This window comes from Calonectris borealis, chromosome 4, assembly GCF_964195595.1.
Source record: "Calonectris borealis chromosome 4, bCalBor7.hap1.2, whole genome shotgun sequence".
NCBI lineage: Eukaryota > Metazoa > Chordata > Aves > Procellariiformes > Procellariidae > Calonectris > Calonectris borealis.
The window spans coordinates 56,814,136-57,024,090 of record NC_134315.1 but is presented as its reverse complement, the minus strand read 5'-3'; the positions used below and the strand labels follow the sequence as shown (position 1 = coordinate 57,024,090).

Here is a 209,955-nt window from a genome sequence, read left to right as displayed (position 1 = left end):
TACAAGCCCAGTGCTAGATCTCTTTCACTAGTTTGCTTTAATGAGCAATTCAGGATAATGTTAACCAAAAGTTAAAATCAGCATAAAGAACTAAGGCAAAAAAACAAATACTGGAAGCCAGGTTTAAGACAAACAAATCCAGCTTGTTTGTGCCTCTGACCTGAATATTACTTTTCTACCTGTGACCCTACATTAACATTTCCTGATGAATCATCTTCTTTAGCTAGTGAGAATATTCCTGTGATCTCACAGTATCTTAGTTCCCTGCCTCACCTACGTTTATCCTTCTAATGACTATGTCTGATGTCCTAAGATGATTCCTTCTTGTGTAGGCAAATGCCTGCTATTAGACAAGATAATGAAAGAGCAAAATGCTTGATTATTCTCTAAAGATTACAAATCAGATGTCATGATGTAACCTTGTTTGTGAAACTTTCTGAGGGAAGAATACATAAGGCTGAAGATACATACGGTAAATCCTCCAGCTCTGGATCAAACAACTTCACGTTGAAGTTGAGAGCCTCTGTCCTTCCCTCCTCCTCCCTTTCTTCGGCTCTTCCAGCCTTCTCTGGATGCTAGCTGTGATACTGGGAGCACAGCTGACGTTTCGCTGAAGCTCCTGAGCCCCACTGTGCTGCCTTTGATCAGCGCTCCACTCAGCACACTGCTAGACAATCTGCACATGTTGCAGAGAGGAACCGTTCTCACTGTGCCTTGCCTGTCTGCATAGGTATCAACTGACATGAGTGATGAACGGTTTTGGTATATGAAAGGCTGAAGTCATAGATTATGGAAAAAGAAAATTAAAGAAAATGAAGCCTGAATGAGTTTCTTAACTGAAGGGGAGGCAAAAGATGGTCTTTAGAAATTCAGTTTGAACTGGGGCTCAGGAGATGCGTGTTCACTCTCCAACTTGGATGCAGACTTCCTGTTTGACTTAAGGGGAAAAATGTAAACTGCAGGCTTGCTCAGTCCTGCAGAAGAGAACAGGGTTTTACACAGTAGTCCATCTTCAGGGACCACGTTACGGGGTCAGAACTTAAAATCAGTCAACATCCGGAGGTTTACGAGGCAGGTGTGACGTCTTCCTTCTGTTACACATGTTTAACACCCTCTGTGGACGTTCTTATTCCACAGGCAGATTGCTTCTTCAGGGTTTTATCAGCATCCTTTTCAACCTTGCCTTAAATCTCAATGCTGTTGGGTATCTGGAAAATTTTCTAGCTTTTTTGGGGAAAAAGTATGCAACAATTCATTCTTGCATATTTAGCTTCAGTTTGTGAACTGTTAAAAAGTAGAGATTGCCTCTGCTTATGTGTTTCGTGCTGAATTTGGCCACTGAAGCTCTGGTATTGGGTGGGATATATAGGAGTCGCTGTAATAAAAATAACAGCACAAAAAGCCCAAGCATAGATACTTGGATAGAACCTACGTCACCGATACTGAAATATGATTATTGTTTTTCCGCAGTAGGTATCCTCTATCACTGGGATTTTTCAACTAGCACGAACATTAGAGATAAGATGGAGCATGGAGCCCACATGAAGATATCTACATAGTTAGTGCTAGCTCAGGTCTTTTACATGGAATTCCCAAAACACAGCCCAAAAGAGAACCAGCCCCTGCATGCTTTGATGAGAATGGTAGAAGAGTTCGTGGTGCAGATGCAGATCATGTTTGGCAGAGTTTATTCTGCCAAGCACAATGTCATTAAAACATAGCTGCATTGGTCTGGCTCGCCATAGAAATAAGAGTTGCCTTCAGTATCCACAAGCTGGTTGGTCCTGGTCCAACAAACTGAGCATGGGTGAAAAGAAGCTGGTTCCTCCTCTTGTTACCCTTCAAAAATTGCTTAATTTCCCTGTGCCTTCAATTCAGCTGTAAAATGAGATAATACTTACCGGTCTGTCTAGAACACTAAGATTTGCAAACGAAAAGAACACTTATACATTATATTTGTTTGTTTTATTTTTCCAAGTACACACCAGCAAGGATAAAAGATGAAAAGTTCTGAGGTAGCAGACACACAGTCCCTCCATCTCTAAAACTAGCCTAAGTAGCACGGTAATTTGTTCAGCACTTTTTCATGGTAATGAGCCTTTCTATCAACAGGATGTCTCGTGTTGTTAAAACCATTTTCTTGGAATTGGCATTGCTATTTTCCATACTGGGCGCCTGGCATAATCTCTGCAGCAGGCAAAAGTACTGTTGTCAACTAAAAACTATCCTGTCACCAAAGGACTGGCTTCTGTGATCAGCAAACACAAGCCTCTGTCTAGGAGGAAGCAAGATCTCTCCCTTTGTATCCAAATCATTTCACAGTGGGGTTTGATTAGGTGCTGTTCCTGCTGTATGCAAAGATATCTCCCTCTTCCACTTCCCCAAAAGCAGGCAAAATCATTACACCCTTGAAGGGCTGTAGGAACTGTGATTCATTTCATGCGATGTCTCCATCAGTTAGTTATGCAGCACTGTCAACACTCAACTATTAAATAATTGAATCTCAAAAAATAAGGAGACTGGCTTGAAAACGTAAACCATAAGACCATATATATAAGGTTACTTTCCTCTATTTTATGCTTATGAACATTGCAAGCAAGTTGCAATTGCATGCATGCAGGTTAGGTTTTCATTTCTTATTTTTACATCCAGAGGCTTAATTGCCTTTAGAAGAAAGCTGAGATTGTCATGCTTTCACTTGACTCTGAGACCTGGCACCTTAAGTGGCTTCTGCTGGTGTTTATTGAAAATATCTACTATTCTGTGGTGGGCAAAGTGTTTGAGAGAAAAATGAGTTAAGGAAACAAACCACATTTATAATAGAATCAATAGGGTAATTCTGTGACAGCATAATTTTCATATTATAAAATTACTACTAAATTAGCATATTACTTTCTAATCTAACTAATCTCCAAGAGTTTTACAATATAACTATTATGTTTAGAAAGCAGGTGCTATTGTAATTGCCTAAATAACTGCAGTGTCCTACTGGTAGCATGTATTATTATTGAATTTTAAAATTCCCTGTGGCTTAGAATGCTATTTACTGTCGCAGATTGTAGCGAATTAATTTGTGAAAAGAATGAAAACAGGAATGTAAAGAAAAATGGCAAGATTTCTAAGAATTGGATCAAGTTCCAACATGGCAACTTTGTGAATGAGAGAACAGAGCAGTAGACACTGTTTTTATTTATTCAAGAAAAATACCAGGCTTTGATCTCTCAGTCACAGGTTTAACATTTTAATTTCTTCTTTTTACTACTACTGCTGGGGAGTGGGAAATGTTACCCATGAGTTGGGTATGAAACAAAGTTGAAGAAAACCCCAACTCAAGAAAGAATGGCGTATTCAGTGCTAACTTCCTAGATATCCCCGGATAAAGTTCAGTTATTTTCTACTTACATTGTAGGTTTTTTCCAAGCTGGAACTGTCTTTTTATGCAATGGTTAGCACTGGTCCACAGTAGTGGTTTCTACAGCTACTATAATATTTGCAGAAATAGCACAAGATGAAACTATGAATATCCACTCAGTTACACTAAGTTACTGATTTCAACTGCCTTTATTTAAAGGATAGAAGGTAACAAGTTGTATGACATGAAACTATTGTAAGTAACATCAGTAAATAACACTAACAATGCACAAGAAAGTACACAGTAAATATAATATTGCAATGAGTTTTAAATTTTGACCCATTACATGATCATCCAGTCTTCCCATCCATATTAGGTAGCTGATCCGATACGTCCTGCTCATGAGGATCCAGACTGATCTGATCGCTGGTCATGTACAGATTTGCACAGATTTGGAACCTTACTGGCTTCCAGGGAGTTGCTAATTCGCAACAATTTCACTCAAATCAGAACAAGTATCCTTAGGATTCACTAATATATTCATGAAAGACCAGATACATTACTGATTTGTGGTAGATTCTGCCTGGTTTGTTGCAATAAACCAGGCTGCAAAATCCCCAGATTGTCCCCTGGGAGGAAGCTGCAGTGATGGAAAACAGATACATCCTCCCCTACACTAGAGGACCTACAGAGGACAAAGCCGACATAATCTGGGAAGTACACACTGCTAAATGAACAGACGTGACCTAAAACCGCTATCAAAACACTACAAGCTGCTCTCTTATGATGGGAATTCCAGGGAAAAGAAGCTATATATTTGTCAATATATTCTCAGCAGCGGACCACTCACCATTCCCTTTTAAACTGCATTGATATTTGCTATCAGTGAAGACTGTATATCCTTGACTAGGCAACTAAGGGTATATTTGTTCCCTTAGTACTTTACTCCCTTGGCGTAATAGCTGTCAATGAAAGATATTTCCTTCATTTTAGAAGGCAAAGGTGAGAATGCCACAAGACTAATTCCTGTGACGCAATGTGCATTCGTTGGCAGTAGCTAATTATAGCACAGAAAAACTACCACCTTCCCCTGCCGGGGACAGAGTACGTGATCTCTGCAATACGACTGCACTCTGCTCTTAAGTTCTTCCTGTGTCACGGTGCCCACTGACACTGCAGTAAAACAGCAGTTTATCATTCCTTCTCAGTCTGCTGTGTAACGACAGTGCTGTGGAGATTTCTGAGCCTGTCTCCGCTTTTCAAGGTTAGCCAGGTTTGGCATTGACAGTAACCCATACTCTTTCTCTGTCATCTCACAAGAATAAAGAGGAACAAAACCAAAAAACCCCAAAACACCACGTCTCTTCAATTTCAGGCAACAAATATATGTATAACAGATGGAGATGAAAGCAGGGAAAAAGTGGCTATCTTGATTCCAAGGCAATGACATGGAATAGCAGGTAAATAAGATTAATATAGCCTCTTTTATGCCTATCTTAGTAATGCTTTTTCTTTTCTATTTTTTCCAGGCACTCCCTGTCCTCTGGACTGCAGGTCAGCTATAGCACAGCGCACTTCCAGATTTAGGTAGAAGATTTGTAAGTTACTTCCTCACTTTCTTTTCAAGATATTGCCAGAATTTTATATAAATTCTGTACTTCACCCCAGTACAGGGAGCAGTAAGGTCTGTAAATACATGGGGTTTTTTTTAAATCAGTTTTTTTCTTTCCCTTTGAATCAGCAGAGAAAGCAACCAACACAAAAAGTAGGATATAAACATATCACCTGAAAGTTTACAAAACTTACTTTACAAGAAATGTAAGCCTAATGACTGTGAAAGGTAAAAATTAAATGAAAAATAAATACGTGGTGATTAAGAGGCATTCATCTTGAACAACATGCTAGGAGAGTGCTTTTGGAAACTAGGAGAAGATCCTAATGCCCCTTTTTTTTAGAGCAGGAAGTCTTTTATTGAAAATCAATCTTGTCATAGGTGTCTATAGTTAATTTATTAAGATGCTTGAGAACATTTTAAACTGCTTCCCCAAGAGGAATTAAATTATTTTTATTCAGGTTTTTTTACACTTTTGTGTGAGTTATTTTGACAGCTTCAGGGACAGAAATCTTATAATTATTCAGAAAATGGGTTCAGTAGAAATGGATGCCACACATAGTCCCTCAAATTGCCTGTCCGATATGATTTGATACTGTCAAATATCCTGAATGATGTAAGGGTATGCGTATCATTTAGTCTCCAAGTACCTGAGTCCTCCATGCCTAATTGCAGCAGTGTTTGTTTTTCTAATATGGGAGCTAGACAGAGATCATAAAGTCATTTCACATGGGCCACCAAATAGTCAGGAAGGACTAAGAAATAATCTTTTTCCCTGTTAACTTGAATTTAAATCACTATGACTGAGAAAATTAGTATCTTGGATCCCACTACTAACTCCTTAAGCCGGTATTTTTTAGTGGGGTTTTTTTAAGATGACGTCTCGTTATCCAAAGCAAAAGAAAAAATTGCAGCCTTCGTTGTCTTTATAAAAACAAATTAACATCTATTGCTTGTAAAAGTGACAAATCTATGTAATATTTCTTGAAAGGCTGAAAAGCATGCTTGACCTTGAAGAATAAAAGTCACCAGAAGTGCAGAAGCTCGGTTGCCTTTGCTTTATAATTTGCAAAATTTTCAACTACTTGCCAACACCTGACCATGTTTCATGACTACCGTGTGTGTCACAAGCCACCCTCTCAGAAATACTGCCCTGATCCATCCTCCTAACCATAATGATGAACAGTGTACTAACTGGCTAATTTCAGTATTGGTGATTTAGAGTCATCAACAATATTTCCTGAATTACAATATGACAGCAAACAAGAATAATATTCCTTCCTTCTAAGAGATATATTTGGCTGTAATTACTTGGGTATTTGAGGTCTAAGCAAGCTCTTGGACATCTTATGGTTAACTGGGACATACCAAAAACTGAAAAGATCAGCCAAATCAAAGATGAGGTTGCTCAAAAGGACAAAAAGAAAAGTGAAGTTACTCCTACTACCACATGATAGCTGGCTAGTTAAATCCATTGTCTAAATACACGGCATATACTCCTGTCAGTTCAAAGACAAACAAAACAAGCAAAAAAACCCCCGAAGTCTTTCTGTGGACTTTCTTATTTACTTAAATCATTATTTTAAATTAAGTCAATACAGCATCCAACAATTAAAACACTGCAATCTACAAGACTGTAATAATTTCCCCAGGGAAACATAGCATTATTTGGTACAAAACAAAAGGGGGGGGGAAGAGAGAGAATGTTCTACAAGAAAAAAAAGCCTCTAAATGAAGAGTGACAGAAAGTCAACCTGCTACCTCTGCTGAAGTGTAATGTTTATTTAGCTACAAATATGTGAACGATTCACCAGCAGGACTGCCTCAGAAGAAGGGGGAATGGGCAAGAAAGGTAGTTTGCTGCGGGCCATTTGGGAAGGCAATGTTACTAGGGCTCCCAACTCAGAGAGGGTCCCTGCCCTAGGTCTCCTGGAAACACTGGCTGATCTCTGTGGGGAAACCTCCTAAGATAAAAGGTGGTTTATACTTCAGTATAAAGTACACCACCAGTGTCCTGATTAGCTCAGGCTAACGAATTCCCCGTAACTCTAATCCATGAAAATTGTACTTAGCATGTAGCAAGCCAGGCGAATGGAAGCCTACACTTCAAATCAATCAATGTAGCATGTTGTGAAGTCTGAACAGCCTTGCCTGTATTGGGGAGCCTGTGAAATAGGTTAGCTAGCCTGTTTGAATAATTAACTTTAACCCTTCACATTTTATCTGGATTAGCAACTTTCATAGTGTATTAGGTACACTGGTCAAATAATTTGTTAAACCCAAACACTCCTCAAAGGTTGTGGTTTGCTTAGTACATTTGCATCCTGCAACGAGCATTGGAGGAGCAATATGACATTAGGATGGTCCAAATCTGACTAGTAATCAATTATGTCAAAGTAATAAAAATAGACATATCTTGAAAGTGCTTCAGAGAGTTCTTTGATGTCTCCTTCAGTAAACACAATAGGCCAAATTAAGTACTGCTGAAAACTGCCTCAAGAGCTTGGTCATTTTCGGTAACAGTGTAACTCCTACAAACTTAGCATGCAGTCTGAAGGCAGCCTGAGGGGTCAAAAAACAGGTGTAACAAGGAAAAGCAGCCACCTCCAGAGGGCTGGGGTAAAGTAGGTCACCATTAAACACCTTTTTGAAGAGATCTCCAACTGATGTACCCTGGCCTACTGAAATTGACAAAACCATGATTTGCTCCAGAGAGGGGGTTTCACCTACTGAATTCAGCCTGTTACCTTAATTTAGCAACTGTGACTAATTGCTCAGCCCTTTGCACCCCTATTTTAAGATTCTATTTTGCCATGTATGTATATATTATCTATGTTTATTCAGGAACGTAAAGAATTCATACGAAAGAAGAAAACGAAGGTAGTTAGTAACTGCATGACAACAAAACTTTTCGTTTTTCAAAATTGGCATTGTAATTACGCCATGCACGTGCTCATCTGAATTTCATGCTTCAATATCCACAGAGCTGAATCAGCACAGAAAATGAACATTCTTGTTGACACAAACTGCTGCTGACTTGAAAGGAGTATCTTTTTCATTTAGATCAAATGGTAGTTTTGCTGGGAAAAAATGAATACTCTGTATGAATACTAATAAATATCCTGTAGCAATTTTCAGAGATTTCATTGTTTAGGTCTGTGAAAATAACAATGAACTTTATGTTGTCAACATTTTCTTCTTGTAAAATAGCTTTTATTTTCTGTAAGGATTTTAAGAGAAGAGAAAAATCTTCTTTAACTGAAAGAAAACTATGTTGTCACTATGAGGCTAAAAAAGTGCTAAACAGTGAAGTGCTAAACAAGATCCTGAAGACCGGAAGATTTTGTGGGGGACTTTGATCTGTTGATCTTGGTGTAAGTTACTGAAGTATTTTATATTCTTGTGAATCTAACTTGACCTTGTGCAAGCCATGGCACCTTACCATGCTATTATTCAACAAAGCACTCAAGCTTTTCCCTGGGACTCGTATGTGGACTTAAACATTAGATCTTACGAGTCCCTACATAGAGCAGCAACAAGTTAAAATGGATTAATGTAGGGACTCAGTGTTTTTACCCCATGACCTAGCAGTGAGACAAAAAGCATTACTATACAAAGGAAACATGTGGAATAGCTTGGAAGTTGTTTCAGTGAGAATGTCAGAGAACTGTCAAAGGAACAATGGGAGATGAAGAATTGCCAAGTTGGAATATAAGACAAAAAGTTACCTTTTATCTAATATTCCTTAGAAAGCTAACTGCTGCCTAACACATTGACCTTGGGCTGGACTTCAGATGTGAAAGGGTTTTGCTACCTCTTCTTCCTAACAGAAGGAGACATAATGGTCCCAGATGTAACAGCCAGGGAACTGAGCATGCAGTACAGAGGCTGTAACTATGACCTTGCCGTCCTTGAAGGGGAGAAGACCCCAGCTACACAGGAAGGGCTGCTGGTCTATTTAAAACACGGATCAGGTGGAACCCAATGACATCCCCAGACCTGTTTTTCTTTCACTGTCCTGTAATGGCACTTGGGTTGGCAAATTCAGCCTTTTTATTTGTTTTGTTAAAAAAAAGCCAGTGGAACGATCTTACTTTATCGGCTATTCTTCTGTGATCTTATTCTTTTGGTCTCCACTGAATAGAAGGGGTCCCCAATAAGGTTAGTTTTGCTCAGATTAAAGAGGGATTTGACTGCAAGCTTGATTTATGATAATTAAAGGAAAAACAAGTTGGACAGGATCTGAAGAGAAATTTGAGGCCTCGTAATACATGCAAACAGGGAGAAGCTGTTGTTGTTCATCTTCTTAGCGCTTTGTTTTCCAGCAGCAAAAGCTGTTGTGTTTTGTCTCCTCCAAACAGGAACTAATAATGATCTACCAGATGGACTAATAAGAAGAATGTCTTGCTTTTGTTGAACTAATTTTTTTTCTTTCCTAAAAAGTAAGATATTTCTGGAAACATTTTGCATCGTTTCCCCCTTTGCTCTCAGATATATGAAGCGACCTGTATGGAATGCTGCTTGGTGTCCAGGGTGCCTGGTTGCTCCATCTGTTTTGAAGACAGGTAGAATAGCATGCTCAAAATGTAAAAATGGCTGGTCTCAGGCAAGCAGAAGTGAAAAACTGACATTGATGTGCAAGCAAGCTACACTAACCTTTAAACTAAGACTGGGCTGCTTTTCCTTCAAGTCCCCTTTATGCTGAGGGCAAGTGCTATAACAATATATCAAGGCAATCTCCATTCATGGTTGCTCTGCTGGACCATCACAAAGCAGATGAAATGGACTGGCAAATTCAGCCTTCAGAGGTTATTGACCACTTCGCTGCCCAGGGCCCTGTAACGCCCTACAAACAAAATTCAAAGCTGGAGTTCAAGCTGGTCTGTCCTCAGTATTTTTGTGCAAACTGTTTATTACCGTGCCACACCTACTGAGCTATTTTGCATAATAAACCTCTGAAAATCTAACCCAACTCCACTACCGTATGAGGATTAGACATGGTAATACTTCTCTTCAGCCACTTCTGAGGATTAGCTTCAAAAATCAAATTAAAATGAGGCAAACCCAAATAGACTGGGTAGTTCCACAACAAGTTGCAATGCCCATATTCAGTAACCATCATCTGTGGCTCTTGCATTTTATATTACTATATAAGGTATCTGTGCAAGTAGCGTTATAGTACACCTGCTGCATATGGTACAGGTGAGAAAGTCTTTGTGTATGGCACATCAATATATTAAGGTTACGAGGCCTTACTTGCCCGAGTATTCCTAGTGAAGTAAAAGATCTATTTGAGTTTATTTGTTTCCAAACACTGAGGGGAAAATAGATGATTTTTACCTCACAACTTGACGAAAAAGAGATGAGAGTGAGAAGTATAATGTTCTCCAAGCAGGACTGTGTGCTGTGACTTGCAGAAATGGCCACAGAACTGTGAGTATGCATCTTGTTTTTCATTCCTACACAAGTCATTATTTTTTATTCTTAAGTGTATTTAAAGGTAAGTATTTAAACTGACGTATTTGTTTAAAAAAAAAAGCAGTGAGTGTAATAAAGTATCTAAACATGTATACTAAAACAAAATACGCAAAGCTGTTTCTGAGCAATGGCTATAAACAAGAGCTATCCAATACATTTTAAATTCTATTTGGGGTCAAATGCTAATAGAGATATAGATTTTACCATGTAACTGTTGAAAGGCACACAAACAAAACTTGATTTACCAGATTAACAATCCTGTCTTAAATTAGCAGGGAAAATTACACACTGTCAACAGTATGTTTGTGCTGTTCTTCATTCCTTTCATTATACAGTAAAATGCGAATCGCAAGCCAGATCAAAACTCGTAATATAGAGTCATATAAGAGGTCATTAATCTCAAATAATAATTAAAAATGTAGAACTGGAATACTGTTAAGTACCTAAATCTCCCGAGATCACAAACAATAATGAAAAAGTTCAGGAAGTTTGTAAGCAATTTACAAGGCAGAGGAAGATGTCTGTGACAGAAAGACAGACACACTGGTGATTTGGAGCAGTTTAATAGCATCTATAATCCAAAGCAGGCAAGGAACAGCAAGGTGGTTTTCAGCAATATTCTTGATTAAGATGGTAAGGACATTAATGAAATAGTTTGGGACTACACTTCCTGAATATGCTGTTCAGTACAATTAAAATAATAAGCAGAGAATGAAGACTACACAAGGAAGTGGCTAGGAATGGTTTAGGTGATCACAGAAAGATAACTGGACTTTACAAGTACAAGGCATCGTTTTTGCTCTAGCTTGTACATGATATGGATACTAAAAAACTATGGCAGTCCTACTACAGTACTATTTTTAAAATAAAAAAAGATCCCCTAACTCACTGCTGGCTATTCTCAAGCTTCATATTGAAAACTCTGTTACGCACTCAGGTTTTCTGAGTACGCTGCCTTCTCCAGGCAAGTAATAATTAGCATCCTAGATAGCAAGAAAACTAACAGTAGTGCAATAAAGGCACTATAATGAATGCAAACTCGGTTCAGTGCAATGGATTTAGCTAATTACATATCCATACTCCCTGGACAGCAAATGCCATGTTTATTAATACAATATATCCCCTCATTACAGCAGAAAGGCAGTCTGGCAATCTTTCCCTGCTTGTTACTTCACGGAAGCGGAGTAGGAGTCCTTCTCCATGTACACAACCATGCATAAATCTACACAATTTATTACTATGAGAAAAAAGAGCCTAACTGAGAGTGATTTTTGTGCTGCACAAAATAAAAAGCCTCCAAGGAGCTGGAAGTGCTGCAGAAGGTATCACTGCAAATTACAAAATTATTTTATGACCCTGGCCCTTGTGCTGACGGTCTGCGTTACTGTATCTTCCTTTTGGTAGCGTTTTTTCCCTATACCGAGAAACTCGGGTTGGCTTCGATACACTACTAAGCCAAGTTTCCAGGCCCATTACTCTCGCGGCACGCCCGCACTCCTTGTTGGTGCCGCTTCTCTCCCGGGCGAGAGCAGACTTCCAGCTCTACCACTAGCACCGTACTGACAGGCGCAAACCCCTTCGCTGTAGGGCCCCGGCTCCCCCGCCGAGCCGCCCTCCTCGCTCCGCTGCCACGCGCTCCGGGTCACGCCGAGTCCCGCGGCGGCACAGAGCGGGAAAGCGTTGGTGTTTTTTCGTTGAGGCGGACGAAGCTCCGAGCCGCGCTCCCCTCCGCGCCGCCGCTCGAACTGGTCCCTTCCCAGCCTCCCGTCGCGCAGCCACACGGACACCGGACAGGCGAGGAATCAAGGGCCGCGAACGCCGGAAAGCGACGCCGAGCGCGGGGGCAGGCGATGCTCGGCCTCCAGCGCAGCCCGACAGGGGACAGGCCGCGGGCGCGCCTGCCCCCCGCGGTGACACCCTCAGGCGCTGACAGAAGCTGGGAAGGCCGGTTAACGCGCGGAGGGATACCGCGCCGCCGCGTCAGCGCAGAGATGTAGAGCCGGCCGCCGCCGCCATTTCGTGGGAGGGCGGCGGAGGCTTATCGTCAGCGGTGCGCTCCACCGCGCCCAAGGGGCCGACGCGCCGCAGCGGAAGCCCCGTGCAGTACCCGCTCGGGCGGCGGCAGGAAGCAGTACAGCGGCACCGCGGGGCGCCGCCCTCGCCGGGGCGCCCGCGGGCAGCCCCAGAACCTTCCTGCCCCGCCCTCCCTGCGCGCCGCCGCGGCACTGGCGCCTACCGCTCGCGAGATCATCGCCCTGCTTCAGCGGGGTTGGGCCACAACACGCGCAGGCGGCGCATGCGCCCGGCCTGCCCGGCGGCATTGTCCCGCCCCTTTTCCCCTTCGCCGCCGGGGGGGCGGGCACTGGCGGCGTGTATCGCCCCGCCCCTCCCCGCCGGCCCCGCCTCCCGCCGCGTCTGGGCCTGGCCAGCGGCAGCGGCTGTGCTGGGCTCTGTCGCCCTCTTTCTCACGGGCGGGCGGCGCCTCTCGGCTTTCCCCCCACCCCACACCCCCTTCCTCCTCCCGGCGCTGACGGGAAGCGGCGCGGCGCGGCGGGCGGAGCGCTCCCCCGGCAGCCTCCCCGGCGCACGGCCTCGCTGCCCGCAGGCAGGCAGGACTCTGGGCGGCCGCCGTGCTCCGGTCGGGCGCCCCCCTCGGCTGTTTCCGGAGGAAGGAGAAGCGCAGCTGCCCCCTCCCCCCTCTCCGCCTTCCTCCCCCACCTCCTCCTCCTCCTCCTCGCTTGCTCCCTCCCTCCCGGCCCCCCCTCGGCGCGAGCGGAGCGCGGAGTCACCGCGGCGCACAGACGGGCCCGGCGGCGGCGGCACTCGCACACAATGGCGCTGAAACGCATCAACAAGGTGAGCGCCGCGGCTCCTCCTCCGCCTGCCCCCCGCTCCCCCCCCATTCGGTTTCTTTTATTTTTGTTTTTTCCTTCCCTCCTCGCCCCCGCCGCGGGGGGAGAGGGGCACGGCTTCGGGGTGCGCCGGCTGGGCTTGGCGAGGGGGAAGGGGGAGGCGGGAGGCCGGCGGAGCGAGGCCGGGCAGCGGCCGGCTCCTTCCGGCGAGGCCGCGGCCCGGCCGGGGCGGTGAGGCCGCTCTCCCCGGGCCTAGGCCCGGGACCTCGGAGGTCGGCCAGGGCCTCGGAGGGCGGGGGCGCGGGGGGGGGGGCGCTCGGCTGGGGCCGGGGCGCGGGCGGCGCCGCTCCCGCGGGCGGGGAGCGGCAGCTCCCGGGGACGCTCAAATGTCAGCGCAAGCCGGAGGCACGCCGGCGCGGCGGTGCCGTCGCCGCCGCTGGCCCTCCGCCGCCGGCCGGCCGGCCCGGATGGTGCCGGTACGTGTGTGCTGGGGGGGCTTTCGGTCCGATCGCGGCCCTCCCCGGGGCAGGCAGCCGGTCTCTCGGGCCGGTCTCTCCCCTCTGGCGTGCAACTTCTTTCCCGCATTGTAAGATGGCGGCGGGTTCGCCTAGTTCGGGCTCTTTCCGGGATCTCTCGCTTTCTGCAATAACATGACACACACACACACGCACGTCCGCGCTCCCGTCGACTCCGGAGCAGCTGCCGCCGTGCCATCCTCTCCCCGCGTTCCCCCTCCTCCACCCCGGGGCCGGTTCGGCCCTCCCGCCGCCCGGGGATCGCCTGCCGCCTCGCCTCGCCCCCCGCGCCGGGCGGGAGCGCGCACCGCGCCGCCGCCTCCCCGTTGCACAATCCGAGCCGGGTGGAGTAACTTCGCGGCTAACTCGGAAAAAATGCCGAGGTGATGAAAGTTTTTTTTTGGGGGGGGAGGTTTGGTTTTTTGGTTTTTTTAAACCTTTCCCAGGGAAGAAGACTCGCGACGTGAGGTTGCGCTTGGGCAGCTTTAGGGTTTCTCGGCGGCAGCGCTTCGGGTTTGGGGATTGCTGGAATGTAATTGCAAACGCGATGGGAGCGCAGTGGCGTTACCGGGAAGTCGCTGTTGATCTGTGCTCCTACGCGAGCTACGTGGAGCATTTACGTATTTCAAGAGCTGAGAGGAGTTTCTTGGTCATATCGTAGCCTGCCAAGATGGCAGAAAGTCAGTGTGTCCTGAAACCGGTGAACTAAACTTAGGTCCGCAAAACACCTTTTATAGACGGTGTATAAAGTTTGCCACCTATTAGCCTCACTGTAATTTCACATCTCTTTGGCAGTGCTTGTGGGCATATTTTAGTCAAAATGAGGTTATTTATAATTTGTTAGTGAAAGGATAGTTCTGTTATCCCTGAAGATTTTAAATCTGTTCTGGATTAGCACTAGCTAGATGAATTGTCTTCAAATTACGGCTATGCTCTCACAAGAATTTCAAAATAATTCCTTTTGAATCTGCCATCAGAACTTGTTCCCCTGTATTAATGGATGATATCACTTAAGTTGAAACACAGGTAGGATACTCCCTGGTATGCTTTGTCATCAGCTCATGCTTATGAAACACATTCAGGTGCTGCAGGTAAGAATTTATTGTCAAATATAAACCAAGGCAAACCCCCGCTTACGTAGTAATCTGGTGGTCAAAACCTTAAAACGATTCAGCATGACTCTTGAATCAATGTCATCTCTTTGACTTCAAGGTTTTGGCCTGTTGTGTGCCGTCTCTTGTCCTGCATTGTCCTTACGCTCTATGGCACTGTATAGTAGCAAGCTTCTTCCTTTACCTAGTGCTAGAATTTAGGATTGTGAGACGGTTGGATTAGGGTTCTTTTTTTTTGGTTGGGGGTTTGTTTGTTTGTTTGTTTTTTTGAAGGTGCTATTTTTAATCAATTTAATCACACCATGCTACAAGATACACTTCCAAATTCACATAGGGCTTACAGTTTTGGTTTTGTATTTGCCAACCTGGAAAGTGATGTTTTGCTAGATGAAACCATTGCTTGCAAGTTGCTTTCTTCGCAAGCATGGTTACCAATACGAATGTTTACTGGGATTGAGGCTGAAATCCAAAAATAGCAGGGCCACTTTTGTAACAAGGTGGTTGTGACTTTAGATTTTAATCTTGCCAACTGGTAAAGCCAGAGAATGGCACTCTGTCACTGGTGAGCTGGGATCCCGTCTCCAATCGTAAGGTCACGGATCAGACCTTGAAACTCTCTGCTTCCTTGTAGTACGTTATTGGCACTAGATCAGAACAGGCTAAAGAGAGACCAGGACCTCAGAACATTGTAATCACACATAGCTGATTTAGTCTGACTCGTAGTATTACCTGTCAGGGCTAGAATTCATTGTTTTCTGCAGCAGATGACATCCCAAATTCACCAATGAAAGTATTTTCAGTCTGTTTGGCCGACCCCCTCTTTGTGGACTTGACGTATCAAGCAAAATAAAATTCTGTATTGTGTTGGGTAAATCAGACTTTCAGACTGTGTTAGTGTGTGTAAATTTAATCTTAAATATGTTACACATTCAGAATACGACAACCCCTACTTAAATCATAACTGGCAAATTTTACTTTTGGCTTGGGAATGAAAGCACATGGATATTTGTGTGTTATGTGTTGGGTTATCTACTTCTGGAACACCCTTTATAAAGCTCTCTTCAAACTGAAGTAGTTGTCAGGTACATAGCCAGTCCCAGGAAGATTATGTTATGCTAGAGCTCATCATTGTATCTGTGCCATTTGCCCTGAGGGTAGCCTGCATTCAATTGGCAAAACTCTGCTTGTATTGGTACGGCTTGCTTTGCATAAGAGTGGTAGTTGTTTTATTATAACAAGTGAGTGCTTTTGCCATGGAATAATGTGAACCTACGTCTTAATTTTAACTGTTTCCTTTCCTGAGGATGAAATTTTTCCCAAATTATCATAAAGGCAATGGAACAAATTCATGTTGACTTATGAGCTTGTATCTAAATGCTTGATACATGCTTGTGGCACGTTGTCTTGGTCTGAAGCGTTGAGTGGTACTCGCTAAACTCAGATCCTGTAATTGCTGCAGCATGTTGGCGCTTCCGGTTCGAATGATGATGATCTGATAGTAGGGAAACATTTATGTAGGAGTAGGGAATTGGGAATGCATAAAATTGAGAGAACTTGGGAACGTTACATCATTGATATACGTCTATTTTATCACTGCTATACGCATCCATTAAAGCGTGGTAGTATAAAAGGCCTAAGTGGTGATCTTGGTAGGCTAAAAATAGGATTAATACAGGAGATGTATGCATGAAATGTCTCAACTGTGAAATCCTTAAGAAAACTTGTGCCTGCTGTGTTTCATGTCCATTTGGTTAAGCATAGCACAAGCCAGCATCATTATGTTGGGGTATTTTATTAGAAATTCTTAAGTGGAGTTGGCATCCTGGAAGCTAAAGGCTGAAGGTGGCAAAACCGTTTATCGCTACTTAAGTACAGATAGAAGGCTTCTATTGACAGTGGTGGAGCGGAGACTAACTTACTTTCCTCAAGGCTATAGCCTCCAGCACTATTCCTAGATGTATAATTAATTGCAACTTTAACCCCACTCCTCCAGATGCTCATAATAAGAAATGCTACTAACCCCAGAGATATCCGTAATATTTTTCAGAGATTGGATATAACATGCAGCAATGAAGGCAGCATGGAAGTCTGCATTAGTTTAAGCAAAGGTGTAGCTTTTGTAGAGGTGATTTCGGTTAGAGTGTTATAAAGCCTGCTTATACTTTTGTTTTAAACTGCTACTCTTTTCTTTTCTTTTGAACTTAGTATGAAATTTAAAAAAAAAAGCTTAACTAGAAAAAGCTGTTTGGAATTAAGTTTTTGTCTCTAGATGAAACCTACAATACTTTATTTTTGCCAGCAGTCTTGGATTTAGTTTGCTGGGCTTATTCAAAACAGTTAAATAACTTGAAGTTACGCGATTGATCTTATGCTCTGAATGAATGTCTAGAAATAAGTCTGGATTTGTCTGTTTAGGGGCTCAGAAAGTTAAGATTAACTAGTTAATGAAATGCAGTTGATGTAAGCTTAGTTAAAATGCTTTAAATCTTTGTGAATGCTCTTTGTATGTATTGAATTCCTTTTTTATTTTAGTTAATTCACCTTAACTATTTCAAGTATCTAGGGGTAGACTAAGTCCTGCCTCAAGTAGATAATGCAGTGCAACCGTGGCACTCAGTGGTTAGAAGGGTCATGTTGAGCCAGAAGGCAGTGGTTGATTTTAAATCATGAGATTTCAGTAATGGAGTTTGAGAAGCACTAGTATCAAAGAACTCCAATGTTTTTTAAAAGTAAGAGTAAAATTATTCGGCATCAGCTAAAAGCTGTCATCACTTAAATTCTGTTTAAGATTTAGCTTACCTGAATAGTCAGAAGTAACATTTATACTATAAAATGAATATCATTAAAATGGAAATAATGCTTCTTAATTGGGTAGGTTTGATACCCATATTCAAGTCCAGCATTTACTGTTAAGGTTTTGGACATGTTTTAAGAACTGGTCATTTTTTATGAAACAGGAAAATTGATGCTTCCTTAACTAGAAAGTTCGGACTGCAGTAACTTACAGATTTCCCCTCTTAATTGGGCACCGTGCTTGTGAAACAAGTTCCCAGTCAGCATAGATCTTTAAATGTGTGCATTGGAATGGGGAGAGAAGGGGATCATAATCTCACTTAAGTAATTTAGAGAACTTCAGAGATCAATAGTCCATTAGATGGGTACTTCTTGCATACCTTAAAAACAGAGTTCTCCAGTATGTTAAGGATTTGGGTGGGTTAATGTACAGGGTAAAAAGGTTGTCCAGCCAACGTTTTCCTTACAATCATTCCAGCTTTTAAAGATCTGTTTTTGAAAGTAAGCCAATGCTTTTGCTATTATTCCCTATGTGAGTTTCTTCTACAGAAGAGCTGACGTAGAACTCTGCAGAATGAGCTCCCTTCAACTGCCTCCTCAGTCTGTAACCAGCTCTGAAGCACTAATGCCCTTCTTTGCCCTCACACATTAATGGGTAAAGGAGGGGGGAAGGATGTAAACAGCTGTAAGTAGCAGCTGTTGAATATAGAGCAGTAAACTGCCTCTTGCCAAAGGCATCTCTGTTCCTTGTGGAGGCCACCTCTAGCCTGGCATCATCCCCTTCCCGCGGATGTTTTCTCTGCATCCACTGGGTTGAACTGTTGAAGGAGAGAGAGAGGATGGAGGTTCTTAACCTTGTCTGAGATGTCAAGTGACAGCTGGTAAGGAGGAGTGGAAAAGGGTAGAGCCTTTTGTGTAATTCAGATTAGGGCATTGATATGTGATCTCCGATAAATTTTTCTGTTGCAAATATTAAGGTTTTGCCACTTTAACTGTCTGCCTTGTGTTCTTGTATAGGTCCCTCCCTTGTGCATCAGAGCTGGCAGATGGGAATGTGTGGTCTGCACTTCAGCATTAGGTCTGATATCTCAGTATAAGCTGACTTTTGTTGATAGTTTAGGCTAAGATGCTGTGGCTAACATTGAAAAGGCTGAGTTACAGGCATGTATTTTCTCCTGTGACTGATGTGATGTAGTAACCTGCCAGTATAATATGCAGAAAAAAATAAATTAGGGTAAGAAATGAAAGCAGCAGTGAGAATGTATATATGATAGTATCTGCAGTATAAAAATGCAGTCAGTAGTGCCTTTTTATATGCAGTTGCTTTTTGTCAAGTTGGCTTTATCAGAAGAGAGTCTTAAACTGTGCTGAGTTGCACGTGCTGGACAGTTTTGTAAACTTCTTGAATCTAAATTTAACACCTCAAACTCTAAATGGAAAGTACAGGAGCTTTTGGAAAAAAAAAAACAAAAAAACCAAACTTTCTCTTCAGTGAGCTTTTTATGGGGCACTGATCTGATACATTAAATGTGGTAGGTTGTGTTGGGGAAGCCTTGCAAAGAAAAATTAGTTAAAATTACATTCACAAGTTTAAATTGGTGTTTATGCCTTTGGCAACTCTTCATAAAACACTTGGATATAGACAAGGTTTAATACTGAAAAAGGAGCCAAATAGAGCATTGCAGGATTCAGGACTGAAAGCTAAATAGATATAGGGGATTTTTTTTATTTTGTTTAAACATTGTTCAGAGCCTTCTTACCCAACAGTAAACTTCGGTATTAAAATATTTTGTAAAGGAAGCCTTTGTTCTGAACCTCATCCCTTTGAGATGCATGATATGCTAGACATCTTCACGATCTCCTGCAGTTTTTTCCAATGTAATTGTGATGGGTTTTTATTCTGGTTTTAAGAAAGCAAGATGGGAGGATTGCAGACTGCTTTGCAAATGTTAGGGCCCAGTAAAAATGGAGGAGACAAATGCTTAATCCTTTTCACAAGCATCTGGATACCAGAGTTGCAAGCTGAACTGGGTGCAGATGCTAAAGTGCTTTAGGTCCTCCTGATGGAGGGCATGAGGATTGTGTTACGTGCTCAGTTAACTTCATAGCGAGCTTTCTCTGTAACCTGGAGTTAGGTTGGCCAGGTGCTCATCACTTGTGTGAGCTCTTCCAAGAGTTCTTTTAGGTTTCTAGTAAATATGAGTGTCCTCTCTAAGGCAATATTTCCCAGCCTTTGCTGGCCTATTTGAGTAATAATGCCAGATAATTCTCTAAATCAGATAACTGGAAACTTCCTTTTTCCTTTTAGGCTTAGTTTTAATTTCTTCTTGACTTGAATAATATAGGAGAATCTCCTGAATGACAGTTTGCCAGATGAGCAGAGGCCCCCTTCCATTCCCCTAATTCAGATTGATTGCAGTCTGTTCATAAATATGCTTTTAAACACTTTTACCTTCATCATCTTTTTTTTTTTTTTTTTTTTTTTTTTTAAAGGCCCTTGTGGACATCAGTGTTCTCTAGATAGCTGAGGTGGAACTCAACTGTAAGAGCAGCTGCGCTCCAGAAACAGTTTTTGATTTTTTTTTTTTTTTTTTTTTTTAATGCTCTGTCGGCTCAGTGTGAGCTATTTTGTGTGTAACTGTACCTAATCCTATAGACAGGCCCTTAGTTTTCCATCTCTACCAGTAGCTGTTGAAAACACAGAACCATTATGAAGGGTAGTTATACGCAATAGCATAACATGATAGGATAATTGTACAGTTGTAGATAAGCTAGTGTAATCATCCCCACATAGTTGTGTTCATAGAATATACCCCTATGGTATATTGCAAGAGCTTTCATGTGCATTTTGGATTCATACAAAACACGGGCTGGTAAAAGTCAAGGCAGCTTTTTAAAATGAGAGCTGATTTTCAGAGTTCATTAGGTTAAATAATTAAATTTCAGAATAATATATCAGACTACATCTAAACAATGAATTTGCCGCACTTATTACAGATGTGGTTTTATTTGTTAGAATGTTAATTTGATAACTTTCTGTTATACGATCCTCCTTTCCGTACATTTCCTTGAGAACGTGGAGAATTCTTGTACCTTTATACAAAAAGTGCAGACTTACCGAGGTTAAGTGCCCAATTAAGGCCGCTTGTGATTTCTACAAAAACTTTTTCCCCGTGCTACCAGTCCCCAAAGTTGTTTGTGTACGCTTGGCAAACTCTAGGAGGACTCTGTCACATCGAGTCGAGGGCAGTGCGCATACAGATGCTGCTTCTAGTTGATGTGTTTAATGCTAGTGGCTGAGGTTCTGCTGTATGTTACTGCGTCCTTGACAAGCTGTGGGGCAGCGTGTTGGAAGGCTCTCAGGTAAGGCTGCCAAACCCCAGCATCTGACGAGTGTTAAGCTAGCATTTGTGTGAAATTGTCCATCATGATGCCAAAATCTCATTCCTGAGTGGTAGCCATCAGGCCAGAATGCCTTACTTTGAATATAAACTTCTTTCCAAGTGCATCACTTCACATTTGTCCATATTGAATTTAGTCTGACCCTTTGTTTCCCAGTCATTCTGTTTCATTTAGCTAGATGTATCTTGCTGCTTCTCTTGTGGCCTGTTCACGCTAGTTACCCTCTTCTCTGAGGGCTGCATTGTAGTCCTGGGTTACAGAACCAAAGATCAGTGTGGTTCTTGCAGGAAAAACCTCCAAGTGAAGAGTATGCTAAGTTTCAGGGTCCAATATTCAAAAGCTTGGAAATGCCAGAATTAAAATACCTGACTATCATTGAATGGATAGGGTGCTTCACTTCACACTTTTCCCTTCAACATACTTCGGTCAACGTGCACAGCCCTCATCCTACACTGAGCGTATGTGTTTTAATAGCTGTGTTATTTTCAGGGGATGGGAATTGTTATAATACCTCAGAATTGATGTGTGTAAAGCAGTCAGATTTTTTTCATCTTGAGTAAGACGGCTGCTGTGGGTTTTGATTACTTTGGGGGAAACAAGCCATACCTTTTGAGTTCAAAGCACAATTGTAGGTGTATAGTTGCCACCTTTTTTCTAAGTTTGTTCTGAATGCCTTTAGTGAGTGACCAGGAAAACAAAGTTGGTAAGTGAGTTCCTTTTCCAGTCAGATCTTCCAGCTAGAGGTGAACTATGCGAAAGGTTGGAATACAATAAAGAGCCATTTTATCTGCGGTAACTCTGAAATTTGCCGAAAACCATTACCTACATTGTACACCTTCCAAATTTCAGAACAGATGAGAAGAGCTGTAGACAATAGTCTCATTCACAAAGGGCTTGTGTACTGAGAGGTAGGTTGTGTGAAAAGATAGCATGTAGTCATCTGAGTAGTTTGTATCACAGTCCAAGCACACGAAGTGACTTAATTACAGTTGCACAGCAGTCTGGCATTTCCTTCCTTGAGTGTGAGGCTTAAAGCATGAATATTTCTGTGATTGTCATTTAATATACCATTATGATATTATTGAACAAACAATATGCAGTGTGTAGCCTGAAAAATTTAGTACTAAAGGCTTGAGAAAGGAGAACCAGGAAAAATAGAACAAGCAGAGTAATCAAGATAGAGACAATGACAACTGTTATATTCCTGGTCATGTTTTGGGTTTCTTAAAAACCGTTCTATGCTCTTTGGCCCTCGCTGTTTTTTTGTGACTGTTCTTCATGTGTTTTCTCTGCATATTTGCTCTAACGTCTTTTTTTTTTTTTTTAAATGACAGGAACCTACATCTTTCTGTATTATGCACTGTCGTTATACATTGTTTTTATCCATTTATTAAGTGTTAGTCAAAAGGCCAGCTTGTTTGAAACTGATAATTTTCTGCTGGCTACATTTGCCTTGTGACATGTATTGTGCCGTTGCTTTCTTATTCAGCTTAGAAATCCACATTCAGTGTTCTTTCAAACTGTTATTTTCTGTTTCCAGGGGTAATTAATTTTCATGCTGAAACGAATGTTGCGAATGCAGGTGTGTGGATGAGGCAGTAGTTCTTTGCTGGTTGACACTTCTTAATCTTCAAACAGGCTTAAATGTTCTTCCCCTCCCTTTATAGCTGCTTCCAATCCTTCCTTCTTTTTTAAAGCTGTTTTCATCTGTGAGCTAATGAGTAAGACTAATGCAGTGATGAATTTTTGGATGCTTAAGATTTTGAAATACCCTGTTTGACACAGACAACATTAGACAAGCACTCAAATTAATAAATGTCGATTTCTGTTTGGCTTAGTGTTGTTTCTTTTTTTCTTTTTTTTTTTTATTTAAACTTCTGATTTAACTGCATATCACCTTTCATGCCCTCCAAGGTAGAATGAGTTATTGTCTGGAAACTTAAAGCAAACTAACCCCGTTTCTTCCCGTATGCTTTCTTGACTACAAACCAGAAAGCTGCAATACATGATTTCAACAAATAATTGTGTTACAAACCAATATGAAATCTTTACAAACCAGTATTAAATCTAACTGTGAGTTTATGCCTGTGGAGGAAAATGAGTGATCTTCTGTCACTCTGTATTTAAGTCAGCTGCTACTATCATTAAAAATAAGCTCTGGCTATTTCCAGCTTAAACTAGAAAAATGTAGCAGTTGTGCCACAGGGAGTATGAATTCTGACACATGGGAAGAAAAGGAGAGAGCGCTGATGCTGCTCTACTTGGTACCTTGCAAGAAGGCAGCTTGCTAGGCATCAGGCTGTCATTTCTTACTGAATTTGCTGAGACCTGAAAACTTCTGTGAGAAAGGCAACTAGTTCAATTAAATATTTTCCTTCACTGTCTTGCTTATGTATATTTGGGTCAAGTATCCTTGGTCATTTAAATTTTCTTCATCCTTTAAATGACTTCTGTAATCTTTTAAATAGCTGGTAGAGAGGAGTTGTTTGGGGTTTTTTCAGCATCTTTTCTGTCAAAAAAAAAAAGACACTTTTGTGGTTTATAATAGGATCGTAGTCCTGCATTCACACTCACACGTCAATGTGTTGGATCATCACTTGAAGCATAAGCCATATTTCTATGATAGTTATGATTACATTTGTGCAAAACAAGCAGATTAGTTAGCTTTTATAAGCATTTTTTTCTTGAAAATACTGGTTTATTTTTTTGATAGCTTTTTGATGAATTTATAGAGAAAGAGAAGAGAGAAGATTAAGAATGGGGCTGTTTCACGAATAAAACTACATTTGCTACAGACTTAATGTGAAACTGGCAGAATACCATGGTGCTGAATTTGTGTTAAAGCAGGTCTGTCTGTTGCAGTGATGGGTACTGTTGCTGTATTTCCAGTTATCTCTCAGTTTTCCAAAATTCTGTTGCAAAACTGTACCTGTGTTGCTTCTTGTGTATGCTACACTGCCATTGTCCTCTAACAGTAGCATTGGCGCTTACTCCTTAAACGGTGTTTAAATCTGTAAAATGCTAAGTGACTAATCATCCTTGTGGAGAGGTAGGAACTATGACAACTTTATATTTGGAAACTGGGACACAGAAATGGTGATATGCTGGAGCTATACCGGAAACCTCTGGCAGTGCCAGAGACTACGAGTCACGGTTGTAATTCAAGACTAATCCTTTCCGATAGGCATATAACACATCACTCTGAACCAAATTTGGCTTATTGTTTCTATATGAAGTCTTTGGAATTTGCTTCTTGGGAATTTATATTTTTTTCTTAAGCCACCTGTAGAGTGAAAAACTATAGCAGCTGACTCCAGGAAAATGTGGGTTCTACTTTGAGGATTTTTAAGAAAGTTTGGGACGTAGCTTAGTACCTCTTGACAAAGGAAAGCACTACTGAAACTGAATGTAAACAAAAAGAAGCAAAGTTGGAGACAGCAAATATTGCAGCAGAAGGAATATTAGAAGCATAAAGTCCTTATACATAGAAATTTTACAGAACAATGCTTGGAAACATTTTTTAATTCTAAAATACTAGTTAAATTCTAAAATACTAGTTGAATTTTGCTTTGTAAAATGAAACTTAATGTGGTCTTTACCTTCTTGGTGAGAAATAGGTGAAAGCAGGGGAACAATTATGAGCTGATTTTTTAAAAAAATTTTTTTTTAATTGGCTCATGGAAATGATGAAGCTTAGTTTTGATGTCAGAAATATTTTTCAGATTAAATATTTTCCTGTTATAGAATAGTTGCTCTTGATTGCTAAGCTGAAAAGGAAGGTCAGTTTGTGTTTCTGCTGCTGAGTGGGAAGCTTTTAAAAAAAAAAAAAAAAAAGCTCCTCCCTTTCCTTGAGTGAAATGCTTCAACTGCACTCCAAATATCACAGCCCCTGTGCCGCTGCTTGTTTAGTTTCCAGTTATTCCAGTTTGCCCGTTGGATTCAGCAGAGTTGTAGCTTTCAGAAGGAGGCACTTTTTAAAGTTACACAGAGAGAACTTTCCACTCCCTTGTTGCAAAAAGCCTCCCTCCTTTTGTGTAGATGTGAAGTGTCACACACTTACCAGGGAGGCAAAATAGGTCTGGTGTTACTGTAAGCAGGCAAAGCTTGCCAGTGTTTGCCCGAGTTCTTCCACAACGCTTCACACTCTGCTGAAGCAAACAGCTTTACTACAAACTTTACTCTTCTGACCATAGTACGTAAGAGAAGCAAATAGAAGAATGTGTGCCACCTCAGCTTTTTTCCTTTCAGAATTTAGTGGGTAAATTACTTGCTCTGTGGTTGAAATGCTCAGTGGTGTATCATGTGTTCCTAACTTTATCTGTATTTTGAACTGCTTTGTTTAGCACAATTAGGTTTTTTTACTGAAGTGTTTTGGGCCAGACAAAACTTTAGTCCTTTAGCTTATGAAAATCGCTGCTTGTTTGTTCTCTAGAACAGTTCAAGTGGTTAAAAGGGGTAACTCTGTATGGACATGTATTTTGAAAACGACTGGAGTCTGGAATATTAAAACTCATGAGTTTCAACTTGTAAATTATTCTTAATATTACTGAAGGGTTTTTTGCACAAATTTTTCACCAGAACTTACTAAATTTAATATTTGTCTTACATTTGCAATCCTACTTATATTTGCTTTTCCTAGTTGAATTATTGATACACTCTAATTTTCCTGCTGTGTTAAAATACCTTATTTTTATCTTGAGTACTGATTTCTTGTTTCTCTGAAGATAGTAATACCTTTTGAAGAGCTCTCTAATCTAATGGACATACCTCTGACAGTCCAGTTTGTGCTGATCTTTTCTTGTCCTTGTCTTCATGCTACTCATATTTATAATTTTCATAAACTGCGTGAAGAGCCTTTTCATGCTCTTAGTCCCTGTGACAGTTTTTAAAAAATAGGATCTGATTATCTTCCTCGATTGAATCAAATAATCTAGTAATAACTACACAACTACATTAAAATAGTAACATTTGTGTCTTTCTGCTTATTCTATGGCTACAACTTATTTTAGGGACAAAATACCTTTTTTTATCTCAGATTTTGGAAATGATTGATCATTCTTAGAACTGGAAAATATATTTAGATGAAAAATAAGCCTTATTAACAAAACCTGCTGTATTTGTTAAATGAAAAAAAACCCACCCTGAAAATTAAAAAAGCTTTCTATCTGAAAGTTCTTTTATATTTCTTATTTGCCTTTACATGGATAATATAAATCTAACTTAGCAAATTTTTCTGGAGGGTGCTGAACAGCATATGGACCTAATAAGTGATATTTCATGGCAGAAATAAGTATCACAGGGACCTCCAATAATAACTGGGGAGTGTAGAGAAATGCACTCTATATGGATTTACTGTGATGATCTGGAAGGAGCTGTTGCCCACGCTTCTAAATTAACAGCAGCAGTGAAATGAACCGTAATTTTAACTTCATTGTGCCATTGCTTATCAAAACTGATAAAATCCCATTTTATGAAACAGTCTGATTCCAGTGCAAAACTGAAATCTGGTTAATTGGAACGTTCATCAAAATTAGCATGTGTAGAGAGGGGAAATGCGGGACTAAGTTTTCTTGGTGTATTTTGGGTTGGTTTTGTTGGTGGTATTTTTTGTGTGTGGGTTTTGGGTTTGGTTTTTTTTTTTAATATATGGAGTTCTACACGTTGAAGTAGTGTTATTCTTTCTGTGTTTGCAGGAGCTATCGTCTTACCAAAGAACAAGGTGTTGAAGTTACAGGGAACGTAATTTTTTTTCCTCATTTTATGTTGGCTTACACTTAATAAATTTTTATCAAGTGCAGAATTTGTGAAACTTAAAGGATGTACATTAGGATCTTCACAGGCAGAACAGTTAGCTGTCTGGTCCAAATATGCATGTGTTTCCAGCATAATAGGTATGCCTGGGTTTCTTAAATGTCTGACAAAGTAATGGAAAGTTCTTGTTTTAATGACTTGTGTAGACTTGTAGCAAAATAACTTTTGTGCAACTGTTAATACATGGGAGAGGGACTGAAGGTTTTCCCTTTTCTCATGACTTCTAGATGCCTTGACAAGTACAGATTTATAGAAGCTCCTGAAGCCATTTTTAGATTCAAAAGAGAGTGGGGAAGAGGGAAGGTATCTGTTACATACTTCAACTGAAAGTATAGATTTAATTTTAAAAGACACTGTCCAAACAAGTAACTTGCGGAGCATTTAAACAAATTAATGCTGAGCTGCTTTGATTCATCACAGCAATCTTGATACAACACAAGGAATCCTCCATCTGAAGTTTCTGTTTTCATTCCCTCTGTAATGGGGGAGGGAGGGAACTATTTCTGCAGCTCAGTTATTTAGAATTTTAAAGGCATAATTGCCTTAAATGTGAAGTTTAAAATTAAAAATACAGATATTTTGCCTGATTCCAACACTTGTCAGCCTCTTTAATTTTCCTGTCTACTTTAATCTATGCAAGATACATCCCTGCTGGAGGTAGTGGGGAAAATGAAACTGAGTTTCTGTGCTGTGGTTTTTTTTCTTTGAGTTTTAATATCAGATCTTATATACATAGTGCTTTCTGTTTCATGAAGACTCATCGATAGCTTTCTCTCTTCCCACTTCAGGCTTCTCTAGCTAAGACTGAATCCTTGAAAATCTTGATCAGAAAGTGGTTAGACTTTGCCCACTTAAGGCTCTGTGTCCTGCTCTCCTTTCTGTCCCTTTTTCAGCAGGGGTGTCTATACAGTAGTGATACTTATTTGGAAAAGCATTGTCATTGTAGCTGTTTACCTTCATAGCTGGTTTTGGTGGTCGTTGTCTTCTATAAAGACACATTTGATACTGATCTAGTGGTTCCAATAGTTGTTATTGCATGTTCTTCTGTGTTTATATGTGGGAAAACTGTTAAAGGTTTTTGCTGGACATGAAATAAAAATGACTGAGTTCATTAGCGTTCCTTCTGAACAGTTTTTGTTTGTTTGTTCTTTTTTTCCTAAAGGAACTTAGTGACTTAGCCCGTGATCCTCCAGCACAGTGTTCAGCAGGTCCTGTTGGAGATGACAGTAAGTAACCTTCAGTTTTATGTTTTGCTCTGCTAACTCAAAGCATATCATGCATAGATAATAATGCGGAGTTTTTCTTTTGTAGTGTTTCATTGGCAAGCCACAATTATGGGACCTGTAAGTATTCTAATTCTTGTGACGTAATATTAAACTAGTAGTTCTTATTCAGGAGGAAAATGTGGGGTGTTTTGTTTTACTTTTTTTTAACTCCCCTTATCAGGCTTTAGTTCTAGAGGTACTCCTGACAGTAACAGAAAATGAAGGAGGGAACAAAAAAACAGTCTGATGGTGATTATTTTATTGCTGGAATGTTTTATGAGGACGTGTATTTCAGCGGAAATGATCTCTAGAGCAATGTTAGGCATTATCACTTAATATCTAGAAACTTTGTTTGCATTTAATTTTTTCTAAAGTTTGAATCTAGCATGAACTTTGTACTAGGAGCTGGTCCCAGTGTCAGGAATTAGTTGGGATGCTTTCATGTGGATCTTAGAACAGAACAGGGAATCCTTATTTGGTCTGGCGTCATGTACTGAGATCTCAAATACTTTTAGGAATAGAAGGGAAAAAGTCACTGAAATGTGAGATTCCAGTTGTGACTGGAGGAAAAAAATCTGTGTTAAATGTTCAACAAGCATCTGAAACCTGAATGTGACTTTTTCCTTGTTAGAGTAAAGAAGGCAAATGTTTGCCTTTACTGAAAACATAACCTGCAAACGCTTGACATCTGGAGTTCTCAGGGCTGGTTATCTATATTTAGAAAACAAAACCTTTTGTAATTTGAGAAGACAAATATTGGATGCCAGTAGACCTGCAGCCACAATGCGATGCTTCTTGTGAGGCTACAGAGTAGGAATTAAATATCTTGAATTGCTGAATTGCCCTGACTTTATATATAGCTACAAGTGTGGTTTTAGGAGATCACTATGGAAAATGTGCTTATTAGAGGTTCAGCTGGCTGGAAAAATGGCTCTTCATTCCAAAGTCCCTGGTCCTCACTGATTGTAACTAGGTGCCTCAAAAAGATAAAGTTGTTTAATAGCTATATTCATGCTTAAATGGCAAGGAATGTTCTGCACTACACTGAGTATGATTTTACTGGTGTCTGCATGGTCATAAGGTATTAAACATCAGTTGAATTTAAATCGGGATTATTATTTTTAGCTTCCCCTTCTGGTTTAATAATGTACAGCTCCTTTTTTCCCATATGGTTTTTGTGGTGTCAAAAGGTCTGCATTCCTGTTTCAAGATTGGGCAATATCCTGACAGAAGTGTGGTGGTAGTAGTTCTAGTGCTCCTGTGGTGTTGCTTAGTGCCTTTAATAACAGACGAGGATTGTAGAACTGATCATCTGGCCTTCTACCTCTGCAATAGGATATTATACAGGCTGTGATTTTCTTAGATAGGTGTAAGAGAGCTTGCATTGGTTTAACACATTCTAAGGGGGGGTTTCTGTAGTTGCTAAAATGTATCCCCAGAATACGTGCAGTAAAAGGGTTGCTTTCGGGCTCCTCAAGGCCTCACATGGTATCTATTGACCAAATACAAAAGGTTATATCTTGATTGCTACGTTTTCAGCAGAGATTGGGTAGGGTATAACCTACATGTTTTCAGGTTTAAGTCCCTTGTCTTGTGTTACAGAATTTCATTTTCTGGTGTTTAACTAAGTAAGATGTAGGTATTTCCTTACATTGGTGAAACGTTCTTACGATTAATATGAAAATTCAATTTACAAATAATTTAGAAGTGTACTCTGTGTGTGTCTCAAATTCATTTTCCCTAGCCCTGATTCCGGAATTAAAAGCGTTGTAGTCTTCAGGTTAAACAATGAAATTGTTAGCTCTATTTCAGAAATTTAGTTGTAGTTTCAAGTAAAAACCTCTTCCATCTTTCTTCTTGTAATTAGTAACTTGCACAATCCCTATTTAGTCACTCCATTTATTCTCTGCATTTTTACTTCCATGTGTCGCTTTACTGCTAGTAGTTAACGCCTGAATGAATTATCCCCAGAATTGTTTCCTTGGAGCAGGGAAATGTAAAATACTCTTCCATACTAGATTACAGTGAATTTCTAATACAGAAAGGGAAGAAGAATTCACTTCAATCTTGATGAGGTGGGGTTTTTTTGTATGGTGGTGCTGGTAGGGTGGGGGTTTTTTGTTTTGGTTTTGTTTGGGGTTTTTTTGCAAGGAACAAGGAGTTAGCAGTGTATTCATAGGTTTTTTGCAGGGCTGAGCAACACCTAAGCCAAGGACAGAACTTAGGAGGGAATGGGAGGCCCTTAGAGTGGTCCATGGCCATTGTAAACTTGGGTAGTCATAACAAATAAGCTCCAAACACAGAACTTGAGGTTTTTGAACCTGACAGGACCGCCACTCTGTTAACATTACTTCTGGGAGCTGTCTCAGAGGAATTTGGATGCTTTTGCCAAATTGTCCTGAGTGGATTGTCAGAGCAGCTGTTTTCTGTGAAGCATTAGCTTGGAGAAGTCCATACGGAAAGTGACCTGTACGTGTTCTGTATCACTTACCATAGGAAGTAGTAATTGAATTTTAATTGCATCTCTCTTGTATTGGTGGATTAAACATTTCAGTTGTTTAAACAAATTCCTCTCCTTTTATTTATTTAAAAACATCATCTTCAGTGATATTTAGTCCTAAAGATGATAATGGGAGAATTATTTGTTTGCTTTGACAGAATGACAGTCCATATCAGGGTGGTGTATTCTTCTTGACAATTCACTTTCCTACAGACTACCCTTTCAAACCACCTAAGGTAAGTATTGCTTTCTCATTTGTGAAATTAGTGCTCTTTAAATAACTGAGTACAGGACAGAAATTGTCAGCATCTGTGTTGTAGTATTGTCAAGTTCTCACTTCTTTTCACGCATTCTTACAGTATATTAGATAGCTAGGTCCCTCTCTGACTATCACAAGAATGGGTGTATTGGCGTGTGTTTTAGGAGCAAATTCATATACGTGAATTCTGAATGTCTTGGAGTGATGTTTGGTTTTATTTCTGTTTTTCTTAATTGATAGGAAAACTCATTAGCTTTGTGTTACTATAATAGAATTCTTGCTGAGGGGACTGTGAAGTATTACAGTGTAGCTGTTTGGGTTGGTCTACAGGAATGTGAGACTATGCGTAGGGATTAACTTGCTGAGAGCCTAAAATCAGTGAAGATGATATCTATTAGAATTTGGCAGTCATTGCGAAATACGCTTTTTTTGTAGCTTTATCAGCCACTAGCATTGTCTTCCAATTTTCAGTCAATATGAAAGTGCACACTTGGAGTGACCGCAATGTTTGAAGTTCTTTAGCTCAGTGATGCAGTGTTACCATGGTTCAGGCACTTCTGTTGAGTGTCTTCATCATGATGCAGGCACCTGTGATTAAAGCATAGCCTCATACTTGCCTTCTCGCTGTTTGAAATAGAGTGCCTGGTAATTGGAAACTGAGAGGTTGCAGCTTGGGTGCATTTCCATGAATTTGATGCAGTTTAACTGCTTAATCCTTTTCTTCTAGAGTAAATCGAGTTGACTAATAGCTTGACTAAGAAGAAGGGATGACGTCATTGTCATCATAGTAGAACGAAACACGCTCTTTTTTTTTTTTTTTTTGTTGCAGGTTGCATTTACAACAAGAATCTATCATCCAAATATTAACAGTAATGGCAGCATTTGTCTTGATATTCTAAGATCACAGTGGTCTCCTGCTTTAACTATTTCTAAAGGTAACTTTCGTGAAGGAGAAACATTTCCATCGTGTTGAATACTGTGCTTTTAGCTTTGTCTTGAGTTCTTACCCGTCTCTTGATTTCCCTTACTCATTCTAGCCTGTGTTTTGCCGATTTGATAATGATATCTTACAGCGTTTTTAATGGATATTTGTTTTTTCTAACACCTTCTGTTACACGGCTGTTTAAAACCTTGTCTGGCCACTTACTTGCTTCAGTATTCTTAGCAGAGCTTACTAGCTTGGTCCCAGAGGAATCTGCCAGCATTTGGATTGAAACAGGCTTGTGGTGGTGTATTTGAGCTAAGGCTGAAAAACTGCTTGTTTGCAGCTGTCCATATAGATACACACTTGCATGTTAATTTAACGATTAATTTAAAGTCAGTTTTTAATAATGAAATCTGCATAGTTTTTTGTCTGAGTCTGTCTAGAACTACATGCAGAGTTATATTGGCATATCTCTGTGGTAGATGAGTAAAAGAAAACTTACCGATACATGTTGCTTTCTGTCACTGTGCACTGGCATTGTATTAAATCATGAACTAAGCATACTGATTTTACTTCAGGATAAATTGATGTGCTGCAATAGAAGCTTTGTAGCTTTCCTCATTTTACTATAGTAAATAACAGTTAATTCTCAAATATTTTCACGATGATCACATTTTGTTTTGCCTCAAAGGCACTGGTCACTGTGGGTTCAAAAGATCCATCAAAGTGCTCCTTTGTCTATAGAACTTGTAATTCCTGTCTGTCCAAGGAGTAGGTTTGTGATTTGAATGTGGATTCCTTACATTTTAATGCTGTCGCTATTGTTTTTCTTTCAAAGCTACTGTGAGAGTAGAGGATGAAGTCCTCATAGCTGCCCACTACAGTGTTACTCCTTTATTTTACAACATGTAGTTTTATCAGTGCAGACCAGGGTATTGCTACGATACATATAACAGAGAAAGAATTCAGTCTGATTTAAAAAAAAAAAAATAATTTGAAGAAGTTCTAGTTTTAATGATTAAAACCATGGAATATGCTGGCCATCAGAGTACGTAATAACGTGCTTTTGTTGGCTGCTACGTTGCGTCATAGTGCAGGGGACAACAGTGCTGTTCTCGTGTGTAAGCTGTAAGTATTGGGAAATAGGAAACAAATAGTTCTTACGAACTTTTAAGTCATTCTGGGCTTTTTATTTAGAGTGGGTCACAAGTTTATTTTGGCAGTATATCAGGAAAAGGCTTTTTAGGTTCTCTCCTGTGCCGACATTGTGCCTACTGCAAAGATCTGTGCTCCATTGTTTCTGAGATTGTTCCTGTTTTGCTATTGAGAATTCTTTTTTTTTTTTTACAGTTCTCTTATCCATTTGTTCACTGTTATGTGATCCAAATCCAGATGACCCATTAGTGCCAGAGATTGCACGTATCTATAAAACAGACAGAGACAAGTAAGTACAGAGTTGCATAGGACTAATATTTTAACAAACTTTGTAAGAGTGCATCGTCAGACAGCAATTGTGAGCCTTTTGTGAAAATCTGGGATGGAGAGAACTTGTGTGTCAAAGAAGTACTTGGTAATGCATAATTTGAAAACAAAGGGGCTTAGTATCTTTGAAGTTGTGGGTGAAGGATACTATCTTTTTCTCACATGCGTGGCAGTATTTTAAAGTATGTATTGCCCAGTTTTTTGCTTACCATGCATAAATAGAATACAGTTAGATCTTCCTATTGAGCAAAAGATAGCTTTGTTATTTGGTGTTTTTTTTTGGTAGCAGCTTGGCCTTTAATTTTGGTGCTCCCCTTGAAAAAAGGCTTCATAACTTTTTTCCTATCTGTGTTGAAACAACTTTTTTTTTCCTTATGTGTTTTTAACATTTTGCACAGATAGAATTATACAAAGTAGACTTTGTTTGGGTTTTTTAATATATATATATTAATGCTAAATATACTTGTCCAATTAGGTACAATAGGTTAGCAAGAGAGTGGACAGAGAAATACGCTATGCTGTAGGGTAAGAATATCTGCACATTATGGTGCATTTAACAAAATGGAAACTTGTCAGCACTTGGGTGCTGCATGCTCTAAGGCACTGGATTAACTAACAGATAATGGATGCACCAGTTACTGAACTTGGATATTTAACAGCTTGATTTGTGATCAGTGTGAAATGTATTGGCTAGTCACTATTTCTCACAGATACTGCTCTTGCATGGCAAAAAAAAAAAAAAGATAGTATGAAATAATTATCGAGTTTTGAGCCAGTTTGTCAACTTGTTCTGGTAAGTATTTACCCAGATTTTGTCAGAATTTCGTTAAAAATGATGCCCTGTAGCGAGACTTCATGCGTAGACATGGGTGAATTTAGACAATAGAAATTTCAACTTTTTATTATCAGCAGTGTCTGTCTTCTACATGTAAACTAGGAAAACATATGGGGATTATGTTCTGCTTGTATAGTTGAAAATTAACTTCTTACTGACAAGCATGGAGTTAAGTATAAACTAATTGTCAGCTCAATTTCTGTGGAAGTAGTGTACTTAAATATTCTTTTAATGTCCTTTTTAAAAATCGTTCGAGCAGCATATTCATGTGGAAAGAGAATATTAAGTGTGAAGAAATGCTTAGTGTTGTTTTACTTTAAAATGGGAAATTTGACATTCTGTATCCAATGATATTATTAACCAAGTAATCTTTACTTACGGCATGTGATACCCTGTAATCTTTATCTAAAGACAATATTTAAACAAAATGCTCCCCTTGCCTCTCCCACCCCAGGTGGTCCCTATTCCTTCCCCTTAAGTAGTTTTTCACAACAGACTTCTAGCAAATCTGCTTGTTTTGAATTTGAAGTGTTTCATATAAATTAGAGAATATCCTAGTTAGTCTAGGGAGGGGTTTGTTCAATTTTTTCAGTTCAAGTATATCTTAATATAGAAGGAGACTTCTCTTAGTGTGAAGAGACTAGGGAGATGGGGATAAAGTGATACTTAATCATTAACTGTTTAGGAAATTGTCATTTTCATGCTGACACTAATTCAATTCTTGTTTTTATTTGCAGGTACAACAGAATATCTCGGGAATGGACTCAGAAGTATGCCATGTGATGCTACCTTAAAGTCAGAATAACCTGCATTATAGCTGGAATAAACTTTAAATTACTGTTCCTTTTTTGATTTTCTTATCCGGCTGCTCCCCTATCAGACCTCATCTTTTTTATTTTTTTGTTTACCTCCTTCCATTCATGCACATGCTCATCTGAGAAGACTTTAGTTCTTCCAGCTTTGGACAATAACTGCTTTTAGAATCTGTAAAGTAGTTACACAAGAACAATTGCCCAAGATTCAGAATTTTTTTTAATGGAGCATGTGTATTATGTGGCCAATGTCTTCATTCTAACTTGGTTATGAGATTAAAAACAAACAAACATTCCTCACTGCTCTAACAGATACTGAAGATACCACCTGAAGGGGGGAGGGGAGATGGATGTTCAGTTTTCTCCCATCAAAGAAGTAATGTTGCTGTAGCAACATCCATCTTGTTCCAAACCTTCCAGTGTTAGAGAACTGAGGTTTTATTATATACTTTTGCTCATAACTGATGTGTCTGGAGAATTGGTACTGAATCTATAGCATCAGCAGAACAGAAAATGTGATGTATCTTATGCATGTCAATAAAGGAATGACCAGTTCTTGTTTTACAGAGAATGGAAATTGGAAGTCAAACATCCCTTGTACTCCAAAATAGGGTCTAAGAACATTTTTGTAATTCATTTAAATTTTGTTAGGAGGCTTGGAGCTATTAGTTAATCTGTCTTCCAAAACACTGTTTAATATAGCACTGAATAAATGATGGAAGTTGTCAATGGATGAGTGATCAACTAATAGCTCTACTAGTAATTGATTTATTTTCTTCAATAAAGTTGCATAAACCAATGAGTTAGCTGCCTGGATTAATCAATATGGGAAACAAAATCTTTTGTAAAAGCAAAGCTGGTTTTTGTATATACTGTTGGGATTTGCCTCATTGTTTAACATCAAATAATGATGTAAAGTTCAATAGAGTGAATCTTTTGCCATTTTCACTTATAACGCTCAGTCTGTTGCAGGTTGACACATTGTTCGGCCTGATGTATGCAGAATTAATAAGCTAACATAGTAGTGTAGCCTTAGTAGTGTGCTACACTTGGTGCTGGGAGCCCAGCGTTCAAGGATGGACTTGGGACCCAGCAGATCTGAAGTGGTGTATTGTGGAGATACTTCCTGATGCACCTGTGTTTGCTGACTGAGAACCTTTTTCTTCACCTTGTACACTTGACAGCTGAAAGATCTTAATGTGGGAGTAATGATGAGGCAAAAAAATATAAAATAAAGTACTGTTTTGATGTGGGAATTGTCATGAGGCTGTGTTGAAGTGACTTTACTATGTGGGATGTTCGTTACCATTGAAAAGGACTTGTTCAGCCATGCTGCCATTTATATTGATGACTATTTTAATGCAACAGACACTTTCCTCATGTCAGGTGACTAAACGTGAATAAAGACTCATTGCTATTGGATTTTTGTTCTACAAGAAACATTGTCTTGTGCCATTAGTTTATCTTTGCAGCAACAAGGGCATTATTAAACATCCGGCTCTCCTCTTTCCTGCCCTCTTCCTTCATATTTTTCCTTGTTTGATTTTTTTTTTTTTGGTCTCCATTCTTAACATCCATAGCTTCATTTTCTCTAGTCTTGTACTATCACTTTATTGTGCATCTGTGACTTCGCACTGGCACCACTTTTGCACTGCTTATAGTTATGTACATTCTGATCCCTTGTCCCCACATGGATGTGGAAAGCTAGATGTAAAATAAATGTTAAACCTTAATTTTTATAAAAATTTGAATATGTAGTTTGGACATGGTTTGTTCTGGTTGTAAACAATGAAAGTGAACTTATTTTAAAGTCTAGTTGGCCTGAAATTTAGAAACCTGGGCTCTCTTTAACAGCGCATACTTCACTGAAATGATGTTCTGAAATTTGTTGATGGAGTTGCAGTTCATGCAGTGTTTCTGCATTGCTAACCAAAGATTTCTGCTTACACCATTTTGCTGGAAAATTGGATATACTTAAAATACAGCTATCAGTAGCATTACAACTGAGGTAAAAGTTTGTATTTCTAAGCTTACAAACATGTTGCTCTCATCTTTTTAGTAATTGTGTTAATTTGATGCTTATTACTTTGTCTTGGAGTCATAGCCACTGAAATCACTTACGTGATCAACTAGAAAGATGTTTTGTGAGGTGTAAAGCACCAGGCTTTATAAAACTCCAGGAGGTGTGGATGAAGCAAGGTCAGGGAAGGAGAAGATAGTAAAATATCACATGGAAGATGGAAATCTTGTTTGGACCACTATGTATTTCGCTTGTACATCTGTAATGGTCCTTCTGTGATAATTTTCTGTACGTATTTTGATGAAAGAGTGATGGGTGAATTGTAGATGTTATATATGCATGCCGGAGGTCATGCTGAGACTTAAAATCATATCTTTGTGAAGTGGGAAATGGCAGGTGTTTTGTCCTTGAAGCAGTCTCTCGTGCAGGTTTCCTGCGGAAGTTGTATTTAGGCTTGCTGTTCAAGCTGGGGGGGCAAGGGGAGGAGCTGGTTAACATGAGCTAATAAGGAGATGATGAAAGAATTTAAGAACTTTTACCAAAACAAAAAGCTTAATTAGTGATTACCTCAATAAGTAATCTACCTACCAAAACCACAGATAGTCTAAAAAGTACGTAGTAGATCTTGATTACTATGAAACATATGGAGGGGAAAAAAAGACTTTCAATTTGAACTTCATGTGAAAAATGAAGGTTTTAGAAAACACTGAAGTGACTTGTCCTGTCCATCTCTGTTAAAAGACTTATTTCAGGATGATAAATGCAATAATAGCTTCAGAACATGGGCCCAGTTCCATCCTGAAAGTCTTGGATTGAACAAAATCTTTCTCTCTCTCTCTTTTTTTTTTTTTTAAATGCCTTTTATTTGAGAGTGTTTATAGAGAACAAAGTGTCAAGCCAAGGCACTTATATTTAACAAGTGTGTAACAAGGAAAGAAAACTTAAACTTCTGTGTTGTTTCTGGAATAATTTTTTTTAAGATTTCTTGCTATGTTTAAATGGGGTTTGAATTTGACAACACAATTCCGGTCAGCTTATTCAAATTTCACTTGAAAAACTTCCAGTGGTTTTAAGCACATTTTTGAGTCTTCAGGATGCAGGAAAAACTTGATCTGTAGCATTGGCTAGGGATATTTTTTTTTCTTTCCGTCTGCGGATGCACACAGCATCTTCTGTATTGATTGAAAAAACGAGTATAAACACACTTTTACATGTGTGTGTAAAAACATTCTACTAAGTTGCACTGCACATATTTTTTTATATAAAGATTATAGATGTTAACTCTTTCTGAAAAGTTTGGCTTTAAGCAGACCACAACATTAAGGTCTGATTGCTATGGAGGCGTGGAACCACAGTCTGGCAAATGATTAAAAGACAACTAGTTAGTGTATAGGTGTGCACACGTACTATATACCAGTCCTGTTAGATTTGGTAATTCCTTATGCAAAAAGCAATTAGCATTAATTAACAGATAACTTAAACATTTCTGGTTGTGAATGTTTAAACCATTAAGTAACTTTTTTTATTGTATTCTTTTCTGCAGCCACCCCTTAATTGTTCTCTCTGGCCATTTTTTTTTCAAATCCTTCATTGTTATAAAAAATAGTGTTTTACAGGCATTATCATCTGAAGCAGACACATAGGTCCATCAGATGTGGCTAGTGATGCAGAATAAATCTTCAGTCTGCAAGTCCCTAATAAAACTTAAAGCATAGTAGAAGTTGGAATTCAGCTGAAGATTTCTTGCTGTGTTTATAGGTGTCCAAAAAAATGTAAATTCAGTTTCTTTCCCTGGTTTGTGTGTAGTTTTGTATATGAAAACTAGGCTAAGACAACCGTCTCCGTTAGAGAGTTAAATGAAACAAATTAGCACTAGAACAATAGAATGAGATAAATAATCCATGATCAATAAGATGTGAAGGTTATGTAGGGTGCAGACTACACTAATTCCTTCAAGCCTGAAAACCAAGAAACTGCTGCTCGTAGGAATAATTTGCTTTATGCTGTTCAGTTCTTGGTGTCATTGAATGGATGCTATTTTACCCCAGTGCCTTTAACATAAATATAAAAGGGGCATAAATTGGAGAACTGTTGGATTCTGATCTCGATAGGCAATTGTTGCATATTTAAAAGGTAGTTGGAATTGTAGCTAAAATATTTTCAGTATAAGGCTGAGGGCTTATATATTGGCAACAGTGCAGGACCAATGCAGAGAAAGCATGGTAATGCAGGAAAACAAAACTAGGTAATTGTATGATGTAAAGAGAAGGTATGGAAGGTAAATATGGGCTACCCATATTATTGTGAAGTGAAAATGCATTGCTGCCAACTCATGGAGTCTAGTGTAAAACAAGCTGGCTTCAAAATAATCGGGAATAAGATAGCTGATAAATTGTTGTTTTAACTGTCCAGGTTAGCCTGCCAAAGAATAGCAGTTCAGACATAGCCTTAGGAATGGCAGTTCAAAATGTAAACAGATGAGCTTTTGCAGGTGTGTGGAGGACAGTTCATGAGTGGATGTTTGTGATTGTTTAGCCAATGCCCATAAATTGTGACTTACTGTTCTCCTTAGTTAATGCTGCATAACTTTGGTCTCCTATGTCATTTAGAAGCAAGCACTTGGTCTTCTGCAGGGTAGTTCAAAGTTGTCAGTGTTTTTTGTACTGCAGTGAGGTGACGTGGTTTGTTTAACGTGAGTCAGTTGTGGGGGAAAGCATTCAGTGCTTCCAGGTGAGCAGAATAACTGCTGTAACTATTTCTAGAGCAGCTGTCTGTCTCGATTAGGTTAGAAGAGGTGACAAGGGTAATCTTCACAGTGATAAGTGCCAGAAATGAAACAGTGAATATGATAGGACAGCTCTGCGTAAAATAATACTTGAGAATTTTTTTAAGGATGTCAGGTAAACATCCCTGTTTGCCCAAAATAGCTTTGTGTGTGTGTGTGTCCGTTGGAAATATTGGTGAGAATTCAGTATCTTCTTCAAATAGTGAAGGTTTTTAGTTTGTGAGGGGAGGAAGCTTCATCAGGAGACATACAATGTTGATCAGAACATGTTGTTTTTCAGCAGCTTTTAACTGATCTTTGATCTGGGGTTATACCTGATTGACTCTGGAGAGTAGGCTGCAGTCTTTAAGACTGCTGTTGAGATGGGTTCCCCTTCAGGAACTTCAAGCAGAAATACTCAAGCTCTGTACTTAAGAATCCTAGGCTTCACAAATCATCTAGGTAATTCTGGCTTTTGCCTCAACTTCATTTGCCTTCACGTTAATTGTATGCTGTCCCACCGCAGACTTAACGTGCAGACCACGATCAGTTGCTTATAAAATGGTGATACTACTTTGTCCCCATGGGAGGAATGCTAGCTGGAGAGCTGGGCGGCGGGTTTTGCTCCAGCTGCTTTGGCATACTAGGGTTGTGGAGACCGAATTTGGAAATGCCTTTACCATTATCTCCAGCTGCTTTGGCATACTAGGGTTGTGGAGACCGAATTTGGAAATGCCTTTACCATTATCTCCAGCTGCTTTGGCATACTAGGGTTGTGGAGACCGAATTTGGAAATGCCTTTACCATTATCTGGGGTGGGAATTTTGACTCAAGTTTAGTCTCCCAGAGGTGATGTCATGATTCATTAGAGGGAATGCACAAATTAAGCTGTTTCCTCTGTTCTTGAAAAGCTGCCTAACTGGTGACATTCTTACCTTAGAAAACATTGATAGACACTGAATATGATAGTTTCATCTATGCTGAGGAAAAGAAAAGCCTATGCTTGTTTCTAAACCAAGCCTGTTTTTTTCCCTCTGGCCAGGTAAGCCTCAGCACTTCTTATCTCACAGTATTTGATGCAAGTCTAAAAAGAAACTGTGTTCATATAGTCATGAGTCCTGTGGAGGTTTTTTTAAGGGAATTTTCCGGAACACAACTTTTTACTGAACATGCAACTCAGATCCTGTTGGCATCTAAGTGAGGAACTGCAGTTTGCAGCCTTATGTACAGAGCTTAGTGTGAGTCTATAACCCCTTCCTCCTGACAAATTCGTGAAGGTAAATAGTGAAGATGTGTCATAGCTCTGAGAAGGACCACTGTTCAGTATGAAGCTATTTATTCTTTGGGGAATGATACTCTTGCTAAAACAAGGTTTACAGATTCTTTGCCATGGTATTAATCCTGCTCTGAAAGTGAATGCAGAAAACTTAATTAATTCACAGATACCTTAGAAATTGAAGGATCTATTCAATATAACCATTATTTTACTCTTTTTCATATTGCAAGGTTTGGAATGCTCTTACTGAAGTAAGAGGTCCAGGTCTCTTCATAAGGTAGTAGATTTTGTGTCTGTACTCAGAAAAGCATTGAGGAAAGTATCACTGTTAGCGACTGTGGGAGTTCTCAGGTAACAAACTCAGTGGAGAACAAGACAACTTCAGGAACATGGCACTGATATACCCTTTTATAGAATGGATTGGTGCTGGCTGAAGAATTGAATTTAGTATTTGGGACTGAGTGTTGTTCAATCTCTAGGTCTGTGAGAAGTCCCTTAAAGTGTTGCACCTCTTAAGCATATCTGTCTGGTCTAATTGACATATGTGCCTTGACAAACTTAGAAGTACAGATTTTACCAGGTCTTTTGTTTGTTTCTGTGTTCTGCTCAGCTTTTGTATACCTATGTTCTTCCACTCTACCTTTTCTTCAGTTTTTCTCTTTACTGTGAAGCCCAGTGAGGATTTAGTTCCTTAAAGTTCCAGGAGACTTCTATTAGAACCCACAGTGCTGACCTTTGGGATGTTTTTTTTTTTTGAAAGGCCAGAGGACAAATGGTATAGAAATGCATTAGCCAGTTCAGTTAAAATAGGTGCAGGTGAGATGCGTGATGTTTGTAGAAGGCTTTCTTGCTTCAGTGATGCTATTATGAGTGGAAAATTGTAACCACATAAGCTTCTAAAGGCAGTGTGCCATTAGTGTGTATTAAGCCACTGTGTGATTCTGCAAGGCTCCTGTTATGTGTAGTAGAAATAAATCCAAGTCCCCCAAAAGAGAATGAATGTGGCTTTGCATAAGCTTATTTTGCAAACTGTTATGGTATTTTTTTAATGTAGTACTAACGCTATAAAATCTTTGGGATATAATCATTTCTATATAGTTGGGGTGCTTAATACAGTTAGCTTTGCATAAATAATGAAGGGTTTTTCGTATACTCAGAAGATGGAAGTTTCACATTTACATAAGTAGTAGTGCTATAGAAAGCAGGACAAAGTTTCTCATGCTTTGTCTACAAAGAGAAGTTAACTGAAATGTGTAAGCCACAGTGTGCAATTAAGCACACGCAACGTATACTAGTTAAGCCTTCTTTGACCCCAATTTTTGTGGTATAAAAATCCTTTGGTTTGGGAGTTCACGGTTTGCTTGGGAATGAGTTATAAGCTCGTTAACAAGCTGTCATGGGACAAGTGCAGATAGTGAGTCTAACCAGCATAAGAGGTAGATTTGTTGTGTAAATGAATCGTGACCCCCTGTTTCTATTGTTGACTGTACTAACTGCTCTTAATGTTTTTACAGTTTGAGTTGTATTTCATGAAGATATCTCTAAGCCTTGTTTACATAATGATTTATGTTTCCTGAGAATCCATTCCAAATTCATTGAAAGCTGAACTTCAAGGTATCATCATACAATGACAAGCAATTGAATTAGAGCGGAGGTAGGTAGGTGCTTTTACTTAATTTAGCTACGCTTTTTTCCACTCCTACTTCATATGTGGTGCACTTCACACTCAGAATTACTGTTTCCGTGCAAAGGATGTGAATTTTCATAGCCTTAACTTTTTATTTATAAATTGGGAAAGAAGTAAAAATGCATTCTGTTTGGATTAACCATAAATTATATGAGAAAACTCAAGCTTTAAGAAAATGCAGGTAACGCTGAAGCATATTTTTGCACATAATATTCTTTCCGATACTGATAAAACTGATGTAGAAAAGTATTTCAACTTTTCAGAACGAAAACATGAAAAGACAGGCTGGTGGAAAGCCATTGACCAGTTACCTTGAAACTTCTGGATGTATAACTATTTCCTTGAAACACCTTTTTCTTACTGTGCCTGATGTGGCATCTTGCTGGCCGCACATGCATTATGCTGTGCTTTATGGGGGCGGGGGGAGGGGAAGGAAAAAAAGAAGATGAAAAGAGAAGTTGCCATTTGCTGCTTAACTGAAGCTAGAACATCTCTGGTTCACAGGGCAGGAGGCCTGATACAGAAATAGGTTGTAGTTGACCAATCAGCCCTCCTAACCTTGTTTTCCTTCCCACAGCCACCCTGCAATGTTTGTCTCTACCCTTTAGAGACCTGAACTTCTTTTTGCCCATTTCTCACACATACACCTACCCTGCTAGATAGGACTTCTTTCTGCTGCCTTCCCTGATCTGGTGGGGAATCTCTTTCATGTAACTTAGCTGGGCAGTGCCTGGGGACTCCGAGTGCTTCTAAATTATGAACCAGTATTTTATGCAATTGTTAGGTGCAAATTGAGGTGCAAAGCATGAAGAAAGGGGTAGCTTAGAAAAGAATCTTTTTACTCTATTAACTGCTGCAGTAGTTCTAGTTGGGAGGAGAGCTTGTAAAAATACTGAAAAAAATGGGTAAAGAAACTTTTTAAAGTTTTTAGGTTAGCTAAGTATAGGTGAAACAACTGCCAGGATTAGGAATCCAGAGTGCAGATATGCAGGGACAAAGAGTGAAGGGGAAGAGCTCAATGTTGTCAGTCTCACTGAATTTTTAAAGAGAAGTTACCATGTAGCATATGCTGACACATACATCATGAATAATTTAGGGTGTGGACAGTGGAGAGGGCAGCCAGCTGTACCTTCTGAGCCAGCTGCAGCTAACTGATAAGCTCTTCTAGAAGAGTTGTGCTAGGAGGAAGTAGCAGTAATCATAGTTTGTGGTTGCAAGATTATGGGTCATTGCCGGGAAGCTGGAAGGATAAACAGCGGATCAGCATCCGTGGTATTAAGAGAACACAACCAAACAGAAGAGGTCTTGAAAAATCTCCAAATTGCCACCAAGATGTTCACTAAACAATGAGTGACTCTTTCCAGTCATGCAGTGGCTTTCTCATGTCAGCGTTAAGCTGTCCACTGTTAACTGTCAAAGAGGAGATGGCAGAAGGAAGCTTAGTTGTACCCTTCTGTCCTCCAAGTAAACCGTCATGGCTGTGACCAGGTGTGGAGGACTCCGAAGTGAATATTGAGGAAAAATTGTTATTTGTCAACTTGCTAGGCATATTGAACTACTTCGTTAGACTAAATTGCCTAAATTTTTTTTTTTAAATAGTTTTAAGTATCTTTTTGGTGTGATTGAAATTCCTCAGGGCATAGTTCCAGGCCTTTAAAACTGTATTTGTCAATATGACCACGGCTGATAAATTGTATTCAAAAAATGCTGAGAGAATCAACATAATAGAACCTGTATTGACAGATAAGTTTTCAAGATGATTTTGCATCTTAAACCTTGTAAGTGCTTAATAACCTTTTGGAATCATGACAGCTTCCTGTGGTGAAGAAGCCCTTTTAACAGAGAGCCATGCCTTTGGAAATGATTGTTTGCTGAATGTGGTTTATTTTGCTAGTATGTAAAAAGTGCCAAAAACTTAGGTGGCTGATTGCTCTCTAACTCACTAACAATTAAAACTTTTTCAGAATATTGTGGCACTTTTGTGAAATATTCTATAGACATCAAAATGCATGCTGAATATTTATATACAAAGGGTTAATTGAAGTTATAGTGTAGCTTTCCTCCTTTCAGTAGATCTATACCACTAGTTTAGACTAGCTGAAGATCTTTGCACTTGCTGAAACAATCTTAGAGGATTCCAGGCAGTGATGTCTTCCATTTTTTAGATCCTTTCTTACAGGCTGCCATTTGTGCCTTTGTGCCTATCTGCAGTCCTAGTGGTGAGAAAACAGAGCTCTTCCATGGAACTGTGACACTTGTAGCAGCTATCAAAGTTATAGGCAATAATTTGAGCACCAGATTATTTGGATCCACTGGGCTGAGAACTTAGCTGTAAACAAAGTGAGTATGAGTAGTATCTTAATGTAGCCGCTCCCTGAAGAGGTTGGGGCCCTTCTTTCACCAAGGACTGAGCTGAAGAGACAAGGTTCTTTTCACATTCCTAAGGCTCTTTATTACGTTTCTAGCCATAAAACTACTGCCTGCCTTCCCTGCTTCCAGTGCAAGCATCAAAATACTAAAATTTTGACTAGAAATTTGTAGTACAAAACAAGAAATTTGTAGTCAGACAGTATGAGAGTATGACAGGATGCGAGGAAATGGAATGAAGCTGCATCAGAAGTTCAGATTGGACATTAGGAAAAGGTTCTTCACCGAGGGTGGTCAGTCACTGGAACAGGCTCCCCAGGGAAGTGGTCACGGCACCAAGCCTGTCAGAGTTCAAGGAGCATCTGGACGATGCTCTTAGTCATATGGTTTAGTTCTAGTTAGTCCTGCGAGGAGCAGGGAGTTGGACTTGATCCTTATGGTTCCTTTCCAGCTTGAGATACTCTGTGATCCTTCTAGTACTCCTTATTCTCTTTGTTTGCTGCAGTAGTCTTTCCTTTTTGTTACAATGAAAATCGAACACGTAATGCTTTTTTTACCCAAGGGTGTGTATAAAGTAGTATTTTAGTATTTTTAGTGCTGTTTATGTACTAAGTCATTTGGAAAAAAAAAATAGAGCCCATAGTAAAGTATGTCTGCCTGATGAACGTGCATGAGTCAATTTCTGTAACTCATACTCCTGAGACGTTTGTACCAGTGCAGTGAGCGATGTGGCGTGTGGCATCCTGGACTGCGTGAGGCTGTAGTTCCGTTACGTAAGGGGTTTGCACGGGTATCATTCAGACAAGTGAGGATTTTTTCATACACAGGCAGGCTCTTGGCTTACGCTGTTGCATGCGTGGGGCTTGAGTCGATTCAATGGGCACTTCATTGATTAAGGATTCTGGCAATTCTTGTAGGTGCTGAAATAATCATTAATCTTTCAAGAGGGGGGGAAAATGTGTCTCTTGAGTACCTACAGTTTTCAGTAAAATTATTTTGAATATTCCCTGGTGCTTGCATTAGGGTCACTTTTGCAGGAATGAATGAACAGAGTCTGTCCTAGTGCTGAAGCCAGGTGCGTTACCCCCACTAAAGGTTTGAGAAACAGAGGTCCTGACCTGCCCCAGTGGTTTGTCTGGAGCAACTGAGCTAGAAAAAGAAACGCAGCTCCCAGCTCTTTTGGCAACTCCAAATCCCTTTAAGTTTACTCATCCAATTTATCAGCTATAAATTTTTGTTGACATTCTCATAATACTCACCTGCACGGAAAACATTCATTAAAACAGTAGGCTGGATATATGTTTCACATTTAGCGTAATCTGTTTGGTATGTCCTGTGCTCAGCTGGCAAAATGCCAAGAGACGTATGCAGCGTTACTAAGACTTGGTGAAGCCTCTCAAACTTCTGTCATGGGAGAAATAGTTTGTTACCTGTGATACCCACATTTTGAGGGATTTAATTTTAGGTGCTTAGGGATGAGTCATACATTGTATTGTGGTCACAGATGACTCTAGTTTTAGACCTTTAAGAAAGACTAAGCAAGCTGTTTTGTAATGTCCCCATATGTACTACTGATTTCCTGTAAGTGCCAGAGAATCAGTTTTGATTCTAGGTATGTTTTAAGTAAGTTTTAATGAGAGTTCACAGGGAGCTTGGACAGCACCATACCTAGTCTTAAGACAGTGACTTTGCTGCTCATGAGACAAAGAGTAAATTACAATGGTCAGTGTTACATAATCTTATAAATAGATTAGGATTGTTTCAAAATTGTTTATAAACTGAAGAGAATAAAAGCTATGGGAATTCCACCTTCTAAAGAACTTGTCTTTAGAAATCTGGTCATGCTGGCTTTTAAGATCCTTATGCTTTTTGTGTCTGTGCTACGGAAGGTGGTGGTCTGAAACCTAAATCTTGTGGTTTGAGCCCATCTCAAAACAAGATGTTATGTAAAGGTATAAACACAGGCTTTTGCCCCTGCATACCTGGTGAAGTTTAAGGGTATGTTCAAGGTATCACCTGCCCTTCTTCTTATGCAATTTTAAAATTATTATTACCTATTTTTTGCTTTTTCCCCTTCCATATAACATTTGCCTTGAGCAGTAGCTTCCCTTCCACATACTTCTTTTTAATTACTTGTGATTGTTAGTGTTGAGTAATTTTTGTTTGCTAAGGAAATCCCCTTGCAATGACCTACAGACTTTACAACCATTATGAAAGAAACTTTAGGCCTACCATTTAGATTGTCATTTTGTAATTTGCTCATGATAACCTAGTACAACGTTCTCTTCTAGTGATGTATTGATAGTGTCCTCATCTAAAAGCAATGTTAATTGCTTTAATAAAATTTCATTTTATTTTTAACATCCTTTTTGGATGGAATTCAAGATAAATACAGAATAATGCCTGAAATGTGTTCTTTCTGTCTGTCCTTTACAAATCCATAGCTGGAGGGCTCCCTGCACCACATTGCCTTTACGCCAGCCCAGAGAGTAACTATTTTGCATAGCAGTGCTATGTTTTGCAGAGATGGTTGTGAAACAGAGGACAGGCATTATGTTGAGGAGCTGTAGGGCTTTCATACAGATGCGCTGTACTGTCTGAAGGTATTTACAGTCATGCAAACACCAGTCCAGTTTTACACCAGTATTTATCCAACATGTCTGCATTGATATTGTTGCATCTACGCAAAACTCCCAAAAGTAGATGACCCTTTAGTTGTTTTGCATCTTTGACAAATGGTCTGTGGTGGTGGTATCTGCAGTGGTGTACGGTTACCAAAAGAAATAGCAAGCCGTGATATGGACTGGTGTGAAGTGTAAACTGGACAAGTCCCGTTTTGCTTCAGAGGTGGTAACCTTCAGCAGAAGAATGGTATAAGGTGGACAGGTGGGGGCAGTAATATCTTAAAGTACTGCAGCCAAATCTGTGAGAACCTGTTTGTTTAAAACCTTTGCATGAACTCATTGAACATGAATTTGAAAGAGAAAACAGCAGCAGCCTGTCGTGATGATAGAGATTGCATAGCAATTGGAAACAAAAGACTTCTGGATTAACACGGCAGAATTTGGACAGCTTCAATGGAACTACTCTGAATTTATTCTAATAGAGCCAAAGGCATGGTTTTGCCTTTAGCTTTTTGTCTTAGTTGATAAAGAATATCCGCTTGCAGTATCGTAAAGTATTGAGGTAACCTCCTAAATTTGTGGCATTTCAGAAAGAAACTGAATATGGTACACAGTAAAAGAAAGCCACACAAAAGATCTTGCTTTGTGTCTTAAGATTTTAAAAGATAAAACCACAACCTTTAGGACTCTAGTATCTTTAAACAGTAAAAATGTCATTTGTTTAAAAATACCCTCAAACAAACAAAAAACAAACCCTAAAACTGGTACATGAAAATGAGACATGACTTAACTTAATTATAAGCCTTGAACAAGGAAACAGCATGTTCTCAGAATACTTAATTACAGCATTGTTTTTAGGTTGAGGTTTTTTTGTGTGTGTGTTGCTCCAGTCAGTCTTCAGCAGAAAGAATAAAAGGCAAAGAAAACACGGAAGTACAGTAAACATCTTGAAATGCAGTTTCCTTCTTACTGGGAAGCTACCACATGACTTGCTGAAAAAGATTTATTAAAAAAAAAAAAAAGCTAGCTTGCAGTTGTTCTTTGGTAGCATTAAAACTTAATTCTCTGTAAAACTGCTTCTTGAGAAATAATGTCCTACAAGATCTCTCAAGCAGCACTAAATGCTTTTAGTGTTGTAAGAGTGAATTTAAGGAAAATACACTGAATTGTTTGATTGTCCTGAAAGCATTACTCATTGACAGATGAGGGCAGAAACAGAAGGCAGCTTTCTACTATTAATGTCTAATGATTTTACAGTCTGAACTTTTAAAGGTGAGAAGATACTAATTTTGACTGAATTCTACAATATGCAAAGCCATTTGGGGTAACTCAATCTTCTACGATGATAGTCTTTTTTGCCAATCTTACTAAAAGATGGCTGGGAGTTGAACTGAAATGGGGCCTGCATTTCGGTTAGTCAATATATTGAATGTGGGTTACTCAGTCTTAAAAATACACACACAGTAACTGTTCCAACAGCTAAATGTCTGCACAGACTGCTGCTGCCAAACAGTATGGGTCCCAGCCATCCCTTTTTGAAGTTGATAGCAGAGATTTTTTCAGAGTGACAAAAAGATCAGCTACTGTTTCTCTCCTTGGACCACTATTTCTCAGAACTGTGCCCCCCTGTACTCTGACAGGTGAAAAAATCACCTCTGGTTATATTGTGTACTTTTTCTTTATATGGTAGATGAATGGAAGGACTGGCATTTTTATGTTGTATTGAAACGAAGGGTTGTCAGCTTAAAAGGACCTGGATCAAAAATATAAAGGCATGTTGACCATGTTTAGTAATGTTTTAAAGACATATCTAGAATGGATTCTTACGGTGTGCTGAATTAGGCGTGTGAAAGCCAGGAGCTAAAACAAAACTTTGGCATCCTTGTTCTTGTCTGCAGTTCACTCTTGCACTCTGTGCTGCATACCAGGAGCAGCAGCATGTTTTTGTGTTAGTCACACTTTATGTGATTTGGTGGATGAACTGTATATATGCTGTTAAAGTAATTAACTCTTTAGCATCCCAAGGTGCTTTATGTATTCTTTCCTCCTCTAATTTTACAGTCTATAATTATAGGCAATAAGAAAACATAAGGACAGAAATGGAAAAACTGAATGAAGTCCTGCAGTTAATTGGGGTTTCTTTGAATGCTGTTGGTTGGTTGCATTTCTATGCAGAATCATGTGTGTGCACCTACATGCAGTTAGTAGTTTGCTTTTTTGGATGCAGTGTGACCTGACTCTTCTGTTAAAAGAAAAAAAAAATTATATAGTAACAGGAAGGTAAGTGACACTACTGGTAGCATTACTTCTTTAAAGGAATTTGCAAGATTTTTTTGGTTTTAAGTATATTTCACCTTCTCACTTAAGTGTATTCAGAGACAGCACATTACCTGCCTGACCAAGACTCTGACCTGGTTCATAAATGAAGTAAAAATTACACAAATCCAAATGCAACATTCATTTAATCAACTATGCTTTAAGAACAAACAACAAACCCCCCACCACCACCACCACAACCCCAAACACAAAACCACCCCAAAATGCTACAAACCATAAGCTAAGGTCAGGGAGAAATGAGCATTTTCAATTTCATGTTGAGCTGTGTGAGGGAATAAAGTCATTTGTATCCCAAGAAAAGCCAACCAACTGCTTTCTGCTCACAGCTGAACAGGCATACAGGGAATCTAGTCTTGCAAGTTCTTAGACACTCTTCTGTTTTGTGCTGTCACAACCTTAGGAAGGTACGTGGGCTAGTCACTCTTGCAATTGTGAGTCTTCAAAGTCTGAGCACTTTTCTATATTGTGAAATGAGATTCAGTGGATTGCACAGCTGTTTTCCACCTGCTGTACAGCTTCAGGTGGAGGAACAGCTAGATGAAGTGCAACCATGCCATGGTGTGAAATATCTCCAATTCACGGAGGTGATCTAGGCCCCTCTGCACCAGGGTTCAGTGGAAGCAAAGCATGAAGTAGGGTGGCTGGCTACCCCTAAAAGAGAAGCTCAGGCCACTGATTGCCTTTCATTCCTTCTACTGAGCCATTTAAGAACTTGTTGCTTTAATTCCCGGTTTTGGGTTGTGAATGAAAGGATTAAGCTAGTGAGGGCACTCAGGAAAGCTGCAGTGTGGTTTGGAAACTATACTTGAGGTTCTTTCTTTGGAGCTGACCCTTCTGCTCCTTTGCAGTTAAACATAATTTTTATAAACAGTGCTAGCACTGCTTTATGAGAAACCAGAGTACTTCTTTTATGAGATGTTCATGACGTTTGTTTGGTTTTATACGCCTTTAATTTTATGGGAAAAAGGAGGTGGAAGTCTGAGGCCATATAAAATCTCATGACTTGAGGGAGCCAATACTGAAAGTACCTGTTGCAGCGTTGTCACAGCTCTTCCTCATTCGTCCCACTTCACTGCAGTTTTCTAGAGCTCTAAGTGAATCTGCTACATCTGAAAGATTTGTAACCTTATACTGCTCCTATTATCGATGTTCCACTGTGCCTCTTCTTGGAGCAAAAAACTCGCACTTTTTTTTTCTTTCTTCTGCTGTTAATGTGTACGCCCTGCGCCTGTCCTCACGTTGTGCCGACTTGCTTGAATAGTCGCTTGGACAGGGAGGTTGTGCAAGTGCCCGTCACCGCTTTAGCCGGGGAGGGGGCGGGAGAGCGGTCTTGGCCCCCTCGCTTGCTGTCAGGGAGGTCCAAGGCTCAGCCGCCAGCGGCGGGGGAAACCAGCGCTCCAGCTGACTAGAAATCCTCCCTGGAGCCGCGCCGACTCACCCTCGGCAGCGCCATCTTTCCTTCCCCCCTACCGCGGCACCGCTGGGCGCCCTCCCGGCCCCGAGGAGCCGATAACGGGCGGCGGGAGGAGGCGCGCGCCCGCCCCGCCCTACCCCCAACGGCCGCTAACGGCCCGAAGCACCGCCCTAGCCCTTTCAGAACGGGGCCGGGTCGCCGGCGGCCGCAGGGAGCGGTTCCTCATCCGCGTCTGTCTGTCTGTTCCTCCGTCGTTCCGCAGCAGCGGCTCCGCGGGCCATGGCGGTGAGGCGGCCGCGGCGCGGGGCCGCCGCTCCACCCGGGCCGTCCGCTCGCTCCTGCCGGTGGCAGTGCCGGCTGTTTGGGGGGCGGGCGGGCGCCGCCATGGGCCGAGCTGCGCCGCTGCTGTTGCTCCTGGTGGCGGCGGTTGCGGGCCGGGCCGGCGCCTCGGCCGCGGGCGGCCCGGAGGTGCACAGCCTGCGGGGGAGCTGGCGGCTGGGCAACGGGAACGGCTCGGTGGTGCTCCGAGGGGAGGTGCCGGGCTGTGTGCACACCGCCCTGCACCGCCGGGGCCTCATCCAGGTACGGTAGGCAGCCGCGCCGGCACACCTCGTCCGGCCTCCCCTCTCGCCGTTGGTGGCACCCCGGCGGTGGGGCCGTGCCTGGGGCACGGTGGGGAGAGCCCAGCAGGGCGCTGCGGTGTGGTGGCGCTCGAGGAGGGGCATCGCACCCGTCGTGCCGCTCCGGAGTGGGCAGCCCGCCACAAAGGAAAAAAAACAGCCCCCCGTGTGAGATCTCCAGAAGCACGGTTAGAGGCAACCCCCTCGCCCCCCAAAAGACCACTCTGTCGCGGGAGCTGCCTCAGGTTTTGCTAGCATTGCTGGTGCAGCAGTCAGACTTCCTTTCCTTAACCCCCCCAGTGGCAAAGGGTTTGGTGGCTGCAGTATCCTCAGGTGGATAACGAGGTTATCTACGGCAGAGCAGCACCAAATTGGGCCGGGGATACAAATGCAAGCCCGTGCTCTGCAGTGTGTGAGATTCTGTGGTTTTGACACGGAACCAAGGTGCTGATACCTACAATATCATCACAGCATGTAAGTCATGTTTACCTGCAATATTACCTCAAAAGAATGAAAAGCCAAGCCCACCCTGTTGAAGTTTGACTTGTTGATGCAAGAAGTCTAGGGATTTCAGGCATTTTAGTCCATTAAAAATTCCTTTTAACATTTGCAGAGCACATCTGAACCGTTGAGCTTGTATACTCCCATGCTGCCTAAGGGAAGTATATTCTGAAACATGAGTATAAAACTGTTACATTTAAAAGACTGGTTCCTGCCTTAACACTTTTAAGAAGCTTTGCTGCTTCTGTTTACTATTGCCTTTTTTAGTTTCTAGATTTATGAAAACCACTTTCTGGGACAAATGATCAAAACTGCAGTTGTAGCAAAGTACCCTGCTACCAGCATAAGCTGCTTGTCACTCAGACCTGACAAGAAACATGGCACTAACTGGGTCATCGTTAAAATGAGATGCCTTTTAAAAGGGAAATATGTGGAAAGTGAAATGTGTACCTGGAACAAGGAAAAGAAATAAAACATAGTGAAGTTAACAAAATCATCTATAAAACTGATACATACACTTCTGTACTAGAAAATGTGAAGTACTATCATATGTTGTCTGAGTACATCAGATATGTCTATATATTGTATTTATTGTGGGCCTAATGTTGCATTTCTTGTACAGCATTTATTTAAAAATACATTCTGGATGCATGCATTTTATATTTTCTATTCTTTAATTTTTATTCTTCACATTATTATCCTGCTCTGCTCTGACTAAAGTTAGAGAGGTGTAAGGAGAAAGTGACTCCACTTAGGGCAGGATAATTTTAGCATTACTCTGTGTTGGCATAGGTTGGGAGTCCCAGTACTAATAATAGATTCCAAAGAGTGTCATTGCCAGATAAAAGAAATAGTCAACATTGGAAAAGTAAATACATTAAGAAGGGATAAGCTGAGCCATGATGGTCTGTTGTTTCAACAGTGATATGGCATTTTGCACATACACAATTAAGGTTTTAAAATGGCTTTTCTAAAGTTTTAAAAAGTGCAGTGGGCAGGTAGACTATATATGGAAGTGAAGAGAACTGTGCCAGTTTCTCCCATGCAAAAGTGCGTAAGATAAACTGAACGTCTCAGATGTTCGGCTGTGCTGGTGTTGCTGGGAGGTGTTGCTCTAAGAAGTGTGAATAATCATTCAGGAGAAACTGTGACCAATGCACTGACTCACGCACGCAAGATAATGACAAAATGAAAGACTCACATTTAACTACTCACATTAAGTACTCTTATGAAGTGAGAAAATGCAATTGCTAATTTAGCTGCATTGCTGTAAACTGACTTGTACTTTTAGTCATTTTAAGCAGCAGTATGATACTTGGAAATGAGACTGCGATCATGAACTCTCATGTGCCTGGGCAGAATCCCAAGCCTGCACAGAGGTGTGAAAGCTTAGTCAGCCTGCTGGCCAGCAGCATGGGTCCTGCGAATAGGTACATGGGCACTTGGCTATTGGTTGTGGACACTTAGAACATGTTTACATGAATACAAGTATGAACTTACTCCAAACGTGCTGATACGGCCGGGTATGAACCCGCTGTAGTCTGGAAACTGGTGCTAAATTGGTGGTGTTGGAATTAGTACGCTCTCTTGAGGAGCTGAGTTAACCGAATACTTCACTAGTGTGGTTGCTTGACCTCTGGGCTGGATCTGGCTGGTGACTGCCTAGTTCCAAGCTCAGAATGAGCTAACTTGTTTCTATGTATAGGTGTGTACAGGTAACTTAAGATCAGTTTAAACCCATTCTTACTCAGTTTAGCAAAGCCCAGTTTACAGAAAGAAGCGTTCACACAAATATTTGCACCAGGATAACTAAATTGTTTTAAAATCATATTTTTGTTTAAAAGATAGAATGGAGAGCAGCCTTAGCAGATTTCAAATCTATCACAGATAGAATTAAATATAATCAATCGCCGCCACCATAGTTGTAGACTTCTGCAAAGCAGCAAACCTGGGTTGTTTGGAGGGAGTCAGTGATATAATTCGTTATTGCAATGTGATTGATATTGCTTCATGCTGCAAAGTGTGGCTCAGCTCTTTGTCCTGAGGTTTCTTCATTGCGGTGAAAATGCTTATGACCAAATGTTTTCAAATGCAGCTGCCTAAAATCATATTCCTATATTCCTATTTACACAAAAGCATGCACACAGCCTGAATTTTAGAGGCACAGAGCGCTGGTTGCTCCGTTTTTTCAGTGCTCATTATCTCTGGAAATCAGCCCTTTTTGGGGTTGTGTCAAGTGTAGAATTAGGAGTTTTATTATAGTTGCCTAAATACAAAAGCTTTGGTCTTGAGTATTTTTTTCATTTGCTCCTTTTGCTCTTTGCCATGGAGTGTAGGATTTTTATTCATCCTACTGAAAATGTCACTAGACCAGAGATCCAAAAGCTTACTGCTTGTAATCAAAAGCGAAGATTGGTCTGAAAAGCTGTACCAGGAAATAGGAGAACAAAGCTACTGGGAACTAAATTATTCTGGATAGCAAGACCCGTATGTTCAGTGACCTAGTGAAATCTGTGCGCTGTTTTTCTGTGTGATTTGCAAACGGCAAATAGCACTGCATCCTTTGCTTCTGTATCCTTGGGAATTTTTCATGGGTTAGCACCCAAAACAGAAATTTAAAACAAAATGTGGGAGGGCCTGCTCCAACAATGTAGCTTAGTGGGCATCTCACAAATGAGGGGAAAGAGGGCAGCAAGAATAAGCTGCTGGATATTAAGCCTGCAAAATGTGGCTTAGATTGCAAGAGCAGGCTGCAAGCAACTTGTTTATCAGTGTGTGGTTCCTTTCAAATTTAGGTCGATGCACAAACTGTTTTTGCCCAGGGATGGTCTAGCTGATTGCATGTCCGTAGCCTTACTTTAGTCTGCTGTGCAGGCCATACATTTGGATTGAAAGACATCTCTGACACTGGGGGTTCATTACTCATCTCTCTGGATCCTCTTAGCGTTCGTTCTAGAGATGTCTTTATGCTTTGGCTTATAAAATATACATTGGATGAACACATCTTTCTGAATGCACCAAATGCACGTATCTTAGAAAACGCTCTTGGGGAAGATACTTTTGAGTTTCCTACTGAAGTATTTTCTTCTGTGTTCAACCAACGTAGTTCAAATGCTGGATTAACTATGATAAAAGCTCTAAGGGCAGGAGATAGCATCAGAGTATGTGTTCAGCTGGGTTGTTTTAATAACATTTCATTAGGACTCTGTAGCTCTTACTACTATTTACATGTAAAATTTAAAAAAGACATGAGAAATGCACATAAACAAGGGTAATAGTCACTTGAATAAAGTTAGTGCAGAGCTTGGGCATAAGCGCAGACATTTTACAAAAGTGCAGCAAATCTGTTGCTAACCGTACATCTCTGGAAAAAGAAGATTTGCAAGAACCATTTTGCCTGAAGATTTAGTTTTTAACTACTGTCAGCATAATATTTTCTTTCAGGCACAGTTCTGATAAGCAATATGTATCAGCAGGTAACTTGTGCATTAAATCTTTGTGCTAGAAATAGTCGTCCTCCAGCATGTACAGTCCAAGTACTACATGATGCCATTTCTGCTGGCAGGTGACTCCTATAAAATTTCAGTTCTGATGAATATGGCTATTGTAACTGGATTTTCTCATCTGCCAGCATATATACAGAATACATGCATTCATACGGAAAGGCTGTTTTGTCTTGTTAGTTGTCACTTTGATGTGTAAAGAACTATTATGGGGGGTCTGCAATGGTGATGCTAATACAGGGGCTGGATAACACTGCAGTTTCTGCCCTGTCATACAAGGGCATGCACTTGACACAGAAGGTTACCGTGGTCTTGGTCATACTTGGATATTAAAATATATTAGAAGTGACAGAAGCTTATGTATCTCAAGTGATATTTCTGCAGTTCTATAAAGTAGTGTATATTTCTTGTAGCTTGTTCTTCGTTTGTATAAAATATGTTGTTGCGTATTTTCTGACACTTCATCGTAACGTAGATTTTCAGAGCAAGCCAGGTAACAATTGCATTGGGTATCCTATAGTTCTAACAGGTTATGGCATTCATTGATGAAATAGTTGAGCATGAAGTGGCATTCAGTTTACTGTTTTGTTAGAGCAAGTACTGAAAATGAATCACTTTAGGATAAACTTCCAAAACTCATATTCCAAGAATACGATCCATTCATCACTACTGTTAGTTCAGCTTGACTTCAAGCTGTAAATATGTGAAACTGGGCTTGCTGAAAATTGTGTAAGTGTCCTGACTGCTATGGCTTGAGATATCAAGGAGTGCATGGATATAGGTAAGTATCTAACTATTTAGCTTCCAGTCTGAAGTTGGCAACAGCAAATTCATTAAACTGTAAATCATGAAACATCACTCGCAAATTTTATTTTGGTAATCTGTTACATCAGCAGGATTTTCTTACAGTGTACATTATAAAATACCAGCAGAGTTGATTTGTGAGAGAAGAGCGTGCAAGGCAGTTTCAAATTAGATCATAACAAAAGTAGGGTAAGGCAAAGGAATCTGGTTTTTGTTCCCTTTATTACATGTCGTTTTATTACACGTTGATCTTCCACCTGGATCCAGCTGACTCTGTCTAGTGCCATTCAGGTGTTTGCGCCGTTCTCCCCTGGGCTCCTGGTTGCGCGGGGGCCCGAAGCTGGCCCTTCATGGGGCCAGGCGTGCCTGGCACAGCTCACTCACTTGCGCTTTGAGCCTCACTCCTGATGTGTTCGTGTCTCGACCATTTCCTGCTTAACAGGAGAAGCTCTTAGCTTTTCAATATCCCCTTAAAATCATTGCAAGGAGAAGGTTCCATCTAGCCACTTGGCAGTGCCTTCAGTTTAGTGCTGCCAGTGCTTTTGAAGTCCTGCTGATGTGCTGTTATCCAAACTGGAAATTGCTTCCTTTTGATGCTCTGTAGCAGGGCTTTTCACCTCACCTTAGCAGGTGATTTGCTGCTTGCTTACAGCACTGAAGTTGGAAGCAGAGAACAAACAGGCAAGGAGCTTGAGTGGTTCAGAATTTTTTCCCAAATTGCAGGGAGCAGGAAAATGCAAGGCTGTCATGTTTGGTGGGACCTAAAAATAGCTGTAGTTGACTCTGCCCCGCTATGACTTGCTTCCAGGAACATGTTGAGCTAATGAATGTGAAGTATATTTAATACATGTACAGTCTATTTCCTACCATCTTTCAAATTCTCCCAATGCCCTTAAAAGTTTTAAAATTGTCTTTTTTCATCCAGTGTTCTGAAATAAACCTTTAATTTTAGTGTGACCTGATTTAATGTGGGATGAAATTCTGTTTCAGATAAATCCAAACAACTTGACTGCTATAGGTACATCTTCCAGCACTCAAAACAGTTGCATTTAATAATTAAAAAGTCAATAATCTCGCCAGTGTGTTGGAGAAGTCGTTTTCCTTTCTTACAGGACTTTGTTGTGGTCATGCATTTTTCCTGAACCTTGAGAATTGCCTTAAAAGCATTGCTCGAACATTGCCACATGACTGATTTTACAGCAAGCAACATTTGTCATGCTTAAAGTGACTAACCAATATCAGCATTTAACAGGTTTTCTATGTGATATATAAGGTGGTTTACTAGTTGTGTACCAATGATATCAGTAAGCTGTTAAGTTTTATATAAAGGTACACAGAATTAGGAGCTTCTCATCTAAAAAGGTGGATGCCTGTGAGGAAGAAACAGTATTTGTATGATCAGAAGGGGCTAATTAGCACCTTCTATGACACATATTTTAGCAGTCAATGCATTTCTTGAAGTTTGAAGTCTTTAGACTAATACAGAAGAAAGCCACTTCAGGAAAAAGGATTTGCAGTACGCTCTGAGGAGATTTAAACAAGCAGCTCTGTTTGTAAACTGCTGCAAGAGCCCATCTGATGATGTAATTTCTGTCTCTGATGAAACATCCCTGTGTTTCTCTCTGCTGCTAGACAACCAGTTTTGTGTTCTCCAGACATCAAGTCTTTATTCATTAACATCTCAGTATTCATGCTTTGGCAGGAGAAACAGCGCAGGTTTCTTTTATGCAGGGTCTTGATCTTTGATGAGGCACTGATGTCGATTGTTTGACCACTAACCAAATTGGTTTTGACTTTACAGTCTGCTGTTGATAGTGCATTTAAAGTTGCATCTTATGCCTTTTGTTAAATATTTCACACATACAAGTGGCAATGATTGAAATTTAACATGCACATTTCCCAAAGCATTACCTAAAACAAAATAGTATATAAGAATATAAGCAAGACAGTTGTTAAAAATGTGCTTTTTAAGGACATGTTGTGGGTTTTCATGGTCTCTGACGTTTGACGCTTGCCTTTTGTTGTCTCAATACAGTAATCTTAACAGAGTTTCTTTTATGAGCCTAAATTTTGCATTTTAATATACATTTATTAGCCTTAAATTTTGCATCTTAATAAAAGTCTGAGATATATTCCCCAAGCATTTTGGATATGAATGTAATGGTATGGATATCTTAAAATTCAGTAATTGTTCTGGTAAGCTCATGGTGACTTAACTTTTAGAGAATATACTGTATTACGAATACAGAGGTCATAGTTTTACTGAGGTAACAAGACCTTTCCTTCTTGACTCTTACTCCCTTGTAGTAATCAAATCAAATTTGATTGATCAAGCATAGCATGTAGAGGCAAGGCGACAACTTTCCCTCTGTATGGGCTCAAGGAATGATGTTTATATTGTTGTGGGACCCCAGAAGAGATTATGCTGCTGAGGACAGTCACTTAGATGTTATGATTTTGCTCTGCTATGTAAATAGGTTTGTGTTTATACTACATAGCCTGACCCTATTAGTTGTAAAACAAATATGAGATATGAAACAATGTTTTTCAGAAGATTTCAAATCCAGAAGTGTCATCAGTATCTATAGTGACTCCTGAAATGGGGGGAAAAATTGAGCTTCAGCAAGAAGAAAAAAAAAAAGCTGGGCAGATTTTCTTCAGTGTGAATCTGGATATTCCGGGCAGATAGTTAGCTGTGCTGGTACTGTAGAAGACTCATATCAAAGGGAATCTTAATGCAGCTACGCTCTCTCTTAGCTGGCTTTGAGTCACGTAGTCCAGAAGAGATTGGTCTTTGGTTTGGGAAAGCAGTTCAGCTGTGCAGCTGCTGAAGAGGACTGAACTGAGCTGTCAGTCACTGACCCGGATACCTGCACTCTGAACTGTCTGACATGGGGATGTAACACCGTACCTTTCTGTTGCCTTTGCATGAGGTGCACGGCAGTGGGTTGTCAGGTCCACATAACTGATTCCTTCAGCCTAGATGAGGAGTGTTGTGACCCACCATAAGGTAATAAATACAGCATGAAGCCAAAAAGGTCGAGGACATAGCTGAGACCAACTGTGCCTTTATTCTTCCTGGGTAGTGTGACTAAAGGGTATAAATGCATTCGGTATAAATGCAGCATTATTCTCAAAAGTAGTTGTTTAATTTTATACATAAACCAAATTCTGTGGCTTCTCCTTCTTCTCTTTCTCCCTCCCTCCAAATATAACAATTTCATTTAGCCTTACCACATCAAGACTAGTTGACAAGAAACAACTGGAGTATTTGCAATTATTTTAAACTGTAGAGTTTTGTTCACTGCTGTCCCTAGAGGCCTAAAATGCTGTTTCTTTGCTTCTTAAAATCCTATTAGTCTTACTTTCTCCATCATTATGAGGGTGATCATGTTTCTGTTCCTCTCATTAAGTCACAAGCTGTCTTGATTTTTTTTTTTTGATTTCCAGCCCAGGCATTTCATATGTAAAAACAAATCCTGCTCCCTCTAGTTTGAGTATGAATGATTATAGCAAACAGGTTTTGATCTACATAAGTAAAGTCAAATGTTACCAAAACTTTGCTTTCACATACTATTTCAAAGGTGAAAAGGAATATCAGGACTAACTAAATAAGGTGGATTGTGCATTTGCAGACTGTCTGAAATAAGAAGTGCTCATCTAATGGATATTATGATTATTTCATATAATAACACTATTACTAAATAAGTCTTGTAATTTTCTTTTTGTTGGTCTGTTATCAGGATCCATACTATAGATTTAATGACGTGATGTACAGATGGATCTCACTGGATAACTGGACTTACAGCAGGACATTCAAACCTCCTTTTGACGTCAGGTATGCAGTAAAGATATGTCTAAAATAGTTCTGTGCCATCTTTCATGCAGAATTGCTAGTTAATCCATCAGCTCAAAATCTGCTTAATACTTCTGTATCTAATAAAACAAATTATGCAATAATGTGCAGCTGCAAAGCTGTTGCTAAAGAACACTTCAGTAGTTGCTTTTTCCTATTTTTTTTAACTGTTAAAAATTACTTATGAATTGCCAACTAAGGAAGGATAATACTTAGGCTAATTGGAAACTAGCCCGTCTGATATCTGGTAGGTATGTGAACATGCTCTGTTGCAGAGTTGAGCCACTTCAGCTGTCATCTTAATTTGACTATTTAAAGATATAATGTAGCCACACTAAGTCAAACATTTTTGGTGGTAGTTGAGACAACTGCTGCTAAAGGTAATGGTGACATACATTTTATCTTGTCTGTCTCCTGTATGTTGTTAACGCTAGGTATTCTAATAGTTTTTTATGCCTATGTTATCTTCTATAGAAAGTGGCAGAAAGTGAATTTGGTTTTCGAGGGAGTAGATACAGTAGCACAGATTCTGATCAACAATATCACTCTTGGGAGAACAGACAACATGTTCAACAGATATGTAAGTAATGTGTTTATTTCTGAAGGTGCTTCTGTTTTTTCTTCGAAGCTCTTTTGTGCTGAGCGCTTCCAGTGCATTCAAGTACACATAAAAATAGGTCCTTGGACGCAGAAAGTGTTGAACTGAGGACTGCATGTGTAATCAGATAACTGTTAGAAAGAGAAGTATACTTACCTTTTCAGTAGCAGCAGACTCAGATCTAGAGGTGAATGTGTCTTGTTCTAAATGAGTGGACCCATGCAAGAGGATCAGTTCAGCTAATAATATAAGTCTTGCTTCTTGAGATCTGTCACAGCTCCAAGAAAACGTAAGCTTAAATCTGTTATATTAGCTGTAAATCTGCTTACTAATTGGTATTAGAATGGTTTACATGCGAATACTGAAATGAAAATGCACATGTTGCAAAGCCTTTGTAAGTGTTTTCATGCTTTTTTTTTACATAGGGTTTTTTGATTTTTGATATTGGGCTTTTGATAACATCGTCGTGCATTTTTGGGCTTAGCCTATGTCAGCATGAGAGTACTCATCATGGAATGATCTTGAGAGTGGCAAAAACAATCAAACTAATTTTATAGCTCTAAAATATAAAATTATTCTGGGTACTAGCATAAGGGACAATCCTTGCTTTTCTCTTAAAAGAATCAAAAAAGTAAAATTTAAAGGAAGAATGTTAGTGGAATAACTGAATTACAAAGAAAATCTTGAGTCTTCATATCTCAGTGTTTACCATTCTGGCAGGTTTTATTGCAGAGGTACTGGCCTGAGACATGAGAGCTAGATTTTGCCACCTGGGTCTGTGTGACCTGGGACAAATCACTTAGTTTCTCTGTGACTTAGTTTTACCATCTGTAAAATAAGAAATTTCATAGCGCTTTTATGAAATTGTAATTATTTACTATTTGGAGAGTTTATAAAGGATTGCCAGCAGCAGGTTCTGTAGAATTGGGAAGTGATATTATTTTGCCCTTACGTCTGCAGCTTCATTCTGTTTCAGATTGTAACAGTTCATGAAATGGCCTTCACTGTAAAACCAGAGTGAACTGTATTAGATTGAGTCTAGGATTACTGTGACCCAGACTTCTGCTTTGTTCACCTGTTCCACATGACAACTACGTCTGCAGGAAGGACTCTGTGAAGGCTCTGTATGGGGGATGCTATTTGCTTTGTAATTTTCTGTTGTATGCTACAGATGTAAGTGATGCTAGCAGGGCTGCTCACAAGTTGGAAAAAATTGCCAAGACTTGGCTTGTCACAAATGAACAATGTGAAGAAGAAATGGGTATTAGCCATTGGAACCATATTATCTTGATAGCACAGGATAATTCTGAAACCAAACATTTATCCTTCTGTCCAGCCACAGTGAAGGGGATTTTGTGAGCCAGTGAGGAAGCGCCCCAAAATGCTTTATTTGGTGCTGGCATAGAATGTGTATCTGTACATTTTGGGGATGAGAGTGCAGGTGGCATGAAATACAGCTTTGCAGCATTCATGCAAAAGGCAGTTCAGTGTTTTGCGGTAGCTAAGCTGGCAGCACAGTGTGAGTTGGAAGGACTCCTGAATAGACCGGCTTTCTGAGTTGGAACAAGGTGTCTTTCTAAAGATGCAGATAAGTTCTGAGTGAGGAAGGAGGGTAAAGATTCTCTTGCTGTCCTTATCCTTCAAGCACTTCTGTGTGCAAGCAGAGTGCTGCAGCCTGCAATGGGGGCTCAGTATGGGGAAAGTGGTTTGCCCAGAAACATCTCCTTGTATCTGGAATGTTACTGTGTATTTTCTGTTTTTCAGCTTAAGAAGTAGCTTTTCTTTTCCTTCCAAAACCAGGGCCTGTTGAGACTGTAGTTCAAATGCCTTTAAATAATATATGTATGGTATTAAAATCCCAATGTAACAGTGATTATAAATCTCATAAATAAATGTCAGCACTGTAATGATTTTGTTCTGTTTTCTTGACCTAGAGCTTTGATATTACCAGCGTGATCAAGGAGGTCAATTTTGTTGAAGTCCGTTTCTTATCAGCCGTTTCATATGCAGCAGAGCAGAGCAGATGTCACAAAGCATACAGCATCCCCCCGGCGTGCCCTCCACCTGTGCAGAAAGGAGAGTGCCATGCTAATTTCATCAGAAAGGTAGGGGTAGAATTGTCTGTGTCTGGCTTCAGGCTTGGAAAGAGGAATGCACCATGTGCTGTCCTTACAGATGTATTCTGAAACCTGCAATGTCATTTTATAAGTAGGGCGTATTTTTCATTGCAGCTTCCTTCTCCTGTCCCCCTGCAGAAACCTGTAATCTAGCATGTCAATAATACAAGAGGTGTAAGAAGGCCAGCCTTCATATCTAGGTGATAAGAATGTTTAAAAGGCTGTTTTCATCAAGGAGTCTTGCTGCTAAGAGAGCAGGATAGCATTGGGAAATGTGTAATCATTACATTTTGATCCACTGGGTGGGTTTAGCAATGTATGCTGACAATAGAGTTCACACTTGCAAAACACCAGTGTAGTTTGCCAAGGCTGTAAAAATCTCAGCCAAGCAGCTTTGTGAGTGTTTGCTATTGCTCATGTGCTGTGCTATTTATACTGGGCAGCTCTGGCATGTCCCGAGAAGTGTTATCTAACAGAGGACCTGTTCTCATCTTATTACGGTGTTGTGAAGTGTTACTTATAAGTACATACTCAGTGAAAACAGCAATGTAATATACAATGAATGAAGCTCAGAAACTCTGATTCAAGACATGGCTTCATTGCTGTTAAAACTTACTCAAGGCAAACTATCATTTGAGTAGCGTCTCATATATTTCTGATAGCTTTGTAGCAGCTAGAGACAATAGCTAGGTGATCTTATTTTGGAATTTCTCTTTTTGGGTGTTTTTGCATGTTTGTCTCCACTTAAATGCCTTTCTTGTTAATTATTTTTAATCTTTTCAATAAAGTCATTTCAGAGCCTCCTCAAAAAAAAGACTGGAATCCTGTTAATCTAAACCTGGATGTGATTTCCTTTAAAATTTGTTAATGGAAAGATGGACTCCATGTTGTCCTGGGAAGATCCTTCAGGATTAAGATGTTGTCTTCATTACTACTTGCTGCTACCTTTATTTTCCCGATATTTTAGAAAGTTGATTAATTCTTCTGAGTCCACTGTGTTTCTTAGAAATCAGTGAAGGAAGGAGCTTGAAAGGAAGAAGGCACTTAAACAGCTGAAGTCTTATTTATAGAGCAAAAATGGCCAGGAATGATTTTATGCTTTACTGAACTATACCTTTAAATTTGTAAGAAAGTACCTTAGTGCTTTTCCTCAAAGGAGTTGTTTGACTGTACTTGGAAGCTGCTCCAGACATTTCCAGAAACGTTTTTGTTTCCAAGTATATGGCAACAACAGCAGCATGTCACATTTAAAAGTAAACAAACATACTAGGACATTGCTAAAGTAAGCAGGCTGCTTACCATCTTAAAGTAATGGAGAGCTGTTTACACATTTGAGGTTCAGTATTAAGTGCAGCAAACGTACCTAAATCTTAATAGGAATTTGTGGCAAAATGCAAGCCTTTCACTGGTAATGTACTTCAGTGATACAAGCTTATTGTTCTTACGACATACTATTTCTGATAGCGGTCTCTGCAATATTATTAGTGAAACCTGAAAATCTGTCAGTGATTCATTTGTTTATTTTTTATAAAGGGAAAATTACTTTCAATCTGACTTGTTTTCTAAGAATGTGTTGTCCCTGTTTTTACACTTGAAATAGGTACAGTGCTTGCTTCCTGGAAGGCTCTTTTGCAACTTGATAGGCAGGCAGGCTGACTCCAGCGATGCAAGGGATAGGCCAGACTTGTGCAATGTGGTTTGCCAAAATTAGTATGCCTTGGCTGTAAGTTATTAGTCTCTAAATTTAGAACTGTAGGTCACTGTACAAGACTTTAAGGAGATCTATTGTATTTGCTTTGGGGGCTGGGACTGTGTGAAGCTTGGAGGGCAGCTGAATAGATGTCTTCAAGGGATTTGTTAACTAGAGGTCTGACCAGGTTTGAAAACAGCTAAATGGAAAGCAGTGTTGGTACCTCTCTGTCTGACCAGCATTTTATAATTCTGACAATTATTCTGATGTTAGAACCAGAACTAAGCTATTTCTCAACCATGTTTTTGTTCCCTTTGTTTTTGTATAAGAGAACCATAAAAAGAGGAGAAACAGTGAACATGACTGAACTACGCAAATGCACCAGACATATGTGTCTCTTTCCGTGTACTAATTGGTGGTGTTACAACAAAAAATAGGGGACAAAGTGTTTCAGATAGACCCATGATTTTTAATTTGATATTGTTCTGTTAGAATACTTTAACATTTGTAATCATCAGTTTTCTGCTTACTTTGTCTTTTAGGTATACAATTAAATACTGACATTACAAACTAAGATAATTCAGAGCTGAATTCAGAGTAACCTGCTGGCTTGGTTTTTTGATCTTACTGGGTTTTTTTCAGGTGGTGAGCTAGGTGGTGTTTTGCGCTCTCACTAATATAAAATTTTGCTGTACATGGATGTTTAATACAAAATTGTAGTTTTTATATAATATAAGTAGTAGCAGCAGAGTTCTGGTCAAGAAATAAAAGAAAAATACTGTGGACTCTTCTGGGTTTATGGAAATTGGAAAAATCCTTTCAGTGCGTGGCAATATTTTATTTCTAGATAGCAAATAATTTTTATTTCTGGGACAGCATCAATGTCTGTATGAAAAATAGGCAATTGTAACATAATCATTCTGTATTCCAGGAGCAGTGTTCATTTAGTTGGGACTGGGGCCCTTCTTTTCCCACTCAAGGAATCTGGAAAGATGTTAGGATTGAGACCTATAACCATTATAATCTGATTTACTTTTCTTTGACTTCTTTCTTTGGTAAGTGGTGTTACTACTTTTTATTATTGTTTCACCTTTGGAATACAAACCATTTTATTGCTAAGCTCAATTAACTGTCAGTTTAGGAAAGGTTCTTTTGTTTTATTATGGCTTTGTATAGTTCTTACCACAGCACACCCTTTTAGGTCTTGAAACAGTACTTCAGTACAAACAATAGTGATTAAAAATGTTAGAATTCAGAATCTTTTTTGGCTTGAAGATCCCTGAATAACTGCAGGAATATATGTAGTATAGCTTAGGTTAGTCCCTGTTCTCCTGTTTTGAAAAATTTCTTTTTTATTGGCATGTGTTTTCACCAAGACTTGCAATAAATACGCCTCACTTTTGTTTCAACTCTATTTAAAACAAAGGCAAAGCTGCTATGGGAATTTAGTTTTGTGTTGGGAAGACAAATGCGCAGTGAGCAGAGTTTCAAGAGTGCTGAGTTTTCAGGACACAACATGTAGTCTGAGAGAGAAGAGCAGTCGTGCTATGCAAGGATAATTTGTTAAGGCTGCAATTTGAGAGGATAGCCTCCTGCATTCCTGCTACCTAACTTACCTAACCGGTTTGCTCCCTTGACATGGTCTTTGATTTTCCTCTCCTCATTGCAGCTGAGCAAAAGTAGTTAATTTTCTGTTGAAACTTTCTGTAAATGGTAATATGCCCCATTGTAGACCACCCGCATGCTTTCTTTCACTGCCTGTTGAGCCCAGTCTTCAGTGGAGTAAAAGCTAGCACGTGAGTCCTCTACACTGGGTTGAATTTCAGCCCTTGGGAATAGAGTTGTTGTGTATGAATAAAAGAGGAAGACGTCACTCCCTGGCTGCTTTTAAAGCTTCCTGAAATAGCTGCAGGTCTTAGCTAGAATTAACGTGACTGGAATTTCCATGGAAAGCCCCAGCACAGACTCTGTGTGCTCTCTAAAATTTAGTTACAGTAAAAACCTTTTCTGGTCCCTCCCACATTCCCACAACTCCACCTTCTGGTAGGTAAAGTCTTGCTTTCTGGATAAGCGGAGAGAGCAAACCTCTTTCATTCAGCAGAGAATGGTTTGGAGCTAGAGCTTATTAGTATTCAAGCATAATAACATTTGAAAAATAATGAGTAAATGAACAACTTGAATTTAAGCTACCTATGCAGTTATATTGCTCATCAGATTTGGTGCCATAGCCTTTTGGCCACTGAATCTGTAAAAGATTCATTGTTCTTGATTTCTGTGCGTAGACCCCACCTTTCATGCGGTTAACAATGGGCTGGAATTTCTATATGCCCTTGAAGGGAAGGGAAAACACACTGTAATGGCTGACCTTTGCGGGATGGGGTGGGTGTTTTTTTAACCCCTTCAACATTTCTGAAAATTGGTCTTCCCTGAGTAAGGCTGGGAGTAATATAATCTTGGGAACACGTTCATTGCTCTTCATTCTACAAAAGACAGTGAAAATCACACCAGGGCTGAGTGTAATTCTTTGCTTTTGGAAGGAGCTCTCTTTCTCTCTTGGAGGAAGGAGAGCTAGAATATATACATGAAAAGAGAAAGTAAGTGATTAGTAGTTTGTGTATACAAAATGTGTCTTAGTTTTAGTTTTCCTTGTTTTCTATTTTATTTGCTTTTGCTTAGATAGATGTTAATCTGTAATATTTGAAGTATAGGATTAGCCAGTCAATGTTTGTAGATAGGTAATTTAATTGCTGAAGTTAATGTGAAATTTACACGTTAATCTTGAGTACCCTTGACCCTGGCTTGCGTTATTCAGTAAGTTCTGTAAAGGAGAGGACCCTCTGAGGTAACTGTAGAGAGATCTCAGGGAAGTTATTAACTTGTTTCCTGCACTACACTTTGGTGACAGAAGGGATGTAAAGATACAGCCCGTCAAGTCTAGACACAATGGGCCCAATTCATCCCCAGCATAACTCCATTCATTTTGTCTAGTGACTCTGGGATGAATTCGGCTCATTTTCTGTTAATACTGTTTTTGTTTCATCAACAAAAGTGATTGTACTGCCATGTGATTACGATCTTTCCCAAAGGATACCATGTTCATACGAGTGCTGACTAAAAGCAAATATAATGTCTATGGGAGTTGGTGGGAAAAAAATCCTTCCTAATGAAGTGACTGGTGTCATGGTCTCTGACTTTTGTACAGAACTCTGAAAAACCCCTGGATGGCTCTCAAATGAAAAAAAGAGAGAGTTATAAAACATAAATCGTATTGTGTAGTTCTCTTCCGAGTCAGCAAATGTAAACACAGGTACCAAATGCACTAAACAAGAAGATTAACCTTGTAGGTCTGGTTCAAACATGGCCTGAAAATTGTTAAATTTAATCTGAGGTGTTTGAATTGTTTCTTTGATGAGAGATCGTGTTAACTAATAGATTTCTAAACACAATTCCTAAATTCCCATTTTTTCTCCCCCTTCACTTAGTAAAGAGTGCTTGGCAGTGGAGTCTTGAAATCGAATCTATTTTTGATGTAGTCGGCTCCAAGCCAATTGAAGGTCTTGTGACTGTGAATATTCCCAAATTGCAAACGCAGCAAACATTCAGTGTGAAGCTTCAACCTGGAGAAGGCAGCATTGTGCTGCTTGTAAACATCAACAAGGTAAGGAGGTGTGTGTGGAACCTTAGCCAACTGCAAAATATTTCCCCTGGTTTCCAATGTGTCTTTCTGCCTCCGTGCCAGTTTTAGGCCTCCCTCCCCTTCCTTTCTATGTTCCTGACTTTAACAACAGTTCTGTACCGCCCTTACAGGATAGGAGAACACTTCTTTTCCTCTCTAAAAATTGATGTCTGTGGGGCTACGTAGCTCAGAGTCAAAAAGATGATGAAGCCTTTCCCTTACTGCAAAACAATAAGATCACATCGTCACCGGCCACTGTTAAATGAGCTACTTAGGTAGATAACCTTTGGATACCCTGTGTTACTTCACTTAAGTGGCAGTCTCCCATGCTATTGTTTACTGGTCTGATTGGGACTAAAATGTACTACAATATGCATGGCTCTCACAGGAAAGAGAGGAAACATTCCTCAAACCTCTCAGTACCTACTCTTTCAGGCAAATAAAAGCAAAAGAGTCCTATAAAGAACTTGACTGGCAGTAAGGTTGGTGGAAATTTTGTGGAGTAGTACTTCCTTACACGGGCTTATAGTCCCTTGGGTAGACAAAACTCATGAGGAATTTTAGAGAGGTAAAGGATGCTCTAATGAGGAGAGAACTCAATTGAAAAATGATTAATTTGGTATACACCCCAGTGATGAAAGAGGAAAGAATTGGTCTGCTTACCTTCAGAGGTTGTTGGGAAACTATCTGGTGGCAGACTTAATTTACCAACATTATTTCACTTCTATAGAATTTGTTTTGTGTTTTTTTTAGAAACTGTTGAGTTTTATCACACAGGTGTAATTAAGAAAAGATATATAGACTTGAGAGATGAAGAAAATCGGTGTGTCTGTTCTTGTTGACAAATAGGTAGGTGTCTTGAATTAGGCAGTGAGCCCAGTGTGGCAAAAAGAAGCATGAACTTTGTCTTGGCTTCTTGCTCAGAGAGCAGGGCCCTAGTAGAGCTGACTGGGCAGAACTGAACCTGACAGTGGCAGGCCCAGGCCGGCGGGCAGGGTGGGAGCCCTGGCAGGCGCAGCGGCAGCGGCAGCTGATGGTGTTCTCCACTGGAGCCAACAGTGTAATGGGAGCTGCCGTCTGCTTCACTGCCACAGGGCACAGTTAGATTTGTGGGTGAGCAATGTGCTGTGAGCAGGAATTTGGGGCTTCTGACAGTTCTGGCAGTTAATAACGTTTGAGGGTCTGCCCTCAAACTTTTGTATATTTTACTGGCTCTACTGATTTTCCCTATTGCTGTGTAACTGTGGATTTGTTTCCCCAGTTTGAATGCATTACGCGTGTATTCTCAAGTTCTCTTGTCAGTTGTTTGAGTGGAGAAGCAGCATGTGCTAAAGGCAGGCAGGGTATTTATGTTCTAGTATGCACAGTCAGTGACTTGCATACTTATGTGCTTTGTTTTATTTTGACATGAAAGCATAAAAGCATACAAACATATGATTTTTGTTACTGTTGTCATCTGACATGCAAGTTGCATGAGCAATTACAAATACCCAGTTTCATTTAAAACAATCATTAGTCTCTGCTTAGCCTTTTCAGGGATTACATTAAGCAGGCACTGCAATGTGAAACTTCAAAAATTATTTTGGTTTATTTAATTGCCCCACCCCCAACCTCAGAAGAAATCTGCAAGTTTGTGAGCAAGCACTTCCTTCAGAGCAGAGGCAACAGTGTTTTATTATTCTTTGTACACAAAAGGCTTTGCTGCATGAATTCACATCAGCTGATTTTACAAGAAGCCCTGCAATGTGTTCTCATGTATCGATGAGCCTAACGGAGCCCTTACTTTGTATTACAGACTTGTGTGGTGCATGTTAAATAGTGAGACCTCACCAGAAATTTATTTCTAGTTGAGAGCTTATTGCAGATTATATTGCGAAGTCAGTAGATGTTTGAGTGGTGTGTATCACCCAAGATGTGTAGCAGTGTTCCTGCAATTGCCACACAAAGTGCTGTGTTGTTAACATGACAGTATTTTGCTTATCAGCTACTGGTGAGCACGGGGATGACATCATTAGTGGCCAATGAGACACTCCAGCCGTGCCAGGCGGCTGCAAACACTCCCTTGTTGTTGAGGCACACGCTGATTTTGTGCTTCCACTTGTATCCGTGCAACACAGAGATTAGTACTTCTGCACAAGCAGTTATGATAATTCTGTATTGGGGAAGCTGAAATGTTAGTAGATACATTCATGATTGTGTCCAAGTATGACTACAGCAAAACATATTGTTGGGCTGTTCTCTGGCCTATTTTATTTGAAAAGATTGAGGCACTCCTTACATGACTCTATTCAGTGCTGATCCCTCCATTGTTTGGTTGCACGCATTATTGCTTTCTTTCCATGATTTTTGTGTTGTGCACTCGACTGGCAAATGTTGGCAACAGGATTGAGCAGCAGAAGTAGGCTGCTGGAATGAAGATATAAATATTACCCTGTGACTAGAAAAATGAGAAAATTAAATCATTCTGTCATCCTAGAGGTAGTTTTTTTATGTTTGTAAAAATTATGGAGTACTAATGACGTGATTGGGAAGCATAGAGAAAAAGCAGAAAACACTGAAAAGAAAGAATGAAACTTATAATTTGACTTAAAAGCTTGACATAAGTGAAGCAGTCAGTGTGGTCACATATTGCCAAATTCACAATTGAAAAGTGTCACCTCTGTGTATTGAATGTTGTATGTGATAGATAAAAGGGTCAATGAGAGGAGGGGTATGATACAGAGGCTAGTGAACAGTGTCTGCTCCTGACACAGATGTTTGAGTTTTGGAGGAATATTCTGTCAAGGTGCCTCAGCTGAGAGGTAGCAGCTGGATGTGCACATGCATGTGTATGCATGCTCATGGCCTGCTGTGGATGGAAAATGAAGTGATAGCCTGGAATATCATACTTCTCTCTTTAAATAATTTTCACCTCAGAGCTGCAGCTGGAGAGATCCCAGTTACCATGGCTCACCTGAGGCACATAAACTCATTAGACTTGTGGTAATTCACTCAAAGATATCTGAGCCCCTAGGTGCACGTTATACCTCTTTTTATACAGATTGCTCTGACTTTCTCTCTTGTACGTTCAAGAGTTCTACAGTGGAGGCTTGGTGGCCAAATGGACATGGAAAGCAAACTGGATACAACATGACAACAACTTTCATCATGGAGTCAGGATACCAGATTGAGAAATTTTCAAAGGTGAGCCCTTCAGCTTGATTATAGCTGGCATTGCACTGCTACTGTTAGGACATCTGCTGTGCATAGCAACTATCTAGAGCTTTTAAATATTTTGCTGGATTGTAATATGCACATGAAAATGCTAATGAGAAACAAGAGGTTTTTTTATGTCACAATGTATGTTTACCTGTTTTCTGGTAGCCTTAGCTTTTATGGACACCTTTACTTGCATTCAGACTGGAAGATGGCTTACGGTTAGTTGGAAACCTCAGAAAGGGAAAGATGTTTACTACTTAAGTTTTCTATCTTATGAAAAAAAGCACTTTTAAACTTGATATATCTGCTGATGTTTTTGTATCATGCACTGAAAAACCCTTTTAGATTTCTATAGATTATGTGAAGATTTATTACTGAGATTTTTCTTGTTAATTCAATTTTTAAAAAATTTGCGGGATAGACATATACTTAAAAAGCTAACATACATTCGTTTATTAGAATATGGTAGATGTGCTTCAGGTTTAAGAAGAGGTAACGTCTTAAATATGACCATGAAAGTAATATTCAGGGATATTTGCGTAAGGGTTCCTGCAACACACTGGCTATATAATTACCTGTTTGTTTTTACTAAGAAGCCTAGAAGAGGTATTTTCAATTGTCCATTAAAAAAAAAACCCCATACAAATTAGACTGGGCTCCTTATCATGCCATCCTTCCACATGCCATCAACATGTGGAAACAGCCAAGTAAATTTACACAGTTATTAGGTGGCTCTGATGTGTATTGCTTCACTAAAAACTAATCTCGTCACCAGGCATCTAAAACTGCTATTTGCTGTAACATTTGTTCACGTGAAAAGTCCTATGAAAAGCAGTAGCTTCTGGAATCCTAGTCTTTATAGGGCTAGCCCTTAGTTTGATTATGAAGTCATAATAATCATTCTTCACTATTATTAGTGATTTAATTTTGAAACAATTAAAAAACCACACCAAATAAACACGGCATATTATGCTTGGGAAAACTGGTTGTAGGAAATACAGCTATAAAGCCTGTAAAAAGGAAAATTCTGTTGTTACTGTGTGAAAACTGTACAACGGTAGGAAAACTAATTGATTCCACTTGGGTAGTTGCATCAGGATATTTCATAGAGCCCTGTGGCATATGATCATAGGGACTTCATGGTCTACAAAAGGTATTCAGAAGCCTCTTCTGTTTTTTCTCCTTGAAGGGAAAAAAAGGAAATGCACCACATAGTGGGCATTATAAATTAACCAGCATATGAAGCCTTTACAGATTCATAGTGTAAAGTGTAGTCTTCCTTCATGTGTTCTGTGAAGCTCTGTCGTGGATTCTTACAGACACACACACCCCACCGCCACCTCTACCCCCTGCCCCTAGCTGTATGAGTGGAGACAGACTCCATATGCAGTTTTTTCATGTTCTAGCACAATTTGCTCTCATGTCAGCAGGACTGAATAGCAACATTCATATGGCTTAATAAGAACTTTGAGTAGTTCAGGAGATACAATCAGGGATAAATGTTCCTGAAAGCTGTCGTTCTGTGGTCCACCTAGTACTGTGTTCAGGTGGAATAAGTTTCTTGCTCCCCCTGGCTTTTTAAAAAAGAAAAAAATAGAGGTGGGACATTTCACAAGTGGTTTGTCTCTAGATGAGTATCTATATAGCTTTGGTGAAAACTAAAGGGCAAAAACTGTATATGTGAGAAAACACAGCTTGGTCTTATGTCGGATTTGGCTGCCCTTAGCTTGAAACACTCTCTTGTTTCTGACAATAACGTTAGAGTAGTCTCCAAAACATCAACTAATCCTTTGGGAAAATTTCTGGGTAGCCTCCCAGTATGTACTTGCGGGAGCTCTATAGAGCTCTAGCCAGCTGTGCTGGGAACCTCTTTGACTGAGGGAAGTAACTACTCATTCCTGTTGAAAGTAGCAGAAAATCAAAACAGAATAAAGCCAACATCCAGAACAGGGTTGGCTTTGGTTTTGTTTTGTTTTTCTATTTGAATACGTTGGTTTAGAGTTTGTTTCTCAGGTGAATGTGAAACAGTCATAGCCAAAAATTATCTCTGAATGAAATTGTATTTCTTGAGGGGAGGGTCTATCCAGTCCTGTTTGCTATTGATAAGTTGCTTTTCTTCTTGCTATGCCTACATCAAGGAATTTATTACCTCTTTCATTGCCTTGTGAGGCATTTGTTTGCTTTTTGATTCTGTTTCCCTAGCTTTCTGGGGAATTTCTTTAACACTGTAATTGGAGTTTTTTATTTCATGGGGCTATTTTAGTACTTGAAAGATCTTAACCTCTACCTGTCTTTTCCTCCTTCCCTCTATACCTTCTTTTCCCCACAGGCCTTTTAACATGACTTCCAGAAGTCTTTCCTTTTGGCTTTGTAGTTTTCACACCGCTTTCATGCTGCGTGCTAATTTGTTAGGTCACTGGGGCGTTCTATGATCTTATTTCAGCTTTGGGCATCTTCATCCCTATTACTTTTCCTACTGCTAAATCTGGGAATGCCAAATGTGATCCACAGGTCACTTAATAGGGTACAAAGCCTTTGTGTGTGACTCAGAAAGACAGGTATCTTTTTCTTAATTGTACATAGAACCAGCTGATTATTCTGTGGTGGCTAGAGAGCCTCTTCTGTGTGCTTCAAGACTGGGAGAAATATTCAGTCCTCAGGCAGCAAGGTCTATCAGACAGATTTAAAGGTGGCCAAGGTCTCAGTAGCCAGAAAGGCACATAACCAACCATGCCAGATGCTAGTTGTCTCCCCTTGCCCTTCTTTTACCCTACAAGGCAGAAGGAAGCTGCTGTAGGAACAGGAAGAGGTGCTGTGTTACCAGGTGGGCCCCTGGGGAGCAATGGAGTGGGAACACGAAGGCACTGAACCCTGGAGGCCTGGGAATGTGAGATGGGGCTGAGGAGCTTTTTCTCTTGGTCGTGCTCTACGGGTGGTCCTGCCTGGGTGTTTCAGCCTCTCAGATTGCCTCGGATTTGGCCAGTTGCATGAGTTCCACTTGAGCATGAATAAAGCAATATCACATTACTTCTGGTAGTAATATAAGTACTCCATTATAAATGCGCTCTGAGACAGTCCCAACCTGCCTGATGACATCCATTAAGAGGAACTCCCAAATACTTTGGGACCCCCAACTATAAATCCCATTCCATTTTGTGTCACAAAAAAGAGCTACTCTGGAGACTGAGGAGTTTTTCTCCAAGTAATTGAATTCACTGGAGGAAGGGGAGAACTTTTTCACTAGTGTAGTACTCATAATGTTTTTCTTTTGTAGCCTTCAGTAGTTAGGGTAACCATGAAAGTTGTATGAAATATTGGTTATTTTTTAAATTCAATTTCTCATGTTAAAATAAATTTGCAAAATTCTAGGAATGGGTGCAAGGCTCTTGTCCTAAAGCTAAGTTCATCATGCTGGTCTATATTCAACTGACCCAGTGTGCAGTGGGATCGCAGTAGAAAAAAGGCAGGACACACTGTGCTCAGCATGTGTGCGTGCACAGAGATACTGGACAGGGAGTCTGAAATGTCCTCTCAGTGGTCTAACTTTGTAGTTTTTCTCTAGCTGGGAGTTTCTTTAATGGTGCAGATGCTGAGCTCCACTAGCCACTAATCCACTGTTACCCCTGGGGCAACACTGTAAAACACTGCAGGACTTGGGGCAAGTCCCATTTTTTTAATTCATTCAGTTTCTATGTTTTGGTCATTGCCATGATGCAGAGGGGTTTAGTTTGAGGTCAGTGATCTGCAGTCACCACTCATGCATCTAGTTTGTCATTTGCATTGTCTCTGTCCAGGTGTTTAATTAATATTTGTCCAATTGACTAAGAAGCACCAAAGAGGAAGCAAAAAAAGCAGTCATTTTCTTTGTCTTCTCTACTACTAGAAATAATCTTCTGTCTATCTGTATGATTTTTGATAAACTGGAAGTTTAAAAAATACAGGTCCCACAGTGGGATTAGTCATTTTCCATTTGAACTTCAGCCTTGTCTGGTTTGTGAAATAAAGAATTACATTTTATCTTAAAGACAGGTATATCACTTGCACTTAACTAGGTTAACGTTAGCCTGATTTACTGACAGATACTTGTCTCAACTGTAGCTTGTGGCAGAGAGAGAACAGGCTGTACTCTACATGCTGACCTTTTGAAAAGGTATAGCAAATAGACATTTGAGGGAGGAGTGGTTGCTATCTTAGGGGTCGTGTAGAACAAATGAGGTTCCTGCCCTCCTGACCCAAACTTGTTGCTTGATGTGAGTTGGCTGAAATTTGCTATTAGCTTTCCTTCACTTTATTTAATTTCCCAATTATCTCCCTATGACAATGAGCAACAGGTACCAGAAAGAAAAAGAATTGGTCTAGATAAACTGAACTGGAACAAGAATACAGGAGAAAAAGGCGGCTACAGCCTCTCTGAAAGAGATGTGTTTTGTCACACTTTGCAGCTGCGCAGGAGCCTAACATGGCAGCTGCTTCGCATCTGCCCCATGGCAGGTGGGGAAGACATCTCTACAAATAAGGGGTTAGTGCAAAGTATTATTGCAGTCAACTAACTGCTTTCTCATGACTGTGGAATTGACTGTGTTTATGTCAGTGCAATCAGGATACCCCTCAGAGCAGCATTGTTGCTTTGACTGAAGTAAAGTCCCAGAAAACGTCCATAATGATTTCTTGAGAACTTTTCTTCCACCTGCAGCAGGAAGGAGGAATGTTTCCTTTTTTCAGCATCTGCAGTACACAATACCAGATATTAGGCTGTAAAAGTTTGGCTTCTGCTTGAGATGTGCTTTTATCTGGAATGACCTTTAATATCTTACACAGAGTTAGTGGTTATTTAGCTGAACGGGTCTCTTTGAAACCTTATTGCTGATCATGCTGTTCAAACACAGCTGCGATGGCCAGAGGGCCCTTCACTTCCAAACTGGCATTTGTGTTTGCATGCATATCTTTTTCTCTTTAATTGCTACACCTACTAAAAAGGTATCATTTCACGGCAGCAAAAGAAGGTGATTTTGCTTTTACTGGATGAACCTGAAGCTAGGCATTCAGGGACAAGGCTTACAGCTGAGCTGCTGCCATCTCCTCTTGTAAGGAGAAAATTGCAGATTAAGTGGTGTGTCTGATCTAATGCAACCACTGCATTCCTCTCGCTGGTCCTCAGCTGGACTTTCAGCTGAATTCTGCAACAGGCAAACATGCACCTGTCTCTTACACACATACATACTCACATGCACACTTGTTTCCACATGCTTTCTCTCTTAATATGATAGTAACTTTAAAAAGTGAACAGGTTTATCAGAAGGATTCTTTTTAGCCCTGTTACAGTGTGTTTTAATCATGAGACCATGCCTTTTGACTCCTTGACAAATTCTAAGCTGTTAGTGTTCAGTTGAATCCCTTTGTAAGGGTTTTCTTGATTTATTTTGTTTTAATTAATTTTTGTCTGCTTTAAATCTAAGTTTCATGTTTTCACAGGCCTATTTTCGGACAGTAGAGCTTGTTCAGGAGCCTGTTCCTGGCTCACCAGGTCTGAGTTTCTACTTTAGAATCAATGGCCGACCCATTTTCATCAAGGGCTCGAACTGGATTCCAGCAGATTCTTTCCAGGACAGAGTGACCTATGACATGTAAGCCACATTTGATGTTCTCTAAGGAGAAAGGATCATGTTTTCCTCCTCCTGATTCTCTATCCACCTTCTATCAAAAGGTGGCGTTGGGAGGTGGAACTTCTTTCGAGGTAGGACACTAATTGTTGTGGGTTGGAGGCCTCAGAATTAGGGCTTAATTAATATTAATAGATTTGAGTGATGTTCAAGGCATGTAAGTACAATAACTATCGTGAAGGTGGTGGTTTGCTGTCCACAGGTTACTGGCCTTTTGGGTATTTTTAGCGATGATCCTCAGGCTGTCTGATCCTATTGCCTGGGACACGTTCATTGGTACTCAGAGGAAGTGCACTTCAGCCATGTCCTAACGCATCTCGTGCAGGGAGGCATAAGTGCGTAGTAGGCCTCTCTCCCTTTTTCTCCCTCTGGTCCAGGCTTCTTGGATTTCAGTGACACAACACCCCAGACATGTAGGTATTTCAGTGACACAACACCCCAGACATGTAGGTGGGAAGGGGGCCACGCTGTACTTTGATTAAAATTTGCTCTGGGTAGTTGGGGAACTGGGACAACAGGGCATGCTGCAGTTCACGTGCAATTTAGAGGCTGCCAGCACGATTAAGGAAAAATTAATGGAGCCTGAATCCCTTAAAATGAGATTCAGAGTCTCAGTCTTTCTTCCTCCCCCTCTCACTCACCCCTCCCTTCTCACTATGCATTGTGGAACTCGGAAAGAGAATATAGATTTCTGAACGCGTTTAAAAGAGGATTTGAATTCAAGTGATTGGTATTTAAAGCAAGTAATATCTAAGGAGAAAAGAGCAACCTGATTAATAAAATATAGTATTTCTAAATCTGGTCCTGCCAATACTTCTGTAAAAGCACTTACTTGCATGTGTCACTTCATCCATTTCATAAGTGTTAACAGGACCAAGTAACTTTTTCTGCACAAAAAATTGCTTTTTGAGAGCTCTATCCAGGCATGCAAGCTTAGGAGGTATCAAAATAGTCTGGTTTCTATCAGAGTTATAAGTCTTAGATTGCCTGCTAATGATGAATGTTTGGGGTTTGTTTTTTTTTTTGGTATAACCTTAGAAACTCCAAAGTGATACAGTTTCACAAAACTTGTATAAATCTTCTTTTTGTATTTGACAGATTATGGCTACTCTTGAAGTCTGCAGCAGATGCTAACATGAATGCACTTCGGGTTTGGGGAGGAGGAGTATATGAACAAGATGAATTTTATGATATTTGTGATGAACTAGGAATAATGGTAAAAACAATAAACACGGAACACATTTAAAAATTGACAAGAACTTGTAAATAAAAATCCACTCTAAATGAACAAAATAAGAGAATTAATACGTAAGTTCTAGCCATCTTTGCAAAGGAAATGGTAGAGCCACCTCTGAATTATCAAAACACTGAAGAAGATAGTCATGCTTTTCTCTCCTGTGGAAATGGATTTTATTTCTTTTAAAAGTATTTTCTCCTTTATAGCAATAGCTGAAAAGGTTTGCGGTTTTTTTTGGTTCAAACTTTTTAAACAAAAATATTTCACTTGGCCTGAAGCCTGTATGGAAGGCCTTATCCAAAGGGCCATTTTGAACAAGCTGTAATTGAGTATAAATGTAGCTGTAAGGGGAACACCTGCTGCAAACACTGATAATCCTAGATGAGTACCTTTGATTATATGAGCTTGGAGGCACATGTTAATAAGTTTGGATGAAATAGTGACTAGATGAGTGAAGGCCAAGTTGCATCTGGTATTAAAATCCCAAGAAGTGTGTTTGGCCTTACTTTACAGCATAAAAAGCAGGGAAAGAGAATTGATACCTTGCTGCCTTCTGCTGTGTGTGCTTGAAAAAAATAAAATGTTACATCTATTTTAGTCATCTGAATGAGTGCCCTGATTTTCAGGGCTTCTGAGCACTTACAGTTCTTTCATTTTTGACACTAGGCACCTAAGTAGGCCACTTAGATCTGTGCCTGTACAGTGCTCCATGCAAGATTTAGATCTATTTAGGAGCCAAAATAGCATGTAGATGTAGAAAATCATACCCTTATTTTGGAGGGAGTAGTGCTGGAGGCTTTTGTGTTTGTTTCTTCTGACGGTCTTGCAAAGGCTTAAAAGTGCATTAGAGTCAAACTGTGCTTAAGGAAAAACAGTGATAGCTCACTGAGGGAAATAGCGAGAGAAAGTTTCTTTCAATAGAGAGTTTTGACTCTACACAGTCACTGAAGGATTCTGAGTGATTCTTCAGCAATAGCTTTGCTTTTTTTGTACAGTGCTAGGAGTGTAACTATTATTAATGGATCCATTACCTCTCACTGTCCTGTTCCCTATCTTCAGTTTTCTTAGGGAATGTACGCTGAAAAGGGTCATGGAAAAGTATGTTCTCACTGCAAGGAAAGTGCAATTGTACGAGGAGCTGGTCTGTCTCTCTCTATTGTTTATATAGCATGGTGTTCAGAAAAGTGTAGTCTCCTATAGACCCCTTTGGGTTAATGTGCTCCTTCAAAGGATCTTTCCGTTAACATTGGAGATAGACTGTCAGGAGTCTCAAAGTTACAGCAATTTAAAAAACAGAACAGGTAAAACAAGAAATCTTACCCATCTCATTGGGCTTCTTCCTTTGCCCTTTTTTGTAGTTTTCCTTGGTACAAATGGAGTTCATTGTTGAATTGAAAGGCTTGCTGTTCTCTAGTGGTATCTACTTGATCTTTCTCTGAAGAGAAAGATCACTGTGTTGTTAGAGGATCTAGTTTCTTTCTGCCCCTCTTACTGGGTAAGATTTGCTCTTTTTAAGATCAGTTTGTGCATTTGGTATGGAAGTGTTTTGTTAACAAGTACACTTGAACATCTGTTAAGTGTGCGCGATACCCACTCAGAAGAATTACTGTCTCTTTTTAATAAGTAATGGGGATTTGGTGTTACACCTGCAAAGTAGTAAATACGAAATTGTTCCGTTCAGGTGGAGATTGCCCCATGTTCACATTTGAGCAGTGCATGGGTTCTCATTATTCCGTTGAAACTTATTGAACTCTATCCACTGAGCAATATTCTACTCATCAGTGAAGGCTGTCAGAATCTTATTGCTAAGGGTAAATATTTTGTAACTCTGATATTGAGCAAAACCACAGTGGAGTATGCACATACTGAACCCCATAGAGGATGTGATTGTTTTGGTGGTACTTTCCAAGAAAAACAAATAGAACATTTCAGTTCTTTTTGAGAATTCTTTTTGAGAATTCAGTTCAATTCTTTTTGAGATAAATAACTTCTGTCTGAACAAAGGATTGTGCATCCCAATGTAAAATGATTTGCTAACAGATTTTTTTTTTTTAAATTTTATTTCCTTTTCCGTGTAGATTTGGCAGGATTTTATGTTTGCGTGTGCGCTATATCCAACTGACCAGAATTATTTAGAATCCGTAAGAGCAGAAGTTTTTCATCAGGTATTTTATCCATGTGTCAAAGCTCGATTTCCTATTACCTATTTTTGATTGACTGACTGTATAAGTTAGCTTTCCAAAAATGCTTATTTGGAAGTGTTTGTTAGTGTACCTTTTATGTAGCAGGCACAAAATGTAACCTTGCTAAATCCTCTTTTAACTTACTTGCAGGAGTAGTTGGTCAAGCAGAGGTACAGGCTTTCCTCATGCCCAAACTGCTCTCTTCTCAAGGATGTTTAAGAGCATTCCTTGAGAGTGAGCTCTAATGATTGCAACATGCCTTAGCACAGAATTTACCCTTCACATGTGGCCAAGTAGATGAGGATGGAAGTATACATGTGCATATGGTGGATATATGTCAGCATATTAATAGTTTGTCCCTCTGTAAACGTATATTACAAAAGTTTGAGCCTGGTGGAAAGCTGAGGGAATAGTTAACAGTGCGGATAAAAACAGGAATTGTAGGCTCAGCATATGTAATATGCATGTGGACTTGTAATTCCAAGTAGTAATAAAGTGATTTTATTTTTTTTTATTTTTAAGAGAAGTAATTTTGCTTGACTTCTGAAACTTTAAGTTCTTTTTCAGGTAAGGCGTTTAAAATCCCATCCATCAATTATTCTGTGGAGTGGTAACAATGAAAATGAAGCAGCAATTGCAAGCAACTGGTTCTCCATACCTTATGCTGACAGAGAAGTCTATATCAAAGACTACGTGACGCTTTATGTGAAGAACATCCGAGAAATAGTTCTTACTGTAAGTGATCTCAGGAAACTGTAGGGGGATATGGCTTGGCAAAAAGTTTTAATGTTTGCAATTTGAGCAACTTGGGATTTCTTTTTAAATCCTTTTGGGAAATGAAAAACAGCACATCATTGAGGAATTGCACTTTCCGAGTTCTTGGAAACTACTCTCTGAACTCAACGGTTATCCTCAAAGTAAAACAAAAAATTATTTACATCTTTGATGCTTTGTGATATATAAAGGAAGACCTGAAAATGTAGTGGATCTTGCTTCTTTTTTCCTTCCCATTTTTAATACCTCCACAAATGCCTTCACTTCCAGTGGACAAAAATCAACTTGCTCATTAATTAATTAATGTAGATGATCAGATTTCCTTTATCCTGATTTTGTTGAAGGATATTGTAAGAAGGATTTAACAACCCTCAGGCCTTTTAATAGCAGTTAAAGAAATTAATTTTGACTTAAGTTTTTTGACTTAAGCAGGTTAAAAAAAAAGCTATGCTAAACATTGTCCTCATGCTCTGTAGTCATTATATTGTGTGTGTTTGAAAAACAGACTAACGGTATTTTATACAATATGAAGGCAAAATAAAATATTTTGAGTAAAGACTTAAATTGTGAGCATGCAGACCAGAAGCACCTGGAATCCGTGATAAAGTCTACTGTGACTTGGCACTACCCGTTTTGCACGGCTTTTGTAGTTTTATTTCTCCTCCTAGAAGTATTGCAGTTCTTCGTTATTTAATGGAATCTGCTTTTAACTAACTTCTATGTGTGTATGTAGAGTGAAATTGATTTAAAAGTCCCAAATTGATGTTGCATAACTGTATAGGGATTAACAAACAATGCTTGAACCACAGGTGAATATTCTGAACTCCCCTGTTAGGTAAAAGACAAAATGTTGCAAGAGTTTTGTCCAGTTAGAACTTCCTTCTTCAACAAGAGTATGAGTTTTTGTTAACCTAAAAATGCTCATGGCCTTTTCCTATCCAGTTATCCCTGTATGATATGATCTTACTGACTTCAGAGTATGATAATTTTAGTCTAATCTTCGTCCTTTTCAGGATGAGATACGTTTCATGTTATGAGGCTCATGACCTGAAGTTTCCCTTTGCTAAGACAGGCACTCAATATGTAGGTGACAGCAATATTATTGCTTGTTATTGGGGCCTACTGGCATTGTCAGAGTAGTTGTAGTCTGGGAATTTAAAATACCTTTCTACTGAAAAAGTTGAAATATGAGGAAACAATAAAAAAGATGCCAGATTTGAAAGAACCTGCTGAAAAGGATCCGACTTTTGAGGGCAGTTATTCATTCTAAATGGTAACGGTGTCTTATATTCCTACTTAACATCTTGATTCTAGTTTTCTGTATTTCAGCTAGGTTTTTTGGGACGCAGTTGTTTGTAAAGGTATGCTGTGGTGTTTCTGTGATTAGCTACATGAGTTGGATGGCCAGTGCATGTGCAGCAAAGTGAGGTGTTCTGGCTTGATACCGTTTTTTAATTACAGTTCACTTGTGTAGCATTGCTGTCCAAGGCGGACCCCCTTTTATTTTAAACCCATAACATAACTATTTTGAGCACCAGAAGGAACCATACAGTGAAATAGTTTCAGGTCCTGTGTAATACAAGCCAGCTGAGGAAGCCTGTAACTACTAGCAGTACTGGACTGTATAACTTAAAAAGACTTCTGAGTTTGAGGTAAGACTTCAGGGAATCCAGGATATCCTGTAGTAAATTGTTTCAGTTAATTATTAATTACTCATGTCAAAAAAAAAAACAAAACAAAAAAAGGACAGGGGAACAGGACTATTTCTTAAAAAGAAGCACATGTCTAAGTGCTTTGGTGTACTGGAGCCAATTGCTGTAACTTGTGACTGGTAACTAACTCAGGCCTCTATCTTAACACACATAGGGTGCTAAATGAATTATACCTGCAAGAGGATTCCTTCAGTACTTAGTAGGGTACTACTAAAAGATTTAGCGTACTAAATCTACTGAGGCTATAAATAAAGGCAGCTCTGAACAATTTGAAATTTAACCCTTCTTATAGTCTCGCCTATCTTAACATGCAGAGCCAGCCAAAATAATAATAACCTGCAATGCTACTATGCAAGCATTAGTAGCGGAATACCTTGGCTTTGTTAGGACTAAATTTAGGTGACTACTTAATAGGAAAGGAGAAAATCATGGCCTTGTTCCTGCAAAAACACTGCAAAAAGAAGTCACAGTACTCAAAATATTAATGTTCCTTGAGTTTATTTTTTCACAAGGCACACTTTAAATAGCTTTCATTAAGAATTTAGAAGCATATAAAGATAGAAAATCTCTTGATGTGAGGAGAGAATCCCTTAGAACAGCAGAGCAAGTAATATGCCTAGCTGTCCTCCAAGAACATAAATAAGAAGCTAATTAAGCAAGTAAAGATGATGAATATCAGGACACAAAGGGGAATGTTTCCTAGGTGGTGACTCAGAAATTTGGAAAAGGCATGTACTCCCTGCCCTTCCACCCTGCCCCTTCCCCTTTTCAAAATGTGGTCTGTGTATTCAGATGATAAAAGTGAGGGGATTGTGTTTTTAGGGGTTTTTTTTGTTCTTTTTTTTTTTTTTTTTTTTTTAAATCCCAGGAAGATAAGAGTCGTCCTTTTATTGCATCCAGTCCCACCAATGGCTTGGAGTCAGTTAAAGAAGGTTGGCTCTCCCAGAATCCTTATGATACCCATTATGGTGACACTCACTTTTATGACTACAGCAATGACTGCTGGAACTGGACAGTGTATCCTAAAACTCGTTTTGCTTCAGAATATGGATTTCAATCCTGGCCTTCCTTCAGTACAATTGAAAAGGTAAGGCTGGGCTTCCACACCTTACTGTCCCCTCTGCTCTCATTTAGTGAAGGCAATGAGTCTCTTCCCAACAAACTGCAGCATCCGAGCTGTAGTTGGAATAACACATTGTTAGGTGTGGTATGGCACAGGTGGGACAGAGGTGCGTGCTGTTGTGGAGGGAGGGGATGAAACTGGACTGTTTACCTCCTCAGTGTTCAATATATTCACCTTGATGTTGCAAGAAGAAACAAGTTTAGATGAGAGACTATTATAAGACTATGAATTTTAACAGTAATTCTATCTAATATATAGCTTAGTAATGATTGCCTAACATCTGTTTCCTTTTGCTGGGTCTAAGGATATGTGTTCATTTAGAAATAGAAGAAACATGACAAGTGCTGAATTGTGCCGAATTCTAAAATGTATTGATTTTTATATTTTTTCCAATTTCTTTTACTTAAATAATTTGTTTCTTTATGTGTTGTATATAAGAGGATTTGGTTTTGTCTCCTGTTAAATTTAGATATTGTATATCCTATCTTACTTATCCAGTTGGAACAGAGACATGTCATGCTGTTTGTCCATTTGTTCAGAGAGAGAGATGAATATCATGTTGATAGTTCATGCACGCAATTAAAAGGAGTTCAGAATGTTCCTTTCAATTTGCTGGGCAAAGTGTATTATCTGACACATAATCAGTACATTAATCCATATTAATAACAATGAAAATTATTCAATCCAGCCTAAAAAGGAACAAATTTAAATAAAAAGATTTTATAGAGATTGTAATTACAATGAAAGCTTGATGATAATAACTGTATGAGCTATGCTGCATTGTTGTCCTTAGTTGAAAAAAACTGTTTCATGATCATTTGTTTTCAGAGGCAAGTTTTGAAAATATACACATTATTAGAATTTATAGCCCTACTAACTTCTGTAACTTTTATGCCTAAATGTGTTTGACCTAGAGTACATTCTTCCATCTTAATCTAGTGTGTTTCTGATTTACTATGCAAGTAAACCTCTGAGGTTCCTTGGCCAAACTGAACCTTAGGACAAATAAGTTAAATGCCATTGAGCCAAAAGTTGCTCTTCTGGCTTCAACAGCAATGTCTGTCTTCACTTATTTTTACAAGGAGTATAAGCAAAGGGTGTTATTCATTTAAAATCCTTGCATGACTGCATGAGGCACTGTAGAAATACACTACCAATTTTAAAGGTTTTGGATGATGTTAGCAGGCTGTAATGGATATACTTTCTTGAATATCCTGTCAGTCATTAAATGCACATTTTGCCTTTTCATTCTGATCTCTTACTTTTGTGGTTTTTTTTAAAAGGTTTCCTCCACTGAGGACTGGTCCTACACAAGCAATTTCTCTCTCCATCGACAACACCATGAAAATGGCAATGATCAGATGCTTCAACAGATTGGGCATCATTTCAAGCTTCCCCAGAGCACAGATCCCGTAAAGAAGTTCAAAGATACCATTTACCTCACTCAGGTAACAGTGATGTTTTCAATAGAAGTAGACGTCAATACTCGTTCCATTAGATGCTGTCAACGGTTAAAACGGGGCCTATTCTGTTAGGTAATGTTCAGACTAGCTTGTCTCTCGTTTATTGGAGAGAGACTCCAATTTTCATCATAGAAGGGCTGGAATACTTGTCAGGGAATTTCCCAGAAACTGGCTCAATTGGGAGAAAATCTGGCTGCGTGTCCTACCTTGGTCCCTGTCCCCAGCTGGGCCCATTCATGAAGCTGGCTGGGGATGCAGGGATGTGCTGGCCTTCCTTGGTACACGGTTATTCCTAGTGCTACATGTTACTCCCTGTTCTAGGGTGGGTATGTTTTGCTCTTCATGTGGCCCCTGCAGGCTTACTGCTTCGATTTTTGCCGCAAGGAATACATGAGCATTTGAAACAAGATTGTTTCTAGAGAATGCAGTTCTCTATGAATGAGATTATTAGTAGCTCTTATTTTGTTATGGACTCAGATATTGATATTTTAGAGAATGTATTTTGGTTTGGTTTTTTTTCCCCCCCCAAATCGGTAGGTTATATTTTGTTCTTCATCTGTAGTAGTTTCTCTCATGCGTGTTTCTTTCTTTCTATGTGACTTTTAAATGATATTAAGTAACTTTTTAATGCTATTAGGCAAGTTTAGAGTGCTGCTACTTTTTGTTGTGTTCCAAGAATTTCAGAAACACTCTTGATGGGAATAATTGCACATTCACTAAGTTTTTAATGTTTGCGAGCTGCTGTCAGCAAGTTTTATATAAAAACAAAACACCTGGAGAACTTTAGGCACTGATGACAAGAGAACAAGGATTCGTGATGCTGTGAAATTGAAAACGGGTAAAACTTGCTCAGTGAGGTCCTGACTCAAAAAGCTATGAGAGTTTCTGCAGGGTTAAGTCCGTCAGGGCCTTATTAACAGGTTAAACAATTTAAGAATACCAAAATAAGGATAGCAAAAAGGATAAGGAGAGTAAACTTGGCTCTAGTGGTTAACTAGAAGTGTTATCTTTACCTTTTGAGCTGTCCTAAAGAATAACTTTTTCCTTTATTTTGAGACTTTCTTTTAATAGATCTCCAGCCTAGTAATATACTTTGTGAAGAAAATAACAGGCTGTTTGGCTTCTATTGAGAACTTGGCCAATGAAAAATTCTGGTTTTTAAAGACAAGGTGGGGAAGGAGAGAAGAAGTGCACAATTTTGACTGTACACTGGGAATGTGTGTTATATGTTCAGAGTATAGGAATGTGGACATCATGGTAATGTATACTGGAGGTAGTGCAGCATAATGTCATTTTGCAACTCTTGGGTTTTTTATTTACATTAATTTAAAAAAAAAATTTTAAATTTATTTTTCTTTCCATTGTCTTCCATTTGCCTTTCAAAGACCCTCTTGCCTAGTGATCTTCACTGGATGGAAGGCAGGAAGTAGCCCCTCCAGAGTTTCTCTAAAGATACTGCTTGTAAAGCTAGGAGCTGCTAAGAATAGATCTCCTTCAAGCAGAGGCCCACTGCACTGCAGGTGTATGCTCTTGAAGGCTCAAGTTTAAAGTCTTATGTGCCATTGCTGTGAAGTCAGTGTTGTATGTTAATATATACACACGTGCTTTGAAGGTAAAGTAAAATACAAAATACAATACACCAAATTTTTTTTTTTATGTGTGTTTGTTGACCAAGGTGATGCAGGCTCAATGTATAAAGACAGAAACTGAATTCTATCGTTTTAGTCAAAGTGAAATAATCAAGGGAGAAGGACACACAATGGGAGCTCTGTACTGGCAACTCAATGACATTTGGCAGGCACCTTCATGGGCTTCCTTGGGTAAGTTTTGTGACAATCTGGTAAAAAGCACAACTCTCAGTCTTGTTTTGTTTTCCTCATCTGGAAGTATCAGAATAAGAAGTATGGCTCTGCTCTCTCTTTAGGGCAACTTTGCAAACTTTGAACATGTTTCTGTCTATCCTTTAGAAATGCTTTCCAGAAGAGTGTTTTTCAGGATCATCCTAGTAGTCTGTGAAAGTGGAAGAGGGTAAAGAACAAAGCAATTCTTTTCCTATAGCAGTTTTGCTGTTTAAGTTCAGATTTGGCAGCCACCAACTCTTACCCTTGTTTTAGCAAGGTTTAGTTAAGAGAAGTTAAAATTGTATGTAACTTCTAATTTCTTAGAAATACATTTTTTTGTTTAAGCAGTATTCTCATTTCTCCCAAGGAAATATCATTGAAGGCAGACAAAGCTGCTTATTAGGAAGCAGTGATGATTAGGATTTGAGGGCACAACTCCCTTGTGAGGTAAATTTTCAACTACCCTTGCTTTTCTTATGTAGAGCTGGATCTTCCTGAAACTATGTGTGATATATCATCCAGGTTTTCCCAGAGAAATTTTGCATTTTTTGCAAGTTTAATTATTTTAAAATCAGTAAGATCAATTCTTTTAGAATTGGAGGCTTCTAAGAAATTCTGTTTCCAAAAGGGCCTGTCCTAGAAATCCCTGGTTAGATTTATTGGCTCAGCTGTGCAGATGCATGTATGTACCCAGCCACCTTGGGTGGGAGTGGACAGAGAGGGAGCTAGTGGGATAGGAGGGTAAGAAGGAGCACCCATGTATAATTATACTTGCCATAATCCCAACAGATTTGGTTGATTTTGTTGCTCCTGCCTCCCCCCCCGCCCGCCCCCCGGTAAAATGATCAAAACCTCTCCCTTCAATAGGTAGTAGTGCACTGTCAAAAGAACTACAGAACTGTGATCCTGTTCTGAGCAGGATGGGATTTAGTATATAAAGGCTAGGCATCTAAACTTCTTCTGTAGTCAGTTGGGGGAGAGATGGTTATCTCCAGATTGTGATTCATTGTGTCCTTAGCTGTCTAATAAGTGGGATGAATTATCTTCTCCATGCTGAATTTGATTTTCATAGAACTTCATATGACACCTCTCACCCAGCATGGCTTCTGAGAAGCTCTTTGTAGGAGAAGACGACTAGCTGAGGTTTGGTGTCTAACATAGTGTCAGGTGAGGTGAATCACTTTTTGTGACTAAATTATTCTGCTAATATGCTATTTATGCACATGATATCTCCTTATATATTACAGATATATTTTTCCCTTTAGAACACAAAAATGGAGTAATCAGACATATAAAGAGATAAGTCGGGCAGTAAGAAATAAGGGAGGAATGTGTGGTATGAAGGAAGTGGCTGTGTTTCATGTTCCGAACATTTTGTCTAGAAGTCATTTTGAAACGGAGAAGCTGTTCTATGGCAGCTGTGTAGGACTCGGGTAGATTCTTTTTCAGTTTTAGTTATTTCTCACATGTTCTTTTTTTCAAAATCTTTATTTAAGAATTTCATGTGTGAAGAAATATGAGTGAACTAGAAAAAACTAAGAGCTAGTGTGAAGTTCTCGATCTGACCTTAGAAAATGCCATTGGCCTTGCTTTAAAAAAAGTTAGCCCACCCCATTCTCCCCCTTTTTCTCTGGGAGATGTTTGTCCCTCTCCCTTTTACTTTTTGTTTTCTTTTCTTTTTTTTTTCTCCCCTGTATTCATGCAAGCAAAGTAACTGCAACCAACAAAGGAAGACAAACAGTAGAAGAAAAAGGCTATTTTATTTAAATGTTAAGGCAGCGGTCCAACTATAACGCTCATCTTTCTGGGCTTTCTAGACTTGTATTAGGAAATGGAATATCCCAATGTTCATTTTTATGATTCTAGCAATGGCTGATGCTCTTAGGCTTTAAGTGCCTGAAGAGAAAAAGATGCTTGGAAAAATGTCTCTTTGTAAAGACAGGTGTATTGATGGATGAAGTGATCGTGGAGACCATAAATGTCTCTTTAAGTACAGAGCTGACGTCATTGTAGAAAATATATCAAATACTTGAATTATTCATACGTTGTTGAAATTAGTTTACAGAAAAGAAGCTCAGCAGAGATACAGCTGTCCCTTTGTTTTGTTCTAGTCCCTCAGTGGAATGAGGAAAGGTTTAATATTCATTTAATTAGGCAGTGTGGTAGAGGGATTTTTGAAATGCTAATGGCTGAAATTATGCAAAACTTCAGAGAAATTAGTTTTATTTGCACTTCAAAACCACATTTCTGCATCTTGTTAGATGGCACAGTAGTATCACCAATGAATGCTTTTTATTTAAATCTGTTATTTCACAGAGAGCCATGGCGGGGGGGAGGCCTTACATAATTTCCCATACAAAGCGGAACTATTTCCTTGTGAAGTGGGAGGGAAGAAGGTAGCAAACGGTTCTCCTTTTAACTTACCTTTTAAGATGTTTGCTTGGGATTGAATGAAAACACAGCACAGCACTCCTGTCATAGTACTTCTGCCTTCGGTTCAAAACTAAAATAGCTTTTACCACAACTGGGTTTTGATTGTTAGCGCCTAGTTGTGAAGCCGGTTGTGCCATGTTGAATGCTTTAGCATCTATGCAGTGTGTTTTGGTGAGGAGCACTGCGATACACATGGCAATTTACCTCACTCCCACACAAGTGTCACCTTGAGGTACCCAACTCGGTTGTTATGAGATTACCTTGAACAGATAACGGCTTTTGTTGCAGGCTCAATATTTAGAGGCCCTGGTGAGCTGAAGCCACAGGCTATTACGGAGAATAATAGATCTGAATTCATGAGACTGAGGTGAGGAAAGAACTAACAGCGTGTTTCTCAGGTTGCATTTAATGGTGTGAAGTGATTAATTTAAAATCCGTTCCAGGGAGAACTGTTTATTCTCATTCCCGCTATCAGTGTAGAAGGCTCAGGGAAGAGTCAGAAAAAAGGGTGCTGGGGTCTCATTACAAGCCTAATTTTAGTTTCCTGTTCTGAAGTTTGATACCGCAGAGAGTACAGACCCCATGTTATTATCAGGAAAAAATTGGGGAACTTGGATTTCTTTAAGAATTCATTTAAATGTGGGGGGAGGAGGAGAATACCACCCCAGGGCTGTTTTAAATAACTTTTGACTGTTGCCTTTGGGCATGCATGTCTGTAACAGGAAAGTTTTAAGCCCAGAGATTTCTCACCATAGCTACCTGATCTCCAGATTTCTTATGTCCATTTTGGGGGCAGGGGGAGGATTTTATATGCAACTTGCCTATTTTTAAATCAAGAAATGTGATTCTGGCCTTAAGGAAATCAAGACAACAGATGAGCTGAAGAATGTGGCTTTTTTTTAATTAGTGAGCTTCAGTTTTCTGTGCTGTCTAAAGTTTCTTTGACAATTGTATTATCAAGATCCTGCTGCTTTGGAAGACGCTTCCTGTGTGAAACTGCTCCAGCAGTTGAGCTTTAGTTTTTCAAAATGGCTCTAGGTTTTTTGGGAAGGGAAGGATCCGAGGTAAGCAGACTAGTGATGTTTTCAAACATCCCAAAAAAATAGCTGTTGAACCCTAGAATGAGTTTTGAAATGGTACAAACTTTCAAGTGTGTGGTTTGTTTGCTTTTGTTTGTTGCTTGGGTTTGTTTGTTTGTGTGTTTTTCCCTGTGGAAGTGTAATGCTGAGTTCAGTCTGAGTTTTCTCCGCTGTACAGGTTTCTTGAGGATCTCTGTATCTGCTGCTGAGGGAGCAAACCTTCCCTCTTTCCCTCCAGTAGCCACTGCAATGTGGTTATGTAATCCAGTTGGAAATCAAGGCACAGCAGAAATTGAGGGTAGGGCCCATTCAAAGAGAAATGGGGTTTTATATTACACTAAGTAACAGGAACTGCTCTACTTCAGTTGCATTATTCATTTTCATATTTAAGACCGTTGAAGCCTAGATTTTCATCATGTAAATTAAGCTGAGGAAAAAATTCAAGTCAGCAGGCACTGAAACCTCAGCCCATGCTGGGTAACTTTCCTGAGCTCGTGGCGGCCTCTGTCTGAGGCCTGCAGTGAGCAGCATCTATTGCATTGGCAATTGAAATTCCTGAGAGTCTTGTGGCTGTCCTGAGGGCTTCAGAGAGTTCAGCCCCTTCCAGAGCCTGAGGTTAGATGCAGTGCCTATTTCTCATACAAGGCCTATTGCTTTTATGTTTTAGATCAGATGCTGCCCCACAGTTTACTCTTGTTTCAGATAATCCATCCCCAATCCAAATCTCTCATCTTCTCAAGTTTCATGACCCTGAAAAGTAATTTGTTAGCACACCATGGTTTTGGCGGGATTGTCCTTTAGACCACCAACGTTTTTCTGCCAGGAATTGTCCTTGGAATGCAAGAACATGGCTTTGTTCATATACTGAACAGCACCAATATGCTGAGTATGTTCATCAGTTTATCAACAGTCTGTCTGTTTTGGAGAAACTCAGCAGCCTCTCCTGAAGTTTTTTTTCAGACTTCACCTCTTTGGTTTGCTTCAGTGCTATTAACTTGAATGCCGGTGGTGTTTTGTTGGCAACAGTCTGATCTCATAGCACCGTTGAAACTTGTATGGGTTTTCCAGGCAGATACAAGCTTTTCTTGTCTGTTCTCCAAGCTAGCTGGTTGTGAGCTTCCTGAAAACAAGGTGATGTGCAAGGTGCTAAGCTGGAGCTAATGCACTTTGCTCTCCACAAAGTTCATTCGTGTCTACGTGGAATGCAGGCAGAGCATGTTCAGGTCTGCCTGTGAAAGTCACAAATGCACCCTTTAAAGACTACATCACTCTGGATTAAGTCCTTAATTATGACATGTTTGAAAGTGCTAAGAGCTTTGTACAAGCACCAAAACACAGAGAGGTAATTAGTTACTACAAAAACATATTACTAGAAATATTTTTCGGCATCCCTGGACTTTAAACCTGTTGTATAAAACAAAGAGCCAGAAACAAGAATGAAACAGTATCTAACTTTTCTTTCCTTACGAGATGATGCAGCTGACTTGCTACTTTTTTAGTGCCATTTCAATGACTAGATAATGGTTGAGCAAAGACAGAGTTAAAATGCTGACAGCGGGTGCTAGATGGAAAATTAATAGAGAAAGAAGTGGAAGCAGCTTCTCTTTCAAAATGATTGTGTAGCAGTGTTGCATCTCCCAAAATTTTTTTTGGAGAGGGCACAACATTTGATGGCTTTTCCAGTTTGTTAGTGGCAGACCTTCAAAGTATTAAAAGTAATGAGGTACAGCTTTCCATTAAAGAGGCAAAGCGAACTGATAGACGTATGTCTACGTCATGTATACTAACTTCCATAAAGTAAGTGTTGTCTCTAGATCTTGGCAAATTCATTTTGCCTAACTCAGAGTTGTCTTTGGTTTGAGAACTTGTTTTTTTGTCTTCGTTGCTATTGACGTTCCTCTAAGGAAGAACTGAAAGAGGAGGACTGAAAAAGGGGAAGAGAGCACTTTGTATAAGCACTGGAAGTCAGACTCTGTTGTCTCTTTACAGTGGTGGTAGTTTGTGGCAATGCCACCAATGCCAGCATGTTTGTCTGGATTCTCAACAACATGGATGTTCCAGCTGCTTGCTTAATGTGTAGTATGCTGTGTCAGTTTTGTTAATGTCACTTGTGTTTAAGGCTTTCTTTAACTGAGTAACAGCATAGCAATGACAGGACCAACACTTACAAAATGTGATCTTTTGGTGAAGCTCAAAGAAAAGCTTGAAAAAGCATGAAATCCCTTCCAGAGCAGAGCCTTGCCTGGAAGAAAGCAAGAGTAACTTCAGTCATTCTCTGCACCTGACAGAGGTGAAAAAGGGTGGAGGGAGATATTGTATTGCCATAGAACCAGAGAGCACAGGAAGGGATTGTGTGCCAAGGCAATCTTGGATTCAGTCTGAATCTTTCTTCCTTTTAACCCTTTTCAGAGTATGGTGGTAAGTGGAAACTGCTCCATTATTTTGCCCAGAACTTCTTTGCACCACTGCTGCCTGTGGCCTATGAAGACAAAGGTGTGTTGTACATTTACGGTGTCTCAGATCTTCATGTGGACCACAAGATGACTTTGAGGGTAAGTCACACCCCTCTCGCCACTCTTGTGTCCCTCCCGCAAAAATGTGAGAAGCTGAAATGAGCACATCCTTGTATAGAAAAGCTTCAGTAAGTCCATGCTCAAACACAATGAGGTGCAATTCTTGTCTTTAATCTTCTGAGGGGCAACCGTTATCCTTTGTTATAGTAGTGTGTACTGCTTCACAGAACAAGGAATTAATTGCCATGCTTATAGCCTGTTAGATATAGGCCTGAAATTAACTATTCTGTGGAAATTTTAAAGGGATTGTTGGTTAAATAGAACAAAGTGTGGAAAAATGGTACCTCACTACTTAATAAAACTGTTCCCTGGTTGTTAGAACTAGATTAACTGACCAAGTGGGGGGAAAAAAAGGATTGTACCATTACTTGCCAGTACTCAAACTAAACTGCTTTGGGAAAAAGAACTAGATTATTTTCTGAAATAGCAACAGAACATCTAGGTGTACTTTAATTGCAAGGTCACCTATGCAATGTCACCACTTCACAGCTGATGCCTTAACTGTTTTCTGATAATGCTATAGAAACTGATAGGATTAAGAAATCCTGAGTTGTCCTGTAGAACACAGTCTTGCTTTTCAATTTGTTATATTTTGTTGGTGTTAATCATATGGCAACCAGATCCCAAATGAATTTAGGGGCAATTTTGCACTACGAGATACAATTCCTGACATAAAGGGCGTCCCATGTGAAAAGGCTGGGAAGGATGGAAAAATAGACCTAGAGACCTGGAATGACTCACTAGTCATTTTGGAACTAGTAGTATGACTATGTCAATTCCTAGTTCACTGTTCTGTCTGGTGGGCTGCCATGAATTTTCAGATTTACAAGGTTACTTATATTTAGTAATACATAATATAGAAAATGGTTGCAATTTCTGGATAGTCAGTTCTTAGAGTAGGACTGCACTTAATGAAATTGTTTATTTCTGGTCTGAGTTATTGTAACAGGCTTAAATTCAGGATAATGTGAGAGAAGTATTGGCAGTAGGGTAGTTCTGACAAATATTGTATTTCGCACTTCAAGCAAATTTGGAACTTTAAATTAATTTTTGAAAGGAGTTAGGATCTGTTCCTGCCTGTAGACCCCTCTTGAGGTCAAAAATAACCTACAATGTATGAAGGGATAGAATGCTGTAATTTTCATTAAGCATCTATCTTCCAAATTATGCACTTTTAAATTTTTTTTTTTTTTTTAAATTTAAGATAAGGGTGCATTCATAATGCATGCGTAATCTCTGGGAATATATATTTTACTGTATTAATATAACTTCCATGATCCCTTTTAAGATGACGCAGCTTGCTTCTGTTTAACAGTGATTGTGCAGAAGCTCTAGATAACCCAGTTGGGTTACATCAGATAACACTGAGCAATCTCAAGAAAATCCTTTGTTTCACCTGATAGAGGTGTTTGACTTTTTTTAATCAGGGAGGGGAGGAAAAAGAGTCAACAGACTAGTCACTTACTAATTCCATTTTCCAGCACTCTCTTGGCAGGAATTGGCAACCCCCTTCTCTCAAGGAGCCTGGAGAAAACAAAAAGCCTTGCAGATCAAGAAGAACAACAGATGCAGACTGTTTGAAACTAACTTCTTTTTAGGTTTATATAATGATCTAATTATTATGCCGTATCGATTGTTTAAATCTTCGTGGAGTTTCTTGCTAGGTGGAAATCAGCTGGTACTGTCAGGAGAACGTCTCTTGCAATGAGCAATCCAAAACCTAGGATGCTGGGTTATCTTCACAGATGTAACTTTTCTTCTAAGCTTTGTGCTCTCTCAACATGCTTGATAGGTCGTTGTGCACGCCTGGAGTTCTTTGGAGCCAGTATGCACCCTTGCCAAAGACAGTGTGACTGTTAAAGCACAAAGTGCTGTCCCCATCTACAAGGAGTCCATAAATGACTTGCTGGAAAGATGCAGAAATTGTACCAGGAAAAGCTGCGTTATTACTTTCTGTCTTGTGGGAGAAGGCGGGCTCCAGAGTCCTACGAACCATCACTTCCTTTCATCTCTAAAAGATGCTGTAGGATTAGAAAACACCCATCTTAGTGTAAGCATCAGCCATGCTAAATTACTGTATTTGGTTTTGCTAATCTTACTGTTTTGAGTTGTTTGCCTGCTATGCGGGTGTCTGATTCCACTGAATGTCGTTTCTCCTTAGCTGTTGCAATTCTAGCTTCCATGTTGAGTTCAAAATCAGATTCCCACCCCCCCACCGCACCCCCCCGTGTCACTATATGCATATCAAAATGACACTGATAGGAGTTTGGTGGTTTGGTTTTTTTTTTGGTGGGTTTTTTGTTTGGGTTTGGTTTTGTTTTAAATAATGAAGTCTCCATTTCATTTGTTCTGACTGTCTTTCACCTGACTGCATTGCTCTTGTCATTATTTTTGTCCCTAGATAGCAAATAGCATCATGGCAAGTGTTTTGGCTTGCAGACAGTACTGTTTGTTAGTACTAGGTGATGCTAGTTCAGTTGAGCGTGGAGTGCATTATTGTCAGCAGTATTTCCTCTTGAAGTGCTCAAATTCTCAGATCAGTACCATTGCTAACATGCAATATTGCATGCTCCTTTCCTCCTTCTGCAAATCTTTGCCCTCCAGCTAAGGGTTCTGATTTGCGTAATAGTGATTATTTCTTAATATCTGGCAAGTGTGTCCGTCTCCTGAACAGGCACAAAAAGCATCCATGTTGTATAATGCTGTCATTTAGTCCATTTGCTGCTTTTCCCTAGATTTCTTCCACTCCTAGCAAGCGTGCTCTGTATAGAGAGAGCAAGCGTGCTCTGTGTGTGTGTACACACATCTTGTTAAGCCTCACTTCTTAGCATATAAATCTTATTGCAAAATTCTTAATCAGCAGATTGGCAGGATGGGGGACCTGTGCATTCTCACATTTGGCTTCCAAACTGCAGCTTTGCTCTTTAGAGCTAAACTAAACAAGGGGAGAATAGAGGTCTTCAATCTCTTTGAATCTGGACCAGCATAATTGCTTTACAAAAAAGAAAATGGGCCAGATTTTTCCCCTCTTATCTCTTACCTCAGCATGGCCTGCCTCCTGAGTATACAAAGGAAAGAAATCAGCCCGTTTTTATTTCTTTTTTTTCAGCTGGTGGCACAATCTGGAGTTTGAGTCATGCTGGTTTTTTTGGTGGATGACATAATCAAAAATAAAAGTTCTGCAACTGGAGCATCGTTGGGAAATTTCACTCCTTTTTCCCACGGCTGTGTTGTCTCTGCAGTACTAACTAATACGGACAGCTAGCAAGGATAAATGCAAAGTGGTTATTTTAAGAAAGTATGCAGCTCTGATTTAAAAAATCATTCTGTTTTGTGAGAAGCTGGTGCTTCTATACATAGTTACTAATAAACTAACAAGACTTTCAAATACATTGCTAATCCAAGTGCTACTCTTCATAGCATTGGTTTTAAAGACATGAAGACTTTAGTTCAGAAAACACAAAATGTAAAGGATGTGTGCTTTTTCTTAAAAATGAATAGTGGTGTTTTTCTTGTAAGCGGGATGTAATTTCTGCACTTAACATAATTTGTCTGCTTTATATATATAGTTAATTGGTATTTGAAAATGTTGTAGCATATTTCATGATGGTGAATGGGGAGTGCTGCATAAAAATGCATCCTGGTTGTGTTTTTAAGCCTCTCTGAGATTAACTACTGATAGAATTTAATACAAAACATTATACCTTGTCCTGATATTTCACAACATAGTTGCCTTCTAAATGTAGTGCAAGGACTTCACTGCCATGTTCCATTAAGATGAGGTGACCTCCTGTGTTACTGTCATTTTTACCATCTTTTGCTTCTGTGTATTTCTATTACTGATGTAATTGGAAAGGCCAGCTACTTTAGTAGTTGTGAATTTATAGATTGAGTGAAGTGTGTTGGTGAAAGGACAAATCTCTTTCACTGCAGTAAGTATAGGATACCAGTACTAGGTACAAGTCAGATTACCATTTATTCAGTTATCTTTGTAAGAAGATGGTAGAGTGATAACACTTCATGGCATTTTTCCACAATCTTTAGTATTCTGTAGGAAGGCTATAATAACATTTGCAGTTTTTTCGTGATTCTTGCATATGAATCCTGTTGGTTTGAGCTTTTGTTCCAGAAGAGATTTCCATAAGAGAATAGTAATTTTGATCAAATGTGGTTGTTCTGTCTGTTTTACCGACATGCAGGTCTTCCCCAGTTTGGGTGTAACTGGGTTCTTATTTAACATGTATATTTTCATTCATTTATTTATTTATTTCTCTTCCAGGCCTCTGTATCCCAACAAGATGACATTTATGTATTTGTTCTTCAGACCACTGCAATTGCTCCTTTTGTTTCTCTGGATGTAGGGAGTATAAAAGGCAGATTTAGTGATAATGGTTTCCTCATGACCGAAAAGAAGAAAGTGGTTGTGTTTTATCCTTGGGAACCTACCAGTGTTGAAGAACTAGAAGAGTCACTAACCTTGACCTCTCTGGTGGACATTGTCTAAGGATACTTCATTTCCTTCTAGATAAGGAGTGAAACAGGAAGAGGAAAAAATTAGAAGAATTTTACTAAAGTTGAAGTGATGTACAATTTGAGCTGACTGGAGAACATACTGTTTATTCCTGACATGTGTGAATTTTAACTGCTGGTCTTCAATGTAAAGATACCAACAGCAAAGCTTGCATATAATATATCTGGTGCATTGAAAATAAGGCTTTCTCAGGTAATTGGAAAAATATATCCCATGTATAAAATAGAAGGGGTGAGTTGGTGCAGGAGAGCTGGTCTGAGCTCTCCAGTTCACAGGAGATGAATTACTGGGTTGTGGGAAAAGGAATGGGGAGAAGAGTTGACCAAAGGTGCAAAGAGAAAGGAGGCAGTACAGAGAAGAAATGGTCATGTGAGATGACCACAGAGTTACAAGTGACTGCTTTTTCTCTAGTTGATGCATAGTGCAGGGGCTGCTGTTCTCGCTCAGGCATTGCTGCGCAGCCATTCTGTTACCCCCTGGCATTCCTCACGAGTGGCCCTGTGCTCCACACTGATCTTCCTCTCCTTCCAGAAGAAGAGTTGGCTTAGTTTGTTTATCAAGCAAATTGTCATAATTCTGGTTTGTTGTGTTTTTGTGTGCATGCACGCTACCTTTAAAATACAGACATCAACATCTTAAAATACAAAACCTCAACATCTTAATTTTGCTTCTTTGTGTGTGGGTTCCCATAGAAGACACTGTTGACTCATGATTAGCTCTGGTGGCACATTGAACTCCTTAGTCCATACAAAGTAATGGTGCTTCACCTTCTATTCTGTTTTCGAGTATGTTGTTTTTAAAATGTTTAGGTTTCCCATAGAAATATCATCTCACTTTGGCATTTGTACAAAAAAAAAAAGCTTGCTTCAGCATGGGGGGCTGCCGTAGCCTGTGGAGCTGAAAGCCTGAGGATTTGGCTGTCCGGAAATCCAGGCCACAGAGCTGTGCCGAAGTTGGAACCGGGAGTTGTTTTCTTGCAGTGATCACAGTTTTAATGGGCAAAGAGATAAGCATACTGATGCTCGACGATCTCTGGTGCTTTTTGAATTGGGCGTTAACCAAAACTGACATACTCCTGAGCAAGAGGAAAAACTTAAAGATTAAAGGGAAATGGTAAATGGAACTTACTTACAAATGCTTTATTAGGTCACCAAAACAGCTAACGGCAGCTGCATGGGAGGGCTCCTCTGATTCAAAGCTTGTCCTAGTTGAAAGAAAACATGAAAGCAATCAAAATATGTATATGTATCTGCAATGTTTATAGGTTATATAAAATAAATAAGGAAAATGATAGTAATGAATAAAACTTAACAGTTAGAAAATGCAGACATTGATAAAGAAATTTAAAAGTTATCCAAGAGGCGTCCTGGGCCAACAATACAAGAAAAATCCTTCAGTTTTTTTCAGTGTCCTGGAATCAAAGTGGAATCAAAGCAGCAATAGAGTCAATATAAGGTAAGGATGAAAAAACATGGAGAAAATATGGAATAAATATGATTAATAAATATTGCTGCAGTGTATTAAGAAGAGGGCAGGTTGGTTGATGTTTTTCTCTTACATTGATGTAGAAATGTCTCTTCCAGCAACATCTAGATAGAATTTAAAATACTTAGTAGTATTAAATAAATAAAACTTTGACAGAATTACTTGTTTCAAAGATAACCAAGAGGACCATCTGAAGGTTAATGATATTTGTTCTTAGTGCATCTCAGGATATGAGTGAAGTTTCAGAGATATAGAGAAGAGCTTTTGGATTGCTAGAAGCCATAAACCATGAATTTGGATAACTGTGACCTTTTTTAGCCTGTCAGGAATTTTAGGCAAAATCATGAAAGAAATGATGTGGTACATGATCGATAATTGATGAAGTGGCTATGCAACTAATGCCCATCAGCACCGTTATGCAGAAGAGCATTCTTTTACAAAATTTTTTTTTTTGCTGTTGCTTTCTGTGATTACCAGATTAGCATTAAAAGGTTCAAACAATTTTAAAATTATTGTTATTTTTGAAGGTCAGAAGCTCCCTAAAGAGTGGGTCCATTCTTTCTCACTGGAAAGCTTTAATTCAGCACTAGGTGCTGTTATGAAAGATTAGCAATTGCTCAAACCAAATGCTTAAGCTCAAAACAGAATTTAATGGGGGAGGTTCACTTCCATTATTCTCTTAATACCCTTAGTATGTTCTTTTGTTTTCCTGGTGTTGTAGCAGGTATGTATTTATAGATGCTATTTTCTTCTCTCCCCCGTGCAGCAGTGGCTGTAACATGTACCTTGGCATTTCCGCTTGGGACTTTTGCCGTTGCATACTGTGCTATACCTGGTTACATTGTTCTGCCTTTGTCTCAGATCAGGGCAAAGATAGGAATGCAACAGTAAAGAGATCTTCAGAGTATCCATCACTCCTACTGACACATCCATCTGTAGCCATCTGAGTGTTGTTGCAGCTACTCGGCAGCACCTGTATTGCCAGTTGTATCTGATGGACTAGGGATCAGCAGCAGAAGCGTTAGGAAGAACATTTGGTAAGTGTCATGGTGCTTGTCCTCAGTGTCATTAAATTATTGGTGGCAACAGTAGAGGGGAACGGCCTCATCAGTATTCTTTCAGGGTGGAGCCTTGTAATGTTTTGTTCAAGGGATCACTGGGTTTGCTTGTGCTTGATGGCCTTTGTTTGCTTCCGGGCTCCCTCCGGGCTGTTCTCCACAGATGGCAAATGCAGCAAAGTTCCCCTCAGCAGGAGCCATAACAAATTCCCTTCCAAAACAGAACTTGAGAGAAGGTTTTGGAAGTAAAGCTGTATAGCATTGGCTAATTCGTTGTCCTAAAACTGGTCTCTGGCAGAGATTTGGCTCTGAACCCATTCAGGACCTGCAGAGACTATTTTGAGCTTTAGAGGGGACCTCTTTATTGGTACTTTCTGCCACACAAGGAAGACTTATTTTGCTGCAGTTTACTGCAGCACTTCCTTGAAAGCTTTTCCAAGTTCTTCTACATCTTTTCCAGGAAAGAAGCATGTGAATGTACCTAAAGTTCTTCTCTAAGTGTTCATAGCTCTTTGTTAGTCTCTGTTGTTACCTGCTGTTTGCATACCTTGGGGCCTGGACAATTTTTCTGCCTTATAGAGGCATGTATTTGTTCAGTACTTTTACTTCTATCCCTTTTCATTTTGGAGATGTGTAGCAGAGACCACTTCAGTTATCTGTAGCAGTGTCAGGTGCAGAGGAACAGGCCAGTGAGTTTCTTATTCTCAGTAAAGGACAGTTCAGTTTTGTAGTTTACAAGCCAGCCTTTATGTTGTCAGAATCACAGTTTTTCCAGTTTTCTTTCTTACCCTCTGAGGGGGGTAAGTTGAGTCATCCAGGAACTTGTGGTTTGAATGTTTAAGGACATGTTCCAGTCAAAGAATTGGGTTTACATAACTCTTCTTTCCAGTCAGATGTTACAAGATAGCGAAATGAAAGCCCCAATTTAGTTTAATGAGGGTGGAAAAACAAATTTAAGTGAAAAATACAGAACCTTAAAATTACTTGGTTTTCTCCCTGCCAACATTGAGGAAAGGTCATTTACTGTAGGAAGTAGAGTCAGTTAGTAAAGACCTGTAAATGTCAGTTTTGATTGTTAGTGTGCAACGTAGCCAAAATAGAGGTGTCTTTGGTCTAGGCCACTACAGCAAAGGAAACATGCTGCAGCACGAAGGGAGACAACACCCTGAGGACTAGTCAGGAGGAAGGTGGTGAGTCTGCTTGCTTGCCAGGACCTGTTCTTGGGGGTCTGCTTGAGATTTCTTGATGGGCTCTGTGAGTGCAAAGTGGTTCAGTATTGCTCTTTCTTTGCGTAGCTTTTTTACTTCGTGGCTGGCTGGGGACCCGGTTGACTCTGTTGAAGGGAGTGGCTGTGGTAGAAGGGACGTTACCCTTGCGTATTGGAACTGCTGGCCTGTGGATCGAGCCAGGCTCTATGGCCCAGTGGGGGGTTGGGTGATCCAGAACAGGAGCTCTAAATAAGAACAAGCGTGGTCTTGTCATGCTGTTGGCCTGGTGGGGAAGCACGCTGTTGCCAGATGCAGGAGCTGAAAGTTTCAATCCTTTTTCATGGTGGTGAAAAATCAAAACCTTAAATGCTGGCCTCTGATATCTCTTTGCAGACATTGTGGTCACCAGCATTGCAGCTTCTCTCTCTTCTCGTGTTGTAGCAGTCCTCCTTTGCCTGTTGTAAATAAGCTAGATAGTAATACTCTGGCATGCTGGCCCTGTGATTCTGTCTTACCAACTAGCATGTGATATACCAGGATTTAAGCTTCAGCTCATTTCCCCAACAACTGTAAAGGAGCAATGGTGTGAGCCAGCCCTCAGGTGGTTTCCTGTGAAAGAAAGAGTGGAAAGCTTGATCTCTTGTTAAGAGTTGTTCCATGGTACTGGTAGGATGGTAGGAAGCTGTAGCTGGGTTGCCCAGCCTGATCACTGGTGAGGAGCTGAGGATAGCAGAGGAGCTTCCATGAAGAAGCAGGCCCAGTGTTAGGACAGTGATGTAGTTTGTGTATGTAGCCATCTGCTACCCATCTGGAAGTGCTCTAGCCACAGATTTTGGTATGTACTGTAGCTAAATGTAGAGTTTCTTGCCTGGGATGCTGAAGACAAGAAGATACTGAGGTGATTGCACATCTGAAAGAAGTGAGGCATTAGTTGTCTCCACTCTTTCTGGCAAACGTTGTTGTATTAGCTAGCCCAGAGGGCATGATACTACTCTATGCGTGTGCACGTGAGCACGTGTGTGTGCTGACTCAACTGGAATGTTGGCAAGTGCTGTTGCAGGCCACAGGTTAACTGATGTTAAGTCGGTCACAAGTGTTTTCCCTTGCAGTGTGTAATGAAGTCCACTGATCTGCTAGTGCTCTTCTGTATTGCAAAAATAGCCGGGGTAAATGGATGGCTGAAAAATTTCTATAGCAGTTGCTTTTAAATGAGTCCTCGGGGAAACTTCTACAGGCTTTGAATAATGTACGTACTACAGTCTAGCTTTAAGCAGGGCATCAGACTGCTTCATAATCCTGAATACAGAAAAGCAACTCCTAGGTAATTAACTTGTGCTGTCTTTTGCCTGTAGCTGTAGGAATTTTGAAGCCAAGAAAAGTTTGGATCGTGCCTTTGGCAGTTACTCCAGAACTGCTCTATTGTAAGAGATGATCGTGTGCTCCAGAAGAGCTGAAAGCTGTGGATGGTGGGCGAGTATTGACCATTGCACCCTGAGCTAATGGGCACCGCCATTCCTCTCACTTAGTTGGAGGGAGCGAGGAGAGTCTTTTCTTCCTTAAATGTAGGAAAACAGCACTTCACTTGCCCAGAAAAGGTAAGATTCTTATCCTTCCTGCAGTCCACAAAATCTCAGAATGCTGCCTAGAACTTCCTACTATCACATTGATTTCCAAGTTTGTAAATGCATCCCAGGATGACACCAGAAACTTACAGCTATGGCAGCCAATCTAAAATCAAGGGCAGTTTAAGTTTCTGAATAATCCTTTTTACATCAAATGTGGTGGTCTGTTGTCACAACTTACTTCAGCTGCATTCCACAAGTTTCTGGCATTTATTACTGCAGTACAGTAGCAAAATAATGTAGCAAGTTCCAATTACTGCAAGTGCAGTTTAAGTTTAGAGTTTAGAGTTTCAGATTTTGATCCTCACTGTAATTAATTTAAAATTTAATACTAAACTTGACTGAGGATGCCCAAAGTTTACACCTCTCTACATTCCAGGGGGAAAAAAGCTTAATTAATAACCTTTCTTATTTTAATATTGATCCAGTTGAATATTGCAAGTGTTTCCAGATAAATCTGTGCAGTCACTGTCAAAGCGACAGGAAGCGTGACTAGCACTCAGAAACCATCTTTTAAGGATCAGTTTGAGGTTGTTGCTTTTTGACCATACCTCCAGCCTCAGTACTTTAATTGCTAATGAAAACATGCACCAGGCTTCCTACAGTACGATGCCGTGCGTTAGAAGAGCCCACTGTGGCGTGGGCCTAGTCAGTACTTCTGTTCATCCAGCCACAGTGCAGCGATGCCCTGCTCTGAGTAAGTAAGAGATTGACAGCTGGCTGGGGAAGTTTACCTAAAACTTCTAATGGAAAAAATTTAACTCCAGAAACTTGCTGTTCATGCATGATCTTGAAAAACCCCAACTTATTCCTGACTTTTGAGAACTTAGTGAATAATACCCTTCTCAGTTTTGTTTCCTCAGAAGTAATATGGAATAGAATGGGGACAATATCCTGTGCTATAAGGTGTAGTGAGGTCCATGCTAACTTACTGTGCTGAATGACAGTGTAAGACTCTTTAGCAGTTAAGTGAGAGAGGTTTCTCTCTATAAGCCAGGTGTAGACAGGAGCTCTTGGGCAGCGAATTCCTGGGTTCCTGCAGGAATTTTAGTTTATTCTATCACACTTGTGAAATAGGAATGGCACTTCCTTTCTGGGCAAGGAGGTGTAAGGCTCAATCTGTGTCTGAGGTGAGCAGGTATGATGATGAGGCACATATCTTGACAGTTACCTGTTAGGAAGAATACATCTGCTTTAAATGTTTCTGTTAAGACTTGTCTGCATTGCTTACGCTTTCTCTTGCTAAGCCTGGTTCCTCTGTATGTTGCCTTCATCCTCATACCTGTAAGGAGCCTGACCTTCTCCCAGGTGCCAGCAGTACAAGAATCAGCATGCCCTGTACAGGATGACCACCTACTAAGAAAAAAGATGTAAAGCAGAAAGAGTAAAGCTGTGTGTTTTAGCATTTTCTTTTAATTGAGCTGCTTGAGGTAAACACTAGGCTTTCCAGTAGGTTTGCTCTGCCAAATGGGAACCACACAAGAAGACATGTCTCCTACTAGATGTCATGCCGCTTTCTGTACTGTGTCCTACACTAGCTGGTGTGTTCTACCTCCTACTCTCGCCTAGTTCTGACAAACTGTGTGGCATGCCTGCAGCACATACTTAAGATGCTAAGGGTTAATGCAGATGGGAAAAGTTGTCCTATTATGTGACTCAACTGTAAAAATTTAGCATTCCTGTTTGAATTAGTGATAATACTTTTAAATTAATATTTTTCTATTTCTAAACAAGGGGTGGGGGTGGGGAAAGACCAAAGCCTCTTTTGTTAAATAGACTGAAACTGAGATGCTGCAAGGAAAGAAGCCACCAGACTGCCATTTAAAGCACTTGAATACACAAGGGCTAGGGGAGATGTCCTGCTGTTCCTTGCATGATCACTAACCTGATGATTAGCTATTATGCAGCATTTTGGTCATGAAGTGCTTAAGGAAATACAGACCGAGGTGTCTTCTGGTGGTTTAAAAGAAGAGCTGGTCAGAAATAAGGCTAAAAGGTGTGAATCAGCAGCCACGATGCCCTGGTCACCTGCAAGATTGTAGAAACCTCAATAAAAGTCTCTGCCAGCCCCCTGAGCTGCGCTGGAAATTCTGTGGCAGCGGAAGTGCATTTCACTCAGACAGCAGCTCTGCTAGGGCTCAAAACGCTCCTCCATCCCCAGAATATGAGAACCTTTGCCTGTTTCTGTTAGAGCTGGAATGCAAAGAGAACACTGGACAAGTACATTAACTGAACAAAAATCCATACACCTTTGACGCTGCATATGTAGGTTATACATACAATAACTGAAAGGAAGGCGTTTTTACTATTACGTGTCTTGTTTCTCTGGAAGTAATTAACGTACTCAGTAATTCAGCTGGATATTATTCAGGATATAAAACTATTTCATAGTTGGTTTTTTTTTTCATTACTCATGGTTTAATTCATTACAGCAAATACTGCTGTAAACCTAACAATTCTCAAGGTTTATCTTGATTCATTTTTCTCTGGAGTGACACTAGGTTACTGAAGACTGAGCTGAGCCAAAAATACCACTGTCAATCTTCATTTTTGTGCCAAGAAAACTGGCTACACGTGAGTGACAATGGTATGATGCTGCTCATTGCATTTTCATAATGAAATCTGGTATCTGTATTCATAGTAGAGCCAACATCTGTAACAGTTACACTCACCATCTCAGAATTAACGTGCAACAAGAAGAAATACTGCTCAGGAACATAGTTATTAGAGGAGTTTCTAGATAGCCCAAAGAATGACTGTCTCATCAGAGTTTTGCTGAGATGCTAAATAGTTGGTTTTGGTGTAAATGATTCTCTGCTGCCGTAATTATGAGACAAGAACTAAAAGAGACCATGAGTCAGAGGCTTTAGTTCCAAAGCACACGCAAAGCACAGCTGCTCAGCAGTAGCTGATGCTCCTGGTCTCCCACCATAAATGGTGCTTCAGCTTTAAAACAGGTGGCTTGCAACCCTTTATTTATTTTAGTACTTGGAAATCAGCATAATTTTGTATCAATGCCTAAAACGATAAATCTTCAATAACTCTACTTGAAAGATATGTAAAAATTACAGCAGGTATAGACAAGAGATTTCATTTTGGGGTTTTATTATAAAAGTAAAATAAAAATAAGCATTTAAAAAGCACACTTTTTTTTTTAAAGGAACAGATATAAAAAAAAAAAACTATTTACAAATAGCAAAATGCCAAACTTGAAAAATTTTTTTAATAAGAGGCACCAAAGTTAAGTTTAAATATGTTATTTGAAATATACAAGATTCTTTTTTTTAGGATTCTCTTTTCTCTCTGAGTTGTCGTGATTAAAGTAATGATTTTTCTTTGCCAGCTATTTTATGAGCTTTTTTCATGCAACTGTGCTGCAAAAATTATCAAGAGAGCAGCTAGAAACTGTATCCTTTGATTGCTCTGTATGCCTTACCTCTTTTTATTAAATGAGTTGGTATTATGCATTAACAAGGAGTGACTTTCATCTATAAAAGAAAATCCTCGCAAACCAGAAAAGCTCAGTCATTCATTCACAGTGTCCAGTCCTGTGTATTAATGCAGCAGTAGGGCCCTAGTTATTGTATATGGCTTGTAAATTTAAAAAATTAAATGTACTTGAGGAAGGAAGCAATAGCTAGGAGTCGCATGCTGAAGTCGCCATTGGTTCAGGTTTGCGTATGGTTCCCCCGGTGAGCTTTTGGTTGTGAATTCACTTCCCTCTGGCCAGGATGACACCGATGTAATTTTAAATGTCATGTTTGTTCCTGTAACTGCATATTGCTAATCAAATATTACTAGTTGGCTATATAATTGCTTTGCACTGAACTTTCATGTCCATAGCCCAGGGTCATTTTGCTAAGTGTTACGGATGACTTGCTGCTCAGAGAGTCTGAGTAAGTAAAGCTCAGTTTGCGGAAGGAGGTCTCCACACCACTGTCACACACGCTTTCGTTGTCTTGAAATTTGCTATTATAAAGCTCGCCTGAGGGAGAGAGAAAAGGGAAATACATTATCACTTGTGTTCATTCAGTAATGAATTCAGTAATGTTCATTCAGTAATGTTGCTTTCAGAAAAGCCTACGGAATGCAAACCAATAGGTTAAAGCTCCTCTAATGGAAAATAACTTTAACTTTAGATATTATGATAGGAAGAGCTGTGCTGAATGTTTTCAGCTGACCAAAGCACGTGATCTGATGCACTGCTGGCAGAGATCAACTGCAGTTGGAGCCTGGATGGGATGAGAAGCCCGGTGCTCTGCTGACACTAATGCTGTCACCACACGAGTCAGGAGTCTGCCTGAGCATGGTAGTAGCAGGGCAAAACATTCTCTGGTTCTCAGATTCCTAGACTCTGTGCAAGTATACAGCTCCAGAATAAGGCTCCTAAAACTTCCTCATGTTATTTCACCCACAGATTTCTTTTCAAGACAAATACTTGAAAAATTTTCATCTACTAAGTGAGCCTGAAATATGAGGAAGTCAGCAGCAGCTGTCATCTGTGCAAGATCCACAAAAGGAGTGCCTGACCGCAAGAGAACTGTATCTGAGTTGAAGGTATGATGCGGGCTCAGTGTGACTACAACAGTGGTCAGCATATTAGAGTTCAGTGTTATTTTTCTAAACGACTCTTAAAATAAATGACATGATGCAGTCCATTCACGTTGCAAACCAGCAGAACCCCTCGTACCCTTCACGATTAATCTAAAGAGGCAATATGTGTACAAGCATGCTTTTGGATAGGTGTGAAGGTTCATTCCATGACTGAACAAACAATTTTCTATAGAGTGTAAACCGGCAATGTTAGACCAGGATGGAGTTACTGTGTTGTTTCTTTTTTCTTTCCAGAAATATCTACACTATTTTCCACGTAGGGTGTACATTTCCACATTAGGGTGCTGGCAGCACTACTGGTGTTTGAACAGAGCATCAAGAAAAAACAAAGGTTTTTGTTACATGGCCAGGCAGTGACTGAACATCCCTGATGACTTACTGCCTTCTCTGTTTTTCTGTTAATAGAGTCCCCTGCCCAAAACCACCGTAGGACCTCCATTGTTGAAGATGTTCCAAACTCAACTGGACATGACACAGGCAGCCTCATGTAACGTTACATGGGCCCTGCTCTGACTGCTGGAGGTGCCCTGTAACCTAAACCATCCCCGACTTCTCTGCCTTCAGAACACTGGGCCATTTCGGAGTGCCACACATTGTGGAAGGAGAAATTTAATACCAATTAAGTCTTACTGAGAAGTTTATGAATCCAAAACATTTTTGTTTACCCAGATATGAGGGGGAGGAAAATAAAAGTCAAAAGGTAATGGCACTTGTACAGGCCTGGGAGACGATTCCCTAGTTTATCTTTTGAAACTTATCCCCAGTACATCCAAGGAGTTACCATCAGTAAATGGCAGATGTCTGGTTTTAGAAAAGGGAGCCAGTATAATCAATACTGTAATGCAGGTCTACTGATTCAAATGGTCCATTGTTCCCCTCTCTTCTAGGCCTAGCAAATGTCTACGACGAGAAAGTCCTACTGCAGTAAAATATTTCTGAAACAGGTAAGCATCTCAGGTGTTGTGTGTAAGAAACTATGCAATCTATCCGCAGTCCAAGGGATGGGGGAGGAGAATTGAAAAAATGTTTTAAATAAAGTTCTTGATGTTTTGCTGTCAATTTTACCTGTCTCTCCATTTGCAAAGGTGGGTGGTGATGATGATGGAAGAGCTTTTGCTGTATTGTCCTCCTGGTGAGATGAGCTTTGTGAGATGGATAGTGCTTTCTGAATGATGTCAATGGCTTCTGTGTGATCCATCTGTCTCAAAGCAGCGATCAATTCTTGAACTGTACCACCAGAAACCTAAGAGAGAAGACACCAGATGCTCACCATCATCCAGGCTAGCCAAAACAGAAGGGCTGCACTGTCTCACCGTGCAGGACAACATTCTCTACATGTCTGTGTGTTCTTTATAACTTGTTACAGGCACATTACCTCATAGTTATCTAGCAGAGTTTTTGATGGGGAAGGGCTCAACCTGAAGGCATTATTAAGTATGCCAAGACCCAGTTTTTGTGCTAGAGTGGACCAGTTTTTGTTTGGATCAGGTACTTCCAATAGTTTGTAAAGCTGCATCTTGGAACTTTCATTCAGCTCTCTCAAATGTCCTGGGGAACAGAGAAATATGTTAATTATTTATACAAATCATGCACCAGTTCATTTCTAAGCAGAAAAAAAGCCAAATTAAAGAGTATTTTAGTGTCCATCAATCCCAGTGTTTACTCATGTATTGCTGTGATATTGAAAATGTACTCCTTTGTACACTCGTGACCCACCCTCTGCACAGAATCATGCTCTTCTCCCTCCCCGTTTCAGTTACAAGCTATTGCAGGGCAATGTCGTCTGCAAGTACACTTTCAGTACTCAATTACTAGAGGGATATCGTCAAGTCGTCTTTATAGGTGTTACCTTGTGTCAGTAAGTCCTCCGAAACCACTGCTGACTCATAGGGTTTGCCATTTAGTATGTCATACACCTAAGAGAATACATCAAAGTCAATATTTAGCAAAAAGCTGGTTAGTGTCCGTTACCTTGACAAGTCTCAGTGGTATTGTGTAAAGCCCTAATTCCATCTGTAAATGGGCAGTTTCTTCTGTCCCAGGATCAGTATGACTAAAGATACTGTAAAAGACCTGTACAAAACTTGAGGGAGAAATCTTGAGAAGCTAATCTCCCTTGCCCTTTAGCTAAGTCATCTGGCAACTGTTTTCAAGATACAGAGGAAGTCTTTGCAGTAAATAAGTAGCACTGGCTAAGTGAGGAGTTATTGCCTGTCTGCAACTAGTAATTTAAAACAAAGCCTGGGTTAGATTTTCCATCTAAGGCTATTATCACTCCCCAGCTCCATGTGATTCGAGATGCTGACTGTTTGTACCTTACACTCACACCAAACCAACTGCGCATACTCAGCTACTAAATCGCTGTTTGGGTAGGACACAAAAGTGTATTTTCCTTATGCACAAACTCTGCAATTCTGAAGAACATGCAGCAAAGAAACCCACTAGAGAGTGTCTCACTCTGAATATGGGCCTTCAAACACAAGCTGCCCAGCCAGTTAAATACTTTTGCATATTGAAGACTGTAGTGCAACTGTTTCAAGAAGTGCCTGGCCATTCCTGTTTAGTAGAAGTAGTCTGTTAAGTGGAGCTTTCTTCCAGTGCTATTTCATGAGATTTTTTTGTGGCTGAACTAGTTTAATTTTTGATGACAAATTAGTAGCTTGTCACCATTGAAATAACTGTGGATGCAGTGAAAAGAGTTGGCTGAGAGAGCTGAACTATCATTTATTATTAAAAAAACCAGACCACATACCTCACAGTTGGCTGCCATATCCAGTGGTGTCGTTCCAGGCACAATTCCTTCATCATCATCTTCATCATCTTTCACATCGTCTAGATCAAACAATGGCTCAAAGTTCTCAACATGAGGATTTGCACCTGGCAAACAAGTGTGCAAAAAAAATTCCTAAGAGAAGGCTTCAGGTTGCTTTTCAACAATATTTGAAATATGTATTCTAAGTTCTGAATGGCAAAGCTGCTGATTTAGCCACTCAAGCTAAATTACATTTTATATTAAGTCAGCAAATAACTTTATCAACTAAAGTTAAATGCTGTCACATCCCTGTATAATGCTACTCTCCATTATAAAGAGGGAAAAAGCGACAAGCAGAGTGCTAGGGCCCGAAGAAAGGGCTATGATTATACAAACAGACTTCCAGTCCCATTCTTGGCTCACAGAGAGTGTAGCATGTGTGTGATGAAGCAATGGTGTGGTGCTTCTTTTTATAGTGTCGGAGAAAGCGTGGGTATTATTAAAAGACCAAGCACACAGCCAGAGCAATGGGAGGCTTGGATTTCTGTTTCAAAGGAGAAAAATCAGGTATTGAGGGTCAATACAATTGAAAAAATGTTCCGATAAATATTCAAAGCTATCTCTTCCACAGTGATATGAAATAGGAGACACTAACAAGCTCATGTTTCGGTGACCTATTTTTTTGTTTTTAAAGCAGTCCAACACTTATCCCAACTATGTGATGAGGTCTCTTCTCTGCTTCTTCAGCTATAAAAAACTACAAAAGAAATACTCGAAAAACTGCCTCAGATTTTTTTTCTTGACTAACATAATTTGCTTTTTTTAGCCATTAGATGGTGCTAAAGAGTAGTACAGCACCTGAAAGTAGGCCTTTCCTGAGGAAAAACAAACCTTCATGCTTTTAACATCTGATTTCTTCCTCTCATTAAACAAGTTCACTGGCACATTGTTTTCTGCTTGCAGCCTTCTAACCTGAATTGCCACTGTGAAAGAAAACTTTCCAGCAAATATCTATTTTCATACCTGCTGCTTTGAGAACTGCTGCCAATTTTGTAGAGCCCCTTCCAGCTGCTATGTGAAGAGGAGTTGTGCCATCATATGTAGTGCTGTCCACATCTGCATCACCCTAAGTTTTTATTGAACGACAAAAAGAAAAGTGCTACTCGTCTATGCAATACTGCTGCAGAGACTGTTTATGCATGTCTGCGTAAACACTGCTCTTGTGCAAATAAGCACCATTCCACACCCGTTTGCATAAAAACTCTAATCATTGTCTGAAAAGAAGCAATTGGAAAGTAACTGCAACTGTCTGCCTGCAGGAACAGATGGTGGTTGTGTGCTCCAGTGTTACAGCAGGAGGCACAGCATGGAAACCCAAATAGGTCAGGTAGATAAAAGCCTCTTTGCATCCCATGTGATAGTTCTGCCATCTGATTACCCGCGGCATTTGGCGTCTGAACTGGTGTGCACAGAAGTCTGCCTTCCTGCTGCTCTTCAGGAGAGCAGGTAGGCTGGTGGCACATTCCTACGCAGATCCCGAGGAGGGCTACCACAGCCAGCTGCGAGTGTGTAGAATTAAGCACACTAGGATCAAGGTGTTAAAGAGATGAGACAAATATTTATAGATATACACAACTATCTCTCTATGCACGTCTGTATACACATTCCGCTTCACAAAGATGGAGCGATTAACTTGTTCATGAGCAGTTTCATTGGCTGCCAGGATTACTCAGTGCAAATTAAACATGGCATATGCGGTCAGGTCAGGGTCACAAACTGTAAATTCCTCAACTTGGGCAAAAGGTTCACCAGTAGTGCTGAACAAATAATAATGAATAACATTAGCAATCATTTTGCCATAATACCAATTTAAGTAATCAAGTCAATAAACAGGAAAAAACCCTTACTTACGTTCCTCTGAAGCACTTAAGGATTTTCAAGAGTTTTTAAATATGTAAGTGAAAAGACCTGGGAGAAAGAAATTCTGCCCTTACCTCAAGCAAAAGGCAGCCTGCCAAAGGGATGTTCTCCTGTTCAACAGCTAAATGCAATGCAGTTCGTCCAGACTTTTGTTCCTGAGCATTGACATTAACTCCAGCAGCAATCAGCTGTTTGAGGCAGGACATGCTATTTGCCATCACCACCATGTGAACTGCACTGAGACCTACACAAAACAGAACCCATCCATCATGTGCATTAATATTTGAAAAATACGGAAATATCAGAGTAATGAGTTTTGAAGTGGCTGCATCTATGAGAACTGTAAAAAAAACAGTTACTGCAGTTATCTGAGCACAAGCGATTTATTTTGCCTGCTTATACACTAGAAAATGGTGTTAATAAAAATGTTCTTTGTGCATAAATTGGAACTAGTTGTGTTATTGATGGCAAGTCAAAGCCATGCATGAAAAAAAATTTTTAAAAATCAGCAAATTATAAGGTGGAAAAGAAGGCAGGAACTAAAAAGCTCATCTAGAGCACCTCTTTGCCTTCAAGGAGAGTAGCCTTAAAAAGAAAATCTGGATCTTGGTACTTAACAAATAGATACCCTGCACTGGCCCCATCTGCTACTGAACATCTCTAATAGAAACATTCTGGGGAATAATTGGTGTTTTTAGTATCATGCTCCTGTAAGACCACACTGCCCTATCACCTCAGGATTACCTGCACCAGCTCAAGAAGAGAATAATAAAGCCTCGTATTTAAAAAAACCAACAACCAACCACCCACCCCAAACGAAATAAACAAAAAACCCCTCTCTCTGAGGAACTTAACACAGTTTTTTGATTCCCATAATGACATTTTTAGGTCAGACATTTTACAATCTATTAGGAGTACTAAATTCAAATGACCTGTGCCACTGAAAAATGGGAGAATTGTGCCTTTGTGGTTATGTGATAGGCTCTAATTCTGTGTGGTCACAAAGTGCCAGATATGAAACCTAACACTGGTCCAGAAATTATTTTTGAGGGAATTCCATTCACTAGAGAGGAAGACACATTTTCTTCTGGGGGGATTTTTTTTTAAAAACAGTGGTTGCGTAAGGTATCTCAGGAGGAACACAGTGCTTGAAGTTTTGTGAGATGAAAAAGAATATACAGTAACAAAATTTCAAATCCATACTGTGTCACGTGGCCATTACCAATCTTTATGTTCTGTATAGCCAGAAAACCTACATGTCTGTGTTCTCTCCTCTGTGACTGCAGGCATATAAAAGCCAAGGACAGCATGTGCAAAATGGGGAAAGATGCTATTTCCAAGGTCTGTATCTACCTGTGTAAAACCACTGCGTTGGCAGGAATTGAGGTGTGCTTCTCCAGTAGGTAAGTGTAAAATACAGCCATTATCTTTCCATACCTTCACCATTGGAAAGGTCGACCATCGGAGATATCTTCTTATGCTTGAGGAGCAGACTCAGAATCTTGTCGTCTCCTTCTGTAGCAGCTAAATGTAAGACAGAATTACCATGGCGATCCAGAAGGCTGACATCTGCTCCAGCCTTCAGCAAGTCTTCTACCACCTCTGCCTGCTTTGTGATTACTGCCAGGTGCAAGGGGGTCTAGAAGTGACAGAAGCAAGCCATGAGGAGATAAGCACAGCTACATCACTTCTACAGAAATCTCTTAAACCCATAAAAGCTCCTAGCGTGAGAAGACGTTACTCCACTTCAAAGCTAACAGAATGAAAAGCTTGCATATGTGTACATTTTTTTCTACTGCATACTACAAGCAGGGTTTCCACTTACTGGAAATAAAAGCTGCCTTGCCAGTGTCAGCAGTCGGACTTTGGGAGGAACAAAGATGTTGCCCACTCTTACAAGCCAGGGCACTGACCTGGCTATTTGAGAGTTGTGGTGCGAGGGATTCGGGAAATGAGATAACCCCTGTGCCCTCAGACACTGTAACCCTGCTCCCAGCTGCCCCATAGACAAGTTCATGCCACAGAGGGAGCACCCGCACTTCCCAGGGCCTGCTCAAATCTGCCTTTGACACTGAGCTATGCTTTAATTTTGCTCCTGAGTAGGGGGTGTGCAGCCATGGATTTAGGATTTCCTTATCCCCCAAAATGACTCTGCACAGCAAAGAAGAAAATCTTGCTGTTCTGTGCATTTGTCAAAGTGCAGAACAACTCTGCATTTACGCAGCATGGGTCTAGCTAGCTGATTCTATTCGCATGTTCTCCATTTTTGTGCAGCACCAAGGGGCTCTCAGGCCGAGAGGTTTCCAGTATTTCCAAAGGTCAGTTGTATACTGCATTCTTGACAGTCTGGCCAGTGAACAGCATCATGTAGAACACACTCAGAAATGTGTGTGTTTAAACAGTGAGGCATTCCAGTAAGGTTTGGGAAATCATATTTCCAACATCAAAATAATCTAAAAATTGCACAAGATTCCATCTCCATATCATTATCCTTATATTAACAGAGGACTATAAAAAAAGACTAACTCCAGCTCTGTACGGTAAGCTTGTGTTTGTCAATACATTTGTCAACATATTTGCAATTAATTACTGAATCTATAGGGTACATGTACGATTTAGCTTTCAGAGTACCTGTACAGAAGGAAAATCCTAGCCCAAGCCTACACTCCCTCCCACCAGTGGCTTAAGGTTTAAGTAGAAGGTAGGAACAGCTGTAGAGGTCCTGGTAGTTAGAGATTTATTTCTTGTACGGAACACAGCTTTGCTTCCTGTTTCTGTTAAACAGAGGGCACAGAACTCAACTCAGAATCTTCTGCTTGCTTTCATCAGCCTCCACATTTCAAACTTGCTTTATATGAGCATAAAAATGAAACGCAAAAGAGAACAAACACCGCATAGAATAAAATCCTGCCTTTACTGTTCACAGCAAAAGAAACGACACATATGTCAGAGTGCTGCCGTGTAACGTCCAGCTGGTGGGACAACCGAATGGTGGGCACAGTGGAAAAGAGGCCTTTTCCAGGCAGGCTTCCACAGCTCTTTTTAAAGCCTGAGTTACAATACAAAAACCTCAGACTCTGTCATAGATGAAGTTGAGGAGACAGAATTGTGCCTGGCAGTTAAGAGTTCTTTTCCTACTACGTAAAAGACATGGGGATGGGGTTTTTTTTGTTTTGCTATAATATGAATCTCAAAATGAAAGGGAAATTTTGGTGCTCATGTGATGGGCACAAATACCATCTGGGCTATAGGAAGGGCACAGTTTGTTACAGCTTCCACATGCCTACAGATAACTGATGACGCAGTAACTGACTCATGATCCCGAGTTATCCTAGGTTAAAAAGGTCGAAAGAGCCCAGAGTTGGCACACTGTAATCCACACCGCTGGTTTAATAAGAGAGAAGCCAAATAATGAAGACATGAACTGAAGAATTTCGTATTTTTGGCCTGTTCTATGATTAACCATGGAGACGTTTCTGTTAACATCAAGGGGAGTTATGAACTAAATCAGTGAAAACATGCTCTTGCTCCTCCACCACCTCACAATATGTCATTGTGTGTCTAAACTTGTTTGCATTATAGTCTGATCTGGGCTCGTTCCAACAAATAGAAGAAAAAGAAGACAGATGGTAAGTTGTGCAATTTCTTTTTTGCTGGCTGAACAATCAACAACACTTATATCACCACAACAGCATACCTGATAAAGGTCATTTCTCATGTTAATGATGTCATTATAATTCAAATCAGGCATCACTTCCAAGAGGTTTTTCACCAGCTCAGCATGAAGGTGGATAATTGCTAAATGAAGGACACTGAAACAAACAAAAAACAGATTAACAATTTCTCATTATTTTCAAATTTATCATAAAAATTTTAAGGTTTTATTGTAGACCTGATTGAATTCTAACTGATATAAACACTTGACTATTAGCACTTCAGCACTGAATATCAGCACCTAAAATGAATCCCAACATTAAAAAAAGCTAGTCAGAAGGTAACTGTGTTTAACCCTTTAATCATAGAAACAAACTCGGGATGGCTTTTGCTGGTCCTGAGCATAACTTAACTAATCATCTAATAAATACAAACTTTGTATCACAAAAGAATTGTTTCAGAATTTGTTTGAAATCCCCAGATTCTTTGCTGTTTTGGTTTTTTCATGTTTTGAATTATGCAGCACATGAACACCTCTTGCTGTCAAAACCTTCCTTCAGAATTTCCACAGGCCTCTCTGCCACCAAAGCAGATTTTCCCTCGGGGGTTTCCCCAGATCTGTGGGTTTTTCTTTTCTTTGCTTTCAAACAGTAAATTGACTGAGGACTCAGGGCCAGTGACTAACAGCCACAGGATTTGCAGCAGTGGCCAGAGACGTCATGCCGAAGGAAAAACCTGGAGTGACTCTGCATAGCAAGACACTTTACCACTTTTACTGGCTTAATGCAACGGCCTTTCCCATGCTCTTCTCCAGAGCCAGGTCCTTCACCACCAGCCAGAACAGCTGTACTTGCAAAACAACCAGGAAAAAAGCAGGTTGTGAATCCCACCACCCCTCTCCAACAGAGCTCGATTTGTCTTGTTCCCTTGAGACTTCATTTCAAAGTCATGCCCTTTGTTTTGAAGCCTATCTTGCCAAGCTCTCCCTTAACAGATGCTGGCCAACTTCTAGACTCGTCTTTTCAGCATATTGCTGCTGACACACAGGACATAGGAGATGTGGTGTGTTTGTTATGCTGCTCCAGAAATACCTGAATATACTCAGATCTACACTTTCATCAGAAAAATAGAAGTTCCTTGTCATTCAGGGTGTAGAGTCATCTTGAAATTGAGACTGAGAGCACTAAAAACCAGAAGATACTTTAAAAAGGGAAAAAAAATATGATTTCTAAACCAAACTCATCCTCGAAGGGCCTGTTTTATTGGTTCTGGACACTGCCACAGGTGGTACCATGGCACTTTCCCTCCTTCAACTCTCATGTGCTGTTCAAACAGTCCCACCGCTACCATAAAAGAGCTGTTCCTCTGCTCTCTGGTAGATGCTTCTTATTATGCTCTATCATGCTGACATTTTATTTCCAAATCTCACTTCAGAAACAAATTTGCTTTTCTACTGCCTTTAGTTCTCTTTCCTGTAGCAAGTATTTTAATTTTACCCTGCCACTACATGTGATGCTGTAAAGACATGCTGACTAGACCATGAAAGGGCAGTCAATTCCATTTCTTAAACAGTCCTACACCAAAAAAAGCATTTCAGCACCGCTGCAGAGGCAGAGTGCCGTAATACCGTCAGGCTTCTGGAGAGCGGTGGTACTGGTATAAATAAACTCAGTAACAGCCAGTGCTACTGAGCGCCCATGGTAAATACACACTAATCACAGATTAACGTGTTTTGTCTCAAAGCCACAAAACACAACACAGGTGCCATTAAAGGTATTTTCATTCCCTACATACTACTTCGATGAAAGAAAGGTGAGCAAAATTGTTGACAGCAACATTTCTTTAAAGGCTTAAGCAAAAATTTTATCGTTTTTGCCATATAATTTTAATGATTAAAGTGAAAATTAGGGAAATTGATTTATTAATTTTGACCTTTTTAAAAAAAAAAACAAAACAACAACAAAACAGCTCCTGCAAGAGAGCTGGAAGACAGTCACCAAAACTTTGTTTTGTTAAAAAGCTGCAGAGTAATTTAGATGTATTACATGCTCACAGTCTAAAATCCATCCCAGGGGAAAGGCAACATGAGCTTGAGCCTCACATACTTGCAAGTACTTCTTGATCCGGGAAGAAAACAACCATTTACCATCATTCTGAAAAGTATTTGCCTTTGTTGAAATGCCCTGCAAGTCCAAATCTGAGGGGCACCTTATTGATATTTAAATGCAGGTCCTACTTGCTCAATACTCCTCTACCCCCGGCTTTTTTTTTAAAAACACAAAAGCTGTATTGTCCAAAGTGCTAGCAGATTTTGTTGCTAGCTCCTGCCTTGTTCATATTCCTACTTTCCTCAAAGCAGACATTAGGTTGCCAACTGAAAAGCAAAGCAAGTAAAGTAGCTATTTCTGATTTTGCAGTTCTTTATCAGTAATCTGAGACCTTTTTTCACTGAAAGTGGAGTGAAAGTAGTAGCCTCTCACCGAGTAATCGAACAGTGGGATAGCATGAGTCAGTCACGTGTAATTTTCCATCTAGCTGCACACCTTAAGGCTTATATGGCTTCTACTGTACAAAATACTGCAATTTAAGAAAACATAAGTGATTGCACAGGGCCTGCCCAAAGCCTGCCAGCTAAAAAGCAAGGATGTGGTAATGTCACTTGCTTATTCAACAGATTATCTTTGCATGTGTTCAGAGCCACTTCCACTGAATTTGCTTCAAGTAACTACTAATCATTAGTTCCTCGCTGTATTTCACTCTCTGAGTCCCACAGAATCTACACAGTAGAGGAACAAAATGGATTTCTACTCCAGCTCACATTATTGAAGGACTGATAAGCAAATATTAGCAGCCAAGTCTGCCACAAACATCTCTGCAATCTCTTGGAAGACAACAGTACAGTACAGATGTAAGAAAGAGCAAAATACCATCCTCTGGGAAGAACTTGGTGTCCATGGCAGAAAAGCAGCATGGACCCTCCAGCTATTATTTCTACGTCTCCCAGTACATCTGCAACTTAAAAGCTTCCTATGAAGACTTAAGGACTTGCATGGAATAAAAAGCAGGGCACTTTCCTTCAGCACAAAGCTGAGTATCCCCATTAACTGTGTATCATGATGCAAGCATAGCACTTCACGCTCAGTCAACATTTTAAGTAAAAAAAGGCAAACAAACTCACAACATGCTCAACATACCCTCAATGACCAGATTACTTTCTGACAGGCACTGGATCAATGAACTTTGTGATGTGAGTGACTTCTCTGCAAGTGCAACAAAAATGTCTAAATCGTAGCTGTACCTCTCCCAAACAGCACAAAGGAGAATGATATTTATTTGATTACAGCAGTGCTGCAATCCATGATTGGCACCTGCAGGGGACAGAACAAATTGACTACACATGGTGTAGGGACATGGTGTAGTGGGTATGGTGGTGTTGGGTTGATGGTTGGACTCGATGATCTTAGAGGTCTTTTCCAACCTTAATGATTCTATGATTCTATGATACACCATTCTGCCATCAAAACCATGGCTTTCAGCCCAGTAAGTATAGGCCAACTTACTTGTCTCCATTATCATCCTGGACAACAGTGAGATGGCGCTGAACAGCCAACAGCATCTTCACATCTCCTGTTACAGCATAATCAAAGAGAGCATTGCAGTGACGCTTGGCAAGCTGCATGGCCTTCTCCAGGAACAGACCATCTGCAACACAAAGTTTTGTCTTCATCAGTTTGGTTGTCTTCCTTGCAACACCACCTTCTTTTGACAGGCATTTGTGCTGCCAAAGAAATATGAAGTGCAGACCATCAAGCATTATTTACTGATTCACTGAGATAGGCTGCCAATTACTCCTGAGAGGTAAGGATAGAGGGAGTGAGTCCCTTGGAAGAAAAACTAGGTGCATGCTGAGCATTCAGGCAGCAGGAATCCTGACAACAGTCCAACTCTGGAAGCTACCTTTAGTTTGAGTGGCACTGAATTAATTGCAGTGATGTGCTCTTGTGTATAATGAGGCAAAAGGAGCAGGAACTTGGATTTGCTTAGACACAAGTGACACCAAGTGCTCTTGTCCACAGAGGACTTAAAAGAACCTCCCATGCAGTTCTGAGTTGTTTAGATGTGAGGAAACTGAGGCACAAGAAGCCTAAGTGACCTATCAATTATTGCACAGAAACTCACAGAAAAGCTATGGAATAAATGCAGGGCTTTGTGCCCCCTCACCGACTTGAACCATGCAGTCTCTCCTGCTTTGCAGCAGCAGCACAGAGAGTCTGTTCACCTGTTTAAAACATTCCAGCATTTACATTGCTTAGTATTTGTAGTATTCTGATTTTAGATTTATAAAACATAGAACCACTGAGATTTCAAAAAGCAGAATTTGTCACGGTGGGGAGGCAAAAGGGAGAAAGAGGAGGAAAGAAACTAATTTGTGGAAAAAAAGTCACTTCAGCTGCTCTGTCAATACCTTTGTGGTTCTGTATCAGCAAGAAACTAGCGAAAATGAAACAGATGAACTTTCAAACCACAGTCGTCATTCTGGGAAGCAGTATCATCTGAAACCAGCCTGTATTTTGAACAGTTTCATGTTTCCATAAAACCTTGTAAGGTTAGAAATTACTAACAGCAAATAAGTAAAACAGACTTTGTCATTTAAAGCACGCATAGGGAGAGAATACCCAGGATTTCCAGCTACACAAAACCAGGCATTTAGACTGGGTCAGAAGCGTACCCCTGGTGAACATCAATACATCATTTCTGTAAGCCAAAGACTTACTCAGCTATCCATGAAGCTTATTGTTCTAGCCAATACATCACTGTGGTTCCTATACTATGTGCCCAGGCCGATACGTTTGTATTTGCTATTTACCTCAACACTAAATAATAGCATTAAATAGATGTTATGTTCAGGATATATATCCAGGGTAAAGGGTGTTAAGCAATTCAGTCTTTTCTCATTATAGACATCTCCAAAGTCAAAAAAAACTGGACTCTGAATCTCCTTGGTCTCCCATATCAAGCACAGAAAAGATATCCTTCAAAATACTACAGATAGCATCTTTTAGTCTAGTACCCAAATGTTCTACCCTGCAGTAGCCATTTCATGGAGCCTGTTCTTCTGCATCTATTCCTCATATAATCTGGAGCTTGAAATTATCTATTATAATGGCATGAAGAGAGACAAAGAAAAGAAACGGTCAACTTCCTGCCTACAATGTTCATTACTCAGAAACCAGGTCAACAATACGGACCCCTCCTTGGCGACTGCTAAAAGGACATTATTATTTCTTCACGTATCAGCAAAAGATTTTGCTCTCTGCGGCAGTCACGGGATTTATCACAACCAGAACTGCAAACAGCAAGTTCTTCAGCTTTTCTCAGGAGAACCATCTGTTTCTCAGATCACAAGAAGCTACACCTTGGAGGTTTTTACAACTACAACCCATCTACTACACGACTTTGGTTTCCCAAGCCACAGTTTCTAGTGCTGTTAATAGCAAGTGTCACACAGGGCTGATACACACAAGATAACGTGTCCTCTCCCTGACCAAGAAGGGAACAACAAAGGTGACCTAGATCACACTGCACTTGGTAAAAGCCAAGAACAAAAATTTCCTTCCTGCTCAATTCCTACCACTACCGCGTCTCTCTAGTCCAACTGTTGTTTTTTTAATTTTATGAGAAGCACGATTACTCAAATCCTTTAAAAAAGTGACCATCAACTCTTTTAAAAAACAATCCAGGAAAAGGAAGTCTTACTGTCTGGGAAAGGGTGATTTGTAGTCTTCATATGTTGTACAACTCTGCTGCTAAACCATTTCTACTGACTACTCTTGCCTTCCTCCCCTTTTGTTCACCAGTTTGATGTGTAAGACTGCTACCCGACAGTGTTATTTTACTGTGTATTTGTCACAGGGGAACAGATACATTTACATTCTAAATTCAAACCTTTAACACTACTTTGCATGCAATTTAACAGTAGAATTGCAGGGAAGAACTACTGCAACAATCACACCAACATCCATTGACTCATCCATTAAAGCCCATCAAATATCAAAAGCCAAGTCAACTGCTGAATTGTATTCCATGTACCTTCACTGCTTTCAGTGTTCCTCATACAGGTTTATTATAAAGCAGTGTTAAATGTGCCCAGCAGGCTAAGCTATCTCTTCTCCTTGCATGACAAGCAGAAGTTCAGTTGCCCAGTGGCAGTACAAAGGTGGAAGATTATCTACAGAACTATGTATGGGGAGGGGACTTAGATTTGGGGGAATGGAATCCCTCCTGTTTCCTCCAGGAGGCGTTATCATATTTTGAAAACAGCGAGCAGACGCGTATGGAGTTTCCAGGCCTTTAACACCAGCTTTGCCCATACTGCAGTTTGATCTACCCTAAATACGTTTACTTGTTCACTTACCCTGCCACCTGCAATCTGCCTCATTTACTTCACTTTTACAAGAAGCAGCAGCATCCTCCTTCTCTTCATTATCACCAGAGGTTCTGCACTCATTCCTTTCCATAGTTTCCACTTTTTCATCATGTTTCATGTCCCATTTGTCACTTTGTGTATCAGAGCTCCTCCCATCTTGTTCAGCTGTGCTATTTGATAGTCCTTCAAACAAAAATTAGTATCATTAGTGTCCAATACTGTTCTTTTTTATGCAAGTGATAAAGCTCAACTAACTAACCATAACCAAACCCTAAAGAACTCAATACAAAAATTTACTTTGACATAGGCGTTATCATTAAACACTCATGAATCGTAACACTCCAGATGCCAATGCACATGGACAGACACAGCAACGTAACCTGCTCTAAAGTGATGTTATGTCAAAAACATAACAGCCTCTGCTCTAGAGATAAACTTTTATACATAACCACAAATATACCTCTCTTTTTATGATACAAGAATGCAAGTCTGAAGTATTCCCAGGAAATCTAGCAGAATTACTGAGATTTACTTTTGTTTTTCTGACAGCAAATTCATCCCTGAGACTTTGGAAATAACTACAGAGTATTCAACTTGTAGATTTGAAATGACTTCCCTATTTTAGGAAGCCAAGAATGCCCTTATTATTAACTTATCTTTTCCACCGACTTTTATGTTATTTCTCTCGGCTACTGCGTAGTACCAGACTGTGGCAACAAAGGAAGATACCTTTTCTCTGGTCTAGTCCTTGGGTCCCCTGTAATCAGCATGTTCAAGCAAGTGAAAGGGCTGTTGCTCGAAACATACACTGAGTATAGAAGCACATGGAGGGGTTTTGGTGACTGCTTCTCAGGAGTTAGCAGTAAAAAGGAACATGCACACAGCTTTTAAGGTAGACTTGGAAAGAATTAAAGAGAAGCAGGGCAGTATAATCTACACAACCCCCCCTGCTGCCAGAGGTTCTAGAAAATAGACTGATTCTAGGGAAAAAAAATAGCCCTCCCCAGCACGCTTAGCTCATACTGTAGAAGAAAACAAAGATGGTCAAACTCAATTCAACTGTTGCAAGAACTACATTTTTACTGTTACCATGTTTCATTCCAGCATTGGACTTCGTTGTGCTAGGGTGGAAATGCATCCCTCCAAAAGCAGAGTATCCATATGAAGGATAACTGAACCCTAAAGAAAGGAAAAAGATGAAGAATTAATAGAATTACACCTTAAAGAATGAAAACACCATCTGGAAGAACACTGAACCTAAAGAACTGAAATTTTGTTTTCTGCATACCTTCTGCTTTATTCCATCTGATTAAAATAAATTTTCTAGACTGAAGGTGAACTCTCCCCAACCCCTTCAAAAACCCAAAGAAATTCTAGATGGTTGGCTAGTCACACTCTCTATCCCAACATCCATAAGGCCACACAAATGTATTATCACTAGTATGCTTCATCTAAAACTCAACTGAGACCTCACAAGCTACCTCTATGCTTTTGAATCTTTGTGATTACAATGGATTTGTATTCTGGTGTTTTATGTTATAGATGTGCTGCTAGCAATGCATGTAACAATTTGAAAACTGTTGCTCTGTCCCCTGCTCTAAAAAAAAGGGTTGCAAAGGTACTGTGGTTCAGATGACATTTGCTGATCTACAGGTTTTTAATGCTCTGCTGCAAGAATCAAAGCAATGCTCTTATGATCCTGCATCTCAGATATGCTCTGGCTTCAAAAGATAGAGCACAGTAGAAAATTTACTAAATAGTATCTCAAATTTTTTAATAGTTCTTTGCACTAACAGGGTTAATTTGCCAAATTCCACTCCTGGTCCCAGAAATAATTAAGCAGCTGTTTAATTTTAAGCATCCAAGATGGGACTTAGCTGAGCTGTCTCATGAATTTCAGTGCCTTCAAGGCCCTAGAAAGCAACAAAGCTAAGGTATGATGGATTCCTGACTCAGACTCCCTCAACTAGAAGGGTGTTATCTGTGACTTAAAGCTTCAAGGAAGAAAAAAAAGAAGTCACCACGAGCCTTATATCCAAGTAGGAAGGCAAAGGAGCTCAAGAAATATTTAGAAAACAAGGAGATGCTTGACTGAAATGACTAACACTGGTACAAAGACAGGAGAGTCAGGTCTTATCTACCCAGAAGGAGACAAAATCCTCATCACGTTTTAAAAATCAGAATAAACATGTCCTTCTCTCAAAGTAGAGCCCCTTCCCCTCTTTGCCCAAAACTGCTGCCTTACCAGAGCCAGCACCGCCACCTCCCCCTCCATACATGCCACCGCCTCCTGCGCCACTGCCTCCACCATAGCCATCAGAGAAGTTTGGCATGAGCTTCTGTCGTTTCCTTTGCACTTCTTCTTTATCTGGGTTAGAAGGAATAGATGGGATAAGGAGTCACTCTTATGGGTGGCCACGCACAGACAGGATGTGCATACAGAAAGCATTACTAAAGTTAAATGCAGAGTGCTGTAGAAGAGTCAGCTCTCCTCTAGCTCCAAATAACAGAACAACTTTGCATGTAATGGAGTAGTGAGAATTCCTGCGAGAAACAAGCTAGTGCCAAGTCCCCAGCCAGACCAACAGCATCGCTCGGGCCCGCGTGGTCCCTTCAGTTATCTCAGGTGCCTTGTGCTCAGACTGGGAGGGAAATGTGCAGAGATGTCTTAGGGGGCTCAGAGTTTCCTTCAAAAGTGTCTCATGTACTTAGAGCCCTGGAAATCAGTGGTCCCAAAATTCTTCTATATCTAAGCCAAGTCATAAACCAGCACAAGTGCCCTGAATCACAAACTTGTTCAAGAAAATTTGCCTTTGGGGAATACAAGTACAGGCTCTTCTACTAAGTAAATCTACTTCAGAAATGGACCTTTATTAAAGGGTCAGAAAATCACAAGGCACTTTGATTTCCAACAGTGCAGAGTACCTGCAGTGCCCTTTGAACTTTTGTTTAAGGGTAAGGATGGCAAGAAATGGTGAAAGCAACATTTGCTTGAAATGATTTACTTAAAATATCAGAAAAGCCACCTGAATAAAGATAGCTTATTTTCAGGCAGGACATAATACTGTCAAACCATGCTGAGCAGCAGTAGAAAAAAAGAGCCTAAATATCTTATAGTGTAAGTACAAAATAATACTTAGCCCCCCTGGAAAGCAAAACACAAAGATTTAAAAGAAGTACCTCAGTGACTGGGGAAAGTGAAAATGTCATGACAAGAGCTACAAAAATGGGGATACAAACATTACAGGGGTTAAAATCCAGAAGAACTGTCGAGGAAAGAACAAAATATCCTTCTTTCCTTAAACAATCTAGTAGTTTTCAACAATCATATGACAAAAAAAAATTTCATGCACAGGCACATCAGTCAGTACATCAAATGAGAAAGCTGAATACATGAAACAGTATACTGAAAAGTACAAGTGCGTTATTTCCAGGCATACATGATCTCTAAGTATGTATGCATGCATGCACCAGGCATACTCACACTGACAAGGAGAGAAAACTCTAGAGAGCAATCTAGTCAGAGAAATAAACAAAAAATCCACATACACATGTCTAAGTTTGTGTGAACACTTGCACCAAGGGAAAAAACAGTCCCTAAATGGTAATTTCATGATTAGGTTGTGTAGGGGATCCAAAAATGCACAAAACAATGTTGAATTAATTTTACTCCATTAAGAGGCACATAAAAGAGGTTTGCTTCAAATCTGGCAACTTTGCTCTGCAGTTGTACACTTCACTTTCCATAAAACTTGTGCAAGAGATTCCTGAAATCATTACCGATACAAAATCCTCTAGCAACTCTGGAAGTTTTTGTGAACACATGCTTTCTGCTATTTTATTATAATAGGCGTAAAGTAGATTCACTTGGACATCAACCACCACCGCTCCCTCCTCAGCTGTCCTTAGTCCATTACCACCGATGCACACATAGTTTAGAGTTTGACAGGGTATTGATTTCAATATGTCTCTAAGCTAGGCACTGAAAACGTGCAAAATTAGGACTTAAGAGTATAACCTGCAGAGAGGTAAATTGTTAAACAGAAAGATTACTGTCTTAGTACAATGAAACAACCAATTCTGACTTGGGCCTCAAGGCATTTCCATATCATTAACATTATTGATATTTAAAACTATGATTGCTGCTGCCATTCACGTCAAACATTTCAAATGTAGACTTTAAAGGGCACAGATCTGCTAGTTAAACTTCTTTTCACTAACAACTTAGGAAGCAGGTCTGATGCCAACTATTCTACTTCTGCTAAGCGATTAATATTTTAACACAAGAGACTGAAGTAGCACTTTCCCTGCTCTCACAAGAGTTGTCTTGGGCTTACTTAACTAGTACAGGTAACTGGAAAATTCAAAAACATCAGTGAAATTGTGAGGCATGATGGTAAAAGCAGAGAACTGCAAAATACGTACTTTTTCCACCAGATACCAACCAGTCTTTGGTTTAAGGTTTCATCTGGAAGTACTGGCAGTAAAATGTCCTCAGGTATTATTTTGCAGAAACTCAGAGGAGGAGAGTGCCATCTACTGTATGGACAGGCATGCGTGCATATAGGAAACTTGCAGGGAGTAAGCCTCACCAGGAAAACGCTCTCGGATTTACTGCCTACCAGTCCAACAAAAAACCTACAAACCCATTACAGAGCTACCACTTTTCGTATTAGCTCTGTACAAAACAAGGAGGCAAATATCCTATTTTCTAAAAATAACAACTAAAAAAAGATCCCTCATCCAACAAGTCCTATCTTATTAAAAACATTCCTAGGGACCCTGCAGTTTCTGTTTCCAATATATAAAACAGGTTTAATGAATTACCTTTGATTTCCGGATAGTAGAGAAAAGGCTTTGGTTCGCTTGTTTCTAGATCAGATTTCCGACGCAGTTGTACAAATACAGATGCTGGCTTTGTGATATTGACATCTCGATACTTTGGTGTTTTGAACACAATAGCAAACTGCCAAGGAAACAATGACAAGCATATCTATCATGGAGCATGGGTTTTGACAACTTTGCTTTTACATTTGTGTTATTTTGCAGGAGTTGGTTCACAGCTTCGGAGGCAAAAATTCAACAACAATAAACTTCCATTTTAGTTTTCAGTTGCACTTCTGAGTTCGAGTCGTAAAGCCTTTTGGGAAAGACAGAACTGCCATGCAAAGTATCACCACATCACATATGTTAGTACTGCGTTCTTTGTCCCCTCATCATTTAGCACCTCTTCTGTGGCTTTCTCAGTGTGTTCACAGGAGCTCTGAGACCTTTTTATATATCCTATCGCAATTTACACTGGTACATGTTAAGGCAATGGGTCTATCTCCCAGTTTCCTCCTAACCTGCATTCCTAACCTGCCTAGTTACCTAATGTACGTCTTTAAAGAACAGTTAAGATTGTATGATTATTAGGAAGCAACCAACAAAAGAAAAGATTAGTATAAGATACAGATGCTTTCACCTAATTTACTAATTATAATATAATCCTAGTTTACGGAGATGAGAAAATCATTAACAAATGACAAATGCTCTGTTACTTACCTGTCTATGTACATCTGTAGGAGAAAAGTCTCCAAAGCCTTCCCACATACCTCCATTCTCATCCTCTTCATAGAAACGTATCTGAATATCATCTGCGAAGAGTAAAAGAAACACTCTTTGGGATGTTTGTGCATTTGTTTAACCTTTGGCTAAGTTTATTTCAGATAAAAATCAACACGGTTATGTTCTGGCTGGATGATGATATTAACTGAATAATACATGAATTACCTTTATCCATTTTATGAAAACATCATAAATAACCCATTTTTTACATCAATTCTAGATCAGCCTAATCCTAATGACTTCACTGGAGTTGCTCTCTATTTACTGAGCAGTAAAAGGAGAACTAGGTTCACTACCTCTTCCTATTCTAGGGCTATAAAACATTCCAGAGGAGCTTTATTTGGAACAAACACGTAGGGAGGGGAGAACTTGAAGCGTGAAACGTAGAAACCACCCTCTCTCCTCCAACAGTTTCAGTTCAAAAAACTGTAGCAAAACCTGAAGTGCCACAGTTCAAGTTCCGCTTGCAGCTGGCAGAGTGCCACTTGGGAGCTGCAGCTCAGAGACGGCAAGGGTGTGAGCGAGCGGCATGTCAGCAGTGATCCCTCACCCCCTAAACACAGCACGGGCCAGAAACATGAGATTTGGCTTCTGCTCCTCTAAACAAATTTTCTTTCATTCTCTTTGTATTTATTTATTTGTATTTTTAGGAGAAGCTGGGAAATACCACACTAGCATATTCCTTCCCCAGCACTCCTGGTGAGAAAAAAAATAGAAAAAGCCTATTCTCTCTCAGGGTGACTGACGCAGGACAGGGTTTTGGAGCAGACAGGCTGCTTCCTCCGGTCCACCACCTGCTAATCTCAAGACTGTGAACCACCACTTCCAGTCCTGCTGTCCTGCATGCTCAAGTTCCTTCAGGCAGGAGGTTTCTGAGAGCAATGAGGTCAGGGGAAACCCCGATCTGGCTGAGGGGAAACCCCACCTCAGGGCTTCCACTGAGTCAGACATTTATTTATTTATTTTGTGCACAAGAGTTATGTTTCATCTCAGTCCTTCTGATAGCAGAGGGTATATACACTACTGAAGGACAACAGTTTTTCCAAAGCCCCTAAAAGCCCACCTCTCTTTCGTAAGTGGTAGAAGAACATTTGCAAGAAAGAGAGGTGGAAAAGGACAGCCTGTATTAACAGAAAACATGAGCGTGATTTTAACAACATGTGCAGGGACTGATTCCAAACAGGTGAGAACAGGGCACCTGCTCCACCATGCAATCTACGCCAGAGAGTCCCAGGTACTACCTATAGCTGAAAAATGCAAAGGATTTCCCTCACTCCCATTTTTTTCTTTTTAGTTCAGCCCAAATACTACAACCAACTACATTAACCATTATCTTCCTATCCAGAAACAAAGCATCCAAATCCACACTGCCCAATCCTGACACATTCATACCCATGAGCAGAGATTACCAAAATGAGTCTGTGAGAGGTATCCATTTACATCAAGTAATCTCTACCATTAGCATATATATAAAAATGAAGTTACTAGCAGCAGTGCTGAACAAATTCAGTTCCCATAGGTGGTTAACAGAGAATGCTCACACTTACTCTTTATAATCAGGAGCTTAATAATAAATCAGAAACCTTAGAATAATTCAGAGCAGGTGTTAGTTAATGGAGTCAAACATCACTCAGGACCCACCACCCACAAAAAACCCAGAACATGGGCAAGGGCAGAAATTTGAGAAGAACGAAGACAATCACGTGGTCTCTGTGGAGGCAACACAAGCTGAATTTGCTTTGCAACAGACTATTTTGATTTATTCATTTTCTGGACTGCTGGCCTGACTTCCAGAAAGGCTGAGTGCTTATCAATCCTGCTGCCCTATCAGAGCGCGAGAATACCAAGGCAGCACAGCAGGCTTCATGTGTACTCCAGATGAACACCCTGGTGTACCTTACAACACTCAGGCCTCTTACCTTTCTGAACCTTGTCACAAAGAAGGTAAATCTCTTCCCCTCCTGTTACACACCCTGCTGTTCTGTCCATTCTTACGATTTTTAAGTTGGAGGCATTGGGAGCTTCTGTTGAAAGAAAAGATTTAAAAAAACTGCTTACCTTCACAACAGTTTTAGATTTCAAAAAAACCCAAGCACAACACACAGAAATGCAATAGAAAGACAAGTCTCCAATACAACCTACCTAAATTTGTCTATGTTTCTTTAAACACAAATAAATCAACAGTTTTTCATCTGAAAGGCATAATCTTGTATCCTCTAGGCTTTGACCGAACTGTGAACTATAAAATAAGGCCCTGGCCATTCCAGCACAATTACTGCACTGGTAAAGTGGCACAGCAGTGAATTGCATCCAGCAATCTGCGCTAGTATTAACTTTATGACAAGAGCACATTACAACAGAACATAATTTTTTCTTCCCTGCAGCGTGACACTCTTGAGAGCTGTTCCCTGTATCTCACTATTTGAATGCAATATGCAATGCTTTACTTTATGCTGTGGTTTACTTGAAAGCGTTGTCAGTCCTTGGCCAACATACTGGACTGTGATCAAAAAGCCCACCTCCACAGATCTTAGTAGAGGCATCGATGGATACCTATTGGTCCTCAAGACAGAACTATCATCTGATAAGTAAAAGCAGCTGTGAGAGACAGTTATGCTACTACAAGTTGTGTGTGTTCTGTGGAAGAGGCTTGACTGGTACCAATGAAGAGTATTAGAAAAAAACCCAGAACTGAGAAAAATCTTTTGGAACTAACAACCAAGAATTCACATTGGGAGCTCAGAAACTGGTAACTGACATCTATGTAGCAACTTAAACCAGCAGAAACACGCATATAAAATCTCCCCTCTATTCGTCTCTTTAGTTGGGAGTCAAAATTTTGAGGGTCAGATTCAGAAGGATAGGATAACTTCAATTGTTTTTATATGTATGGCTTGATACATGCTCTCTCTCTGTTCATGCTTTGTCCTTCTCCTCTTTGCTTTACAAATACTCTCTATCATTATGCAGGTGTGAGATAGAGTAATGAAAACAAATGGTATCTGTAATTGTTTCTAATGAGAATCAAGATTCCTTGAAGACACTGCCTGGTAAATCGCCTCAGCCTCCAGTTGAAAAGTGCGTTTTCTCATCCAGAAAATGCAGGTCATGTGTGCCATAAGAACAGCAGACATCACGTTTTTTCACTCAGTGAATATATGCAAAATGGCTGTCCTACATTGCTACATTCCCCAATTAGTAGCAAGCAACAGACTACATTAGAGCAGTTGCATTTAATACCTTTTCATCTAGACTTTGTCCTTAAAAAGCGATGACATAGATATGACTGTTGCACAAAGTAAAAAATTCATACTTTTTCTGAGTCATTACAGAATGACTATCAGGAACACGGTAATCCACAGCTATAGGGAGGTAAAATCAGGCAGCAGAAAGGGTTCAGGTAAGATGAGTAAGTATAATCAAAAAGCACAAGAGAAAACATGAAGTGAAAAGATTCACTTAGAAAAAAGACAAAATAGAGGAATGTAACAGAAGTATGAAAAATACTGACAGGTCTAAAGGAAATGGATTGAGAACTCTGGTTGTGTTAGTCTCACAAAACAAGGACAAGCAGATGGCTATCAAAACTGAAAGGTGTCAAATTCTCAACAGCATTGAAGCAAAGTAATTTTTCCCTGACATCTTGTGTGACAAGGCTTTGTCATATAAAGCAATTGAAAACTCTGCAAAATTCAAGCACTTCTTATGAACATAACAAGAATTTACAAAATCCTTATAATAAAAGTGGCAGGATTAAACGTGCTAACAGCAAAATAAAATCTTCCTTTACAGCTTGCATCACCATCTATTAAAAAACAGAACGATACCACGTGTACTTGGATAGATATGGGCCCAATTATCCATGAGCTACTTCTTGTTATTGATCAAATAACAGGCAAGCAGCAGGGCTAGATGAGTCTACGCATAGCAATATCTACACATCATTTTTGTATCTACAAAAGCTTGCCCCTTATTAAAAAAGTAATTAAAGCCAAATATACTTACTGCTGTCATATATTGCATCTGATATAACAGGATCAAGTTTCCGTGTGAAACTACCATTACTGTCAGGGAGAAAGGCTGTAAACATAAGACGCACCACACTGAGATCCATTTCTTTAGTCTGCTGTACTGCTGCCTGACGAATAATTTCTCTTTCTCGTTCTGAAACCGGTAAGTAGACAGATGAATTAACAGAAGGGTAGGGGATCCATAACAAAACAGAGAGCATTTTCCAAACATTACTGTCAAAAGGCACCAAGAGGGAGGAAATGTTTTCCTTTTCATTTAGTAACCATCAGCTTCTCCCTTTTTAAGCAGAGAGGAGCAGCTATTCACAATATATTGCATTCATCTTGCAGTTTGTGCATCAGATGTTATTTACGATAAGGTATATAATTAAGAGACATACAGAAAATGACTACTTTCTGCTCTCAATTTATAAAGGTTGTGAAAAGGACAAAGGCCACCACTAAGTACATTTGAATGCCTCTATAACAGTGCCTGAAAGCAATGTAGACCACGGGTTTTACAGGGATATGGGTGAAATGCAGCTGAATGAAACAGGTATTCTCAAAAGAAGGTCCCCAAGTTACTGAAGGATATCATTATTGTCCTGCAGCAATAATCCAAAATGACTCTATTTATCAGCTTATTAAACAGGATAAGAGCAATGAAATATAGGTGCAGAGGCAGGTACAGGCAGCTATGGAAGGAAGTTGCTCCATTCTCATGTGCACGTTGACTGCAAAGACTCTTTCTTTCAGATTCCCTAAAACACGGCAACAACACACCACCTCTTAAAGCACATAGCCACAGGCCTTTTTCTGACTAAGAATCTGTGTTTTCAGAAGCTAAACCTGTTTTTAGTAAAAGGTCTATTAAAACCAGGCCATCATTTCTACATACCAGTTAGCTGTCTGTCTCCACATCCTTCTGCCTGCAGATAGCCAAGTTCAGGATGCACCAGGAGTCCTGGATTGTATCCTTTTTTGCAAGCATCTATCATGCGTGTTTCCAGAGTTTCAAACACTTTCTTCTTTGTGACATGAAGTATTCCAAGATTTGCAAACCTGCCAAATTTTGATCGAGGGAAATATTTTCTTAATGCTTTATGCCAAATCTGCAGCAGGCAGTCTCTCTCTTACCAGAGGCAGCTACACAACTGAAATCAATGGAAGGACTCTATAGGCTTACTTAGGCACTATTAATTCTTGAGGGCAAATTTCCCAGCAAGAAAAATTCAGCCAAGTTTACAAAACACGTAAAATGTGCACCATTATATGGCAGCGATCGTATGGGTGCATGGGATTTTCCCATGGCATAAGTAGTAATCTATTAGGTTTCAGACTTAGACCGCGTGGAAGCAACTTACAAAACATTTGAAAATCTGGTTGTCACACTTTGTTTGCTCTGTCTTGGCAATGACATTAATATGTCATTCTACATGGCTGTTATGCAGAGCAACTGCTCCGAAAAAGCTCCATCCGTTCAAAATGATTCAGAGACCAAGCTAAGAAGCTAAAAACAGTTCAACATTTTCCAAAGGAAATGTTTTAAGTAAGGCTCTGGACATTGAGCAAGACACTTGAGGTATCTATTTGAATGAAAACTTCCATAATACAAGATCTGCTTTTGTAAAAATCTCCTGGCACATTTAAAAATCAATTAGATCTGGAAGTATGAAAACAAGACAATAACTCAGTTTTCATGTGGGTCAATTGAGGATAGAAAAGCTGTTTCTAAACATCTGATGAAAAACAAGACAGGTTAGGAATTGAGCCAAACTTTTCAAGATGAAAAGAAGCATTTCAAATAAAGCTATTTAAATTGTTGTGCTTGGTAAAGTTAGTGTACTGGGCTTGGACATCAAAAGTTACAGCTTAAAAGAATCTCTCTCTCCCAACCTTCTCAGCTTTTTAAACTTCATCTTCTTCACCAACAAAGACATTCTTGAGATCACAGAACTAAAACTCACAGCCAGCATGAAACCTGATCTAAGCCTGAAAACGTAGACAGAAGCCTCAGCTCCATTTACTGATATAAACAATTATTCTTTTAAATTAAACAAGAACAGACCAACTACAATTTCACTATAATCTTACTGCTTTAAACTTAAAAAGTTTGACTCATTTAGTATTTTCATGTTTATACGTGTCTTGCATTAATTTCAAATGTACTAACCCTATTTTCTTAACGCTTTTCTCTTCACTATATTCCTATTCGCAGATTTCGGCAAAAGTAAAATATTGATCAAAATGGTAACAAAAGCTTTTCTTCAGTAATTTTACAGTCCCTTCTCTTTGATCAAAACTACTTGCATTTTAAAGAATGGGCTTACAACACAAATTTGGACTGCACACCAAGAGATTGAAACTCTACAAATTCTAAGTGAAAGTTATGTGCTTAAACCGATTTAGCTTGCTTAGGGCAAATTCTACAAAGGTAAACGGAAACCCCATTTATTTTTCTATTTAAGATAGAAACAAAACACAGATCAGAGCATGAAGACTAGCGCTCCACTTAGCCGCCTCTTAGTAGTATTTTTGTATTGCTTCTTACAGTGTTTATACTTGATTCTCTCTCCCTTAGCCCAGCTTTACAAATGAGTTGACACTTACCCTACAACCATATCTTTAGGTCCTGCATTAACCGTGCATACTCCGTCTTCACAAAATTTACCCACCAAGCTGTGAGCATGTAAGTGGACGTATTTCCCATTAGTAACTAACTGGACGATTACTTTTGCAGGTCCAACATAATTGCAGATCTGTAAACAAATATTAAAAAATATAGGGCGGTATGTTGTTTTTTTTTTTTAATGGAACAAGTAATGATTCCAGTTGAGTATTTTCTGTCAACTAAGTACAATCAAGCTTACATAGGAGAAATGTGTATGCATTTTCTCATGAAATACAAATTACTAACTGTACCAGATCATCACAAAGAAAAGCCAACACTTTTTTTGTAATTAAACTTGACATACAAATGGCAGGAGCAGTGGCCAAAAGAGTTAAGAAATAAAACAAAGCTAAAGGAAAGCAACTTTCTGTTTCCCAAATCATGAATCTCAGTTTTACATTCTGGCCAGTTACTCCACATTGCTTTCCTTACATTTCAATTAGTACTTGAATTCACAATAAACATTGTTACATGTGAAGAAGCATACAGAAAATGTATGTATTTAACAAAAACCCCTGCATTATTTTGCCCAATTTGAAAACACTTTTAAAATTATTTTTAAATATTATGATTGTTTTAAAACATTTTGGCCTCATTACAATGACTCTTCAGGTAGAGATTTTAAAGTGAATTAATTCTATATTCATAGGTATTTTGTTAGTTCAATATGCTACATCAACACACATTACCCAGTCCAGTAAACATTTCCTTTAAGTGTAGATGAGGGTATATGCTAAATCTCCACACCTAAGATTTTGCAGGACTGGAACTATGATAAACTGGGTGCCTTAAGTATAGCCAACTCTGGAGGACTACAAAGCTTTTTTTCCCTGTTATAGTCTCTAATCACCACATGTTTTTTAATAGCTTTTAAAATTGTGATGTCAAGTAATGCCTCAAAAACAAACCTAAAATTACTAATAACATACCATATTGGTACGTTATTTGCTTTACCGATATTATTTAGAACTTTATTTTCTTTCTTCACAAGTAATACACTTTAAGTCAGTTATCGGTTACGCACCACTTTCAAATTATGCTGAATATAAAATTACCCCACTTTTACAAAAGCAAACATTACCTTCCCTTCCAATTCACTTAATTAACCCTTTTATCAAGGTTGGGGTTTTTTCCCCTCCTCCTCTAATTTTTCTCCTAATTTGCCTTGGGCAAAGTTCTTTGTATTACAGCAGCTTATAGATCTAATCAACCAAGGTATTAAAGGATCACGATAAACATTAAAGTGGTGAATCAGTGATGAACTGAATACTTAAGGTTAATATTGTTGATAAAATGCTGATAACCAAGGATTGCCATGATTTCACCACATTACTAAGTCCTGCTAGCTTCCTTCACTCCAGTTAACCCCTCTCTTGAACCCATTCCATCATAGCTGAAACACTCTGCATACGTACAACGCGTGCCCTCCTGCCTTCACTGCTAAAAGCAAAAAAAAAATCCCAACTATGAAAAAGCTGTTCCAAGAGGAACAGGTGTGCAAAAGTCCTCTCATTACTCACTCCCTGCTAGTTAACTGTATAATACTGTATTAACGTGCATTTTACAAGCGGCAGTTTCTAAAATACAAAACATGGGGTACTCATGCTTCCGCTTGTTTCCAAATTGTAAGCCCTCCTGGACTGAAACAATACAGAGATGCAGAATAATCACTGTTTCACCATTTCCACCATTTACCAGAAGTGAGAAAATGCAGGGACCCCTATGTAACTTTCACAAAGTCATCTGAAAATAAAAATGATTGTGTTTGGTGCTACATGTCACCACTACTACAATTAACTTTTCAAGAGGGGGGGGGTTTAAAAATTATTTTCATTTTATCCCCCACTAAACAAGCCCTCCCCTGCTATAAAGTTCCCAGCGCATCTATAGTGTTATATTCATTATGAGTAAGATGCATGTTCTAGTATCACATCAGAAAAGTTCAAGACAATCCTTCATCAGCTGTAGAAACCACAGTGAAACTGTAGGTAGGACTGCTGCACGTCAAGGACTTTCCAGCCTCTGAAAGCAGAACATACAACTGCAGTGGTAACCAGATTGCAATCTCCCCCTGTTACTCAGCTCAGCATGATCTTTGTAGTCTCTCTCAGAGGAAAAACAAAAGAGTTTTTAAAACGCAATACCTTATGTAGGTCATAAGGCAAGAAAGGACCATTTTTGTCATCCAGTCTGATGTCCTATGCTGCAAAGGCTACAGAATGTCCCTGAACTGTTTCCTACCTGTATTTCTTATAGACAGACTTTCCTACTTGATTTTGAGACATCCAGGGTTATCTCGGTGCCCAGCAAAATAGCCTCAGTGGTTAAATATCCTTATGTACCATAAATTAAGTCTGAAATAATTTTTCAGTGTCTTTGAATCACTGACGCCACGATTTCAGAATAACTTAAAATTTATTCTGGCACTAAGATATCCAAATAACTATCACCATCTTATGTATAAGAACTTAAAAAAACACTGTCAAAGGCATTAAAAGGTAGATGGTGTATTACAATGCTGAGTATCTATAGAAACCCAAGGATTATGGTGTTGACACAAAAACATATACTCAACATGAGAGGCAGATAGCATGTGGGTGCTGTACTGCTCAAAATCAGAGCTGTGATCTGAAAAAATTCTGAACTTCACATTAAAAATAGGGGAGAAAGAAGAAAATAAGGAGTTCCTGGGAAGAGCATAGCTGTAATACTTGATTATATCCTGTACTGAAACAGCATTCAATTGATCTAATCTGATAAAATTAAAATGCTGCAGGCTCACATTTATCTGCTGTTTCTGTTTGAGAGAGATCTGTCTGAGAGATTAAAAGGACCCTGTGAACTTGAAATTGAGTCAATTTCAAAACAAGAGTTGAAAGTTTTTTCAGTTATTTCACATCCTCCTGCGATCCAGACTCCAGCCAATTTTTTATAGTTTCTGAAACTTTACAAAAACTTTATAAGAACGTTTTCCTACTTCAAAGATGTTTTTTCCAGTTACTCTTACAAGCAAGAAGTGAAACCAACTGGTCAACGTCAGAAAGCAAATGATAGAAAAGACCATGTCAAACCTACAAAGCCAACAACTACAAAAACACCTATTTCTCTTTCTAATCATTTTGTTATAGCAACTATAACCCCAATCCTGCCTATCCTTCAGCATGTGACTAGGGTTGTCCTCAATACGCACATACAAAAAGCGTTCCACAGATGAGGCATTGCTCACTCTTTGTAAACAGTATGTATTCACAGAGCAGCATCATTTTTCTTCAGTTGCTAGTTTAAGACAAAATATTTCAGATGTAGTACGAATCATTTGTGCAACCGAATACTTACTTAGAGGTCTAAGAATAAGCAATGTAAAGTAACTTAAACGAACGGGAGCTGAAGATCTTCTGATCACTCATGCCAAAAATACGGACTTAGGTGCTCTGCTTTAGGAGCCCAACTAAAGGTACTTTAGGAGCCCAACTAAAGCCCGTGTTCAGCCAAATTAACCATAACAGTAAAATGCACAAATCTCACTGAATTTAGCTTTGGCTGAATTTGGTTCAGTACAGGCTTTTAAGAAGAGTAAAGATTTACAACAAAAGGTCTGCTATTCTTGGCCCATGTTTATTCCTTAATTCAGCTGTTAAATGAATTTTTAACTTGTAATCAGTGATCTATCACTTTACAATTTAATTGCTATGGGGGAAAAAAGCAAATGTGCTGCTCCTTTCTTCACCAAGAAGGCTCATCAACAAAAAAACTGGCCTAATTTTCCATAAATTTTCTTCCTGAACTTGAAGTATGTGCTGAAATCCCCAACTTCAGTAAGAACGCTTATCTCCAAATTGAGGTATAATTTAGGATAGCCCCAGGACATGACTGGATGGGCAGTTCTCCTGTTCGGGTGCCCGGGTTCAGGGCTGCCTAACTGCTACAGCATCAATTCGCAAGCTGAACTGCACAATGTCCAAACTCATCAGCAGAGAGATGGTGCTCATTAGCTCAGGCACACCTCTGAGCAATCGGTTACTCAGCCTCTGGGCTGGAGCTGATTTACATCCAGCTCACAGAGTATAGGCAACTTGAGTTTGCAGCCACCCACGTAGATTTGCCCCCACGGAGATGAGAATTCAGGACATTTCCTTCACATCACTATTTTCAGCAAATTCTTTTCATACCCAAAACTGCATCAAGTACTTCAGTGTAAAACATGAATATGCCTACACTAACATCAGTATGCAAGATCAGGACACACACGGTAAACGTGTAAGAAGGCCGGTGGAAATTTTCTGTGCAAGTTTTCTCACAGTTTTTCAAATACATAAAACCAAGCAAATTATTAATAAAAAATTTAGATAGTTAAGTAAGCTGGTGATAATATAAAACAACAGAGTCTTATTCTTTTTTCTTATACTATCGACTGTTTTTTCCCCTGAACAAAAAGCTAATGATGAATAAGCAGCTCAGGAGCTTTGATTTCAACTGTTCTACATAGTAAAATTTTCCAGCGTTGTGTTACTTACACTAAGCAGATGAAAATGAAATTTAAATGAAGAATTTTAGGTAGTTTTCTACTGTAATCATGAAACTTGTCATGAAATGTAACTTCATTATAACATGTTCAGTATCTACAACTTCTCTGCTCTCCATAACTACATGCCAAGTTATATAAAATCCTCTGAAAACGTAAGATGTTTTGTACATGATATTAGGATTACTGTTAGCAAAGACAGGGTTAAATAAAGGAATATAATTCCATAAAACAAAGATTAATTAATCCCATCTTTGATATTACAGAAAAATAGTACTGTTAGTTAGACTCCATTTGTCATGACTGTGCTTTGAAAACAAGAGGTTTTAAATCAATTCCACCTTGCTGGCCAATGCAGATTTGTCTTAAGTGTAAAGACTGGCATTGCAGAACTGCTACACTAACTCCTGATCTACACCATCTCCTAATATACTACACAGGAGGTGGTTAAATATGTAATTAACTACCAAAACATCTTGCTTAGAGACATAGCAAAGTCTTCAGCGCTCCAGCCTTTAAATGAAAGATACATCTTGATGTGTTCCCGCTGAGCTACAAGTTAGGGACTAGGTGCAGGAAAAAAAAAAAGGGTGAAGTTGAACAGTCCACATTATGCAAGAGGTCATATCAGGTAAATGGCCTTCAATCAATAATCCTACGAAAAGGGAGTAGGGAGACTGCAATGCTTTTTTGTGCACTGAAGATGTCTATGTTCAGGACATCCCATGGTAGCCACTGGTAAATTACATCACCTTTCTGTGCAGAGTTGGCCAAGCAGAAGAAAAATCCCAATGTGAGCTGCACTGACCACACCATAGCCAAGGTTTAAAAATCTGTCACAAAACCTCATTTTTACAGTACAGCCAAAGCTCATGCTACTGTCCTTTTCACAGCACTGTTATCAACTAATGGAGGTTTTATGGTGAAAGCCTTGGCACAAGAGTTAAAAAAAAAAAACAAACAAACAAACAAAAACCCCAAAAGAAAACAAAAAACCCAACGCACGACAAGGTGAGCACCCTTTGACAAAACACAGGAGAAACTTACAGGAAAAGGTGTGAAATGCTTCTGTCTTTACTGGCACCACTTGAATCAAGAACAGGCAGTAACAAGTAATGGCCTTGAGGAATTTACTTGTTGTGTTCCCTTGCCAGCCTCTCCCAGCAGGTGTTGCCATGTGGGGATTTGTACTAGAAAAAACCCAGATGCACACAGTAGGACGAGAGGGAGGGAGGGGAAGGGACACACATATGTGTGTGGGGAAGCTTTAGATGAAATTAAAATCTGATGATCAATGAAAACTGAAGGTTTGATGGAAAGCCAAAGAACATTTTGCCTTCCAGTTTACTCACGGAGAAATTTCCTGTATAACCCCTCACTGCGTAACTCCTTGTCATGCTATTGTGCAACCCATCACACCTTTATAAAGTATCATTTGTATTATTATCAATACATTGGATTGGAATCCAAAGGTCTGGCCCAACTGAGGTAAATTATTTATCTCTGAACATAACAGTGAAATTTCATTCATTGGTTCATCACGACTGTCACAATAGGAAAGGGAAAAGCAAGCAGATCCTTTGCCTGGGCTAGTAATTTTTCACAAGAGTTTTGCAAGGCTGCATGAAATCAGCTTTCCCAGCCTCTTCTCAATTCACAAGACTAACACCCTAGGCTATCTCAGCCAATGCTGATTATTTTCCATTGAGTCATGCTCATACTGATTCATTATGGGGATGCAACTGTTCCAAACTCCAGCCCTTCTCAAGAACTGCAGAACTACACGCATACTGTGGAGAAAGCTGAGTAGTGGCACACACCAAGCCAGAGGCTGACTGCTTGCCACTCTTCCCTCCCCTTCTCTCCCCATAAAGGAGAGAGTAAGAGGTAACACCAGAATTAAAACACATTAACCCTGCTCCTCATGAGACAATCTCTAGTGCAATAGTTCAAAGAGGTAATGCAATACCAAGACTAAGACTTTCATTAAGTTAAAAAAATACTGAAAAGACACAGTGGATCTTTTCCCCACTTCCACAGAAAAAGAATTTGCTGCAAGAACCATAGGCAAAGACAGTTCTTCTCTAATCCTAGAATGATTAATCACCACTGTTATAATCTTCATATTGTGCTAGCACAGAATGTTTCTTTGATTAACATCCTTGAACTTTTTCCCAGGGAAAAAAAGCCCCAAAAAACGTTCGGTGAACATCTGAACATAATGCTGCTCCTATTAAAATGAGAAGTTTTCCATTGACTTTAAAGGAATTAAGCCGTTAAGAACAGAGTAGCCTAGAGATACTGAATAAGGAGTAACATGAACAGAAAAAGAAGGAAAACTTCGTAAATAGCACCTCAGTGGTGAAGTGGAATAACTGACCAGACTCATGCTTTGCAGTATGCTGCAAGTGGAGTAATTGAGCGGCTCAGGCCTTGCTTTATGCCAAAACTGCACCTTAAGAAAAAGCTCCATTAGTCTGCACGAGGGCAGTGAGGTGGTAGGTGCAGGAAAGCTTACTGCTCAACTGCTGGCAGATAAATATGGTGCCAAAATAACTCCACAACTTCCTTTTCAAAATCAATAACATTTTGAAACTTGGGATTGAAATGCAGTCAGTCTTGAGTAATTTAATACAAATTTATGTTGATATGCAGTAAAGTCCTATACACATACACATGTGGCACTTGCATTCAGTTTGCAAAATTAATGATTTATGTACTTACTTTGACCTGAGGGTATGATTTTTTGTTCTTTTCACTAGAAGCACCAGGAAGTCCACCATGCGAAGGCCCTTCGCATACATATCGGAAACGAAACCCCCTCTGTGGAAATAAAGGAAAACTTGAAAGCTGTTTAGAAACGAAACTTAAAAAAGAAAAAAAGCACACGCATGCACGAGTGCGCACGCACGCACACACATATACACACAAGACTTGCCCAAACAGCCCACAAACAGAAAAGTTACAACTGTTCATCCCTGAAATGCTGTCTGAGTGCTTGTTGACAAAGCACCACTGAACTGTAGCCCTGGAGAAACTGTTCTATTCTCACTCTTACACACAGCAGTAACCCGAATTTTTTCTTTCAGTAAGTGAAGATATTTTGAAGCAGAGACCTATTCATACTCTCAAAACAAGAAAAAAATTAAAAGATAGAGAATGCAAGAGCAGATACTCTTTTTCCCATGATTGCTGCTAGGTAGACAGCATTGAAGCCAATAATAATCAAGGAAGTCCAAAGCATCATAAAGAAAAGAACAGGGATGAAACAGAAATGCTTCTTCCTTCTGGCAAGAACATGTGAAAGCTGTATCTCCGAGTGGAGTCCAGAAACAGCACAGAAGCTTCAGGGGACTTTGAATGGCTGGGTTTTCATCTCAGCTACATAAATAAAGATCTGAATATACTTTAGGGAACTGCAGGATATTAGCAACCACTCTGGAGTACAGCTGTCCATTTATTCCATTTTTATTTGTAGGAAATAACATCCCCTTTACTTTATAAGGTAATCTATAAGGCACAAAACATGCAACTCTTAAGCAAATGTATTTGGTAACTCTAACTCTACTTAACTATATTATTTCATGTGGCCCCCAACTTCAAATACTTTCAGATCTACTCCCCAGTCCTGCAACTTCTGGCAAAATCCCCGTCTTATACAGGGCTCCCAGTGTCTGTCCAAACAGCACCAGTTATGTTATATCCTTTGTCAAGAATCATTCATCTTCTTTCTAATAGAAGACAACTCTGAATTCAAAGTCTGTATTAGCCGACAGTAAACAACACGGTTCAAAAATTACTCTGTAATCATTAACTTCAACACCTATCTCACTAAAGCCTTTTCAATTTAAAAACTTGTTTCCCAGGCAAATGGAAAGATCTGACTTTTATTCAGATACTGACCAGATAACATAATTCATCCTTAAGCACGTACTTGCCTTCCTACGGTGAATTGAGTGACCGAGTGTACTACAAGTGAAGTGCCCAGCTATGAGGAGCTTGAACTCAAGTTGTCCAACAGGCAAAGCAACTTCTGCAGTCATGATGCATGAGACGACCCAGTCTCTCTTCACCTCTATGCCTTCAGTCCAACAGATCCAGCAGTCATCTGTGTGGCCTTCCCCCGTCTATTGCCCTTGCTATCCTAGCTATGTTTTCACACATACAGTCTTACTCTCCCCAGCTGTCTCTTTGCTCCAAAAACAATCACAAGCAAAGCACTGTGCTGACGGACCACCCTCATCACGCTGTTATAAACCATTGCCCAGCTTGCCACGCGGGTACTCCACTATAGGAGCTGCTTGCTGAGAAGCCATGCATGGAAACGATGGTTCCTCCTTAGGCACTGCACACTGTAGGCTCTGCCATGCAAAGACATAGCATGATTTTAGATGAACTAAAACAACAAGAAAGAGGCAGTATATTCTTCCAAGAGTTCACAGTACACTGCTGTTTCACCTGTGACCATGAAGTGTCCCTATTCCTGGAGGGATGCTCAAGCACAAAAATGTCTTTGGTGTGTGGCTGAAACAAATGTTCTCTACCGCCTCCTACAAGGAAGACTGGATTGCAGCATGCTTTGCAGAAGACCAAGCAGAGGATGGGACAGCTTTTAGTCACCCTCTTCCCCCATCTACTTAACAGCTCCATAAGGTAGGATTTTATGCAGCTGGTTGGGAGAGGCAGGAAAGGAGTCTTCATACTGTAATAGCTTAAGGAGGTATACTTGTAATTGCTGATGCCACCAGCTAAAGGGGATCAATACCTTGGCATACTTCAGGGCGATCTTCACCCAGCAATTACTTTGTATATCAGTTGCATGAAAACTAACCAGTGCATTGGGATGACTTCCATACTGTCAGAGGAGCATAAGTGAGCGAGTGCTACACAGTCACAAAAAAAGTTACATTCAGGCATTTATCTTCATTTTTCTTGGGTTATGCAAAACAGCCAACTGTGACGAAAGGAATCTCAAAGGACAACAGAATTTCTTTACGATGACAAAACACAAGTCAAAAGTTCCTGTAACTTGGGAACAGCATGAAATGTTTTTTTTTTTTTTTTCCATGTGTTTCAAGAAACATGAAACAAATTCTAAAAATCTTCCACGTTTGGTCTAATCATTTACATTTCATAATACTGGGGTACTATTAAGAGTCACTTTTAAGATGTAGAATCTATACTTTTTAAATAACATTTTTTTAAAACACTCAGGGGTTTTTTTTTGTCTTATGACACTTCCAGAGAGACACAAAGATGAAAACAGAACAAAACAGGAAACGATTAACTACAAAAGTGAGAGACAAAACTGCTCATGGTTAAGTGCCACATTTGTTATGAGAGTTCAACCTCTTCAACACTTTTTTTTTCCTCATCTTAAGTCATAATTCTATTCAAAGCTGAATATAGTGACATAGCTACCTTAAAGATTTTTAAAATGTAGTGGTGTTCTTACCTGTTTTGGTTGTTCTATGATTTGAAGATATGGTCCATCTGCTAACATAAAATAAAGAAAAGACATAATAGAAATTATATTTCTATTATTATGACATATAAGTTGCAGGGGTAAAATTGATGTCCTTGAATGTCTTGTGATAAAATTTTTGAAAGCACCTAAGCATCTTCAGAACTTAAATTTTAATAAATAATTTAATCGCTTGGCAGTCTGTCATTTCTAACGTTCCATAAGACCAGTGGCATAAGAAGGGAAGGATTAACTCAAAAAAGTTAATTTTAGCTCAGAGGGCCTAAATGGGCAACTCTGATCACTCAGTTAAGACTCGCAAGGTTGAGTAAGAACAGGATCCTCCCCTCGCCACTGACAAGCAGCCTGGCCTTCCTGAGCTAAGGTTAACTTTTGTATTTAAACCCCTTGGGCTCTAAATACTATACTCACAAGCTTTTGACCCTAGGGCTTCCTACCGAATAGGTGCTTTTGAAAGTCTAGAGACAGCCAATGGGAAGCTCTGAGGTATGGGAACATAGGAGGAATTTAAGCTGTCTCAACATGCCCTAACAGTCAGAACTGCTTTAAAAAAAACCTGGAATTGAGGAGACTAAACAATTTACATTCTTTTAATAATTTCAGATACACTTTTAAATATACTGTTCTGCTGTGCTTCTGAAAACACTGAACAAATGCTATTTGACTACAGATGCAGACCCTATAATGAGATCCATCTTTGAGCATGATGCCAATACATAGGATTATGTTCTACTAAAATTCTCTTTGTGTCTTTCAAAGAAGGCTTCCTTAAACAACTTTCAGTCTTGCACCACTCCCTGAATAGTGGCTAACTTCATAAACCTCATTCAAAATTCACCAGTTCAAATAGCCTTTGAGCAGGCCCTAAATCCAGTAAGAACTCGGTGCCACCAGAGTTAAGAATTCATCACCTGATCAAAGCTTAGCTCCTACTCTGATCATTTAGATTATTTACATTGAGAAGAAAAGCGCTCTCGGTGGATGGCTGTGAAATACCTCTTAAAGTGCAAGCTACTCCCAAGTCTGGAAATGACAGTTCCAAGAGGTATGATTTCTTCCCTGCTTCTTGCTAAGCAGAAAAGAAGATTTGGATTTCAATGCTAAAAATTCAATTTTTATCAAAGCAGATCCCAAATAACAGCTTCACTGTGAATACCTACACAATATTTTGCCAGCTATATTCCTGTTGGAATTAGGTATCATCACTTATACTCTATTAAAGGTATTAATGCTAAGGAATCAAGCAAGTTCACTGGGACATATGAAACCTCCAAAGCAGACAAGCCACAGCTATGTGGCAGAGCCTGCAAGCATATAAAGCATACCATGCCCTGCCAACATCCAGATGTGATCTGCCTCCGAACAACTGCACCATCGGCAAGTACCACGCCATGCAGCTACCTCAACTAGGTAGTACTTGGCTTCAGCACAGAACTACATACTTGCATCAACTTTAATTTGCCAGTAGGCCTAATGTTCACTGATAATTAAATATGGCAGAGGATTCCTTAATATATAGTTTGTAGTATGATTACATGCACCCTTCTCAGCTCCTCAATACAACTTAACTTTAATAAAACAAACCTTCATGTCTTTAGTCAACACAGGTCTTAACTGAACAGGCTTCTCTCAAAATGAAAGTTTTGATAAATAATAGATGTAATTAGTATTTTGCTGTTGAAGTTAGCTGACTCAGCAACTGAATTATCTTCATGCCAAAGTTACATATCAAATGTCAGTCACAGCAATTTCACATATAAAGATCATTTATTTCCCAAGTCCAACACTCTTCCTGTGACAAAGTAAACAATGCTACAGTTAAAATCTTGAAGTCATGCAAAACAATTGCCTCAAGACCATATACACATCATCCTACATTAGAAAGCATAAAAAACGGTTTGGACTTCAGGAACTTTAAAAGACATAGAGTAATATTTAGCTTTGGTGCGGTTTTATGTTTCAGTTTTTGGCTGTAACATGGAGTCAAGATGAGTCGAGCTGGGTTTAAGCATTGTATCAGCACTTAAATTTAAGACCTCTGTTCACAGACCTCTAACCCTCTTCATGCTTCAGTCATCTAAAATTTTATACTTTAGCAATCCAGAGGCCTTGTATCTTCTGGCACTGGCAGAAATAATGCACCTAAAATACAATGTGTAGTTCAACCAAGCCTCCAGGGCAGGATCTGCCAAGTAATTGCTCTTTGGCTGTTCTCCCCTTAGGAATTAATTCTCAAGGCATATACATTGGGTTATTATCAGCACAAAATACTACTGCTTTCTCTCAAACATTAGCCAGAAAAGGAAGCGCTCTTTTATCCAACAGCTAAGTGGCTGCAGCAGTCCCCCAGGATGCAGCAGACCCAGGTTCCAACTTTTCCTCAGCATAAGGAAATTCAAACTCCTAAGAGAGGGATATACACTATATTGGCATATTGGAAAGCTCAAGGGGAATTCTTCGTACCACTGAAATAGTTTCACCTTGCATGGCACTTGTGAAAACTCAGGAAAATGGAAAACTTAGGACTGTGGTTCTTAAGCCGCCTTAGAAAAAAGCTTTTAAAAAGCATACAAATATACAGATACAAAAAATCAAAATATCTTACATATTAATACTAGGAAAGTGCAAAAAACGTGCAGTGTGAATGCACAAAGGCAAATCAGATGCCCGCTATCATTAATCCAGATGATATAAATCATATACTGAGGTATTTAAAACAAAGTTTAGTGAGGTCTTATTTTAATCTTTGGGTTTTGTGACTAAACATTTTCTTTTTTACAATGACTAAGTAATTCTCTGGTATAGCACCTGAACCAGATCCAAGTAACAGTACAGAGAAGGCACTCTAATGCAAGGCACTTTATTACATCTGCAATGCTATTTAAAAATAAAGCAGCAATATTCAAGGTAACTTCCAAGCATAAATGGCATGTTACTTTGCTTATAAAAAGGATTTTACTTAATGAAAGGTCTCATACAGCTGTCTTCACTAAACTCTGAATACTTTCCAGAAGTACATTAGACAGACAGCCTAACATTGGCTACGCGTGGTTCCTTCTTTCTCTCTCTCATCCTTTTCCATGGGGAAAAGAAAAGATGTTTACTGTTTTCCACAGGGAAGTTTTTAGTATTTTGTTTCTATTAGTAGGCATGTCTGGTCTAAGCAGACAGCAGGAACCTGAAGACGTACACCTTGTAAGAGGAACTAATAATGACGAGATTTGTGACAATCTTTCGCACCTCTGTTCTAGGCTGGAAAGTTGCTTGCTTCAAGTTCTTGTTTTACGAGCAGCCCCCTTTTAAGTGTTAAACAACCACAAGAAGGGAATGCTACTTAATGCATAGCTTAAGTTCTACTTTTGCCCTACAGAGAGGCTGAAGCAGCATACAGTCATGGAGCCGGCCTCTACACATGGATGACTCTCATGGTTGCCAAGAGCCAAGTTTTGACACGAGCACTCCTCACGATTTGCCTGGCGCTGCTGCTGTCAGGACTAAGAACTGCAACTCAAACATGCAGTCCTCCAGCCTGGAGGGGGTTTGGTGCAGACTGCCATATCCTGGGTATGCTTCAGTGCTTCCTTTTCGGTCTTCTCGCTTCAGTTGCCACAGACTGACTCGCATCCCACTGCCTCCCCTCCAGCCTGAGTCACAGTCCCACTTCCCCACGTCTTCTTCAACTGCTACATTTCTTCATTTTCCTTCCTGCCTGAGTCAGAGGCCCTCCTGCATCTTGACACTCCCACCACTTACATTCTTTCTTCCTCTTGACCAGCCTCACCCTGCACACACGCTTCCCAAGGGAGCACCCATCTCAGGCTCCCTCTTGGTTCCTTCTTCCCATCACAGCAAAGTCAAGAAAAAAAGGGTCTGTGAGGTTAGAATCATAGAATCATTAAGGTTGGAAAAGACCTCTAGGATCATTGAGTCCAGCCGTCAACCCAACACCACCATGCCCACTAAACCATGTCCCTAAGCACCACACCTACACGTCTTTTAAATACTTTCAGGCATGGTGACTCAACCACTTTCCTGGGCAGCCTGTTCCAATGCTGGTGGGATACCCTTGCAAGCCTGGCAGCATCATAGGACTAGTGGGGTCCTTTACCTAACAGCTTACCTAGTACTGGAAGCCATTCAATTTAACCTGCAACCAGCTGCGTTAAGTCCCGCCCTCACCTCCTCTCTGTTAGTGGGCCCCCCAGAACAGGCGTCTCACCCTTGTAATTGTGTGCTGTTTTGCCCTGTGGACATGGATGAAAACGCTCATAGCCTCTAGGTTTTGACTGTTAAATCCAATACCAACCCTCTTGTGTCCATCGTGGCAATGGTACCTTGCTGCTATCTAGACCTAGTGTCTTGCCCTTCCTGAAGGCCTTTCGTAGCATTTGTATGTCCTCCCCCTCAGGGATTCACCCGCTCAGGAATACTCTCTTGCTTCTCAGCTCTGCAGTGTTCAAAGCATGATGTTTATAGCAAGCAGCTCACGCGCTTTGCTTAACCTCTCCTTGCTCTCAGTTCACTCTTCAAAATACAAGCACAGAAGATCTAGAAAAAACACCAGAAGCAGTATGCAAGTCTGCTCATGCTTCTGAGGATTAGGGCCACTGCTATGGGACAGGGAAAATGAACACTCATCTAATTTTTGGTGATGGTCAGTCTTCCTTGAATCTCTTCCTAACATTATGTCTCTCTGACAGAATATGAAGTGAAGTTTTTTGTAAGTGCCGCCTTCTTCCCTCTCATTTCTAACAGCAACCCTTCACAGAGGGTTGGGCAGCAGAGGTTAAAGAAATACCAGAAAACTGTAATTTTAGCAGTTATTAAAATTAGCCTCCAGGCAATACTGTTCAGCTGCTGATGGCCCTGCCTCAACTTCACAGGTTTAGTCTGACTGCAATAAAAAAACCGTAACACCTCAACACCAACAGCTAGTTAGACCAGAGCCCCTAAAAACCGAAACAATTAACCAGTTCCCATAACCATCTCTAACTGGCACACAGATTGCTACGCTACGCTACGTGTTGTAGATGGCCTTGTATAATCAAGAGGAAGTAAGGAACACCCAAAATTATAAAACCTTTGCTCAGAGCTCTGCCCATCTCCTCTCTAACTTAAGGCATCGCTTTGTCCCTCCACTACACAGTGGACATCACACTGATGCCCATCTGCTTTTACACCGCCTAAATACATGCCATGGATAATGTTCCCTCCATCCTCGATGCCACTGAGGATTAGCACTTAACTCTCAAAGGCAGGATACTTCCCAACGAGCCAAAGAACAAGCTGACTTTGTGACATACTGCCCTTCCTGCTGGTGGTGTTTTAAACACACAGCTCAGTCCTGCAGTTTGCACTGTTATGGCACTTGTTATAGATATATCCTTTTGTCACTAAAGGCACACAGACACTATTTCTCTTTCTAGATTTAGATGTAAATGTAGAACTTGAACCACATAAGTATCTACTACAGCTTTAGAGCCAAAATAGCTAAGCCCATCTCTACATACGCGAGATAGAAGAAGCAGCGAGCAAAGACACTTGAGCACTGACAACCTTGAGAAAATCCTTGTCCCGAGATCTCAAAGGTTTTCTACTATTACTGTAAATATTAACATAACAGCAGAATATCTATCATCAGAAAGTCCCCAAATTCCCCAGCTATTTGTTGATTCAGCTACGCTGGCACTATATGGCAATCCACAGTTATATATTAAACCTGCCTGCCAATGTAGTAAGTCTGACATTGTGTGTTTATGAATGCACAGACTGAAAGATGTAGGCACCACACCAAATCAGGAGCAACAATTAACATCTTTGGTTCTTTCTGTTTAAATCATCCAACTGTCCTAGAGAAAAATCCTTTTTAGAACACTTATTTCACCCTCTCAATATCTCGGGTGGAAGAACTTCTGGAAAATCCCACATGGATTTTTAACTGGCCTTGCTTGTAGAAAGAAATCATTAGTTCCTGCTTGGAAACAACTAAAGCATAATATATAAATTATTGTATTACCTTATAACTGAAGAGCTAGTCCACAGTAATGACACACCATAGTTTCAAGCAGGGGAGGAAGTAAGCATTATAGTGATACTACTCAAGAAACAAAATCACTATGGCATCATCAGATGGCATTGAAAAGATCAACTTTTTCTAATACTTATGATTAACTTTTTGTTTGCGATAACCTGAAATCCATGATCCTTTATTAAGTCCCATTTTGTACACAGGGAACTTGCGACCTATAGTGCAGCAGTAGACAAGAGCAGTGCCATTAAAAAAAACCAAAATGCCTTTTCTAAGCAATTTTGCAAATTAATGATGAAGCTAGACTTAGCCCAGTAAGAGTTTTCTGTGACTCCAGAACTCAGTGAATTCCCGACTCCCTCACATGGTTTTAAAAACAGCTGTTTTCTAGTTTAGACAGGACATAGATATCTGAAAATCAGTTTTATATATCTGAATAATTTGTATGGAATGAGTCTGGCATGAGGAGCACAGAGTAAGCTTAAAAAGTACGTGTAAGAGAGATCATTATGGGGAAATCAAAATTCCAATAACCTTATTTGTTCCACAGAAACTCTGTGAGAACAGTGAGAAAAACCCTTGGTATACAATGCACAAGCCCTTTAATCCTACACAGATGAATCTTACTGAACAATTTTATCTGCCTTAATAAAAACACACTGCAAACAAATGATTGCAACATCAATTTGTTGGATGCTTGTCCATATTTGTCAAGAGCTTTGCTCATCATAACATTTTATCTTGAAACAAAATTATCTGTACCCTATGTGTTTTTTGATCCTTCCTCGCTACTATTCAGTCAAGAAAACTGAAGTATGGTTTAAACAAGGAAACACTGAAACAGTAAGCATACCTTAATTTTTATTTTTAGATCAGATTTATTGTTACTTGAGGGTGGAATTTTACCTACGAAGTAAAAAGCTAATTGCTTATTTCATTTTACCCTTCACACCTTCACTACTGTCAAGGCTATCAAATATTGCAAACAAAAGTGATCTGTATTTTTCAACAAAATAAAGCAATCTGCAATACAGAAGGTACCAGCTACATCTTGATACAACAGAGTCAAACAGATCAACAACAGAAAGTTGTCATGTTAAAAGACATAAATAGCTATATTGGAGATGTATTATTGGAGATATATATTAAGAAAAACCTCATATGCTTAAATAATTTTTTATTTCCTTCCTCCTTTCCTATCAGCTATTCTAATAAACTAAGCAGGAGAAACAGCGTTTTCTAAATTCAAGCAAGAAGTAATACTTATAAAGAAATTTAATAAGCAAAACCAGACCAAGGTTAATCAAGCAGCTAATACTGGCTGAGATATCACACACTTCTATTTGATATTCCTATTCTGGAACCATACTGGAAGAAGAGAATCAGACCTTTGCAGAATACTATTTCTTATTTTCAGTGGTTGGTTGCAAAATTTGACTCTGAACTTTCAAATTAGTGTTATTATTCAGGAAATTGTCAGGTACTTTTAATATCAGACTGCCACTTTACAGGAAACAGAGAAGTCACCAAGAAGGAAAAACAGATTCGAATGATACAGGAAGTTGTATATACTCTACATTTTATTAGTGAAAAACAAGCACCTTAAGAATTATTACAACAAATGAAACACAGTTCAAAAGAAAAAGAAAAAGTACATGTTGCGCTCTGCAAACTGCCAATACAAACATGTAGGTCACTGAAGATGCAAATTTAGAAAAAAATACAAAATAATTTATAAAAACAGGTCACTCAAAGCTCTTTCGTCACTCAAACCATTTAACTAATTGAAACTTTCAGTTTCTGTATAAGCCAAAAGAAAATCAGATTTGCCTCACTATGGAAAGTTTCATGAGGGTAAGAAAGAGATGCATAAGAGTGTAATAAAAAGTCTAGTTGACAACTTTAGGATCTAGTATTATGAAATATAAGAGTGTAAACAAAAGAGCCTCTGAAAAGAACTTTACAAAAAAAAACAAAATGGAAGAAACATTAGGACAATAGCACAATCAAATAGCAACAGTTCCTACCTGTTCGTAGTGGTAAGTCTGAAGTGATGTAATTTGTATTATTAAATAATGCATTCATTCCCATGAACTGATCCATTGCAAACATCTATATTGAAAGAGAATATACCCTTCATTACTACATATATATATAATTTCATAAAGCATCTATCAGCAAAGAATTTCAAAGTTCTCTGCAAATATTGAGACTGCAAACACCTGGGTGCAGTACGTAAACATTTTATATCTATTTTATTTTTGCTGGCAACAGCAGTGCAAGCAAAGCTGATGGTACTGACCAAATTTCACCAGTATCGTGAGACCACACTGAGCTCAGCACAGTTTCTAAGCATGCATTTTGCTTACATGGACTAACAACTATATATTCAAAAGAGCTTATGCAGTAAATTCTGAAAATCTGACCCTAGATGTCTTGCCCAAGGCCTTACTGAAAACCTGTGAGTTTTCGTTTCCACTTCTGTGATTAAACCCCACCTGACCACATTCCTTACATAAATATATTTAGAAGCTCTAAAGCAAGAAAACAGTATACCCAGACTAAAGTTTAATTTTTTTTGAACACTGACATGTCTTAACTCACTGTAATTGTTGTCAGGAATAATCTATCTTCTCCCAAAGTGGAGCAAGCATAAAGGAGAAAATAGTTTCTTTTTGGAAATTAAGGTGAGTAGAAATGATCTGTTCTTCACTCAAACTTTTCAATCAAGCACCATTCTCACAATCCAAATGAATCATGAAATGACCTAATGAGATCAGGAAGAGCTTCTGAAGAGCTAGGGCTACTGATCTGTTTGAGTGAAGGAACGTTTTAGTCATCAATGTCAATGCAAATTTCACAAAAATGATACAAAGGGGCCTTTTAGGGCATAAGAGGCTTTATTTTCAGATCAAGTCCAATGTCCACCACAGAATAAATTTCAGAACAAGTGTCACAGGCAGACAGAGCATAAAAATGAGTATTTTTTCAATTGCTTCTTTCAGCAGACCTAGCTTTCCTTTTCATTTCAGCCATTTCACCACCGGCAAGGCACTTTACAGGTCACATAAAAAACACCTTAGAGAAAAGAAAACAAACTAGATTTCCCCAAACCTGATTTCTGCCAATAGCTAGAATGCTTTACAGCTCCATGTTGTTAAGCCTAGGAAATGACAGGACAATATGAGAGGAAAGCAAAACAGAGAGCTAGGAGAGAATACAGGGATATTGAAAATACACAAATCCACTTACTTGGGGATCAGACACTCCCATAATATAGGAATCTTCTCCTGCCATTTTAAGTCCTGAAACACAAAAACATGATCAGAACTCTCATTTATTTCAATGTACAGCAATAAAGTTGAAAAATGTTAGAGCTAAAAGCCCCATCTCTGGCCATTCTTATTTTCCTCATAATGCTAATGATTGCTAAAATACTCTTAAAATTCCTCAGTATTTGCAAGGGGCAGGCTAAGGACAGGATAGGCTACAGCTAGGATTTTCCATTGCCTGCAACTAAAAATTACAATCAAAGTCCTGAAGTCAAAATTTATTAAAATCAGGAATTAATTTGTTTGTGTCTTTGCTCTGACTATTCTGCCATCGTAGTTTAGCAAAAGCAGGACTCTGCATTTTTATACAATAAAAAGACTTCTGAGCATTCATGAATGAACCCTAATGGTTTTCTTGTGAAGTATTACTAAATGCAAGATAAAGATGCCTAAGAAAGAACATCCAATATTTTTTCTTTAAACAAAAACAGGAGTCAAACATCGACTAATTTTGGACACCTTTATTTCCAGAGGTCCACACAAGTGCTTGGCACCCACAATTCAGTGCTGACAATGACAATTATAGATGTACAACATACCTAACCCTCTCTCACAGGTCCACATGTAAATGCTGGACACTGGGAAAGTTTAGCCTGGCTTAGTTTTCCTGGGGCCAGTAGCAAGCCATTAACAGAGCCTGGAAATTTTCTTAGGAATTTATTAGGTCTGTTATAAAAGATTAGTATTATTTCCTTTCATGTAGGTCTTACTGAAAGAATTACAATTTCACTTATGTTGAACTTACTAAAACAGGCTCTCCAAGGGAACATCTGAAAATAACTGCAGTGACTATTTCAAGAGACTCATGTCTGCATGCAAGGAGACACTTTAAATAAGGTTAATAACTTAACAGAAGATAGAAACATGTCACTGGCCCTCATATTCCACCACAATGAACATGAGCCATGTTTTCCAGCAAAGCAAAGTGAACTGTGAAAACCTACCGCCCTATGAAAGAGAGTGGGCAGCGATCAGTAAACCAGTAAAGAAAAACTGAGTCACCGTGTACCTTCTACAGGAACTAGAAAGGCAAATATCAAAAAGAAAATTGGAATATTCGGGTACTTCACTTTGATGGAGGCTCAACTCAGCTTGTTAACAAGCTCCAAAGACGACATATAGCCACCCATCCCACACAAGCAGAAAATGAAAGAAAATGTAAAATGGAGAATTAGGAGACCCTTAATACTTAGATGACTTCCAGGAAAAAGAGGTCCATGAGGATAAATTTTTTTTTTTTAACCTAGAAAATAAAAGTACTCACCTGTTTGTAATTCAATTTTAGAGAGAAGTATTTACTGGGTAATATTTATTTGTAGTATTTGAGCAAATATAAATAACCAATCATAAGATTTCAGCCAAAAATGAACAACGCATACAACAAGCAGCCACAGTCACCCATACTGTAGTTCATCACCTAATACATCAAGATTTCAGCAATATAAAAAATACCAGTCAAACACATTATCTCACAGGCACATTCTGCAAAGGTTTACTTTCATCAATAATTTGCTACTGTTATTATCAATCTTTATAGAAAAAAGTCAACATACAAGGCATAACAAAACCTTCAGCACACAACAAACTTTACTAAGATGATTTTATTTGACATTCCGTTCCGTAGAAAGAATATAACCCTCATCACCAATTGACAAATTACTGAAATCACTGAAATAACTGTAATTTAATTTTCGGCAGACATTTCCCAATTAAAGGTGTAGATATTACAGAAAACAACCAGAAAACCTCATCAGCCAACATTTTTTAGGAAGCATCAGAAAATACCCACCTTGCTGATGCACACTGATTAGGTAACTGTGAGTGCAAATGCCAGGTTTCTTCGCATAAACAGAATAAAAACTGGTCCTAAAAATCTTTTTTTATGGTATCTCATATTTAATCACTTACTATTTCATGAGTCACATACGCAAAACTGTGTTCCAAAATACCTAAAATACCCAGATAACACAGTAAATACGCTTGTTCAGAAAAAAAAGATTCTGAGGAGCTAATATGAATAGCATCTGCCCACTTGCCTGTTTGCTAAACATACACTGCTTTGCAAAACTTTCAAAGCATCTCACAGGTTTTTCTGTAAGCCAAATAGGATAAATTTAATCTTTGCCCTATTCTAGTTTCTCAGACTGCATCACTCTCACTCCAGCAGAACTCTGTGGGAGAAGTGCAGTTTTCACACCTGCTACGCTTCCTGCATTTACAATTCCACAATACATGATTTCAACAAAGTGGAAAAATACTGCAGAGGCAGTATTTCTGAAAACTTTTCATTTAAAGTACTTTAATACAAAAATTAGAATCCATACAGAAATAAAACCTACATGTATCTGAATTAGTCCTTCAATTTCACCTGATCAAAATGGTCATTTCTGGCTTTTTGGCTGATGCAACGAACAACGTCATGAGAGCAAAACAGCAGCCATTAAAGATGAACGTTACACTCAGAAGCAGCAAGGTAACTACCCACATACTACCCAGTTGCTGCAGGTATGTACTAATGAACTTCTAACCAGGTATTAAACATAATCTCTCTCGCACCAAAAGCACAGGTGTCTCTTACTTGAGATCTTTTGTGTTCAAGAGTCAGCTGCAGTGTTTGGGAGAGAGGTTAAAGACATTCTCTCTGGCTTGAATGCTAAGCCAGTTTATTGTAAACACACGATGATTTAGATGTGCAAACATATGCCTTTGTGTATGTAAACTGACGCTTGATTGCCTTTTCAGGGCCTAGACAAAAATTAACCCAGAAGTTTAAAATGACTCCTCTAAATAACTGAAAACAGTCTCAGTTTCACTGTATGTTTTGTCCTCTTTTAAAGCCAAACAAACAACAAAAATGTTCCAGGAGCCCTACCTCCAAAACAGAACTTGTTTGCTTAGGATTTATTTAGTTAACAAATCCCTAAGCATCCTCTTCTTACAAGAAAATTGGGGGAAACCCAGGGAGTCAATAGCATGATTAAAAAACAAAACGGCACTTGCAGAAAAACAGACCCTAGCATTAATTGTATGACTTTTAATTGGCCTCTTCCCTTATTGCTTGAGTTTCTAAGCACATTTCCTACATGCATTAAGTGGTAAGATTAGCATCTACCACTAGTAGCTTTGTTCATTCTCTCTTTACACGAGCTGTGTTTTGGGGTAGAGATTGTTTTTATCCAAGGTATATTTGCTGCCATATGCATCTTAGAGAAGTCAGGTCAAAACCACCTCTCTCTCATTTGAAGACGACTGGGATTAAAATTGCTTTGTGGAAGTTTGTGTTACCATATATGCCTGCTTCCCACATAATCTCCGATTCCCACAAACTGTACTGCAAACTTCAATCTACAATAAAAAAATACCCCTACACCTGCAGACCACAATCAACCACAACAGCCTCCACCCTGGAGATCGTCTGAAGTCTTTCAGATAATGGGGCACAGGAAACTAAACATTTCAACTCAGAGTATCTTCTTGCGTGAAAATTCAAAGGTGGATGAAGGAACGTCACTTAGCTCCTAGCGCAATAGGAAAACGTAAAATCCAGCTAAACTTGTCCAAAACCACACAGCTGTGCCTACTGAGGGACTATAAGTGTGTATGCGTGTGCATATGCACATGTGTGCAGTATTTCTTTCTCCCCACAGTGGGTCAGTTGCCCTTGTGAAAAAGGTTTAAAAAAGGAGAAAAAGAAAAAACCTAGGAAGATATACATACATACACACACATGAAAGATGATGGCGTTGCACCAACCAACCAAGGAAACATAATGGCAGCTACTTTGCATCAGTACACCTCCTTCATAACCAAATAATAACAAGTATAAGTAGGCACAGCTGGAAGAACACGAGTTCATTTATTGCATTCTGAATACTTCTTTTGAAGCTTCGAAGGGATCAGGCATTTAAAATGGAAACAACATAATTAATGTAGGAATGCTCTCATCCAGGAACAAGAATTCTCATTTCTGTTTATCTCAATCATTTGATTTCAGATCTCTCTCCCGCTGTTCTCCAACATCCACTGTATCTAACTACCTTTTAAAAACAAAGAGAGGTTTCTCTAACCAACTTTTGTTAGTCCCCTGATTTTTTGTAGTCCAGATGCTTCCCTCTACTGTTCCTCTTCAACTTTCTGGCTTGAATTTTAAAAATGAGGTAAACCATTTTCCTCTTTGATACCAGTATCCAATCCAATACCTACAAACAGCGAATGGGACTTTTTCCTATTACTTTTCTACAGACAAGCATAACTCAATGCAAATTTCATCATCTATGAAGAATCAAGCTTTAATGTTTGATTCAGATACTAATAATCCAGTTAATTCTGAAAACATTTACAGACATCTCACCCAGCAGCTGCATGCCTTTTAAAACACTAAGACTTGAAACTTCATTCTTTTTCTTTCTAGCTTTGTTCTCATACTGGCCTGGCTAAAAACCTGAACAGTATATATACTAACAAATTAGGAAGACTTCTTATTCCTCCAAGCAGGAAATAAAACCATTTGAATATTATCCTAAATAGTTGAACAACCTCCCCCCCCCGCAAAAAAACACCACAAACATTTGAGCTTTAGTACCCCAAATCTATCTATTCATGTTTCAAAGTGTACCAGTGTGCTTACTGATGAAGCTAACATTTCACATAGGACCAGGGGGAAAAAAAAAAACCAACATGACATATGCTTCCTTTCCCAGGCCTTCAGAGAGAGACATGGTAAGCAGGTCTCTACTTTTAATCTATGTTCTTTGAATATAAATGTATTTTTTAAAATCAATTTGGAGAGATGAAGGATGAACAGTATCACCAACTTCTCTACCCCACAAAGACCTGCCTCATCATAAGAGAGAGCGATACCTGGTGGAAATGCTTATGAGACACTCATCTCTTAAACTTTCTGTACTTTAAGCCAATCAAACAAAATAAAAGCATAAAAACTGATGTGACAGGATGCCCATTATATCCTCAGAAAATGAATGCAAAAGACTAGCATCAGGGGATCTGCCTGCTGTTGTGTTTTAAAATATAAAGAATCAACTCATCCTTTATAAAACTTGTTCATTAGTTTTAATTAGTTCAGTATAAGGATTGAGTTCAGGAGAGATTAATATTTTATGGAAGAAGGTTTGGTTATAGCACAGATCAGTTTAACAGGATGGAAATTAAGGCATATTCTGTAAAAGGTAAACTGCAGATCTGTATGTTAATGAATCATGATCTTTATTACCCAGAGTTCATTATACTTGTGAACTAGACTTAGTGTGAAGATTTAAATAAATTTCTATGTTGAAGAACGTCCATCTCTTACTTTATGAGACATTTCACATCATGCTTTTCTCACCTATCAAGGCTGGGATTCAGAAAGCAAGCCTCAAGAGGAGAAACTCTCCTACTGCACTTTAGCTGACTTGATATATTGAAAGCACGGTTCTTTCTGCAAGTTTTCTAGCAGTGTTTTTTCTCTTTAACTTGGCTTTCATTGGAATTTACCTGTTAAAAATAAACTTCTTTAACTGAACACTGAATGAAAGTCATGAAATTCACTGTGATTATGCTCTTAGCCTGTTCATTTTGCTTATTAAAAATAGAGAGGAATAGGGATGAAAGAGAGGCAAAGACATTTGTGTTTTATATATTACATTGTAAGTATATTTTTGCTACATCAGGGCTATAAAACATGGCAGACTATCTGATTGCAGGGAACTACGTTTTTAGGAATAGCATCAAGTTCTCTGAAATCCTGTAGCAGCTATGAAATATTGAGGTAGAAACAGTAACTGTTGTAGTGTACAGTCTCTACAATGTGTTTTACCTGGTATTGTTTACCTCTTTTAGTGGCAACTATCCATCCTTCAGCCTCACTTTTCCATCCTTTGCAAAACATAATCTGTATAGAGACAATTGTTTTAGAAACCAGCATTTCCCAAATAGAGATGCTGGGAAATGTATTGTGCAATAGATGCTGCGAGTTCCTGGGTCAGGCCTGGAAGAAGGACCAAGAGCTGCTGAGATGATTTTGGCTAGAGGACAGAGCAGGCTGCTTTGACAGAACAGAGATACTGATCCAAGATATTTAGTTCAAGCCTTCATCACTGCCGTGCCTTCAAAGTGAGGATGCTGTCCATCCCTTTCAATTGCTGGCCTTTTCACCTTAGCTCTGGCCACCTCATCTCAACTTCATCCAGCACTTCATTTCCCTTGTAACCCAGTTATTTTTCCCAAAATACTGGGAGCGCAGCTCCAGATCAAAAACCTTTGGTGCAGAGTATATTCTTAGAGAAGCACAGGGAGGGAAAAAAGGAAGTTTGAGAAACTGCTATTTTCTACCTCTGCACAACATAGCAGGCCATACATACACACAGGCTTAGGTCTTCTGACGCTTCAGAGGACACACAAGTTGGGTCATGAACCTACAGCAGTTACATGGACAACCCTTAGTTTAAGCTGCACATGTCTTTCTAACCATTTTAATTTTTTGAGGCTGAATAAAAGATACTTTTCTAAAGAAAAATAAATCCCATTTTTGTAAAGCAATGTAACAACAGTGGGAATATTGTACAGGCAGGATTCCAAACAGTTGCTGGCATTTTGAACACATGTTGTCCAAACCTGCTTAAAGCAGGTCTACACAATTAAACTCTAACAGCTGTTAGCTACCAGCACCTTGTACTTCCATCACTGTTGCTATTAATGAAGCTGCTGCAGAAAAAATTTTCTGGAGAGGAAGAGTAGGGAGAGGGGAAAGAGACATCCCCTTCCCAAATACTAACCAAGAAAAACCTTAACACAGAAAAGGTTTTAGCAATGGTTATTTTATTTACATTGTTCTCAACTACTCATTTTGATTGCATCCACTTTAATAAATTATTTCTGAAGTCCCCAGGCAAAGGTTAAGACTGGACAAAATATTTATCTTTTAGATGAACACTGTCCTGATGCAGAGTCTGGAAAAATTGGGAAAATGCAAGCTACACACACAATACACAAACGTTTTAAAGTAAAAGGAAAAGAAAAAAATGTGCTACAGACAGCAAATCCCTGGATTATTCAAAATAAGAGGTGATAAACAGCTATAGTATTCTGAAATACACAAAGTAAATAGAACCAAAATATTAAAGGAACATCATGCATACTTTCACTCACATTATTGACATAGATATGTCAAGCACAAACAGGAAAGAAAAAGCATTTAAAAACCATGAGAAGTGATTGCTAACTCACTCAAGTTGACAAGGAGCCCCAACTATGTTTTTCTGAAGGGATTTTAACTCAGTAATGAAACAGACTTGAAATTTGAAGTTTGCCTTTACATGTTAAAAGTTTACTAATATTTCTTCTCCCATTTAGGACTTCAATACTTGGGGGTGTAGGGGGATGTTTTAAGGAAACTGTATTCTCAGTATAAAACTCAATAATGCTCAATTTCCACAAAAGTGGAATACGAAAGTTGTATTTTTTACTTTTCTTCAGCTGCTACAAAGACGTGTAATCTCTGAATAAAGATCCGAGTATAATTTCTCAGTATACAAGTGAGAAAAGGTTTGTGCAGAGGCATTTTTATCAAAGATACTACTTTCCTCTGCAAACTTTTTCTCACCCATAGACTGCTGCAGCTGCAATAACACTACATAACCCTAAATGACACTGTTTGTTTTTCTAATATAACAACACGAATTGCCTCCTCTTGTTATTAATTAAGCGTGCTTATTATTTCCTGTTGGGTGGGACCTGGGAGTTCTGTCTGTGTATTTTTAAAATTAAAGAACTGTTTGAGTTAAAATTTTCAAATATTTTCAGTCACGAGCAGATGCATTATTGGACAACAGTATAAAAACTACAAAACATTTAGGAAATGAAATCAATCACAAGTGTTAAAGAGATTTCAGAAGCGTGATGCTCTGAATCAGAATTGTTGGGTGCAGAATTATTGTAGGAAATCTAGACTCAAGTTTATTACCCCAGATACTAAATTTGAAGAACGATTCATAGCATGAGGAAATTCACTTTGCAAAGAGTAACTGGACTACCTGAATGGTTGCATTAGTAAGTATCTTTACAAATAGAATTTTTGTGTGTTTTATTCCTTTCCCAAATGTCAAAGTAGTGAACTAATATGACAAGAAGAAACACTAAGATGCCATAAACATATAAACTGTTTTTCCAGGATATTGTTAGAATAAAATTAGAATGTTTTTGTTAAAACACATTCAAAGCAACTTAAATCAAAGGAATAAACAGTATTCAAATATATGGCAAACACACTCTAGTATATATATAATGCTAAGTATATGTAAAAATACTGAGGTTCAACACAGCAAAACAACCCTAGTAACTATGCTGTATTTTAGCCACATGGGGTGGTAATGCTACTTGAACTAACTTGAATATCATGTTAAAATGCTGTTACTTCTTCCTACAGATTAAAAAGAAACACTGAATGTTCTTTAGAAATAGTTCTAGTTCATACAAAGTTGTTCATCAAAGACAAATTTTAACTTAAAAAGCCACACATACCCATTTCGTAAACCTTAAGTGTAATGAATCATCAAAATTAAACAGCAAACCTTTTCCTTTTTGGGGGAGGGAAGAACAGCTTTTCTGAGAAGCCAAGTAACAAGCAAACCCAACATTTTAGAAGTCCAGTTCCCATAAGATCTGCTGTATCACCAGGTACTTTCACAGAGGTTCTGGGGTCTTACTGAAGACACAGTCCCTCATTTCATGAACAACGGCGGCAGAAGAGGACCCAGAAAATAGCAAGGGCTGTTATTACCACTGCAATCTCAATCACGAAAGTGAGCTAAGGGATTCTCAGTGTCCTTTTGGTTTCGAACAGCCACTGAAAACGTAACATGACAGCAACGGTCAGTTAAATAACACCAGTAAGTGGAACCAAACAGGTAGAACCGAGTCCAGCACCATTACAGTTACAGCCTAGGTTTCAAATCTTCAGGTGCAAAGTGGTTACTAAGGCTTTTTTTTTCTTGTTGTTTTTGTTTTGTTTTGTTTTTACAAAGAAACAGTAAAACTCCTGCAGCCTCAATTTTCTACAGTAACCTGTGATATCACAAAAACCACTTAAGAGACCCAAACTGAGACCCAAAAAAACATGTGCTTTGTTTTTACTCGATTCGGGTGTTAAAATCTGTCTGTAAGTGTTTGAACGGATAGAAATATGATCTTTAAAAGAAACAAAAAACAAACAAAAAAAGCAACCCCACACAACTCAGACCTACTTTGCTCTTGATCTGTTGATACCAGTACAGTTTGCTTGGAGGATGCAATGAAATACAGAGGTATTTCAGTTTAGCTAATTCTGCATTTTAAATGAAGAGGGGAAAAAAAAAAAGAAAAAAAAAGTATCTGGCACTGCTTGTCAAACGAACATAAAAGCTGAAAGGGGGAAAAAATGCCAGTAGTAGCAATAGCAGCTTCCTCCCCACACATGGTCTGTCAGCTCCACCTAAATCCTAAACAAAGGATTTTACCTTGAGACTAGAATAATTTGAAACATCTTGTAAGGCCTTACTTCTGAAGCTGTCAACAGTGCTTCAGCAAAATATATATGTTTAAACAAAAGCACTGAAGAAGATTCACTGAATTATTTCTATGCTCAAAATTAGATGCAAACTTAGTGCCTGACTGACCTAAGGGCACAGTTAATGACAACTGTAATTATGATCTTATCAATGTAGAACTTCATAAAAGGTTCACAGCTTATTTAAAGGACTCCAAATTACAACTTCCACTTCTAAAATATCTGTGTCAGAGCTAAAAGTGACCAAGACTAGGAATTTCTTTTTCATTATTTGCCTGAAACATTCTCTCCTCTTGGTTTTTTAATAGCTGTGTTATTTTGTGTCTAAGAATCAAAGAAAAGCTATCAACATGTTGGAAAAGAAAAATTTAAACTAACTTTAGAGTTTTTATTAGTTGTTTAGGGAAATGAGTAACAATTTTCTTTAAGACTAATACTTCTGAATTTAGAGTTGGCAAACATTTACAGCACCGAAAGGTGAGAAGATTTTAGCAAGTACATCTACAAGCGATCTATGAAAACACAGATTAATTCATCAGAACCTCTGAAGAACGCAGAATTTTCTCATCACTAGCTACATCAGAAAGCCAACTGTAAGTTAATAAAAAAATATATTGTCTTTCTCTGTATCTTTGCAACTTCAAAACAACACTTACTTTGTATACATGTAACTATTAAGGGAGACTTGAACTTTCTAGTCAGCATAGAGCATCCTTGATAGTAAAGGCTCATAGCCCTTCAAACTTGGTTCCTGTCATTCCAGACTCAGCAATGATAAGCATGAGAACATGAATTCCTAACTGCACTTATTTCTGGAGTTTGCATGTATTCATGAGACAGTGGCATGGGAAGATTTTGGGAAAAGACAATGATGAAAAGGAGGAGTATTGTTTACATGAAAACTCAAAAATCTATTAATTAGCAAGTTTGCATCAGTGATATTTATTTCAGTATGTATCCATTACTGAAGTCACATAGTGCCAGCTCAATGAAAAAAGTAAATTTAAATTTATTATTAAAATTGATTTTAAAAGTCAAATACATAGTAATGGAGAAACAATTAAATTGCTGTTTTTCAATAAATTAAGTAGGAAATTTTAGAATGTGCACATAAATGAAGTATCACTATCTGCTTTCCACGCTCTCACCCTCTCCCAAGATTCCCTTGTTTTCTCTCCCAGCACACTTTCTTCCCAGTAAACTTTTCTGATTTCAAAATATGCACTACAGAAACAATACCAAGGTGCTGACTGAACTAAGCGTCTACAGGTGTAAAGTTTATCTGCTACAACATTATTTTTTAAAAACACACAACATGACACAAAGTGATACAAACCCGTTCTCAGTTTTACAACCTTAACTCTACTCAAAGTGTATTCGTTACTTGCATGAAAAGATAATTTCATTTTTTGATGACTCTACTGCTGATTGACACTTCTTTCTTTAAAAAAGGGACAAGGGGTAGAAAGAAAAAGGTTTTTCCCCTTCTGTTTAATATTAATAAGATTAAATTATTTAACAGATCTTGCACATATTTCAGCACTGAGTTTCCTTGAAATCTCCACACTCTGTGGCAGAACCTGACAATAATATTTCAGCATAAATGTCAGTTAAATTCTTGAGCCAGGGAAGTTTACAGAACAGAGGATCTGCCTCTGGATAGTCACAGGCTGCTTTTTCCTCTTTCGTTTTCTCAAACTGTAGTCATTTCTGTAGAATACAAAACACTGCAAACACAATGATGTCTTAGAATGACGTCTTGGTTAATGCTTTCCTAGAATGGGCAGCTACATTCTCTTTTGAAAGAATAAAAATGCTTTAACTGAAATACTATTTCAAAAGCTGATACTTCACAGTACATAGCACAGAGACTCCAGATGTCAATAAAAACGCAGAGTTGAACTTTCAACTCTGTTCTGTGAGCTTGACAGTGGTGGTGTAGCACCTTACAGCATATAAGGCACAAGGTGATATGGCAGAGAATTCATCCACTTAGTACTAACTTTCTCTGTGAACAGAATAGATGAAAAGAGGACTTCTGAAGCACAAAACATGTCAAATATGATAGGCACTTTAAAACCATTTTTAAAAAAAAACAATCTGTATTTCTTTTAAAATGGTATTCTTTGGCAAAGATTTTGAGCATTTTAAAACAGGAAGTCGAAATGCAGCACCAAAGTTATGATGATCCCTTGTCTACAAAGCCTTATTCTGCAAATGCTTACAGGCACTCATAGTTACTTATTTGAATAAAATTACATATCAGTACATTGCATTATGGTAATGGCCAAATAACACATAGCTTATCTGTACTACAGTTCAGAAATAATACTCCATTCTATGTTCACATAAAGTAAGTCAATAGTGCTTCTTTATCGAAGTTACCATCAAAGCAGAAAGCATCAATAGATAAAAAAAAAATCGCGATGATGAAAAGCTGAATATTTTTGGTTTTAAGGTAAAATGTAACAGAACAATCAGTCTGCTAATATTCCTTGTCACGGTGAGAACTTTTCAGTTTCACCACTTACTACTAAATTGCCTTTAAAAAGGCACCATTTACTACCTGTGAAAGTAGCCTTTATTGATACTATTTGTGACACTTCGCAAGCCCCACCCAAGACCAGGACACCAAAAGCTGCCAGTAGCAAACCCGTGTTTGCACGGTAACCGTTCCAAGGCCAGCCGGCGACTATACAACAGCAGACACTCCAAACTGCGTCTCAGGTTAAGCACGTATGTCACCTTCGAAACCAAAAGCATAAAAAGCAGCACCTCCTTTGCCTACAAGCACCAGCTATAGGGTCAGCACAAGTTGGGCTTTCAAACTTTCTCATTTTACTTGACAGTCCTTCACAGACACCCCTTCCTAGCTAGGAAGACTCCCATCAGAGGAAAAGCCTAGTATGTGCTTAAAAAAAAAAAATCACAGAAGAGGCGTGAGGCGGTTGGTGCACTACGAGTGCAATTTTGCAAATCCGCAACAGAAAGCAAAGCGAGGTGGCAATCCCCCTTTTCAGAAACTCCGCACCGGGAAGAAGGGGGTGTCCGCCTCCCCACCGCCGGCAGGGCCGCCGCCGGCACAACCCACAGCCCCCGCGATCCCCCGAGTCCCTCCACATGGCACCGGCCGTTGTCGCCGGTTGCCCGCCTTCCCCTCTCGCTCGCTGCAGCCGCCCCGGCGAGCGCTGGCAAACCCCGCGGCAACCGCTCCTGGCGCTTCAGCGGGCGGTCCGCGCCCGGGCCGAGGTCACAGGCGAGCGGCCGCCCGGCGCCACGCGTGGGGCTGGCCCAGGGGACACGCTTCCCGTCGGCAAACCTCCCCCCCGGGGGGCCGCCACTTTCTCCAGGGCGCTTCCCCCCCGCCCAGCCCAGCCCAGCCCGAGCAGGGCGCAGCTGCCCGCTGCCGCCCCTGTCTCGCTCCGCATCGGGCCGCAGCGGCGCCGCGCTCCCCGCAGCACGGAGGAAGCGCAGCCAGCGGCAAACGGGCGCCGAGGTAAGGGCAGGGGAGAAAGAAGGCAGCGAGCGGCGGGTCAGGGGCCGCCTGAGGCTCACCCGGGGCAGGGCAGGGCTGGCGGCGCCTCCTCGTCGTCGTCGTCGTCTGCCGCTGGCGGGTCCCGGCCGCGCGTCCCTCAGCGCCGCGCCATGTAACCAGCGTGACGCCGCCGGCGCCGCCCGCGCCCTGGCTCCGCGCGGACTTTCCCCCTCCCTCCCGTCCGTCCGCCCCACCGCGGGCCCGCTGGCGAGGGCAGCCGAGCGGCACCGGCCTCCGCGGCCGCCGCCTGCGTAGCCTCCGCCCCCACGGCCGCCTTGCCCGCCCGCCCCTGCCCCCCCGGCCCAGCCGCACTTCCTGGCTGGAAATTCCCGCTGACGCTCCGGCAGCGCAAACGGCCGCGCGGGAGGGGCGGGGCGGGAGCGGGCTGCCGTTGGGGGGCAGAGAGGGAGCGGGCGGCCGTTGGGCGCGAGCACCGCTGGGGGGCGGGAGGAGGGGCGCCTGTACAGCTCCGAGCACCGCCGGCCGTCTCTGGTGGCGGCGGCCGCCCGCGCGCCACCTCAGGGCTCTGGAGGAGCCCGCCCTGGGTGGGCGAGGAGAGGCAGCGGCGACGCAAGCAGGGCAGCGCGGAGCCAAGGAAGCGCCTGCCAGCCACCCGCTGGCGAGGAAATCCCTCTGCCAGGGACAGGCCCTCCGGCTTGGAGGAGGCCGCGTGAATACGGGAGCCTTTTCATCCCGGAGGAATTACTACAGCCACAAGAATAATCCTGTCGCTGTCCACGTTGCTTGGCTCACAGCGACGTTCTCAACACTTCTGTGAAGTCAGGCCCGACCTGGTGGCTGCCAACGTTTTCTTGTTGGTTGACCCCTAACAAGTTTTGAAGGGAAGAGAGACTATGCGTAGAGTGAATTTAAACTCACTTACATAGTGCCTGGCTGTTGGCTGCGTTTCATGGGCACATCACAAAAGGAGGTTTGCAGATTGGCTACCACCTGATGTCTGAAAACAGCACTGAGCAGAGAGTACAGGCTACACAGCACCATTTTTCTGCAGATTTATACAGCTTCTGGCAGAGCAGATTCCCAGGTCCGTTAACCTCTGTCAAATTGTGCCAACCATCGATAATACACTGGTCTTCTTAATACTGAAATCCAAGTTTGTAGTACAATAACCAAGTCTCCCACATCTAACCAAGGCTGAAGAAAGTCAGCTAGTGCCATTTTTTACTAGTACAAATACCACGTGAAACTTCTAAGTTCAAACATCTTTATGCTGAGTCTTAAATGTCTGGTTTGCTAAGGGTGAAGAGCTTCTCAAATCAGCAGCTAGCATAGCTCACCCGATGTGCGTGAGCCCAGAGATTCAGCAGCACACCTGAAAAGCACCTGTGGGGGATTTTGTTAATGCCACATGAGGTGGAGCTTCACTAATTATTTATCTCAGAGTTGAATGAGGCTAACAAAAAATCATAATTTATAAGAAGGATTAAAAAAAACCCCTATAAGTGAACGAAATGATGCAACTATTGCTTCTTGTATTGAAGCAAGGAAATGTAGTCCAGAGCAAAAATGGAGCCAAAAGAAACAGGGTCAAATCATAAGCCACCTGTTGACTGGACCAAGAAGAAAGGGGTATTTTTACTACGGAGCTATTACAGCCTTGTCTTTAACACTGTATAGATAGTCCAGTCATGTCTTAGAGGGAGACTGTGCTGCTGAACACTTCCAGTCTATCCAGATGGTAGCTTTCATTCCTGGAAAGGGAGTAGATTCAAATGATGTGCTTTGTGCCCCATCTCTGGGTTGGAACAGAGACCTGCTCATTTAAAATTAGAGCTGAGACTGTGAAAGGGAGCTTGGAAATGCAAAGGATTTTTACTGTCTCTTGATAAGAGAACTGAAATCTCATACAGGTTACACATACATATGTATGAAGAGACAGTCATTTCCTTTATTTGGATTGTCACTCATGCTCTGTGATGCAGTTCTAAAAATGCATTCCCCCATTCTCTTCCCAGTCCAAATTGGGAATTGAGAATGACTCAGCATTTCTGAGTAAAACACGTTTTTCCTTATTAAATGGGGTACTTTCTGGGCACTCAAGACCCTATATTAATCTTCTCTGTGGAAGCAAGTGGATTGAAGTAAGCAGAGCAAGTGAGGAGAGAATTGGGCCCCAAAGCACTTTAAGAAGGAAGTCTAGATGGATTTAAAATACAAGAAGTACAAATAAGATTCATTTGAAAGGAAAGGTGCCATGTCACAACTAGTCAAAGGCGTGCTTACAGAGCAAAACCTGTATGAACAAGCACCAGGAAATCAGACAATGTGGAAAAGTTCCAAAACTTAAGGAGACTTACCTGGTGGATTTATTTTAAAAGGACATATTATCAAGTACTCATGCTCAGCTTTCCCTGTGAAATCTTAGTCAGCTTCCAGAAAGATTTAGGTTTTAAAAGAAAATCTTCTTCTCAATTATATTTAAAACATAAATTTGTCTTTTTTATAACTTAACACCATAACATTTCTGTTATTTCTACTGAAACCCACAATAGTGTCAGGGTGTGAGCCCACAGTTTGGTAAAACTATCTTCACGGGACACTCTAGATAAACGAACTGCTTTAAAACACAGGGTTCTCACCTGAAGAGCCAAATGAACTATTATTTCTCTAATGCTGTTTCCAACCACTAGGGAAATCAGGCAGATAATATAGACTCAGGTGTGAGTGGTTTGCAGTGATAAAGTGGTGCTTCTTTCCTGGACAACATAGGTTTGCACTATTACCATCAAGATACTTCAGTACCCAGACAATATCAGCTCACAAATGAAGAGCAGGTGATTAAAACTGAACCCAAAGAAGCAAATGCTTACATTACTGAGCTGAGGGAGGCATTGTGACATGTTTCTAGCCATGTTACAGTCTCTGGTAGCTGGGGAGGTGTATCAGAGGTAAGGCTTTCTAGTTGTATGCTTACCCTGCCTGTCTCGCCTTAGTAAGGTTGTCTAAGTTTCCTGGTATGTAAATGCAGTCTTGGAGCTGTGTCCGTTCTCTGCTAGGTTTGCTCTGAGAGTACAGATCCCTTTCCAAGGTCAGAAGTCTTTGGCCTCAGTACTTTTTAATCCTGTAACTAATACTGTTTCTTCTCAGGAACAAAGTGCTATTTCTAAGAATTAAGCTTTATTTCTCCAGGGATGTCTGAAAACAGATAAACATGTAAGACTGGCAGAGATCTTTAAAATAATCACTCTTCACTTTAATTGGCGTGCCTGAATTGGGGAAAAAAGTCATTGACATTTCCTACTTTATTTTTTCCCTGTTTCTGAGGTATTTACTGGAATCAGGACAGGATCTTTTCATTCCCTTTGACCTAGTAGCTTTGATACTAAAACAGGAAGAGATGAAGGAAAGTCTAAAATAGCTACTGAGAGATACTTCCTTTTAAAGCTTTCAGCTGCCTGTCTTCATTGGCCTGCTAGGCCATACTATCCAAATCTCTTTCTGGTTAACCCGTTATTTCTTTATAATCCAGAAAAAAAATGATTTGCCTTGGATAGTAGCCAGTGATTGTCTTACACACACTCCAGTCCTCACAGAGGTTGTCAATGTTTAGCCAACACTTGCTGTTGGCATTGCCGTTATCTCCTGTAACTTGAATCTACCAGGAACGCAAGAAGGCAATATGCTTAAAAAAAAAAAAATTATATTTTTAAAATGGTGTCATCGCTCTGAGACAGAATATATATCGATCTCTAATGAAGTAGACAATAGAAACTGTATAAAAAAAATCTCTAAGTAGCCAAAGTACATACGCGAAGCCAACCAATTTGAACTGCAGCTAGAGCAGGGTCTGGAGTTCAATGATGCTACTGAATCCCCACATTGCAACATCCATGAGAAGTACTTTCTGTCATCACTATTTTCTGATGGATGATGACCTGGCCTCAATTCATCACGTGTTTCATCAGCACTTAGATGGACACAGCAGCACCCTGCAAAATTCAGAACAGTGTGGTGTCTTCTTCACGTCCCAGATGTACCTTTCACTCGCTTCCTACAGAACTGCAAATGAGATATGGGATCTCATATTATCATCAAAGTGGTTCAGACGTGTAACTATGCTAAAAGAATAAATTTCCAGTGGATTGGGTAGAAGTGCCAGAGCTGAAGCAGGAGAAGATTTCGGTAGTGAATAGCTGTTGGGGGGAAAAAATAGATTAAGTAGACTTAAATAAGAGAACCATGAGGTTGTACACATGGCTGATGTGTATAATTAATAGAGAAAGGGGAACCTTTAGAGAGACCTGGAAGTAAACAAGAAAAGGAAGATTAAAGAATTAAAAAAAAAAAATACAGAAGTGATCATGAAACCTCGAATAGGGTATTACTAAGGATAGGCACTAATCTGAACAATCTGAATAGGAGTGTGAGTGAACCTGTATTTCTATGTGATAGCTGATTTTTGTGCATCAGATACAGATAGAGTTACATAACTTAACAGGTTATCTCGGTCCTACACTCCAAGTGGGAAGAAGATCTGAATGGATGGGAGGGAGTTTATCGGATTGCCTTTTCTATATTTTCTCTTCCAGAGTCCTATAGTTTTCTTGCATTAATAGCTGATAGGTAGAGTTATGAGTCTACTTTTATCTCTTCTTCCACAAAGTAAGCCTGCCAATTAATTTAGAAAATAAATCTAGGCATAAACACTCACATCAGGTGTTACGATAACAACTTTACCTCTGACATCATCTGCTTTGGTTTCATGTATGACTGCTCAACGTTTACTCTTACAGATATGATACAGTATAGGGTATCACTTACGACACAAAAAGAACCAAGCAGTGAAGGCAATTTTCTCTATATCATTTTTGGAACAGTTAGCCTAGCCTCCCCTCAATTTGGCTGTGTAATGCCAGGCCTCCTTCCTTCCTTTCTACACTGGCAGATAGCAAGAAGCCTTTCACAGCAAACCTCTCAGTTACACTGAAAATGGTGGCTTATATATTCTGTGTGAACTTGCTGCAAGGTAGCTGCTCTCAATGGAGAGGTACCCCAAGCACTCTGAGAAGTTGTTAGCTGGCTAGCTCGCCTGGGCCCTGAAGGTTCTTTACGCAAAAGATACGGACTGTTCCGAAAGTGTTGCCTAGGCTGGTCTTACTTACCAGTCCAGGTTTAGAGGTTGAGCTGTGTAATACTGTACAATAGTATGTACATGTATTCTCAGAATATAAATGGTTATGTTTATAGAAACTATAGGACCATTAATGTAGCAGTGTAACAATGTTAAGGACATACACTTCAGAGCCAAAAGCAAATTGCTACAGCAAGTCGCAGTTAAGAGTTGTGCTTTCTGGTAATAAATCTAAGAATCTACCAGTCAGTTCTTCAGAATCTGGACCTAGTACAGGTTGTGAGTCATTCACTCTTCTGTTGCTCAGCTACCTAACACCTTGGCCAGCCACTTGGCAGAGGGATGGGCTTTTGCCATTTGAGTTCAGTGACAGCACGTTCTTACCAGTCCACTGCATTCACTCCCTTCTCTTCCCACCTACCTTCCCTGTGTTATGATTAATACTGCACTATGTTCAGTATTTCTTACATGAATGGATCGGTTTCTCGTCATAGTCTTTTACACATCTGAATGATACATACATCTAACTTTCATCTGATTACACCCATCAGAACCTGGTTCAGGGGCCCAGTTGTTTTCCCAAGAGACATGAGTTCTTCCCATTACATGACTGCAGCTTTAGAGCCTCAGCAATGTTTCACCCACTGAGCTAATGCAAACAAGAACAGCTGTTTGATTCTTGTTGTCTTTGTCACTTTGTTTTGTTAATAGTCACTTTCATTAAATATATGCTCAGTTCAATTTATGAGGTCATTTTGGGTCAGGTGTACTCAATAAGACTAACGTTAACTCTGTAGAAAAAGCAGAATGTAGCTAACTTGACTTTGTATTACTGCTATTTTATGCTGTAGCAGCTCTTTAAGGCTCCAGTAGAGGAAAGAAGTTCCAGACAGCTAATCATTGTACAAGTATATACGGGAGAGATTTCCTCTGCCACAGAACTTCCAACATCTAAATATATAATGGAAAACAGATTATAGAAGCACAAAATGGTGCGCTCATTGCTGTTTGAGCTCATGCAGTGATTCATTTAAGTCTTCTGGTCAACTGTTGGTAGAAGTACTGTTTTCCTGAACTGTTTCTGTTGCAAGTTTTAAGCCTTTACCATAATTTGTGATACTCACCTTAAAATTTCAGTCCTGGAGTCTCTGGATATGTGGCTAGTTTTCTCTCAGGTTTTGATGAAAACTTAAAACTTACGTTTAAGAACCCAAAAGTATCAACATTCAAAAGGTATCTTTTAAATCAATATCAAAAGCTTCCTTTTAAATTGATGTGATTCTCTTTAGGCAAATCCTGTGGGTTTAGGGGACTTTATTTATAATTTTGTAATGATGGGGGGTTAACAACAGTGAGTGGTGAGCTATAGTGTAATGGATCAGGCCTTCTAAAAATACAAGATTATAAAAGAATATTTGGAGGGCAGTAGGAAAGGCAAGTTGTCTCATGGATTTGCTTTCATAAAAGCTCATGTTCTCTACCTTTTCTGCAGAGCTGTGAGGGCTAGAAACTTTTTGTAGGAAAGTATTCTGTACTTAAAGTTGCAACATCAGAAACAGTACAGGTGCTATCTAAGATTGTGATAAGATGCAACAGGCTGATGAAAAGCAAGAGAGTATGCCATAACAAGAAAAAGAGCCCTGTGACAGAGCACGGTTTCAGGAAAAGAGAAAGTCTGAGTCTGTTTTCTACTCTACACAAGAAAAGCAGTGAGCGATAGTAGTGGAGGAAGCGGAGTGTTCTCCTTATTCTAGTTTCTTTCTCAGTTCCCCTCTTGATTTACTGATTGGAAGCTGAAGCCTGGGTGATAATGGGACAGTGTCTTTTATTCTTTCTCTACTCTGTGTAAGAGCATGGAGCAGAGGCTTTTAAGCTATACATAAATATCCTGGCACTGAAGCCAGAACTGGTATGACCATGCAATTCTGTTGCTGTTCCCAAGCACATTGTCTTGGACGCTGTTGTGCGTACACGGCCTGCCTTGCTTTCAAGGCTACGGATCCCCACACAGTGCTGTAACACATTAGGTACCTGTACTTGTACAGGCTCAGGGTCTCTGCGCTGCTGAGACCCGATCTGAAAGTGCATGTGACTTTTCTCACCTGAGGGTAGGGAAATGGAATTGCAAAGTCTTCAAATGTTGCTGTTTATGTAGACGTCCAAATAAGAATATGAGACTACTGTTTAAGCCCTTGGGTGTATTTACAACAGCTCTTCCCCGCTTTAAGCATTGTGCTGCCAACAATTGGCTGCACCCAAAGACACTCCCTTAGATAGCATAGTGAGAACTCAGTGCTGCTTGTATTCAGATCAACAGCAAACTCTTGTTGACCTACCTGGGTGTAGGGCTGGCAGCTGAGGGAGGATCTCTGCCTTCTCTACAGACTTGGAAAGTGTTCTGACAGTGGGCTCACGTGGTTGTAAATAGTAGGCAGCATCTGCAAAACCGTTCAAGTATTTTCTTGAAGCAAGACTTAGCTTTGCAAGCCGTATATTGGTCTGCAAGAAGGTAAGGTGAGTGTCATGGCGACTTTATGAATGCTTCTGGGTAGGTCCAGCTGAGTCTGCGGGAGTTCTGACAGTGGTCTAGACAGGTTAGAATGATGTTCTTGTGACAGAAGTGCTATTTTCATTCTAAGGATGTAGAACAAAAGCCCAAAGAAATGAAGATTGAAAATATGAATGTTAGGATGAATCTGAAACACTGAGAATCTCATTTTCCCCACAGTTCTTATCACTAGATAGATGAATATGCCCACACTATCACTTACAATCTGTATGTGGCACACTTGGACAATTCATATGGCCCTGGAGCCCTCTGCATCTTGCTCCATGCCATGAGGAGGAGGTGGTTGTGCCATTAGAAGAAACTCATCTGTCATTGGACGATACCACAGGACCTGCCTGACTAGAAGAATTGGACACACTGGTATTTGCTGTTACTAGTACTTGCTATTTTCAAAACATTTGCCCCTGTTGACTTCAGTTGCAGATGTGAGTGTTTTTAGTACTTCTGCAATCAGACTTTGGTGTCCAAGTCAAGCACCTAGAAAATGAGGAACACTGACTACCTGTGAAAAGTTTGGTTTAAGTTATGTGACTAGCATCACATAGGAACTCTGGCACAGAAGAGGAGACATTACAGCTCACTTGGTCAGGATTAAGGATATAATCCTGTCTCTTCCAGCAGTTATCTGCTTGTTTGTTGTAATCCTCCCAGCTTTTGCCAGGAAATTCATGGAGGCCCTGTGGAAAGCAGAATCTTTAACATGCAGCTCTTTTCTAGAGCAGCCCGATCCTAACAATTCAACTTGATACAGTTGCCCTGGAGTGGCAACTTTCATGAAAAGCAAAGAAATTTTGTTAAAGTTCTAAACTGGAACAATCTCCTCTTAATAAGTTCTCATCAACAGATTATTAGTGCTAGTAATAAAATCAACCCCATTCATAAAATAAAGACAAACTTTTGGTTAGAGTAAAAGACTCAGAATTTGGGTTATCTATGACGACTTCCAGTGTAACTTCAGAGAAGAGAAACTGTGAACATTTATGTTAAAGGCTGGAGAAAGAGTGGGAAGAGCCGAAATAAAGGTAATAGCCAGTGACCAATTCTTGTTTAATATTGCATTTAACCCTTAACTTATTTTCTACTTTGCAAACAAATGAGCAGCACGTCAAGCAAACAAATCTCCAAATCCTGGTTTTGCTGACTTGGATAGCAAAACATTCTTATTTTGGTCCGCCACTGACATGCAGTAGTGTGATTTTTCTGGTTGCCTGAAACACCTGTTGGGTGATGCATTAAAACTGAATTGCTACAACAAGTCAAGTCTCCTGATCTGCCAATAGTTTCTCTAAGCTGTGCCTTTTAGAAGAGTGGCTTTAGAACCTTGAAAGAGTCTTGAATAAACTTGCAACTGGAAGAGACAGGGCCAGATTTAATCAAAGTATGTATGACTCATCTTCCACTCTTTATCAATCTTTTGTGTGACAAAGTGACATAAGCAGCATCTTTAGCTGAAAAATACTGGCTCCCTGAAAATGGAGCTAGTGATTGCCTCTCTAGAAGATGCTCTGCTTAAGAACAGCGCAAGTTGAAACAGAAAGCAGGAAGGTAAACCTGAAAACTGGACTACTGAGCTATAGAACTCTTTGATGCCTTTTATCATGATGGCCTACATAAAAAGTCTACCCCCACTAACTTTCATCCAATATGACCTGAAACTGTCAGGCACCATTGCATCTCAGGCATTTATTAGTTCTTTGATGTTACTGAAATTGAAGGATTCTCCTCATCCTTACCCTTTTTATAAGAAAAATATTTCTGAAGTCATTGATGGTCTCTCCCCCCAATGTGAAGTATACTGTGAAGTATATATGTGAAGTATGACTCCTTACTTGTCATAAAATACTGGAAAGTCATGAAATAATCAAGTAGCACCGCAGATGAGGATGCTGTCATCTCGAACTGTCAGGACCCTCATGGTTTTCTGAGGACTCCACCAGTGTTTCTCAGACTGTGATTCATGTCTTCAACAGAACAGGTCAGAGATTTCGGTAGAGAAGCCCGATCAAATGCAGTGCATGCCCAAACCTGTTACAGTTCTTTACCCACGGGCCAAAACCAACCACAAGTGTTTCTGTTTCGTCACCTTAGCCCTTAACAGAAAAAACAGCTATTGAGATTTATGATGTTTGTTATTAAGTTCTCTTAATAGCTATGCAAAGTGCCTCTTTTTCCATGCATATATCAAAGCCATATCATCATGAAAAAAAAATTAAAAAATCAGTTGACTCCTTTTAACTCCTGCATGTGTTTCTGTGCCAAGACTGCTATAAAAGCCCGAGCTAGACTCTGTTTAGAAAATGTGCAATTGACAGAATACTTTGCCAAATTCTCACTGGCCATTTCTAGAAAGGAAAGCTCCCATTGATTTTGAGTTCTAAATCTTTTCCACTTTGGGTTGCATGGAAACACTTGAAAGATGCATTAAAGAACAGACATAATGAAAATAAAATGAGTGGCACATACAGAAAAGTCACATCTAATTAATGGAGATCACCCAAAACTTAGTCCTGCCCTGAAATCCATAGAAGAAATAGATGTATTCTGGTTTTAACATCTAGCTTAAAAGGCATTTGATAATTTGAACAATCTCCAAAATTTCCAGATTTGGTAATATTCACATGTAAGACATTTGTCAGGCAAGTACTTCTGAGCTGTGAACAGTAGCTCTGGAATCTCCAGACTTGCTGAAATAGATTTAAAAAAACCTAGGCAGCGAGTCAGACTTCCTACATCAATCTAAACTTGTTTAACGAAGACCAGAGGGAAAAAATACAGAGGAAATTCTGAGTAAATGGAGTCAATATTTATCAGCGTCTGTCTTGGCTGCACAAGAAAGGAGACAAACTTGACACAGAACAAACAAAAAAAGCCCCAGTGGATTTCCATCTAATCCATCGCATTAAACCCACACAGACAACTGGGTACAGTACTCTGCTTGCCACTGCGTGAAGGTTTTCCACAGCAGAACTAAATGCCGAAGAATTGTAGTACAAACAGAAGGTCATAGAACTAAGGAAATTACTCTTAAAATAACAGCTTTAGAACCATTAAATAGATTACCACAGTGAAGAAACAGTACGCCAGTAAAGGCATATTGGCACTCAAGTCACCTCAGAGGAGGCTACTTCACTCGTATGACAGAGAGCCTGAAGAGCTGTAACAGGAGTTGAAAATTTAGTTTTCTCTAGCCGCTACAGTGTATGGTTTATCAGGAAGACAGTAATAACAGAAAATATCCTGGGTTTTTTCACTACATATGGAATTTCTGAGACGACAGGGTGAGTCTGAGTAAAGATGCTTGTTTTTAGGGGCTGTGCTCCTTTTTTTCCTTTTTTTTCTTTCTCTTTCAGGAGCTATAAATGCCTTTTTTCAGAGAAAAAGCGTGGTGTGATAAGAAATCTTTTGCAAAGCCTTTCTGTTTCTGAAGAACTCGTGTACTATGTGATTCTGTGGGAAGGAATGTATTTAAGCTCCTCAGGGATTTAGGGCTAGGCTCTGTGGAGGGAATGTTAAATTGTGAGCCTGTCTCCTAGAAGAGATCGTCTGTACCCTGTGAGTGTTTCTCAGCTGTGTCTCAACAGGATTCACCGGAAGTGAAGCACTGATGACAAGCACAGCAAGCTCCTGTCCAGGGAAAGCCTCAGCCTAGAAAATGAGTAGAGCAATTGAACTCAGTGAGCCTACAGGATATTTGGTGATAGCAGGAGCAATATGATGCAGACTGATGTAATAGTCTGCTTGTTGGGGCAAACAGGTAACTGGCTTTTAGAGTCTGGAAAAGACTATATTATGAGTTGTCTGTAGGGTGCAAAGGCAGGGGGTCTTGTTTCCAGCTATATGGACAGGCTTTTGAGAAATGCTAGAGAGGAACTGACTCTTGTGGTAAAACGGGTATCAGTGACACAGGGAGGTTCTGCAGTCAAATTTAGGCTGTGATGTAGAAAACCAGAAAGCAGAACCTCCATACATCATTTTCTGAAATGTGCTTAATACTACATGCAGTGCCAGTCAGACTTGCAGAGCTAGCTTCAATATCCCACTGGGAAAATGACATCAGAAGGAAAGCTGGAAAGTCATCGGGGAAGTGGCCAAGTAAAATGTGAGAGGTTATAGCAAGTGCATGCCACACCATGCCTAAGGATCCTAGTCCTCAATTGCTTCAACTGAGGACCTGAACAAAGTCTTCCTCACAACAGAAACCAATATGCCAGAAGCTGACAGACTTTGATTTTTTCCTTTGCTGTGGGGTCAGGACTCTATAGGATGTGATCCACCATCTACAAATTGGGCTGTAGCCAGAGTTGTACCATTGTTTCCTTCATAAGCTTATAAAGAGAGACTCCTAAACTCTTACTTTAAGAAGATGAAGGCCACAGAGTTCTTCCTTTATAGCTCTTCCAAGTAAGTTCACCTCTTTTCATTGCTGTGAAATGGATATTTATTATCAAACCAACATAACACTGTTAAGAGACCTAAAATTACTCTGTAACATTAGTTACTCCTTACAGAACATGAAATGCAATACGTTTACGACATCTGCAATCCACCAGTTAGATTCATTGTATAATTCATTGTATAACTCATACAGGAGGCAATAATACATATAGATAAAATTGATGCTAAGGGTAAAGAGAATCAGATATTCCTTTCTTTACTGCATATGCTGCAGTCTTTTTTACAGGAATGAGAGCTAGCTTCAGTGCTGAATGCAGCAGTGGGTTCATTACAATTTGATGCAAACCACTCACTTTTGCCAGTACAGATGCAAGTGTCCAGCCTTGGCGACTGTTCTTTTATTTGTGGTAAGGTCAGGTTATTTTGTTTGCTGCATTGTTTTTCCTTGTGTTTTAATATAAAACTAGTTTTAACAGCAAAACTGTCCCTAAACCCCGGCTCTCAAGATTACTTCCAATTCTTAACAGAATAAATCAATGATATCTTCATAAAAGACATTGATACTAAACCTAACTGATACTTAAAAAGCAACCACAAATATTTAGTCAAGACTACAGTGTGTATGTGTGGGAGGGAGGGAAGCAGTTGCTGCTGTAGTATTAGAGCTACGTATAGCTAGGCTACAACTTTCAACCTTGCTGTGCTTTGACTGTGTCCTCTGTTTGGCAGGGGAGGACCAACTCAAAAGGTGATTGTGAGGTTATAATCTAATAATGTTAGTATTTGTTCTTTTATTTATTGTAGGGATGAGTAACATAAAGGGGGAAAAAAAAAAAGATCCATGGGCAAATCAACACTGCCTCCAGCCCAAATTCTAATAGCTTTCACTGAACAAGGTACAGGAACGCACGTAGAGCAAGGAAAATAGAACAAGATATCACTGCTCATTTGGTTAACTGTGACTTGGAGGGGGAGGAATAAAAGATGGTATCATGTAGATAAAGGCAGTCATGGTGTATTTGGATAAGGTACAGGCGTTGGTACATAGACAGCCTACCTGAATGCTGACATTCTTGTGGCTGAGTCTCTGATATCACAACCATAATGTTCTTTATATAACTACGTGTACAAAAATTGCACTTTAACTGTATTAAACTCATTAAGTAACTTAGAAAGGATTTCATTTAAGTTCAGTTTGGTCTTACTAGCTCCAACCCTGTGGCAACCAGGCTAAACCTGGGCAACTCAGCAGAGAATCAACCCTGCTATTTCTAGTTTCCTCACCAGTATATACTGTTCAGGTTTTACTACTAATCTGGGTTTCCTCACTGTCTTCACCCTGAATATTGAATCACAATCCATAAAACCAAATTTTATGGGTTTAAGTGATTTTTTTTTTAAATGCCTATTTTAGCTCTTGCCACTTTCCAATATTAAAAAAAATTACAAAGTAGAATGATATACTTTTAAAGGAAAACTGTACAATATTGCTTTTAGACATCAAAATAAGCCTATGTAACTATTAAAAATCCAACCATAAATTATGTTCTGAAGAAATTGCAAGACATCTCCCTCTCCTCCCTCCAGCATGCCCTGAAGAGCATTAACTCTACTCTCTTAGACCCAGAACCTGATCTAATTCCTGGGGAGGGGACAATCTTTGGAAATAAGAACATTTTGCATCCCAGAATTTTGACAACCAGAGGGGGAATGCTTCTTTTTTTCTCTTGATTCTGACTGTCCTCCCACCACCTATTTCACAAGAAAGGAAGAAAGATTATTTTTTGCCTGTTTTTGTTGTTGTTGTTGTTTTTTAAACAGCTAAAAGTATTTGCAAGAAGGAACCAGGAAAAATAAATAACTGTAGAGCTACTGCCACCTACAGTCTTGCTGAAAAAATGCCAGCTTCGGGAAAAATACAAACGTACTAATGACTGGGTCTTAAATGTCCACCCAGAGAACACTACAATATAATGCAAATAATTTAAAGTACATTTAGAATTCACCTAAGGATTCAGAAATGCCTTTCTGAAGGAGATCAGGTCCTATTTTCCTAGCCTTCATTATGTGATAGTTGATTTTTCTTGCAAATACTAATGATTGACACCCTAAAAAATCCTCACTTTCCTTTCCCCACATTATACAGTGAACCACTTTAATAGACACTAGATGTAAAGAGGAATGAGTTGATACCACAGTGATGAAAGCTGTTGCACCAGCTGAGCAGAGGTGAGAGGTGCATCCCGAGGAGCGGGAAGGTCCTAAAATGCTTGCAAAAGGATCATGGTCAGCGCTACAGTAGCAGTCTCTGGCCTTCCTGACACTGGGAAACAGAAAGTTGAAGCAAGAGAAAAAGAAAAGTTGAACCAGAAGTGGAGTCCTAACAGATCATGCAAATAAAAACTGCAAAGAGTGGGAATTTAAAGCTGTACTCTTTGTCAAGTCCCTTGTTATTGCCAGTAAAGAACAGGTTTGGTTTTTTGTTTTTTTTTTTATCTCCCACTACCCCATTATTTTCTAGTGGATGTCAGCCAGTTTTCAAAGGATTTAGTCTCAAAAAGTCAGGAAATAGCATGTTTTTTGAGAAACTGTCATTCACCTTTAGGGAGAAGAAGATACTGAAAACCACTCAGACCAGCTGCATGATCTGTTTCCCCCCTCACACCTTTAACCAGCCAACGTGGTGAAGATGTGTTCAGTGGTGGTGTTTGTATCCTTCTGTTCTGGAATTAACACAGGCAATTGGACCTATGTTTCATTGGTAATCTGACACCAAACTTAACTTTTTGTAAAGCCTTTTTATTAAACATGTATTTAGCAGCCTGTTTTTTTCAGGCTTTAGGCTACAGTAATAGTATATTTAACTCCACTTGATGGCGATATATAGAAAGTGTGGGCTAATTTCCTATTAATTATTCTATTAATTATTTCTATTAGCTTCAGCTGTTTTAAAAGTTTGTTGTCAGACTATAGCCTTCTTTTCAGTGACTTAAAAATAGTAATCAATCAAATCCAACTCTCACGGTCCTAATTAGTCATTTAGGCTTGAATTTGTGACTGGGCTTGGACAATTATTGCTTGTATACCTGTGTTCTTTACAAAACGAAGGCCTTACACATAATCAGTGCATACAAATTGGAAATCAAAGGTAAACCAACAGGACAACGTGTACACTTACCTGGCAGCAGCTGCTGTTTCCATCATCTAGGAACACATGCTGCAGGTTTGTGACTGACTGTAGGTGGAAGAAATTCAAGCCATGAACAATTCTGTCATTGATAGGTGAGGCATTTATGGCACTGAAGTGTCTTATAGCTCTGGATTTGGTAGGAAGTTATACACTTAGAAAACTTAATATTAGTTGGGAATTTGGGATACTTCAGGAATTGATTCAACCCACATCCTATATTCTCCTTTTATGGCAATGAAATAATTGTTGAGGTTATATATACAAACACAAGGATGATTCTGTGTGGCTAATGTGCTATAGAAGGATTTGGACAGCATGGGTTCAGCTCCTAACTCTGCGATAGTCTGTGTGACCTGGAGTATGCAGGCCAAGGCCAATAAAAGAGCTTAGACGCATAGCTCCTATTGGAGTTTAATGAATGTTAGACACTTGGATTTCATTGCAGATTTGTCTCTTAATCTGTTTGTGGGCAATTATTTAATCTGAAATAAGGATGGTATTTCTCTCCCATGCTGCAGTTTTGCCTCTTTTATTTGTGTAAGCTCTTCATTAAGGACTGTTTTTCACCAATATGTAGAGAGACCAGTAGTATCCTAGCCTCAATGGACAGTAAGATAATTCACAACAATCTGTAGGAGTAGTGATAATAACCACACCCAGCCACAGAAGAAAGTTAAGAGCTTTCTGTTCTATGCTTGAAACATATTTATTTCACTGACAAGGAGTGGAGGGAGAACTAGATGACATGCTTTTCCCAGAAAGCAACGGTTTCTTGTTACAAACCTGTTGTAGTTTTTGATGGTGTCTTAAGTGTCTAAGTTCTCTCATGTCTCTATCAAATGGTAAATGATTTGTGGCAGACAATGAAACTGGGAATGCTTTTTTAATTCTTACGACTGCAAATGAAAGGAAAATAATTTCAGGAGCTTGGATTTTGTCTTTTTGTACTGTAAATAAGTCACTCGGGACATTTTAATGCATCAGTTCTATCTAAAAGATCATGGTGGGATGTCTTGCTCTTATTGAAACACTTATTTTTTGCTGAGTGAAAAGTTGAAGAGAATAGGTCCCACAGAAAGCTTAAATCTCCGTTAAGTATCATTTTGTTGGAAAAACATTCATTTAAACACTGCTTATTTTTAATGGTGTCTTCAGTGATGGAAAGCTTCTGAGATCGGTGGCAAGGCAGAGAGTATGACTGGTTCCTGTAGCAATCTCATAGACCCTGCATCACAGAGACCTGTATCTGACAATGCCACATTGCTTACATTTCTCTTTAGGTCCTTAGGGTGTCCTTTGAGTGGCAGTAGTTCCTGCCAAAATTGACAAATAAAATATAATTTAATGACCTCATATTTTAACATTCCAGAAGAGGAGTCAAATAGAGTCAGACTTTTAATATCATTGCATTTTATATTTTTCATTAGGCATACACTGTAAATGGATGCAAACTAAAAAAACATTTGTTCTACTTGTTGAGTTCTGCTTTCATATGAGACGCATTTGTGAATTTAAGGCATGTTGTTTCTGTCGTTTGTATGATATCAGAAAGATGCACACTAAAGGGAAAAAAGCTCAGCATTCAAATGTGGTGTCCAGGGAGCAAAAAATAAAGCTAGAAAAAACACATCCAAATGGTAGCAAATTTTTCAAATATAATATCTACTTATCTAGACAGTGAGTGAAGATGAGTACATTACTTTACTTAGATCTACTTCTCAAATATATCAGTAAGCATGTACTAAGGACTTAGGGAAATGCATGATTAATTTAATGTGAAACTGCTTACATCAACCATAGCATTCTTCAGCATTTAGTTTTGGTAATTAGGTAACCAAGCCACAGTTTGACCATTATTAAAATTATTATTTTTAAGTATGATTTTTTTTTATCTGATTGGAGAAATTCATCATGAGAGGTATCTTCATCTGGCCTCATGTAATTACTCTGTAGCAATTTAGTGGTTTCTTCACTTCTCTCCAGGAAGTGTTTTATTTTTAAAAACAAAGGCTTCAGAGACTCAGCTAGAAATGGAACCTTTATTCAATGACCTCCAATTAGCAGGTGTGAGGCAGTAGCAGCCAACTGTACCCGCTCGTGGAGGTTATTTTCCCTCAGATGTGTAAGAAAAAAGCATGCTCTGAGCCTTCCAGATTTGCAGCAACTGAGTAGAAACCATTGAGTCATTCCACTGTTTGTCTGGTCTGCATCGATTACATGGTACAAGCATCCTAGTATATACTGGTCATCTTAATGGCACTCTGATCTTAGCTGGTTTCTCTAAAGGCTATTGAAAGCAAACTAAGAAAATTCACTGCCCATTTTTGTTTGGATTTGGAACTTAGCCTTACCATAAACCTGTGAATGAGAGCCAGTGCATGGTGAGCTTTGCTGAGCAGAGTTCTGAACCCAGCCTGCTGGAGCTGTTCCTTGGGAATGTGGTGTGCTGCCCTTCCTTTGGAACGCCTTAAGAAGGAAGGGCGGGCTATGTGTTTCAGGTAGTACTATAAAATACCTGGAAATGGCACCTACCACAGCTTCCCAGCAAATGTCTCATGCTCGGACCTCCATTGTGTCTAATTTTAATGTATTGTAATAGATTAAAGGCTAGTAACTTTTTGCAGAACAGAAGAGTATACGTTAATCCCCTCCCCAGATCTACATCATAAAGAGGATTCAGTTTTAGTCCTTCAGCCTAGGTGAGCTACTTAGGGAAGAAAGTATGAGACGCTTCCCCTCTTCAGCTATGCCTCCAAAACGACATTTAATCTCTAGCAGTGTAACTTGTTATAGCTTCACCATGATTAGTCAAGTTGACTGAGATCAACTGGGGAAGTGGTCAAGAATCTTCTCTCTATGGCAAAGTTTTATGCTGACAACTGGGCTAATGCATGATCCTTGATGAATAATTCATGCGAAAAATGGCCAGAATACTTAAACCAGTGCAGGGCTGCAGGCTTACATTGAGGGGTTCCTGGATTTTCTTCATCTCCAGTTTTAGGAGGTAAATGGCAGAATATAACTACTATTATATAACTACTACTACTGATAACCACTACTGAATATAACTACTACTGTTTGATAGAACAGGAGCTTTGTACTTTTTAAGAAACTTTAGAAATGTTGGATCAAATTTTACTGGATATAGCAATCTTCCAGAAGGGACCTTGCTTTCATGTAGGAGATTCATGGCAGTCCACAGGCTTTTCTCTGTGAGAAATTTTCTTATGTGTTCAGAAAACATGTGATAGAAGTCTTTCCATCTGGGGCGGGTGATTTAGAATCATAGAATGGTTTGGGTTGGAAGGGACCTTAGAGATTATCTAGTTCCATCCCCCCTGCCATGGTCAGGGACACCTTCCACTAGACCAGGTTGCTCAAAGCCCTGTCCAACCTGGCCTTGAACACTTCCAGGGATGGGGCATCCACAATTTCTCTGGGCAGCCTGTTCCAGTGCCTCACCACCCTCATAGTGAAGAATTTCTTCCTTCTATCTAATCTTTCAGTTTAAAGCCATTACCCCTTTTCCTATTACTACATGCCCTTGTAAAAAGTCCCTCTCCAGCTTTCTTGTAGGCCCCCTTCAGGTATTGGAAGGCTGCTATAAAGTCTCCCTAGAGCCTTCTCTTCTCCAGGCTGAAAAACCCCAACTCTCTCAGCCTGTCCTCATAAGGGAGGTGCTCCAGCCCTCTGATCATCTTCGTGGCCCTCCTCTGGACTCGCTCCAACAGGTCCATGTCCTTATGCTGGGGGCCCCAGAACTGAACGCAGTACTCCAGGTGGGGTCTCACAAGAGCGGAGTAGAGGGGGAGAATCGCCTCCCTCAGCCTGCTGGCCACGCTTCTTCTGATGCAGCCCAGGATACAGTTGGCTTTCCGGGCTGCAAGCGCACATTGCCAGGTCATGTTGAGCTTCTCATCAACGAACACCCCCAAGTCCTTCTCCTCAGGGCTGTTCTCAATCCATTCTCTGCCCAGCCTGTATTTGTGCTTGGGATTGCCCCGACCCATGTGCAGGACCTTGCGCTTGGCCTTGTTGAACTTCATGAGGTTCGCACAGGCCCACCTTTCAAGCCTGTCAAGGTCCCTCTGGATGGCATCCCTTCCCTCCAGCATGTTGACCGCACCACACAAGTTGGTGTCTTGGCAAACTTGCTGAGGGTGCACTCGATCCCACTGTCCCATGTTGCTTACAAAGATATTAAACAGCGCCAGTCCCAATACCAACGCCCGAGGAATGCCACTCGTCATTGGTCTCTACTTGGACATGGAGCTGTTGACTGCAACTCTTTGACTGCGACCATCCAGCCAATTCCTTATGCACCGACTGGTACATCCGTCAAATCCATGTCTCTCCAATTTAGAGAAAATTAAAAAAAAAAAAAAAATTTAAAAAAAGTAAGTCAAACATATCCCAAAAGTAAAAAAATCACACCGGGACATCAGCTTATATCTCATTTATTTTATTTCCAGGGTAGGGGTAAAGCCAAATACTTGAAGCATTCACTCACTGCCTGCAAGTTTTCACAGTAGTATGTATTATCTGAAAACACTTCAGTAATGTTACAATTCCAAGCTGAATACTAGAAAGTGAAGAAGTAGTGGTACTACGTTGCTGCTGGCATTATCTCTTGACAAGACTGTTAGCACAATGCTTGGGACTAGGGATTCTCTCTGAACTTAAGTCATCTGGATGTATCCTAACTGACTGGCTGCAAGTGCTCGTATTTCTTAGGATCGTGTCTCTGACATACAAAAAAGACGTATTGTAAGAGTTCCTGTGGTATTGTAGACTGATACAGAACTTGTTGGAAGTTAGCGTTTGGCACAAATAAAGTAAACAGAAACTGGTGCTGATTTATTTTCACAGGCTGTCTGTAAACTGCAGTAGCTCCCGTTGCTACTTTATGAGCAGCTCGGCTCTCTACATAGCAGTAGGCTGTTTGGGAGCAAGATAAAGAGCTGGGGCAGGGTACTGCTGCAGTTATCTCATCATGCCTTCATATCAGTCAGAGCCCTCTGTGCCTGCTTACAACTGCTGCTAGTCCTTCTAAACACTGAGAAGACCAGAATCTGGAGTTTGTATGGGATGACTTAGGCAAGCATGTGCTGATGTTAGTGGGTTTCTGTGTGTTTGTCCTGCATTTATATTGCAAGGGCAGCTACCATCCATGACTCAAATGTGATTTTTTGGGGGTAGGAACTGGCCTTGCTCTGTCCAGCTTCTAGTACAATGGGATCCTAATCTGGGGTTTACATATTACTATCAGAGGACAGCATGGTACAGCAATATTCTAAGTAAGACAAATCCAGCCACAAAGTAAAAAATAGAATATGTATCATCAATGATGTTGAAAACAGGGCATTTTTAGGGGTGAAGTGACTAGCTGAACTGTTGTGATGCAGCCACATGCTGGTCAATGTTTCCTATCTTGATTATAAACTGTACTTTTAATATCACTGCACTTACCGTGACTTCTATTATTCTTGCATTTCAAGCCTGGTGCAGCCATACCTGTGTTGAACATATAACTATGGAAAAAACCCAACACATTAAGAGCAACAGAACTGCAAGAAACACCACCTTTCTATCTTTAGCTAACCTAATTATTTTTAGCAAACTTCTTCCATGCTGACATGAAAGTTTTATAGGAAGTTAAATAGCATTAAAACATGCTATTGTTTTAATGCAAATCTAATTACTCTGTGGGACATCTTGCATGCTTAGCAAGTCCTTGTCCAAGGATGTTTGCCTCAGGTCTTTAGCAGCTCTAACTTTTGGGAGTTATTCAGAGAAACTGCTACTGCTGCTTGAGTTAGAAGGCTTCCTGATGCAAAACTGCCATTCAGGCTCTATAATTGAGCCCTGATTTGAACGAAAATTGATGACAGCAAGTAATAAAACTGTAGGCCCCCATAAAGAGTGCAAAGATGGTTAGAGTCTCTGGCAAGTGTCAAAGGAAGTCAGAGGTGATGCCAGCCGAGGCCGGTTAGAAAAGGTAACAGGTACCAATTCTGCCTCCTCCTAGTTCTACAAAAAATATTTGCTGAGCGTTATGCATGTCCAAATACTGTTTCATATGCTGCAAATTATTTGTGCCAATGGGTTCTGTAATTATTTGGCCACATACAGCACTGCAAGATGCGTATTAATAACTGTATTGCTTATTGCATATGGAAAGCTGATTAGAAAGAGCAAGCACAGTTGGCAGTGCTAAAGTGCACGTGCTATGTTTGTACCATCCTTTGCAGCTGCATGGTACCTTTCAGAATTATTTAATTTCTTGTAGTTGGTAAAAGGAAAAAAATGTGATGCATGCTGGTATGAGTTCAGGAAGGTAAAGCACTTCAAGTCAGTGAAACAGTGGTAAAACCAAGATAAGCTAAGAGCTCTCTCAGCAGAAAGGGTAATTATCTAAAGTATTTCCCATGTCCTAAGTATGTTCCTTGCTTCCAGAAATTATCTGGAAGTTTCTTTGTCCTGAAGTTTGCTAAGATCCCCAACTCAGTAAAAGCACTCGTGGATATGCTAGGTGCCCTGAGGAAGAGGATTGACATAAGGTAGTGGTAAGCATGTGTCGTGGTTTAACCCCAGCCAGCAAAAATAAACTCCATGCAGCCGCTCGATCACCGCCCCCCCCCGGTGGGATGGGGGAGAGAATCGGGAGGGCACAAGTAGGAAAGCTCCCGGGTTGAGATAAAAACAGTTTAATAATTGAAATAAAACTAAGTAGAACAGTAATAATAACAATGAGAACAACAACAATAACAGAATACACAAAGCAGGCGATGCACAACGCAACCGCTCACCGACCGCCGACCGCGTGTCACGAATGGGGGGCGAGCCCCCCACCCCCACCACCCCCCCCCCGGTTTTTATACTGAGCATGATGTCACATGGTATAGAATACCCCATTGGCCAGCTGGGTCCACCACCCCGGCTGTGCTCCCCCCTCCCGGTGCAAGCATCACCCAGCAACAGCCAAAGCACCAGTGGGCCATCAACGCTCCTTTCACACCGAACCCAAAACACAGCACCCCCCCCAAGCTACTGGGAAGAAAGTTAACCCTGTCCCAGCCAGAACCAGGACAATATCCACCCCTTATTCTATACCATCTACATCATGCCCAGGTCTCACATTTTCCCATACATTCCAATTAGTCACCACTACTTTTCCTGCCTTTTGATATATACACACACAGACATATCATTCCCTTAGTCCATGGGCCATCCCTCTAAAACGTCCGTTGAGTTCATTTAGTCCATGACTTTGGGTTCCACCTGTCATAACAGTCTTTCAGGGCAGGAGAGATGGTGTGTGGTGTCGGGCTCTTGCATGCGGAGGCCAGTTCTGGGCGCTCGTCCGGTTCTATCATAGTTGCACCTTGCTCAGTTTCATCGGAGTTCATCCTACGTTAATCTGGGTGATTCTTACTATAAAACTGTTAATATGGCATATGGTAACCATAGAAGTGATGACATACAGTACTATGTAATAACTAACATCATACAATTCAGTTCATTGGCTATTTTCACCCAAAATTAAATCCCCTTGAGGTACACACCGGACTTCCACATCCCTTTGCATCACCCACCAAGTGCACCCAGGTCCCTGAGCAAAAGCAATCCCACGGATGGGTTTTCCCTTGCCAGAGGCAGGAGTAACCCAGACCGTCTTCCCCAGCATATTTCTCATATGCATGACAGGGACTTTATCCCCCTCTACAGCACGTAAGGGTTTGGATTGGGCAGGGCCAGCTCGAGTGACAGATCCCCTAGTGTTGACTAACCAGGTGGCCTTTGCTAAATGTGTGTCCCAATGCTTGAATGTCCCACCACCCATTGCCCTCAGTGTTGTCTTTAGCAGTCCATTGTATCGTTCAATTTTTCCGGAGGCTGATGCATGGTAGGGGATGTGATAGACCCACTCAATGCCATGCTCTTTGGCCCAGGTGTCTATGAGGGTGTTCCGGAAATGAGTCCCGTTGTCTGACTCAATTCTTTCTGGGGTGCCATGTCGCCACAGGACTTGCTTTTCAAGGCCCAGGATGGTGTTCCGGGCGGTGGCATGGGGCACAGGGTATGTTTCCAGCCATCCTGTGGTTACTTCCACCGTGGTGAGCACATAGCGCTTGCCCTGTCGGGTTTGTGGGAGTGTGATATAATCGATCTGCCAAGCTTCCCCATATTTATACTTCAACCATCGTCCTCCATAACAAAGAGGCTTTACTCGCTTGGCTTGCTTGATTGCAGCGCATGTTTCACATTTGTGGATAACCTGTGCAATAGTGTCCATGGTCAAGTCCACCCCTCGATCACGAGCCCATCTATATGTTGCATCTCTTCCCTGGTGGCCTGAAGTGTCATGGGCCCACTGAGCTATAAATAATTCACCCTTATGTTGCCAGTCCAGATCTACCTGAGCTACTTCGATCTTGGCAGCCTGATCCACCTGCTGGTTGTTTTGGTGTTCTTCAGTGGCCTGACTCTTGGGTACGTGAGCATCTACGTGATGTACTTTTACAGTCAGGTTCTCTACCTGGGCAGCAACATCTTGCCGCAATGCGGCAGCCCAGATGGGTTTACCTCTGCGCTGCCAGTTGCTCTGCTTCCACTGCTGCAACCACCCCCACAGGGCATTTGCCACCATCCATGAGTCAGTATAGAGATAAAGTACTGGCCATTTTTCTCGTTCGGCAATGTCCAAGGCCAGCTGGATGGCTTTCACCTCTGCAAACTGACTCGATTCACCTTCTCCTTCAGCAGTTTCTGCAACTTGGCGTATAGGACTCCATACCGCAGCCTTCCATCTCCGATGCTTTCCCACAAGGCGACAGGACCCATCAGTGAACAGGGCATATTGCTTCTCATTTTCTGGTAGTTTGTTATATGGTGGGGCCTCTTCAGCACGCGTCACCTCCTCCTCTGGCGATATTCCAAAATCTTTGCCTTCTGGCCAGTTCGTGATCACCTCCAAGATTCCTGGGCGACTGGGGTTTCCTATTCGGGTCCGTTGTGTGATCAGCGCGACCCACTTACTCCACGTAGCATCGGTTGCATGATGTGTAGAGGGGACCCTCCCTTTGAACATCCAGCCCAGCACCGGCAGTCGGGATGCCAGGAGGAGCTGTGCTTCAGTACCAACCACTTCCGAAGCAGCTTGAACCCCTTCATATGCTGCCAATATCTCCTTCTCAGTTGGAGTGTAGCGGGCCTCCGATCCTCTGTATCCCCGACTCCAGAACCCTAAGGGTCGACCTCGAGTCTCCCCTGGTGCTTTCTGCCAGAGGCTCCAGGTAGGGCCATTCTCCCCGGCTGCGGTGTAGAGCACATTCTTTACATCTTGTCCTGCCCGGACTGGCCCAAGGGCTACTGCCTGAACTATCTCCTGTTTAATTTGTTCAAAGGCTTGTCGTTGCTCAGGGCCCCATCTGAAGTTGTTCTTCTTCCTGGTCACGTGATAGAGAGGGCTTACGATCTGACTGTAATTTGGAATATGCATTCTCCAAAAACCCACAACGCCTAAGAAGGCTTGCGTTTCCTTTTTGTTAGTTGGTGGAGACATGGCTGTTATTTTATTGATCACATCCGTTGGGATCTGACGACGTCCATCTTGCCATTTTATTCCTAAAAACTGGATCTCCTGTGCAGGTCCCTTGACCTTACTTGGTTTTATTGCAAAGCCGGCCTTCAGAAGGATTTGGACTATTCTCTCCCCTTTCTCGAAAACTTCCTCTGCATTGTGTTGCCCCACACGATGATGTCGTCAATGTATTGCAGGTGTTCTGGAGCCTCACCCTGTTCCAGTGCGGTGTGGATCAGTCCATGGCAAATGGTAGGGCTGTGTTTCCACCCCTGGGGCAGGCGGTTCCAGGTGTACTGGACACCCCTCCAAGTGAAAGCAAACTGTGGCCTGCACTCTGCCGCCAAAGGAATGGAGAAGAATGCATTAGCGATATCAATGGTGGCGTACCACTTGGCTGCCTTTGACTCTAGTTCATATTGAAGTTCCAGCATGTCCGGCACAGCAGCACTCAGTGGCGGCGTGACTTCGTTCAGGCCACGGTAGTCTACTGTTAGTCTCCACTCTCCATTGGACTTTCGCACTGGCCATATGGGACTGTTGAAGGGTGAGCGAGTCTTGCTGATCACTCCTTGGCTCTCCAGTCGACGAATCAGCTCATGGATGGGGATCAGGGAGTCTCGGTTGGTGCGGTATTGCTGCCGGTGCACTGTTGTGGTAGCAATTGGTACCTGTTGTTCTTGGACCTTCAACAACCCCACAACAGAAGGATCCTCCGAGAGACCGGGCAAGGTGGACAGCTGTTTAATTTCCTCCGTCTCCAGGGCAGCTATACCAAAAGCCCACCGGTACCCTTTTGGGTCCTTAATATGCTCTAAATAATCTATCGTTATCTCAACTCTTTGTGCCCCACATTGGGCGCCGAAAAGGACTGTCGTGGTTTAACCCCAGCCAGCAAAAATAAACTCCATGCAGCCGCTCGATCACCCCCCCGTCCTGGTGGGATGGGGGAGAGAATCGGGAGGGCACAAGTAGGAAAGCTCCCGGGTTGAGATACAAACAGTTTAATAATTGAAATAAAACTAAGTAGAACAGTAATAATAACAATGAGAACAACAACAATAACAGAATACACAAAGCAGGCAATGCGCAACGCAACCGCTCACCGACCGCCGACCGCGTGTCACGAACGGGGGGCGAGCCCCCCCCCCCCACCTGGTTTTTATACTGAGCATGATGTCACATGGTATAGAATACCCCATTGGCCAGCTGGGTCCACCACCCCGGCTGTGCTCCCCCCTCCCGGTGCAAGCATCACCCAGCAACAGCCAAAGCATCAATGGGCCATCAACGAACCCAAAACACAGCACACCCCTCAAGCTACTGGGAAGAAAGTTAACCCTGTCCCAGCCAGAACCAGGACAGCATGCTTTTGAGTGGTCTGTTTAACACCTAACACATCTCAGAACGCATCTTGTTACCAAAATTAAAACATTAATCTTTAACATTGTTTTTATAACATTAGATCTAATTTTAAGGACAATCAACATTTTTGATACTGATTTTTCAGCATGACTTAGGTACTAGGATAATACTTTCTCTGCAATATCTATTCAAGAATCTCAGACAAATAAATTCTGAACTGCATAATGACCGTCAAAGTTTGGTGGGGTGTTTTTTTTTTTGTAACATGACCGAATTAAAGAACCAAAATATGTACCCAGATATGGAGCATGTGTTCTGCAGTTCTCTCTGGTTTATAAAGATAGGAAGCTTGAAGAATTTTGAAAATTTGCTCATGTGGAGACTGATTTAGTTGAAGTGAAGACCTTCCATGCTTTTAGATAGAATAGTTTCTTGAAAACTTTTGTGAACAGCAAGTGAACTATTTCATTTACAGAAAAAAGATGAAATTAAATATCCATGGTTGGTTAGATTCAATTATACTGTGCTCCCTAAGAAGCAGAAAGTAACACTGGCAGTATTAAAAAAAAAAAAAAAAAAGGAGTAAAGATATGTTGTCTCTTGGAATTCTTGCAAGAATTCCCAGAGGGGTGAAAAAGGTGATGAATAAGCAATAACAGAAATAGCATTGCTGATAGTGATGGTATTTTCAAAGTATATTGCAGAGACTTGGATTTGCTCCAAATTCCATTTGTAAACATCGATGAAACTTCAGAAATTGCTAAATAGAAGTTCGCGTGTACCTGTTATTAAGGGCAAAGCTCTTATAGTCCAGTTTTCAGTGGTTCTTATAAAATGCATGTTTTGCTATGCTGAAATGACAAGCACATAAAAATAATCTTATAAATTAACTGATTGCATTTTTTTATTACTTATGTTGTGCATCCATTTACGATCTTTATTTTAAGTTCAAGGTAATCAAGGTAGTCACACAACTAAGTGAACAACAGAGACCGTTTCTTGCCAAGAAGTGTGTCCCCAGTTCACACATCAAAAAGCCTTTGATCATATGTCCTGTTGAAGGCCACTATTGGACAAGGCAACTACTTCAATCATTGAACAGACTCATATTTGAACAGGTCAAAGAGTTCTAGTGGAAGAAGCTGTTTTTCTGACATCTTCCTTGGCAAACCATTAGTCTCACAAGCATGCATAAATTAGTGCTACTTGGTCATACTTTTGGGGCATTCAGGAAGAAAAAGAGAATGAAGAGAACACTGGTCATTCAAATATATGTCTAGGTAAAAATAGTATGATATAGTAACACAACATCTTTCTCCATGACTTCATGTGTTCTTGTCTCTGCCAATTGACTGGGTTGTGAGGGTTCACTGTTCTTGAGGGTCATGTCCTAAAAACATTTTTTAATGTTTGTTTGTCAATCAACAAACTCTAAAAACCTATGGATTCTCAATCTGAACTTTTCTATCTGATTACTATTTGACTGTATTTCCCACCTGGGAACATACAAAGGGTTAGTCCATTTCCTTGAGGAAGGACTTTGGTGTTCGCTATTCAAGCTGTTAGAGGAGCCAGCTGTGTGCCTCACAGGACATCAGGTGGCTTTGTCACTGAATTTTCTGTTCATTTCCAAAACTAGATCAGGTTAGATGTGTCTGAAATGTGAAGAAGTAAAAGGGTTGAGGGAGAGTATTGGTGGTAGCAGAACAAGAGATAAACATGTCAAAGACCTCTCTCCCTTCTGCTGCTACTTCAGTGATGCTGCTTTCTAGGTTTAAGTACATGCATCTCTTTCCTTCCGTAGGGTAAATGCAATATAAAACTGGAAAGCTGTCTGATCATTTATAGCAGGACTGGAGGAAAATCAGAAATTGGGATCCAGTATTCTAAATCTAGGGCAGTGGCTTTAGCAGGATGATTTAAGGCTCAATCCTTGAACTCAGGGAGTTCGTTAAGAAAGAGAAGCCAGGTCTCTAAGCTGTCTGGTAATGGAGGATCTCTCAAGTAAAGCATTGAAATTGTTTGGAAAGCCTTTTACCAGTAATTGCAGCTGTTCTGTTGACTGCACAAATGAACTGGTTCATTCTGTCTGTCCCCTTAAGTCTTTACTGGTATCTAGCCATTGATCTGATCATTTTTATTTTTAAGGAGCCATTCTGTAGTTAAGAATAATATTGTTTGCAATATCTATATAGGGAAGGGGGGAAACAATGAAGTTTTATTGTGTTTGCAAACAAGTCCATTGTGACCCTGTGGTGTAAAATCAGGAGCACAGCCTGACCCTTCAGTGTAGGAAGACAGTGCTGAGGTATGAAGTGTATGGATTTCTCTCTCTTGTTGTCAATGTAGAGAAGAAGAAAGATCTGAAACCCAACTTGCTCATTTGGTCCCTGCTGCCTACTTTCCCATGTGTTTTGTAGGTAGTTGTCTGCTTTGCCAACAATATAACATACAGAAAAGTACTCTTCCCTGGATATAGTATATATAACGTGTAAATCTAGCATTATCATGATCACTTACAAAAAAACTGAAAACACCACCACGTCAGAAGGGTACCACTCTGAAGCTAAACTTTCACCAAGGTTTAGTTTGAGTGCAGTTGTAGTGACAGAATGGCTGATGAGAGCATAAGTATGGACTGCTGAATTCTTACTTAAGCTAGCAAAGCAGTACACCACAGTAGGTGTCTCTACTTCAAAATCCAGAAGCAAAATGTCAGGTTCATTTATCTTAACCTGGGAGGAATGCTTTCTAAACTCAGGCATCCATAAAATGTGTCTGAAAGTTGTTACGTTGATGCAAGCTGTAAAATATCTCCCAATGATTGAGACATAATCGTGGCACAGGTAAGGCAGTCATGGCTTGGAGCCCACGTGCACAAGTCCTGACATACCTTTACTGGAACTAGGAGCCTAGCTTAAGGACACCTGAGAAGCTGTAGAGTGAGTCAGCTTGGGTTGTCAGTTTGATCTCAGTGCCCACAGTTGGAGCTGGAGGACTGAAACAGCAGCAAAAGAGAGGAGATGGTGATAGTGTGAAGTAGAAGCCCTGTTTGGGTTGGAAAAGGTTGTGGAAGAGGAGTCAGAAAGGGAAAAGAGGTGGGCTGAAGAAAAGGGTGCTGGGGAACTGGACTAGAGGAAGCACAGAACTCTGCCTAATTTCTCAACTAAATCTTCACAACAAAACTGAAATGCCTGCTTTTTATAGTGTCAAAATAATTTTTTGCTCCCTCAGAGTTGCTGTGTTTGTGCAGAGAGAAGGCCACAACAGGGACAGCCAAGTTTTCAGTTGTCCAAACAAATCAGAAAGTTTCAAATTGTCCTTTTAACAGCATGTTTCTTGTAAAACATCCAGTGCAGTCAGATTATATCACTAAAAACAAATATACAGTCAGGCATAAAGCCAGAGGATTAGCTACAGTTCTGGTTTATCAAGAACAACAATACTAACATCAGAGCAGAGAGAACTGAAATACTTTAGCATTTGGATACGTGGTAATTAATGGTTCCTTAATAAGTACTTGGTGAAAGGCTGACGTACTGGGTGTTCCCAGTAAATGACTGAAAGACATTGTTGGTGTGGCAGAAACTTAGATCTGGGTTCATAGCTGAATTCTTTCATTAGGTCCTTAGTTCCTTAGCAAATGTAGTTGACTCTGTGCCTCTACTTTAATGCTAGTATCATGTGCATTGTTAACTGTGTCTAACATGGGGATAAAATGGTAATGCAAAGGCCTTGTCTACCCTACCTGTCCTTCCCCAAGGGCTTTTAGAAGTACAGATTTTCTCACTAATACTCTGGTGTGAGTAGCTAGTTGTGTGCTGCACGGATGCTTTTAGAGTCTGGGTTGGGATTAACTTCTTAAAATCAGCCCTATAGACTGCGCTAAAAATAAACCGATGCTCCGCTCACATTTAGAGGCTTTCAAATCCTGGATTCTAATCTAACTTTACAGCATGGTTACTCTCTAATTAAGGACACCTTTCTGTGGATTAGAAACTGTTCCATGTCTAACCCCAATGTAAATGAGATACATTAGCTCTTTGCCCAGCAAGTTTTGAATAACTGTTTTTAGTATATTAAAAAAAAGATGAACTAGCATTTGGTGTCTATACTACAAAAAAGAACAGCTTTGCTGGGATGTACTTTATCTTTTCACTGTACTGACAGACTTTCTTCATTTACTTCCATAAGAAACGTTAAATTTTATGAATGAGTCTATCAGTGTTTGACAAACTCTGACTTGAAGATACATCAAATATTATCTCCATTGATAAAAGGCCTACATGATTGGTACGACTTTACTTTGTGAAAGGACAAATATTACAAATAGCGAAGGACAAATATTACAAATCCTACCAATCTGTTTATATTTACCATGATTTCTTTTACAGTTCTGTCCCATATGCAGTTCTATGGCTCTAAAGTAACTTAAGACTACCATATAGAGTCTCAGGTTGTCCCAGTCAACAAATCCCATGTTTATACTGTCCTAAACCTCGTGTAGTTTTTACATTTGTGCAAGCTGCATGTACAATTTTGGAATAAATGTATCCATGTTGATCTGTATGTCTTAGTTAGAAGGACAAAATCTTTCTGCTTTGATGAGTCTTCTCGGAATATTCAAATAGCTGCAAATAATGTAGTGTGGTTCTGACCGAAGAAGCGTACAGTGCTTTTCCTGACAACCATGGGCTGTTTCTCTATGATGCCCATTTTCTATGGCAAAGCCCTGCCCAAACAAACAAAACTGCAACTTGAGGTAGGATGACAGCATCATGATTTTTAAAATGGAATTTTAAACAAATTTTTATGGAGAATCAATCTGTCTATGGTTTGGTAGGCTATGTGCATAGGACTCCTGATAATATAATTCTTTGTTTAGTGTAAGGTAAATAAGCAGGAATACCATCAGTCCAGGAGAAGGTGATGTGCTAAAAGTCGATGAAATTGACTGAGAAGACATGAAGTAACTTCTCATGGCCTCTCTCCCTGATTATGGTAACCACACTTTAAGCATCGCTGCTTATGTGTAATCAAGAACATGAGTTTAGTAAGCTGAGGTACAAAGCGATTTAAATTGATAACTATCCTTTCTTGCTTAAGTTTAGCCCAAACTCACTAACTGAGGACTGCTGTAATGCGGATATTCGGGAAATGTGTGAGCAGGGAGAGGGAGGGAGAAGGAGAAATAACTTGCCCTGCTGCTCTGTGTGCTGCTTACACATGGGATCCTAGCATTTAAACACGATGAATTGAAAGAAAGCTCAGTCTTGCAAGTGGATTGTCTTTAGCAATGGAGTGGAGTGTCACTAGCAGCTTCAAGGGAGTCCTACCTGTTGGTGTAGCACTAAAGCCGTAGGGTCACAGTTGTTAAACAAGAGAAGCAAAACAGCCCTTGCAATTCCAGAAGACAGTGGAGGGCTGGTGTCTGATGTTGGAGGATGGAGAGGCTAAATGTCATTTAGAGGAAAGACTGTAGCTGTATTGCTTCAAGCCAGATCTGGAGCTGCAATTAATCCAGACAGCATGATTTGGGCAGCTCAAACAATTTAGTATGTCATGAGCTGGAAGACGATGAAGAGCTAAGGGGCATCCTCTAGGTTTTCTGGCAAATATTTGGCTATGCTTAATTTCAAATGATTTTTTCTTGTTCGTGTTCTAGCTTCTGTAAAAGTGCCTGCAACTGCTGCCAGCCAGCATAGTTTAGAGCAGCGCTGGGTTTTTCCCGGACAGAAGGGGTTTAACACCTTTGCATCCTCCAGATTCTTCCATGCTTTCTATGAGCTTGGTTTTCTGACTTGCAGCCAAGTCTTCATATCTCTGCAACTGTCTGCTTGCTGGGAACGCTGCCAAACGCCAGCACCTGTCAGAACAGAACAAACTGCATGGGCACAACCCTCGCTGTTGATCAGCAGGGTGCTAGGATTCAAAGGTGGGGGCAGGCCAAGAGGACAGCTGTGAATCTCCTCCTTTTGACAGGAGCTGTGCCACGTGTTCTGTGATACTGTGCGTTTGCTTTAATGCCCTAAAAAAGCAAATAAGTGTCGTATAGATTAATGAAAAATGCGATATAGTCATGAACCATTACTGCATGAAGTGTGTTTGATTTTGTACAACTTGCTAGGGAGCAAATGAGAACACTGTTTAAGTGTCCTGGTTTTGGCTGGGATGGAGTTGATTTTCTTCCTATTAACTGGTATAGTGCTGTGTTTTGGATGTAGTGTGAGAATAATGTTGATGACACACTGATGTTTTGGTTGTTGCTAGGTATGGTTTACACTAGTCAAGGACTTTTCATCTTCCCATGCCCTGCCAGATGTGCAGGGGGCTGGGAGGGAGCGTGGCCAGGACGGCTGGCCCAGCTGGCCAATAGGCTATTCCATACCATATGACGTCATGCTCAGCATATAAGGCTGAGTGAAGAAGAAGGAGGGGGGGCGTTCGGAGTGATGGCGTTTGTCTTCCCAAGTTAACCGTTATGTGTGATGGAGCCCTGCTTTCCTGGAGGTGGCTGAACACCTGCCTGCCGATGGAAGTAGTGAATGAATTCCTTGCTTTGCTTTGCTTGCGTGCGCGGATTTTGCTTTCCCTATTAAACTGTCTTTATCTCAACCCACAAGTTTTTCTCACTTTTACCCTTCTGATTCTCTCCCCCATCCCACCCGGCGGGGCGGGTGAGCGAGCGGCTGCGTGGTGCTCAGTGGGCGGCTGGGGTTAAACCACGACATTAAGGTAACACCACATTGACTTACTCGGGGTGATTCCAGTTCCCTGCTCAGCAGCACACTTGTTTATCAGATCTTTTGTTGATGTACATCCCTGACTTTCCTCTGTCCTTTTGTCTTCTAATAGCCATCTATGACTGCTCGGTTGTCCCTATCCATGCCTGGCTGCTGTCTCTGTGCATCTCCTAGAAATGATGAAACTGATTTAGGCCTTACACTGCACCTCTGTTGCTTTGTTTTCTAAACAATTTTATTTCTCCTCACAAATTAAAGAGGAGAGAGAGAGAAAATGCCCCATCCTTGTCCAATCCTTTCCCTATAAGATAAGCTACAAAATCCTGGCTTTTCTTAAGATGGGAGGAGTTTTTCTTTGGTTTTAGTGAGGCAAAGCCTTAGTCTGTTCAGTGTTAAACACAGTGGCAGTTAGTGATATTAAATTAAAATAATGTAAAATCTGAAGTTTCAATTCAAGAATGTGAAATGGCTTTAAAACCAGAGCAATTGTTCATTTTTAAGAGCTAAGATGAGTAAGTGTTCATGGTAGTTTTCTGATGCAATTTTATTTTGGATAAATCATTTGGAAGTGTTTCAGTTGTTTAACAGTCTTTCTTGAGTGTTGACAGTTGTTTTCACATACTGGAGTATGGTAATAACTTTACAGTTAATATTAAGTTATTTATTCCTTGAATCTTGTAGCAGGAGATGAAGATTTTCTCCTTCTTCAATTTAGCATTATGATCAAACCCTATCTGCTTCCAATTTGTGTATGAGGACCATATCCTTGCCAGATATTTCATAATCAAGGAGTCAAATCCTATTGCTTAATTAAAAAGACCAAAAGAGAAGTTGTGTACATATACAACCTTTGCCTGGTAACATTAAAGTCACCATTGCATGTGAATAGTATTAGGGCAGGTGTTAATGATTGCATTTTTTCCTCATAAGGCTAACACCTCTTTCCTGTATTTGTAATAGCCATCAAAATGTCTTGGAGAAGTCTAATCTTATTTTTAAAAAATACAAACAATGAAATAACTTTAAACTTTCAGTCCACTCACCAGAAAACTCCGTAACAAAGTATGAAGAAGGAGGGAGACGAATGACCCAGGAACAGTTGCCCTTGAATGGCCTCTTTAGTGTCCTGTCCTTTGGCTTTTGTCAAAGGGGGTGGCGTAAGGCACTAAGAACAACCTATTGCTCTAGCTGCATCTTCCTCCGCCCCTTGTGCTCTAAGGACAAGGAGGTTTTGTTCGAATGTCAAACACTCTCATATTACTTACTACCAAGTCAAGTGAAGGACACAGAGGGGAAAGGTTTGCTTTATAAACAGTAAGGAAAATAATGTGTCTGAGAAGATGGAAGTATTGAGATTCAAGTATTTAAATACATAGTCACAATATTTATTAGCTGACACCGTGACAGAATCTCTTCTCCATAAACAAAGGTATGTATACTCATCACTAAATTATCTGAATTTTATTTATGTTACTTTCAGTCACCTAGATAGGTCTAAGCAAATCCATTTTGAATGTGTTGTACGTTTAATAACTGATCTATAATTCCAGTATTATTTTTCATCACCACAAAAATTTTAAACACTTCTTAGTGAAAAAAACCTGAGATGCTAAAATGCCAATAAAATACTCTTAGAGAGTGAAGCATGTATGACGTTGCATGGCACTTTAAGGGTTTAGGCCTTGGAAATTCCTAAAATGTCACAGAATTGGTAATTTTACAATGCAAAACTTGCGTGTTCTTGGATCTTTAATGATGTAATGTGGGATACTTTAGTAATACTGTTCAAATTCTCTAAAAATTTAGAACATGAAAGTGCCAGAAGATATACCAATACAAAGAAATGAATCTGTTCTTAATAACGTTCTCTATACATCTGAGCAGAATAAGGTAGTACATGATGCTGAGCTTACTAGCTCTGAGCTGATATCTGTAATGGGCACTGTAGGAATAAGTTGGCTGGTTTTGCTCTCTTAAACACTTCTGTTTCTGACAGCTTCTGATGTTACCAGTCTGTGTGAGATCGTTTTAGATTTCTCAAATACCATCTGAGTGGTTAAGTCAGGACTTGGTATCATTATGTTTCTTACTGTGATAAGTATGTTGGAAATTACAAAAGCATGAAAAAGTTAAAATTCAGGACCACATTTGAGATCCATTATTTAATTTTGGATTCCTCTTGCAATGTAGTTACAGATTCAACACTCCCTTCCCTGCCCCCCGAACAGTTATTTGATGCTTTCTGAATCCTTCCCTTCCTATTCCTTCTATCCTGTGAAATCCAAAGCTCGTGTTTTAATGCTCTGCTTCAGCTGGTCTTTGGAAGAGAACTTGTTGCCACTTGACCTGATGACAGATATTTCAGTGACGTGGCAGTTTTGCCACACATGAAATCCTTTGCCTGTTGCTTATTTCACAGGTGTTAGTGAAAAATGCTTTCCCTACAAAAGAGATCAGCTAAACGTTTGGAACAATTAGGGAGGGTCATCTCATACCACAGTTAAGTAATGTGTTGCTAGAAATAGGAGATACTAGTGCTTCTCCCACATTATTGTGAACCAATGTTTAACTTTTCTTCCTTACTCCCAAGCAACAAAATTACAGCATGTCCTTAAATAACATGGTTTTCTGTGTCCTGAGGTGAATTTATTTTTTTTTAAAAAAAAAGTCTTGGTAAAGTGCTTAACATGCCTCACAAATTCTGAGCTCACCCCTTCTGCTTCTCTTATTTAGGAATTTAATCCTATACACAGCCTTGTACTTGTTGAATAGTGTTTGTAGACGACCTGCTCTATAGAGCAGGAGGGGGCGGTGTGCAGTACGAGTTAAAAAAGTGGATTCCATGCACTTGTTTGCATTTAAATCATTGGACTTCACTACTCGTAAGTTTCCCAATCTGTAAAAACTAATGTAGTATTTCCTTCACCTACAGGTTTTGGGAAGATGAGCTTGTTAAACTCAATGTTCTTGAGATTCTCAGATAAAAGTCACGCTTGAGGTGCCTATTGCTATTAAACTATTGCTTCGGTTCCCTTTAGTGAGGACTGAAACTGTATTTACTTACAGGGATTAGATGGTGAATCTTTCTTTCCTAAAGAATCATAATTAACTGCCAGCAACTATGTTAGGAATCTCAACAACTATGTGGTGTCGAGCAGTAGACTGATAATTGTTTACTTATGAAGTGCTCTCACTGGTTGTGCTGTGCTCTTCTATTGTGTGGTGATCTATACCTACCCCCAAAATGAACCATTTCTAGGGCAGTTACTTAAGGCCATTTGTTTTTTTTAATTGGTTCTCTTACAGTTATTAGCATTTGTTCACAAAGTTTTTCAGTTCTTCCCATATTTGTGTGCTAAAAATAAGAACTATTTTTGAATAATTTTGAATAACTTTATAATTCGTTCATGTTGGTGTACTTTGACAGCTGTACAGGTGGATATAGAGAGACCATTTCCTCATCTATAGCAATTTATTTTCTGCTTCTGCAGCCTAGAGCTTGGAAACATGCTGTGTTTGCCTCACATTTGCCTCACATTTGCCTCACAAGCTCACAAAAACGGGGAAGAAGCTGATCTGAACTCTTATGTTTCTTTTCTCCCTGCTGGGCTTGCTTGAGAGGGCACCTTTTGTAAGCTAAACAAATAGAGATTGTGGGACTCTCTTAATTTTTGACTTGTAAGTTGTGATTCTAATTAATCCTCTGTCCTGCTTTGCCAGAGAGATTCTACTCTGGTTTATACCAGAAGAGCATAAATTGACTCAAATTGACTTAACATAATGTATTTAGTCTTCAAAGACCTTTAAAAGTGTTAATGGACTATAAATCCTCTACAGCATTTTAGGGTTAGGATGGTAAGAAACCAATGTATAAATTGAGCTGTAAAATTATTGAACACTTCTGCAGCGAGCTTCCTTAAGTTAATGGTATTGAACTAGTTGTCTGATTTCTTTTGTGAATTTTTTCATGTAATCCACAGTTGCAAATCCCTGAGCCTTTTTTTTTAAATCTGTAACTTGTTCAGGAAGTATTCTCTGCCAAATGTTTGTACTCTGTTATGCGTTAGCCATTTTAACACTTTCTATTCCACAACTGATAGTAAATACTTTGAAGGTTGTGGTGTCTTCTGTTTGTTTGGGTGGTTTTTTTTCCTCACTTTTTTTTTTTTTACTTTTTAAGGTCTGAGTCATTCATTTCCACGTTTGAGTTGTGGTAAGCAAAGGCAATGGTTCTGTGGAGGTTTTTTTGTATTCTGACCTGATGATAAGTTAACATACAGCTTCCAAAAACTTTCTTTTAAAGCAGACTTTTTTTAGTCATAGAACCTTTCTCGTTCTTCATAACTCCTTTAAAATTAATGCTCTGGTACACTCATGACTTCAGCCTTGGCCTTCTGTACACATTGTCTATAAAGACTACTCAGCAGAGCTGGCACTACTCCTACCTCAGTAAGCTAGGCTTAACGGCATTAGGCCTAAATTAGAGTACAAGATTTCAAAGCAAAAATAGTTGAATATGAAAAGAATTCGCTGTCACTTACAAATGGTTTTCCTCAACCTCCTCCCCAAAAAAACCCCAAACCACACACATGCTGTAACATCCAACTCCAGCACTAAATAAAACTCTTAAAACAGGTGTGCCATGATGAAGTTAAAAATGGCATTAGAAATTCTTACATAAACGTAAGCATTCAAATCTGAAAATCACCACCACCATCTTGATAGATATACATTAAATCCTTGCTTGTCAGAAATAACTGTTCCGTTAACATTTTGGCACTTTGAGTACCAGTGAGAGAAGGTTCAAATTTATACTTCATACTGCCAAAGGCTGCTTGCAGACATGTTAGTCAAATAATACTGAAATGCCACTGTGCATATATACAACTTTCCTCTAGTGATAAGTGAGAATACCAAGGGAATATATGAATTTTGTATATCCTCTCATACTTTGCTCAACAGAGTGACAGGGCACTATGGGAAAGGTGGATGCTGAAGTATTCTGCTTGACTAGAAAATTTGTTGGGGAGAGAAAGGAGAAACCAGTGAATGAACATTGATGAACAGCTACTTGCTACTGGAAGTATGGTTTCCTTCTGCACATGAGGAACCCTCACAGAGGGGCTTTTTTCCCATAAATTCTAGTGAGCTCTAGAACACGCAGTTACATAAGTTGACTCTATTGATTTACACATGTAACTGAAACAGGTGTTTGTTCAGTACTTCTGCTCTGAAGGAAGACCTAGTGTCAGTGTTACCCTTTGGCAAGGCTTATTCAACTCCACTGACTTTTAGCACACAAGCATCAGGTCAATTAAATCCCTGAAGTCGGATGCATCCATGCCCTTTGTGAAAATGTACAGAACATCGAAAACAGTAAGAGCTCTCTATTTCAATGAATTGTGTATATTTTCCTTTAAGGGACAAGCATTCCAAAAATACTTGAAGTACGTAAGTTATTAATAGCTTTCAGATTCCTAAGATAACTTTTAAAAATTTTGCAAATTCTATTTAAAATAACACTGAATATAATCTTATTTTCTTCTTTCTTTACTGGATGCTTCAGAAACCAGATTTCAAATGCTATGCATAGCCTATGAATGTCCTTGTACCTCTGGCTGCGTATGTTAAAGATTTTCCTATAAATTATTTAGTAGTAGAATATTCTAAACACCTCTCTTGTTTGTGTGTATGCACACTCATGTTTAGTGAAATAAGCATGGAAATGGATTCCGTTGTAGTGTGAAATAAGTCCATAATAATTCATACATGTAATGCTTCTGATTTGAATAATCTCAGGATGAAATAGGAACTGCCTTTGGTTGATCTAGTGTGCTCCTTCTGTGTACGGTATTAGAAGCTTCACCTTGGCATGTATGAAATCCAGACTTGGTAAGGTTGTCTGTAGACAACCTCATACCTAACCGTTATACCTATATGTAAGGGTTCATACCCTTTTCTCTTTCATTTTATAAAGTCCTGTCTGATATACCTGAATATTTTGATTATCAATATGAATATTCAATCCTATTTCAATCCTGTTTAGTTCTTATCTAGCCTCAAAGGCATCCTGTGGCTGTATTCTACAGCATAATTATGAGTTGTGAGAGTTTTATAAAACCTATTTTCTAATACTTTTCAACAAAACAACACCTGTTTTCATGCTGGGCAGAGTTTGAATATTAATCTAGGCTATAAATATTTGTAACCGGTTCATGAAAGCACAGAGAGTTCAAAAGCTGTCATGAACTGCATGCAATGCTAGTGCTCCATTGTGATAATGCTGCTGGTCTTGCAACAGAATGATACAAAATATCTTTGAAATCATGTTAACACACTTCGTTACTTGCAGATATCTGCAGTTAGACATGAAAATAGATTCAGGATGAAGTTAAAACTGAGATGCTTTCTGTGTTCAAGTAATATCCCCCAAATGACTGAACTAATATTTGACTGAGAGTCATGTCTCGAATTTAAAAACTTTGTCATTTGGGGGATATTATTTTAATAGATTAAAGCACCACAGTTTTAAGTATATCCTGAATTTAAACTTGGCATGGCGACGGTAATTCCTTAAGAATTCATTTGGAGTACTGTCTGTTAATTAGAACTTATAAAATTTCAGTGTTAAGTAAGTGTGTAGAATAGAAGTGACTGAAGGCAGATAGGGCCTGATTCTGTATGGCAACTCACTGCATCCCAAACTAGGAAACTGTTAGCTGCAACTGTGGTTTTCCTCTGAAGTAAGATGTCTTCTGTCTTACAGCACCTTTTCTCCCCTCTCTCATATTAGTAGTTGTTGAAAAATTAAGCTGGGTTCAATGCACTTTTGCCAATCCCAGGGCCTGTACAGTACCTATTTTGGAGATGTGCTAAGCGTACTGACTTGATTTGCAAACTCAGAGCTGAGTTTTCATGTTTTCAGAAAGAATTCATTTGTTCAAGCATGTTTAGCAGCTGTATTTACAAGAAACAAAGGGACTGATGTATCGAAGGCCACTGATCTAGAAAAGTGTCCAGAACAATTGTATTCTTTCAGGGTCCTGTAATGGGAGCTGGTAAGGCTGTTCTGATCCCTCCCCAGAAACTCTACTTACTTTTTCACCCTACTGGATTATGAGGAAAAAACCTAAATTACTCCTGCAGCTGGTTTAGCATTGCTCTCTCACAGGGTTCATCTTGATCCCTGCAGAATCCAGCCTGTAAAATACAACACCAGCATGTTGTGTCTCAGACATCCTGTGACACTACTTTGCTTATCTAATCATACTAATATTGACATATGACTGCTTCTCCTTTATTTTGTGGTAAGCCTTGTTCTTTAGATATATACAATTCAGTGCGGATATGTCAATATAGTCTGGGCTTGTAGCTTTCAGTCATGTACTGACCCTCCCCTGGGATCCTCTGGTGGATTTAAAGGTCATCACCAGGTAAGAGGTCACTACTAGGCATGTTCCTACAAAACATGGATTGTTTCATCAATGTTTTTGAGACTTTAAGTTGGTTTTGATCTAATTTTAGAACAATAGAAAATTTAAATTTCAAAGTGTGTTTGCAAGACTTGGGAGAATAGCTGAAATGTTTCACTTTGGATTTGTAAATGCAAAAATTCTTTTTTATAATGCTACAGTTCAAAATAAGGCTACCTTGAAAAAGAACTCCAAACTTCTGAACTTCCTTTTTCTTACAAAATGAAGAATGTGTAGTGTCTTTTTGCTTTTTTTAAAGACTTATTTTTTTCAAAATTGCAGAAGACCTGTATGTTTTCCAGAAGATGACTCTTCTGGTAAAGATAATTTGAGCAATGTGAGGCAATGCGAGGAGTATTTGTCTTCACAGTGAATACTGCTCTCTCTTAAGAAAGTTTATGACTTCCTGTCTCTCTGGCCACCTATCTTGGGCACTTTGAGTCATGACCCACAGCTGCTATAGGCTGGCTCAGCTCTCCAGGCACTAGTTCACTTCATAACATCCAAAGCTGTAGCCCAACAGCTACTGGATTTGTAAATTAGAAGCCTGTTTACCAACTGAAAATTAGAGATACCCCTAGGCCAAAACTTTCGATTCAAAACAACTTTAAGCTTTGACACTAGAATATGATCTAAATAGCCATACACCTTGACCCTACACTAACCAGGTGGGGACAGATAATATTTCTAAAGTGTCAGTGGAATTTTATTAAGCTTAGTTTTCTAATGAGCAGCTGTAAACTGAAGATAATTTCATCTGCATATCTCCATTAAAGAGAACTCTTATTCTTCTTGTGGTTGAAAATCCTTAAATATCTCTATATATAAGTACTTGAAAATGTAAGCAGTGAAGATTTTAATCTGATTATTTTAGTATAGAGATTTTGTTTTTAAAGATACTTGCTTAAACAATATTTAGTCCTAAGGAGCAAATGGATCACATTTCTTACTAGAAACAGGATATCTTAAAGTTTCACAGAGAGCGCGCTAATGAACTGGTTACTGGAGGGTTGTAGAACGAGTAATACCTCTTGCTGGGTGAAATCTATTGCATAACGTTAACCTTTTGCATGAGCCAAGCTTCTCAGGATAGTAAACAATACACAAGTGGTACCTATAGTGCAGCCTCAGAAAAGAAATAAGTTATGATTGATTTACCATAGCAATGCCATTATATCTCTCATACTTTGAGGTCCATATCATGCCCCTAGCACTTGTAATTCACTATTAAACTATTAAAATTACAGAGTCAAAGTCTTTTGTAAAAATTGAGATCCCACTTTTCCCTTTGAATGTTTTACTGTACCAATATGAGGTCTTTTGGCCAATGTGCCTTAAAGGAAAGATTTCTTTTAATTCTGTAATTTCAGAAACTTTTCTACTATGATATATAAGGATATATTTCTAGT

The 209,955-nt window shown here is 39.9% G+C and overlaps 3 protein-coding genes and 1 long non-coding RNA gene across 35 annotated transcripts; 2 read left to right on the top strand and 2 right to left on the bottom strand.

Moving 5' to 3' along the window:
• The first annotated feature begins 12,848 nt into the window (after positions 1-12,848).
• On the top strand, positions 12,849-36,427 carry UBE2D3 (ubiquitin conjugating enzyme E2 D3). Of its 4 annotated transcripts, XM_075149663.1 has the most exons (8): positions 12,863-13,298; positions 26,810-27,007; positions 28,090-28,153; positions 28,239-28,270; positions 30,851-30,928; positions 31,781-31,886; positions 33,227-33,320; positions 34,931-36,427. In XM_075149663.1, coding segments are annotated over exons 3-8 (357 nt in total). In that variant the 5' UTR covers positions 12,863-13,298; positions 26,810-27,007; positions 28,090-28,152; the 3' UTR covers positions 34,977-36,427. The 4 variants fall into 4 exon arrangements, with proteins under 4 accessions (XP_075005763.1, XP_075005764.1, XP_075005762.1 ...); XM_075149662.1 differs by lacking the exon at positions 26,810-27,007 and having other exon boundaries at positions 12,849-13,298; XM_075149661.1 differs by lacking the exons at positions 12,863-13,298; positions 26,810-27,007 and adding an exon at positions 13,628-13,770.
• Positions 36,428-49,702: 13,275 nt separating this feature from the next.
• LOC142082063 (uncharacterized) lies at positions 49,703-51,199 on the bottom strand. The gene is made up of 2 exons (XR_012673568.1): positions 51,109-51,199; positions 49,703-49,985 (listed from the first exon to the last, which is right to left on the bottom strand). It is a non-coding gene; the product is annotated as an uncharacterized LOC142082063 (long non-coding RNA).
• A 458-nt stretch (positions 51,200-51,657) lies between these two features.
• On the top strand, positions 51,658-113,618 carry MANBA (mannosidase beta). Of its 25 annotated transcripts, XM_075149634.1 has the most exons (26): positions 51,658-52,076; positions 60,666-60,760; positions 61,253-61,358; positions 63,311-63,481; positions 66,115-66,238; positions 68,666-68,841; positions 71,932-72,042; positions 77,530-77,681; positions 78,816-78,933; positions 81,033-81,119; positions 81,705-81,872; positions 84,492-84,710; positions 86,030-86,194; positions 87,885-88,029; positions 93,972-94,114; positions 95,928-96,185; positions 98,415-100,121; positions 101,013-101,188; positions 103,770-103,887; positions 106,532-106,626; positions 107,383-107,446; positions 108,191-108,348; positions 108,457-108,596; positions 109,059-109,353; positions 109,541-109,597; positions 109,739-110,303. In XM_075149634.1, the coding sequence occupies exons 1-17, from the start codon at positions 51,774-51,776 to the stop codon at positions 98,637-98,639; spliced, it is 2,766 nt and encodes a 921-aa protein (XP_075005735.1). In that variant the 5' UTR covers positions 51,658-51,773; the 3' UTR covers positions 98,640-100,121; positions 101,013-101,188; positions 103,770-103,887; positions 106,532-106,626; positions 107,383-107,446; positions 108,191-108,348; positions 108,457-108,596; positions 109,059-109,353; positions 109,541-109,597; positions 109,739-110,303. The 25 variants fall into 25 exon arrangements, with proteins under 25 accessions (XP_075005735.1, XP_075005736.1, XP_075005733.1 ...); XM_075149635.1 differs by lacking the exon at positions 106,532-106,626; XM_075149632.1 differs by having other exon boundaries at positions 107,383-108,348.
• On the bottom strand, positions 106,998-168,337 carry NFKB1 (nuclear factor kappa B subunit 1). Of its 5 annotated transcripts, none has more exons than XM_075149628.1 (24): positions 168,158-168,337; positions 154,982-155,034; positions 153,757-153,841; positions 145,672-145,712; positions 142,941-143,039; positions 135,634-135,782; positions 133,922-134,085; positions 133,019-133,177; positions 130,933-131,037; positions 128,951-129,042; positions 128,234-128,372; positions 125,652-125,774; positions 124,496-124,585; positions 123,395-123,589; positions 120,540-120,681; positions 117,023-117,137; positions 114,763-114,964; positions 113,400-113,569; positions 112,429-112,531; positions 111,406-111,530; positions 110,503-110,569; positions 110,029-110,201; positions 109,719-109,896; positions 106,998-108,024 (listed from the first exon to the last, which is right to left on the bottom strand). In XM_075149628.1, the coding sequence occupies exons 2-24, from the start codon at positions 155,024-155,026 to the stop codon at positions 107,837-107,839; spliced, it is 2,949 nt and encodes a 982-aa protein (XP_075005729.1). In that variant the 5' UTR covers positions 155,027-155,034; positions 168,158-168,337; the 3' UTR covers positions 106,998-107,836. The 5 variants fall into 5 exon arrangements, with proteins under 5 accessions (XP_075005729.1, XP_075005726.1, XP_075005730.1 ...); XM_075149625.1 differs by lacking the exon at positions 168,158-168,337 and adding an exon at positions 160,891-160,909 and having other exon boundaries at positions 145,672-145,709; XM_075149629.1 differs by lacking the exon at positions 168,158-168,337 and adding an exon at positions 160,406-160,425.
• Positions 168,338-209,955: the final 41,618 nt, after the last annotated feature.

Bases quoted from the DNA above. Each gene is read 5' to 3' on its own strand.
- MANBA (XM_075149647.1), top strand. From the start codon at position 51,774: ATGGCGGTGAGGCGGCCGCGGCGCGGGGCCGCCGCTCCACCCGGGCCG. The intron at 88,030-93,971 runs GTAAGTTTTGTG...AACCCTTTTCAG, and splicing joins ACCTTCATGGGCTTCCTTGG to AGTATGGTGGTAAGTGGAAA. The intron at 94,115-95,927 runs GTAAGTCACACC...CATGCTTGATAG, and splicing joins ACCACAAGATGACTTTGAGG to GTCGTTGTGCACGCCTGGAG.
- UBE2D3 (XM_075149661.1), top strand. From the start codon at position 13,681: ATGTCAGCGCAAGCCGGAGGCACGCCGGCGCGGCGGTGCCGTCGCCGC. The intron at 28,271-30,850 runs GTAAGTATTCTA...TTGCTTTGACAG, and splicing joins AAGCCACAATTATGGGACCT to AATGACAGTCCATATCAGGG. The intron at 31,887-33,226 runs GTAACTTTCGTG...TTTTTTTTACAG, and splicing joins TGCTTTAACTATTTCTAAAG to TTCTCTTATCCATTTGTTCA.
- NFKB1 (XM_075149628.1), bottom strand. From the start codon at position 155,026: ATGGCAGGAGAAGATTCCTATATTATGGGAGTGTCTGATCCCCAA. The intron at 133,178-133,921 runs GTATGTAGAAAT...TACCGGTTTCAG, and splicing joins TGGAGACAGACAGCTAACTG to AACGAGAAAGAGAAATTATT. The intron at 109,897-110,028 runs GTAATGTGCCTG...CTTCTCTCTTAG, and splicing joins CTCTGCTAGATAACTATGAG to GTTTCTGGTGGTACAGTTCA.